General features: G+C 43.2%; 1 protein-coding gene and 1 long non-coding RNA gene across 8 annotated transcripts in view; one reads left to right on the forward strand and one right to left on the reverse strand.

The window, feature by feature from the left end:
- The window catches only part of LOC115195592 (uncharacterized), a 14,258-nt gene extending 6,808 nt beyond the window's left edge, over nt 1-7,450 (reverse strand). The window contains exons 1-2 of the long non-coding RNA XR_003878714.1: nt 7,098-7,450; nt 3,170-3,218 (exon numbers count right to left, since the gene is read on the reverse strand). This is a non-coding gene — a long non-coding RNA (uncharacterized LOC115195592). The remainder of the gene's footprint in view (nt 1-3,169; nt 3,219-7,097) is intronic.
- A 32,333-nt stretch (nt 7,451-39,783) lies between these two features.
- Nucleotides 39,784-207,285, forward strand: ofcc1 (orofacial cleft 1 candidate 1). Of its 7 annotated transcripts, XR_003878713.1 has the most exons (25): nt 39,784-40,109; nt 41,706-41,839; nt 43,771-43,841; nt 49,154-49,220; nt 49,569-49,751; nt 52,981-53,094; nt 55,465-55,554; nt 57,310-57,521; nt 58,885-58,974; nt 59,316-59,395; nt 60,496-60,625; nt 81,554-81,793; nt 86,394-86,657; nt 87,229-87,448; nt 93,797-93,885; nt 95,732-95,910; nt 109,217-109,483; nt 111,388-111,640; nt 113,828-113,991; nt 125,587-125,746; nt 141,645-141,842; nt 146,495-146,639; nt 146,757-146,868; nt 205,261-205,400; nt 206,411-207,285. XR_003878713.1 is itself a non-coding variant. In XM_029755619.1 (24 exons), exons 4-24 carry the CDS (start codon nt 43,824-43,826, stop codon nt 146,819-146,821), a joined length of 3,228 nt encoding a protein of 1,075 aa, XP_029611479.1. In that variant the 5' UTR covers nt 40,939-40,965; nt 41,141-41,191; nt 41,706-41,839; nt 43,771-43,823; the 3' UTR covers nt 146,822-147,539. The 7 variants fall into 7 exon arrangements, 6 of the variants coding, with proteins under 6 accessions (XP_029611478.1, XP_029611481.1, XP_029611483.1 ...); XM_029755619.1 differs by lacking the exons at nt 39,784-40,109; nt 205,261-205,400; nt 206,411-207,285 and adding exons at nt 40,939-40,965; nt 41,141-41,191 and having other exon boundaries at nt 146,757-147,539; XM_029755618.1 differs by lacking the exons at nt 205,261-205,400; nt 206,411-207,285 and having other exon boundaries at nt 146,757-147,539.
- Nucleotides 207,286-288,358: the final 81,073 nt, after the last annotated feature.

The raw sequence follows: 288,358 nt of genomic DNA on the forward strand, positions 1-288,358 counted from the left end.
AAAGTGAAGGGAACCAATGAAGTTTAGGGCATGTTCCCAATCTGCAAACTACTTGGTAAACCTTAGTACTTTCATGGTTACCTGGGGTGTTTTGGGGTGACAGTGTTTTGATTTCCACTGCTGCCATACTGAAATGTTGGCTAATTCAAAACATATGGCCATTTTTACTAGATTTACGTCCTGACAAGTTTTTTTATTCGGTTGGCAGGTGAAGTCAAGAGTACGAGGCCTGTATGTGAGCGTGTGCACACACACTTGTACAGACACGCGCACAAACAAGTCCCCCAAGCTGGGGTGTGGTGGTGCCCACTGAATGACAGGCACCTGAGCGGACCAAGCAGCCCTGTCAAGCAGCCCTGTCAAGCAGTCTGTCACATGTAGTTTCATGTGCTCTTGATTTATGAACTTTTGGCTGTGCCCCCGCTGGCACTGTGGCAACACATTTAAAATTACATTTCTCTCTTTCTCTTTCACGCGCACGGACACACACACACACACACACACACACACACACACACACACACACACACACACACACACACACACACACACACACACACACACACACACACTAAGTAGCTCCCACACACAGCGGGAGGGCCCGGCGCTGGGTTCATATCCCTGTGTTTAATTTGCTCTGCGCCGCCATTAACCCCACGCAAAACACTCAGCACCCCAAAAAAGATCTGAGGGTGAAGTGGCAAGAGCACGGCCCCAACCATTTTTCAATCATCACACAACCTGCCACTGCCAAGGCAGCAGCCAGACGTGCTAGCTGTCAGCAGCTCCAACACTGTAATAAATTAGGCAGGCAAGGCCACTGTGGTGGCATGCTGATATGGTTCATATGGTTGTGCTATAAACATGCACTGCACACATAGGTCTGTTGATTGTAGGCATACCTGTAGACTATTCATACTATTGATAAGACCTTCACTCACACACACACAATTACAAATACTCAACGTCCATATAACATTGATTATCTATGCATTGTCACTTTACCTCTACCTACATGTACATATTACCTCAATTACCTGGACTAACCTGTCCCCTAGCACATTGACTCTATACCGGTACCCCCTGTATATGGCCTCGTTACTGTTATTTTATTGTTGCTCTTTAATATATATATTTTTTTCATTTGTATTTTTATTCATTTATTGTTTTCTTCAGTTTATTTAGTAAATACTTTCTTAACACTTATTATTTCTTAAAACTGCATTGTTGGTTAAGGGCTTGTAAGTAAGCATTTCACTGTAAGGTCTACCTACACCTGTTGTATGTGGCACATGTCAAATACAATTTGATTTGATTTGACTTCCAAAGATCCATAGATGTACAAGGGTATAATACACACACACACACACACACTAAAACACCTACAGTCCATCTGCACCTTCACCCACCCCATGTACCACTCACATGTAGCCTACACAGAGCCGCAGAGAACAAGGGCCAAATTGGATTTCCGAGGATTATTGTGTGATGAAAGATTGTGTGTTTTTCTCATCTCCCCACCACAGTTAGTGTGATTAAATAAAACCTTGCCCAAGTTTCAATAAATGTATTATAACAATTGCATTGCCTTGACAAAGATTTAGGGACTGGCGTGATGGGATTTGATTACTTTGAAACGTTGAGGTTTTTTAATGTTATTTCTGCTTCTTTAAGTTGAATGTACACCTCCACTTGAAGAAGTTCAAAGGATTACTCTGCTTTTCAACACATGGTTAACAGTACTTTGATGACGACACCGGTGGCTTGAGTTCAGTCCCAGATTGTAAAAGTACCATAAGGAACCATATCCAAAATAGGACCGTATTCCCTATATAGTAGAAAATATAGTTCAACAAGCTACCAATTACTTCACACTGGAAGAAGTTAAGCAACACTTAAGCAACCCTTAGGAAAATATAGCTTACTTAAAGTTACTTAGAAAAAATTACTTGAAGTTACTTAGAAAAAATTACTTAAAGTTACTTCGTGAAAAATGATTGCATCTAAATCTGAAATGTCATAGACTACAAATTGCAAGAACTAATCACTCTGGAGTCAGATATTAAGAGAATGTGTGATTAGCATATTAAACACAAAGTGAGAATTAGGCACCTATTTTATCAAACAAAAGTGTAGTTCCAGTAGTTAGCTACACCACTACATGGCAAAAAAGTAATTACCTACAGAAAACACTACCAAGATTTGAATTAAGTTAAACTACCACCAAGCTACTTCAAAATGTAATTAAATTATTATTTGAACAAAATGTAGTTTAATATTCCCCAACACTGTGCCCTTTCAGATGCTGACTTACGAGTACAATAGGCTAGTAATCACAGGTAGGGGGAAAAAGGGGAATTAGGTGTATGCATACTGTCTGTCTGAAGAGAGTCTAGCAGAATGACCAGACAGGATTACTAAGTCTAGATGAGTGCTGACACAACCAGAGTCTACTCTAGTGTTCCTCCATATGGGGTGACTCACAGGTGGGCCTGACGCATGCTTTCCACTGCATCATGAAAGAGCGCGAGAGAGAGCGGTTCACCCAGGTGTGCACGTTGGTGTGGGAAGATTCCTTGGAAGCCTGGTTTGATTAAAAGTAATGTCGGCCTGCTCATTGATTTACCACTCCAAGGGTGAGAAGCAGACAGTTTAACGGGCAGACCCAACCCCAGTTTGTTCTTGGCAGGTGGTGACAAGCAGAAAAATATCTTCCACACCTTTTTCTTCTTACCGAGTTAACTTCTGGCGCAACACATGAGATTGAATATCGGTTGGGAGCCACAGATATCCTGAGTGATCGTTAGCTACACTGGGATCTGTTTTCATCTCTCTGTGTTCCCACACGCCACTCAACTCACACTGTAAGACCACATCGCGTAATCACAGAGAGGCAAGGATGGATCCTGCTGAGTTATGTGGGTATCTGCCTGTCTGTCTGTATATACACATACTGTATATGACTGTGTCTGTCTGTCAATACACACATACTCTATATGACTGTGTCTGTCTGTCTGTCTGAGTGGATTTGTATGAGTACTAAGTGTACTGTGTGAGAGTGCTGGTTGCCCCTGATACTGCCTGACATAAGCCCACTACAGCAGTACAGAAACAGAGTGTGTTTTCCTGTCTGGAGGCACATTGCTCCCACAGCTGCTTCCCCCCTCACCTTGAGTCATAGAGCGGCTCTGCTACTGCCAGACCAGTGGCACCACTTCCTGTTGGGCATAAACAAATGATAATGTTAAAAAGTAGCTTTCTGTGTTGGAATGGTGTGGGCGTACACCAACAACAGAATGGTGTGGGCGTATATCGGTCATAAAAAAATATTCATTCACGTAGACCACTGATTGGTCAGCTCATCCTCTGAGGAAATAAAAAATCTAATCAAATTATATTGGTCGAGTACACATTTAATACATATCGTGGGTGTAGAAAAATGCTTATGTTCCTTGCTCAAACAGTGCAGTAATACCTAACAATACAAAACACGCAAATCCCCCAAATTAAAATACAATTATTAAGAAATATATAAATATTAGAACGAGCAGTGTCAGAGTCCGGACTATAAATATATACATATATGAAGGTGTGCATAGACATTATGGACAGTGTATGAATAGAAAAGGTGTACACAGCAGTAGTTATATAGGATGAGCCTTAACTAGAATACAGTACAGTATATACATATGAAGTGGGTAAAACAGCATGTAAACATTATTCAAGTGACCAGTGTTCAATGACTACGTACATAGGGCAGCAGTCTTGGGTTCAGGGCAGGGTACTGGGTGGAGACTGGCTTAGTGGTGAGTATTTAACAGTCTGATGGCCTGGAGATAGAAGCTGTTCAGTCTCTTGGTTCCAGCGTTGATGCACCTATACTGTGCCCGTTTCTAGATGCTAGTGGGGTGAACAGGCAGTGGCTCGGTTTGCTGAGGTCCTTGATGATCTTCTAAGCCTTCCTGTGACACCGGGAGCTGTAGATGTCCTGGAGGGCAGCCAGTGTGCCCCCGGTGATGCCTCCGTCAGTGCCCTCACTTTCTCCCTGTAGGCTGTCTCGTCGTTGTTGGTAATCAGGCCTAACATGGTTGTCGTCTGCAAACTTGATGATTAAGTTGTAGACGTGCCAGGCCACGCAGTCACGGGTGAACAGGGAGTACAGGAGGGGACTGAGCAGGCATCCTTGTGGGGCATAGCGGTTGTGTTGTTGCCTACCTTCACCACCTGGGGTCAGGAATTCCAGGAGCCAGTTGCACTGGCTGGGGTTCAGATCTAGTAGATGAACAGATGGGATAGGGGAGTGTGCAGTGCGATGGCGTCATCTGTGGATCTGTTGGGGAGGTATGCAAAAAAATCCAACCAGGAAGTGTGGAAATCTGAGGTTTGTAGTTTTTCAAGTGATTCCCTATCCAATATACAGTGTCTGTGTGGTCATTTTGCACTTCCCAAGGCTTCCACTAGATGTCAACAGTCTTTAGAACGTTGTTTCATGCTTCTACTGTGAAGGGGAAGAGAATAAGAGGTCTTGGAATCAGATGACTGAGAAAATGACATGAGCTCAGTGGTGCACGCACCCGTGAGAGTTAGCTGTGTTCCCTTTCCTTTTTGAAGACAAAGGAATTGTCCGGTTGGAATATTATGGATGATTTATGATAAAAACATCCTAAAGATTGATTCTATACATCGTTTGACATGCTTCTACGAACTGTAATATAACTTTTTTGACTTATCGTCTGAATTTAATGCGCGAGCACAGTGCATTTGGATTACTCGACTGAACGCACAAACAAAATGGAGGTATTTGGACATAAAGGATGGACTTTATCGAAACAAATGAACATTTATTGTGGAACTGGGATTCCTGGGAGTGCATTCAGATGAAGATCATCAAAGGTAAGTGAATATTTATAATGCTATTTCTGAGTTTTGTTGACTCCACAAAATGGCGGGTTTGATTTTGTGACTGAGCGCTGTACTCAGATTATTGCAAAGTATGCTTTCGCCGTAAAGCTTTTTTGAAATCTGACACAGCGGTTGCATTAAGGAGAAGTGTATCTATAATTCTGTGAATAACAGTTGTATATTTTATCAACGTTTATGATGAGTATTTCTGTAAATTGATGTGCTCATTCACCGGAGGTTTTGGGAGGCAAAACATTTCTGAACATTACACGCCAATGTAAAATGGGGTTTTTGGATATAAATATGAACTTTATCGAGCAAAACATACAAGTATTGTGTAACATGAAGTCCTATGAGTGCCATCTGATGAAGATCATCAAAGGTTAGTGATTCATTTTAGCTGTATTTCTGGTTTTTGTGACGCGTCTCCTTGATTGGAAAATGGCTGTGTGGTTTTTGTTGTCCAGGTGCTGTCCTAACATAATTTACTGCTATGCTTTCGCCGTAAAGCCTTTTTGAAATTGGACAGTGTGGTTGGATTAACAAGAAGATTATCTTTAAAATGGTGTATAATACTTGTATGTGTGAGAAATTTGAATTATGAGATTTTTGTTGTTTTGAATTTGGTGCTCTGCTATTTCACTGGCTGTTGGCGAGGTGGGAAGTTAAACGGTCTGTTTGAGATTGTCACGACTCCTACCGAAGGTGGCTCCCCCTCCTGCTCGGGTGGTGCTCGGCGGTCGTCGTCACTAGCCTACTAGCTGCCACTGATTCCCTTTTTCCCCCCCGTATCCGTTATTGTTTGCACCTGTTCTTGTTGGGCTGATTAGCGGGGCTATATTAGCCAGTAGGCCCACCTGCTCTGTATTTTTGGCTTGTGTTCACGCTGATTGTATTTATGCGCTAGTGCGTGGTTTTGCGCCGACTGTTTTCTGTCCCCTGTGTTTGGGGCACTTTGTTTTGTGTGCGCTCTGGATCACTGTTGGGGTGGGTTGTGTGTCGCCGTTGTGCTCATTAAAAGCCACTACCCTGTATTCGCTGCTTCCTGCGCTTGATTCCTCACCCACTACACCCAAGCCTTACAGAGATAAGTTTGCAGTTGGGATTTACAACAACAATTTTTTTCTTCTCAAATTTATGTTTTGGCCACAAATAGTATAGGATGAGTAAACAACATTCTTTGGGTATGAGTTAAAAGAATATGAGTTCAAATAAAAATATTTTAACTGAACAGTTACTTTAATAATATATTCAATGAATACAGGTATGGAAGTTGAACAACGTACAATGAGGACCTCGTAAACACACACACGCACACCCACACCCACACCCACACACCCACACCCACACCCACACCCACACACACACACTTATTCTTCCGTTCAGGGGCCAACAGCACGGGGACTGTGAGGAGAGGGCCATATTTATCATCCCAGCGCCAGGCTGGCACCCCCACTCAATCACACCGCCTTGTCAGAATGGTCAAACCTCATTCACATCTTTAAACATTCAATCACTGGCTTTACCCTGACCACAGACAGACAGATAGACAGGTATAGCCCTCAGCTATATGTGACAGGCCTCTACTTTATCCAAGCTCTCTCCCTCTAACTTGGGATAGCACACATTATACCTATAGCTCATCTACTATCTATCTACATGTCTCTTGTATCTGACATCTGATCCAATGAAATTCACAGAACTGAAGTCACACCCAATGAGAGGTGACAGAAAGACATAACAGAATAATAGATAGTATTCTAAAATATTCTTCATAATGGTGTTTCTGACTACTGTGTTTGAGGCGTAGGGCCCCGTTGCATAGCTCACAGTAGAGTAACTCTCTCTGCCTGAACAGGTCTCCTTGGAGGGAAAGGCAAAAGGCTTTCATTTATCCTGAATGGAAGACAAAGCACAAAACACAAGTCCCCAGTGGCCCCCTGCACTAGGAAACTACGCGAACACCTTGCCCCAAATATCTGATCTTGGAGGAGCAAAAATAGCATCCGCTGTATTTGTTTGCTGGGACGAATTCTTCCAATCCCCAGACATTGTCTTGTCATTGAACATTTGCCGTGGTGTGTTAGGAATATAAAAATGTGTTTCTATAAAAAAAAACACATAGCATACTGCTCAAGAACAAAAAGATAATTGTATTGATTTGGATGTGATGTGCAGAAGTTGAAAACTCTCACCTGGGTTATAATGTTTGCTGTCAGATGGGCTATATTGACTGAGTTGTTGACGCGGGAGCTCTGCTCAGAAATGGATCAATGAGTTGGTTTGAACTCCGCATGAAAAGAAGAAGCTCAGGTACGGTAGCTCAGAGTAAAAAACATCACCAGGTTCCAATGGATATGAGTTCAGTACCTTTGAGCCGAGAGAAAGAGAAATGTGTGTGTGTGTGTTTCTGTTTGTGTATCTGAATGTGTGTTTATGTTTATGTCTGTGTCTGAGACAACGAGAGAAAAAAGTGTCTGGTATGGAGGCTGTGAGAAAGTGAAAGTGACTGCGAGCCCCTGAGCCATAGGACTGAACATAGCTGGTGGGTTTGGTGGGGCGGGAGACTCAGTAAGCGAAAGCTGCACACACTGACATCAATTACACTGAAGTAACTAACAGTAAATGGCAGTTGTCAGTTAGGCTTGATGGCTTGGGGAAATATTTCCTCACCTGAAGGTTATTGGCCAGCTCTGAGGAAGCCAGGTTTTGCTTGTTGCAGAGCAGGCCCACTTTCTCTCTCTCTCTCTCTTTTTCACTCCTTTTCCCTCTCTCCTCTCTAGCTCCGAGCTATGGTAAATCAAATAGATTTGCATGATGATAAACATGCTGGGGCAGCAATTTGAGTGGAACAGCACTCACATTTATAAAAAGCAGAGCAAGATGAAAAACGCGCACACACACACACACACACACACACACACACACCTATTGCTACAGTAAGTGTACAGGGGGAGTAGCAAGACGAGAAATCCAAACGGCAGTCACAATCGCTGACATCTCCAGGACGCTGTATGCCTGCCTGCCTGGTTACATCCCGTCCAGCATGCCACAAAGTCAGCTAGCCTTCAGCCCTGCTCGTAAAACCAATGACTAATTTCCATTCTCTCTGCTGCCATTCAGCCTCAAGGTGGACACAGTCTGGGCTCCCTCAGCACACACAGATACAGAGGGGGAGGCAAACTCTCTCTCTCTAGCTCTCTTTTTGCCTGGGAGGGACTGCTGTACAGTAGCTGGGCAGGTTGCTGTTGTGTGTAGAATCCAGTGAACACAATGTGCAGTGTAGCACACCCTCTCCCTTTTTCTATTCCCCCTCTGTCTGAAACAGACCCAGGAAAAGGGAGGCCCAGGGGTCAGGCAGCCAGTCGCTCCCCAGAGGGGGTGTGCTCCAGGGGGGGCTGGGCTAGGCTGGCGTGTGGCTGAGGCAGGTGGTGGTGGGGAGGCAGTCAGCAAATCGGCACCTCGCTGCCAGGCCCCCCCCACACACACACACAGGAACGTTTTATCTACTGATCAACCCTAGTCGCCTCGCCAGGGGGCTTGTGGGACACCCCTGGATTTTGGCAGCAGGTTCCAGTTGCAGCCAGCCCTCTTTTTTTTTCATAGCAGAAAAAGCTTGTGTGTGTGTTGCTGTGACTGTGTGTAGTCACAGAGCATGTGTTTTTATTTATGCCTCCAATCCTTTTCCTGAGAACACACATGCACTGCCACTCCTGACCCCTCCTTTTATAGCCTCCTGTCTGGCTGTTAAGGTTACCTGCTTGCATTAATTACCTCCCGCCCTGCGCTCCCTGGACACCCTCATTCCAAACCCACCTTTAGGGTCCGCCGTGTAGGAGTGGGCCTGACCAGGGTTCAAACCAATTAACAAACAGCTTTCCTTAAAGGAGTCTTTATTTATGCCTTTATTCTCCCCTCCCTCCAAGACAGAGGCTAGTACCACCTACCTACCCTGAGAGCTGGCATGCCCTGCGTCTAGCCACCTCGGTTAGTTGAATTAAAGAAATGAATAATGAATCGACTTCACCACCCCAAGACTTTTTCGTGCCTCTTGCGTTTGCACCGCAGCTCATGTAGCCCTCCCATCAATTAAGCATGTTAATACATCCACGGTTATTCATTTAGGTGTGCTATTGCCTACTCAGCATGTTGTTTGCAGTACTTTAGACATGCCATGGTTTGCTGAGTGGCTTTATGCCCAGTGGCATGCTGACGGTGGTTCCGTCTATGTACCAAACGTTTGATGGGTTTGATCTGATAGCGTGGCAATAGGTGCTGTTGGAACGGATCAAGTCCTCCGGTGTGAAGTTGATGTTGTGGTGGATTATGGGTGTCATGGCTCGGTTTGTGTTCTTCTAATGGCAAGCCTGCACATGCAACAAAAATATTCCACAAGAAATGGGATGCCTGCTACACACATACGCACACACACCTTTCACCTCTACATACACTACAAATGACAACCGTGTTTATTTTGCCATACCTATAAATAACACAAGACTGAGTTTAAGCACAAACTAATATAAAACAAGTATACAGTGACACTAATACATTTCCTGTTGTCAACACTTAAACTGACACAGATACCATATTTACTGTGTTTCTATCCCACACTTCCTGCTTCTCCCTCTAGCTCGTCTTTCAAACGCCGCCTGTGCTGCCCATACCCCCCTCTTATTTGGATTTCTTTGGGAGATAATATCATTGGTATGCACAATGTTAAAGGGGAGAGAGAAAATGGTAGAGGCAACCTTCCTGCCAGAGAGCCAAGAGAGGCAACATTTAGGATTTACGAATCCTCACCTTGTTGTCAAGACGATGTACCTGTGCAGTGGAAACTCAGAAGTTGAGTCATTGTGTGCGAGTGTGTGAGAGTGTGAGAGAAAGAGAGAGAGAGGGCGAGGCTAAGCAAAAGAGAGACAGGTGGAAAGTGGAGGGAGAGATATTTGTGGTTTGGCTACTAGGGTGTGATGCGCATTGTTTTAAAGAGCAAGACCATGATGAAAACATCTTTGGAGTGTAAATAAATAGTGATATCCTGAATCAGCAATGAAACGAACAAATGGAGAGATGTAAACAGGCACATGCATGCACCATGTTTTCAGTTAAATGGAGGAGATAGCATTCACACAGAGCTGTACAGCAGGGGCCTATACTCATTCATCTGACTCACTTGCTGTCCTTGGTGATGATGACGCTGGATGAATCCAAGACGACCTCACTTCTTATTCCTGTTACGTGACCTCTGGATGACATAAGAGCCCTCTGATTTGGCAAGGCCAGCTTCCTTCATCGCAAACCATTAGTTGATGAATGCAACGTCCATTATCATTCTTGTCCAATGTGATATCAGCTTGTTTAGTGTGGTCGTTTTGGTGCTGAGGGGCCAGTGGTTTAATGTCCATTCCTTTCCACTCTGTCCTGTCCGACTACACGGTTCCACTGAAAAACATCAAGGGGAGGAATGTGTGTAACGTTTTATGAATCCAACACAATTAAGCCCATCGTTTCCTGTAGCCTGGAGCGGCCTGTAGAAGAGCAACTGTCTCAGCAGAGCCCAAGTGACATGTTTTTCTAATTACCACACACACACAGCCCCATCACATGGTTAGCGTTAGATTTTTAAGTAAATACAGCTGATCTTTATTGGTAATTTCATCAAATAAATTGGGCTGTATTAATGAACCACATCAGGTTTTCCAGCATCAGAGAGTGAATGAATGGACGTCCTGATTGAAATATCAGGTCTCTTCAAACTCCTCAGTGAGTTTTTTTTACGAGTACCATAAGGAAGTTGAGGATAAGACAAAAGTGCCTCCAGTCCAGTGGGACCTGGGTTACATCTTTCTTAATGTGTTGGTTTATCTAATCAAAACATCTGTATGTTTATTCTCAGGTAAAGCTCTGCCATTTCCCTCATATGTTTGTAATTTGACCAATTTAGTCCGTTCATTCCTCACGATTTGGTGTAATTTGTCATATTGTTATTTTTTCCCTCTGTTGCGACTCTGTTACATTATTGCTCAAAACCATACCTCTCCTCTATCCCTTTTCTTCAGCTTCATTTCTGCCAGACGACATCCGTTTGGACTGGGCCTACATGAAATGAACAAACAGAGAGTGTTTAATCTCACACAGATGACAATAACGGCTGTTGTTGTGACCACTCTACTGATGGCAGTGACCGGACGCTGTATTGATCAAAAGGCTTTTTTTCCTCTCTCCACAAGCAGACCGTTGAATGTGTTGGTCTGTGGTGCTAGACAATGCTATTGACCGATAGCTCTCTCACTCTCTGGGTGACAGGATAGTTACTGTATGTATTGGTGAGAACATCATATGTGAGAAAGAGAGAGAATTAGAGCGAGAGAATCAGACAGAAAGAGAATCAGAGAGAGAAAGACAGAGAGAAGGAAGGAAGAACAATAGAGGAACATCTAAGTTGTAATGTATCCTGACATGGCTTATTGTGTAAAGGTGAGGTAAATCAAGGCTCCAGATATTAAATCAAAAGTTTGACCTCGCCCACTCCAAGAAAATTACAAACCCAGAGAAGATGGAGGATGCTGTCTAGGGGGCGAAATAGCAGAGGGAGGCATCAGTCCCCAGTGTCTTATTAAACCCCTTTAGGTCTAAGCGCTTAGATCGCAATATCTACTAAGCTACACTACATGGCCAAAGGTATGTGGACTCTTCATATTAGTGGATTCGGCTGTTTCACACCCGTTGTTGACATGTGTATAAAATCGAGCACACAGCCATGCAATCTCCATAGACAAATATTGGCAGTAGAATGGCCCGTACTGAAGAGCTTAGTGACTTTCAACGTGGCACCGTCATTGGATGCCACCTTCCAAGAAGTCAGTTTGTAAAATTTCTGCCCTGCTCAAGCTGCCCCGGTCAACTGTAATCTCTGTTATTGTGAAGTGGAAACATCTAGAAGCAACAAAGGCCTGGCCGCTCACAAAGCTCACAAAACGGGGCCGCTGAGTGCCGAAGCGCGAAAAAATTGTCCGTCCTCAGTTGCAACACTCATTACTGAGTTCAAAACTGCCGCTGGAAGCAATGTCAGCACCAGAACTGTTCGTCGAGAGCTTAATGAAATGAGTTTCCATCGCTGAGCAGCCGCACACAAGCCTAAGATCACCATGCACAATGCCAAGCTGCCACCATTGAACTCTGGAGCAGTGGAAACGCATTCTCTGGAGTGATTAATCACGCTTCACCATCTGGCAGTCCGACGGACGAATCTGGGTTTGGCGGATGCCAGGAGGATGCTAACTGCCTTGTTTTCATGGTTTGGGCTAGGCCCCTTAGTTCCCGTGAAGGGAAATCTTCACAGGAACTTTCAAGGGGGCACTTTCAAGGTGGCACCAGGATTCATAATATGAATTTCAATTCACTATCTGAATAGAAAACTGAATTGGCCCCAACCATGGTACTACTACTCAACATGGACCTCTGTAAAGGACCAATAACCCTGCAAGACCTGTGTTGCATTGTGTAAAGAGAAGTCTCAAAATACAGTATTTACTTTATCAGCTCAAAATCTGGTATGATATAATCTAATATGAAATTGCAGATTTTTTTTTTTTTCAACAAACACATAGGACTTGGCTACTGTAAACAAACCAATTGGGGCCGCCATGAGAATCCTGACCAGCTGTGCTGTACATAAGTCTTAAAACAGCTAAGTACATATACCACAGCTTATTGGATTGTGTTGTGTTCAATGATACACGATAGGAAAGTCACGTGCACAAGTACCGTGAAATGCCTTCCTTGCAAGCTCTTTCCCAACAATGCAGTAATCAATATCAATATACATTATAGTACTATAAAATAAAGTCAAGTACCATAAAAACACACAAGAACTAGAAATAAGAAGAACACGAGAAAGTAAGTAAGCTATATACAGGGTCAGTTCCAGGGTCAATGCCAATACCATATTTACAATGTATAGGGATACTGGAGTGGTAGATGCTGTATGTATAGGGGTAAAGTGACTAAGCATCAGGATATATGATATACAGAGTAGCAGCAGCATATACGATGAGTATGTGAATGTGTGTGCATGTATGTGTGAAAAAAAAGTTAAATCCACCGCACTAGGCCGTTAAACATAACCAATTACAGTTGCTTTTACATCTTAGCATTCTAGTAAAATCCGTGTTTTAAACCGTCAAAAAATGCTCTTGCACTGAGCCGCCCACAGCCCAGGTAAGGCCCCTGAAATCCCCAACTCAACCCAGTTAATGACCATGAATAATGTCCACTGCTCTCCTCTTTGTCTTGTCTGGGTGCGCAGCCTAATCCGGCCTGACAGTCAGCTTTGCTCTTTTATTAACTCTGCGTCACTTGTAATCAGTGACAGTGAAGTCAGGCGGCAGGCAGGGCGTGCTTGTGTGAACTCCCACCACTGCACTGCCTCCCCTGGCCCTGTATGGCTGTATCTGTATGGCCTGGGCCAGCCTGGCCAATAATGCAGCTACTGGGGCACAAACCCCACGTAATGAAATAACCCTGGTCCGCCTGCTCTGCTGTATGTGGGTCAGGCCCATACAAAGCTCTATAGATTTTTGCTGTGTGTCCGACTGTGACCCTGTCGGAAAACCATCATCCTCTACTAATACGCACACTGCTGCTGCAGACTCTCTCCCGGATCACACCAGAGTTGTTGGAGATGGGGTGTGTGTGTTTTTCTCTCAGCGTCCCCTGCATTGGCAGACACTGGAGTGGTTTGATAAAGAGACAGGCTGACATTCGAATGGGCAATTTGTGCGCGAGTAGCGACGAGGAGGAGGGGGATCAGGAATTCACTTTACTCCCTTAAAATGAATGTAGCGTTGCCCATATGTCCGTCTACCCTACTACATACTCGTCGGAGTGGAAGAGTTCGGATGGATGCTAGAGTGCGCTCTCTTCCTCGCTCACTCACTCCACCCCTTTCGTCAGGGCTGACGACACTCTCTTCACTCTCTCTCCAGTGCTGTGCTGCAGACCCAAAAGCCTAATGCTATTTTGTCTATCATATTAAACCGTGCACTGTCCATCTAGGACGGTATATAGGCCACAGCATGGTGAAGCAGAAGGAGAGATGGCCTCATTCCCAGCCGAGGTGAAAGAACGGACGAGCGGCATTTCACACGGAAACATCAAACATTATGAGCATTTATAATGGAAGACTGGAATGTCACACATCCTGAAAATCCAGCATTTCTTCTCTCGAGTACAAAATGCCTGAAAGTCTGTTAAAGTGCTTTTTAGAAGAGCCACTATTCATTCTCTTAAGTACAGGTTTGAAACCTGTATTTACTCCCGCCGACCTTTTGACCCTAGGACTGGCTAACGTCTAATTTGTAAAATTGGCTAATTTGTAGAATGGCAGAAATTTTGGTAAAACTACTTAGAGGTAATGGGGGTCTCATTTCAATATATCAGCCATGCTGAATGGAGGGGAATATAGGGGCAGCAGAGTTACTACAAGCTACAGTGAGCCAGGGCCGGTCCTAGTATTTGCTGGAATTGCCCATCTCTCAGCACACAGCTATTTTCCCAACATCAATCTGAACAGGCTTTTAGCACTTCCATTAGCTTCCTATTCGTTATCATGTATGCTGTAGGCTTTTTCTCAATTACAGTCATTTATGACGGCGAGTAATTACATTAAACTCAGTTACCTGTAAGGTGGGTAACTATAAATTAATTTGGAAGTTTCTGTCTTTTTCTTTTCATTTGGAAGTAACCGGGGCTGACTGGTATTATGCAACGCAACCAGGGGGCAGAATTCTGATGCAAGACACTGACCTCATGAGGAAAAAAAGAGACAGAATTTAAAGTTCAGAGCAATTTCATCGTGCCAGGAGATAGAACACGATATGTGACAAATGATGCTAAGCATGCACATTGTCTACACCCGACACAGAAATGCCTGCAAGTATTTTAGAACATGCTGCCTCTCTCCCCATTATTCCTAATGTTAACCATTATGCACATGGTTAGCATTAGTCATAACAAATGATTTTGTCATTTTTAAACAGTTTAGGGCATGACATGAATATATTTCCTAATGAACCCCTCCGTATATAGCACTATCACCATCAACAGCTTTTGAAGAATGCATGATCCCTTCTATTCCAACATATTATCCTGTTTTAGAGGTGCTGGCTGATAACCTTTTGCTCATAAAAAGACATGGAAAATCCTCAGGGTCTAATACAACAGAAGTGATGTGAAAAACAGGTTTCCCTGCTTTCACAATACATACGGTAACTTAACTCCCTTAGTATCAACTGGCTCTGTGCTCTGCAGTTCAACTGAACACTGAGCCTAATTCTATAATTACTGATATTGATGACAATGGAACGGGAGTTTTTTTTTACTGGGCCTTACAGAGAGCTATCTGCAGTTCTGTATCTGAACTTTAGCTGCTACTCTAAGGAATCTGTTTAGTGAACAGCTTGTGTGAACATGTGAAATTCTTTTAACCTTCTAACGTTTGTAAATTAAAACCTTGGTGTTTCCTTACTCAGCCGTTGCATGCTCTCTCAAACCAAGCTGATCATCATCCTACTGCAGTGCTGCTGCTACCCTATCACAGGTGCACTCAACACATTTAGCATAGCCCTTCATTTGTGCTCATCGTTTAGGCTAACAGCTTACTCAGCCTGTTTATTGATGGTTCCTGAGAGCTAAATTAATAAAAGAGGCTTTGGGGACCCAGAGCCGAGTCATAAGCAGGATTGTAATGATCGTTTGCATGTCGAGACACTCACAGCAACTAATTACCAATTTGCTTCTCTCTCAAATCCTATTTCGAAATATAGCTCTCAACATACTCTTTGTTTTTAGGGACCCGCGAGCTATGAACGACTTTAACGCAACATGTTGAAGGGTGTAACTTCACAACTTGTTTTGCGGAAGGAGAGGGCGAGCTCGATGCGTATGCTGTAGGCAAGCAGACGTTTAACACCTGCTCAAATTAGGATTCTTCAACGAGCACATCTGTCTACTATGATATGACTGACTATTCATTTTACGTCAGTCTTTGTCATTCACTTTGAAGGATGCTGCAGTGAGCAAGCCAGTCTTACTCTGACATTTAAAACCTTCCATGTAATCAAAAGCTAGAGTTGAGCCACTGTTCATGGATTGAAGGAGTATCATCTGATAAAATTCTTATGGGGTGAGAGAAGTCAAATACTGAGGGCCTTAAGAGCCTACAGAGGTGAATCGGCGGTAAAGGGATTGAATGATTGTGAAGGCAGTATTTGTCATTCACTTTGAAGGATGCTGCAGTGAACCAGCCAGTCTTACTCTGACATTTAAAACCTTCCATGTAATCAACTGGTAGAGTTGTTCCCTGGTCAATCAGCACTTTCAGGGTTGGTTCTGTCATAGATATACAATCACAGAACATTGACTTGAATGGGGTTGACCATTCTAGTAAATATATTTATATGGAGACAGTAGTAAGCTCCACCCTATTACCTACAGACCACAGGGAAAAGTGGCAACTGAAACAGCCTCAGAGTTTAGCCACACTGCATCTTACCGACCCATCTTACAGACCCACTTCCAAGTCAGTTATTGTTTATCATCTCCGATTTGTTTTGCCGAAGGAACTCTATTTTGGTTACTTTTTTGATTGGAAACGTTTGTTTTGGTGTTGTGTAGATAGACATGACAATTTAAATTACTGAAAATCAGTGGTGTAAAGTACTCAAGTAAAAATACTTTGAAATACTATCTGAGTCGTTTTTTGGGGTATCTGTATTTACCTATTTGACAACTTTTACTTTTACTCCACTACATTTCTGAAGAAACTATGTACTTTTTACTCCCATACATTTTCCCTCACACCCAAAACTACTTGATACATTTAGAATGCTCAGGTAGGACAGCAAATTGGTCTAATACACGCACCTATCAATATACGCGTTGTCATCCCTACTGTCTCTGATCTGGGGGACCCACTAAACACAAATACTGCATTTGTAAATTTTGACAGAGTGTGAAAATGTTCCACCGTCTGTCCGTACATTTTTAAAACAAGAACATCGTGGTGTCTGGTTTGCTTAATATAAGGTATTTTATGTATAGCATTTACTTTAACTTTTTCCTTTTACTCAAGTATGACAATTTAGTACTTTTCCCACCACTGACTTAAAGGCATAGGTCAAGATTTTGGCAATTAGGCCCTGTTCTATTGGTATCTGCTACTTCCTCAGAGTCACATGAACTTGTATCTTTTATGTATCTGTGTCCAGTGTAAAGGAAGTTTGAGGTATTCTCGCACGCCAATGCTAACTAGCGTTAGCGCAATGACAGGAGTTCTATTGGTATCTGCTATGAGTATCTGCTAGTATGCTAGCAGATACCCATAGACTTCCAATCATTGCGCTAACACTAGTTAGCAACTTCCTTCAAACTGTATGAAAATGGTATCCACAAGTTCATCTGAATCTGGGGAAGTAGATAAAGGGCCTCATTGTCAAAATCCTGAAGTCTCCCTTTAAAAACATTTTAAACCAGATACATTTACTCAAGTAGTATTTTTGTTGTTGATTTGATTTGAAGTAGTATTTTACTGGGTGACTTTAATTTTTACTTTTTTAGGGGGTAGATCCGCTTTAATATTGCAGATAGAAGCCACAATCTATCAGTTTAATTGTTTACATCATTTCCAATCCCCCATATATGTTTATTTATAAATATATATATATTTATTTTTTATTTGTCTTTACTTTTATTTGAAAATGTAGTACTTTATCCATCACTGCTGAAAATGTATGAATTCAGCGTATTGTTAGTTGTTTTGAATGTCATACAGGTCCAGGCCTACAGTGCATTCGGAAAGTATTCAGACCCCTTGACTTTTTCCACATTTTGTTACGTTACAGCCTTATTCTAAAATGTACTAAATAGATTTTTTCTCAGCAATCTACACACAATACCTAATAATGACAAAGAAAAAAAGGTTTATAAGAAATGTTTGTAAATGTATATAAAAAAAAAATGAAATACCTTATTTACATAAGCATTCAGACCCTTTGCTATGAGACTCGGAATTGAACTCTGGTGCATCCTGTTTCCATTGATCATCCTTGAGATGTTTCTACAACTGAATTGGAGTCCACCTGTGGTAAATTCAATTGATTGGACATGATTTGGAAAGGCACACACCTGTCTATATAAGGTCCCACAGCTGACAGTGCATGTCAGAGCAAAAACCAAGCCATGAGGTTGAGGAATTGTCCGTAGAGCTCTGATACAGGATTGTGTCGAGGCACAGATCTAGGGAAGGGTACCAAAAAATGTCTGCAGCATTGAAGGTCCCTAAGAACATAGTGGCCTCCATCATGTTTAAATGGAAGAAGTTTGGAACCACCAAGACTCTTCCTAGAGCTAGCCGCCCAGCCAAACTGAGCAATCGGGGGAGAAGGGCCTTGATCAGAGAGGTGACCAAAAACCCGATGGTCTCTCTGACAGAGCTCTAGAGTTCCTCTGTGGAGATGGGAGAACCTTCCAGAAGGACAACCATCTCTGCAACACTCCACCAATCAGGACTTTATGGTAGAGTGGCCAGACGGAAGCCACTCCTCAGTAAAAGGCACATGACAGCCCGCTTTGTCATTATGGGGTATTGTGTGTGGATTGATGAGGGAAAAAAACGATTTAATCCATTTTAGAATAAGGCTACGTATCAACATGTATCAACATTTGAAAAAAGTCAAAGGGTCTGAATACTTTCCGAATGCACTGTATATGATCAGGACTATTTTCTAAATAAGAGAACATTAAACCTTTTATTAACATTTAACCCGTCTTCTCTTGAGATTAAAGTCTTATTTACAGTTTTAATACAAGATATGAATTGCCACAATGCTGTTTGTTTTTTAAATTATGTATTTTATTAAAAAACTAAAATTAAGTAAATAACCCACATTATCACCAGGCAGTGAAATGCTTACTTATAACCAACAATGCAGTTTAAAAAATAAGAATAAAAATAAGAAAAGAGCAGCAGTTAAAGAGCAGCAGTAAAATAACAATAGCAAGACTATATACACCGGTAGAGAGTCAATGTGCGGGGGCACCAGTTAGTCGAGGCAACTGAGGCAATATGTACATGTAGGTAGATTATTAAAGTGACTATGCATAGATAATAACAGAGTGTAGCAGCGGAGTAAAGGGGGGGGGGGCAATGCAAATAGTCTGGGTAGCCATTTGATTAGATGTTCAGGAGTCTTATGGCTTGGGGGTAGAAGCCTTTTGGACCTAGAATTGGCGCTCCGGTACCGCTTGCCGTGCGGTAGCAGAGAGAACAGTCTACGACTAGGGTGGCTGGAGTCTTTGACAATTTTTAGGGCCTTCCTCTGACACCGCCTGTTATAGAGGTCCTGGATGGCAGGAAGCTTGGCCCCAGTGATGTACTGGGCCGTACGCACTACCCTCTGTAGTGCCTTGCGGTCGGAGGGCGAGCAGTTGCCATACCAAACAGTGATGCAACCAGTCAGGATGCTCTCGATGGTGCAGCTGTAGAACCTTTTGAGGATCTGAGGGCCCTTCTCAAATCTTTTCAGTCTCCTGAGGGGGAATAGGTTTTGTCATGCCCTCTTCACGACTGTCTTGGTGTGCTCAACCTACTCCAATACAGCCCTGTCGATGAGAATGGGGGCGTGCTCGGTCCTCCTTTTCCTGTAGCCCACAATCCTCTACTTCGTTTTGATCATGTTGAGAGGTTGTTGTCCTGGCACCACACAGGCCAGGTGTGGCCTCCACCCTATAAGCTGTCTCGCCATTGTCGGTGATCAGGCCTACCACTGTTGTGTCATCGGAAAACTTAATGATGGTGTTGGAGTCATGCCTGGCCGTGCAGTCATGAGTGAACAGGGAGTACAGGAGGGGACTGAGCACGCACCCCTGAGGGGCCCCTGTGTTGAGGATCAGCGTGGCGGGTGTGTTGTTACCTACCCTTACCACCTGGGGGCGGCCTGTCAGGAAGTCCAGGATCCAGTTGCAGAGGGAGGTGTTAAGTCCCAGGGTCCTTAGTTTATTGATGAGCTTTGAGGGCACTATGGTGTTGAACGCTGAGCTGTAGTCAATGAATAACATTCTCATATAGGTGTTCCTTTTGTCCAGGTGAGAAAGGGCAGTGTGGACTGCAATAGAGATGGCATCATCTGTGGATCTGTTAGGAAGGTACGCAAAATGGAGTGGGTCTAGGGTTTCTGGGATAATGGTGTTGATGTGAGCCATGACCAGCCTTTCAAAGCACTTTATGGCTACAGACGTGAGTGCTAAGGGTCGGTGGTCATTTAGGCAGGTTACCTTAGTGATCGTGGGCACAGGGACTATGGTGGTCTGCTTAAAATATGTTGGTATTAGACTCGGACGTTGAAAATGTCAGTGAAGACACTTGCCAGTTGGTCATCGCATTCTTGGAGTACACGTCCTGGTAATCCATCTGGCCTTGCGGCTCTGTGAATGTTGACCTGTTTAAAAAGGTCTTACTCACATCGGCTGCGGAGAGCATGATCACACAGCTGTTCGGAACAGCTGGTGCTCTCATGCATGTTTCAGAGTTATTTGCCTCGAAGCGAGCATAGAAGTAGTTTAACTGATCTGGTAGGCTCGTGTCACTGGGCAGCTCTCAGCTGTGCTTCCCTTTGTAGTCTGTAATGGTTTGCAAGCCCTGCCACATCCAACAAGCATCGGAGCCGGTGTAGGACGATTCGATCTTAGTCATGTATTGACGCTTTGCCTGTTTGATGGTTCATCGGAGGGCATAGCGGGATTTCTTATAAGCTTCCGGGTTAGAGTCCCGCTCCTTGAAAGCGGCACCTTTAGCCTTTATCTCAGAGCGGATGTTGCCTGTAATCCATGTACGTACGGTCACTGTGGGGACGACGTCATCGATGCCCTTATTGATGAAGCCAATGACTGATGTGGTGTACTCCTCAATGCCATTATTAGAATCCCGGAACATATTCCAGTCTGTGCTAGCAAAACAGTCCAGTAGCTTCGCATCTGCGTCATCTGACCATTTTTTTATTGACCGAGTCACTGGTGCCTGCTGCTTTAATTTTTGCTTGTAAGCAGGAATCAGGAGGATAGAATTATGTTCAGATGGGATTGAGGAGTACAAAAAAACAAACAAAAAAACACAATCGGTTGGGGGCAAGTAAAACGTCTGCCTTCTTCTCCGGCGCCATTTTAACAACGGCAAGCCAGCCTATTGCCTACAATGTAAACAGAAATAACTTAAAATGTATAACTTAAAATTAAACCAAATAATTTGCAGTTATGACTACTGGCTTCAAATAAATGTTCAGCCAACTTACGAGCAAATACTTTATGAATGTATTATTACAAATCAACTTGCAAGGTTGCAAGCCAACTTGCCTGCTAACATTAGCCCTACTAGCCCTGCTAACGTGACATTACCACTACATAAGTCAATCAGTTGCTATCAACACCTAGCTTACAGCTACATTAAAGTAAACAAAAGTTTTGGAAATACTGTACATAACACCATCTAACCAGTTATCAAAAGGTTATTAGCTAATGCAGTTACAAGCTAGCCAGCCAGCTAACGTTAGCTATTTAGCTATTAGCCTAGCCATCTTAGCCAACCACCATAGTTATGGTTGGAAAGCTAGAGTCCAACTACTGGAGAACAGCTAGAACACAACACAACTAAAATATAACCACAGATCGAAGCAAAGAGAAAGCAGAGACTTACAGATTGATGGCTGGGGCCAATCCAATGGTAAAACGTTTAAAACCGTGCACGCTGAGTTAGCTATTAAGCTAGGAGGAGTGTGCTTCACCAGCTGATGGAGAGTCAGGGAAATCCAAAATAGATAGATTCCAGATGTCTGTCATCTAGTGCGCTAGCACTAAGCTAAGATGAAAAAGTTACAAAACTCCCGTAGCCTACTTCACATAGAACATGCCAAAACATTTACAAAACAAAAAGGAGAACAGACGAGGTACTACAAAATTAGAGCATGCAGATAATTAGGCACCAAAGCCTGCCATGCTAAATGGTTTCCACTAGATAACACAGTCACAAAGTCCATAAAAAGCATGCAGCATGGCCGCATTTGCTCCTTGTTTACATCACACTTCCTGTGATTGGTGGATTGTAGCTCACCAACCGCAACACATGGTCTGGAATGTAATTGCCTGCTAGTATGGCTAGTGGCTAACGTTAGCCAGCTTGAGTTAGCTACCGAGCTAGAATATGAACTCGGTAGCACAAAGTAGATCCTCCATATGATGTTGAGAAATAGTACATTGTGGGTGGAAGATATCCGGAAATAAGATAATAAATATGCAATAACCCAAAAACATAACTATGTTTGCACTTATAGGTAACCAGATTGTGACTACCACTACGTTACTGAGTCTTTGACCACACTATGTTGTTAAATTGTTGAGTAAAATCTCATGCTTCCTACCCTTTAATTGAACATTATCGTTCGGAAGGCCCGATCATTTCTTGCCTGATTCTGTTTTGTTCTTTCCCAAATTCTGTTTTTTCCGTTTTGGATTTCCAGGTTTCTGTTTTTGTCTCTCACGTTTTTTGGGGTGTAGTTACCCTTTATTTAAGTGAGCACCTTGCAAGAGGCTGTTGTTTAGCATGTTTTGTAGGGCACATGTGATGATCGAGTTTGCAAAACAAATACCCACTGGATTGATGAAAATAATGATGATATCATTCTGCGAGGTAAGCGTAGGCTACTTTGTAGTTAACATTTAACTGAGAAGGTTTTGGAATAACCCTTTCCATCTACCAGAAGACTGGTTTTTTTTTTTAGCATCAAAGCTAATGGCTACACAAAATGGTAGACTCGCACACACACACACAGTCGTTCTCATTGCTTCAGAAAGTTGCAGGAAATACAAAATCACTGATGCATTCTGTTCATGTCTTATGATAAACTTGGGCAAATTAAACCATGTTCAATAGGCCTACATTTAGTTGATTCCCTATTAAGGTCAAAACATTTTTGATTATTGTTTAATTCTGTTTTAATTCCTGGATTCCGTGAGGGCCCTAATTATCACATTTGGACCAGAAGGAGGCTTTCCAATACCTATTGCTGCAGTGATGATTCACCAACTTCATCAAATGTTTTCATAATTTCTCTGCAGATAATTGCCAAAAAGCCTAGGCCTATCAGTAACAACATAAATAAACTGCTCTCTCACCGATATGATTCGGTAGGCTACACTGACCAAGTTTACATGCACACAGTATTCTGGATAATAGCTTATATCCCTCTTAAGGTCTTATTCAGGAACAAGCTGTTTACATGCACCTTTGATATCCCGCTCATGACGAGGATCCCTGTTCCATGAATAAACAGAATATTCCTCATTTAAGTTCATATTGGTTAAATGGAATAGTAACTGAAATATGGACACTGACTGTAGAACTATAACCTCTCATATAAGCTACTATAATGTTAACTCCTGCAGAATTATGCATTACATGCAGTAAAATTATACAACAAATGTTAATTGTCTCAGGAACAGGAGTGGAAATATGATTTCTTTCTTTCAGCATCTCTTGAGAAAATGTGAATGTGCGTGTAATGTGTTATCTTTGACACTGTTATGCAAGCAGACAGTATTTCAACCACCTAAAATATGCACCAAAGACAAACTGAAGTCTTATCAGAAACCTGTTTCATCATTTTTCTCAGCTTTTTATTTCCTTAAAACCGGTCAAACTGATGACATTTGGACATTTTGCACAGACGTTTTCCACTGTTTTGGAGTTTGCGTTTTCTCCCAGGTCCCTAAACGAAACAGACAGCTTTACCAGTGTTAACTATTACTAATGCATTCATTCTATTAATGTAAGACATTATTCTCGTGAGCACTACTTTATTTAGTCTTCTGGGGCAACAAGTTATGACAGAAGAGAAGCTGCATGTATCTAACTATAGTTGACAAACAAATGGCCTACCAAATGTCAGAAATTATAATATGTCCTACCAAATGCCAGAAATTATAAGCAGGAAGTTGTCTAAATTAAGGATGAAAGTAGTGGTAGATCGAACTGCGCAGGTAGCCTACTTCTTGAAGTCATTTACTTGACAATCAGATGAAAACATCATCACACGACACCCATGACATGCGAACCGGAGCCTGCGCAGACCGCGAAAAACAACGTTAAACGGGATGTTTAAATGCCACAGTATCCCGTCTAAGATCAGCATATCCCAGGCATCTTAACCGGGTTAACATAACCGGGATACAAGCTTTTTAAGGGTTATTGTAAACGGGATATGATGTTTACGTGTCAACTCAAAAACAGAATACTTGAGTATCCCGAATAACAACGGGATATTGATGTGCATGTACACTTGGTCACTGACTGACGAGAGTCGCTCACTTTAACGTCACTGTCTGACATCTACGAAAGGAAACCTAGAAAATATTTTGGTTTACTTGTCGGGATGCGATACCATGTAAATCAGCGGAGGCTGCTGAGAGAAGGACGGTTCATAATAATGGCTGGAAAACGCTGCATGATTTATGAATGGAAAAGGGATATAGGAGATCGACTTTATTCAGTAAGTTTGACACATTTTATAGACTAGTCAACACTTACTGTCCAAAAATGCCTATGTGCCACAACTCTGCATGGCTGGCTATGTAAAATAAATGAATGTGCCAGAAAACAATAACTAGGCTAAGTGGATTTTGACATGCAAATTCACAAGCATCATGCTCTCCCCCTCCTCTACGTAAAGACATTTGACTGCAACCAACCACAAAGCGCACAAATTATACCGGGAGGCGGGACAGACAGCAGATTGCGTTAACCTGACATTGCTCGCTTTGTGACCAACAGGCACCTATCCTATCAATAGATCGCTAGAATATGTATATCGTTCATTTTACCATGAGAGGGCTCGACGGACTAGCGAATTGAAACTTTTAAACGAAAAGTAGCCTAGTTAATATGAAGTGTAAAAAATAGACTGTTGAAAATGAGTTTAACAGGTTGATTAGCCGAAGGCTGGCGCTAATGGCAAACACTGCAACACGATCACAACAATGGCCATATATACAGACTACGCAATCCTAAATATGACACTGCCTAGTCTGAGAGATTGGGGAATGTATATCCTGCAAAATGCTATAGTTCACCTCATTGTTCATGTGTATATACAAACAGAGGCCTGTGATCATAGTGGTCATGCTTGAGCTGCTGTCTGCAAAAAGGCTTGTGCCATAAGAATGAACAAACCTGCTTGACACTGACAGCACGCATTAACTGTACATTTTCCCCTCACGTTTATGTACTTTCCCTCTCTGCTTAAACAAATACTGCACAATTACTCATCGTGCCATTCATCTTTACAGTAAACAGAGTTTTCATCCAACCTCAATCTTATATTAGGAATTTAATTCAGAGGTCCCCTTTTCAATGCAATTAAAATAATGGAATAAAAACCTTGACTTGACATGTGATGCTTCATCCAGTCTCTGTCAGGACAGATAATGAGTGACGGATAAGAGGGGAGAGAGAGAGCGAGAAGAGAGATGGGTGGATGGAGAGAGGGAGAGAGAGAGAGAGATGGGTGGAGAGAGAGAGAAATGGGTGGAGAGAGATGGAGAGAGAGAGCGAGCGGAAGTGAAGGCAGACCTTCAGTTTTCCCCACTTACAAGGTAAGTTAATATGGTAATACAACACACACAGTAGTAAACTTAGCCTTAAATCATTAACTTGGGGAAAATAGATCATTAAAAGTTTAAAAGATACTGGAGTTAAACACACAGGGTGAACATTACACCCCTTTTAAACTTAAAAGGCAGGTGACGGTCCACTCTGATCTTTAGGTCAGTGTAGCATGTCTAGTTGAGGATTAAAGCTAAGGGAGTCATTTGAATACATTTCAATTCCAAACACACTGCTGAAATCACACAACAGTTATCCAGAGAGATGATTAACTGAGTTTAGCATCAGTAGATTGCAGTGTCCGTCAAACGACGACAACCTCCAACTGTCATTACGCCATCTCCGTAGAATTCTTGCTAAGGGACAGAAGGGGTCTCAGGGGGTTTCATAATTATTGTAATCACTGCACCCCCTTCTCAGCCAATTAATTGCATACTTACTGAATAGATGGGGTCATTGTCCAGTGGAGGAAGCTAAATCCAACCAAGAGCTGATTGAATCTATATTATTTTAATCACTAGGCCTAAGTCTATAATTTCAACATCCCCATTTCAATCACTAGGCCTAAGTCTATCATTTATACATAACTATTTAAGTCTATCATTTATACATCACCATTTAAGTCTATCATTTATACATCACTATTTCAATCACTAGGCCGCATTCTATCATTTCTACATCACTAAATTAATCACTAGGCCTAAGTCTATAATTTCTACATCACTATTTCAATCACTAGGCCTAAGTATATCATTTCTACATCACTATTTAAGTCCATCATTTCTACATCCCTATTTCAATCACTAGGCATAAGTCTATAATTTCTACATCACTATTTAAGTCTATCATTTCTACATCATTATTTAAGTCCATAATTTCTACATCCCTATTTCAATCACTAGGCCTAAGTCTATAATTTCTACATCACTATTTAAGTCTATCATTTCTACATCATTTTTTAAGTCTATCATTTCTACATCACTATTTAAGTCTATCATTTCTACATTATTATTTAAGTCTATCATTTCTACATCCCTATTTCAATCACTAGGCCTAAGACTATAATTTATACATCCCTATTTCAATCACTAGGCCTAAGTCTATCATTTATACATCACTATTTCAATCACCAAAGTGATGTGTGTCCTAGCTCTATTGTTTCTAGCTGTATATAGAATAACTGCATAGACTATCAATGGCACTGCTGATGATATTAGTAAATCTATCTGCACAATAGACTCTTGCCTGTAGGAAAAGGAGCAACAACCATGTGTTAGGTTCCAGACGAGTCAAAAGCAAGCACTGCATTTGTCAATCACTGAACAGGCAATATGGTCCAATGAACAGGGCCCTGCCACTGCCATGGAGCAGTAGTATATCTCATACATGTCACCCAGTCAAGCTCTATGACACACTGCAGCCGAGGGCACTTGACCCGGCAGGGACAGGCCCCGCCATCAAAGCGCTGACGCTGTAGCCTATTTTTAGCATAAAGTTTCATCATTCCTATTTCCTACAGTTGTCCAATTGTTCTTTTCCCAAAGCGTTTGCGAGAGCTCACAGTGTGCTAATCAAAGAGGAAACTTGCGGCCTGTCAAGAGAAGCATAATAAATCCTTGTCAAGAAATGCGGCTGTTGCATGCTAGAGACAATCCTTATTGGTGAACAATATGTTCTCTAAATGGTCCCCATGGTCCCAATTTTCATAAGATCATGCCCTAATGATGACCCAAGGCCCATTTTTAATAATTATTTGCGGTGCCCTTTTAACAATCATTCCACTTCTTTGCACAATTTGACTCCGAACCCAAGATGGATTCCTTGCGTTCCCTTCCCTGCCTCGTAGACATAATCTTTTGAGGACACATTAGTTTCTTGTTTTATCACAAGCAGCAGGCATGATGCATTCAAAGAAAGCAGAACATTCTGCTAAAAGTCTTTCTTTCTTTCTTCTCTATGCATATTAAATATATCATGCTTGACAGACTTCGTTCCCCCTTTTTTCCCCCCCTACACGTTCCTAGTGTAGAAAAGCTCTTTCCCAAAAGCTATGCTGAAGCGGAGCACAATCTCACAAAACATTCAAACACTCACCACCCTTCAGTCCTTACGTGCAGTACAAGTCTGCATGCACTCGGAGGTTCAAGGGAACTAGTGATGTTTAATACTTACACATAAATGGAAGTGCAGAACTAAGCAAGCAAGCCAGAAAAAACTTTGTGACAGCTTGAATTACAGAGATTTTAAGATGAACTAAAAAATATTTTAGATAAAGCTATTCTAAAATAAACAAAAATAAACTTTATTGGGCAAGTTGGTACAGTGATCTTTTTTCTCATAATAGTGAGACTGGGATTTTTAAAGAATCATCTTTCCATGTTTGTGGTGTGAACCAATTCCAGTCATGATGACTGAAAATGAGGTGTGTTCTTTCGACAACAACCTACTCGGCCAATTTACTAACTATATATTTGGTCTTTATAATAAATATCCAAAAAGATTGCTCAAGACATTAGCCTAAACCTAAGTTGACATGATCAAAGTGTATAAAATAGAAATACTAGGCTTATGATGAGTGCATTTCTAGGTTTCAAAAGAGATTAAGTTCATACAGTGGCTTGCAAACACTGCAACACTACATTCATGTTTGAGTAATCTAAATGTGAATAATAAAGTAGCCTTCAGGTTTATGTATTTTCCCTTCACCGGTCTGGTTATTTATAGCTTAATCTTTCTTACAAGCTTAAATACAGTATATGACAAAATATTTTGACGTTTTGATGGCAGAGAGAGCTATAGGTCTACGGTAGCCCAAAATTTGCTTAATCAATCATTTGTTTCTGAATAAAGTCAACTTAAAATGATGTGTTTGCTCAAATTGTCTCAGACATTATGGCATAGCAGGAAGATCAGAATACCATGAACCTAGAGGTTGTGGGTTCGAATCTCAGGTGAGGACATGTTGAATAATATTTATTGTATAAATGAACAAGCACAATGTAATCATGTGTGTCAAATATGTAAGTTGAAAACATTGTATGTTAAAATGACTATGTGTGTGTAACTAGTTCCACAGCCTTTTGTAGGTAAGATGAACAAATAATCATTTCTAGTTGAATTAACAATTTCAACAAACACATCATTTTAAGTTGACTATGTTTGCCTATGTTTTCTCAAGTTGGAGCTAAGTTTGGGCCAACAATGTGTTTTGTTTGTTCAGGTAAGACAAAGTTTAGTAAATAAAACAAAAAAAGGCTGTGGAACCAGTTACTTAATAATAATTACACTGAACAAAAATATAAACGCAACAATTTCATTTTTTTTACTGAGGTACAGATCATATAAGGAAATCAGTTAATTGAAATAAATTCATTAGCCCCTAATCTATGGATTTCAAATGACTGGAAATACCAATATGCATATGTTGGACACAAATACCTTAAAAAAGGTAGGGGTGTGGATCATAAAACCAGTCAGTATCTGGTGTGACCACCATTTGCCTCATGCAGCGCAACATTTCCTTCGCATAGAGTTGATCAGGCTTTTAATTGTGGCCTGGGGAATGTTGCCCCATTCCTATTCAATGGCTGTGCAAAGTTGCTGGATATTGGGGGGAACTGGAACGGGCTGTCGTACACGTCAATCCAGAGCATCCCAAACATGCTTAATGGGTGACATGTCTTGTGAGTATGCAGCCCATGGAAGAATTGGGACATTTTCAGCTTTCAGGAATTGTGTACATATCCTTGCGTCATGTTGCCGTGAATTATCACGCTGAAAAATAAGGTGATGGCGGCGGGTGATTGGCACAACAATGGGCATCAGGATCTTGTCATGGTATTTCTGTGCATTCAAATTGCCATCAATAAAATACAACTGTGTTCATTGTCCGTAGGTTATGTCTGCCCATACCATACCCCAGCACAATGGGGCACTCTGTTTACAACATTGACATCAGCAAAATGCTCGCCCACATGACGCCATACACGCTTTCTGCCATCTGCCTGGTGCAGTTGAAACCGGAATTCATCCACGAAGAGCACACATCTCCAGCGTGCCAGTGGCCATCAAAGGTGAGCATTTGCCCACTGAAGTCAGTTACGACGCCGAACTGCAGTCAGGTCAAGACCCTGATGAGGATGACGCAGATGAGCTTCCTTGAGACCGTTTCCGACAGTTTGTGCAGAAATGATTTGGTTGTACAAACCCCACAATTTCTTCAGCTCTCCGAGTGGCTGGTCTCAGACGATCCCACAGGTGAAGAAGCGGGCGGACCCGAGGTCGAGTCCTACGAGCGATTCACCCTCCTCTTCCGCTCGGTGTTTGATCATCCTGTGGAGCGCCTATTCCGACTACGCTAGGGATCTAGGACCGCCTCGGAGTTCGCTCTGGAGTTCCGGACCATCACGGCCTCCACCGGATGGAACGAGTCGGCTCTGGTCCCCGTGTTCCGCAGCGGACTGCGGGAGAAGGTACAGATGGAGTTAGCCTGCCATGATGACAACCTGTCACTTGACCAGCTCATCAGCATGGCGATTTGTTTGGACAACCTCCTGCGGCCCCGACGAAGACCTGCGCGGAATCCGCAGCCCATGGCTACACCTGCACCGTGGCCAGAGCCGATGGAGGTGGGCTCTGCACGTTTGCCCGAGGCAAAGCGTGGGAGGAGGAGGAATCTTGGCCTCTGCTCGTATTGTGGAGAAAGCGGCCATTTCTCCCTGACCTGTCCTCTATCCACTAATAGGCGACAAGCCAGGGAATTCTCCTGCTCCAACCCAGGTAGGATGCAAGCTCTCCACTCCTTTTCTGTCAACTCAACCAGTGTGTTTTCCCATTAAATTCCGTGAATCTCGAACCCCTCACTCCCGTTAGCTCTGATTGATTCCGGAGCTGCTGGGAATATTTTAGATAGCGCACTGACCACTGTATTACGCATTCCTTTGGTTCCCCTACAGTCACCCATTCCGGTTCGAGCCCTCGTACATCACATCACTGTTCCCGTTTCTCTGCTGACCCATGGCACTCCTTCAGAACAGATCACCTTTTTGATTATAGACACCCCCACGCATCCCGTTGTTTTAGGTTTCCCCTGGTTGAGTTGGCATAACCCTGTTATTTCCTGGTCCGAGGGGAGACTGCTGGGTTGTTCGCAGGAGTGTCAGGTGAGGTGTCTCGTTGTGTCTATCAACACCACTACGGTGGAAAGTCCAGACCACACCCCTCAAGTGGAGTTACCGGAGGAGTACCAGGATCTGCACCAGGTTTTCTCAAAGACCCAGGATACATGCCTGCCTCCTCATCACCCCTGGGACTGTGCCATTGACCTGCTGTCTGACGCAGCCCCCCCGAGAGGACACGTCTATCCCCCCTCCTATGCGGTGACCGAGGCCATGGAGACCTATGTACAGGAGAGCCTGCCTCCAGCAGGGTTTTACCGGCCCCTCTACGTCACCAGCCTCCTCAAGCTTATTTTTTGTTAAAAAGAAAGATGTGGCGCTGCACCCCTGCTTTGATTATCAAACTCTGAATAAAGCCACCGTCAAGTTCAGCTATCCTTTACCCCTCATCCCAACCATCATCGAGTAAATGCACAGGGCGCAGTATTTCACGAAACTGGACTTGAGGAGAGCCTACAATCTTGTGCGCATTCCTGCATGCAACGAATGGAAAACTGCCTTTTCCACGACCAAGGGCCATTACGAGTAATGCCTTTTGGCCTGTCTAATGCTCCTTCAGTCTTCCAGGCCTTTATTAACAAAGTGTTTCGAAACATGCTGGGACGGAGCGTAGTGGTTTATATAGACAACATTTTGGTCTATTCTGCTGACAGTGCCCAGCATGTCTCGTTAGTCAGGTCTGTGCTGGGTAGACTGTTGGAGCATGATCTATATGTTAAACAAGAGAAGTGTTTGTTTTTCCAGTGGTCCGTGTCCTTTTTGGGCTACCTCATATCCACGGCGGGAGTGGAGATGGAGGAGCAACGCGTCAGCGCAGTCTGGTCATGGCCCATCCCCCAACTCCGTGAAAGCAGTCCAGTAATTGCTGGGGTTCGCCAACTATTTCCAGAGGTTCATCCAGGGCTTCAGCACGGTGGTCGCGCCTCGTACCTCCCTGCTGAGAGTAGGTCCCCAGCGGCTTCATTGGACGGCGGAGGCGGAGAGGGCGTTCGAGACACTAAATACATGCTTCACCACTGCTCCGGTGCTGGCCCATCCCGATCCCTCACTTGAAATCAAATCAAACTTTATTTGTCACATGCGCCAAATACAACAAGTGTAGTCTTTACCGTGAAATGCTTACTTACAAGCCCTTAACCAGCAGTGCAGTTCAAGAAGAAAATATAAAAAGTAGATTAAAATAAAAAGTAATAATAAAAAGTAACACAATAAGAATAACAATAACGAGGCTATATACAAGGGGCACTGGTAGTGAGGCAGTGTGCGGGGGTACAGGATATTTGAGGTAATCTGTACATGTAGGTGGGGGTAAAGCCACTGCATAGGTAACAAACAAACAAACAGCGAGTAGCAGCAGTGTACAAAAGGGGTGGGGGTTAATGTAAATTGTCTGGTGGCGATTTTATGAATTGTTCAGCAGTCTTATGGCTTGGGGGTAGAAGCTGTTGGGGAGACTTTTGGTCCTAGACTTGGCTCTCCAGTACCGCTTGCCGTGCGGTAGCAGAGAAAACAGTCTATAACTTGGGTGACTGGAGTCTCTGACAATTTTATGGGCTTTCCTCTGACACCGCCTATTATATAGGTCCTGGATGGCCGGAAGCTTGACCCCAGTGATGTACTGGGCCGTACGCACTACCCTCTGTAGTGCTTTACGGCCAGATGCCGAGCAGTTGCCATACCAGGCGGTGATGCATCCGGTCAGGATGCTCTCAATGATGCAGCTGTAGAACCTTTTGAGGATCTGGGGACCCATGCCACATCTTTTCAGTCTCCTGAGAGGGAAAAGGTTTTGTCGTGCCCTCTTCACTCCACTCCACTACAGCCCCGTCGATGTTAATGGGGGCCTGTTCGGCCCGCCTTTTCCTGTAGTCCACGATCAGCTCCTTTGTCTTGCTCACATTGAGGGAGAGGTTGTTGTCCTGGCACCACACTGTCAGTCCTCTGACCTCCTCCCTATAGGCCGTCTCATCATTTTCGGTGATCAGGCCTACCACTGTTGTGTCATCAGCAAACTTAATGATGGTGTTGGAGGGTTCCCTGGGTGAACAGGGAATACAGGAGGGGACTAAGTACACACCCCTGAGGGGCCCCAGTGTTAAGGATCACCGTGGCAGACGTGTTGTTGCCTACTCTTACTACCTGGGGGCGACCTGTCAGGAAGTCCAGGATCCAGTTGCAGAGGGAGGTGTTTAGTCCCAGAGTCCTTAGCTTAGTGATGAGCTTCGTGGGCACTATGGTGTTGAACGCTGAGCTGTAGTCAATGAACAGCATTCTCACATAGGTGTTCCTTTTGTCCAGGTGAGAAAGGGCAGTGTGGAGTGCGATTGATATTGTGTCATCTGTGGATCTGGGCGATATGTGAATTGTAGTGGGTCTAGGGTGTCCGGGAGGATGCTGTTGATGTGAGCCATGACCAGCCTTTCAAAGCACTTCATGGCTACCGACGTGAGTGCCACGGGGCGGTAATCATTTAGGCAGATTACCTTCGCTTCCTTGGGCACAGGGACTTTGATGGTCTGCTTGAAACATGTAGGTACTACAGACTCGGTCAGGGAGAGGTTGAAAATGTCAGTGAAGACACTTGACAGTTGACCGTGCATGCTTTGAGTACACATCCTGGTAATCCGTCTGGCCCAGCGGCTTTGTGAATGTTGACCTGTTTAAAGGTTTTGTTCTCATCGTCTACCGAGAGTGTTATCACACAGTCATCCAGAACAGCTGGTGCTCTCATGCATGCTTCAGTGTTTCTTGCCTCAAAGCGAGCATAAAAGGAATTTAGCTCGTCTGGTAGGCTCGCTTCACTGGGCAGCTCGCGTCTGGGCTTCCCTTTGTAGTCCGTAATAGTTTTCAAGCCCTGCCACATCCGACGAGCTTCAGAGCCGGTGTTGTAGGATTCAATCTCAATCCTGTATTGATGCTTGCTTGTTTGATGGTTTGTCTGAGGACATAGCGGGATTTCTTATAAGAATAATAAAGATGAGAACTCTCTTGGTAGATAGTGTGGTATACAGCTTATCGTAAGGTACTCCACCCCAGGCGAGCAATACCTCGAGACTTCTTTAATATTAGAAATCGCGCACCAGCTGTTATTGACAAAAAGACACACAACCCCACCCCTCGTCTTACCAGAGGTAGCGTCTCTGTTCTGCCGGTGCATGGAAAATCCCGCTAGCTCTATATTGTCTGTATCTTCGTTCAGCCACGTCTCGGTGAAACATAAGATGTTACAGTTTTTAATGTACCGTTGGTAGGATAATCTTAATTGTAGTAGGTAATCAATTTTATTTTCCAATGATTGCAGGTTAGCAAGAAGAATGGAAGGCAATGGCAGTTTACTCGCTTGCCTCCAGATTTTCAGAAGGGTGCCTGATCTGCGGCCTCTTTTCCGGTGTCTTTTCTTCACACAAAAGGTGTGGATCTGGGCCTGTTCCAGTGAAAGCAGGATATCCTTTTCGTCGGACTCGTTAAAGGAAAACGTTTCTTCCAGTCCGCAGTGAGTAATCGCTTTTCTGATGTCCAGAAATTATTTTCGGTCATAAGTCTCTTAGCAGCAACATTGTGTACACAATAAGTAAAAAAATAAGTTACACAAAACGCCCCCAAAAAATAACAAAATAGCACAATTGGTTGGGAGAATGTAAAACGTCAGCCATGTTTTTCGGCGAGGTGGATGCCTCCAAAGGTGGATGCCTCCGAAGTAGGAGTCAGGGCAGTGCTGTCCCAGCGCACCGGAACCCCTCCAAAGCTGCGACCCTGTGTCTTTTACTCCAAGCAGCTGAGCCCTGCCCAGAGGAACTACAACGTAGGGGACCGGGAACTCTTGGTGGTCAAGAAGGCTCTGAAGGCATGGCGGCACTGGCTGGAGGGGTCCAAACACCCTTTCCTGGTGTGGCCGGACCACCGCAACCTGGAGTACATCAGGGCAGCGAAGAGGCTAAACCCGAGACAGGCCAGGTGGGCTCTATTCTTCGCCAGGTTCCAATTCACACATTCTTATAGGCCAGGCTCGAAGAGCGTGAAGGCGGACGCTCTGTCCCCTCCGTCCCGTATCATCGTACCAGCAGTGTGGGACGTGGACGCCGACATACGGAACCCACACCTGCACAATGCCCGGAGAACCGCGCCTACGTGCCCACGGGTGTGCGGGACCGCCTCCTTACCTGGGCGCACACGGCGCCTGTGAGGGTTTAGGCCGTACCATCGCCTTCCTGACTGAGAAGTACTGGTGGCCCAACTTGGTTAGGGACGCCCGGGTTTACGTCTCTTCCTGCTCCATCTGTGCCCAGTCAAAGACACCCAGACACCTCCCTTATGGAAAGCTCCTTCCCCTGCCGGTTCCACAATGACCCTGGTCTCACCTCTCGGTGGACTTTGTCACTGACCTTCCCCCCTCCCAGGGGAACACCACCGTTCTCATTGTTATGGACCGGTTTTCCAAAGCTTGTTGCCTGTTCCTCTGCCTGGGCTCCCGTCGGCCATGCAAAGGCTCTTTTTACACACGTCTTCCGGCACAACGGGAACCCGGGGGACATTGTGTCAGATCGTGGCCCTCAGTTCACTTCACGTGTATGGAAAGCATTCATGGAATGCCTGGGGGTCACGGTCAGTCTCACTTTCGGGTACCGTCCTCAAGCTAATGAGCAGGTGGAGAGGGTCAATCAGGAAGTGGGCTTGTTCCTGAGGTGTTACTGTCAGGACAGGCCGGGGGAGTGGGCGGATTTTCTACCTTGGGCTGAGTACTCGCAGAATTCCCTCCACCACTCCTCCACTAACCTCACTCCTTTCCAGATCGTGTTGGGGTACCAGCCGGCCCTGGTACCTTGGCATCCAAGCCAGACTGAGGCACTTGCGGTGGACGAGTGGTTTTGGCGCGCTAAAGAGACCTGGAATGCTGCGCACACTCGTCTCCAGCGGGCCATGCGTCAGCACAAGAAAAGGCAGACCGCCACCGCAGTGAGGCGCCTGTCTTCTCTCCAGTCGACCGGGTCTGGCTCTCCACCCTCCGCCGGACCCTCCGCCTGCCATGCCAGAAGTTGAGTCCGCGGTTTGTGGGGCCGTTTAAAGTCCTGAGGAGGGTTAATTAGGTAACGTACGGTTTGCAACTCCCTGCTGAATACCGCATTAACCTGACTTTTCATGTGTCTCTCCTCAGGCCAGTGGTGCCTGGTCCCCTTGCTGAGGCTGGACCCAGTGACGCCATGCCTCCTCCTCTGGACATCAAGGGAGGTCCGGTGTACTCGGTCCGTGAAGTCCTGGATTTGAGGCGTCGGGTGGGGCATCTCCAGAACCTCATCGACTGGGAGGGGTACGGCCCATGGAAGCGGTGCTGGGGTCCCGCGGTGGATATCCTGGACGCTTCGCTGACCAGGGATTTTCACCGTCGGCACCTTATCGACCCGTACCGCATCCCTGTGGTGGTCCCCGAAGCCGGTGTCGTCCCGCTGCTTGTGCAGCGCGCCAGGGGGAGGGGTACTGTCACGGATCCCCCCCGGTACTGCTGCTCATTCCGTTCAACAGCTCCGGAGGTCTACGTCACCAGCCTTCTAGGAGTCACTGAACTGGATTCACTACCACCAAACCTGGACTGTCTTGTCTCATTACGTACACCTGGTTCCCATTCCCCCTGATTAGTATGTGTATATATATGTGCCCTCTGTTCCCCATTGTCCTTGTCAGTTATTGTTACCATGTCCGTTGGTCTTGTGAGCACCTGTGCTGTTGTATCGGCTTCCATGCTACGTGTTATTGTGCACTTGTTTTACGGGTCTCGTCCCGTGTATTATTTAGAGGTTTACACCTCGCTCTTTTGTTTGGGTGAAGAAAATAAAAAACCCTATTACGTATTCCTGCACTTGTCTTCTATCATTATACAGCGCGACATGGAGGTCCTGGGGTGGTGTGGTTACACGTGGTCTGCAGTTGTGAGGCCGATTGGACGTACTGACAAATTCCCTAAAACAACGTTGGAGGCAGAGAAATGAACATTACATTCTCTAGCTACAGCTCTGGTGGACATCCCTGCAGTCAGCATGCCAATTGCACGCTCCCTCAAAACTTGAGCCATTCGTGGCACTGTGTTGTGTGACAAAACTGTATATTTTAGAGTGGCCTTTTATTGTCCCAAGCACAAGATGCACTTGCGTAATGGTCATGCTGTTTAATCAGCTTCTTCACTTTACATGTTGCGTTCATATTTTTGTTCAGTATTGTTGAAACAACTAGATTGTCTTTACAGTGTATAGTAGTGTGTACTGTTTGACCTTGTAAATAAACTACAAAAAGTGCAGAAATCAATTGCTCCTCTCTGAAGATGCCGCAATATTATATTTTGGAGCTGTGAACAAAGAAAGTAAGCAAGATGAACAGCTGTATTGTGATAAACCGTCACCCCATATGCTGAAGGAAAACAATTTCTATGAAGTGGGAGAAAAAAAATACGCTTAATCAACTAACATTGATATTACTTCTGGCAATTAGGAGCATGCTGATAATGATATGAGTTTTCAGCTGTAAATAATTATGCTGCCTGCAGGCCATGCTTTAATTCTCCTCTGTATCTATAAACAATAATCAAACCACCGGGCTAAAAAGTTGGATTTGGCGGTTGCGGTGCATACTGTAGTTTGGGGAAATGCTGCTCAGTGGGGCCCTGTGGTGCTGCCCGTGGCAGGCTTGACCTTCAGGTGCTCTGAGTGCTAATGTGCTAGCGCTATCGATCAGCCTGCAAGCAAACCCAACCAGCCCAATGCCCAGGCTAGCCAAACATCAAACAGCCAACTGTCTGTGAGCCTCTGTGCCATGACAGGAGGGTTAGGGCCGAGGCTGCTACTGTGGCCTCTGTGGTCCGCTAAATGGGGACATTATAGGGGAACCACTGCCATTGCAGCAGACCACAACTTGTTAATGAGCAATGTATATTTGGGCCACATGCAGCTTCAGCTTAATTGTTTATACAGTTTATACAGTGCTGCTCGCCCATGTTGCTGGAAGAGTAAAAAAATAACTCCAATGAATGTCACAGTCGGGGTTTGCCTAATTGCTATAAAAAATACATTCAAAATCCATTAACAGTATGTGACTGTGTTGACTGCCGTTTGAGTATAGCTAGTACAATGATGCCATGCCACCCTGACATTGTAGATCATGCAAGCAACTATTAAATGCAAGTAAGCCTATAAAACTATTTCACTAGTTTCAAAGAACTAAAGTATATGGCACAACAGGGAGAGCTTAGTTGCTTTGGCAGGGAGAGTAAAAAAAAAACCCGAAAAGCCTGACAGCTAACTTTACTCACTGTCTACCACGAGGCGTAAGTCTGCCAATGTCAGAGGACTAAGATGAAGAACATAATTAAGGAAACATATGAAAGCTGGAGCTGGGCTTGAGATTAATTAGCCACATGTCAATACTCTCATCAATACCCGATTAACAAATGACACATGGCCCAATGAAGGCTATTGATTCCCCTTGCATTCTGCAGCGTTAATAGGGTGAAGCTGATTCTGAAAGCTGACAAAAAAAAGAGAGTTTTCAAAGTACAGTTTGTTGCTGAGCCTCGCCGGGAACAAAAAAGCAAATCTAAAGTCTGAAATCACCCAAAGTAGCAAAATCGCTTGCAAATCTCACGCTATCCCTGTGATTGTTTTGACCGCAATTGAATGTATTCGAGAATTTCCATATTTTCAGTCTTTACCGTAATTAAAAATGACCCCAAAGCAAAACCAAAACGAAATGAAGCAAAAAAGGACTCAATCTAAATTAATGGTGCCAGAACGGCCAACATCATAAGTTAGTCCCTTTATGGTAATGATAGTAATGAACACTTAGATGAGGGATGAACAATTCCTGTCCTAGAGTCGAATCCCTATGCAGGTTAATTAGGTAAGATAACATCATTAACCAGTCTCATGCCTACATTGAGAATTAATTGGATAAGATAGAGCCAGATCGTAGATTTAGGTCTATATTTAATCATTTAAACGATCAAAGACAACTAAGCTGGAAAATGGGCAGTCCAGATCGGTGAATGTCTTATTTAGATCACATATACAACCAGTTTATTAGGCACAGAGATGACGCTAAGCTCTGTAGTTTGGTGATTGTATAAGCCTAATTATGTTTTACTGAACAAAGGACTTTATTTCAGGAATTATATTATTGATTTGGTGCCCTCTGTTTTGTTTAAATGTTTTTTTTTCTTCTTTCTATTGTGCATGTTCTTCACTCTATTAAAGGTAACCTGTACATCTCTGGAACTAACCAGTTCATGTGTAATGTACATTGTCCAATATAAATTAGGTGAATGTTAGTTTATCATATTATTCATGATCAAACATGGTAACATGGATTCCAAATCACTAAAAGAAAGAAAGAAAGAAAGATATTTCTCATGCAAGCAATCTCTCTCCCTCAGATGAAAAGGCCACCGATGGCCTAGGTAGTTCCTCAGTAATAAATAACAAAGCTAGGGCTGTTTCTTCTTTTGGAGACATTAGCCATGCCCTGTGCCTATTGTGAAGGAAGCAATCTGCTGCGTTTTGTACCTATTCTTCACACCAGCTGTAATGCACTCCAGGTTTTCTTTGTGACAAGAATGTTTATATGAACCATCCTAAATAATTCATGGGGAACCTTTGTGTAAATTGTCATACTGCATAATGAATGTTTACAAAGCTGTATGATGGCTTTACCTTGGATGGGACCTCATTACTGTAATTGATGTTGAGAAGTAGCAAAGTCATAATATCACTCCTCCCTGGAAATACATTGATGGTGAAATCTCTTTGAAAGGTTGTCTGAAACCATGCAGATCTGCTCTGCATAAATAATAAATCAACATTTAAAATACCAACGGTGGTGCCATCTGGCAGATGTAGCCAACCCATTGCTGAAACCTTATCTTTGCACTCAACAGTTACACCAAACAGTAACAGTGTTGCTCACGTGCTCATCATTTGCTGTTGTTTCCCGCTTGCCCAAATTTGGAATTATAGTATCAACGCAATAGTTACTTACACCAACGTTATAGCCATACTGCCAGATGAAAGGAAATATACTTTGAATTCGACACCAGGGATAATGTAACTTAGGCCTTTTGTACGCTATTTAGACACAAAACCGTTCACTCAATGAATTATGTTTATATTTTACGAAACACTCAGGATACATTGATAAACATTTGAGAGCTCAAGCAGGACATTGATACTCACCTGTAGTAATGACGGCAACATATGGCGTAGCAACGTCACCATCACCTTGGCTACAGGATCCTGTCTTGGTGAAGGCCGGGTAGAGTTCGGGGGGAGAGAGGCAGGCCGTGTCAGGTAACTTATTCTATAATCCTATTCGCATGTTTTAACATTTACCCGAAGTAATTTCAATGTAAGATAGATCTGAGTGATGCTATCAACCGACAAATATCAAGTTTTATCCGTCTGTATCATGAGTTGACCAAGGTCTTGGCTTGTAACGATAGACTTCTGCAGGAAATGTGAGCTTTTATTCGTAGACGTTTGAAGTCATGAAGTAGGCTACAAGCATTAGTTCGACATTAAACATAAATTCCACTCACATTACCTTGTTTCAAAGTATTTAAGGGTACAGTTTGCCATTCTTGTGCTACCTTTGTGTGATGTTCTGAAATTGCAGGTGTCTGCCAAACTCGAGAGCGCGGGCCAATACCTTTGGGTCGGTACTAGTTACGACAGCCACAAAGTTAAATGCCGCGTTAAAAACAACTGGGAACTCGGAATTCTCTAACTTCCGACTTCAGTGCGTTCAAAACCACTGGGAACTCGGGGTGGTGGGGGGAGAGCTCCGACTGGGAAAATCGATTTGAACGGTCATCCAACTCAGAATTCCAACTCCGGAACTCGGGCCTCTTTCTAGAGCTCCGTCTTTGCGACCTGTAGATCACTGACGTCATGATTTGATCTCGTATTTTTCCGAGTTCCCAGTTGTTTGGAACGCGGCAATAAACCCCACAAAGTCTTCTTAAAATGTGATTTCAAACCTTAACCACACTGCTAACATTATGCCTAACCTTAAATGAAGACGGAAAAGCTCATTTTTGTTGTCATACCTTATTGCGATAGCCAATTATGACGTTGCGGCAGGTAGCCTAGTGGTTAGAACGTTGGGCCAGTAAAGGTTGCTGGATCAAATCCCCGAGTTGACAAGGTACAAATATGTCGTTCTGCCCCTGAACAAGACAGTTAACCCACTGTTTCTAGGCCTTCATTGTAAATAAGATTTTGTTATTAACTGAGTTGCCTAGTTAAAAAAAAAATATATATATATATATATATATATTGTGGGAACCATAACTTTGACTCTTTGCGCGCTTGGTTGGCAGCTCTCTCGTTTCAGACTCAGCGAAACACCTTCAATTTCAAAACTCGCACAGGTAGGTAGCGCTAGTGGAAAGAAGTACGGCAAATAGGCACATACGTTTCATACAAGTTTATGTATGTCGAAATAATGCATTAGTAGATGGCCTATTTCACGACTTTTTACAAATAATAGCCTAGCTAAGCTTTCTGTAGGCTAGTCGGCAAGGCCTTGGTCAACTAACTCATGATACAGATGAATAAAACGTCTTATTTGTCGGTGGCATATGTGTGTGCAATGTTTCTCCATTTGCCTGCTGCTCAATCAATCCAATAATGTGAACTGTATATGGAGAATATTGTGTACGGGGCAGACAGCCTGTTGTTAAACAAACTGGGGAACAACAACAATATTGCACCTCAAGCGAGGCCTTGTCGACTACTGCAGGAAACTTCAGCTATTATTTTCGGACTATACATACATATATTTTTTTCTACATTAACATATAAATTCAACACGCATGAAGTTGTTTGCATATTTTGTGATACAGTTTGTCATGCTAGTGATATATTGTTGCTCTCAATTTGCAGGCATCCCACATCCTGAGTAGGCCTACTGTATGCACTCACAGATCAGGTTCCACATGCAAGTGCTAGGTTTCTCGATTCAGCTGTTACTCATACCATCCAGTTGCCAAGAATGTGAACTTCATAAGAAGAAACAGGTAAATACAATAGAAGTAGTTGTTAAGTAGTCTATATTGATAACAGGGCAGGTAGATACGCTATTGTCAAATAAACAACTGGGGAGCAACAATAAAATTGCACCTAAATGGCATGCAGGAATTGTGACCTCTGTGTCCAAGACAAGATAAAATACATACTTAGGAAATAATTGTGGCCTGTGCCTCTGTGACTATGAAATTACATCCTTTATCCCTGTTGGTGGAAAAGAAAGAATGTCAACCAAAAATGTAATGTCACACAAAGCCTTAGAGAGCGGAAGTTCTTATGCATAGCAACAGAACAGAACACCCTCTCATTCAGGATTAAGGGTTGATTGAGCTTTGCTGAGTAGTTTACCTAGGAGATGATGCTTCTCAGGGCAGAGGAAGGGTAGGGGGTCAAATACGTTATTTGTATCACTACATCCTGTTGAAACCCTATAGAACTGGGTTTCATTTCCTGTCAAGGTAATTTCACACTTTTCATAAGCTCTCTTTGGGTCCACTATTCCAATGGAGTACTTGATTTATTGGAAGAATGGTACATTTAAGAGTTGTAGTAACAGTTGTCATGACATGTGTTTTCTTCAAAGTGTATTTAACAGGATTTTATGTTATTGGTCAACACTGGCACTGTATGGCATGGATCAATTGTTTACTAAGCATGAGATAATGTAAGACGAAGCAATGAACTCATAGCCAGTCATCACTGGATGGGCGCTTGTGTCGTTAACTTCAACCCACAGAGTGTGTTAAACTCAAAGGACTGTAGGGCGTTGTGTACATATATTTGCATGGCCTTTGCAGAGCCAGAACCCGAAGCAGTAATGAGTCAGTCATTTCTGTGGTTAAGAAACTGTTGGCAATCACATTACTTGGAGAACAGCGTTTGGCAGATAGAGGCTAACAGCTTTTTACAACCAATTGTCTGGGGCTCTCACAGCATCTCGTTTTATGACCTCTATAAAACATTCAACCACCCATCTCTATTAATAACTAAGAAAAACAAATCACCAAATGAAAAACATGAATTTGAAAACCGCCTTTAATTCAATAAAATGCACATGTACAGGAAATGCTACAAAGTAGCTCTTTATCCGAACATAGTCCTAATCTTTCCCTTATCCCAGTGATAAAGAGGAATGGAAAAGAATAGATGCAGCTGGAAATATAATTAAATAGTTCCAACAACTGAGAAAAATAATAACTATTTAGTTATGGTCCATATTAAGGTGTAAAGATATCCCGTGGTCTTTCCTTTCTAGTGTGTGTAATGTGGACTACACACTGGATCGCTTTCACCTGGTTATTACGCAGAGTGTAATTTGAAATAATTACAAAAACATAGGCCCACTTGTTACAACATACATTTTCCCTCACACATACAACACACAGATTCAATAGCTTAATGTTTTTCAATCACACCCAGTGGAGCAGTGTTTAGTGTGAAAAAGTGTAGCATTTCATCCTAACTCACATGGTATGGGATCATCTTTCACATTTTGCCTGGGGTTTGTTTAGCTATTTCTGCAGAAACTTGTGGAAGCCATGTGAATTACCATAGGAAAAGGAGATACAATATTATTTGGTATTTTCTATCAGATGTAAATGAATGAACTATTTGAATAATAAGGGCAAATAATTTGCTATCTCTGATATAAATAAACTGCACTTAGCCCGTAATTCTCCTAGACGCATTTAAAGTATTATAGTCTGTAGCTCTAAACACAAGCAACAGAGGGAAATTAAAGATATGATTAGTACTGTATGAAATGAAGCATTTTGTGCTATAGGGTCTGCATAGGCATACAGTAAGAACTTTCTGTAATAACAGCATACAAAAGTGTTTACTATATTCACTCAATTGATTTCCAACTTTTTACAAATATAGTTTTTCTTCGCCATTCATTTAGCAATTTTCTTCTGCACAGGTTCCAGTCACTGTCCAGGGATCAGAGTCAAACGCTCCAAGATCGGTGCAGTCATGGACACTTCTGGCAGCGTGAGTAAATTTTTACCACTAGCCCCGTAGCCAAATACAGGGGTTAGGCCTTCATACCTCCATTTTCTCTGAAGGTGCTAGGGCAGGCTGACCATTGACATTTAGCATTCCTCCAAGCTGCCTCTGAGATTTCAATGGGGATTGAGGGGTGTAGAGGGCAGAGCTGGGGCTGTGGAGAGTTCTCAAGGAGAGGGAACAAAAAGGCTCTTGGAAATCCCAAGGAGTTCCCATGATCCTTGGTGAAACCTTGATCCTACTGTGTTAGATTTCCATTACTTAGGGTGCACAAAAGTCCATATTTCAGTGATTTATTTTGCCTCTTGCCAAGGCGTTAAACAATGAATTTGTGAGATTTCCCCTGTTTTGGGAGTGAAATATTTCAAATGGATTTGATAGTTATGATCTTTGTTTTTCTCATTATTCAGGCCTGGAATGTCTGGTCCATAATCATTGTGTATTCTGGGTCTGCACTGACATTTCTTTCAGCCTTTAGAGCTGCCTGTGGTGACATTTTGTCATGAAAAGTTTTCAAAGTCATATTTCAAGGTTCTCCCTGTAACATACATAATCTGTTAGCATCAAAGGAGCACACATGCATAAATAATTGACTAATTCACTTAAAGGGGCCAGCATAGATTAATTAAGCCTGAATACTAATTATGTTTTTCTGTCTACACCAACTGAAGCTGTTGTTTAATGTGAAACTGTTTGGTGGACAACAATTACCACAAACCTATAAGACTATTTATATCCTCTAAATGAAAATAGGTTTAGTTCCGATTTAATTTGAAAGATTATGTTTTGATGCTGTTGTAGGACAGAAATGTCAGCCAATTCCTATAATGTTTTAAGTCAGGGGGGTATTGTAGTATACACACTTTTAAATACAAAATACCTCTATATACTGTACCTTGTATTTCCATCATTCACATTTTGCTGATATGACTTTTATCTCAAACTGATTGAAAATAGCTTTTCATGCGGTACCATTTTTTGAATTGGCCACTGCATATGTATTTGAAAGTAGATAAAGCGGGCCTACATAAAAGATGACAACAAAAGCAATTTCTGCCAGCATTGATTAAGCAATATGTTGTTTAGTTCAGTCCCAGCCTGCAGAAACCTTTCACTACACGACTATATACCTGTCACACACTTGCATATAGATTGAAAAAAGATTCAATTCCATTGTCAATTTAGATATGCATCCATTTACTCTGTGTGGCAGTTGTTTTCCTTTCATGGGCTAGATTGGGAGAATAGCCTGTAAACTAATGCACAATGCTGCTATCCTAATGATTTTAAAAACAGTTGTTCAGATTTGGAGCTCTCTAATATAATATAAGGATAGAGACACAACACGCCAGCATCAGTATGGGCCTAATGTATTCGTCCCTTTAAACCCCAGTAAAACTCTGTCATTCCAAAGAAGCTCCTCTCGTTGACTCTGTGCCTGCTGCACAGACTGCTGTCTGGAAGTGGTAGGCTTTAAGTTGCTTGTTTCTGACACAGCGGACTTGGGCTGTCCTCGCTCCCCTCGTAAGCAGATAGGGATGAGGGAGACAGCTCAAAGCGGGGTTTGTTTACAGCCGGATAGAAGAAAACAGCCAGACGTAAATTAGGGTTGACGGTTTCATGAAGCACAATTGGTTGATGGCAGATTCAATGTGACTGGCCTGAACTGGGCGATGATCCGTACAGTATGCAAAATTTACTTTCTAGCTGGTCTGTGCCCACCAGCCTAGCAGCAGTCTTCTCCCCGAGCTCTCACAGCTCCGGCTTTGAATGGAACCCGAACTGAACAAGGCATTGTTGTACCCAATTCCTTTTGACAACAATCACATTCTTTTAAAAAACTTCATAGATTTTTCTTGTCACCAGTTATAAATGATTTTTTTCTCGTCTTAACCACAAAGTAAGCATTTTTTTTACGTGCAGATTCAATTAGGGAAGGAAGGGCATGGTTTTGAGCAGTAGATTCCTTCAAATGACAACACAATGAATTCAGGGCATTTTTTACTTTGGTATTCAGGGCTTGTTATAATACACTAGAGCTTCTTGGCACATGACTCCAATACAGCAACATGCATTTAATATATTTATGTTCATTGGAAAGACATGTCAGAAGATATTTGCCCCTCTGTAGTTTATCCTGCTCGTGATATTGTTAGAATTGGAACAGTTGTTCAGATTCCTAAAATCCAAGCTGGCAGAATCGTCACATTATGCCACCACTATTACCTTGTTTTTATCACTTGCATGTTTTAGAAATGAAACATCTGCATGCTGCATCCTGTTAGAGCACACTGGGTGATTGGCGTTGTAAAAACGGGACATTCTGTCACTGTCAGTGGAAACCAAGGAATTAAAAGAGAAACATGCATTCTGTTAGCTCTGTAAATGGAGTGGATTAAGTGAAGTTTTCTGAATTAGATTTTTACCGACAATGACCAAAAGCGTTCTGCTCGCAGCATGTGGACTCTCCATGTGTACGTTTATTGAAATGGTTTACTGAGGTTTATCTTAAACAGGAACTGAATTCAATATGATACATTCACGCAAATCTCAAAATGTGTTGACATTTGGTGGAAGACAGAGCTAATTCATAATTTGAGGAATAAGACCAACTCCCATTTTTAATTTAGCTACACCTGATGTGCAGATGTACATTTCAACGTCATGAGTTTGTCTTTTGATGTTGGTTTTAGTGTTACTGACGGTAGACTACAGTTTGCCTTTCTAAGCAGCAGATTGATGCACATAATACAGAAATACAGAAAGTCTTACGACATAACAACAGATTCAGCTTGACTCATACAGATAGGGAAAACATGTCTGGAATAAGCCTGGGCAATAATGCAGCATTATCAAGAATCCCACGACAACAGTATACTGTACATGTAAATGCACTGAATAAGATGTCTCTTTAAAGGCAGTGTTAAAGGGATTGGGAATGCTACATTTTTATATTTTCTATAGGGAAGGAAGCAAATATGGATATTTCATAGTAATTAGAAGGATGTATAGTTCATTTTATTCTGGCCTAAGATAAAACATAATGCGTGATAATTAAATGGGATTTATGTGAGTTTTTTTGCCTTCCTCTTCAAAGTGCCTTAGTCTCAAGGGCAAAAACAATGATTTGAAAAATAAAGGCGTGCTATCCGCCCACATTGTGCTAATTTGATGATTAATTACACTAGCTAACTAAAGACCAGCCCCACAAATGTCTCAATGTATCCTACAATACCACATACAATACATGCCTACTGTCATTTACTGTCAATTCCTTACCATGCTGCATTATTGCATATTCTATACAGTGTTTTTTAAACGTAAACAGCAGTTTCATAGTGTATTCATCTCGAATTGTCCTTCAATATGATGATGAAGTCTCAGAAGTATGATTTGTAGGTTACCATGAAACTAAAACAACAACAACAAAAAACCAAGCACCATTTTGCATGCTGCTGCATCTTTTTTGAATTACTAACTCAGCCCGTTACAGAATCATATAAACTGGTGTTCATATACACAAGGCGATGTTCATTATGTGTCATTTTCCTATTAGCAAACTCATTACTTGCTTCTCAAGTAGCGATACTATTATAACTTCCTCATTTACTTTTGGATATGAACCAAAAACTGTACAGTATGTGTTTAAAAAATATGTTCGACACTGGAAAAGGAAACTGAATCTCATGCTACACACTCTGGTCTCTGGTCAGTGTTTTAAGTCTTACTGTTCTCTACAACTGGGAGAAATTGATTGGAACTCAGTGGAAAGAGAAAATGGTTTTTAAATAAGTTACAATTAGATAACCATTCATCTCTATGGTATAAATGAATGTCTTGCTGTAGGGCTTGTTGGATGTAAAAACAGATTTACAAAACTCTTCTTTCCAGATTGGAATGTGTCCTCCAATATTTTAATTGCTCTGTCATTTAGAATGAACCCCCCCCGCCCTCCCATACCCCTGATTTTGTCTTTGAAATTAAATATTGTATACAAATACATGCTGTTCATGGGCATGGGCACCGTTCATCATCAGAATCTGCATAAATGATTTTTGAAATTGAAGTTCCAACTAAATGCTTTGAGGCTATAGCTAGAGATCTTAAACATAAGGATATGCATGTACAGGGAAATAAACATCCATAACAAAAACAACTACTAATGTGATTTACCTGGGATTTTCTTGTTGTTCTTCTTGTCCACAGAAATTAGAGGCTCACCATTTTGTTCCACCATTTCTTGATTTCAAAGGGGATTTCTACATTTCTAGTTTCCATTTTCATTAGTATACCACTCTCAGATGAATGACATTGCCTCCAACAGTATAGGGAGCATATAGAAATAGCCATGAAATATTATGTCAAAATCCTCATTATTACATTGAAGTGCTCATAGAGAAAGACCCATTATAGGCCTACCGTGCATGTACTCCTGTAGGTGGCTTTCAGTGATCACGGTTTTTATTTCCCTCTTTCATGTGTTATCTAATAATGTTATATTGTGGCCATGTACTGTAGGCTATTGAATGGTCTTATCTTTGGAAGGGGCAAAGGGATGCTTCATCAAACTTCTTTGGAGCACACTGGATCTTAGCAAAACTATTTTAGGAAGAGTCACAATATGCTGTGATTAAGTGAAAATGTTCCATGATGCTTGGGGTTGTACATCAAAGTTAACAAATGGCTATGGAGCCCAATTACTATGGGGCATTCATAGGATATTATGAAAGGTTCGCTGCAAGTTGGGTTGTGTTTGGGCTTTGCTATGCAATTTGCTTTCTATCACATAAGGGATTTTTTTTTTTTGCACTTCCCATAAATCGAGTATTGAGTATTTTTCAAAGCATCACAAAAAAATAGCAGAATCCTTGAACTCTCTGATTTTAAGGACCATTTTTCTCCAGACTTTTTAGGATGTGTTCATAAGAATGTACGTAATGAGCAATGTGCTTGGATTTCCATATTCATTTGCACAATGAATCTCCACACACTCACGAAGCCTGTGTAAAAATGCATAATTTTCCAAGGGAGAGAGTGTTGTTTCCCATTCATTTGGAAAAAGGAGGAAGTATTTTAATGTGACCTTCATTACGCATTCGTGACAACTTTTCTTATTTATTTATGATTAAAAATGTTTCCACTCCTGTTGTTCAATTAGTGCTTGACCCCTTTAGCGGCGATGTAAATTAAATGACATTTCGGTGTCGTCCCATATTTAAAATACTGCGTTAGTTGCGGATCATAAATGATGATCTTCATTCTGCAGCTAATTTATTCATTTAACAATTTCCCTCCAGAAGTTACAGCAGAAGGCTCTGCAGCAACCTAAGCAGAAGAAATCCAAGTCGGCTGAATTTCTGATGGGTGAGCCCTGCTTGATGAGTTATTGCTCATAATTTGTGTAAGGATTAATTAACTAATTACAGACAAATGGCTTTGGGCTAAATTTTGCTCTTGCTTGTCAGGGCGCAATTTGTAATTATTTTAATCATTTCTTCTTCTTCTCTACCCCCCCCCCCCCCCCCGCAAGATTCAGATTTAATTTTAACCTAATTGTGTTTTAGTGACATTCGAGGAGGATGCACATCAGTATTTAGGGGGAGAGGAATCACTAGAAGGAATGTTCTGCTGCCATTAAATGTGCTTTGGTATAATGCGCCACTTTTGACCTTCCTGTTGTGTTATGGTGGTTTTTCTTCTCTTTTTTTGCAGGCGGAATGGAGGAGAGTGCTGTGGTGGAAGGCATTGAAAACCCTGTCTTCGATGGCAGCTACAGCACAGAGCTTTCAGCTTCTCGGGCTTCAGCAGGGAGAGAAATTCAACGTGACAGGCAAGATAGCACCCTTGCAGCTCACCAACAAAAAATGGAGCTGCGAGCCCCTGCCAAACCAAGAGGTGAAGCTTCATTCTTCATTAGCCTCAAACCCGTTGACAGTGGATTTGTGGATTTGTTCCCGATCTAACCTTTTGGGTTTCTGAGGGCCTGGTCCTCACATTCCAAAGCTAGCGTGTCCTAACAAGTACCCCTCATATAAATTCCACCTAACCGGAGAATGTCACAAGAGTGGGGGTTCCAGAACACCCTGACAGAATCAGCCTCTCAACTCACACTAACAGTATTCTGCCTTCTGGAGGGCTGGAGTCATCGAAGAGAGCATTTACTTAGCATACCCCTACCAGCATATACACACTATCTTTATAACGTATAATGTACATAACATCCCTGAAACAGAGCTGATGGCCCATCCTGCAGGAAAATATGCCCCCTTGTAATTTACTATGTCAGTGAGACTCTTGAGCGATATGATGTTACACACACTGTGATGCGCTCAAACATTAAAATAAATGCCGGTTTGGTCTTGATAGGTCATACAAGTCAGGTATTTTGAATTAAGAGATGTTTTTATTTATTTAATTAATAATCTAGTAATTCATTGAAGCTTAATGTTAGTGGAGAGAAGCTTCCGACATTTGGCCATCATCCAAACATACACATACATTTTCTGGAGCTGTGGAGAATTTTCATGGTCTCCTGGCTAAGCTTAGGATAGTCACTATTAATGCCTCTTGGTTACTTTTTTTCGTGGTTGTGTCTGTTCCTTGACAAAGTTAAGGGATATTAAGGGATCATTCTAAAATATTTTCAAAAGATAATACTGCCAGGTGGAGTGCGACACAGAGAGAAAGAAACTGTTGGGGTTTAAATCACAAATACGAATGTATAGACACATCATAACACATGATCATAAGCACTATAGTTCTCTTGGTATCTTTTTGAGTTTCCATGTACCAAATTGGTGTATCCCTTGATCACAGTGAACTCATTAGTGTCTTTTATACTGAAGAAAATGGGATTTTCCTTAGATCTGTTGTATTACAGTAGTTTTGATTAGTGGCATTTTATTGAGGGGAGCAAACCTCATTCAAGTCTAGTCCATTTTGCCCCCACCCAGTGCTGGGTAGAGTAGCACATTAGACGACAGTGGTGCTACTGAGCTGATCCATCTGATACAGTAGATGTGGTGTCACCCACCGGCACGCCAGGCAGGGAGCAGGGCTTTTATGAATCCCAAGTCTTCTCTCATCAGAGATTAAATCGATAGCATCTGCCCCGCACGTCTCTGAGTTGTCAGGGAGATATCTTATGACTTGCACTTATTTAAAAAAGAAAGAAAGAAAAAGGAGAAACAGTAATATTCTGAGGCCCCCTGTGTGAAATCAATCATTCATGGGAAACTTTCTCATTGGATGTGTCTCGTGTGGATGGTGTGGTGTGTGTGTCTGCCATTGTGTGTGCATGTGTGCAAGTGCATGCCCCCAAGACTTTCAATGTGTGTCAAAGTTAACACTGAAAAAATACCTTATAGTTGAAGGAGCGCTAAATGAATGAGTAGTCTCATCAGTTATGGATCAAGGCTTCTTTAGAAATGCTACATTTATATGTAGGGCTAATAAAATATGTGCATTACTGAGATAAAACGTTATTTCTACAGAAGTGTATCGTAAGCAATGCTACAATTGTCATTGATTTTGTTTTGATATTTATGTCATTTCCCCCCTAGTAAATGTAACATTACGTCTAGAATACTATCCTATGTATTTGATATAATTTAGAGTTCTGAATTTTCATTACAAATTGAAATAGAGCAGCCAAACATATGTGGTCTTATTTCTCCAACAGGCACTGCAGTTATTTTCATATTCAAAAAAGGCATATATTAAATCCCATTGCCAGTGCACTGACACACATAGCAACAATCTTGTAGAGCCTGTACCTCTATATAATAGATGCAAGCAGCAGCTCTCTCATGTTTGTGACACTTCTATTTGGTTATCCTCAATATCTTTCATCAAAACTGCCTGTTAACAGTAGATTTGGATGGAGAGAAGTAGTGTGGGTTATTGATAGCTTGCATGTAAGAACAGGGAATTGCTATTTTTTATTAGAGGCGAAGAACTGGAGGACAGCCAGACTATTTAGGTAAATCAAAGATATGATTCAAAGACAAGATCTTTGAGAGCTGCCGCCATTATGCAAATGTAGATTGAAAAAAGGCTTTCATAACCTCAAAGCTATTGCAGCGAAATTGTTAAAACTGTGTTTACGACGTAAAGGGACTTACTTGTGAATTTTACAGTTAATTTATGGTATCACTAAAATTCATAAGTGCAGCAATGAATATACAGGACTCCAGCCTAATAAGTGTCTCTATTTGACAATTTGTAACGGGCGTTCAACAGTGAGGAAGGTATGTAGAAAAGCTTGTACAATATATTACATAAACACAAATAGAAGCCTACAGAACTCTTGGTGGGTGGGTCCTATGCAGAGTAGAGGTCCTATGCAAACACACTTACTCCACATTTTTATGCGTCCCAGCGTTGATCCTCTCCCTCTAATATAAATGTGATCCTTGTGTGCAAAAAAATGTTTTTACCCACACCTCTTCATTTAGCCCCACCGAGTAATACAAGTAAAGCAATTTAGATTGGGGATAGTCTGTGAAATATTCAAGCCAGGAGAATGATTTCAGGTTAAGAAAGCAACTTGGTGGGGTGTACCTGTTTTATTAGAAACACCCCTTGAGGTGCTGGATTCCCATAAATTCTAGCAGAGCAGCTTTGATGCCCATAGGTCAGCGATTGCTAATAAGAAGTCAATGGGACACGGGTTAAGTTATTTTCCTTCTCTGCCTTCACTCGGCCCAAACCGACCGGGTTCTCCCAACCGCCGACCCCAGAGCATTTAGAGGGGTATTGTCTTTGAAATTCCAGGTACTTCTCGCTTGTACAGTTTCTCATTAGTTCCTTTTGAACACAAGTAACATATGGCAATCGTATTTAAGAGATTGCCTGGTGTGACCTTTCGCGGCATGCTAATTAGGCCCCAGAGCTCCACTGGGCCCCGGCGAGCCGCGCTCATGTGAACGGACTGACCGGCCAGGGCTTATCAGGTAGCAGACGCTGGCTCTCTGGCCAGCCTCAACAGTGTGGCTTTCAAAATTAACATTTTGCTTCATATGCTTCTAATAAACACTGACCTCCACCAACCTGCCGCTCCACCACTCCCACCTTCCTCCTCCTCTCTCACTCTCTCTCACTCTCTCTCGCTCTTCTGGCGTAGTTTCCACAGGAAATGGGCGTGCCCGAAATTACTTTGACCCAGCGCTGGTGCAGGAAACCAACCCAAGGCGGTGTGGGATGGCGGAGGTCGGCACAGAAGATGAGCTGGAATTAAGTATGCCATTTCTCATCATAATAGTTCTCCTCAGTTCATTAAAGTGAGGTGAGAAAGATCACTCATTGCCAGCCGGTTTCTGACGGCAGGGGCGGTACTATGTAAATACATTTACTACTGATGGTCCACTAGATGGCTCATACATAGGACAGTGTGTTAGTTTCCAGCTCGTTGTCATTGATGAAGGTCACGTATCATTGGTCAGTTTCATTTCGCTCCATCTTTTCTTGCACTCCCATCAAATAACAGACACCAGACAGAGCCATATCAATAGTTGCACTCCCCCCCATGCCTATTAAAACCATGCTCTTGGGAGTCAAGTAATATGCATGTTATAATGAAACATGGCTATTAACAGAGGAGCCATTTCACCTGTATCTTTTGGATATCACTGCCTTGTAATATCAAAGGAGTCCTAAAGCCCAATCCCATCAAATGATGACAATCAACCTAAGAGGCATATTCCTGCTCCTTTTTCATTACCTTTGTAGAAATGTTATTCCCTACCTGACCATTCGCTATTACCCCATGAATGAGAATGTTTTGCATGTTTGCATATATATTGACTAGCCTTGACAATTTTAATGTAATTTCAAGCACACATATATGTAATTTCAAGCACACATGTATTTATACTGAACAAAAATATAAATGCAACTTGCAACAATTTCAAAGATTTTACTGAGTTACGGTTCATATAAAGAAATCAGTCAATTGAAATACATTCGTTAAGCCCTAATCTATGGATTTCACATGACTGGGATTACACATAGGCATATGTTGGTCACAGATACCTTTTAAAAAAAAGGTAGGGGCGTGGATCAGAAAACCAGTCATTATCTGGTATGACCACCATTTGCTTCATGCAGCGCGACATTTCCTTCACATAGAGTTGATCAGACTGTTGATTGTGGCCTGTAGAATGTTGTCTCACTCCTCTTCAATTAATGTGCGAAGTTTCTGGATATTGGCTGGAACTGGAACACGCTGTTGTACACGTCGATCCAGAGCATCCCAAACATGCTCAATGGGTGAAATGTCTGAGTGTGCAGGCCATGGAAGAACTGGGACATTTTCAGCTTCCAGGAATTGTGTACAGATCCTTGTGATGTGGGGTTGTGCGTTATCATGCTGAAACATGATGTGATGGCGGCAGATGAACAGCACAAAAATGGGCCTCAGGATCTCGTCACGGTATCTCTGTGCTTTCAAATTGCCATCGATAAAATGCAATTGTATTTGTTGTCCATAGCTTATGCCTGCCCATACCCAAACCCCTCCGCCACCATTGAGCACACTGTTCACAAAGTTGACATAAGCAAATCACTCGCCCACACGATGCCATACACGTAGTCTACAGTTGTGAGGCCGGTTGGACGTACTGCAAAATTCTCTAAAACAACGTTGGAGGCTACTTATGGTAGATAAATTAAAATTAAATTATCTGGCAACAGCTCTGGTGGACATTCCTGCAGTCAGCATGACAATTGCATGCTCCCTCAACTTGAGACATCTGTGGCATTCAGCACAAGGTGCACCTCTGTAATGGTCATGCTGTTTAATCAGCTTCTTGGTATGCAACACCTGTAAGATAGATGGATTATCTTGGCAAAGGAGAAATGCTCACTAACAGGGATGTAAACACGTTTAAGCTTAAAACTTGAGAGAAATAAGCTATTTGTGTCACACCCTGATCTGTTCCACCTGTCCTTGTTATTGTCTTCACCCCCTCCAGGTGACGCTTGTTTTCCCCAGTGTATTTATCCCTGTGTTTCCGTTCTCTGTGCCAGTTCGTCTTGTATGTTCTAAGTCGACCAGCATTTTACCCGCCTGCCTGACCATTCCGCCTGCCTTGACCTCGAGCCTGTCTGCCACTCTGTACCTCCTGGGCTCTGAACTGGTTTTGACCTTTTGCCTGTCCACGACCATTCTTTCTAGCCTACTCATTTTTGGATTATTAAACATCTTAAACTCCAACCATCTGCCTCCTGTGTCTACATGTGGGTCTCGCCTGGTGTCATGATAATTTGTGCATATGGAAAACTTCTGGGATCTTTTATTTCAGCTCATGAAACATGAACAACACTTTACATGTTGTGTTTATATTGTTGTTCAGTATAGTTACATTTACATTTTAGTCATTTAGCAGACACTCTTATCCAGAGCGACTTACAGTAGTGAATGCATACATTTCATAAAAAAATTAAAAATGACGTACTGGTCCCCCGTGGGAACCGAACCCACAACCCTGGCGTTGCAAACACCATGCTCCACCAACTGATTTGAAAAAGAAGCGAGCAATTCTGAGTTGAAGTAATAGTTATCAGGAGATTGTGACATTTTATGTGACATTATTTGTTTGATTTGTAGAAATAATGAACCAAGATGAAAAGGGCCTATATCAGAAAATGGCTGAAATGCTGGACGCTGACGACGACACAACCATCATAGAGTTACCAGGTATGTTCTCAACATTCCGTACCCTAAAAACACATGTAAAACAAATTCCAAAATGATTCAACTGCAACTATAGAGTCAATATGCAGGCAACTGCTCAATCGAAAACATGCTGTCTATTTTCAGACAGAACAAAGAAGAACACTTTAAAGGGACACAGAGTAGAAGGACTTGTTCCTAGCTTTCCAGGCACAGGCCTATTGTGGTGCAGTAGGCGTGCCTTTTTCCATTAACAGAAGACTCATTTGAATATGTACCCAAACAGGGGGAAACTGGGGTTGGTTTAAGCTGGCATTGTTCTGGGGGGGAGACAAGACAGTCGCACCGGCTCCTGTTGACATGACGCATCTCTGTTGTAATTCCAGTGCAGAAGTGATGGGCTTAGACCTGCTCGAACATGGAAGAATTTTGCCTGCTTGTATTATTCGGCATTGTCATGGATTTAGCTGTAGCAGTGAGATTAGCAGGCCCTTCCATTGTCTCAGAATGTACATGAAATCCGAAAAAAAAGTAAAGAGGATCTTGGATTAACAGTTTTATGCAATAGGCACAGGCAGAGCCCTTCTCTCGCTTGCACTGCGAGCGCCCAACAGCATCGACTGCCAGAGCTCTCCGGTAAACCACAATAGACTTCAAGACAATCACCTTATGCTTTTCTATGGATGCCTCCCACCGATATAGGCCGCAGCCTGACTAGGCAGGCTCTCTCTCTCCTCCTGATCCTGATGCATTGTGACTGGAGCAGGGTTTTCTCTTTCTCTTACAGTCGTGCACAAAGCACACGCACAACAAAACGAGGAGAAAGAAACAGAACATTAATGAAATGGACAAGGTCCAGTACAAGTCATTTCAGGAGGGATTCCTGGATAAATCCCCCGCAGTGCGGTTGTCATCTCATCTGTTTACTTCTTGAAATATTTTATCTCTTTGGTTGACAAAGAAGAAAATAATCACTTTAGCCATTGATTGGCTTCATCTGATTCACACATTGGACTGCACACGTTGACTTTACCTACAAGGGGCGATAACAATACCTCATAATCACTATTAACGTGGCAATGCAGTAGCGTAGAAGATACGTTTGACTGTTGAATCCATCCTCTATTTGTAACTGAAAACTATCTAGCTTTGATAAAGGCATAGTTCTACTCTTGTTACTTCTCAACGATGACCAGAGCACAGAAGCCAGCATTCTCAGCCCAGCTGGATATTACCACACAATAAACTCCCTCAGAATTTTGAGACCAAACTTAGAAACATCGATACATGGTGGGTAGAGTGGCAGTTTCTATCTTGGAGCTGTCACAGTGTTGAGTCTGTTTGTTGACCTCAGACTTTTTATGGAGAAAGTGCTGCGTCAGTGGCCTCTTGAAAAGCTAGCTAAGCTAATCCACCGGCAACAATTCATTGATGTACTGTAGGAGACTTGCTGTAGCACTGGTGGTGATTTAGTGATGGACATTAGTCAAGGCTTCGCCTTATATCCAGTTCCACACTGAATGCATACTATTATAACATGTAATTGACATGGACATAGATGGTCAGTGGAGTGTAAGATGTGAGTTTGTCCTGCTTTTTTGCCGGTGCTTATAAGAAATAATGTTTCAGACAAGTGAATTTTTCAGATGGCCGGTACTTTGCATGTGAAATCTAAACTGTCTACTACTGTGCATATAGTATGTGTGTGCGTGCATGTGTGTTGTGTATGTGTGTGTGTGTGTGTGTGTCTTAACTCCACACACTCCCCTGTGTGTCCAGGTATGGCGCTAGCCCACAGGGAGGAGGCAGAGGTGTGGAAGGTGAGGGCCGGTGATCCAGCGCTGCGTGTCGGTGCCGGTGCTGCAGGCCGTGGGCGCTTCATGGCGGCAGTGGAAGAAGGGGAAGAAGAGGTGATCCCCCGCTACGCCCAGCAGCTGAGGGAGCGCGTGCTGCCTGACATGATCACGCTTGGCAGCCTTTCAGTGGAACAGGTCAGAGCCACAAAGAGAAATATCTATGTCATCTCCTATATTCACCAGCACATGAGCCATGTCCATTACACACTTCGCCTAATGGACAACACTGGGTGCTTTGCTTCCTGCCCACCCGCCCCTCACAGACATTTCTGTCTGTGTTGTGCTTCCTTTTTTTTTTTAAATGATTTTTTTAGTGGCCCTTTTAAAAGTTGCCCATTTGGTTCCTAATGTAGTTGATGTAACTTTCAGATGCACTGAACTCTTTTTATGGAACTTTAATGAATTGTAAGTTTCTTAAAGCCCATTCGATTCATCTCGATCCCAGATTTGCCTAATTGATCGTATCATACATTGTGTGTGAAAATAGGATATCGTCCAAACTATTAATTTGTTAGCATTTGTTGTTTTTGTGATTATTCATTATTATGCATTTGTCATTGAAGCCTGGATTTCCGCCTTGGTTTGTCAACCATCTCTTTTCAGGAAAAATAGAGCGTGACAATTTTTTCTCCCCACTGCTTGTTTTGGGAGAAGGGGATTTTGTGAAATAGCGTAAAGATCTGAAGAAGCTTATGAAATGAGTGTTGATACTCCATCAGTCAAAAAATGGGGTGAAAACAGGAGCATGGGGTTTTCATTGTTCAGCGCTATTGAGGTAGCCAAACCCAAAAATGAACGCATATCTAAACAGAAAATAAAAAACTATCCAGTATATTTATAGCTGTAATCTGACTTGAAAAGGAAGAAGAATTAAGGAGTTCCAAATTAACACCAAGAATATGGAAGGAAAGTGAAAAATGGATAGATCTTGTGATGGTAAGACTTGAGTCATCGTTTCATGTCTTGATAATCAGTTCCATCTACGTAATACTGTATACTAGCGGGGTTCAGTGTTTTATGCTATCATAATGTGTATTCACTCCCCAACTGTTTTGTGCCCACTTCTCATTGAAAGAACATTAGGCTATGCACCGGAGATTTCCTCATCTATTTTGAAGTAATAGGACTTTTTTCTCCCGTTTGTTACACACAAAAGCTTTCATGGTTGCTCGCGAGACGCTGTCATTTAACAGTGTCAATGCGACTGAATAGCGGTGTAAACTTGCTGACTGAATGGTACCGGCTGGAAGGATTCATCAACCCGTTACATGTCTGTAGGCTCCAGGCTGGCTGCTATTGATTGCCTGCAGATTGCATTACCACGTTGTTTCAGAGTTAGATGCTGTGTACTTAATTCACACTACACCTCCCTATCACAAAGCTCGGCCAAACTAAGGGTGCGTCTGAAACCCTATTCTCTAGCACACTACTTTTGACCATGGCCTACATAGGGTGCCATTTTGGATGCAGCCTAAGTGTGTGATTTTATTTTTGGCAGGATACACATCTTCAAAGAGGAGGGATGTCTCAGGAAAATGAGTGGGTGAGGAAGAAAAGACTAATGTCCTTCTTAAGGGGAAATGCAAAGGTACTTTGCTGTGTCCATAAAGGGAAAGATTACTTTGTGCTATGTAAAATTATATTTCCTGAAGTAGTATTGTTAGTATTACTGGTATGATTTGAATACATTGTGCCAGGTTCGCTGAGAGGCATTTTAATCTCCTTCCTCTTACTGTGTCGTAGAGTTGTACATGTAATCGAAGCTGTTATAGTAATAAAAGCCAGAGAAATCTCAGTGAAGTGGTTGTAGTTCAAGTCATGCACTACTTCATCAGTATCACGTCTTCATGCTTTTGTTTTGTGAGTCTATTTCTTTTTACTGGCTGCAAAATGCCCATGTTGACAAAAAGTTGGCTCATTCTTTCAAAGGAACCCCAGGCCCAGTCACACAGAGACTGTGACCAACAGGAGAGGATACTGCAAGACAGGCTGTATGTAGCGTTCCAACGGTATGTTTCCACTAATGTTACATAAATGAAATAAGCATTCATTTTACAGAATGTTCACCATATTTATTTAGCTGCCATTTGAGAAAACATGTAATGTGATTGTAACCTATATGGGCTCTATATTGCAATGCATTGTCTGCGCTGCTGCATTGTGGGTAAATGGCTGCGAGGCATGAAAATCTGCCCGTGTCACTGGACTCAGAGGAGCATCAGTTTGTGTTCCATCCATATCAGTCTGGAATCATGCATCTCCTCCCTCAGCCCAAAGGCTATAATAGCATGTAGAGGTTTTTTAGTAATTATGGCTGACCATCCGGCCTGACATTATACAGAAAAAATCAAGAGAATCTACATGAGCCTGTTGTGCTCACTGTTTACTATGGGTGTTGGTTTGGACACCATGCCTGTCAGATGAATACCGTTTGAGTTTAGCAACGATGACCTTCTCCGCGCAGCCTTGGCCCTTGCAAATTCCTTCTGATATCATTGGTGGGTGGCTATTAGACATGAGAGGTTTTAATACACATCACCTAGGGCTACATTTTCTGAGATTCAATGAGAAATGATCTCCTATTCTCTAGAATGGGAACTGGATGCCAAGCTGACTTTCTTTTTTTTAATGTGTAATTTATTTCCTTTCACTGTTTTTGATTTAACAGTAATTTCATTAGGGAGAGGGCCCCATTCTGCTGCATTGTTAACTGACGAAAGCACATGTAATACTTTTGATCGGGCGAGCAGAAAATAAAGTTGGTGGCTGGCTTTGATGCCGCACCGATGAGCATTTATTTGCTGAATTATTCTTACTTTAAAGCCATCTTATCCACTTTAGCAGGCGGGCCTATGATATTGTTTTATTTTGAGGAATTAAGAGAGGTGGCTGGGAGACGGAGCGTAGCAGCAGTTTATTACATTACCCCAGATAAGATTGAAAGGCCAAGCGGGCTGAGGAGAGAGAGAGAGAAAGGGAGGGAGGGGGAAAAAAGTGGAAAGTGTTTGTTGTTGCGTTATTAGATTCTCCGCTGTTGGCTACAAAGTGGGAACAAGAGAGCACAATATGCAGGTGGCTGGTTAACAGGGTTACCACTTGTGTTTCGCAGCGCAGAGAGCCAGTTGCTGAAGGCGCTGAGGGAGCGCAAAGGTGAAGTGATCGCCAAATACGGCGAGATGACAGAAGCCTCCTCCGCAGCAGAATCACCGTGGGCCAGGGAGCCGGGCCTCGGCTGGCAGGTAGGATCTGTTAACCCAGCCATTATCAGACACAAACACAGGAAGTAACATGGCACATCAACAGGAAGTACCACTTCTATATCGGAGGCTTATTTCCACCAGGGTTCAACCATAGAAGAAATGATGATATCTCGCAAAATATGTTTATGTGGCCCGAGAAACAGATAGAGAAATGTTTTTTTTAAAGTCAAGTGATGTAATTATATGAAATCCTTGCTGCCGTGAATGGAATCTGTCAGCAGAGTCTCTTTTGCAAGCACACTCATGCACGCGTGAGCATACTCGCACGCGCGCACACACACACACACACATAAAAGGCTTCCCTGTGTTTACCATGGAACACTGGGAAAAACCGCCGTCTCTCTTTCTCCTTTATTTAGGATGTTTTTCATCCCCCAATGTGTAAAAAGCCGTCTGGTGTCTTAAGGAAAGTAGAAAGGGAAAGAAGGGAGAGTGAGGAGGAAGGAGCAGCATCAGGCAGCAGCCTTAGCATCCGTAGGAGTGTGCTGTTGTTAGGCTAGGGATGAGGCTGCTCTGCCACCATGCAGGCTTAGAGATGTAATGAATCTTCTATCAGCCCTTCCTGCCAGGGTGACAACTCGCTTTGAGGAAGGTTGTAAATGTGGGAGAGATTGTGGTATAATTCCTCAGACTGGCATTTCTGCCCCCCAGTCACCATTCGATTATCTCCCAAATTGCTGTGTTTCAGAGAGATAAAGATTTTTTATGGCTTGCTGACTTGAAACAACCGGCACAGCCAGGAAAAGCAATGGCCAACCTGCCATGCATAGTAATTCCATTGGTAAATGACAAAATCTTTGTTTATATGACATTTCCAAAATTACTGCGGCAGATGAATCTAAAATATAAAATGTCACATTTGGCATGCAAAACTATGAAAATATATTTCTGTGCAAAATTCATGGAGGCATTTAATTTAGAACGTGTTTAATAACTAAGTCTGCCTGCATCAGTAATCCTGCCTGGAGGTCCCAAAAAGATTGTCATATTTATTCACTCGTTTTCTCCCCCCCCCCCTTTCCTTCATTCCGAAGCCAACATTTTTAAGGGTAAATGTTCATTGTTAATTAAGATTTACTAATTAAAATGAAAATAATTAACGAGAAAGCTTAATCTCCGAATATTAGGCTATACTTAGAAAGAAAATATGTTTTTGTATGTGGCATTTCCTGTGTATTAAAGAGTTCAATTTGTGGAGCAGTCAATGTAGGAACCTTGAAAAGATGTTTCGGCGAAGGACGCGATGCGTGCCAAAAGAAGCTGCTGAGGATCCGTGGCTGAATGCTTTGATCTCATCTGTAGGAGTGGTGTAATGTTATGGCACTTTAGGCACAACTAAGGCTCCGGGCAAACAAACCACCTTCTGATATGGAAAATTGGCTCACTTTGCCTTTTACCTTCCCGGATGTCTTGACTTTCCGCCATACATGTACCGGTCCATGCATGAGAGACAAATAATAACAATCTCTAAAGACACATATAGTGAAAAATTAACACTGTTGTGCTGTGAAGTTTTTATTTATTTTTATTGTTCTTTTTCTACCCCCTTTCTTTCTCCCTCAGCAGTGTGGGGGCTTAGAGCCCTAACCTCCTGGATGTGCGATGTGTGGGCTAAACCGCTTTACCACCAATTATACTAATTTCACTTCTGCCTAAATTGTTTTGTGTTGTGGCGTATGCAAAGATGCTCAGCGAGGAGATTGCGGGGCATAACGGCAGGGCTCGTCACACACCCTCTGAGGGTGGCTTTGCGCTGGGCACTGCCAGGCACAGGCACGCACGTGGCGCTGGGTGTGTATCTGTTTGTGTGTGTGTGTGTGTGTGTGTGTGTGTGTGTGTGTGTGTGTGTGTGTGTGTGTGTGTGTGTGTGTGTGTGTGTGTGTGTGTGTGTGTGTGTGTGTGTGTGTGTGTGTGTGTTCCAAATGGTTAATATGGGCCTTTAACAGTCAAAAAGCAACACTGCCAGGCACACATTGCTGGGTAGGTGCCACCAGTATACACCGTTTATGTAGAGTGGCAACAGTCAGAGAGCGGAACATGCAAATTGAGTGAAGTAGAATCTCCAGAGGATTTTTTTGAATATAGTAGATGGTTTAAGATTAGGTGACTGTGTGTTGAACTGTCATCCCTGTACATTTCCATAAGTATTCAGACCCTTTACTCCGTACTTTGTTGAAGCACCTATGGCAGTGGTTACAGCCTTGAGTCTTCTAGGATATGATGCTACAAGCTTGGTACACTGGTATTTGGGGAGTTTCTCCCATTCTTCTCAAGCTCTGTCAGGTTGAATGGGGAACGTCTCTACACAGTTATTTTCAGGTCTCTCCAGAGATATTTGATTGGGTTCAAGTCCGGGCTCTGGCTGGGGCACACAAGGACGTTCAGACACTTGTCCCCAAGCCATTCCTGCGTTGTCTTGGCTGTGTGCTTAGGGTCGTTGTCCTGCTGGAAGTTGAACCTTTGCCCCAGTCTGAGTTCCTGAGCGCTCTGGAGCAGGTTTTCATCAAGGATCTCTTTGTACTTTGCTCCGTTCATCTTTGCCTCAATCCGGACTAGTCTCCCAGTATCTGTCGCTGAATAACATCTCCACAGCATGATGCTGCCAACACCATGCTTCACCGTAGGGATGGTGCCACACGTGACGCTTGGCATTCAGGCCAAAGAGTTCAATCTTGGTTTCATCAGGCCAGAGAATCTTGTTTCTCATGATCTGAGAGTCCTTAGGTGTCTTTTAGCAAACTCCAACCGGGCTGTCATGTGCATTTTACTGAGGAGTGGCTTCCATTTGGCCATGCTACCATAAAGGCCTGATTGGTGGAGTGCTTCAGAGATGGTTGTCCTTCTGGAAGGTTTTCCCATCTCGACAGAGGAACACTGGAGCTGTGTCAGAGTGATCATCGGGTTCTTGGTCACCTCCCTGACCAAGGCCCTTCTCCCCCGATTGCTCAGTTTGTCCAGGTGACCAGCTCTAGGAAGAGTCTTGGTGGTTCTAAACTTCTTCCATTTAAGAATGATGGAGGCGACTGTGTTATTTTGGACCTTCAATGCTGCCAAAATGTTTTGGTACCCATCCCCAGATCTGTGCCTCGCCGTAATCCTGTCTCGGAGATCTACGGACTATTCCTTCAACCTCATGGCTTGGTTTTTGCTCAGACATGCACTGTCAACTGTGGGACCTTATATAGACAGGTGTGTGCCTTTCCAAATCATGTCCAATCAATTGAATTTACCATAGGTGGACTCCAATCAAGTTGTAGAAACATCTCAAGGATGATCAATGGAAACAGGGTGCACCTAAACTCAATTTTGAGTCTCATATTAAAGGGTCTGAATAGTTATGTAAATAAGGTATTTCAGTTTTTTATTCTTAATACATTTGCAAAAAAAATTAAAGACCGGTTTTTGCTTTGGGATTATTAGATATTGTGTGTGTAGATTGTGTGTAAAATAGGTACCAGGATGCACTATTCCATGGAACCTTTTTAGGCCCTCGGCGCTTCTGTACTAGATATATACAGTGCCTTCAGAAAGTATTCATACCCCTGGACTTATTCCACATTTTGTTGTTAAAGCCTGAATTGAAAATGTATTAAATTCTTCTCTTTTTTTCACACCCATCTACACACAATAAATACCCCATAATGGCAAAGTGAAATGTTGAATTGTTTGCAAATATATTGAAAATGAAATACAGAAATATCAAATTTACATAAGTATTCACACCCCTGAGTCAATACTTTGCAGAAGTACCTTTACAGCCGAGTCTTTCTGGGTAAGTCTAAGAGCTTTGCACACCTGGATTGTGCAATATTTGTCCATTATTCTTTTCTAAATTCTTCAAGTTCTGTCAAGTTGGTTGTTGATCATTGCTAAACAAGCATTTTCAGATCTTGCCATATATTTTCAGGTAGATTTAAATCAAAACTGTAACTCGGCCACTCAGGAACATTCATTGTCTTCTTGGTAAGCAACTTCAGTGTAGATTTGGCCTTGTGTTTTAGTTTATTGTCCTGCTGAAAGGTGGAAAGCAGACTGAACCAGGTTTTCCTTTAGGATTTTGCCTGTGCTTAGCAACATTCCATTTGCTTTTTATCTGGAAAGAACTCCCCAATCCTTAACAATTACATGCATACCCATAACATGATGCAGCCACCACTTTGCTTGAAAATATGGAGAGTGGTACTCAGCAACGTGTTGTATTGGTGCTGCCCCAAGAATCACACTTTGTATTAAAGACAAAAAAGTGAATTGCTTTGCAATTTTTTTGCAGCATTACTTTAGTGCAACAGGATGCATGTTTTGGAACATTTTTTATTCTGTACAGGCTTCCTAATTTTCACTCTGTCAATCAGGTTAGTATTTTGGAGTAACTGCAATGTTGTTGATCCCATCCTCAGTTTTCTCCTATCACGGCCATTAAACTCTGTAACTGTTTTAAGTCACCATTGGCAACATGGTGAAATCCCTAAAGGTTTTCTTCCTCTCCGGTAATTGAGCTAGGAAGGACGCCTGTATCTTTGTATTGATTGGGTGTATTGATAATTAATCATTTCACTAGAGGTCGACCGATTATGATTTTTCAACGCCGATACCGATTATTGGAGGCCCAGAACTGCCGATGTCGATTAATCAGCCGATTTTTTTGTTTGGTTGTTTTTTATTTGTAATAATGACAATTACAACAATACTGAATGAACACTTATTTTAACTTAATATAATGCATCAATAAAATCAATTTAGCCTCAAATAAATAATGAAACATGTTCAATTTGGTTTAAATAATGCAAAAGCAAAGTGTTGGAGAAGAAAGTAAAAGGGCATTATGTGCCATGTAAGAAAGATAACGTTTAAGTTCCTTGCTCAGAACATGAGAACATATGAAAGCTGGTGGTTCCTTTTAACATGAGTCTTCAATATTCCCAGGTAAGAAGTTTTAGGTTGTAGTTATTATAGGAATTATAGGACTATTTCTCTCGATACGATTTGTATTTCATATACCTTTGACTATTGGATGTTCTTATAGGCACTTTAGTATTGCCAGTGTAACAGTATAGCTTCCGTCCCTCTCCTCGCTCCTACCTGGGCTCAAACCAGGAAAACATCGACAACAGCCGCCCTCGAAGCAGCGTTACCCATGTAGAGCAAGGGAAACAACTACTCCAAGTCTCAGAGCGAGTGACGTTTGAAACGCTATTAGCACGCACCCGCTAACTAGCTAGCCATTTCATATAGGTTACACCAGCCTAATCTTGGGAGTTGACAGGCTTGAAGTCATAAACAGCGCAATGCATTGCGAAGGGCTGCTGGCAAAACGCACGAAAGTGCTGTTTTGAATGAATGCTTACGAGCCTGCTGGTGCCTACCATCGCTCAGTCAGACTGCTCTATCAAATCATAGACTTAATTATAACATAATAACACACAGAAACAGGAGCCTTAGGTCATTCATATGGTAGAATCCGGAAACTATCACGTTTATTCTTTCAGTGAAATATGGAACCGTTCCGTATTTTATCTTACGGGTGGCATCCATAAGTCTAAATATTCCTGTTACATTGCACAACCTTCAATGTTATATCATAATTACGTAAATTCTGGCAAATTAGTTCGCAACGAGCCAGGCGGCCCAAACTGTTGCATATACCCTGACTCTGCGTGCAATGAACGGAAGAGAAGTGACATAATTTCACCTGGTTAATATTGCCTGCTAAACTGTATTTCTTATAGCTAAATATGCAGGTTTAAAAATATATACTTCTGTGTATTGATTTTAAGAAAGGCATTGATGTTAATGGTTAGGTACAGTCGTGCTAAGATTGTGCTTTTTTCGCAAATGTGCTTTTGTTAAATCATCCCCCGTTTGGCGAAGTTGGCTGTCTTTATTAGGAAGAAATAGTCTTCACAGTTCGCAACGAGCCAGGCGGCCCAAACTGCTGCATATACCCTGACTCTGTTGCAGAGGTGACACATTTTCCCTAGTTAAAAGAAATTCATGTTAGCAGGCAATATTAACTAAATATGCAGGTTTAAAAATATATACTTGTGTATTGATTTTAAGAAAGACATTGATGTTTATGGTTAAGTGCAAGTTGGAGCAACGACCGTCCTTTTTCGCGAAAGCGCACCGCATCGATTATATGCAACGCAGGACAGGCTAGATAAACTAGTAATATCATCAACCATGTGTAGTTAACTAGTGATTATGATTGATTGATTGTTTTTTATTAGATAAGTGTAATGCTAGCTAGCAACTTACCTTGGCTTCTTACTGCATTCGCGTAACAGGCAGGCTCCTCGTGGAGTGCAATGTAAAGCAGGTGGTTCGAGCGTTGGACTAGTTAACCGTAAGGTTGCAAGATTGAATCCCCAAGCTAACAAGGTAAAAATCTGTCATTCTGCCCCTGAACAAGGCAGTTAACCCACCGTTCCTAGGCCGTCATTGAAAATAAGAATGTGTTCTTAACTGACTTGCCTAGTTAAAAAATATTTATAAAAAAAAAATAAAAAAAATAGGCAAATCGGTGGCCAAAAATATCGATTACCGATTGATAAGAAAACTTGAAATCGGCCCTAATTAATCGGCCATTCCGATTAATCGGTCGACCTCTACATTTTACCATGCTCAAAGGGATATTCATTGTCTGCTTTTTTACCCATCTACCAATAGGTGCCCTTCTTTGCGTGGCATTGGAAAACCTCCCTGGTCTTTGTGGTTGAATCTGGGTTTGAAATTCACTGCTCGAATGAAGGACCTCACAGATAATTGTATGTGTGCTGTACAGAGATGAGGTATGTTAAACACTATTAGTTTCATACAAAGTGAGTACATGCAACTTATTATGTGACTTGTTAAGTACATTTTTATTCATTAACTTTATTAGGCTTGTCATAACAAAGGGGTTGAATATTTTTTGACTCAAGACATGTCATTTTTTATTAATTTGTAAAAATGTTGAAAAACAAATCCATGTAGACATTAGGCCAGTGACAAATACATTATTATTTAGTAGTACAGAAATGTATCCAATTGGTCGTTAGTCTTGTCTCATCGCTGTAACTCCTGTACGGACTCGGGAGAGGCGATGGTCAAGAGCCGTGTGTCCTCCGAATACAACCCAACCAAGCCACACTGCTTATTTACACAATGCCCACTTAACCCGGAAGTCAGCCGCACCAATGTGTCAGTGGAAACACCGTACACCTGGCAACCATGTCAGCATGCACTGTGCCCAGCCCACCACAGGAGTCACTAGTGCGCGATGGGACAAGGACATCCAAACGACACTGGGCCAAATGTGCGCTTCCCCATGGCTCTCCCGGTCACGGCAGGCTGCGACAGAGCCTGGACTCAAACCCAGAATCCCTAGTGGCACAGCTAGCACTGCAATTCAGTGCCTTAGACCACTGCACCACTCGGGAGGTAGACAACTACATTTTTAATTCAGGGTGTAACACAACAAAATGTGGAAAAAGTCAAAGGGAGTGAATACTTTCTGACGGCAAGGGTTTATATACTGAACAAAAATAAATGAATCCAAACAGTGTCACCAGACCATTTATTTTGCGTGGCAAAAGTCGAGAGCAGAACATGCAAATGAGTAAAGTAGAATCTCCAGTGGATTTTGGGGACTGTAATGGATCGTTTCAAATTTGGTGACTGTTTAAGTGTGTTTGTTTTGTGGTAGGTGAATGACACCAGAATCTGTTCCCTATACTCCTGGTCAACCGCCACTGTCTAGCTCCTGGGTAGCAGACTGACTAATTGAAGACCTGCAGTATCTTTAAAAAGGGTCTTTCTTTTTTTAGTTTTAATGAATTGGCAAACATTTCTTAAAACTTGTTTTCACTTTGTCATTATGGGGTATTGTGTGTAGAGTGATGACAAATTTGTTTTATTTAATCAATTTTTGAATAAGGCTGTAACGTAACTTAATGTGGAAAAGGGGAAGGGGTCTGAATACTTTCCAAATGCACCGTACCTGCAGTCAGCATGCCAATTGCACTCTCCCTCAAAACTTGAGACATCGGTGGCATTATGTTGTGTGACAAAATGGCACATTTTAGAGTGGCCTTTTATTGTCCCCAGCACAAAGTGAACCTGTGTAATGATCATGCTGTTTAATCAGCTTCTTGATATGCCACACTTGTCAGGTGACTGGATTATCATGGCAACGGAGAAATGCTCACTAATAAAGATGTAAACAAATTTCTTCACAAAAGTTAAGAGAAATAAGCCTTTTGTGGGATCTTTTATTATAGCTCATGAAACATGGAACCAACACTTTATATGTTGTGTTTATATTTTGGTTCAGTATACTTAGGCATGAACGAATTAACCTGTTAATTTATGTATCCTTATTTAAAAACAAATATATTGTCTTATTTAATCAAAGTTGCTATTTCCAAAGCACTATTCTGTTATTTCTGTTTTAAAAAATGCAGCATTGCAAATCTAGAGCTCCAATCACAACACATTTTCTGTAAAGATGCAGACTGTGGGTTGCAGATTGTGTCATCTGCTGTGGTTCCTCGCTGTCAAGACCCAACATGATGGTAGTGTTGGTCTGTGATCCACTTCAAACTGTCAGTGCATAAATCATGAATCGTGTCGATATTGCAAGAAAATATTGTCATTTCACAAAACAATACCAAAACGTAGCGAAACTAACTGGAACAAGCTAGCTAGCCAAGTTGCTAGCTAAGTTAGTTAGCTAGCTTATTTTAACAGTAATACAAAATGCACCTAAACATTAGCTGACACCTTGAGGCTTGATAAGGGGTAAAAATGTTTTTCCCAGAAGGTTAGACATTTTCGTTATTTGCTAGCTATCTAGGCTACCAGTTAGCATTTACCCCACACATCAAATCACATTATATTTGTCACATGCACCGAATACAACAGGTGTAGTAGACCTTACAGTGAAGCCCTTATCCAACAATGCAGTTTTAAGAAAATACCCCAAAAAAGTAAGCGATAAGAATAACAAAATGAAAGAGCAGCAGTCTTCCCTGTGCCTCAGTTGGCAGAGCATGGTGTGTGCAACGCCAGCGTTGTGGGTTCGATTCCCATGGGGGGCCAGTACAAAAAAAATAAAAATAAATGCATGAAATGAAATGTATGCATTCACTACTGTAAGTCGCTCTGGATAAGAGGGTCTGCTAAATGACTAAAATGTAAATAACAATAGTGGGGCTATATACAGTGGGTGCTGGTACAGAGTCAATGTGCAGGCCCACTGGTATTGAGGTAATATGTAGGTAGAGTTATTAGCTAGCTTACCCTACTGTGTGCTGGACAAATTAGCTAACATTTCGTCATTCTAGTTACTAAGATAAATAAAACATCTCAAATTAGCTACTCACTGTAGCATTAACTTCTTTTGAGTTACTTCTTTCTTTCTCCAGTTGTCAGTTCGACCACACACCGTTTATGCACTCATTTGTGGAGGACAAATTCAGAAATGACAGTTGGAACTCCACAGCAGAAAAGATGTGATTGTTGTTGCTAGGTTACCAGTTACAGTGCTTGCTTTTAGCTTGCGGTTTGCGCACACCTTTATCCAGAGGGAATACAACAATTATAGCTAGTGTCAGAAATAATGATATGGATTTAATATTTGTCAAATTATTGAGCATGTCCTCAAAACTCAAATAATCATCAGAAGTTGTCCTTAATTAGCATATCAAGATCCTGATATGGACCTCAGTCAAGAGCATATGCATTGTATGTGTGGAGAAAAAGGGTAGTGTAAGGGTTTGGGTTAGGTGCTACCCAGTATGGTGAAGAAAGGAGTGTCTTTGTAGTGTATTTATTTGTGTGTGTGTGGGGTGGGGTGGGCTTAAGGGTAGGACTTGTCAGATAGGTGGGGCCGGAGAGAGTTCCAGAGCCTAGGAGCAACCCTGGAGAAGGCCCTGTCGCCGAAGCTTTAGAGCTTCGACCTGGGGATGACAAGGTGCTGTGGTGCAACGGAATGCGAGTGTGGGTTGGTAGAGGAGAAGGTCTGAGAGGTAAGGGGGGGGCAAGGTGCTGAAGGGCTTTGTAGGTCAGAAAGAGGATCTTGTAATAAATGCGTTAGGAGACAGGGAGCCAGTGGAGCTCACAGAGGACAGGCGTGATGTGCTGCCAGTACTTAGTGTGGGTGAGTTTTGAACCATTTGGAGTTTATGGAGGGAGCTTGAGTTGATGCCGAAGAGTAATGAGTTGTACTAGTCAAGACGGGAGGAGTTGATTTTATGTATGAGAGTTTCAGCAGCAGGATGGGAGAGGGAGGACTTGACTTTGGCAATGTTGCGGATGTGGAAGAATGAGGATTTGACAGTCTGTCTTATGTGGTGGCGAAAGGAGAGGGTGGAGTCCAGAATGAAGCCAAGGTTGCATGCATGCATGGAGGGAGAGAGAGAGAGACAGTGGTCTCGTTAATGGTGAGGTTGCCAGCTTTGGTGAGGGTGGATTAGGTGCCTATGAGGATGAGTTCCATTTTATCACTATTGTGCTTGAGGAAGTTTTGTTGCGTCAATGTTTTAATTTCAGAGAGGCAGGATTCGTTGTGGGTCAGAGGTGGGTTGAGGAGGGATTTGGTGCTGAGGTAGATCTAGGTGTCATCAGCATAGCAGTGGAAGGTTGAAGTGGCAGAGGATCTGACCTAGGGGGAGGATGTAGATAATGAAAAGTAAGGGACACAGCACAGAGCCCTGGGGGACACCGTGTATAACTGCAGCTGAGTCTGAGGTGTGGCCATTAAGGGAAATGTAGTGGATCCGGTTTGTGAGGTATGATTGTTGCCAGGAGAGTGCAGTGCCCTCAACACCCAGACCCTCAAGCCTGGTGAGGAGGATCTGATGGCTCACTGTGTCAAAAGCGGTACTCAGGTCAAGGAAAATCAGGATGTTGAGGGCACCAGCATCAGCAGAGGTGAGAAGGTTATTGATAAATTTGAGAAGGGCAGTTTCAGGAGGGGTGGAAACCAGACTAGCAGGTGGGTTTGTAATTGGAAGACAACAGTACGATCCAGAGTCTTGGCAAGGAAGGGGAGGTTGGAAGTTATTGAGGATGATAGTGTCCAGTCCTGGCTTTGTTAAATCAAATCAAATTTATTTATATAGCCCTTCGTATATCAGCTGAAATCTCAAAGTGCTGTACAGAAACCCAGCCTAAAACCCCAAACAGCAAGCAATGCATGTGAAAGAGGCACGGTGGCTAGGAAAAACTCCCTAGGAAAAACTCCCTAGAAAGGCCAAAAACCTAGGAAGAAACCTAGAGAGGAACCAGGCTATGAGGGGTGGCCAGTCCTCTTCTGGCTGTGCCGGGTGGATATTATAACAGAACATGGTCAAGATGTTAAAATGTTCATAAATGACCAGCATGGTCAAATAATAATAATCATTGTAGTTGTCGAGGGTGCAACAAGCACGTCCGGTGAACAGGTCAGGGTTCCGTAGCCGCAGGCAGAACAGTTGAAACTGGAGCAGCAGCATGGCCAGGTGGACTGGGGACAGCAAGGAGTCATCATGCCAGGTAGTCCCGAGGCATGGTCCTAGGGCTCAGGTCCTCCGAGAGAAAGAAAGAATGAGAGAAAGAGAGAATTAGAGAGAGCATATTTAAATTCACACAGGACACCGGATAAGACAAGAGAATACTCCAGATGAAACAGACTGACCCTAGCCCCCCGGCACATAAACTACTGCAGCATAAATACTGGAGGCTGAGACAGGAGGGATCAGAAGACACTGTGGCCCCATCCGATGATGGGGGTGACTCACAGATTCAAGGACCCTGCTTTAGCGGCCAATTTCATCAACAAGAACGTGAAAGCGACTGTTGCACTGCATGATGTGGAACAAATGGTTAGCTGGTCTTGTTAGCAGGCTAGTTAGCAGGCCGGCTGGTAGACTGGTTGGCTAGCGAAGCCAACTTTGCTGGGTTCATCGACACTTGAATGTCATTCTCTTTTTTATTTGTATTTTTTAATTTCCATTTTCATTGGTGAGTATACAGTTGACTCCCCACTATAGTGTGTGCGTGTGTACTATTCCACTCACATTATTGTTTTTTGTTTGTATCATTAATATTTGATTTGGATCTAAGCCGCCTCTAATGCCAATATCTGTCTGTTTTCATGGTTCAGTCGTAGTTTTACCATTTGTATTGCTCTTAAACCTCTCATAAATGGTCACAAATCTCAGGTAGCACAGAGTAAGAGTTATCATGCTTTTCTCTAAACTTTTTTTGTATTTAGGGTTTTGCTTGCATCTCAGTTGGGGAGATGCTTCGGCAAGGGAGGTTGTGAGGGAAGGGGTTTTTCCCTCTTTATTTGTATATAGTTTTTACATGTTTTTTAGTGCTTCGTACCTTGTCTTTGTTTTTTAAATTTGCGCTATTAGGTTCAACTAAGATCTTTAGTTTACATTGTACCTTGTCCTTTACACGTCCACTCTCAATTAAGACATGACTCAGCCTAGTGTAGCCCATCCAGCTGGAGGGAATGGCTTTAATTTTCTTACTTGGAACTGCAGCGGCATAAGTAACCAAGTTAAACGTAGAAAGGAGCTACACCACCTTCATCAATTGAAAGCTCACATCATCTTTCTCCAAGAAACTCATCTGAAGGTATCACAACACTCAAGTCTTAGGTGCAGATGGGTGGGTCAGATGTTCCATTACTCATTTCAGAATAAGGCAAGAGGGGTGGCTATTTTACTTCACAGATCGGTACCTTTTACATGTTCTAATGTGATTGCAGATCCCCATGGAAGATACATAATTGTCAATGTTAGACTGCTCAATATGAATGTACTTCTTGTTAATATTTATGCTCCTAATTGGGACAATGGTGATTTTTTTCAAATCGGTTTTCTCTACACTGCCCGATATGTCTTCCTATATGTTGATCTTAGGTGGGGATTTTAACTGTTGGTTAGACCCACATTTGGATCGATCCTCCACTAAACCTACTACCATGTCAACCTCAGCTAGAGTTGTCCGAACCTTTATGTCTGAATTTGCAGTTTCAGACCCTTGGAGAATATGCTTTTCCAGATGGATTAAACACTCTTTTTTTCTCATCAGTTCACAACACTTTTACGCGCATAGACTACTTCCTTGTAGATGACAGACTTCTCAATTCCATATCTTCATGTTCATATAATCCAATTGTTGTATCTGACCATGCCCCATCTTATCATAGAAGTAGTCTTTCAAACTGTTGAAAATCTGCGACCTCATTAGCGGCTAAATACTCAACTGCTCAGTAATGAATACTGTCAATTTTGTTTTATTCTTTCAGTGAAATACGTAACCGTTCCGTATTTTATTGAACGGGTGTCATCCATAAGTCTAAATATTGCTGTTACATTGCACAACCTTCAATGTTATGTCATAATTATGTACAATTCTGTCAAATGAATTACGGTCTTTGTTAGGATGAAATGGTCTTCACACAGTTCGCAACGAGCCAGGCGGCCCAAACTGCTGCATATACCCTAACTCTGCTTGCACAGAACGCAAGAGAAGTGACACAATTTCCCTAGTTAATATTGCCTGCTAACATTAATTTCTTTTAACTAAATATGCAGGTTTAAAAAAATATACTTGTGTATTGATTTTAAGAAATCATTGATGTTTATGGTTAGGTACATTGTTGCAACGACAGTCCTTTTTTCGTGAATGTGCTTGTTAAATCATCACCCGTTTGGCGAGGTAGGCTGTGATTCGATGATAAATTAATAGGCACCCCATTGATTATTCGCAACGCAGGACAAGCTAGATAAACTAGTAATATCATCAACCATGTGTAGTTAACTAGTGATTATGTTAAGATTGATTGGTTTTTATTAGATAAGTTTAATGCTAGCTAGCAACTTACCTTGGCTCCTTGCTGCACTCGCGAAACAGGTGCTCAGCCTGCCACGCAGTCTCCTCGTGGAGTGCAACGTAATCGGCCATAATCGGCGTCCAAAATGCAGATTACCGATTATTATGAAAACTTGAAATCGGCCCTAATTAATCGGTCGACCTCTACGTATCAGGGAATAAACTGAATCTCAGTAAAAGCGAATTGATGCCGCTTAATATGGCCGCAAAAAAATCCCCTTTACATAACTTGCCATTTAAAATTGCTCACAGTAGCTTTATTTATCTCGGGGTACATCAGATTTGAAAACCTTTTTCAAGCCAACTTTGCTCCTCTTTTAACCCGTACTAAGGACGATTTGGAAAGCTGGTCTTTGCTACACCTAACCTTAGTCACAATAATTAATTATAGTAAAATGAATACTCTCCCTAAATTCTTATATCTCTATCACTGCCTACCGATTTTTCTTCCCAATACATTTTTCAAAAAGATTGACGGCCTAATTCTACCTTTTATATGGGACAAAAAGCCCCCTAGGATACGAAAACAGCTTTTGCAGAGGCCCAAACCAGATGGCGGTCTAACTCTACCGGATTTCAGATTCTATTATTGGGCCGCTAACCTTAGGATCATTCAGTACTGGTTGCAGAGAGATATTCCCACCCCCAATTTGGCTATAGATGGAGACCGCCTCATCTATACCGGCATCATTGTCTTCCCTCGCTCACTCCTCCATTACAGGCCCTTACTCTTCCTTCACCAAAAATATGTGTCAAAACAACATTGAAGATCTGGAATCAATTTAGCCGCCACTTTGGGTTTCAGACAACCTCTTCTTTTGCTCCAGTAGCCTCAAACCCAGCTTTTCCCCCATCTATGGTTGATGGTGCTTTCTCAACATGGTCTAGTCTCGGTATTAAAAGATTCAGAGTTCTGTATATTAACAATACATTTAGTGCCTTTGAACAATTATCAGATACATTTGGTCTCCCCAGACATAAATTCTTTAGGATCTTACAAGTCCGGAGTTACGTCCACAGCATAGATCCCTGATTTCGCACCCTTCCTGGTGAAACACATTTTGACACATTTCTTATCCCTCTTCCTACTCTGAAAGACACCATGTAGCTGTTTTGTAGTTGGAGGGGAAAGTTCCGTGGGCGAGGGAGAGGTTGATGATGTGTGTGATATATAGACAGAGAGCAAGCAGGCAGGCTTTAATGAGAACAGGGAGGAGAGGAAGTTGTAGTCTTGGATGGCATGGTGAGTTTTGAGATATAAGGAGAGTAAATGGGGGCTAATTTGGAGAGCCGAGGTTTCAGGGGTGACGGTTTGGAGGTTGACGGGGGAGGGGCGGTTAAGAGAGATTGAACAGTCAGTAATGAGATTTTTTGGTGATCTTGTCCTTGAAAAACTAAAGGAAGGAGTTTTAGAGTTCAGTGGAGGGAGTAGAGAAGGTGTGGTCACGGGGCTGAAGTGGTTTGCTGACAGTGGATAACAGAGTCTGGGAGTTCTTATTGGAGCTGTTGATGATATTGGAGAAATAAGTGGACCTGGCAACACAGAGCATCACTGTAGGTGGAGTTTGTAGGCCTCAGCGTGGACAGTGAGCCCAGACTTCCTGCTCAGCCACTCCAGGTGGCGGCCAGCATGCTTCAGGGCGCGGAGCTCAGGGGTAAACCAGTGTGGGGAGGAGGGGAAGGAGCAAGAGACAGGTTTAGTTTGGAGTGGGCCAGAGAGTTGAGGGAGACAGAGCATTGAATTTGGCAGCTAGTTCATCAGGTGAGTTGGAGGTGTGGTCAATGGGCAGGGCGGAGCAGATGGCATCAGAACTTTGATGTTGTGGAAGGAGATGAGGCATTTGTCAGTGTTGTGTGGTGAGTATGAGGTAAGAGAGAAATTAAGAATCTTGTGTTCAGACAGTGGGAATATGGAGGGGGAAATATAAGCCAACAGAGCAAACAAGGTCAAGTATGTGTCCCTTGATGTGAGTGGGAAAATTGACATGTTAGGTAATATTGAAACAGTACCTAACAGCCATGAAATCAGAGGCAAGTTTTGAGATTGTGTGCACGTGAGTAATTCAGATAGTTCAGAGAGGAATGATTCGTTAGCTTTACACCCTGACTACACTGCTCGCGCCGTGTGCACCGAGCGTTGCAAAATAAATGTAGAAATCTATATTATTCAATTATTGCACCTACTGTGCTCACGCGTCTCAACGAGCGTCTGCGTTGCCAAGGGCTAAAATAGAAGTCAGTTCTATTTGTGATGCAGATCGCGGTGCAAGTCCTGCCTCTCCCATCTCCTCATTGGTTTATAGAAGCAGATACCCACGTGCCATCTCCTCATTGGTTATACCCACGTGGGTGATTGAAAGACGAACTGTATTGTCGGTCGTCGTGGTAATATTATAACATTTTAGATGCCAATCACCATATAAGTTCAAAGAAGAAAAAGCCTGGAAGGCGGAGAGATGACTAGAAACGATTCGGTTGACCGTTTTACGTGTGGATTAATTTGTCGGAGTAGAGGACCTTGTGCATTTCAGGTAAAATAACAACTCAATGTTTATATCCCAGGACAAATTAGCTAGCAACAGCAAGCTAGCTATATAGGACAAATTAGCTAGCAAGTGCAAGCGCTAGCTAGCTAAATTGCGTAAATGTTTAATGCTTTTCGACCTGTCCCCAAATTAATGTAATTGGTTCAGAGTTTGTTTTGATATTTTAACCTGCGTGTCGTGATCGCGTTTGGTGTGGGGGGACAAAATACATTTATGCACGATGGTGCACAATGGCACACGTGCGCAGCCGGTTTGGGTTCCGTGTTAGGAGGACGGTACACAAGGATAGTGGTTATGGTGCAAAATAATTTGTAGGCAATGTATTCAAATGAAGAGACAGTAGGGAGACTGTACAGTTATTTAGATTTTGGAGTTGTTACAGTACAATGAGGCCGCCACCATGGCCGGTGGAGCGGTGGTGACACAGGTAGCCATAACCAGCGGGAGTTAAGAGAAAATAAATCACCAGGTTGTTGCCAGTTAGGAGGAGGATGTCTAGCTTGTCAGATATTAATTCATGAAGCAAGGTGGCTTTGTTGTTCATTGATCGAGTGTTGAGGAGAGCAAAGTAAATATTGTGAGACTGACGTTTTTCAGCGGCAGGGACTGGGAGACTAGTCAGGATTGAGGGAAAGATGAATGGAGCAAAGTACAGAGAGATCCTTGGTGAAAACCTGCTCCAGAGCACTCAGGACCTCAGACTGGGACCAAGGTTCACCTTCCAACAGGACAGCGACTCTAAGCACACAGCCAAGACAACGCAGGAGTGACTTCGGGACAAGTCTCTGAATGTTCTTGAGTGGCCCAGCCAGAGCCCGGACTTGAACCCAATCAAACATCTCTGGAGAGACCTGAAAATAGCTGTTTAGCGACGCTCCCCATCCAACCTGACAGAGCTTGAGAGGATCTGCAGAGAAGAATGGGAGATACACCCCAAATACCGGTGTGCCAAGCTTGTAGCGTCATACCCAAGAAGACTCAAGGCTGTAATCGCTGCCAAAGGTGCTTCAACAAAGTACTGAGTAAAGGGTCTGAATGCTTATGTAAATGTTATATTTCAGATTTTTTTATTTTATAAATTTGCAAATATTTCTAAACCTGTTTTTGCTTTGTCATTATGGGGTATTGTTTGTAGATTGATGAGAGGGAAAAAAATAATTTAATCCATTTTAGAATAATGTAACAAAATGTGGAAAAAGTCAAGGGGTCTGAATACTTTTGAAATGCACTGCTAGACATGACTCGGCCGTTGTGTTGAAGAATTTGGGAATTTTGTCTCATGTATAATAAATTCTATACATTAGTTTATACTGATTTTATCATACATTTTCGTTAACTGTAATTTTGTTAGTTATGCTCCAATTTTCCCTCATCTTCTGCCAACATCAGTTATTTTTAAGTCTTGGTTCTAATAGTTTTTTTTTTTTTTCTAAAAGATTGTCAGTTGGATATGCTCTCTGCAAGGTTTTGTATATCTTTCCTATCATATGAACATCCTTTTCTGACTCAAATAAGATTCCCTCAAGGTTGTTCTGATGTCCAAAAGATTTCAAATCAGAATTTTGTGATATGTAACTTTTAAGTTGCATGTAATACTGAACAAAAATATAAATACAACATGTAACAATTTCAAAGATTTTACTGAGTTACAGTTGATAGAAAGAAATCAGTCAATTGAAATACATTCATTAGTCCCTAATCTATGTATTTAGGCTCACCCACTTGGGAGCCAGGTCCACCCTCTGGGGAGCCAGGCCCAGCCAATCAGAATGAGTTTTTTCCAACAAAAGGGCTTTTTTTTTACAGAAATACTCCTCAGCACCCCTTCCTCAGATGATCTCATAGGTGAATAAGCCATATGTGGTGGTCCTGGGCTGGCGTGGTTACACGTGTTCTGCGTTTGTGAGGCCGGTTGGGTGTACTGCCAAATTCTCTAAAACGATGTTGGAGGCGGCTTATGCTCGAGAAATGAACATTCAGTTCCCTGGCAACAGCTCTGTTGAACATTCCTGCAGTCAGCATGCCAATTGTACGCTCCCTCAACTTGAGACATCAGTGACATTGTGTTGTGTGACAAAACTGCACATTTTAGAGTGACCTTTTTTGTCCCCAGCACAAGGTTCACCTGTGTAATGATCATGCTGTTTAATCGGCTTCTTGATATGCCACACCTGTCAGGTAAATGGATTATCTTGGCAAAGGATAAATGCTCACTAACAGGGATTTTGTGTACAAAATTTGAGAGAAAAGCTTTTGGGTGTATGGAACATTTCTGGTATCTTTTATTTTAACTCATGAAATAATTTTTGTTCAGTGTACTATGTTGTTGCTCCATCCTCAGTTTTCTGCTGTAGCAGTCATTAAGCTCTGTTACTGTTTCAACGTCACCATTGGCCTCATGGTGAAATCCCTGAGCGGTTTCCTTCCTCTCCAGCAACTGAGTTAGGAAGGATGCCTTTATCTTTGTAGTGACTGGGTGTATTGATACACCATCAAAAGTGGAATTAATAACTTCACCATGCTCAAAGGGATATTCAATGTCTGTTTATTTTGTTTTTACCCATCTACCGATAGGTGCCCTTCTTTGCGAGGCATTGGAAAGCCTCCCTGGTCCCGTGTGGCTCAGTTGGTAGAGCATGGTGTTTGCAATGCCAGGGTTGTGGGTTCGATTCCCACGGGGGACCAGTACGGGAAAAGAATGTATGAAATGTATGTATTCACTACTGTAAGTTGCTCTGGATAAGAGCGTCTGCTAAATGACTAAAATGTAAATGTCTTTGTTGTTGAATCTGTGTTTAAAATTCACTGCTCGACTGGGAGACCTTACAGATAATTGTATGTGTGGGATACAAAGATGAGGTAGTCATTAAAATATAATGTTAAACACTATTATTGCACACAGAGTGAGTCCATGTAACTTATGTGACTTTTTAAGCTAACCTTTACTCCTGAACTTATTTAGGCTTGCCATAACAAAGTGGTTGAATAATTATTGACTCAAGACATTTTATAAAAATTATGGGGCACTATGGGGCATTGTGTGTAGACCAGTGATTCAGGTTTCTGGTGCATCGGTTTGTGTCAAGAATTACAACGCTGCTGGGTTTTTGACTCATAACAGTTTCCTGTGTGTATTAACAATGGTCTACCAAAAGAACATCCAGCCAATTTGACACAACTGTGGGAAGCATTGGAGTCAGCATGGGCCAGCAACCCTGTGGAACGCTTTCGACACCTTGTAGAGTCCATTCCCCGACGAATTGAGGCTGTTCTGAGGGCCGGGGGGGGAGGGGGATATGGCCAATTTACCATGGCTAAGGGCTGTTCTTACTCACGACGCAACGCGGAGTGCCTGGATACAGCCTTTAGCTGTGGTATATTGGCCATAAACCACAAACTCCTGAGGTGTCTTATTGCTATTATTAACTGGTTAACAACGTAATTAGAACAGTAAACATACATATTTTTTGTCATACCCGTGGTATACGTTCTCATATACCATGGCTCTCAGCCAATAAGCATTCAGGGCTCAAACCACCCAGTTTATATTGTTCTCTGTATGCTGAATGCATGCCAATTTGCAAAAATTTGTGAAAAGGTTGTACATAATTACATAAATACAATAACATAAGCACATCAGGGTATGCACACATCTACTTTTGTAATTAATGATGATGGCTAAGTCATACAAAATTGTATTTTGAGGATGCCATTCAGGAAGGGAAACTGAATGAGTGTTTTTTATTGTTCAGTGATCATCTAGAATGAATTCCTTAACAGTCCAACGATCTTCCCCTATGCCTCATCATATCCTTGAAATGAGACCATTCCAACAAAACAAACAAACAACAACAAAGCTCATCCCAGAACCTCATTGTGATTGGCTACAGTTTTGTCACAGACTCAGACACTAACCCTCTCCCCTCACAGATTAATTGCTTCCTGAATGAATCCAGTGTTTGTCCTTTAACGTTTTCAACTGAATCCCACCCCTCGATGGATTTCCAACCTGATATGCTTCCCCTTTTAACAGACAATAACTGAAATGTGCAAATATTGTTTTTATTTTCTGAATAATTCTCTCAACTGTATACAGTTTGGGGGAAATACTGTACCAGGATTTCCTTTCCAAGTTAAACAGCAATTACTCTGAGTTGTTAAGCAGCAATGCTTGTGTTACAGTACAGAATGTACACATGATATGTTTAGGGTAATGAATTTCCTTTGTGAGTGAGGATGCACACTGTCTGCTGTCTGGTGGAGAGGTAGGCAGTGACACGCTGTCTGAGCAGAGGGAGAAAAGGACAGAGAGACAGAGAGAGTGAGGGAGGGGAAGAGAGTGCAGGCAGAGAGATACAGAGAGAGAGCGTGAGGGAGGGGGGAGAGAGAGAGGGAGACACCAGTGCTGTGTCTGTGAGGGGTGCGTTCCTTGACCTCTGGTTTCTTGCTGCAGTGACAGTAACCGTAACACAACCTTCTCTATGTAATGCAGGTGGAGTGGTCGCAGAGTCCCCAGCCCATGGAGGTGCGTGTGCGCTGTCTACGGGCAGTCAGGGACAAGCTGCCCAGGGGCCTCTACAGCCTCAGTGTGGCCCTCCACAGCCGTCTGGGAGGCCCCGCCCTCAACTGGTCCCGTCTGAAGGAGGAGCAGTGGGCTGGGACCACAGAGCCTGTGGAGCACGGGGGCCACTTCTACGACACAGAGCTGCACGTCAACCAGAGCCTGTTCACCGTACGTAAGCATCACAGGGATGAGGACTGCTCCTCCGCTCCAATCGGGTGACAAACACATTTAGTTTAGCCCCCCATCCTGGCCTTCCTCTATTGAGAGTAATGTGTTTTTATTCAGGAGGGGAAGGACAGGATGTGATTTGTGGCGATGGGAGTTCATTCAATAAGACCCTCTTTTATTGAAACGATGCTCGGGGAAGCCGCTCAAGAAATAGTCCTTTAGATATGTGCAATGATGGAGGAAAAAAACATATTCTTCATCTGAAAGCAATTCTGACACTGAGGGGCTCTGGATTAAAACGCGTTCACTTCCAAGAGGGGGAAAAGTCTTTGACATGAAACCCAATACTGAATTAGCTAAATACTATCTTTAAAAACAAACAGGAGTTATCTGTCAGATAAAAAAATGACAATGCACACATGCGGTATTGAAATAACGGCTACAGCACGCTGTAGGTTTAATTTGTTTTCCACCGCAATAATTCCAACTTCTCTTCTTTCCAATGGTTTACTCTATGGCTGCAGTGTAGGCTGTAGATTGAAAGGGGTTATGAAAATGTATATTAAACAGTAACTGTGTATATGAGGATGGAGAGACATTGTATTAAAATATGCCAGTGAGAGCCTCTAGGTTTGACTTGGGGGAAATCCAATATGAATAAAACAGCAACTTTTCAAACATGACATTTAATCCATGCATGTAAATCAAAAGAGAGATCTATTATTCATTTATATAAGGGCATAGTGTTTTATTGGAATGAAAATGAAGTACAAATGCACTGAAAAATGTAGTGTATTTTCCAGAAGTCTATATGAGCAGCCATCATGCAGTATGCCCGAGCTGCAGTGGTGACTAAAGTAGGCCTCCACAGTGGTATTTTTAGACGTGGAACTTGGCAAGTGAAACTATTTCCACTGTAACACCCTGGATAAAGTCTTCATACTTGTTACTCAGTTTGACTAAAACATTTCACTCCAAATTCTATTGAACGTTATTAGTTCAGCTGCGTTTTCAGAGGATGGTTAGCATAGCAGTAGCATGTGCCACAGTTTTAGGTCTTATAAATATTTTTTATTTAACCTTTATTTTAACAGGGAGTCCCATTGAGACCAAGGTCTCTTTCACAAGAGAGCCCTGTGAACATTTTACATTTTTAAAAGGGAGCCCTTCGAAATGTAACCTAATCCTAAATCATCTCTGTACTGTTCAAAGCACTTGTTGGCACTACAACAACAAATGCTAACAACAATAAAAATGTCAGATGGTGGATGATGACCAGAAAGTCATGTTTATTCATTGCTATAAGATGCCTGATGCAATGCTGATACCAACATGTGAAAACTATAAAAGCTAATCCACAATTTGTTTCCCTCCTGATCCGTTTTTCCAAAGTGTTAAGATGCAGAAGGACTGTCTAGATAGTCAGTGTTCCAATGGCAACTCTAAAGGGCCTTATCGCATGTGGCCACTGTCAATGCACTGCTACAGTAGGTGGGCGTATTCATCAAGCCTCAGTCTCCTGATTATATTGTCTCAGGCTCCATCTGACATAAAGAACGGCGTAAGCCACCGAAACTGAATGCGGACTTCGCTGGGAAATGCGGTAGGATCTGATTCAGAGGTATAAGGGTTTAAGTACGGCACTGCAAACACCTCATGTCACTCACAACCCTCTAGTCTCTCCCCAACCCTGGCTCTTATTTATAGATGTTGTTGTTAGCTGTGGAACCACTGCTGATCAGATTTGTCTGAGACTATCTGGATTGGCTCGAGTGTTTTTCTCTTTGCCCACGTTATCGTGCGATTTTGGGAGTGTATTTGCGGTGCCTTCTGAGAGGAAATGAGGAATTAGCAACAGTAGGAGGAAGCCAGGAGCTTATTTTTGTTTTTGGTTCCCCTGTTCTTTGTGTGTGTGTTTGGGGTTCGTTTTACCAGGAACACTGCACTTCAATTTGATCTGTCTTAAAGATTCTTGCGAGGAGGCTGCACACATGAAGGGTGTCAGGCCCACGGTCTTAACACAGTGTTTACTTCAAGTGGGTAGAAGCATAAGATCCAACATCTTAATATTGAAGGGTAGGAAGAGGATGGGAAGCATGGCATAAAAAACTAAATCTTTGGATTTTCACCCAATCTTGTCTTTTTTCCCCCTCAGCCCTTCATCTTTCTTTTTTCCAGTCATTGTTCTAATTCCTCAACTTTTTTCTTCTCCTTTTTTTCCCTAAAGAAAGTGTTTTAAATTAATTTCCCAGAGACGGAGTAACGATAGATAAAGTTCTAAAATTGAGTCATCTTGTGTGTTAGTTTGGACAGTCGTTTCTTTTCTTCTCTTTTTCCTCCGTTCCTTTTTTTCTCTCCTTTCAAGATTGGGGCAGCAAATATCAGTCTGTTTTTAATGAAATGTGATAGTTTAATGGTTTAATAGGCGGTTCCACCAGGCCAAGGCACACTGGAACACTGGACCATATGTTTCTGTTTGCTGCACCACCTGAGAAAGCCTGTCGTGCATCTCATCCAGGCCTGGCAGGCTCTCTCAGGCAACTGTGCCTTCTGCTCCCTTCTCTTTTTCTTTCCTTACCTCCCACCTCCCTGTTTATGTGGCTTATAGTTCTGTTACGGTAAATGAACAATATGAAATATTTTTCAATATCCATAATATGCAATATTATGCCATAAATTGTGTCTTGAGTCAGACACTTCCACCATCATTTCTCTCAGGTAGGTACCAAAAGCAGATTAGCGGGGGATACACATGATTTATGTGATAAAACAAGTCTTCACCGTTTTCCATTACAACTAATAGAGGGATGAAATATTCCCCCCTGGTGATTGATGAAGTGGCGTGCTCCTCGTTGTCAGTTCATTTTTTAAGCAGAAGGTAAGTCTACTGCTCTCTGGGTAAATAAGAGTCCCTGTTTGTCATCTGCTCGCCCAGCCCAAACTGCTCTACCTGCTGCTGCATGCGTGATTTTGTAACGTGGCTCAGTATGTTAAGGTCATGTTAGGCACGTTACTGTAAAATGTACATACTTGGGTTCACAGGGAAATTAACGTTAATATCTCCAGGGTGTCCGCAGGTCGTTAAAACTGTCTTAAGTCTTAAATGAATTTATCTAAGATGAGATGATGAACCAAACATTTTTGACACCGACATTGGCCTCTTACCAAAGCAATTTGACTTAAAGCAATTTTGCTTTAGTCGGTAATTTTGCTTCTGGATCTCACTCCCGCTCCCCCAATAGCACATGGAGTAAAGGGAGAGAGGCATTCTGATAAGAGCAAGCATTGACTATTGACAAGTTGAGCAACATTTCAAAATGTAATTGACACAGTTTTTAAAACAACTACTGTTACTGTTATTAAAAAAAAGAGGAGAGTCTCAGCTTTATGCGAGTAGAATAATTACTTCTCAACTGTCAATATAGAGGAAATAACACCGCTTTATAATCAAGGTATGCAATTGAGATGATTGAGCGCACCATTTGTGGTGAATACATCAAGTAGCCTATGCAGGCCTACCAATGGAAGGTTTTCTCAGGACGTTACATTTACTGTTAGATCAGTTGCATGGTTATCTAGCAACAATATCATATTAAGAGTTAGCAATCTAGTTAAGGTGTTCTTTTGTGTTCCCTCTTCCTCTGCCGGTAAATGATGTAGCATAGGCTATAGCCTAGGCCAATATTCACAAAAAGAAACATGCAGGCAAATTAATCTCTAAATATATATGATTATTCTGGATCCTATTTTGACATGTTTTACCTCAAGATATCCATCATGCATTCCCTGAACATGTTAGATGAAATAGCTCATTTTTCCATGTCTTTCTTGGCACTGGGAAAAGTCGGTCTAGAGCCCTCCTGCTTAGCTAACCTGCTTGGAATTATAGCCATTTGATACCTGATTTACTGAATGAGGGAAGGACCTTATTAAGCTGGATCAAAAAAATTCTGAACACTTAAGAGTTTGTGATCTAGCTAATGATTAGCCCGTTGGGATAGCCTAAACAAATGCATGCTTCAGCCATCTATATCCTAGCCACTATGCTACTTCATCCGTTAGGCGGCAGGAGAATGCCCATTGCTGAAATAGCACACCTGCCTGACATGAGCCATGTAGGCTATACCCTTTGGCGAAAGGTAGTATCTAAAAATACTACTTTTTTTGCCAACATTGGCACATTTCTGGAGGGAATTATTAGTAGGTGTGTGGCCCACCAAGACTCTCAACAATCGAAATGTGTTGATCACCTCCAATCGCTCAGCTAACTCTCTCAAACCAGTCTTTATCATTTCATCTCTTCCCAAACGTTTGGGAAGTTTAATGCCAACTTGGTTGTGGGACCGGTTAAGACCGTTAATATAATCTATTGTAGGCGGTCATGCAGAAACAGTCTGCATAGAATAACATGGAAAATAGATTAGTAGAGGACACAGAGGAGGATTTGGAGGAATAATGATCTAGGTTGTGGTTTGAGAGTTAACAATCTCCCCTGAGGGCTCCTGTCCTATTTGCCCCCTTTATGTGTGTGTGTGTGTGTGTGTGTGTGTGTGTGTGTGTGTGTGTGTGTGTGTGTGTGTGTGTGTGTGTGTGTGTGCAGATCCTGCCTGCGTCGTGTGACATGCTGCCCTCCATGGTCCTGCTGTTCAGGCTGCTGGGCCTGACGGTGGAGCGGAGCCAGGTCGGCACCACACTGGGCTGGGCCGCCTTCCCTGTCTGCCACGCCATCCTCACAACTGTCCAGGGGCGCTTCAAGACCCCCATCCTCAGGGGGCTCCCGCACCCCCACCTCGACCAGTTCCGCAAGATAGAAGGCCTTATGTCAGCCGACCTGGACAACTGGCTGTGTAACCTGTACTTCCAGGTGTGTGGGTGTGTTGGTGTGTGGGTTGATGGTAGCGTGTGTGAGGGAGAGTGGGCGAAGGAGTTGTTTCTGTGTTTGTGTGTGTGTGTCCCTTTCAGTTGGGAATGTTGAGCCCAGGGGCTATGGACAGTCACCTGATTTGAACCATTATCAGAGAAGCTGGGTGGTTGGTCTGAGGGGACATTATGTGTGGTAAATGGTTTTAGCTGAGAAATTGTAAATTGGCCCCAGATTGTAAATAAACCACATATTTACTAAACATATCCGGTTGCATTTGAGGTGATGCATTGATCCAATTACTCAGCAGCTTAATTTAATTAAAATACAGAACAAAGGTTTCTCTATTTACAGTTCCTCTGCATTTTTTGTCCCAAGTGTATTATCGCAACTAATATCTAGTGGTTTTTAGACATAAAGGAGTAGCCGTACAGATAGTCATTATTGATGCATTGCAGTAGACGTGTAGAACACAAGTAGCAGTGACATCACCACTGTTATCAATTCTAAATGTATCATGCACTCATTCCCGCTCTGTATCTCCCCCCCTCCCCTTCCCGTAATGGCTCTACAGGTGAGGAAGCTCCCCAGTGGCAGCTCCAGAGGGGATGAGGAGCACAGTGTCACCCTGCAGATCCCTCCTCTCCTCGTCCCCCCTTCGCCCCCCCAGGCGGGCCCAAGCAGCTCCAGCCCCAGCCGGAGGAGAGGCGGCGTCAAGCCGTGTCACCGGGGGTCCCCTCTCCACCTGTCTGCCTCACACTCCTCCTCTGCCTGCTCCTCCTCCACTCTGCCAGGTAGGGCTCCCCCACCGTCACCCCCACCACCCCCTACTGCCAGCGGCCACAGTGGGGGACAAATTTCACCTAATGTCACAGACAGAGTGGCAGGTCTCCATGGCTGTCAAAGGAGGGGATTGTGCTCTGATGCAGGTCCTATGTATTGTCAGTATTGCTATTGTATTGCTAGATATTGCTGCATCGTTGGAGCTAAAAACATAAGCATTTTGCTGCACCTGCGATAACGTCTGCAAAATTGTACGCGACCAATAAACTTTGATTTGATTAATATATTTGCAAAATACATTTTAACCAGTTATAGTACCAGAGTGTATTACTAACATTGCCCATTTCAAATTAGATTGAACATTTCATTCCATTCTACACAACAAACAAACACTCATAACTAGAAGGATGTTATGCAATGGAAACTATGGAATAGATCAAATGTTTTATTAAAATGAGGAAACGGCTAGTTCTCTCGCAGGAACTCATATAACCTCTCCGTGCCCATTAGCATATTCATATTTTGTTCTTCTGTGGATGTGGATGTGCTCAATGTGTTTGGGAAACAACAGATGAGAAAACCCCCAGCCTCATGCTGAGATAAAAGTCATAGGACATGTTGCATGTATTTAAAAGATACACTAAGTATGATTTGAATTCTAGTGGGAAGTTCGTACTGCACGCGAGTACAAGCAAACAACAACAACCACCTAAAAACACATTTCGTAACACTTGGTTTGACAGCACAATGCTAAAGCCAGTGTGGTTCACACATTTTTGTTCTCCTGAAGTATTTGGCATTTTTTATGCGAAGAATTGATTCTCATGGCATGGGTTGTTTGTCTAGTACACAGCCCGTCCAGTTGACACCACAGCATTGTGAAATCTTTGAATAGTTTATTGTTGCCACTTAAGCTTTACTTTAGATATGAGGACTTGTGATTTATTATAACTCATTGATGAAATGCAAACATATGGGAATGTCCTGGCACTACAGTCGTAGCCTGGTCCCAGATCAGTTTGTGCTGTATAGCCAACTTCTAAGGTCCATTTGGCATGACAATGACCATAGGAGTTGGCTATACAGCTCAAACAAGTCTGGGACGAGGCTACTAAAGTCCCTCTTCAGTACGGTCACATGGATGTGTTTCTCAGCTGAAAGGACAGGCAGGTGGAAAAGAGTAACATCGTCCATCTGTAGAGAGGAAGTGAATAATACCGGCCTGCTATTACCAATGATAATGCGGCCAGTTTCTCACTTAAAACACACTTCTCTTGTTTCCCCTGGTTTTCAGGTCAGGCAACATCCTGGCCAACGTCAGAAATCAAACATAGGCTCATTTGGTATTGATCTAGTACAAAGACGACCAGGCCTCTGTTATTAATACATCACTTTTTTTTGGCAGGGCGCTCATCTTTATTTAACAGTCCTCGAAAAAGTTTCTGGGGTAGTGCTGGAGCTTTAAACATCAGACGGGCGTTTTAATTACAAATGAGTTGTGACAGGTCTGCTGGGTAGCAACCTGGCCCATTTTAAACGTGATGTCGGCTGACAGCTCGAGCCGTGTTCTCCGAGTGTTCTCCGAGCGCCGCAACATGTGGAAGAAATTGGTCTTTTACATTTCACAGCTTGTCACTTCCTCTGCAGTGCGACCCTTGACCTCCCACTGAGATCCTAACACCCCACAAGGGAAGTGTCCCCGACAAGAGCATTCTGGGAGATTTATGTTCTGCCACACAGGCAAAGTACCAGTCCTCCACGCCCACCTCCTCCACCCCATACGAAAAGAAAGAGGGGGGAACAACAGAGAAAATTCAGGTGAGGAGGTGGCTGGAGAAGAAGTGAACCTGATCTGTACCTTGAGTAACGGATCAAAAGGTGTCCCTCACAGCACCTCGCGGAGGCCCGTTAAGGCACCGCTCCGTAAGTCTAGCTGACGTTTGTGTCACATTTGCATATGGATCCTTTCACGTTGCATTACTTCTCGGAGCGGAGTTATGATATTCAGATGGAGAGATTACGTCAAGCTCTGAGGAGAGAGATTGGATAGACAACTTTAACCTAGCCCACAACTGGAAATCAAATTCAACGAGGAAAGAGAGGAACAAATTATTTCTGTTATCAAGCACTCTGTCAAAGTTGGGGGCCTCAACCATTTCCTTCCATTTGGAGGAAGCTCTCTGTTTTTGATGTATAGATTCCTTGTTCTTTCTGTGCGTGTAACGCCAGAGCTTTTCTCATTATGTGCTTCCCTCAGAATCAGGACAAGTATATGGAGACCTCTTGTCATAGGATAACACACACATAGTCTTACTTGACAGTCAGACTGAAAGTTGTGTGTTCCTGGGGCCTTAAGTTAATTAATCTCCCTCGCATTATCACAGCCCTGGATGAGGTGTCTATTACAGACAAGAAAGTGACTGACAACCCCATCCTTGATGACTATACCAAATAATAGATTTGACAAGTTTGGAGAAATTATGAAACACTGATGTATAGCCATTTTTCACTATTGACTTTGTTGTGTCAGAAAAGTAAACTTACCATATGAGAATCATAATCCGGTTTTACTTTGTTTGCTCCGTGCATATCGGAGTCTATTTGCCTTTTCGAACACACGAGAGTCGCCAGAGGCGGTGTGGGTTAACTGACCTTTCACATTAAGTGAATGATCCGGTTACACTGGAGTTTGTTTGAATCCAAATGACTAATTAGATTAGGCCTGTGTTCTATGATTGCCGTCAGTGGATCAGTAACTGGATGCAGAGGATCGGAGTTGAGAGGGTTTAGTTTTGTGTTGTTGCTTTTCTCCCCCTCGTTTTGCCAATGCATCATACTGCATCATAATATCCCCCTTGAGCACAATTTCGAGGATTTTTCATCTGTCTCTGGAACACTGCCCTGAACATTCAGGATAAAGGTCCCTCTGGGTTAGGGTATTGGTCATTCCAGTCAAACTTTACAACTACGTTATATCGTTTTAACGTTATATCTCTACCAGTCTGTGATGGTCCCCCAATTAATGTTGCACTGTCCATATTCTACATTGATGTTTTATTGTTATGTCAAAGCCTGTTTGTATAGATACAAGAGTAACCCCACAAAGTGAATGTTACAGATTGGGACAAACAGAACCCAAGGGGAACACTGTTTAGTTTAACCCCCCCCCATCGCATACATGCAGCATGTCCTCTATGCTGATGAATGAACAGAGATGGAGATGTGAAGTGTACTTCAACAAGATCATTTTATTAATCACCGCTATAATATTCCAACATGTTATCCAAGCTTCAAGTGAGACTGCAAAGACCGTGATCCTACTTCGAGTTGCTTTGTCGAGTAAACAATGTTACGTTCGAATAACCACATTGGTGTGAGTCGAAACAATCGCTGAATATAAAACCCCGTCACCGAATACCGGCAGCGAGGGCACTCTCGGGTAATCAATGATTCACTGACCTTGGCTCCGCGGTCAACTTTGGACCAATCACAGGGCAATTAGAAGCCCAGGTGAGTGGAAAGGGCTCGGCTGGTCGGCTTTCACTAGCAGTAACGGCGCCCTGGACTTCTCAGTGTGGTGGACCCGGGGCCATGTTTTCTAGCCGAGGTCTCGCTCGCTCTCTCGCTCTCTCTCTCTCTCTCTCTCTCTCGCTCTCTCGCTCTCTCTCTCTTTCCAGCTCTCTCTCTCTCCCAGCTCTTTCTTTCTCTCTCTTTCTCTCTGTCTCTCTCCCTCACTCTGTCTGTCTGTCTCTCTCTCTCTCTCTCTCTCCCAGCTCAGAGAGAACCAGCTGGATAACAAGGAAGCTGTTGTTGTACCCTCGGAGCAACACTGGGGTTGTGGCAGCAGCCCTCCAAGTTCATGGACATAGCCTATAGCTGTCAACATTGTGCTAATTCTGGCCCAACACCATCTGAGAATCAGGGTTGGTGAATTAAACCCGAAGCTGCAGTATGGTGCTCTCTCTTCTCTCCTCTCTTTCTTTCTCTCTCTCTCCGTCCACAGCGGCGCTGGTGTTTTAACACACAAACAATGACAATGATTTTGTCCTCTAACAGTGAGTGAGCTTATATCAGACCTCAGCTGTACCGCTTGACTGCATGCCCGTCACTTTCTGCAGTACTTCCAACCCGTAAGCAAGGTACTTCTGAGTTTGTATTATTTCGATGTAACTACTTTGTTTAATATATTCTTATTTTTCTGGAATTCATTATATTTTTAGGACCTATAGCAAAAAAGTATACTCATTGTCTGTTGAATGCATTTGAAAGTAAAGGCATGTTAAACCCACCCAAGTTTGTGAATAATGTTTGTACATTTGCCTACAAGGGTCATTGACTCAGTGCCATTCTGTTATTGATTCTCTTACACCTTCTCAATTTCCATCTCTGTCGGTCTCTGGCTTTTCTATGAGAAGACATTTTTACCTTTTTTAACTAGGCAAGTCAGTTAACAACAAATTCTTATTTACAATGACAGCCTACCCTGGTCAAGCCCGGACGACGCTGGGCCAATTGTGCGCCGCCCTTTGGGACTCCCAATCACAGCCGGATGTGATACAGCCTGGATTCAAACCAGGGACTGTAGTGACACCTCTTGCACTGAAATGCAGTGCCTTAGACCGCTGCGCCATTCGGGAGAACTTACATTTCATGTTTGACTTACTGTACAGTAACTGTCACAGTAAAAAAATTAATCTGAATTCAGTATATACTGTAGGATCTCTTTAACAGAACATTTTATGATTTTGAATGTTGCCAGCACACATAAAGACTTAACTATGCAAGCCAGAGTTAAATAGTTATGCAATCACATGACAGATCAGGGAAAAAAGAACATATTCTTCACTGTGAAAATAACAGATATAAGCTTATTACCTTGTAACTGTAGGCATTCCTAATGTTTACCAGCAAAGCCCTGGTAATTAACAACTACATCTGGGCTGGAATTAAATCTGATGTCTCCGAAACCAGGAGGAAGCTGAACAGTCTTGCCATTAAGTACACTTTAGCCGTCAGACGGATTTGCTGATATGTCGCCTATATTTAAAGGTTATTATTACTGATATATTTAATCCCGCAGCAAGAGAGAAAAATTATATCATCTCAGAGGTTTCCATATTTATTATATAGATGTGACTGGCTGCAGAAGAAGACGAGAAAAAAAGCGATGAAAAAAAGTTTCACATAGTGAAATTTTTACATGTATCAAGCTAAGGTTTACTTAATTAGAACCTCCAGGCAATGCAAGAACCCTTTTTTAAATTCTGTGAATGTTAATATGCTAAATAATGCAAAGCTCCGGCTCTTCAAGCATGAGACACACATCTGGCGGCTTACCATTTAAATTACAGCAAAAAAATGAGAGAGAGAGTGAGAGAGAAAAGAAAAAGGGGAGGAAAAAACACTTCAAAAGTAATTTTCCAAAGGAAAGAAGAATGGAGAAATGTATTACAACCAAATTTAATTTCTTTTTCGATTTTTCATCATGTCTAATTGCATGCATTAGAGCGTTCAGGCTCGGAAGGTTTGGCTTCTTAGATTGTGGGAGATGTGTGTGCAGGGAAGTTTCATAAGTCACTCCACTCTCTCTTTCTCTCTGAGGAAAATCAGCCTCTTAGACTTTGTTGCTTTTGCAAACTCTCCTGACAGAACAACGCAACAACTTTAATACCTGCCTCTGACTATGATCACTACACACCACACATGTGCAGTATGCACCACTGGAAGTGGGAAGAAATATTTTAACAATATTGCAATCATGTGTTGATTGTTTTATTTTAGGAATAATCTACATGATTTTGAAACATGGATTTGGTAATTATATAGTCAACTATGCAGGACGATTTTATTGATTGGTTGCTTAAATAAATTATGTCCTTTCGATTGATAAAAATAGTGATTTAACAAATATTTAAGAGTTCAACAGTGGAATTTTTTTTTTTTATATCCCTATTTAAATTGTATTTAGTTTTTCTTATTTGAGTTACTAGATACTGTATGTGACAGATAGGTGTTAGTCAATATGTAAGTTACCAGATATATAGACATGCTGTTTGTGTGTATAAAATCATTGTTTCATCCTACTGTTTAATGACGGTTTGAGATATTTTTGCTCAAATACGTTTTTTTTCCCAACACTTTTTATTGCTTGTTTTCTTTTTTAACAACCTACCTGGTCAACTCCTACCAGCACTCCTACATTAAGCAGAACCAGGATAAAAAATGTCTTCAGAAATCAGACATAAATAATGATGTATTACAGTACTTTCTCTCTCTTACTGTTGTTGCCAGATGTGCTTTGCTAATAAAAATAAACATGAATCTTTCTTTTTTTTCTTTCTTTCACTCTTATATGACAGGGAAGAACTCCACAGTAGTGGTCCCTGAGAAAATAGAGGAGATGAGAGATCCCTACACAGAGAAAGCAGAGACATGGATGCACTACAAGGTAACAATGTGTTTTAGGAAAATAATTTATATCCCACACACACACACACACACACACAAACCGTCTCCAGCCCTACACACACCTCCCGTCGTTATTATCTGAGATTTGTCGAAATATATTTCACACTAACAGGTATTTTTTCGGTCTTCAAAGCCAGTTTTGATCTGCTTGACAAGCCAAAGCAGCTGAAATTCTGTGAAATCAGCAATGCCAGCCAGGCCTTTTTATTGCTCCGAACACGCCTCTTCCTGAGCTACAGAGGACTTAAGCTAAATGAACCAAAGCCTAGTACCTTACCTGCCATACTTTGAAGTGGTAATTGCAGAACTACTTTTCTTTGCTGATCTGGCATTGCTGTCTCACGTTCTGCTTTGCTATTGTGCCCTCCTTTATGGTTGTGATGTTATTGTTGTGATGTTATTGTTGTGATGTTTTGGTTGTGATGTTGTTGTGATGTTATTGTTGTGATGTTGTTGTTGTGATGTTGTGGTTGTGATGTTGTTGTTATTGTGATGTTATGGTTGTGATGTTATGGTTGTGAAGTTATAGTTGTGAAGTTATAGTTGTGATGTTGTTGTGATGTTATGGTTGTGAAGTTATAGTTGTGATGTTTTGGTTGTGATGTTGTTGTGATGTGGTAGTTGTTGTAGTAGATGATGCGTAAACACCACATAAGCTCCTATCCACCTCACACTCTTCCCAAGCCTTTATTCCTCAAGCTCCCCTCTACAGCCGCGTTACAAGTGGCTCTTAGTCTCAAGACGGCCAATAATCAGCACTGCTGACCTCTTAAATGAATAAGTTTGTTGATATGAGGTGTTCTTTTTTCTGAAGCCACAAAGCTGCAGGCTTTTAAACGCTGCTAACTCTGTCAAATGTCACCCGGTTGAAGCCAGTTGTCTAATGATTAAGTGCGGTGATCTCAAACCTGCCCCAACCTGGGCGCGGGGGATCAAATTTCAGCCCCCTCTCAACCTACGGTGCCAGGCTAATTAAAATGTATTTTCTCCAGGCGACCACTTCAGCCCAGAGGGCAGGAATCGCAGTGGAAAATCTGGCTCTTAAGATATTGCATTAAATGTATTGTAGAGACACCAGAGAACATTGTGGTTTATATATCTCCTGTGTTTTTTCTCCTCTTCTCTCTCTCTCTCTCTCTCTCTCTCTCTCTCTCCACCTTTTTTATTGTGATCATCACTCTGGAATTCACACTTTCTTTGGCAAAGATTGCACTATGAAAACCAATGGGGCTTTTATAGGGGCCTTACCCTATTTACTACATCCTGGGCACAGTTCTCTCAGGTGGAGGAGAGAGAGAGCGACGGAAGGCTCTTTTTCAAACTAGGGAGCTGATTAACATAATCAGGAAGTATTTCACAACTTCTAGCTAGCACACAGCCTAAGCCCACCCAAGGGCAAGGCAGCACTAGTTGACAGGACGAGGTAAAGCAAGCCGTTAACACGTTGCCGGGCTTAACAAATAATATCAGGCGCTAAAGTACCTCTGCATGTGAAATATTTAAAACCCACCTCCATTCTGACTGTGTTTACACCAGTCCACGACTAGTGTAAATAACAGCAACAGCTGCCCTATACGTTCTGCTGCATTTCTCCATCTACGCCTTGTTTCTCCTTCATCAAAGTCGCTCCTCTCAGAGATGTGTTATTTGGGTGTCATTCAGTTCTGAGACTGGAAGAGAACAGTGGCTCAAAAGTGTGATGTACTGTCTCCATGTTATCCCCAGATAGATCGGGGCCCGTTTCCTGCTCTGCCTGCTTTGATTACAAACGACATCCGCATGTGTTGTCCCACCCCCCCACCCCCAATTTGTGCTCTCCCCAACAGAAGAAGCCAATCAACAAGATAAATAGCTTGAGCGCCCATGTGAGAGGCAGCGCTGCACCTCCACCACTTCTGCAGGGCCAGACTGACAAACAGGAGACAGCAGCTCCGGCTGCAGCATCGTCGGAGAAGAGGGAGAATCTCTGGGCTAAGGAGATGGAGGAGTATACGTTCTCCCTACAGTAAGTCTCACCACTCATTATACAACTTCCAGTCGCAGCACGAAGGACATGTGTGTGACGACAGCTTTTTGCCTCGCAGAAACGGGGCCGCGATAAGCCACATTTCAGCGCAGAATGTCTCGATAACAACTACTATAGAAACGATGGCACACTCACACATCTTAGGTAGTGCATTGTGAAGAAGACCAATTTTTATTTTTTTAGGGGGTGGATCAGCTTTAATATTGCAAATAGATTGTGGCTTCTATCAAAGTAATTGTCTGCATCATTTCCAATCCACCATATATATTTTTTTATGTCTTTGTTTATAAAAAGGGAGTGACGATATCTCGAACCCCATCGTGGTTATGTATCTCCCCTGGTGCTATGGGGTAAGATCTTTTAAAGGGGTGCGCATGGCAACGTTGGCTCATCACACATACCTCTGTCACTGTGTTAGTTGTTTTTCAATTCCCCTGCAATACAAACTGAATAAGAGGGTTGGGCAAATGTTTTCTCTTTATTGTGGCTTACAGCATTTGATTTTAATGAGAAAACAGGGATGCATCAAGCACAAACAGCCCAGGATACACATGGTATAAAACACCTCCGCCAAACACGTTTCAGAAAAAAATATTTTCATAGAGTATTAAAATAATATAAAATGGGTATTGCTTATTTCAACGGGAAAAAAAAGTTTTGCAGGTATTTGTTTTTATTTGAGATTTGAGAACATAAATTAATGCAAGGCGAATCTGCACCCATCACAATGAGAGGGAAAGCCTCACGCTCTCAGGGGATTAAAAAGGGGCCTGTGTTTCCTCATTTCAGAGTAGTTTGTAATTTATAGCTTCCGGTGGCATATTAAACAAGATCAGAGCCTACACTCTGGCATCTCCCGAACACACCAGGGGAATTAAAATCATTACCACGACAACAAAAATGAAGCCACAAACATGACGACACAATGCTAAGTGAAGGGAGAGAAAAACACATAATGAATCTAACTTGTATGGGCGGACTATACGACGGGAAACATTTAAAGTGTGTTTTACTTTTACTTTAGGACACTTGGTTGATTATTCAAGATGTGTTAAGCTGTGTAACATATTACAATGTTGCCTTTATGCCCTATAATGCACTAAATCCTTAGAAAGCTACTCCCATATTTACTACGTTTTTAGACCGAGCTCAAACTTCAAGCAGAGCTCACTCGCCCTACATTACATCTGTTCATCACAGCAATCAGAGGCACTGATGTTGTCTTTCCTCAATATCCCAAACAGTCCTGCAGTGCTTTTTGAGTTATGCTGGGCATGTCTAGCACCTGAGGACTGTATGGGGAACAAGCATACGGGGATTCTTGTATTGTTTTATTCACCATTCCACTCTTCTTACTGTAATGATGTCATCTGTGATGCCGTGTGCTGGAGCTCTGTGTTCTATTCAGAATTTCTGGATTCATATTGGGGTGATTGAGGGATATTACTGCCATCTAGAGAACCACGAGAGACTGAGCCCATTGATGAGAGCCTTGTTTTTTTAGGGCAAATCAGATATACACACCACGCTCACACTGTCTACTGTGAATAATGTTCAAAACATACACTACAGTATTCTGTATTTTCAGGTTGCAGCTAACCTCAAGATTCACATCCTCTTGACCATAACCTATTTGGTTTATGAAGGCATCTTGATGAAGCTCAAACAATATTACCAGGAATATCATTAACATATCAAATTGCAAATCATATGCCAATATTGACATTTCCTTTAAGATAATACACAATGCTGGATATTAATTCTACAAGAATGTCATTTACCCACACAAGAGCAAACACGCCGTGCATCATCGCTAACAAGAACTAGAGAATGAAGTCTTCCCTAAGATGAACCACTCTACTGTTTCTAACACGAGGTAGAAATCAGTAACACCTTCTGGCAGATGATAAAAGACATTGAATGTTGTGTACTGTTCATAATATAGCGGGCCTACATAAATAATGTTTTCCATTTGAAGTTTCAGCTTGATGGGGCAGTATCTGGTTCAACCCTCTCTTTCTTGGCATTTTGATTATATTCTCCTCTCAGTTTTATCCCCTTCGATTTGCATATCAAAAAGTAAGGTATTAGTTGCCAACCTCAAATGCAACTCATCCCAAAACACACGTCGCTGCACGATAATAACAGTTAACCGTGAATTACAATTTCAAAGAAAAACACAATGCTCTTAAGTGCAAGTATTGACAATAACAGACAATTCCCTGCAAATGAAAAGGCAGGAATATCCTGCTCAGTTGATATCTGTTTGAAGAAACATGAAAGGCACTCGCCGACCCTTCCACCTTATTTGATGTCTGCGAGTGGAGACTTCTTAAGCACCTTTCTCAAAAGAATGTGAGTGAATAAAATCAAAATGTTTGATTAGTGTTGTAATTTGATACGGCCAATTTGCTACTGGATACCACTGCAACAACTTTTACTAAGGAACACATATTTGAACTGACTACTATAGCCTACTGTACTTACCAATAAACAATGTGACAATCCAACACAGCATTTTAAAGTCAATGGTGGATCTGTATTTTTAGGACTTTTAAGATTCCATAAAAAATAAGAAATGAACAGGAAAGTGTTAGCTGCATTTACATTTATCTTTAACAGCCTCTTATTACCAACTTTAGTGGGCCACGCAAACTCCTCCTGATTTCATTGTAGTGGGTTTTGGTGTAATCTGTTGTGGGAGGAGTTGCCTTTTTATCTGTTAGGAAAGTTTTCATTGCATTTGTGAAACCCAACTTGAACTTTAAGATGATAACAGTACTTGAAGTTTAAACTGTGACCTCTACACATGAGCACCTCTAATAATATTAAAGACCCAATCAGCATTGACTCAAGGGGCCAGTACTCATGAGGAGCCAGTACTCATGAGGAGCCAGTACTCATGAGGGGCCAGTACTCATTAGTCAACTATATTGGTCTGGAGGACTACAGGTCATTACAGAAAACATATTTGTCCACAATCATCTGTCCCTCAAATGTGTTTTGCTTTCCCCCTCTGTTTGTGCATTAATTAGACTGCCGAGTGTGTCGCAGCAATGGTATCCAACTAAATATTTTTTTCTCTCGTTTTGGGGAAACCTGTTTTAATCAAACTCACTCTCACATAACAATTAGATCTAATTAGCCCAATTATCAAGACTCTAATTACACTGAAATGTACCCCCTAAATCTCATATCAATTATATCTGTGACTTTCCTGTTAGAGAAAGAGAAAGGGAGAAAGATAAGACAAAGTGTAGCAACACCCTTCGCCTCCAGAGGCCAAAGGATGATGCAAGTATCCCCACAGTAGATTCAATCCATGCTGTCTGATACCATTGTGTATGCCTCCTTATCGCTCGTTTGGATTTTGCACTGTCACATACTGTAATAGAGGATTGTTTCGACTTCCGTTTTATTTCTGTCGCAAATAATGAATTCCGACATTTTAAAGAATTACTGTATGTGCAGCTTTAGAAATGAGGTCGGTTCTGTTGAATTGATTTCTGGTATTTGAACTGTTGTAATCATTCATTTAAAGGCATCTCTCTCATGGGTGGTCAGAGACCTTAATGCTTTGTAAGGTCTTTATGATCCATCAGAGCATAGTTGACCCAGTGCAGTCTCTCTCTGTTCTGGTACCTTATCTTTCATTAGCTTCCTTCCATTCATTCAGTCTACCATCAATGTAACAGTTGCACTGTTGCAGCAAAACACCAAATGCTGCATGCTGCAGTCCATAGGGCATACGGGGGAAATCGTAGAAACTCTGTTTTGTTCCTCTTTGAGACTCGGAACCCTAACTGTTCTCAATGTGGCGTTCCGTGGAGTCACCAGGAAGCCGGGAACACAGTGACCTACTTTCCCCTCCAGCCTGATGGGTTGGAGATCCACGCTTCCCTTCCACCCGTTCCCCGGCAGGGCTTGGCAAGGCGCCGCTTGAGTCCCTGCCTCTCCGGCTGTGTGTGTGACGACGAGAGAGGCTGGCCAAATACCGCCAGGTCACGAATCGACGACGCTCACCTGTTGGCGGGGTAGGGGGCAGCCCCTCTCTCCCTCTGTCGGCAACGCCACTCTGCTTTTGGAAAGAAAAAGAAAAGTAAGTATTTTTTTCTATGCCTGTCTGTTTGGAAATGGCTATGAAAACACATTGTGCTTTGTTATGGGTTGGTTATCTAAATATTGCACTGAAGTGCATCGCTAATTTGACAGTGCATTGACAAAAAAAGACTAGTTCACACTGATGTAAACAACAACCAGAGAGGAACGACTGGAACCTGAGGGAGAGAGAGAGAACCACCTGAAACAACAACAACCTTCCTCAACGATCCCACATACTGCGCTACTCCAAACCAGAACCCAGCAGGGGTCAATCAAATCTGATTTAATGCTCGGTGGAGTTGTGGGTAGAGGTGACGAGCAGTCACCCACCACAGGTTCCCAGAGCCCTTTCCTGCATCTGTGGCCTGGGAGCACATGTTGCCTTCACCCCTCCGGGTCGCGCTAGATGTTGCTCCCACTTCAAGGAAATCAGCGCTGTCAGCTTTCTAACAGGCAGGTCCCTGCCCTGACGCCATTTGCTCGTCCCTGGTAAAGTGGGCATACGATCAGAGAAAGGCCCTCCTAGGCCTGGCAAGTCTGGTATCGTCTGGTCTGGGTCAGTGAGCTGTGTTTCCTATATCCCCTTTATGGGGCCTTAGAGAGAGAAAGAGAGAGACTGAGAAAGAGAGAGGAGATGTTCACAGTGCACAGAGGGCAGGGGCAGAGGTGACGCTGCTCTGCCACTCTTTTCCAGTTCATTTGTCTTCACATGTTATCTGGATGACAGGAACACTGAAAAATATTGCCAAGTCAATAAACATCTTGAAAAAGTTTGACTCGTTCCAGTAGTTTTCCCAAAATTGTTTTTAAAACAATAAATGATGCTTGGATGGAAGTGACTTTTACAAGACAGAGACATACTGACTAATGTACTGTAGTACAAACATACAGGACACACTCTCCTTGTACAAATAAACACGGGATCCTGATTTTCCATTAGAACAACATTACTGACGAGTTGCTCTTCTAATAAGCTGACAGGCTGTAACCGTTGATTTTATCAGCTGTCTGACAGACATATTTGTATATCTAAATATGATGTTGGCCGACCATTTTGGGTATTGTCAATTTTATCCAAAGCACACATTGCTCTCCGACTGACCTGTTGTTACCTTTCCCTGTTCTCTGGCTAGTCATTGGATTTAATTATTTACATTGGCAATGGCATGTGTGGCAATCGCTATGTTTGTAGGGTAGACTATTCCTGCGCCCTTTCCCCACACCAGTCTTTTACGTGAGTGCATGAGCTTTGTCGGTATGGGCTAGGTCGCTATTGTCAGTCTCACCCTTCGTTGGCTGGCCCGTTCCCAGTGTAAATCCTGTGCCTGACACACACACACTCTGGAGGTTTCTGTGGGCCTGGAGCCCCATGGCTCTGGGATTACAGTCTGCCAGTGGGCCCTGATGGAAGGATGCAGTCTTAGTTGCCAATAATCACCACCACCTCCATCCCCTACCTACACCCCCCTCCATCCCTTACCTACACCCCCCTCCATCCCCTACCTACACCCCCCTCCATCCCCTACCTCTACCACAACCTTCCCCTACCTACACCCCCCTCCATCCCCTACCTACACCCCCCTCCATCCCTTATCTACACCCCCCTCCATCCCCAACCTCTACCACAACCTTCCCCTACCTACACTCCCTAACCCTGAACGTCAACCATCACCACCTTCCCCTACCTACACCCCCCCAACCCTGAACGTCAACCATCACCACCTTCCCCTACCTACACCCCCCCTAACCCTGAACGTCAACCATCACCACCTTCCCCTACCTACACCCCCCCAACCCTGAACGTCAACCATCACCACCTTCCCCTATCTACACCCCCCTAACCCTGAACGTCAACCATCACCACCTTCCCCTACCTACACCCCCCCAACCCTGAACGTCAACCATCACAACCTTCCCCTACCTACACCCCCCCCTAACCCTGAACGTCAACCATCACCACCTTCCCCTACCTACACCCCCCCAACCCTGAACGTCAACCATCACAACCTTCCCCTACCTACACCCCCCCCTAACCCTGAACGTCAACCATCACCACCTTCCCCTACCTACACCCCCCCTAACCCTGAACGTCAACCATCACCACCTTCCCCTACCTACACCCCCCCTAACCCTGAACGTCAACCATCACCACCTTCCCCTACCTACACCCCCCACCTAACCCTGAACGTCAACCATCACCACCTTCCCCTACCTACACCCCCCCAACCTTGAACGTCAACCATCACCACCTTCCCCTACCTACACCCCCCCTAACCCTGAACGTCAACCATCACAACCTTCCCCTACCTACACCCCCCCTAACCCTGAACGTCAACCATCACCACCTTCCCCTACCTACACCCCCCCTAACCCTGAACGTCAACCATCACCACCTTCCCCTACCTACACCCCCCCCCCCCTAACCCTGAACGTGTGGTGAGATAAGAGAGTGAGAGAACGAGAGGGGAGCGTGATGGAGCTTTGACACACCAACACGCCTGCTGGGAGCGTGTGCAGTGGCATGTGGGGTAGCGTGATGTGCAACCTGCCTGGCATGGAGAAGAGCCTCACACGTGCATGCTGGGAATGCAGCAGCTCTTGTTGCTCCTCTCTCTGTCTCCCTCTCTCTCTCTTTCTCTCTCTCTCTCTCTCTGGTGACAATGTCCTGCAGTTATGAAGACAAGGTCACGAGGAGAATGTTAAATACTGATGCAATTCTCAGGAGGCTTCTTGGGGCCTCCCAGTGTACATCACCCAAATAGATCTCTCCAGAGCACTTGTGATTAGTTGTTTCCCCTGCCATAATCAGAGGGGTTATTAAACTGCAGCGATACCACACCGCAAAGCATTGGATTGTTTTTTTAAAGGTCAGAATTATACTTAGGTGATGGAAAACAACCTGCTTTGGGATGCTAAGTGCTGTGTTTATAGAGGGGGAGAGTAAGGGTAGCCCCTTTGGTTTGTTGATCCCAGGTGCATGCGAATCCTAATGTTTCCACCGCTATTTATGGTTCGCTGTGGGACCTACCATTTCCATGTTTTAATCCTATATCGATCCAGGCTATAAAAAGGCCACATGTTGCATTTCGGGTTGAAAAACAGGCAAGAATGGCTACCTCATGTAAACAAGCAGGCCTGTTCTCATGAACGAGGCCAAAACACGTTTCGGGGGATATTTGGCTTGGGTAGAACCTTCCTCTGATTACCCTTTCTCTCTGCCAGTTCTGTAGCAATATTATAGCGCTAGCGTTTCATTGGTTCTCCTACACTTGCCTTGCATGTAAGAGCCTCCTCCTCACATTAAAAAAGGCCCAGGCAGCTATTAGTCAAACAAGGCCTCCTAATTAAGTGGAACATATTTTTTCACTACTTTTGATTAGGTTAGAGAGCCCAGGCTCCCAGTCCCTCTCAGCTGCAAATAATTCTGATAATTTGGCAGTACGGGCATTATGCTATTCTAATTATATGATGTACTCCAATTCTACAGCTGAGTCACGATGCCATAATTCTCTTTACTATACCCCAAATACCTACTGCTTTCCCATTTTCTCAATGAAACTCATTTATGTGTAACTTGCTTTGCCAGTGTCCTGTAAATGGGGCAACATATAAAACCGAAGATGTTAAGGTAATTGTAGGGGTTGGGAGAAAAAGAAAACAATGTTAAGTTAAACCTCGAGAAAATTGAGCACATTTAAAAAATAACAAATAAAACTTCTCATAAGATGATATCAAGATGACTTAATTAACCGAAAGCCTCGGTTATGGCCTCGCGGGCATGCTGCTGTGGGCTTTTTTACGTCCCTTTTTTTAGCGGCTTTTAGAAAAATACCACCACTGCTGGACCATATGATTATCATTTAATATATCTTATGGGAGAGAGTGTATTTGGGATTTTCACTTTGATTTTGTTAAGAGGTTTCATAGCTTCCTGCTTGACTTCATCCCACCTGCTCCAGATTTTTACATGCCAAGATTGTTCAATCTATTACAGATACTTCTACCCCAGAAGTAGAAACACCTAGATATTTCTAGTGAGAACTATCTTTGCCATTACAATGTGCCATTTTTGCCATTACAAATGTGTACACAGTGATGTAATGTTGTCCCATGGCTTGCAGAGTTACCTCCCCCCGATTGACCCAGGGGACACGGCACACAGTGACAGTGATGCCAGCCTGACTACAATATTGTCCCTAGTTAATTGTCAGCAGCATTAGAAAGGTCAGGCTGTTGGAATCACATAGTGCCCCTCGCTGCTTTGATTGAAGCATTCATTCCCAGCTCGTGTTTTACCAGGAAGTGTTTTTTTAAAGCTACCAAGGGTCAGATTAACTAGGTGACTTTCTCTCTCTCCTACAGATGTAGGATCTTAATTTGACCTATATTTTCACAGTAAAATAATCCTGCAGCAACAGGATTTTAACCTTTAGTCCATAATGTTGCTTGATAGGTGGTTAGGCTATTAGCTGGCCAAAAGTAGGTTACATGAAAAGTGCAATACTGTTAATATAACTGTGTGTTAGTGTGGGTTTTCAGTGAATTTATGTAAATCACAAAGCTCATCTGCATTTACTGCGAAATTTTTCAGCAATAAAAGAGTGATCAAATTAAGGTCCAACATCTGTAAGCCAGGTTTAGTCTGCTGTCAATTATAGATAACAATCTTAATTTACTGTCACTGTAGAAAATAAATGCTGTTCTACTGTGCGTGTGTGTGTGAGTGTGCAATGAGCTGCAGTGGTGTTGAGGAGCATATGCACCCTTCACTGTGTGACGACCCTTAACTTAAGAAAAAAGCCCATCAGCTGTTGAGGAGGAGACAGTCATGTCTTGTCTCTCTCACTTCAAAGAACCAGGTACTGTAACTCAGTGCAGTGCAGGCCTGTGAAATCTTCCTTGAAGTTCAGGCACGCTTTGGATGTGTTGTGTAAAACACGTCGCTATAAAGAAGACATACACTGTGATATTGCTAATCCCGCGATTTACCATCAATCACCAAAAAAGCACAGCTCTCTTTCCACCACTCAGCGGCTTGACGCTCGCTTTAAGTGAGACTGCTTGAGTAAAAAACATAGAGAGAGACGGAAGGAGAGGGAGCATGCTTGCTTTGTTTGAAAACTGGGAGTTAGAAAGATACTTTGACTTTGAAGATATTTGCCTGTAAATCTTGTAAAGTGAGTGTAGCTGCTGCACCAGTAGAGCATAAAAGCTCTAGTGTTAATTTATGCATGTATTCTCTAATACACTGCAGAGGAGCAGCAGGCCCGTGTGTAATGTGTGTGGTTGGGGCCCTTAAGTGGAAGTGACATAGTACTTTGGTTCCAGGATGGTATTATTACATTCTTAGCTGGTTTTTGCTCAGATAACTTTGAAAACCCATGTTGTCCTCAGTTGTAAGCTATAGAAGCTGATTGGAAATCGGTCTGTATGTGGTTTGCCATTATGTCAGACAAACCTTCTGAAACGCAAAGGAAAAACAGTTCCCTTGTCCTGGCCTTGCTTACAGAACATAGAATGTAAACAAGGGTGATATGTCATTTTTTTTGTCAGTCCTATCTTTCCACTATGCTTAAAAACGACAGTATTTTTGACTTACATCACCGATATGCATTCAGCGTGTGAAGAAACAATAACATTATGGGGCATTTGGCGAACTGTCTAGCTAGCGTTTGTTTAAAAAAAAAAAATCTGCAGACAAGAATCCATTCCCCGACAACGGGGCTTCAGAAAAAAGTGGTTTTGGCGCATTTACAAAACAATGCCCTTGTCCCCCCCCCCCCCCCAAAAAAAAGAAGTGACAGCAAATAACTTAATCCTACAAATAAATGATAAGTCTGGTCTTTGAGTGGCCCCAGATTTAGAGCCTTAACTGACGGGGGGGGGGGTATTTCTCAGGGTTACCTTCTTTCGTGCTCACACCCCTGCAGCCATCTCCGCATAAATCAGCTTTAAACTCCACGCCACACTATCTCCCTGCAGTACTGCCATCATTACCCATGCCAACTTAAAGGCTTAATACGTGTCCCTACTCGCTGCTTACTTTATACTATTTTGCTATTTTTAAAGAGCACGGCGTTCATGTCCATGGTATATCGTATATGTGTAGAGAGATGCTCTCTTGTAACATTCAACTGGAGAGGGGTGTGTTGCAACGTTATCCAGATTTTAGCTGAAGCTATATGATTTTAATCATGGAGAGTTGTGTCCGATTATTGGTGTATGCAATGTTAATCTTCTTTGAAAACTGAGAAATAACTACAATGAACTCCAATGAAAATAACCTGGGAAAAAAATATATATATATATGTGGGTGTGTGTGTGTGTGTGTGTGGGGGTGTGTGTGTGTGTGTGCGTGTGTGTGTAAAGTGTTGGTTCCATGTTTCATGTGCTGAAATAAAAGATCCCAGACATTTTCCATACGCACAAAAGTGTGTTTCTCTCAAATGTTGTGCACAAATGTGTTTACATCCCAGTTAGTGAACATTTCTCCTTTGCCAAGATAATCCATCTACTTGACAGGTGTGGCATATCAAGAAGCTTATTAAACAGCATGATCATTACACAGGTGCACCTTGTGCTGGGGACAATAAAAGGCCACTCTAAAATGTAAGTTTTGTCACACAACACAATGCCACAGATTGGCATTGCGTGCAATTGGCATGCTGACTGCAGGAATGTCCACCAGAGCTTTTGCCAGATAATTGAATGTTCATTTCTCCTAACATAAGCCCCCTCCAACGTTGTTTTAGAGAATTTTGTAGTACGTCCAACTGGCCTCACAACCACAGACCACGTGTAACCACGCCAGCCCAGGACCTCCACATCCGGCTTCTTCACCTGTGGGGTCGTTTGAGACCAGCCACCCGGACAACTGATGAAACTGAGGAGTATCTTTTGTCTGTAATAAAGCCCTTTTGTGGGGAAAAACTCATTCTGATTGGCTGGGCCTGGCTCCCCAGTGGGTGTGCCTGGCTACCAAGTGGGTGGGCCTATGCCCTCCCAGGCTCACCCATAGCTGCACCCCTGCCTAATACATAGATTAGGGTCTAATGAATTCATTTCAAATAACTGATTTCCTTATATGAACTATACTCTGTGAAATTGTTGCATGTTGCATTTATATGTTTGTTTAGTATATATGGAATATCTTTTTCACATATGAAATAGTATATACATTATGTCCACAATATGTCTCTTTGAATGTATGGCACTGTATAGCATTGCAATAAGGCATGACATTGGAGTGAAAATCCTTCTCATCACACCCCCTCTCCCTGCTATTTAAATATTGTACTTTTGGTAATTGGAGGTCCCACAATGAAATCAATTCAGTGGGTGATAACAGATTTCACATCGCGTTACCCATTTGGCTTTGAGTAGCCCCCTTGTGTGGAGACAGCTAAAAATATTCCTATTCATGCATCATCAATATCTTCATTACAAGAAAGATGGGAGTCAGGTTGTATTTGCAGTTCCTCCGTAATGCCTCTTGACAGGGTATCATCTTGCCTATGTCTGTGACACATAGCTTTTTTGTCTACTGTGTAATTTTACTTTTGCCGACGTGCGGAAAGCCTTTCTGTACCACACCACGAAGCCAGAGCCGTGATAAGGCCTAGAATGATACAACTGACCTTTTTCCAATGACAAAACAGCCAGTAGAGACAAAATACATGCACTTTGTTAAAAACTCACAGCATTTAGGTTATAACACACTCAACTTACAGTATGGGCTTCATGAATAAGTGCAATGACAGAATGCTGTGCTTCTTCTTGTCTATCCACATTGGATACTGTTCTACTTGATCCCATATCAATCCATATATCAATCCACTGTACAGAATGTATTTCTCCTATCCATTCCCATTCACAACATACAGGGGGGAAAAAAACAATCAAATGTGCAGTCGAATTTTTCCCAGTAATTGACTTGTATGCTACGTAGTTTATCCTCACTGTACCAGTTTGTTTCAGAGTGCTGCATGAATATTTATCTACAGTCTATAACTGTTGACTGGGCATTTTCTGAATGAAAGCGAGCTCTCCCACATGGAAAGAACTTGAAGCGATCTCTCGTGTTTATCTGCAAGGAAACCTGAGAACTTAACACAAATAATTTAACACTTCACAGAGTGCCTTCCTCCAGGGTTTGGTTGATGATCACTTTTAGTTTATTGTGACTTGATTTAGGAAATTACCGGCCACATCCTGTGACTTAATATTGGGTGAATTACGCTCCACTGGACTCAAATCTAACAGTACAGTTGGATGAGGGGATGGAGAAAAACAATTGATTATTTTTGCTTTTCCTCTTTAGGCATTATATGCAAACCATTTCCCTGGGTACACACTACAAAGTGAATACCAAGCATCTTTGGGAACAGAAAGATGGCTAGACGTATGGATGTCCACGGGCCGTTGCCTGGAGAAATATTAGGATGCACCTTCGCCTTGTTTGACTCTTCTCACACCGACAAAGGGACATGTTGTGTCTTTAGCCGTGTGTGTGTGTGTTTGTGTACACATGCGTCTCTGTGTGTGTGTGTGTGTGTGTGTGTGTGTGTGTGTGTGTGTGTGTGTGTGTGTGTGTGTGTGTGTGTGTGTGTGTGTGTCTGTGTGTGTGCTAAGTTTGGAGATGGTAGGGGAGACTAGAGCCCTGTTGAGAGAGGCTCTTATGTTCTCAGTCTTGTCCTAATGTGGCGTTCCAGTTTTCCATGCCAGGTCATTACTGGCCCAGCAGCACCCACTCTCTCCTCCTCTCCATCCAAACTCTCCATCTGTGCCCTCTATATGAAAGAGAATGGCTGAGCAAGAGCAGGGCTGCACTGGGGAGAGAGAGGTGCACTGTGGAGAGAAGCTGAGCAGGGGTAGGAGGGGCTGCTGAGAGAGGCGAGAGAGAGGCCTGTGTGGAGAGAAGCTGAGCAGGGGTAGGAGGGGCCGCTGAGAGATGCGTGTGTGTGTGTGTGTGTGTGTGTGTGTGTGTGTGTGTGTGTGTGTGTGTGTGTGTGTGTGTGTGTGTGTGTGTGTGTGTGTGTGTGTGTGTGTGTGTGTGTGTGTGTGTGTTTGTTTCCAGGCCCTGCACTCTCCTGCTGTCGTCTTTCTAAATCTCTCTTGTGTCTCCCTCTCTCCCTGTATATCCGAGTATACACTGTATATACTGTATGTGTGATGTTTTTTCCAGGCCTGTGCTCTCCTACAGAGGGCCGGGCGGCGGCGGCACCAGCAGTGGTAGCGGTGGTGGGGCTGCTGAGCGTACACATTTGGCTCTCCGCATGATCCCGTCAGAGCTGGGCCTGTCACCGCGGCGCTGGGGCTGGCGCTCCTCCTCAGCAGCAGCACAGCTCTGCCTCATTATGCCGCTCCTGGCTTTGATCTGGTTTGCGAGGCTCTACCTGCATTACTGCAGCCAGTGGCTCTTCCTCCAGGCCATCGCAGTTCCTGTCAACAAGTGAGTGTGCTTCCTTTGATATCCTCCTCTCTCCGAGGAGGTGGAGGAGGAGGAGTGATTGTGTGTGTGTAGAGAGAGTGCATGGGAGAGGAGAGAAGAGGCAAGAGCTAGCACAGTGCAGCGGAGTTGTGTGTGTGTGTGTGGGGGACACACACAGACACACACACACACACACACACATAGATGTACATAAGTACTCACACACTCCCTCCCACTAGATACTGTATAAAAATCTGCCCATTACCAGTTTAACAAGACTTGCCTAAGCATTAATGAAACCATGTGGGAGAATTCATTGATTTCAACAGGCATTCTTGCGTGTGCATTATTTGGAAAGAATGTATTGTTTATTATTTTGTAGACAGTATTTCATAATAAACAAAGTAGGATGCCATTGAGAGGCTGTTATATCTCAATAGCACATGGTGTTGATTTAATTCATCACATTAAAAGCAAGACTGTGAATATGCTTACAAGCATTAAATCATAGAAAAGCCATCTGACATCTGACAGAATACGGGAAAAATGTGCATGAGTACAAAAGGAGTGGAGGGAGGGGGGATGGAGGAAAAAAAACATGCAAATCGAGGGGGTCACCAGCCACCAACGGATGACAAGTTCCACATGTCTGGCCACTTCCTCTGAGCATTTCTCCCTGTAATGGGCAGTCCCCAGCTAGCTCTCTGTCTCCATCTCTGACAGTCTGGGGATGGCCAGTGTGCTGACAGCCTCCCCCCAGCCCCATCCCCTGTGTCTAGCCCCCTGTCTCACCCGATGCCCTCCCCCAATAGTGCCTCTGGGACATCAGCGGGCAGCAAAGCGGGCCCTTCATGAGTGAGACACTCTCACTCAGGCCCCACGCGGCTCTCCCATCACCCCCAGCACTCACACGTACACACACACACAGACTGTACACACACACACATCATCACCAGTCAGGTGGCCAAGAGCCACTTTGCCAGCATATCACACCACCACCTCACAGGCCCAGTCATTAAAGAGCACCACATGCACATTAGACATTATATCACTCTGTGGCCCACTCAGAGTACTAAATCAGTATTATTACTCCCCATTTTATTTGTCAACATTCAACAATATATATTTCTGTAAAAATGACATTTGTAAAAACCTGGTACAAACCACAGATACGGTATATTAAAATACGGGGATAGGGATATAATGACTGTTTATAGAATTGTAAAGTTGCCATGGAATTTGACTTAAACTGAAGATGGAAACCTCTAGACAGGTCAGGACAGAATTGTAGACAAACCAAAATACAGGAGCGTAGCATATAGACGAATAGATGAATTTTTGAGCAGACAGAAAGCGATAGTAGGTTTAGCAGTGTTGTGTTGGATCAGAAGGAGTACAAATGGACCATCAGTGGGAGTAATGGCGAGTGGCTGAGAGTGGGTTGTTTCTCTTAGCGAATCACATGTGAATTAATGGGCGAAACAGGCACCTCTTTACTCACACAAGCACTACTCGCAGATGGTAGATTAAGAAACTCATGAGCCATGACGTGAATTGTTGAGTGTAGGTACAGTACATCTTATCTTACCTTTTGTTATTGAAAACAACAGCTTCACAACACTTGAGTTGCATGCTCAATTTACTATGAATTGATTGGTACTGTAGATCTATCATCTTTTGTCGCAATGTACTTTATTCATCAAGTGATCCCCACCACAAACAGAAATTAACCATTTTTGGTTATGATGTACACGAAAACACGACTAGTATGTTCTTTATTCAATATATATTTTGACATAAATGTTTTGCTATTTCAGTGTGCTATCACATGTATATGTGTCCTGTCTTAGAGTGGATGGAGCACCCCAAAGCCCTGATGTAGGCTAACACTTCTCTTGTTTTCCTCTACCCACCCCCCCTTCCAGATTCCAGTTCCATGCCCACACCGTGGAGCTGGTCTACCAGAATTCCTTGCTTCATACCCGCGAGGAGTTGGCTATGGTCGTGGTGGGACCTCTGACCTTGAACGCCGTAACGTTGCTGCTGCTCCTGATCAGATGGGGCTGTCAGCTAGCGTTTGGCTCACTCCCCTCCTTCACGTCAAACTTTATCATGGCTTTGGGAGTGTGGACAGTGCTGGACCCGCTGGCGGTCTTTGTAGTGGATGCCATCCTGGGGGTAAGTCACTTAAAATAACTTGGACACTTGTGTTCACTTTAAATGGGAAGTTCACTTTATCTTAGCAAAGTGACTTTAGAAGTTAGAAAAAAAAGCACACACAAGGTTAGATCCATGTCTTTTTGCATCAGGGATCCCGTTTTGTCTGTCCGAAAGAACGCCACCGTCAGATGACATTCAGTTGTTTATGCGGAATGTGAAACCATGACATAGAGGTTGATAAGAGGCTATTTGAAAGCCACACTGTATATGTGTATTATTATTTGGCCTGGTATTTGATCTATCTATCATTTCAATAACCACCATGTACCTCAATGAACATAAATGATAATCCAAGGTGAATGTCCAATATGTATCTAATATGCATGTGTACTGTCCAATCATATACTATGGTTAATCATATGGTTATTAGTGAAGAGATATTAGTGAAAAGTATAATATTTCCTCACATAATGGAATACCACAGAAGGCCTTGACAAATGCATCTCCAGCCAAACACTTTCCCCGGTTTTCTCTTTGTCGGAGACCTCTTATATTACCTGTAGATTACACTGTAGATGTACTGTACTGTCCTTTGCTTCAATGTATTTAATCCAGTGTATATACAGCCCATTCGGAAAGTATTCAGACCCCTTGACTTTTTCCAAATTTTGTTACGTTACAGCCTTGTTCTAAAATTGATGAAATCAAAAAATGTCATCATCAATCTACACACAATTACCCATAATGACAAAGCGAAAAAACAGGTTTTTAGAAGAAAAAAACTAAAAACAGAAATACCTTATTTACATAAGTATTCAGAACCTTTGCTAGGAGACTCAAAATTGAACTCAGGTGCATCCTTGAGATGTTTCTACAACTTGATTGGAGTCCACCTGTGGTAAATTCAATTTATTGGACATGATTTGGAAATCATAAGGAGTACATATAGACACCTGTCTATATAAGATCCCACAGTTGACAGTGCATGTCAGAGCAAAAACCAAGCCGTGTGGTCGAAGGAATTGTCCGTAGAGTTCCGAGACAGGATTGTGTCGAGGCACAGATCTGGGGAAGGGTACCAAAACATTTCTGCAGCATTCAAGGTCCCCAAGAACACAGTGGCCTCCATCATTCTTAAATGGAAGAAGTTTGGAACCTCCAAGACCCTTCCTAGAGCTGGCCGCCCGGCCAAACTGAGCAATCGGGGGAGAAGGGCCTTGGCCATGAAGGTGACCAAGAACCCGTGGTCACTCTGACAGAGCTCCAGAGTTCCTCTGTCGAGATGGAAGAACCTTCCAGAAGGACAACCATATCTGCAGCACTCCACCAATCAGGCCTTTATGGTAGAGTGGCCAGGTGGAAGCTACTCCTCAGTAAAAGGCACATGACAGCCCACTTGGAGTTTGCCAAAAGGCACTTAAAGGACTCTCAGGCCATGAGAAACAATATTCTCTGGTCTGATGAAACCAAGATTGAACTCTTTGGCCTGAATGCCAAGCATCACGTCTGGAGGAAACCTGGCACCATCCCTACGGTGAAGCATGGTGGTCACAGCATCATGCTGTGGGGATGTTTTTCAGCATCAGGATCAGGGAGACTTGTCAGGATCAAGGGAAAGATGAACAGTGCAAAGTACAGAGAGATCCTTGATGAAAACCTGCTCCAGAGCGCTCAGCACCTCAGACTGGGGCAAAGGTTCACCTTCCAACAGGACAACGACCCTAATCACACAGCCAAGACAACTTAGGAGTGGCTTCAGGACAAGTCTCTGAATGTCCTTAAGTGGCCCAGTCAGAGCCCGGACTTGAACCTGATCAAACATCTCTGGAGACACCTGAAAATAGCTGTGCAGTATCGCTCCCCATCCAACCTGACAGACCTTGAAAGGATCTGCAGAGAAGAACGGGAGAAACCAAATAAAGGTGTGCCAAGCTTGTAGCGTTATACCCAAGAAGACTTGAGGCTATAATTGCTGCCAAAGGTGCTTTAACAAAGTACTGAGTAAAGGGTCTGAATACTTATGTAAATGTGATATTTCGGGGGGGGGGTTATTTCAAACATTTTCATTTCTAAAACCTGTTTTTGCTTTGTCATTATAGGGTATTGTGTGTACATTGATGAGGGGGAAAAAACAATAAAATAATTTTAGAACAAAATGTGGAAACAGTCAAAGGGGTCTGAATTGTGGGCTCTATGCGTGTCCAGCGTCTGTCCTACAGTGCAGAGTCTCCTGTTGCGGATGCAGCCAAGCTCTACTGGCACTTCTACCGGACCGACCAATCAGGGGCAGCTGGAGTGGTCATCACCCTCTTCCTCTATGCCATCCTCTTCCTCCTCTCCACCACCATCCTCTACCTCTACTTCCTCAGGTCAGCACAAACATGCAGAGGCATTATGCCCAAATAAACTAATTTAATGCATTTGTAGGATAAAATATAGAAGATAAAGTTGATTTAACTCTGAATTCATTCTAATATTGAAATTGGCCATCGGTGCTGATGAGCTTAGACATAAGAAACACGGGAAAAATGGGACTCGCTAATGCCAATGAAATATCAATTGAACAGCACTGAATGCAGTACTATGCTATGAGCTTAATGTGTTTTCATACACATTACTAGGGTTTTCATGGTGTATGTACTGTAGTGCTATTATAATAATATTGGCATTTCCCACCATTGCTTCAGAACCCATGTCGTAGTTGACGTCTCAGTTCCTCGAAACAGCCCGTTTCTGAACCAGAAATGGATCTTGCTCCAGACCTGTCCTGTCACATTGGGCTTTCGTGTTGACTTTGAGTCCTCCGTCTCTGACCTTCCTAGTGGCTGAAAAGTGTCACAACACTGGGGAAGCACACAGGAAGAGCGACTAGCGAATTAGGAATTATCATTGGGGTATTTTTAGATGGTCCAGCCTATGGGGACACCCTGCCAATGAAGAGTAAAAACCCTCTAACACCCACAGTCCTGTCCACTCATTCCTATACCCGCTCCCAAATAACCAACCCCCAGACTCCCTCAATTCATGTGTGTGTGTGTGTGTGTGTCTGTGTTTTCACTCAACTATGTCCGCAGAAAACAAGTGTTGATCTAATCGGTTGTGATTTTAGAGTCTCATGCAATTACTAAAGCAGTTATGCATTAAGCGAAGTGCCACACAAGGCAATGGAATTGAACGCAGCTCCATAGTCGGTAAGAGAAGATGTAAAGCGTGGCTAATTCGGAACTAGGTAGATTTGTTTTTACGTAACGTGAGTAAGTAACATCCTTGCATTATGCGATTAGTTGATATGGTGTATGGTGTATGTTTCATCGTTGTGTTGTATCAATATTGAAGGGGCCTGCTGCTATAGTAGAAGGACAACGTTTGAGCTGCTCATCAGATGAAGTCTATCAGATTGAGGTCACCCCTGCTGGAACGTTAGGGGAACGTTAGCGCTAGCAGTGTTTGTGTTTGTGTTGTGATGGGGCTCTGCAAACCACTTTTGCACGTATCTTTCCCGTGAGTCGCTCTGTCCTGTGAAGAAAGCAATGCTCCAATCTGATTGGCTCAGAACAACAGCCAATGAGAGTGGTTCCTTTTCAATGGATGTTTTACTAAGGAAGTTGGGGTTTGATGGTGATTAGTGATTATTGCAAGCTGAAGATGTGATTTATACAACATGTACTTGTAGGCCTGTTGTACCCAATTTTCATACATTTTTTTTTTTGTTCCCGAAAGGCAATTCTCTTTTACATTATGGAAAGAGTCAGTTGTAGGCCTAATTTTGGGGGAGTGGTGAGGTAGGAAAAACATTGGGTATGTGATGAAATACTGTACCACATCCCCATCAAAAGGTGTGGGTTTTCGTACCCTGAAATTAGACCGAATCCCATTAACATTTCAAAATGTAAAAAGTCCACAATTGAATTAATCAGTTTGGAATCGGTCCGAGAGGGGTACCATTTCATTTTCCGTAAGCGGCCGCTTATCGGCTCAGCACTAAATGGACAATATTAAAACAGCAGCCAGTATTAATGATTTCTGCCACTCAGTCGCCGGGTGGATTGTATTGAATATAGGGCACGAGGCTGAGGAGGGCTGATAATTTTATGGGTTACATGTTCTTATTGGCTGTCAGAGGGAGAGCTCTGACACAGCTCGTGACCTATTTCTAAAAAAAAGCCTGGGGCTATATGTATAGATAGAATGAACTGTTATCCTTTTTTAATTACATTTTAGGCTGCCTTGATTCATTGGCTGAAAAAAATATATATTTCAGTAATTTTTTATTCCTACACCGAAAAACTTCACAAATAGAGGTGATGTGACATTGATTGTAGTGGTATTACATTAGAATGATTACAAGGTAAAGGAGAAGGAAAGGGTCTTCAATTTTGTATTGAGAGGAGCTGGTCTCCATCTAGTACTTTGAATGAGTCTGGATCCAGCCGTCTGTCTGTCTGTCTGTCTGTCTGTCTGTCTGTCTGTCTGTCTGTCTGTCTGTCTGTCTGTGTGTTAGGGGCTCTGGGGCTGAGACAGCCACACAAACACGTTTGTTTCACTATCCTTGTGAGTACTTCTGGGCCCTAGAAGGATAGTAAAACCAAAAACACACACACACAGAGACACACACACGCGCGCACACACACACACACACTGAATGGGCTGAACCCTCCCTGGACCTCTCTATCACACTATGCTCCTAAGACATGGTTTGAAGGCTAAAATGGTTAGAAGTGAGATATATTGTCTTGAATGTTGAGACTATCTATGTGGAATACAGATATTATAGAATTCAATGATTTGATATCTGTACAATTTTTTATTACATATTCTGAACAAAAATATAAAAGCAACATGTCAAGTGTTGGTCCCATGTTTCATGAGCTGAAATAAAAGATCCCAGAAATGTTCCAGACGCACAAAAAGCTTATTTCTCTCAAGTTTTGTGATCAAATTTGTTTACATCCCTGACGGTGTGCTGGGGACAATAAAAGGCCACTCTTATAATAAAAGGCCACAAAATGTGCAGTTTTGAAACACAACTCAATGCCACAGATGTCTCAAGCTTTGAAGGAGCGTGCAATTGGCATGCTGACTACAGGAATGTCCACCAGAGCTGTTGCCAGAGAATTTAATGTAAATTTCTCTACCATAAGCTGCCTCCAACGTACTTTTAGAGAATTTGGCAGAGCGTCCAACTGGCCTCACAACAGCAGATCACGTGTAACCACACCAACCCAGGACCTCCACATTCGGCTTCTTCACCTGTGGGATCGTCTGAAACCAGCCAGCCCGACAGCTGATGAAACTGTGGGTTTGCACAACCAAATAATTTTTGCACAAACAGTCAGAAACCGTCTCAGAGAAGCATATCTGCTTGCTCATCGTCCTCACCAGGGTCTTGACCTGACTTCAGTTCAGCGTTGTAACTGACTTCAGTAGGCAAATGCTCACCTTCGATGGCCACCAGCACGCTGGAGAAGTGTGCTCTTCAAGGATAAATCCCGGTTTCAACAGTACCGGGCACATGGTGTCATGTGGGCAAGCGGTTTGCTGATGTCAACATTGTGAATATAGTGCCCCATGGTGGCGGTGGGGTTATGGTATTGGCAGGCATAAGCTACGGATGACGAACACAATTGCATTTTATCGATGGCAATTTCAATGCACAGAGATACCGTGACAAGATCCTGATGCCCATTGTCGTGCCATTCATCCACCACCATCACCTCATGTTCCAGCATGATAATGCACGGTCCAATGTCACAAGGATCTGTACGCAAATCCTGGAAGCTGAAAATGTCCCAGTTCTTCCATGGCCTGCATACTCACCAGACACCCATAGGCTCCCAAGTGGTGCAGCGGTCTAAGGCACTGCATCTCAGTCTTAGAGGCTTCATTACAGACCTTGGTTCGATCCTGGGCTGTATCACAACCGGCCGTGATCGGGAGTCCCATAGGGCGGCGCACAATTGGCCCAGCGTCGTCCGGGTAAGGGGTGGGTTTGGCCAGAGTAGGCCGTCATTATAAATAAGAATTTGTTCTTAACTGACTTGCCTAGTTAAATAAAGGTTAAATAAATAAAATATTATAGTAATGTTTGCATATCTGTATTCCCAGTCATGTGAAATCCATAGAATAGAACCTAATGGATTTATTTAAATTGACTTATTTCCTTATATGAACTGCAACTCAGTAAAATCTTTAAAATTGTTGCATGTTGCGTTTATATTTTTGTTCAGTGTATATAATTGACACTATTGATTCATATTAATTAGCAGCTACCATTTAACAGATAAGGGTCTTTCTATAAATAAATGGGCCAATGTGTGACATCACGGTCAACATTTCTAAATGGTTTGATATACATTTAAATATAATTTTCTAGTGAATAAAAGTCTAGCTAGGCACAATGAGACCATAACACCACCTACAGTAGCAACAACAAAACATCTACATGTCATTCAAAATGTCACAAGAAACATGGACACCCCATGTTTCTTTGTCATGCCTAGTTGCCAGTTTTTTTGTGCTTTAGTCAACTTCTCTTTCATTTATAGCCATGCTAAACATCCCTGAAGAATGAAAAAGATAAACAACAGCATTTCTATATGTTTTAATAGTCGATATAATAATATACAATAACATAATACAATGGATTCTGTCAACAAAATCACTGACAATAATAATAACCAATAATGAAATCATTATAATCAGTAAACTCTTCAAGCATTGTGTGTGAGTGTGTGTGAGAGAGTGTGAGAGAGTGTGAGAGAGTCTGTGTCTGAAAACCAGCTGTCAAATTCTTGCTTCCTCTGTCCTTGTTTCCTCCACTGCTTGCCTCTCCTTGAGAGTGCATTGTACCTGAGGGGAGGAACCTTCACTCCTCTTCCCCAATGTGCTTTGAGAGGGAGGTGAAGAATGGGGGAAACAAGGGGAGAATCTCAATTACATTTCCTTGATCCCTCAGGTCCTCTCTCCTCACCTCCTTCTCAAAACCCATTGGGTAAGAAGGTTAGAGGGAAGGACCTCTGACATTCTCATCCAATGGGTTTTGAGAAGGCGACAAGGAGAGAAGATGCAATGAATCAAGGAAATGCAATTGAGATTCTCCCAAGGACAGAGGAAGCAAGTATTTGACAGCTATTCAAGACTAGGTAGCTGAAGACCTGCTGTAAACAGTGAAAGGATATATTTACATATCTACTATTTACATCCTTGCTTCATCCCAGCTAGTTAGATGTGCAAACAATGACTAACTATAGCTAGGGGAATAGCTCTAGTCTAGCAATATAAACTGTTGTTTTGGCTATATGGCATCATTGAAAATTATTACCAATGGTTAATTAGGTTGATAGGATAAATCTGTCCCCCAACCATTTGTGACCGACTGGCTCGATTCGGTCTTATGTTGCAAAATTTGGATTTTTTTACATGGGATAAAAGTAGAGCTAGAAAATTGTATATCATACACTACAGTTGAGGAACAATGGGAAAGTAACTCTGCTTTCAAAGTTGATAAACTTGTAACCCCACTTTTGAGAAAATGTCCCTTGAAAGTTTTGGTGCACCTACTGGAGAACTCTTCTTTGTCTACACCCATTCAGCATCACTCACATTCACTTAAGCCTTAGCTCCACCCATCTCTTTTAGGATTCACATGTGAGGCCATGTGCTAAACAGAGTGAGTACAGTAGTGTACTAAACAATCAAAGATTTAAAGACTAAAAGCTGGTTTATACTACGGCTATGTCTGTAGACAGTTGTCACAGTGACATCATGAACATTCTATTGTCGTCCTACATCAAACTTGTCGTTATGAAAAAGCACACAAAAACTACAGGCTGCATGACATCAGCAGCCTGGTGGTCTTAAATAGCATAACTGGTGTATTTTAACATCAATAAACCCATCCGTTTAAAAATAAATGAAGTATATGTCAATCTAGCAAACCAGGCAACTAAAAGCAACTTCCTAAACAATGTTTTGGTTCGTTTCTAGCTTGTTAGCTAGCTAGCCAGTTTAAATAATTACCATATCATAGCTGACAATTACTTAACTTTAGCTCATTTTTATTAATTATTACATAAAAAAAACGCACAACAAGATCATTATTTAAAAGTTAATGGCGAGCTAATTACAGAAAATAGCTGAGAGTGTGACGAAATAAAAGTAGGGCATTTTACCGGAGAATCTTTTAACACTGTTTCTTTAGCCTGACTTTGTATCCTAATTTGACTGGTGCAGGTCAGGTTGTTCTTCACATTACCATCTCTGGTAAACACACACTATATCAAATAAAATCAAAGTCTATTTGTCACATGCACAGGATACAGAAGGTGTAAACGGTACAGTGAAATTGTTACTTGAATAGTGGAGTCTTTTTTTATGCTAAACAATGAACCATAATCCCAATTTATAACGTTACTACCATGCATGAATCTACAGGTAGATAAAGCTAACCAATTAGGTTCAATGCTAGCAAGCTAGCTAACATTAAGCTATAATTAGCAATGCAAATGGATTTCTGAGATATGAATAATATTACTACACAGATCATACATGTAATGTTAGCTAGTGAGCCAGCCAGCTAACGTTAGCTAGCTAGCTAACAGTACGCTTTAACTTGCAATGGAAACAACTTTCTGTCAAAATTTGAAGCGTATAATATCTGAAAATGTAGATATCTAGACTCTCTTACCTGTATACATGGATGAACTCTTGTCCCTCTCTGTCACCACATGCCATGGTTGCCCTTAGTTTGAAGATGTAATCCGGAGAGAGGTGTTTTATCAACAGCCTTCTGTGTGTTCTCTTTTCGACTCCCTCCGCATATTTGCAATCAAACAAAATACTTTTCTCCATCTCTTTAGCTATCATACTCTGCTTCCCCCAGGCATTCCATGCATTATTTTGGATATGTGTGCCCATCAAAACTGTTTTCACACCGTAATATAGGGTGATACGACGCCAGGACAGCGGAGTCAATCACCACCTTCCGGAGAAACCTGAAACCCCACCTCTTTAAGGAATACCTGGGATAGGATAAAGTAATCCTTCTAACCCCCCTCCCCCTAAAAGATTTAGATGCACTATTGTAAAGTGGTTGTTCCACTGGATATCATAAGGTGAATGCACCAATTTGTAAGTCGCTCTGGATAAGAGCGTCTGCTAAATGACTTAAATGTAATGTAAATGATACGAAATGTTACGAGGTTACAGTGCACTTCCGAGATCGCCATTCAAAAAAAAGAGTCCGACAGCAATATCCAGGAATTTTACAGGATCAAGTTCAATGTGTAATTAATTTGTTAAATGCTTAGTATATGATAAAACGACAAACAGCAGTATCATAAATGTAAGGAAAGAAAAGTAGTGTTTTATGTCACACGATGTTTGCCAAATCTGTGAAGAATCCAAACATGAGAAAGGGTTTAAACATAGATTTTGATTAGTCTCACGAATTATATTGAATGTACAGTTGAAGTCAGAAGGTAACATACACCTAGGTTGGAGTCATTAAAACTCGTTTTTCAACCACTCCACAAATTTCTTGTTAACAAACTGTAGTTTTGGCAAGTCGGTTAGGTACATCTACTTTGTGCATGACACAAGTAATTTTTACAACAATTGTTTACAGACAGATTATTTCACTTATAATTCACTGTATCACAATTCCAGTGGGTCAGAAGTTTGCATACACTAAGTTGACTGTGCCTTTAAACAGCTTGGAAAATTCCAGAAAATGATGTCATGGCTTTAGAAGCTTCAGATAGACTAATTGACATAATTTGAGTCTATTGGAGGTGTACCTGTGGATGTATTTCAAGGCCTTCCTTCAAACTCAGTGCCTCTTTGCTTGACAACATGGGAAAATCAAAATAAATGAGCCAAGACCTCAGAAAAGAATTGTAGACCTCCACAAGTCTGGTTCATCCTTGGGAGCAATTTCCAAACGCCTGAAGGTACCAAGTTCATCTGTACAAACAATAGTACACAAGTATAAACACCATGGGACCACGCAGCCATCATACCGCTCAGGAAGGAGACGCGTTCTGTCTCCTAGAGATGAATGTACTTTAGTGCAAGAAGAGCAAATCAATCCCAGAACAACAGCAAATAACCTTGTGAAGATGCTGGAGGAAACAGGTACAAAAGTATCTATATCCACAGTAAAACGCGTCCTATATCAACATAACCTGAAAGGCCGCTCAGCAAGGAAGAAGCCACTGCTCCAAAACCGCCATTAAAAAGCCAGACGACAGTTTGCAACTGCACATGGGGACAAAAATCGTACTTTTGGGAGAAATGTCCTGTGGTCTGATGAAACAAAAATACAACCGTTTGGCCATAATTACCATCGTTATGTTTGGAGGAAAAAGGGGGAGGCTTGCAAGCTGAAGAACACCATCCCAACCGTGAAGCACAGGGGTGGCAGCATCATGTTGTGGGGGTGCTTTGCTGCAGGAGGGACTGATGCACTTCACAAAATAGATGGCATCATGGGGTAGGAATATACTATGTGGATATATTGAAGAAACATCTCAAGACATCAGTCAGGAAGTTTAAGTTTGGTCAAAGTTTTGGCAAAATGGCTTAAGGACAACCAAGTCAAGGTGGCCATCACAAAGCCCTGACCTCAATCCCATAGAAAATGTGTGGGCAGAACTGAAAAAGTGTGTGCGAGCAAGGTGGCCTACAAACATCACTCAGTTATACCAGCTCTGTCAGGAGGAATGGGCCAAAATTCACCCAACTTATTGTGGGAAGCTTGTGGAATGCTACCCGAAACATTTGACCCAAGTTAAACAATTTAAAGGCAATGCTACCAAATACTAATTGAGTGTACAGTGAGGGAAAAAGTATTTGATCCCCTGCTGATTTTGTACATTTGCCCACTGACAAAGAAATGGTCAGTCTATAATTTTAATGGTAGGTTTATTTGAACAGTGAGAGCCAGAATAACAACAAAAAAATCCAGAAAAACGCATGTCAAAAATGTTATAAATTGATTAGCATTTTAATGAGGGAAATAAGTATTTGACCCCTCTGCAAAACATGATTTAGTACTTGGTGGCAAAACCCTTGTTGGCAATCACAGAGGTCAGACGTTTCTTGTAGTTGGCCACCAGGTTTGCACACATCTCAGGAGGAATTTTGTCCCACTCCTCTTTGCAGATCTTCTCCAAGTCATTAAGGTTTCGAGGCTGACGTTTGGCAACTCGAACCTTCAGCTCCCTCCACAGATTTTCTATGGGATTAAGGTCTGGAGACTGGCTAGGCCACTCCAGGACATTAATGTGCTTCTTCTTGAGCCACTCCTTTGTTGCCTTGGCCGTGTGTTTTGGGTCATTGTCATGCTGGAATACCCATCCACGACCCATTTTCAATGCCCTGGCTGTGGGAAGGAGGTTCTCACCCAAGATTTGATGGTATATGGCCCTGTCCATCATCCCTTTGATGCGGTGAAGTTGTCCTGTCCCCTTAGCAGAAAAACACCCCCAAAGCATAGTGGTTCCACCTCCATGTTTTACGGTGGGGACAGTGTTCTTGGGGTCATAGGCAGCATTCCTCCTCCTCCAAACACGGCGAGTTGAGTTGATGCCAAAGAGCTCAATTTTGGTCTCATCTGACCACAACACTTTCACCCAGTTGTCCTCTGAATCATTCAGATATTCATTGGCAAACTTCAGACGGGCATGTATATGTGCTTTCTTGAGCAGGGGGACCTTGCGGGTGCTGCAGGATTTCAGTCCTTCACGGCGTAGTGTGTTACCAATTGTTTTCTTGGTTACTATGGTCCCAGCTGCCTTGAGATCATTGACAAGATCCTCCCATGTAGTTCTGGGCTGATTCCTTACCGTTCTCATGATCATTGCAACTCCACGAGGTGAGATCTTGCATGAGGCCCCAGGCCGAGGGAGATTGACAGTTCTTTTGTCTTTCTTCCATTTGCGAATAATCGCACCAACTGTTGTCACCTTCTCACCAAGCTGCTTGGTGATGGTCTTGTAGCCCTTCCAGCCTTGTGTAGGTCTACAATCTTGTCCCTGACATCCTTGGAGAGCTCTTTGGTCTTGGTCATGGTGGAGAGTTTGGAATCTGATTGATTGATTGCTTCTGTGGACAGGTGTCTTTTATACAGGTAACAAGCTGAGATTAGGAGCACTCCCTTTAAGAGTGTGCTCCTAATCTTAGCTCGTTACCCATATAAAAGACACCTGGGAGCCAGAAATCTTTCTGATTGAGAGGGGTCAAATACTTATTTCCCTCATTAAAATGCAAATCAATTTATAACATTTTTGACATGTGTTTTTCTGGATTTTTTGTTGTTGTTATTCTGTCTCTCACTGTTCAAATAAACCTACCATTAAAATGATAGACTGATCATTTCTTTGTCAGTGGGCAAACGTACAACACCAGCAGGGGATCAAATACTTTTTTCCCTCACTGTATGTAAACTTCTGACCCACTGGGAATGTGATGAAAGAAATAAAAGCTGAAAGAAATCATTCTCTCTACTATTATTTTGACATTTCACATTCTTAAAATAAAGTGGTGATCCTAACTGACCTAAGACAGGGAATGTTTACTAGGATTAAATGTCAGGAATTGTGAAAAAGTTTAAATGTATTTCGCTAAGGTGTATGTAAACTTCCGACTTCAACTGTATCTTTGTTCCCACTTTATATCTTAATGATTTCACATGAAAAAAATTGGCAAATTATTATTAATATCTATGTAACAGCTCCAAACAGTTGTCCACTAAAATAAATGCTCACCGGTACCATAGTTTAGAACTGCTGAACAGCAGTTCTGCCAAACATATTGTGCATATCCAAGGTATTTCTGCAATGAAAGATGGTGAATCCCACTAAGAGGGAGGCGCATAAATGAATGAAAAGAGCACATCTGATGATGAATGCAAGCTATTCTTTTGTCTGAAGTCAGAGTACTACAGAAGAGTAGCAAACTCTCCCACGAGCTCTGGATAGGAGTGATGCTGGGTTCAAAGCTCTATCTATCCAGTATCCTTGTATACAGCTGGCTCTCCTTGATGTTAGTTTTAACTGATTACCCCCTGACTGCGGAGAATCTCTTTGGTAGGGGAAAAGGTTACGCGCGTTTGATGATTGGCCAAGGCATTTGTTTGTTTGTGTAGCGCTGGTGTCTTTGTGGGCTGTTGTCTGTGTTGCTTGTGGAGAAAGCTAGCCGGCTGATGCTCAGTCACCTCGAGACTCCGATCAATACGCGTTCTGGCGTGGCCGCATGACTCAGACCCACCTCATCAGACGGCCACTCAATTAGCAGCCAATAGCAGCCAATCCCCTGGCGGCTATCTTTGAAGCGCCTTGTGGAGTCCTCTGGAGTCTCCCGTGATCTTGATTGTTCCATACCGCCCACTCACTGCCAGCCCAGCTCCTTTTAACTAACAAGTAGCCTCCCTCCCACTCACCAAGGCCAATTTGCCTGCATTCTTGTCCTCTGTATTCTGCGTTCTGTTTTATTAGTGGATCAATTCAGATACTCCATTTGAAATGGCATACTGAGTCTAGAATGAGATGCTTAATGCAATTAATAGAACGTTGGGGATGTTTCCTGGTACACTGGACACCATGATCTGGGTTTTAGTTGTAAGCACCAGACAACATCGAAACGATAAGATTCATTCAATGCCGCCGATGCTCGTCGGATGAAATGTGTCCCAAAGGTCAAGGAACCGGTTTGTGGAACGTTAGCCGACGTGACATTAACATGAATATAATTAGGATGTGACGTTGGTTTGGCATCCGACTAGTTGACGAAACCATGGGTACAGTCATGAACTTTGACACTGTTGGGCTGAGTAGGGCGATATTGTTCCTTGTTTTCACAAATTACCCTTGGTGGCGTTTTACGAAGGCAGAGTGGCAGACAATGATGGTTCATGGCTTGTCTTCTCCACTTTCCCTCCCTCCCCCCTCACGCCCTCCCCCCAGACTCCACAACGAGGGGCGCATGCTGGACATCTTCCAGCGTCTCAGCGCGACCGAGGGATCCTTCTTCGTCCCCCGGGACCTGGAAGTGTCCAACCAGGAACTAGACTACATCATCCAGAAGGCCGAGCAATGGAGGGGCTTCAACGGAGAAAGACGCAAGGTGAGTCAACTAGCCCGCTTAACGTCCCTAAACCCTGACCCCAACCAAACTGGGCTGGCTCGGATATTTTCTTTCCACATTTTCCTTTTCAGCACGGTTCCATTAACTATGGTGGATGCCTAACCAGGCCAGCTCAACTCAGTGGTGTGAGAAGGCCTTTCTTATGACCACTCTACTGTAGCCATGCTCCCTGCTCTCTGCTGTCCTCAAGTCGTAAGTGTTTAATTGGATTAATGGTTGTTTTCTTACTGAGAGGATGAGCAGAAAGGCCCTATTGATACTAATCCATTAGATTGCTCCATCTAACAGGCAGAGAAATTGTGGTTGGTTGTCTGCAACCACGGGTCATGCCCGCTAGGGTCTAGGACCAAGGGGATATATTCTGTGGGTGAGCTGATTGGTTAGCGAGGGACTTAGAAGAGTGGTCAAGATAGACTCCAGTTATTGTCCATTACTCGCTTTAATTTGGACACTTTATTAACAAAGATATTAAGTTCTAAGAAGATACATAGAATAAGCTTATTTTCTATCATTACATTTTCTTTAGTTACATTTCAGAAAGCCAAGGAATTCATCTCAAAGGTCTTTAGCTTCATTCTAATTAGTACAAGATAATTACCAAAACAGAAACTCAGCTAGCGGGCTGCCTGATTAGCCTGTGGAAACCAATTTCCAAAGATATTTCATTAAAGAAAGACTACTCAATCAACACACACACATGCATGCACACACACATGCATGCACACACACACACACACACACACACACTGCAACAGGCATTTGGTTAATGTGAACTTAGCATGGACAAGTCGATGTCAGAAGGTTGTGGGTGCAGGAAATTCCATCGTCCCCATGAAATGATTCTCATCTGAGGGAAGCTGTCATCTTCTGACAGGCACTATGGGTCGGTGAGGATGACACAGTGATGACACTGTATTAGCATGTAACCACGGCGGTGGGGAATCTATGCATAGTGATTGAAAATGTGACTTCTGCAGATAAGAAAATAGAACATAGCGATCCAACCCCATTTAATTTATTCTGTACAATTTGTTAGTGGCATACATCTCTTATTAACTTTCCTGCTCTCTCTCTCAAGTTTATACACTCCCAAATGGCTACAGCTTGTACTGTACTGCAGCCTCCCTGTAAAGCCTCCCAAACTGTTTAGTGACTTTCTGATGAGATATTATAATACCTGTCAACCGAGGCGAGTGTAAGTGAAAGATAATTGCCACCTCATCGTAAATGCAAAGATTTTTTTCAGCTGTTTTGTGGTAGCACTCCATTTCAATATAGACTATGATGAAGCCAACCGTGTATGATGATTTTACCACAAATCAATTAAACTACAAATAAATATATTTAACAGTCCCAGTCTAGCAATGTGCCCGTTTCACTTTTAGACATACCAAGTTAACTAAGGATCTGTGCCATACCAAGTTAACTAAGGATCTGTGCCATACCAAGTTAACTAAGGATCTGTGACATACCAAGTTAACTAAGGATCTGTGACATACCAAGTTAACTAAGGATCTGTGACATACCAAGTTTACTAAGGATCTGTGTCATACCAAGTTAACTAAGGATCTGTGACATACCAAGTTAACTAAGGATCTGTGACATACCAAGTTAACTAAGGATCTGTGACATACCAAGTTAACTAAGGATCTGTGACATACCAAGTTAACTAAGGATCTGTGACATACCAAGTTAACTAAGGATCTGTGACATACCAAGTTAACTAAGGATCTGTGACATACCAAGTTAACTAAGGATCTGTGACATACCAAGTTAACTAAGGATCTGTGCCATACCAAGTTAACTAGGGATCTGTGCCATACCAAGTTAACTAAGGATCTGTGCCATACCAAGTTAACTAAGGATCTGTGCCATACCAAGTTTACTACACTCCTGGAAAAAAGGGTTCCAAAAGTGTTATTCAGCTGTCCCCATAGAATAACCCTTTCTGGTTCCAGGTAAAAACCTGTTTTGTTTCCAGGTAGAACCATTTTGGGCTCCATGTAGAACCCTCTGTGGAAATACTTGGAACCAAAAGGGATCTACCAGGAACCAATAAGGGTTCTTCAAAGGGTTCTCCTATGGGGACAGCCAAATAACCTTTTTTTTCTAAGAGTGTAAGTATCTGTGCCATACCAAGTCAACAAGAGTCTCTTTTTTTATTTTTATTTTATTTCACCTTTATTTAACCAGGTAGGCTTGTTGAGAAGTTCTCATTTACAACTGCAACATGGCCAAGATAAAGCAAAGCAGTGCGACACAAACAACAACACAGAGTTACACATGGAATAAACAAACGTACAGTCAATAACACAATAGAAAACATCTATATACAGTATGTGAAAATTAGGTAAGATTAGGGAGGTAAGGCAATAAATAGGCCATAGTGGCAAAGTAATTACAATTTAGCAATTAAACACTGGAGTGATAGATGTGCAGAAGATGAATGTGCAAGTAGAGATACTGGGGTGCAAAGGAGCCAAAAAAAATAACAATATGGGGATGAGGTAGTTGGATGGGTTATTTACAGATGGGCAATGTACAGGTGCCATGATCTGTGAGCTGCTCTGACAGCTGATGCTTAAAGTTAGTGAGGGAGATATGAGTCTCCAGCTTCAGTAATTTTTGCAATTCGTTCTTGTGGTCTGTTTAGGTGTGAGATCTTCCTATAGACCAATTGCCTCACAACAACCTTTGTGGGTTAAGCCTATTCATTCAAAGCCAGTCTTTCCATACAAGTCAATATAGTTTAATATACACTATATATACAAAAGTATGTGAACACCCTTCAAATTAGTGGATTTGGCTATTTCAGCCACACCCGTTGCTGACATATGTATAAAATCGAACACACAGCCATGAACTCTTCATAGACAAACATTGGCAGTAGAATGGCCTTACTGAAGAGCTCAGGAACTTTCAATGTAGCACCATCTTAGGATGCCACCTTTCCAACAAGTCAGTTCATCACATTTCTGCCCTGCTGGAGCTTCCCCGGTCAACTGTAAGTGCTGTTATTGTGAAGTGGAAACGTCTAGGAGCCACAACGGCTCAGCCGCGACGTGGTCAGCCACACAAGCTCACAGAACGGGACCGCCGAGTGTTGAAGTGTGTAAAAATCGTTGGTCCTCGGTTGCAACACTCACTAGTGAGTTCCAAACTTCCTCTGGAAGCAATGTCAGCACAAGAACTGTTCGTCGGGAGCGTCATGAAATGGGTTTCCATGGCTTGAGCAGCCGCACACAAGCCTAAGATCACCATGCCTAAGATCACCAGCTGCAGTGGTGTAAAGCTCGCCGCCATTGGACTCTGGAGCAGTGGAAACGCGTTCTCTGGAGTGATGAATCACATTTCACCATCTGGCAGTCCTTCGGACGAATCTGGGTTTGGCAGATGACAGGAAAATGCTAAGTGCAAACTGTAAAGTTTGGTGGAGGAGGAATAATGGTCTGGGGCTGTTTTTTATGGTTTGGGCTAGGCCCCTTAGTTCCAGTGAAGGGAAATCTTAACGCTACAGCATACAGTGACATTCTAGACAATTCTGTGCTTCCAACTTTGTGGCAACAGTTTGGGGAAGGCCCTTTCCTGTTTCAGCATTACAATGCCCCCCGTGCACAAAGTGATGTCCATACAGAGATGGTTTGTCGATCGGTGTGGAAGAACTTGATTGGCCTGCACAGAGCCCTGACCTCAACCCCATCGAACACCTTTGGGATGAATTGAAACGCCGACTGCGAGCAAGGTCTAATTGCCCAACATCAGTGTCCGACCTCACTAATGCTCTTGTGGCTGAATGGCAGCAAGTCCCCGCAGCAATGTTTCTCCATCTAGTGGAAAGCCTTCCCAGAAGAGTGGAGGCTGCTATATCAGCAAAGGAATGACCAACTCCATATTAATGGCCATGATTTTGGAATGAGATGTTCGACTAGCATGTGTCCACATACTTTTGGTCATGTAGTATAGTTCAATCGTTGTCTTCAGCATGAGATGGAGCTAATGTGGAGGTGAGACTATAGTCCCTGCCTTGAACCGTTCTCATGCACCTCCCTGAACATTACATGAGATACAGCCTCAATTAATACATTCAGTAAAGTAATACTAATTAGTTTGGCTTATTTATTGGATAGAAATAGGGCCTCCAATTTTCTGCCGACTTTGAGAGAAATTAGGGCCCAAAGTTTATGATTAAGAAAATGCTTAATTTAGCCTGATGGCCTCTCACAGTTGTCCTACTAAGTCTTCCCTACGTTACGTAGATTTCCTCGCTGCACTGCAACAATTACAGCATACTTAATACTGTCCCTAATTTGGCTTTATTAAACTGATAAAATGCTAACGCATTAAACACATTTGCCAGCGTGATTAAAATATAGGGTTATTGCATTTTATGATTTTTACATTATTCAGGCCGGCGATTTTTCACAGAAATAAGATTGGCCGTGCCATTATTTCATCATTATTGGAGCAATTTCTCCTGTGCCAAAAAGGGTCACTTTCCTAACTCAGCAAAGACATATCCCTATTAAACTAATTCGCCTACATGCACATTTTTGTCATTTTTCCCTCGTTAACTATTTATCAGAGACAGGAAAAAAATATATTCATGAAGGAGAGAGGGGAGCAGCCCGACAGAGCTGAAACTAATATTTTGCAACTCTAATGATTTTTTGCATCCTTAATTAGATAGAATAAGGTTGATATGATTAGGTCAGGATGTAGTGTTTTTCATTAAAAATACATTTCAGAAACTGTATTCCAAATGTGCCCTTGCAATTAAATAATGAATCCAACGTGTTTCTTATTACGGACCCAATTAATATGAGAGGGAAGGGCGTAATTTTAATAACAATGGGCCACGAGGCCTTCATTAACCAAGAGAGGAGGGAAGATTGGATAAAGAAATAGAGGAAAAAAGATATTCACAGGTACAGTATAGTGATGGTGTGACGGGACATAGAAAGTTTTAAGGGTCAAACAAAGTGATGACAAAGGGTCAATGACTTGATCTGACCATTTATCTTCAAGTCCCCAGCCACAGTTCATTCTAGCAAGAATAACAAACTAAACAAAGACAGCCTCAAGGGCAGCCATGTTTAATTTACTCTCTGATAGAATGTGTGTTAAGTACACGGTTGAACACTCACTCTTAACACAATCCAACACAAGGAAATGAGAGAGGTTAATGACAACGTTAAGTAAAACCAGTGATAACCAATGACAACGTTGACTAAACCAGTTTTCTCTCAGGGTGCCCTCTGCCATAAAATGGGATGCGATCCTTCCTACCTTTTAACTGTACATGTGATGTTTCCCTCCAGCTCTGAAACAATAAAAGAAGAATCCACATTCAATAACAAATCTGCAAATGGCCCTATTATTATCAAACTTGTAATTTTCATGATCATAAAACATAATCTAATTTTACTTTCTTACTTACCAATTAACTTTATATTACACCTCACTATTCTTCCAGGCCTTACAGTATACGATCAGTTCTATTGCTGTAAGCTTTGAATATGACTTAAAGGTGGTGGCATCAGATAAAAGCACCAGCTGTTGAGCTGATCCAAAGTGGGTGAGTGGGCCTACACTCATACCTGAGTTGGAATTCGATCTGAACACTTGCGGAGGAAGCAGTAGGATGAGTTTTCATTAAAGTCTTATCATCTAGCTAGTGTCAATGATGGTGGGTGATAGATACACCCACTCGCTGATGTCATCGCTTACGATCGATTAGATCATCTACATCGGCACCTTTCCTAGTTCTAGTTCTCCAGGGAGGTTACAACAGAAGCCAGGCTAACTGCCTACTGCATTAGTTGGTTAGCACACGGTTGTGGGAGTCTACTGCAACTGAAAACCCATAGTGGAGCTCAGTTGGTAATGAGCACATTAATTATGGAAAAGCACTGATGCAGATGGACCTAATTAATTGTCTGCCGTCACCCTCTTGATTACTGTACCTGGAAGGGAGGTGTTAATTTCGATAATACTTAAGCAGGTACGCAAACAGTTGTGTCAGAGTGGGGGCTGTGACAGTGACTGAGGAGAGCTAGAGTCATTGTCACCGTCGTTATTCACCAGAAGTTTCCGGGTGACATTGTGCTAATGGAAGTTGTCGTCTCGACGATGGCCCCAGAGATGTTTTCGCAACTGAACGGCGGTCGACAACATCGTGGCGGCGGCGTTTGTCTCCGTATGTCTAGGTAATGGGTTACCTTGTGTGAATTTGGGGAACACCCAAGGTGCTTTGCAAAACATGCTTGTGGGGGGTAAACCTGTTGAGGTTTGGATGGCACAGATTGGAGCTCTAATGATAACTGGGACTGTGCTTCTCTTTCCGTAATCATCTGAGAGGGGACGATGTGTGGTCTCCCTAATGTATACTAGGTCCCTCATGTTACCACTTGATCAGATTTCAGCTTCACTCGATGTAACTTCTTACCCATTGGAATTACCATAACAGCCTTTTGAGTTGAGTTGAGCATTGAAATGGTTATTCTCTTTATCCGGTATCTGAGCCTCTGGTAAAGGTTTTAGCCAATCTGTTTTAGCTCTCAACAATGTCCTCTGCATGATCTACCTCAAAACAATGCTGCAACCCCTCTCGATTCAGAGGACTCCAAAGCAGATGGTCAGAAGGTACGTGACATTGTTGATGTTCACCACACTATCTGAACCTTGTCATTTGGCTTCCTCATTCCTGCTCTTCACTTATGTACAGTAAAGTGAGACGTTATAGGGGCCCCGAGAGATGACCGCCTCCACCGCTAAGGGAACAAGGCCATCACCCCAAACCAGGGGAGCGTTAGCCCATGACGAGAAGCCCAGGAACCGCTTGTCAGTGGAACAATGGCCCAGAGAGCCCCCCTACAGGAACCCAAAACAGGAACACAGGAAGTGGAGAGGAGTTGATGTGTCACCGCGGTAATACAGGAGGGGTCATCTGGAGTCGATGGGGGTAGTGTTGGGGGCAGGGAGAGATGGGGATCACAGAGGGCAGCTCTCCCATCACCCCTCATCCCACACCCGACCCTGCCATAGAGTGGGGGCTGTGTGTGTGTGTGTGTGTGTGTGTGTGTGTGTGTGTGTGTGTGTGTGTGTGTGTGTGTGTGTGTGTGTGTGTGTGTGTGTGTGTGTGTGTGTGTTTGTGTGTGCGTGCGTGCGTGCGTGCGTGCGTGTGTGTGTGTCTGTCGCATTAGGTCCGAGAGTGGCTTCTTCAATTACAGGGGGCTATTAGTGGACAGTGCTGTGAGCCTCCGTGGCCCGGGGCTACAGCAGCCAGCCAGGCAGGCAGGCACAGGGAACAGGAGCACAACCACTCCACTCGCCACTGCATTAGAGTGCTCAATATGAGATGTGACTGCAAAGGGTACATGCCTGTGTTGGTGAAAAGGTCACAGACTTTGGGGGGCAGTAATGTGTGAAAGCGGTGCAGTCGCACAATGGTTAAAGAAAGAAAAAAATATATAGAAACACTCACTCAGCAACCCCCCCCCCCCCCACACTCACAAAACGCTGCAGCCCTGTCTCCATTTTTTAGTATCGCCGCGTTCACCCAGGGCAACTCTGTGATTCGCCGAAGGTCCTCGGAAAAGGCGTCTGCTTTGCTTCGCTTTTGGAAATTGTAGGCCTTTGCCTAAAAAGAGATGCAGCCATTGTTGTAGTTGTGAAACACCTCACACTGAAGAATGGGCGGTCAATGTATGTGTGTCTCTGACACTGAACCGTCCCTGTGTTGGCTTTTTGTGCTCCCCATGTCTCCTCCCAGGCCCATAGAAACAGAGGCATCGGTAGAAAGTCTCGTGTTTGAACTCGTCCGTGTGAACGTTTAATTACTGGGAGTGTCAGCCTCTGCTTAATATGTCCCTCACCATTAATCCAGGAAGAGGATATTATTATCTCTTCTCCTCCCTAAACCCTGGGCAGGCTTTTCTCTGGGAGTCTGAGATGGAGGGAGTAATAGAGAAGGAGAGAAAGAGGGAAAGAGAAGAAGAGAGAGAGACTCGTCACATCATAAGTAGGTCTGTATGGTTAGCACCCCCCATCACATGCCAGACAGATACAAACTTACACAAACACAGTTTTTTTACAAAGTGGATGTTTTCTAGTTAGTGGTGTTTTTGTACTTGTAGAGATTCAGGGATGTTGGGGGGAGGGGAGTGGTACTTTTTAATTTAATCCTAATATGTTGTATGCCCTGTCAGCTGTCAAAACAACGTCCAGCTGGAAGCCACACAATTGAGTCCACATGTTGAAGTCCAGTCTCTCCCTGCTTCTTCCCTCCCTCCCTCCCTCTGCCTGCCTGCCTCCCTCCCTCTGCCTGCCTGCCTCTCCCTCTCTCTGCTTGCCTCTTCCTGGTTCTTCCCTCCCTCTGCCTCCCTCTCCCTCCCTCTGCCTTCCTCTCCCTGATTCTTCCCTCCCTCCCTGCCTCTCCCTGCTTCCTGCCTCTCCCTGGTTCTTCCCTCCCTCTGCCTGCCTCCCTCTGCCCACCTCCCTCTGCCTGCCTCTCCCTCCCTCCCTCCCTCCCTCCGTCCTTCTGCCTGCCTGCCTCTCTCTCTGCCTGCCTCTCCCTCTGCCTCCCTCTGCCTGCCTGCCCCTCCCTCCCTCTGCCTGCCCCTCTCTGCCTGCCTGCCTCTCCCTCCCTCTGCCTCCCTCCCTCTGCCTGCCTGCCTCTCCCTCTGCCTCCCTCTCCCTCCCTCCCTCGCCCTCCCTCTGCCTGCCTGCCTCTCCCTCCCTTCCTCCCTCTGCCTGCCTGCCCAGCTCTTATGGATCCCAGCCCGTTCACTTGCCATCCATAATGCAAACCAGAAGGAACAAATTGGACTGTCGGCGAGGAGTGAACGAGTGTTCTTCAGCGGCACACAGAAGAGCAAATGGGATTTTTAAAGAGCTCATCTTGTACCATTTTTTTGTGTTTTGCACACTGGCTGAGTCTAATTTGTCTTGTAGTTTGAAATTATTATATCGGAGGAATAGCAGAGAAAGTTTGCCTAGGTTGGAGTCCAATGGGATGTGGTCACTAATCTAAATAATAACAGTTTGCTTCATTGAAGAGTATTTAAAGAACCAACATTTTGGCACAATTGACATGAAGCAGGAATGTATCTGTAGAAAGTGGTGGACTTGGTGGTGGAGAGTCGGTTGTCTTAAATCTGGATTTCATTTTAGCATTATTAAAAGCAGTACTATTAATAAAAGTACATATCCTTCTTTGTGATCCTACGACACTATGAGAACCAGCCTGCATGTGAAACCATCTGCCCTTTTTACTTTCTGACCATACGTTTGTTAGTCTTTTCCCTCCTCCTCTTCCTCCTCCTCCTCAGTTGCTTTAAAGAGTGTGACCTTGAGTGTGTCCTGTGGCCCAGGGGGGAGCAGGCCTGCTGATTGTGACAGGTGTCTCGTCTTAACAGGATGGATGATGACATCCTCTGGAGAGATAGGTTGGAGGGACTTTAATATCTCTTATCTCTCCCATAACCACATAGATGGATATACAGCGCTGCACTGTCAAGGTGGCCCCGCTATAAGCAGAGAATCCCAGGTCTAATTTTGTTATCGGCAGTTATCATCCTCTGAAGCCTTGAAGGGCCGATTGGAATGAAGCCACTTGTAAGTGGCCGGAGAGAAAATCAAGAGAGATGTTTCACTTTGGCCCCTTTTTGGGGGGCATCTCAATATCCGATGGTACAAAGTACAGTGGCATTGACTATAGGTATGTGGTACATCATGAAGAAATCTTCAAATGAACCATTATGTTTGTCATCCCTTAATGTGTTAATGAGGGGTTGACTTTCCATGTAGCTTCTATGGTGTCACTTTATTGGGATAGTCCCCTATGGATGATCTGTAGATCATCTCTCTCAGTTAACGCTTTAACACCAACACAACAACACAACAAACCTGGAGAAACTGTCTTCCTTCCCCCTCAAGGCCCCAGTGGTTGAGCCTTGGTACTAAGTGGGGGGTTACTGCCTTTGGAAGTGGGGCGGTGCTGCTACAGGAATGAGTTGCCGTTATTTTCCCCCTACCAGATAAAAGGAGATTAGTAACAGTGAATTATGCATATCTTATTTCCTGGATCATCTCGAGCAAGAGATGCTATCTCGCTAAGAAAGTTGTTCAATTTATGCAGACTATGTAAATGTTCATTGTTGCTTGTTTACCTTTTTCTAGAAGTCCAATTTGAAAAGGAGCTGATATTGAGTGTAGTTTTATGACCATACTGTAGTGTTTATGCACCTAGGTATATCCAAGTAGATAAAGACAAAACTGCCCCTTGCACCATACGCACAATAACGAGGGTGAACAGACCAAAATAAACAAATACTGGACTGAATCAGCCACAGTGTAGTTACTGTGTGCACTACTGTACGTAATACCAATCGGTTGCCTGTCTTGGCCGTCTGTGCATTTAACCAGACACAGCGTGTTTGAGCTAAATCAGACAAGCACCGGAGATGCATCCGTACCATTTTAAAGCTGTCCCAATTACACAAACAGACTGGCCCTGTATCGAGGACGTCGCCGACAATAATAGCGGCTCTATTTCCATTCTAATGGCTGGCGTTGGCCTGGGTTATCCATGCGTATGTATGGCCCCTCTCTGATTCCTGCTCAGTGACTCTCCATGAGACCTTCAAATTTGATTTGATCTACACAGCAGTGGTAGCAGCAGGCTTGGAGGCCCCAGTCTTCTGCTGCCTACCTCTCATCTGAATGCAGCGCTGGGGAAACGGGCCTTGAACCAGAGCCAGCTCTGTGCCGAGGCAGGGAGGTGTAGGAGTGACCATCCGCAGCTCAGAGAGCCACTGCACACAGCGACAGTCCCCCCTGTCCCGTCCCCCCCCCCAGACCCAGGCACTGGGACTGCACGCGTGTCTTTCTGTGTGTGTGTTTGTATGTGCATGTGCACATACATGTGGCTGGATAAGGGTCTGTGGACAAAGGAAACAGACATGGCTGCCACCTCAATAGTTGTCACTGTTCCTCTATCTGTACAGTATGTTCAGTATATTTGTGTTCATACCCATGCCCTGGTACCGCTAGCTAGCCTGCCTCGCCTCTCTGGACGGTGGTACAGTAGTCTGGCTCAGCCAGGGGGTTGTGCCATGCAGCCCGATGGATTAAGCGTGGGGTAGGGGGTCAGGAGCTGCCAGAGCACCCAGCCACTGCTTCCATCCTCCATCCATGTGCGACTGACAAATAAATAACCCAGCCTGTCCACCACCCAGGCAAATTCAAATGCACCTGTCAGCGTGATGAAGCACTCGCCCGCAGGGAAGCATTGTTTACATTTTCACTCCACTCTTCGCAAAAGTGAGATTCTAATTATTTTCCCACTGTAAATTAAAGCCAAGTGGGACAGAACTGAGAACCAAAAGGGACCCCCCCCCCCCAGTGGATGGAAGGAAGCGGGCGTCACTATATATAAATTGCGTCCGGGTAAAAAAAGGAAAGGAAATGTGGGTGGATGGTACTGAATTGGAAGGTCAGTGGCTTTTGTCTTGATAAAAAGAAAGACAGAGGGAGAAGAATGAGAGACAGAGAGAGAGGTGAACTGCTCACACAGGCTGCAGTGCACGTCGAGTTTTGTTGTTTTGCTCATTACACATGGGTCTTGAGATATTCAGCCGAGTGGAATACATTATAGCCCCACATTTCATACATAATAATGTGCCAAAATTGCACCGCGTTATTTGTCATCCCGATGACAAGAGAGAGAGAGAAGGGAGAGAGATTTAATTAGTCCAAAGGAGCATGCAAATGGGAGGTAAAATTAGACTAGAAGAGGGAGAACCTAGGGATGAGTGTGGATGGTAATGATGGCTATCTAGTTTGGATCAATCATCCAGGGATCAGGGAAGGTGACAGGCCGGCTCGTGCCCAGGCCCCAGGCTCCCTTCCTGGACCACGGCCAGCACAGCTCAGCCTGTCTGTCTAGATTTCTATGGAGGCCTCTCCTCTCTCTCCAACCTCCAGCCCCATGACTCATACAGTACACCACTACCTGGAAAACCTTCACCATTCGCTCACACGCACCACCTAACCTGTAGACACACTCACCACTCTGGGGCTTATTTAGCTCTGTGTTGTTTATTAGTGATGCATAGCCTATGGCTGGGGTTTTCAAAATGGAGGGTCAGGAACTACTGGTTGGTTGTAGCCAATTCCAAATGAGTCTCAGCTTATGACCAGACTGTAGCTCAAAACATTTTGATTACGGAGGTGTCGTATCAACATTTTGATAAGGTAGGTCAGGGGGGTAGAACGTTTGGGGGATCAGATGTGCAACAGGGACAGAAAAGCATGAGGTCACTAAGGAATTCCTCTTGTTTTAGACAACTATTGACACGTCACAAAATGGAGTGAAAATGTCACGGTGATATTTGTAAAGAGTCAAGGCCGAGTTATCGAAATACAAAATGCACTCTGTCCACAGCCATGTCTCTTGCTGAAATAGTTTAGTGAAATGGTTGTTACTGAAATAGCTTCACCCAGTGGAAAGTTTCTATTTCTGTCAAATGTGTCTGCCCTCTTTTTAGTTGTTAGTTGCAAGTTTATATATTTTTTTAGGTATGCATATGGGTCAATTTTAAAATTAGGCTGAAAGGCATATTTTTCGGGGTATGTAGTGCATTTAGTCATTTTATTTAGGGGTAAAAGTATTTCAGCCTCAAACTGTTGAATAGAAGAGCTTTATTAAAATGTCTTAACCTCCACTCTCATTATGTTCCTTATCTGAACACTGACACGTTTTCAAGCTTGCTCTTTTGTAAATATTTATTATTGAATGCAAATAATTGATATACTAAATATTCCCTTACTAGTTTGAATACTCACTTCGCTGACTATAGACACTGTCATACTGTATAACCATGGGGTTACATAAAAATACAGACTATTTGCGATCTTCTTAGTGTTACATGCAGACTTGTTTGTGAACAGTGGACCAATGACTGCTGTTAGATTCCCTACCCACTTCCTGGATCTACCCCTGGGTGCATTTGCGGTAATGTCTACATATACCACAATTTATGTCCTTGCTGGGAGACATGGCTTGCTGTTTATAGTCCCTAAAATAAATAATGTTTGTCTCTTCCCATGCGAGTCAAGAGACTGATACGGACTCTATCAGATTTCCTAAATGCAGACGTCAACGATAAATCGAGGCAAGATTGGTCGGAATTAGGTTAGCTCACTTGAATGCTATCTGCTTAACCCACAGCTGGTCGGCCTGCTACACCCAGGCATTGAATGTAAATCAGTCACTTAGTGCTATCAAATGGAACAATGGGGAAGAAGAGAGCACTCAGACTTGGGCTCGTATAGAAGTCAGGCTGGCCAGAAACGGAACCAACCTCCTAATGCTCTCTCTCGCTCTCTCTCTTTCCCTCCCTCCCTCCCTCCCTCCCCCTCTCCCTGTAGCTACAGCTCAGAATATGATTCACCCTGAGAACCATAATGCACTGAGTGAAATGGCATCCCCGTCATCCACACACAAAAACGTTTCTATGTTTGTCTCAATGTGTTGTCACAGGGATTTCACCAGCAAATTGGCCAATGTGACCACGGCACAGGAAATGTTAAAGACAGGAGAAGGAAATGTAGTATTAGTGAGAAGAATTGAAATAGCTCTTGTTTTGTGTCATCTGATGCATTTCTTACGTTTTCCCTCAACAGCTATCAAATACACTACTCAAAAATCTAAAATGAATCAATTCCTGTTATCGTGAATGGAAGATTATTGGGGAAGTATGTCACCAGATCACACCAGTCAAGATAGTATGGACCTAGAGGGCACAGCTTTACCCTAATGAATACTGAATTGGCGTTAAAGAGATGCGTCCCCCTGCGTTTCCTTCCTTAAATGTTTGTGGCTGGTCTTCCCGCTCTTGAGCCAAAGCGACTCTTTGACATTTGTGACAATGAGGTCGTTCTCTCCAGGCTGTCTGCAGTGTGTTTAGAGCAGTTGTCTAATTACAAGTAGGTAATGACTTGGGTGTTTTCGAACTGCCCTGAGTTGTTTGGCTAACAGTTTATGTAGTTAGAAGAAAATCAGGACATCGATACACTTCCCAAAACGAAGTCTCTCCTTCAGCGTGACCCTGCCACTCAGGCCCTGTGAATGAGTTGGCTTTCTGGCTCCGTGTTTTCTTAGACAAATCATAATTACGGAGCCAATTAGGGGGTCACCTTGAGTTTATAAACTCTGCTGCCGGGAAAAATTCCTGGTTCCTTTCACCCAGCCTTAACCTTTACTGTGTGTGTGTGTGTGTGTGTGTGTGTGTGTGTGTGTGTGTGTGTGTGTGTGTGTGTGTGTGTGTGTGTGTGTGTGTGTGTGTGTGTGTGTGTGTGTGTGTGTGTGTGGGTGGGTGGGTGGGTGTGTGTGTGTGTGTGTGTGTGTGTGTGTGGGTGTGTGAGAGAGATTGTGTGTCTCCACAGAATGACTCATGCCTTAATTAGGTCCTTGCTCTGAACCTGGCAGGATGCGGGCCTGCCTCCGCCTGCCTGGCTCCCCCACCTCCACACAGTCAGTCAGTCCCCCAAATCTGGTTTCCATCTCAGAGGATGAGTCCTTTTACTCCGGCACGGCTGCCCGGTGCTCTGTCTGTCTTTTTCTCACTCTCTCTCTCCTTGGTAAGAGAGGCCTAGAGGACCCTCGAAGCAGAGGCCTTGAATTACAGGAGAGAGTTGTTGTTGAGCTTGTCTCTGTCTAAGCGTGTTTGGCTGATATTGAAACAGATTTTTAGTGTGTGTATGTGCCTGTGTGTGTGCACAAGTGAGCGTGTGTCCGTGCGTTGACCATGTCTGCCTGTGTGTGTGTTACCTCTACGTTCCCCCGTCTTGTACCTGCGTGTGTGTCGTTCAGAGGCATTGTGTGTGACGCGGCGGGCAGACTAACACACAGGCCTCTAAAAACAGGCGCTATCAGCCATAGAGGCACCATGATCTTCACACATGGATGCCGTCGAGTTACATGACCTATATAACATGTTACACGCTCTGCTTGCTCCGTGTTGCCCTAATAGAGGAGGGCAGTGCATTACAGGTGCAGCGGCAGAACCGGCAGAAGCGGCACGCACAAACAGCACCGCCACCATGGTTGTGTGTATGCACTCGCCCTGGTACAACCTGATCCCTTCTCCCTTACCTGCTGCACGATCACTTCACAGGACTAGTGAAAGCATTGTAGCATTTCCAATTGGCTTATAGCAGCTTAGCATGCCTAGCATACAAATTCTCTCTCTTTTCCTGTGTCCATATTTCTTGACAAGAAATAAGAAGAGTGCAGCCACATGTTATAAGTCAATGCCTCGATTGATAATGTGAATTGTGTTTGTGTTTGGCAACTTGATCCTCAGCATTCTTACCTTCTTGTCCTTTTCGGACGGTGCTCATCTTTGGATGTGAGGCTCAGCAAATTACAGAGGATTACTGTCAACTGTTTGGGTTTTAATTCTTTAAGAGCGCTGAGCTGTGGTCACAAGCAGGGCAAGGTATAATTATGTTGAAGTGAGCATTTGTGCAGGTATGCGTCACTAAACCCTGTGTACTCTGTTGTACTCTCCCTCCCTCTTTCTTTCTTTCTTTCTTTTTCTCTCCCCCTCGCTCTTACTATTTTACACGCACACATCCTGTCTCTCTATTTCCCTCATCCCCATTCCCTCCCCCCTTCTCTCTCTCTCATTCTCTCTGTTGGTGTAGAGAGGGAATGAACCCTGACTGCTTTGACAAGCTCCTGACAGTGTCTAGTTAGTGTGTTCATGTGTGTCTGTGTGTGTGCATGCCTGCATTCATCTGTGTGTTTGTGCGTGAGTGTATTGGGGGGTCTGTAATGAGGCTGACGAGGCCCCTGTGTGTGTCTCACTAGGTGTCAGTGTATGACCACATCTGGACAGAGGAGGGCCCCTTGGCGGGCTGTGCCCCCCCCAGGGGTGATCCTCGTGGGGCCGTGCCCGCTGCAGGGGGCGAGAGCAGTACCCACGTGTCTGTCTACACCCTCTACCTGAGCGGGCAGCGCCACCGTTACAGGCACTTCCTACGCCAGCCGGACGGTGCCATCCTAGAGGTAGGTTAACCCTGACTGTGCTTTCTCTCTCCCTTTCTCTCTCTCTCTCTCTCTCTCTCTCTCTCTCTCCCTCTCCCTTGTAGTCAGCTGGCTCTCTCTTTCTTTCATTCTTCCTTTCTCGCACATTCTCACTTTCTCTCCCTCTTATAACCAGAGATAAAGACAGAACGATGGAGAGGGATGGAGAGAGGAAGAGTGAAACTGCACTGCATCCTCTCCTCAGTGTGTGACCTAGCAGAAGCACACACACACACACACCATGCATTCACACACACACACCATGCATTCACACACACACACACACACACACACACACACACCATGCATTCACACACGCAGGGGAGAGCGACATTGAGGGAAGGGAAAAAAAGAGAGAAGAGGTTAGCATGCCACTCCTCTCCTTTGTGACTCAGAGTGAGACGAAAGGGACCGTACATGTCTCACTACACCTCCCTAGCAATGCTACACACACAGACAACAAGATGGTGCTATGGCCATAGGAAGGATTCTCCATTCTCCTTTCAAAGTAGCACCAAATTAGCACTGGCATGACTGTTATGATTCTCCCAGCTAGCACCAATGCTAACTCCCCACTTGTATTTTTCACCAAATGAGCATCCGCCACAACTGCTATTCCCTTATTTTGCACCCATGCTAACGCCCGTCTTAATTTGGTTTCTAGAATACTGGGTGCTGCACGCATTCTCCCACCTCCTGCTTTCCCCTGCCATCGGCCACGCACACTCCTACCCTGAGTCAGTCAGGACGGAGCAGACTGCCGCACAGATTGGCTGTCTAATTAAATGTACCACTGATTCGGCTTTGTAACAACTGCAAGCACATGAATGAACTCCCCCGATCCCCCCGAGAGCAACCTGGATCATCACCATCCCGAAAAAAAGTCAAAAGAGAGGAAAAAAGAGATGAATGCCGGAGCTGCATCAACAGTTAGCTCTCGGGCAGTGTGGCGTCGGCCTAATGGTTCCCGTCATATTTTGACTGATGAGAATGTGTGTAAACACACAACGTGGCATATCTATTCGTTTTTGGTGCGTGTGCGTGCGCGCGTGCACGTGTATGAGTTTGTGTGCGTGGTAATGTGTGTCCCTGTGTGTCCTCCAAACCTGTGTGTCACAAATGAGACATCTGGGTAAAGTTATTTACTGAGGGATTTACAAAATCACAGCAGAAATATTCATTTTTACCATCTCTCAGACAGAAATACAGTCACTGTAATTCCTAAAAGAAAGAATACAATTCACTCTTGGCATTTCTGCTGGAGAAAATCATTTGGCCCCGGACCCACCTTTTAATGGTAAGGGTTGAGGAACCAGTGGCCCTATTCCAGTTGTTTACCTCAGAGGGAGAGAGCGTTGTTCCTGCCCGGAAAAACAGAGGAGAATGTCCTGTGGTATCACCATCCACCCCATAGTGGCATGACGGCCACGCCTCTACGTCGGGTGGAACATGAGAGAGACGCCGGTGGCAGCCGTGTTCCCCTCACCCCCCCGGCTGTGGTGTGTGTACGATGGAGAGGGATAATGCCAGCTCTCCAGCCCTGCCGAGCTTTCTGCTTTCCACCCTCATTTCCCCTCTCCCTACAGCACGGGCCCTCTTTACATATTCAAACTAATCCTCCCTTGAATATATAGACTAGTTTTATGTATAGAGTGACATCCAGGAATCACCAAAGGGCATCCCCAGCCCTCGGAAGAACACTTGAGCTGATTTTATTAGTGCTTTATGTAATTCTGCCAGCAATATAGTCAGTGTATGCGACGGGGGGCTGTGTATGCGACGGGGGGCTGTGTACAAACTGGCCTGCAGATTTAAGGTGACAGCTCCTTGGAGAGAAATAACATTCAGGCAGTCCTGCCTGAACAAAAATAAAATATTTCAGACTGCACAATTCAAGTGGATAGAGTAGAATACCTTGTGCATATGGTTCCTTTCTCCACGAATATAGTATTCTAAAGCCCCCTGTGTAAGTTTATCATATTTATGTGTTAATTTTTACAGGAAACAAATCTCTATTTTAAAGTGAGGCTTGTTCCCATATCACAATATATAACATTTGACCATTCAATGATATTGCTTTATCATCTTCAAATGTGATATGTTATTGTGATATGGGAACAAGTTCCTGTCTCCTGTAGATGATTGCCCATTAACCCTTAGGAATGACTACTTGCTGTGACCTACAGTGTCATCATTATTCAGTCCTGATGCTTGGAGAATGAGACAACTTACAATAGCAGTATTTATTTGACTTCTTTGAACTGTGAAAAACAGTCAGTCAGTCTCCCCTCTGTCTCCGTCGGTTAAAGGATTCGTCCGACTACTTAAGAAGGCCTTCCTTTGTTTACTGAAGCAATATTGACAGATGCTTCATTTCCACATAAGAGGTCTGTTTTTCTCTGGCAATGTCCTGGACAGCCAAGCCCCCGAGGACCAGGGAAAGCCTTAGACTAACATGACCACTGCTCCAGGGTTCTTATTTTTGCATATTAACCACAATTTACACTCAGAATTAATATAAACGAACACCTAAGAAAAGCAAGCCCTCCGAGAGGTGCCCTGAGCTATAGACACTTCCAGTGTAATACAGCAGTTTGGTGTGTATATTTGTATTGTTATTGGGGGGTAGCGGTCCATGACTAAGCAAAAAAAAATAGCATGCACATATTGAATATTAATTTGGCTAAACCATGTGATTCCTGCACCTGTATCCGTCTGGTTTTTAGTAGTAAAGGTCATGTACAGACACAGAAAAAAGGGTCCCAAAGGCTTCTTTGGCTGTCCCCATAGGATAACCCTTTTTGGTTCCATGTAGAACCCTCTGTGGAAAGGGTTTTACATAGAACCCAAAAGGGTTCTACCTGGAATCAAAAGGTTCTACCTGGAACCAAAAAGGGGAAAAGCCTTTTAGGTTCTAGATAGCACCTTTTTTCTAAGAGTTTGTGGTCAGGGCCCATCATGCATTGCATTTAAATTAAGGAAATTGGTTGAACCATGTTTACCTGTAATATTAACCTGGAAGGCATCTACTATTTTACCTTTAATATTAACCACGGCATGCTGGGAAATGGTAACAAATGTAGTGCAGCAAGAATAGTAAAAGCAACAGTCCCATTGGCATACTTTGCCAAAATGATTTTAAAGGTGGTGGAGTGTTTTTTTAAATTGAATTTACTTCTCAAACAATCATGAATAAACAGATGTTTGCCAGCTGCAAACTCACAATGCATCACTCTCAACAACCGTTGAGATTCCAGTAGGGCCCTCATAACAAAACAACTTCTGAGATGGGCCCATAACAGCTCCATCTGAGGGAAACAATATGGCTGACGAAATGAATGTGGGCAAAGTCATTATGTTCCCTACTAAAACCACAGTAGGTTTATGTTTCCCTGTCTTTTTCCTCCCAGGCTAGCATTTAAGTGTCTACGGCCTGCCAAAAAAGAACAATTTGAGTAACCAACTGTGCTGTTGTACCATCTCCTTCTTCCATATGTGAGTCCTGGATCAGCTTCTGTGAAAGTCCCATTAAAGATGCACAACTAAAGCTCCAACAGCTTGAATATTACTTCTCCGTAGATTATTTATGGCTTGGAAAAACGCTGATAAGCATCTAAACTACGTTGTAAATAAAAACACCGTTCCGTGCAATTTCATCATTGTGTTTCTTTTGCTTTTGAAGTCTTTTTCCACGTGTGCCCTTTAACCATTGTTGACGTTAGTCTTCCTCACTCACGATCACCTTATTTCAATACTACATACTTAATTAACTTAACGTAGCTAGGTATGACTGTACTGTTCTTGAGTTATAACTAGGAGGGGTGATTCCCATTTAATTACAATCCGCCGCAAGCCCATGTGATGAACAGAGACAGAAAGAGGGAGAGAGATGCCATTTCAATATTGGGCCTCCTCATTGGTGTAATATGCCATCAGACCCCCATTACCCAGAACCCTTTGTCTTCACTTTCCATGACTCAGCGCTCCTTGTCCACAAATGACTCCGCGCTCGCCAATATTGACCTAATTCCACATTCAGAATATGAAGAAGTTAACCTTTAAAAAACACCTCGCAGCAACATTAATTGACAAACTGCATCAATTCTCCCTCCTGCACCCCCTCTTCCCCCCGGCCACATGTTTGATTGCCGCTTCGGAGCCTCGGAGCACGCTTCATTGGCTATGAGGTCATCCTGAGCCTTCAGAAATATGAACATGATTTATACAGGAAGTGAGTTCTGCTATCTGCCGTTCGGTGCCGGGGAAGGATACGTCCTTGGTCTTTGTATGTTGCATGAAGAGATTAATGCTTTCCCTGCCAGCCATATCGGCTTTGCGAGAAGACCTTTTCCAAAAGTGTATCGCGTCTAATTATCCAAACGCGTTTACACTAGTATGGGGAGATTTGTGAGATATTTTTTTTAAGTTTACTTGAAAAACGTGGAACTGTGTTAATTCTTTCTGCACAATCTTTTTTGCAATTCCCAGGCTTAAATATTTTGTAATTGCAAATGACTGCATAAACATTAAAACAATGGTAGTGAACTTGCGTATAGAAACATTTAACTGTTGAAATATCTTCAGCACTTGAATGTGTCTGACAGTTTGTTTTTGTCTATGGTGTGTCCTTGAAGGTGATTGGTGACATGGACGGGGCAGAGCCTCCTCTGAGCACTATGCCCCGCCCAGGTCAGAGGACACCAGAGGTGAACCAGGAAGACGAAGGCCCAAGCTCCACCCTCCAACTCAGGGAGAGGAAAAGGACGAAGCCTGTTTGGCGTGAGTCCAACACTCCTGTGCACTGTTTAATGGCTGTTTGTGTAGTGTGGCGTTTTAATGGTTGTTTGTGTTATGTTGTGTGTTTAAACAGTGTTTTTGCCTAATCCGTGCCCTCAGGTACTCATCGCGTCGCGCCAGTAGGAGACAGTGGGCATGGCTCGAGCTGCACTGCAAGGCCTTAGCCACTAATGTCACTGTGAAGTGAAACAAAGCAGGAGAGGACACCCAGGTACTGTCAACTGGCACCTCCACCGACCGCATCAACTGAAGGGACAAGGACTATAGACATACCCCCTGGCAATAGACAACTAGCACCTAAGGCTTAACCGACCACACCAATTGACAGGACAGGGATTATAGACATACCACTATATAGACAATAGACAACTATCACCTCAACCGACCACACCATATGAATGGACAGGGACTATAGACATACTGTACCTCAGTGATGGACAGTGACTGATAGATCAATTCACAATGTGTTTATGAGCACTCTCAAGCATACTCACAGAACAGTTGAAATTGTTCCTGATGATACACATAGAGATGGTTCCGGTAGAATCAGGCTTCTACAATAGCTTTTTCCACTGGTGGCACTGGTGCTAACAACTTTTTCACTTGGGGCACCAGCACATGATTTGGAAGTACTAATACAAATAAAAAGATCATTGCTAATGACCTGGCCTGTGTCCCAAAATGTGCCTGCATTCCTTACAGAACCAGGCTAATCATGACTAGCCATCTTTTAAATTAGCATGCCCTTGTGTTCAAAGAAAAGAGACTTAAAATAATGTGCAGATTTCAAAGTGCCATGTGTTCTTTTCTGCGAAATCCTCTAGACGGCAGAATTTGAAAAAATTATACTAGATACCAAAACGATACCACCAACAACAAAAACAAAAAAAATGGGGAGGACTGTTTTTCAGGTTTTAGCTCTTAAAATCACAAAATGGGATGTTCTAAGTCCACAACAATGCTTAAACCACATCAGGGGACCATTTTTGAGGTCTGGGAAAAATATTTTTCTGTAGTTTCCCTTTAATTCAGGTGTGCACCAGCCAGACCGGTGTGTTTGTTTCTGTCGTGCACTTGTGATGGAGTTTTCAAAACAAATAGCCACTGGATTGATTCTGCCAGGTAGTCATAGGCTACTTTGTAGTTACCTTTTAATTGCCTTTACATCTACCTGAAAATGGGAGGCTGTTGATAACATCACTAACAGCTACACAGTGTTAGACATATAGGCCCTATGCGCACCACGCACATCAGGGCTTGTCATTCAGGTAAATTTGCCAGTGGCACACCAGGCCAGTGCCACCTGAAAAATACTGGCCCGAATGGGAAAATAAATACTGGCGTGGGTCAAGATCTGACAGAAAAGGGAATGATGCATACATCATTTCAATAGAAGGTGAGCAAGTAGCATATACAGGGTTCGTACAGACATTGGCAATTCAAATTCAAGGACTTTTCAAGCACTTAATTGTAATTTTCAGGGACCTAAATTTTACATTTAATTGTTGGGGAAAAAACTCCCCCCAAAATGTATGCCAAAATAAAGTATGCATTACCACTTTAAGAATAATGCATTTTTTTCAATATAGGCCTACCTAATGGCATTATGCATTGACATTCACATTATTTTTACATTTTAAAATGTCAAAATAATGTGGACACAAACACACTAATGGATTCTGTCCATGTGGTAGCTAGTCTGGCTGACACAAACACACTAATGGAGTCTGTCCATATGGTAGCTAGTCTGTTTGACACAAACACACTAATGGAGTTTGTCCATGTGGTAGCTAGTCAGTCTGACACAAACACACTAATGGAGTCTGTCCATGTGGTAGCTAGTCTGTCTGACACAAACACACTAATGGAGTCTGTCCATGTGGTAGCTAGTCTGTCTGACACAAACACACATTGGAGTCTGTCCATGTGGTAGCTAGTCTGTCTGACACAAACACACTAATGGAGTCTGTCCATGTGGTAGCAGGTCTGGCTGACACAAACACACTAATGGAGTCTGTCCATGTGGTAGCTAGTCTGTCTGACACAAACACACTAGGAGTCTGTCCATGTGGTAGCAGGTCTGGCTGACACAAACACACTAATGGAGTCTGTCCATGTGGTAGCTAGTCTGTCTGACACAAACACACTAATGGAGTCTGTCAATGTGTTAGCTAGTCAGTCTCGCCATTTGAGATGTTGAAGTATGATTGAGGTGTTATTGTACGATGTTTTAAAACTTCTCTTTGTAAAGGAATGCATTGTATGGAAAACCAATTTGAAGCCAACATTCGATGTTGTCTTGCTCAAAATAGGTCCTGTGTAGCTTTCCACGGTGGAGCAGTACGAAAAAATTAGGAAAATATATGCACTCACTCACTCTGGATTAGAGCGTCTGCTAAATGACTCAAATGTAATAACTGCACATTGTTTTACCGCAACAGAGTAGCTCAAATCCCTTCAATTGAAACATTGGGGAACAAAGGAAAGCAGCTACATCTCTCATAGAAACTGATCAGAAATGAAATCGCAGAATAATTAAATTTGAGCAGTAGACCTTCTAAATTGGCAACCATAACTTCAATGACTTTCCAAGGACCAAATAGCCTTAAGGAAATGTCTGATTTTCAAGGTAGCCTATTCCATGATTACTGAATTGCGCATCACAAATATTCAACCGAGACTTTGAACTTTTTAAAGACCTGGTTTGCATACCCATTCTTGCCTTAGCATTTACTCTCATAAATTGGAACATCTTTCCTACCGCTGTTGGTCTTCTGTGAATTGCTCCAAGCAACAACCAGCTGTTGATGAGCTGCTTGCTCTCTCTGCCTGACAGATCATCAATAGGCTATAAAGTACAAGTCAAAAGTTTGGACACACCTACTCATTCAAGGGTTTTTCTTTATTTTAACTATTTTCTACATTGTAGAATAATAGTGAAGACATCAAAACTATGAAATAACACATATGGAATCATATAGTAACCAAAAAAAGTGTTCAACATATCAAAATATAATTTTGATTATAGATTCTGCAAAGTAGCCACCGTTTGCCTTGATGACAGCTTTGCAGACTCTTGGTATTCTTTCAACCAGCTTCACGAGGAATGCTTTTCCAACAGTCTTGAAGAAGTTCTCAGATATGCTGAGCACTTGTTGGCTGCTTTTCCTTCACTTTGCGGTCCAACTCTTCCCAAACCATCTCAATTGGGTTGATGTCAGGTGATTGTGGAGGCCATGTGTAACGTGTACGCTGGGAGTCGGGAAGCAAGTACAGGTGCAAATGTAATAATAAATAGAACAGAGCACAAAACACGAAAAGCGTACATTCATGAAACAGAGTCAATAATGCCTCAGGAAAGAACCAAGGGAAGTGAAAGATATAGGGGAGGTAATCAGGAAGGTGATAGAGCCCAGGTGAGTGTCATGAGGCGCAGGTGCGCGTAACGATGGTGGCAGGTGTGCGTAATGATGAGACAACTGGCGACGTCAAGCGCCAGAGAGGGAGCGGGAATAAACGTGACACCAGGTCTTCTGATGCAGAACTCCATCACTCTCCTTGGTCAAATAGCCCTTACACAGCCTGAAGGTGTGTTTTGGGTGATTGTCCTGTTGAAAAAACAAATGATAGTCCCACTAAGTGCAAACCAGATGGGATGACATATTGCTTCAGAATGCTGTGGTAGCCATGCTGATTAAGTGTGCCTTGAATTCTAAATAAATCAGTGACAGTGTCACCAGCAAAGCACCCCGAAACAATCACACCTCCTCCTCCATGCTTCACGGTGGTCATCCGTTCACCTACTCTGCGTCTCACAAAGACACGGTGGTTGGAACCAAAAATCTCAAATTTGGACTCATCAGGCCAAAGGACAGATTTCCACTGGTCTAATGTCCATTGTGTGTGTTTCTTGGCCCAAGCAAGTCTCTTCTTATTGGTGTCCTGAACAGTTGATGTTGAGATGTGTCTGTTACTTGAACTCTGTGAAGCATTTATTTGAGCTGCAATCTGAGGTGCAATTAACTCTAATGAACTTATCCTCTGCAGCAGAGGTAACTATGGGTCTTCCTTTCCTGTGGCAGTCCTCATGAGAGCCAGTTTCATCATAGCGCTTGATGGTTTTTGCGACTGCACTTGAAGAAACTTCTTGAAATATTCCGTATTGACTGACCTTCATGTCTTAAAGTAATGATGGACTGTCATTTCTCTTTGCTTATTTGAACTGTTCTTGCCATAATATGGACTTGGTCTTTTACCAAATAGGGTATCTTCTGTATACCACCCCTACCTTGTCACAACACAACTGATTGGCTCAAACGCATTAAGAAGGAAAGAAATTCCACAAATTAACTTTTAACAAGGCACACCTTTTAATTGAAATGCATTCAGTTGTGTTCAATTGAAACCACCTCAAGAAGCTGGTTGAAAGAATGTCAAGAGTGTGCAAAGCTGTCATCAAGGCAAATGGTGTCTACTTTGAAGAATCTCAAATATAAAATATATTTTGATTTGTTGAACACTTTTTTGGTTACTACATGATTCCATATATGTTATTTCATATTTTTGATGTCTTCACTATTATTCTACAATGTAAAAAATAAAGAAAAACCCTGGAAAACTTTTGACTGGTACTGTATGTGTGCAGCGTGCGCGTGATAAAGAATTAATAGCTTTGCATATCCATCTGTTATTTTTTTTTTATTATATTGCCTAGATTAAAAATGTCATTATTACAATATTTTTTTCACTGACCCAAGCGGGCCACTGACGGGGATGATCAACTGGCCCGGAGGATTTCCAAAACCTCTGTGTGTCAAGCCCTGACACACACAAACAGGGGCATTTCTGTGCATTTGCTGCCTCTTCAGAAAGTAGGTCTATTTTTTGTTAATTGCACATTACTGTTTGAGGTAGAAGATTTTCACTGGCACCCTTGCGATCAATTAAAAAAGTGTGTCACACTGCCAAGTCAAACGGTCGCAGTATGTTTTGGTTGCAGTATCGAACCCTGAGGCTCGTCCCTTTTGTGATGTATAGCTTTGTGACATAGTTCACGTCATAGTAACACAGTTCCATTGGGCAGTGTGATTCACATCATCACACATACAGTACAGTCACAATCAGGAGGCATAAATTGGCTGCCTATGCAGATAGGGCTATTCATTATCCAATAAACAATGTGAAGTGGAGTAATGATTCCGTGTGCCAAATGAATGAGGGTCATTAGGTCTTCATTACTGCCCCAACACAATGAAAAATGACAATTCTAAAAGTCACCAATCAGGGCCCAAGTGATAAAATATCAATATTGGGCCCACATTAAGCTGGATGATATTCAGGCCCGGGTTGATTTGTATTGAATATGTGTCTGGTGGCCGGTGCTTGACGTAACAAAGTGGGCCACAAATCAGCCAGTAATGGCCGTCTACTTATACATATTGCTTAATTAAAGGTTGTGAGCTTATTAACATGTGTCGGTGGCACTGGGCGCTCGAGATGGAGTCTGTTGGCGTGGGCCGGGCTCTAGAGGTTTTATAGATAACCTATCATACTAAACCATATAGGCCCTAATATCAGATCTTAATAACCTGTCATTTTCATTGATAATGATTCCTCTTTATGGTCGGCCGTTATCGCACCCCCAACTTGTCGAAGAGCCGGCCGCGTCCTTTTGGGACTGTGAACCGGCCTGGGTGCTCATTATACCTTACTTTTGGCCTTGAAGTTGCTCCACACCTCTATGTATAAACCATCATAGCCATGACTTGGGGCCGCTGCAATACACACGGTGCAGCAGACAGACAGACACAAGCAGCAGGCTAGCGTTCTCTCTCTTCTCTGATACACCCCAGAAGCTGTTGGACCACTGCCTTATCAAACCTCTTTTCCCGAGAAAGAAAAGGCCAGGTTTACTGTACAGAGATCATTATTTGTAGTGTTCTGTTAAAACAGTGTCTTACACAAGCTAAAGGTCTGTATGGATGAAGGAATGGTGTTGGGAGTGCACCGCTCCAAACTGTAGTGTTGAAAGAAAGATGGCTACCCCCACACTGTTTTCTTATCCAACGTTTTGACCCTAAGGCCTTCATCAGTCTTTGCTGTATAGTGTTCTAGTCTACAGTACAGGCGGCTGCAGAAGCGGCTAGAGTTGCGATGATGTACAGTCTAGCGCCTTTGTGTGATCCATACACTGTCCTCTTACAGCCTCTCTGCTTTCTGGTTTCCTGCCCCTGACATTACCCAGAAGCCTGTGAAGCTAATCTGCTCCAATTAGAGATCACTCCATTAAGAGTGACAGCGCCACACCCCCCAATTCAATCAGCTCCTCTAATGAACGCTGAGCAGAGCACCCTGTCACTGTCTGTCAATCAGGAAACAGGAAGACCCATTCACACACACGCACATGCACACAGGCACACATACATGCGCACACACTGAGGCACATGTGAACGGACACAAGCGTTTACGTACACAAGCGTATGCACACACACAGGCGCGCGCGCACACAATCACACACACACACTCCTTTTTCTCTGTCTGGACTATCTTCGGTTCGGTTTATCCACCATCAGGGTCTGGTCTGGCTTAGTCCCTATCTGCTCTATAGATCCACTGACAGTTGTTTTGGGTCTCAAATATACAGAAGGTGTAGTGGTGTATACAGTGACTGTTATTTACTGTTATAATGATGTCATTATTTAAACAAAGTGAATTCAGATGAAATTAGATTTTTTTTATCTGATCAGTATCTGAAGATGTGTTTGTGGTGTCATGTCTATATTGTGTTGTTCTGTATTAGTGGACAACACTTAGTTAATACAGTACACACTGTATGATTGGTTTTCATATGATGTATTGCAATTGTACTGCTCATGCACTTTAAACCGTGCACATCCATACATCAAATAATCATATTGTATTTGTCTAGCTGTATGTTTTAGTTCATACATATTCATTTATTATAAACGCGATGACAAATCTTTTACCCTACCAGGTCTGTTTTTCCTTTTTCATTCATTTGTTATGGCCATTTGTTCTGCTTCAAAAGGGGATGCTGAGCAGTATCCACACCTATATATAATTCATCAACAAACTCATATGCCCTATGCAATATTTCTCACCAGAGGACAAAAGGTATTCCAACGGTTCAAATATTTGATTGCTAATGACAAACACTATTTCACCACAATTTAAATTTCAAATCGATCCCTAGGAGCAATTATTTTTCAGGGGGAGAAAAGAGAAAAAGATGCCCTTAGGTCTGCGCTGCTTCACATTTGCTGATTTAAGTTAAAAGAAAGCCTTTTTGCAGAGCTATCATAAGGGAACTGCAACTTTTTGAAGTAGGCTTGTACATCTGCATAGTCCTCAAACCTGGGGATGTTGCTCGTGGGGGGGGGGGTGTAGAGAAAAAATAAATAAAAATAAATAACATTTTGTCTAATTCTATATTTATGTACCCCTCAGCTTGTGGTATTCGCATTAAACAGTTTGTGTTCAGAAGTTCTGCTGTGATCGTTACTGTGCACGGCAGACACCGGGCAACTCTGCAGGCTGCTGCGTTGCTTGCCTGCCATTTGCTCGATTCATTTGAATTAAATAAAACTGATTTAAATATATACTTTACTGTCAATAGGTGTTTCTGATTATCTCTTTTGATGAAAAAAAAAACCTTGCATTTAATCGTGTATGACTATTCTAGTGTTTTGACAACTTCATCTGCGCCGTCGAGAGTTGTTTGATGTTAAATGTAATTGTAAGGCAGTAAGTAGAATAACTTTTCTTTGTGGTGAGCCCTCTTAGATCAGAGAGAGAACCTGTGGCTTACAGCAGACGTCTTTTGAAGGCATATTCAATTCATATAAATATTTACATGGATATTGTTTGTTAGACGATGTCTCAAACCACTGTGAAGATACTGTAAGAATCTCAAACATCATGTGAAAAAAATGGACTCTGAACTTTAACAAGACTGTTTTTCCCCACGTATACTGTGACATCGTAGCACCATGTTAACATGTCCACTGTAGATCCACAATAGTATCAATGCTCAACTAACTGAGGTCATTGGGGAAGTTTATTCATATAATAAACATAATAAAATGTTGAATAAATATACAGTTAGGCCGCTCTAAAATCCACTGTAACACAAAATAATTTTGCCTTTTGGCTCATACCGATATTTTCAAAAAACTAAAAAGTTTAGTTAACAATCTCACTGAACCATGGAAGATTTCTACTGTGGAAATGTGCAATTAGGCCACTCTAAAATCCACAGTAACAAAAAACACATAATAGACACCATTCTGGGGATTATGGTTCCTCACCATATGGCTACTGTTATGCAGACCATTTACATGTCTTGTGCCATTTGCCCACTTAGCTTAACTCAACTTGTTAAAAAAGAGACAGATCATATGGTAACCAGAAACACCCGTCTACTACCATTGAGATAAGTCTGTGTCATATGGTGTAACAACAGGATATAGAGCATAGAAATAGAGTTAGTAGAATGGGTATGTGCTCTAGACCCTTTGTAACCATGCATTCTACTCCACTGGCACTGACCCTTTAAACAACTCTCTGGTGCTTAAGCCATAACAAATACAAGGTGTATTTTTGAAGAGTTGCAAGCATCTGGATGGATCGTGTGGTTTTTGAAAATGTATTTATTTAATTCTTTATTTATTTCCAGAGTGGCGGAGGCAGATGTCCTGCTCACAGGGGGAAAAAAATAGCTAGGGAGGAAAGAAATATATGAATATGCAAATCGTGTCACAACGTGGAACCTTGTAATGACTAGGAAATGTTCTCACCATCTTTCATTATGCAGAGGTCATTGCTTAATGCAGGCAGCTGGGACCGACCGGCTCTCTCTCCTTTTCTCCCCCTGTCCCCCCCTGTCATCTCACAGCGACTTGAACAAAACTGCAGCCTGGCACGAAACACAGGGCCAGGCTCGCCACACATACACATTCGCATGCCACACACAAACACACACACAAACAAACAAACTCGCATGCCACACACACACACACACACACACACACACACACACACACACACACACACACACACACACACACACACACACACACACACACATACAGACAGACACACACATGTGAAAGCTCGCATGCCACACACACACTTGCACGCCACACGTGAGAGGAGCTGGGGTCACATGACTCGACACACTTGACTGGGCAGAGATGCATGTATCCTGTCTTGTCTTTCTGTGAATCCTTGGATGTGGGCATGTAAACCACACGGCCATCCCCGTTTGTTTGTCTTCCTTTTGATCAACTCTCATCCGTCCCTACTCCTCTCTCTCATTCTGCTGAGGAAGCTGTTGAGATCTGTTTCTAGTGTACTAACATCTCTACTGAAGGCTAGCTGGCAGCTACCCTGCTTCACACAACTAGCGTTAATCATTAGGTATAACATCCTCTCCTCCTCAAATAATCCCAGCGTTTGAATGCTAAAAATGTAATGAACTTCACGGTTCATTGTATCTGACATTGCTTAATTAATGGGTGCATTTAAAGTACATAGGCCCCGGTAATTGATTTATATGCATGATTTGCACATACAGCTGTTAGTTCCTGTAGGAAAGTCATCACTCAAAATGGGCACGTTTCTACTGATACGGTGAGGTAATGATAGATTGTGTTCACCGCAGTAGCAGCCCGTGGTGAAGGAGAAAAAGCGCAGTTCAATTTAGTCTTATCTTTTCTTCTTGGGAATACTGTTAGATGACACCAGTAGCGTTGTTCTCATGTTTTTTCAAATGGACGGTAGAGTATTAATGAATCCACTGCATCCCCGCCACATTTTTTGCATAAAGACATTTCTTTCGACTCCCTCCACATAATTATGTACAATGCCAGGCTTGTCAGGGAGGCCATATTTTCAGTAGATGGTGCAGTGGCATGTCGAAACCTGGACCGAATGCCCATAGTTGAGCAATTAAAAACACTCACGTTAGCTAATGCTGCCGCCGCGGCTTGGCTGTCGCCCCGTATTCATCAGCCCCGCTCTGCAACGACAGCTTGCATTTTTCCCCTGCCAGGCCTGAGTGAACGAGAGACAAACATCAACAAAGAAAGTGAAGGAGCCAGCATGGAAAAAGGAGACACACCACAGTTTTACTTGATGTACATTACAAGCCGTCATGATATCCCTCGCATACATTCTCCATAAGTGTTAGTCAATGTACACTGAGTTGACAAAACTCTTTCCAGGACATAGACTGACCAGGTGAATCCGGGTGAAACCTACGATCCCTTATTGATGTCACCGGTTAAATCCACTTCAGTCCCTGTAGATGAAGGGGAGGAGACAGGTTAAAGAAAGATTTTTAAGCCTTAAGACAGTTGAGACATGGATTGTGCAATTCAGAGGGTGAATGGGCAAGACAAAATATTTAAGTGCCTTTGAACGGGCTATGGTAGTAGGTGCCAGGTGCCAAACTTCAAACTGTTGCATTTGGCGCATGTGACAAATACAATTTGATTTGATCCTAAAGACATCCAGCCAACTTGACACAACTGTGGGAAGCATTGGAGTCAACATGGGCCAGCATCCCTGTGAAACGCTTTCGATACCTTGTAGAGTCCATGCCTTAACGAATTGAGGCTGTTCTGAGGGCAAGGGGGGGGGGGGGTGTTAGGAAGGTGTTCTTAATGTTTTGTACATGCAATGTAGGTAGCTATATAGTATTTTATTACTTAGATTTCATGTAACCCAGTACATGGTCTATTTACTGTAATGCTTGGTCCAGTGCTGTAAGGCCCAGGCTGGTCACAGGAAAGGTTAAGGCCATGATTATCGGGAGAATGGGGGGTGTTGTGGGGAGTTTTTGGGGTCGCTGGCCTCTAACCATTATTTGGAGTTTGGACAGAGAACCTCAGTGGAGCTCAGATCAATCTCTCACCTGGGGAATGACTCCAGCATATTTCTATCACCAACCTATTGATTTTTCCATGCACAAGCCCCTCATGTGTGAGGTGTTTTCATGTGCACGGCGCAGGGGGGGAATGCTGCCTGCAGCGCACACACACACGAACACACACAAACACACATATGTATCCACCTTGCTCGTACACACACACATGATCCTGCACACACACACTCGTATTAATTTCTGTAGACACCCATAGGCATATACACACAAAATGTACACATCGGCATATTTAGTGCTTTAGATCTCTCCCATACATACACACCATCCCAACACCTCTCCTCTCAGTAGACCCTCCCCCCCAGCTTCTTGTTAAAGCAGTTGCCAAGTGAGCCATGTCCACAGTGGGGCCAACTGTCTCGCTCTCTTTATTACACACACTAATCAGTAGTGACTGAGGTGATCGGGGGCCCCTCCCCGGCCACTGCACCACCATGCTTCATCACGGGGGCCACATTAAGATCAGTGGATATGATTGCTTTGGTCTGTGTCACTTTGATTCAGAACTGGGACTGTTTTATTGTCATCCATAACCAGCACAGACAGCAGAGGGTGATATGGTATTTTAATAATGTATTAGTTTTGCAGTGCTATGTCCACAATGCTTTGCAAAATATGAAATGTAATAACTTAGCGTTGCGCCTGTGTGTTCCTGTGAGATGCCTGTCTAGAATTGCATGTATTTGAATGCAAATCTCGTTGTGTAACTTTTGATGTAGTCAGATGTTGAATGATTAGATTTAGATTTTATTTGGAAGGCATGCTACTGTTTATTGATAAGAACAGTGATAATATGGTGATATATGTGGCCCTTTGTGTGATCAAAACACTGGAAAACACATTCAAGTTCAGTTTGATTCAGCTGTGGCACTGGCACAGGGAAACAAAGGAAAAAAGAAACGATTGCGCTGGAATTTGTCAAAAGCCAATAATCATCCTCGCTCGGAGAGGAGTAGTATGTCAGAGGGAACCAATCAATATCACATTACTTTGAGTAGAGAGTATATACAAGACTCATCAAATTGATTCTTACAATGGCAGTTTCATTTGGTCTCCAACAAAAACCTCGACCTGTGTGGCGCGAAGGGGGAAAAAAACACAACAAACAAGACAAATGGGTATTTATTTGACTAAAATAACGCCTTGGCTGTAAAGAGAAATGAGGAATGATGTGTCATATGTGTGCTCTGGTTAAAAGATGACTTGTTTCATTGGACATTGAAATTTCATGAATATATTTCCAAATGCCTGGAAAAAGAGAATTCATCATTAAGTTTGTGCGGACTATAATGTCACGTTAGGGATTATTCAATTTCCTAATGTATTGTGCATGTCACTATAGCTAGTGATGCATACCTTCCTGGGCCCCTTGAGAGGGAAGGTGTGGGGTGTACATTACTGGTTGGCAAAGATGGATGCCAGAGTTTTGGGCCTCATCATAAAACTACTTAAGACATAAAACTACTCCTAATCCTAACTATGTTGACTACAACATTTCTTCAACTTAGACTCTGTCCCTAAATATTACTGTTCTTAACCACAACTTTCCCAACTAGGACTTATCCTAATGGCTGAAAGTCTTCAGCACAGAGTCATCTGGAGAGACAAGGCACAGCGGCTCCTTAGATGATTAAAAAGTCATTTTCTTAACTGTCCTCATAGGATTTGTAAAAAATAAATGTTCAAAAATAACATTAAATTGCTCCAATCAAGCATAAACGTCTCCTGCTCGTGGTGAAATTTGTACTGCTGTTCGCATGGTGTGTGGTTATTTGTCATCGTTTTCCTTTGGCGCTTTTCCAAAGGCGCTTTTGCCCTGATCAACAATTAATGGTTGCGACTGCTTCTCTGTTACTTATGGCGGATGAGACAGATGCAGGTTTGCAAAAACTGGAATAGTAATGAACAAGAAGAAATGTGGGACAGTGAAGGTCAAAACGTTGGATATTCTGTAGGTGCTGTATGTGACACAAAGAATATAACACTTCTCTATTGGCTTATCTGAGTGTGTTTACTTCTGTTTTTCTAATCATTCCCGAATGCACATTGCAAAAGTACTACTAATAGTAGCAAAATCATGTTTGTAAATAGAGGAGAAGAATGGAGAAGCACAAATAAAGACGTATCAAATATGGCATTAAGTCCATGGTCATTATAAAGGGTTAAGTCATGTTACCTTCATGTTTGCACCTTCCATAGAATACGTACAGTACTGCAGTGTATAGCCTATTTCTAACACACATTAACACAATAATCCCCAGTGCTCGGCAACATCTCTATTATAGTCCCCCACCAAATGACCTTTAGTGCTCTCCCCATCCGAGGACAGAGGGCCCTGGATTCGGATAGAATCAATATTCTATTATGATAGTGCGTTGAGTGTGTGGAGGTTTACTACTTCACCGTAATAGTCTCACTATTTCATCCTCTGGCAGGCGGACGAGGCATGGCCGGAGGGGCTCAGTCACTGCAGGCTGTTGACTCCCAGCATTAAGGCCTAACACTAACGGTGGACACTAACACACCAGCCTCCTGTCCTATGCCATTTGCTACAGCCTCTGTTGTGCAGTCCAAGCAAAGGGAACGTTTATTTGGCAAACGTTTACTAGTGATAGAAATGTATTGAATAGGACTGATGTGATTCTCTAGTCTACAATTTAGAAAAGGCAGGTTTTAACTTTGTAGTTTATTTCTATCCGAACATTCCACAACGTTGTGGCCTGCTGTAACGTAATGGTTGTTGATGAGGGGAGGGGCATGGGGGGGGTATGGTGTGGTACTCCTGGCAGAAGGGAGTGTTAAATGTAAATGTTAAGTCATTAGAAGGGAGGGAGGCAGAGGAAGGCTAGGCCTTATAAAAGATTAATTCCATTATGCCCGTCGTCTCAAATAATTAACTAATGTGAGTATTTTACGCAGCCAAACGTTGGTACCTTTTAAAAATCCTGCCGTTTTTTAAATGTCATCGGGGCCCCTCAATTTTTAATCTGAGGTGATTAACATCAGGTTAACAGGGCACTGTATAGTAGGGGAAAGGTCTAACTTAATATTGTCTTTCTGATTTCTGTTCTTTCAAACCTCCGAGTCAGAAAATCTATTATCATTCCAAACTTTGCTGTGACATGCCCTCTCTATATATTTTCTGTTGTGGAATAAATCGGCAAGGTGGCCAAGTGGTATTTTTATGCATACTTCTACGAAGGAAATAATTAAATCAAATGTTATTTGTCACATCCGCCGAATACAACAGGTGTAGACCTTGCAGTGAAATGCTTACTTAAAATCTCGTTCCCGTCGATGCAGAGTTAAATAAGAAAATGAAAACACAAGAAATAAACACGCAAGAATGAAGCTATATACATGAAGTACCAATACCATATCAATGTGCAGAGATACGAGGTAATTGAGGTAGGTATGTACATGCCATACCAATAATTATAAAGCAGTCCCTACTTGGGAGGAATGCAGCAGTGCCCTCTTCAGACTTCCTCTAAACTCAGAACACTTTTCACTACTTCCACATTGTCATTTTTAGCAGATGTAACACCAAACTTTCTCTGTTTGTTTGAACACGTTTTTTTTGCTGGGATTGGTGTTTTTAGGGAAGTGTCCCTCAGCATTTGTCTTTCTCATCCGTCCCCTCCCTCCGTACTCGCTGATGGAGGGCTGGGTGACTGCAGGTGCACGATGGCTCTATACCCGGCACATTCATCATGATGTAACCGTGAGCAACTGGGATCTAAATTACCTTCGTCTGGCATCATTCCAGCACATATATAAATGAGGTAATCGTCCTTGACTATAAAATTTGCATTTCCAAGACTTAATTGCTATCATTACATTTTTTTCGTAATTCTATTAATTTAACAGAATGGGGTATTGGGTTTTATGGTTTATAATTTGCATTAAAACAATGCATTCCTGAATAGAATTGGCAAAAAAATCCCTAATATAGGAAAAAGAGGGAATAGGGACATTGCATTTCCTTTCTGGTCTCTCGTTACGAACTTATATTGTTGCGTGTACAATAGACAGGCAAGAAAGACGGACGTGGGATACCCAAACAAAAATCTGTCAACTAAGTGAAAGTGGTGTTCTAAAACTGTACAGGCACACAGAAGCACTCTGGGTAAGGGGGAGGCGGGGGGAATCAGGGCAAGGCAATAATAAAAGAACAGGAACAGGGCTTATCACATTGTTTGGAATAAGTGAAGCTTGTGTCTTAATGGATGTTGGGATGAGCCGGTCCTCTTTTTAACTCCCCTCTCAGCCTTTGTGCATATATGTACATGATGTCAGCTGTGCTTAATACTGTCGTCCCCAAATAGTATGGCGGAAGAATACGGAGGATGACACGGAACAACGGAGCTATCAGCTCCCATTTGTTCCCCTGATGTCAACCTCGGACTAGACGTCTGTGAGGTTTAGAAATGCGTGGCCCTGTAAGTGCAGACAACATTCTGCAACCCGCTGCACTTCCTGCACTTTGCTGACCTTAAAAGTGTGGCCTCAATTCAGAGAGCTGAAAACCATTACACACTAGCCTAGTGTTCTACAATACAGTGGCAATGCCCTACTTTGTTGTGCAGTTGCTCTCTTCTTTGCACTGTTTTCTATTGTATCTGTGTTGTGTTTTTGTTTTTTCTCCATTTCTTAGTTTTAACAGCAAAATCATTTTGAATACTTAGCGTTGTTCAACCCGTTAATGCATTTCTATGTCATTTAACATGTTCACTCAAGAAATAACTTACCCATCAGCCTCACAGATATTGGCGCCGACTGTAGACCTACCCAGAATATGCTTGGGAGCGATCATCCATTTAAACCTCAGAGTAACATGACCACCGCTGACACAGACCAGGTTGCTTCGTCACATGGGGTTTGTGTGGAGTGTTCGGACGTCGGTGCAGGTAGGGCCTGATGCGTTTGCGCGGCGCATGGCGTAGTGGTAAGACGGTGAGCCGTGTTTTGACTGTGTCAGCTAGCATCAGCTCAGGCAGAAGCGTGGATGACCATCTCTCCCTTTAGTCTCCATTGCGGTCATGTCAGCAAGACACATTCTTGGGGTCCTTCAGAGCACTAGTGACAGGGGAAACCTGCCACGGAGCGACCTGAGATGGCACTGGAATATGTACACCCTCAAGACGCTTACGGTACAGTAGCTAGTACACTAGCTAGGGCCTTTACCTAGGGGCTGTAGCTAGTACACTAACTAGGGCCTTTACCTATGGGCTGTAGCAAGTACACTAGCTAGGGCCTTTACCTTGGGACTTTAGGTAGTACACTAGCTAGGGCCTTTACCTAGTAGACTACTGTAGCTAGGGCCTTTACCTAGAGGCTGTAGCTAGTACACTACTGTAGCTAGGGCCTTTACCTAGGGGCTGTAGCTAGTACACTAGCTAGGGCCTTTACCTAGGGTCTGTAGCTAGTACACTAGCTAAGGCCTTTACCTAGGGGCTTTAGCTAGTACACTAGCTAGGGCCTTTACCCAGGGGCTGTAGCTAGTACACTAGCTAGGGCCTTTACCTAGGGGCTGTAGCTAGTACACTACTGTAGCTAGAGCCTTTACCTAGGGGCTGTAGCTAGTACACTAGCTAGGGCCTTTACCTAGGGGCTGTAGCTAGTACACTAGCTAGGGACTTTACCTAGGGGCTGTAGCTAGTACGCTACTGTAGCTAGGACCTTTACTTAGGGGCTGTAGCTTAGAGAACCTTTAAAGGGAAGCTTAGATCAAACAGTACAGAGTAGCGTGCTCTTAACACACAGGCTTGAAGAGTGAGAGCAAACCAATGCTAAACTGAGATATACCAGTTAGGGACTTCCTCCAATAGCACAAGCATGCAAGTGATGGAACCAAACTGTGGGCCCACTCCTAGAACTAGCTCCTTCTCCCTCCAGCAGACAGACAGTAGTGATGCGCTTCATTTCCCCTTGTCCCACGACTCCAGCGCTGCCTCTCCGCACACGCTCCACCGCTGTCGCCCATATGTCGAGCGCTGTGAGATGGTCATCCCGTAAACGAGGCCCCCTATGACGTAGACCAGAGCCCATCTGCCTGGAAGATTACTCGCTCGTTTTCTGATGCTGTTTTCTCTCCATCATTGCTCGTAAACGTAGTGAGGAAGTTTGGGTGGATGATGCCATTGTGATAGGTAATTTGGAAAAGAACACAAAGAAACCGTGCACTTTTAGCTGCACCACCACTACCAGGGTCTGATGTTAATGAGTTTGAGTGAAAGGGATAGTTGTTTTCTTTTAAATGATACAGCAGCGCTGACTTAACTTTTATGTGCTTAACTCAGTACTTAACAGAGGCCTGTTCCTGCCATAGTCCTCACACTGAAATACAGGCCATTTCTTTGATGAAGCACCACACTTTGCCTTCATCTGTTGTGTAAATTAACATTTAATAGCTGTACACATTTGAATATGTTCATTCCTGACATGGTGCGAATTGCACATTCCTAACATTGCGGGCAAGAGATGGTTTTGGCTGCAAGCACTTTTGGCCACTCGGAGCGCCATTAATTGTTTACCAAAAACTAAAGGCAGCATCCATTTCTCAATATCGTACTCTCTGTAAACAACAAAGCCTGCAATTTGTTTATCACAACAACTCCGCGCTGAATGGCAGTGAGTGACATTTTGCACGCCCCCGGGATACGACATCTCTAAGAGGCTGACGACCAAATGAGGGATGATGAAAGACGATGGAGATCATCTATTTGTCACACTCCCCACATTAAACAGACATATTTGGAAGCACAGCTGACCGGCATGTTCCGCCAAAACGTGTCATAAAAGGGAAGGCTGACTGCAGAGCTCCAGCCAAGTCAATGAAACGGGCGGCACGGAAAGAGAGAGTGTTTTGACCATAACTGGCATCCAAATGCTTTGGCTTCATTTCCTGTTCCTGGTTTAAGTCCGACACCATCTGTTGCACAGCCTCTGTTTGTTTGGAGCTGCTTGAGCTGAGTTAGAGAGGAAGTCACTCGGCAGTGGAAGACTGGGCGGCCGTGGACGAGGGTTTTAAAGAAACCTATGTGATGCGTGCAAAGGAGGGCGACACGATGAACAGGGACATCAACAGGACTTTTGATTCTGTCATTTCGCCCTGAAGATAGGGCTTTGTCAACAGCGGAGTGGAGATGAGAGAAGAGAGGAGAAGGGTGGAAAACCTTTCTGGGTGGAGGCTGGAGTTTGTGTTTGTGCTGGTGTTGATAACCTGCCATCCCTCAGGTGTGACAGAGCTGACACCACTGTCAGAACGACCGCTTAGCACCTGGAGGTCAGGCAAGGGATAGGGCCTACCGTCCCCTCTGTTCCCCTCTCTCTGCCCCAGATCAGGTGCCCATGGTGGGGTGATTCTGCTCAGTGTTGGGGGTAGGATGGAGAGTAATAGATCTATAGAGTAGGTGTTGGGGCATCTCACAGGGCCCCTCTCTGATTGAGTCTGATGCATGCTGATTGGCGGCGAGGCTGTGCTTGTCAGCAGCGAGGCGATGTCAGGTGAAATTAGCCGCTGCGGATGGAGGGCCCAGGGAGGAGGCCAGCCCGGCGCAAAGGCAGAATGACAGGGCATTCACACTTCACACACACCACCCCCTCCAATCCCTTTACCCCTCCGTCCCTGTCTGAACCCGCAGCTCAAATTAACCACGCATCCCACAAACCCATGCACCCCCTCCCCCACATCCCCCATCTCCCTCTGCAGATGTGTGACGCTCCGGGGACACATGTTCACATACACCACGCCGGGGCCACCATCTCCGTTAGACAATTAAAGTCATATTTACCCCAGAGCAGCAGCAGCAATGATGGTGGTAGTAGCAGTGATGGTAGTAGCGATGGTGGTGGTGGTAGTAGCGGTGGTGGTGGTTTTAGCGGTGGTGGTGGTGGTAGTAGCAGTTGTGGTGGTGGTGGTAGTAGCGGTTGTGGTGGTGGTGGTAGTAGCGGTTGTGGTGGTGGTAGCAGTTGTGGTGGTGGTAGTAGCGATTGTGGTGGTAGTAGGGGTGGTATTAGGTGTGGTGGGGGTTGTAGCGGTGGTGGTGGTAGCAGTAGGGGTGGTATTAGGTGTGGTGGGGGTTGTAGCGGTGGTGGTGGTAGCAGTAGGGGTGGTATTAGGTGTGGTGGGGGTTGTAGCGGTGGTGGTTGTGGTAGCGGTGGTGGGGGTTGTTGCGGTGGTGGTGGTGGCCGTTGTAGCGGTGGTGGTAGTGGGGGTGGTAGTGATGGTGGTGGTACAGTAGTAGCGGTGATGGTGGTGGTACAGTAGTAGTGGTGGTAGTGATGGTGGTGGTACAGTAGTAGCGGTGGTGGTGGTAGTAGTGATGGTGGTGGTACAGTAGTAGCGGTAGTGATGGTGGTGGTACAGTAGTAGCGGTAGTGGTGGTAGTGATGGTGGTGGTACAGTAGTAGCAGTGGTGGTGGTAGTGATGGTGGTGGTACAGTTGTAGTGGTGATGGTGGTAGTACAGTAGTAGCGGTGGTGGTAGTGATGGTGGTGGTACAGTAGTAGCGGTGATGGTGGTAGTACAGTAGTAGCGGTGGTAGTGATGGTGGTGGTACAGTAGTGGTGGTGGTGATACAGTAGTAGCGGTGGTGGTGGTACAGTAGTAGCGGTGGTGGTGGTACAGTAGTAGCGGTGGTGCTGGTGGTGGTAGCGGTGGTGGTAGGGGTAATGATGTAGTAGCAGTGGTGGTGATGGTAGTAGCCGTGGTGGTTGTAGTAGGGGTGGTGGTTGTAGTAGCGGTGGTGGTAGTAGCGGTGGTGGTGGTAGGGGTGGTGGTTGTAGTAGCGGTGGTGGTGGTGGTGGTAGCGGTGGTGGTAGTAGGGGTGGTGGTAGTAGTAGGGGTGGTGGTGGTGGTAGTAGTGGTGGTGGTAGTAGTAGGGGTGGTGGTGGTGGTAGTAGTAGGGGTGGTGGTTGTAGTAGCGGTGGTGGTGGTAGCGGTGGTGGTGGTAGTAGTAGGGGTGGCGGTGGTGGTAGTAGCGGTGGTGGTGGTAGCGGGGTGTTGGTAGTAGGGTTAATGATGTAGTAGCAGTGGTGGTGATGGTAGTAGTGGTGGTGGTGGTGGTGGTAGGGGTGGTTTTGGTAGTATGGGTGGTGTTAGTAGGGTTGGTGGTTGTAGTAGCAGTGGTGGTGGTAGCGGTGGTGGTGGTTGTAGCGGTGGTGCTGGTTGGGTAGCGGTGGTGGTAGTAGTGGTGGTGGTGGTAGTAGTGGGGGTGCTGGTGGTGGTAGCGGTGGTGGTGGTGGTGGTGTTAAGGGCGGTGGGGGTGGTAGTAGCGGTGGTGGTAGTAGCGGTGGTGGTGGTAGTAGGGGTAATGGATGTAGTAGCAGTGGTGGTGATGGTAGTAGCGGTGGTGGTGGTAGTAGGGGTGGTGGTGTTAGTAGCTGTGGTGATAGTAAGGGTGGCGGTGGTGGTGGTGGTGGTAGTAGGGGTAATGGATGTAGTAGCAGTGGTGGTGATGGTAGTAGCGGTGGTGGTGGTGGTAGTAGGGGTGGTGCTGTTAGTAGCTGTGGTGGTAGTAAGGGTGGTGGTGGTGGTGGTGGTAGTAAGGGTGGTGGTGGTAGTAGTGGTGGTTGTGGTGGTAGTATGGGTGGTGATGGTGGTGGTGGTTGTAGTAGCGGTGGTGGTGGTATGGGTGGTGGTGGTAGTAGCGGTGGTGGTGGTGGTGGTGACGTAATTGGCTAATACACATGCCCTGGAATGACTGGCGGGATCAACCGACAGGTCGGGAAGCGGTGAGGCCCTGGTTGGTTTCTCTCTAGCATTGTTTCGCAGGCGTTCCCCAGTGGGGCTATGTTAAACAGCAGGAGTGTGAAATGCACCGCCGCCGCTCCAAGGGGTGTGTTCGTGCGTGCGTACCTGTGTGTGTGTATGTGCCCACTCTTGTCTATGTGTGCATGCATGTGTTTGTGTGTTCATACGTGCGTGTGTGTGTGGTTTCTCGCCCCTCTAATTCCAGTCCCACAGGTAGTGTAGGTAGCCGGCGGAGGAAGGCAGGTTTCACTGCTCAGCACATAATATGCTCGGGGACTGTGTATTAACACTATTTGCATTAGGAGAGCCTGTTGTCCCCAGCTGGGTGCAGTGCTCCGCTCACACTACCTGTGAGTTTGGCATAATCCCAGATTTGCTCTGGCAGGTGAAAAACTGTTTTCAATGGCAGCCACAGTAACCTTACCCCCCCATCCTGTCAGTGTGAGTGTGTGTGTGAATTCCCTCATGCTCACCTCTCACTTACTCAGCAACACAAGCCAAAAGGATTGTTTTCTTTCTTTCTCTTCACATTTCATTGACAAATCGTTTGATGAAATGCCTTGACTCATTGGTATGTCACTCATCTTCTTCAGTCAGCCCTGACTTTTGAAATCCCAAACTATTATGAGTCAAAGATCATTTAACAGAAGTACAATAAGCGTTACGCTATACTTTATTCATCATCATTACTAATAGGGGATTATGACAGCAGGGTGTGTGTGTGTGTGTGTGTGTGTGTGTGTGTGTGTGTGTGTGTGTGTGTGTGTGTGTGTGTGTGTGTGTGTGTGTGTGTGTGTGTGTGTGTGTATGGTCGAGTGAAGGCTTTGACTCGCTTGAGTCCATTCACTCCCCTGAGATCTTCCCTAATCCACTGTGTCCCGTTTTAGGACCATAAGGCTACATACATGTCGCAAAATACACAGTAGCGGCTGATTAGCGACATTACTTACGAGCAAAGGAACACTATTTCACGCACATCTCCACCCGGCTAAATGAGGCCTTTCAAATCAAACCTCAGCTTTTAATAGCTGTTACTAATATTACAGGTCATAAATGATGGCTCTTCCGACTCTGCTTTGGCTGATCACACACGGATTATCTCTGTTATTTACGCTTGTATATCACTTTGGCATAAACACGTACTTATGGAAATGCGATCACTATTCTCTGCGGTAATGCACTTTATAATGATTTATATTGCAATGATTCATCAACAAACACACTGCACGCATCCAGCAATGTGTTTTTGACTCGTTTTTTTTTCTTCCTGCAGAGTAGTGTTTTTATTCTTGATGGGGGAATTTTACTTGTAAATTGGTGTTGTTCTGTGTACTCACATACATCATTGGAAGCCAACCTAACCCACTGTTTGAAATGCAACTGCAGTTTGTCACATGATGGCTCCACATGTACAAATCAATTAAATTCTGCAGTAAACAATCTGACGCATGTCTAATTACTCGCAATCCCGACCTTGCCAGGGAAACCCGAACGAACCCACACTCACACACACATGCACGCACACACACACACATAGTCTCAGGTATTCAACATATTGGCCAATTTAAAAAAGGATTACAATGTTGACTCTGTGTGTGTGTGTGTGTGTGTGTGTGTGTGTGTGTGTGTGTGTGTGTGTGTGTGTGTGTGTGTGGGCACCGCTACCGCATGCGCAGCCCTCACATTGCCCTCAGCAACTCAGTAAGAACTCCCGATAAGGAGAATTAGTCAAAACTTGGGAGCTGCCAGTCAGCGGCAATTAAACTTTAATCTTGGGCTGAAACAGGCACAAATAAATTAAACCCTTGTGAGAGGCAATGTGCGCTCCCCTGATAATGTGGGATTGAAGTTGTCTCTGAGGCTGTGGAGCAGCCTCTACCATGGCGCTGGTGCAGACTGAGGGAACAGAGACTGGGGACAGTGGGGGACTGAAACTCACAAAAGTTAGGTGTCTGGCTCACACGCACACACACACAGCTTTAGCTAATACCCAATGCACTGGGTATATTTTAATAATGCCAGCCAGGAGCATGCAATTGACCTGTGCAGGTCCAGCACTTGGAGCTTGGCCCGCTCACAGCTTGCTTTCGGGCTTTAAGATGATGTGCATAAGGAGAGTGCTCTGATTGCAAATGTATTTCCACAATCGTGGGGTTGTATCATATTGGACCTTACAGTGTGGGGGAATTTGATAACCAAACCGAGCATGACGCTCCCAGTACAAATGGAAATTATATTTGGAATTATGCTCTAGCCAACTACAATAGACCGAATCTAGCCATCAGCCAGAGGAGACACTTTAAATGCTGTGATATTCCAACGTGTGGTTGTCCGCGACGCGCGCTGAGGAGAAGGGATATTTCATTAATATTTTTAATGAATTAATACTCTTATCTCCTTCCCCCTGCCCAACCTGTAGACTGGTGTTTAATTTCAAAGTAATTTTCTTCATATATGAGCATGGCGTTTATGTATTAATGTCATGGCCCAAGTCTGTGAATGACATGATTTATTCCAGAATGGTGGCGGCCACTTGCATTCAATCTCACCACAAAAAGCCCCAGAGAAACAGAGAAGAGAAGCAATGATATTAACAATATTAACAGTAATAATGGAAATAATTGCGAGGAAAACAATGGCGACAATAGTAATCACACATAGGAAAATACCTCAGTGTTTGACCGAATCGTACACAATTATCATGCATGTGTATATAATATAATTAATTCTATGTCTGTGCCTCCTAGCCTGCGGCAATCGGTATAGAATCAGTTTTGCATGTATAATAGATCAGAGAGTAGGTTATTCATGAATAATCCAGAGGCTGGAGTGTGTACCAGTGACTGTGGATGTTTGTCTTTGGACAGAATCAAAGTGAACATGTAATATTGTGATAATCCATATTTGATGAATTCAAGGCTGACTTGCCTTAGCTAAGTTCTGCTAATTTCCAGACATGGGCTTGCCTCGGTAATTGAGTTTCCAATAACGTTGTGATTATTCCCCTCTACATGATAATTGAATCCAAGGTATTTTTTTCTTAACATTGCAATATTGTAGACGTGTGATTATTATGCATTTGCATGTAGATTTCAGTGCCTCTCTGGAACTCATCACTTTCCTCTTAACTTAATTTACTATATTATTATAGCATACATTTGGCTCATAACAAATGACGGAAAGCTCTCTAGTTATGAGAACAGAGTAAATTATTTTTGAAGTTATTTTTTTATACCAATTTCCTCAGTCTCTTTCTTCCAGTACTGCAGAGCCCCAAAAATGCTTCAAATTCTATCCAACCTTAACTTGTTGATCATTTGCGTTATACGTTCAAAAGTGAATATTTTTACTGTTGAACTCATCAAATTCAGATTTGATGCCGACCCATTCACATTTTCAGTTTGATCCTGCCTAAGAAATGCTATCAAACTTAGATATCCTGGCCCCATTTCTCACCAGTTGCATAATGCAGGGAGTGGTGTGATTATGAATGTCATTTTCATTAGACTGATAGGCCCCCTACATCCTGCCTGTACAGAGAGATACAGATAGGGGGTACAACGCAGGGCTGGCTCCTGAATATGGGAGTACCGCTGCTCTTTTCATGCACAGAATGCATGAAACTCTCTTCTCTCTCGCCCATGCTTTAGGTATGAACCGGGACTTGGCTTCTCTCTTCCTCTAGTGAAATAAATATTTCCTCACAATAGCACAAGAACAGAGCCAGACGTTACGATGCAACGGATCCCTGACGAGCCCCAGAAGTGGGGAATTATTTACCACCGCCTGCGTACATCTGACGACTGCTGCCTTCACATCACGCTAGAAACCAAGCAGCCATAGCCTTTTGTCTGTTCATCAGCTCAACCCTGCTAGAATAGTGATCAGTGGGTGGTTTAGTGGCTGGGTAGCGTTAGCTCTGACACTCTGAGCTGTCCTCGCTGTCACATTGAAGATGACTGGTCGACTAGTCGACACTTTGAGCCACTGGGCAAGGGGGCTATGAATGGAGCGGGGGAGAGAGAGCGATCCCTTGTCGTCATTGTCGTAGCCACAGGGCGCAGCGTGGAGGGCACCAGCCAAAACATTATACTGGGAGTTTAGGCTTGTTGTTTTGCATAAATGTTGAATCACTCTAGCATGTTTTTATTACGGCCCACCATCACTGCTGCTAATATTGATTTAATTCTCTATTTATGTTGAAATAGCCTCACAGGACATTATTTGACAAACATTATGAATATGAATACAACACAGCTAAATGAAACTACATTGATTGATTGATGGATTGATTGCCTTGTTCGCATAGCATCTTGGGACAGTGATTGTGAAGCATATTTCTCAACGTGAGAAAAGAGAGCAAGCGAGAAACGGGTAGGAAAAAAAGGTTGCAACAACTTTAACAAAACATCACATGCGAACAGGGCCCTCGGCTTCATTTGCATACGCTGACATTTGGCAAAAAAATATTTCAACGTTAGACTGAGGTGTAATGAAACGCTGCCACCAGCCAGTCAAGGAATAATGTTACCATAAAGGTAACATGTCCAGATTCCCTCCCGGAGAGGGATGTTGGAGGGGAGAAAATACCCATTCTTATCCCCTTCCTCCTTCATGTTACGACAGTACAAAAGGATATTTTTCTTTCCTTTGGCTCCATCCGTCTTGCCCAATACTGATTTAGTATATTTCCCCGCTCCCTTTTATAGGCTAATTGCGTGCAGTGCTGGTGAATTTGTTAGTGGTGACACCTCGGCAACCCATTGGGAATGCATCTCATTACGGGGCCAATGTCCAGGAACATCAGATATTATTAGCTGTCATTAATCTGCCTTATATAGAGGAAGAGAAAGGAGGGGGAGAAGGGTAACAGAGGACACAAAGAGACTAGTATGATGGCTGGTATAGACTGGTGCGTTGAGGTCAGAGGTCACTGGAAATGTCAAAGGTCAAAGGTGGAGCCCAGGTGGGCCACAAGACACGATAATATCAAAGATTATGTCATTTTGGTTTTCCGTTAAGATTTGATACGAGTTAAACGGTATCTTGTTAAACACATTTTCATTGTGTTGTGAAGGGCTATGTGTTATGGAGGCTCATATTTTCGTAATAAGAAGGTTGAATAAAACATTATGAAAGGCATAGATACTGTATTTACATTATTTAAATGCTTGCTTGATGTAGTTCAACCTTTTAGCATAGATATTTGGAATAACATGAGATGTTTTCCTGTTTATTTTCTCTCTGCAGTGACAACAACAATACATTTACTTTTGACGAAGGGTCCTAAAGCTGGTTGAATTACATTTTTGTAAATAAGTAAATTCTAAGATTTGTTTTTGTCATATCGCTATAGTACCTTTTTGTTCCCAAATCCGATTTAAATAAAATCAATATGACAGCCCTAAACTAGATTCCCAGTCAGAATTCATTTTCTTTTGCTGTGGACTCTGATTCTGGTCCAAAACTGTGTTTTTCTTCTACACGTACATTTAATTTGATACAGCATCTTTGGATGTTTTTCCACGCGCAACCACGCCTGAAGATGCTATATGCATACTAGATAGGATTACACCTTCTAAGCAGATTTTGTTGGAGAAGGGGTTAAAACACATCCCCTTGCCTTAGCGAAAAACAAACATGGCCATCATTTGAAGGAGGCACAGGAAGAACCAACCTAGTTCTCATTAGGGCTGTTCGGTGCCCTGCTTTTGTGGAAGCAACACGCGGCATCCCGCCGCTTTACCCTGCTCTTTGAGCCAGGCAGTGTATATGGCCCTAATGACTAAAAGTTCCTCTATAAAAAGTATACAGCGCAGCTCCCTGCAAATTGAGTTTCCTCTTTGTGCCAATTGAGTGTGGTTTATGTAAGCTGCGGGGAGTTCCTTTGAACCTCTCATTCCAAAAGCCTTCGAAATCCGGGGTCACCCCCGGCCCCCTCTCTGCCGGTAAAGATGGAGGAAGAGGAGGCCGCATGTCGCAGACGCCCAAATTCATGCCACATTGTGCAAAACAGCTCCGTCGTACCGAGGGGGGAGAGAGAGAGAGAAAAAACTAGACATATCTCAAAATGAGTTTAAAGGCTATGAGGCAGGTGTTTCTCCTTCCTTTATTGGTAATAAATGAGTTTGTAAATTGGATTTTATTAGATCAAACTTTCAAACTTTGTTTACATTAGGCCAAGTTAAAGCCATTTGGCGGGCAGGACTTTCACTATTTAAAGTGCCATCTTTATATAGGGCTCAGATCAGGTTTCCTTTATTTCTTAACTGGAGGATTTGATAAGCCCTTAAACATTACTAGCTTACCCAAATGAAAGTTAGGTACATGATACCTGTGTGTCTCTAGGTACACATGTGGATATATTTAATAAACCATTTTTGTCTATCGCCGAATGAGTTACCAATTATTTATCTGGAACAATAAAAGTAAACATGGTTTAACTAGGGAAACGAAGATGCAACAGACATGATGCCAGTTAGCATCAAGAAATAACCTGGTAGAAAAACCATTGCATTAAGAAGAACAAATAATAACGATATAACAACAAAATGGGTCCAATAACTTTTTGCTTGCAGAATGTCTGCAGTGGAGGTGAATTCTTTTGTCCTCCATCCCTTCCTTAGCCTATGTTCGTGCCAGCAGAGAGAGCGTGTTGGCGGGCTCCCATTCCCATGCAATAGGGCCGGGATGCCCAACTCATCCAGCCTAAGTGAATAGGATTGTTTTCGATGTCAGAGGCATGAAAGCAGGGCTCATTCTGCAGTAATCAAAGCCCCCAAAAAGGTCTCTCTATAAATCCCAACACTGCTCCCCCACCCCAACTCCAACCCCTCTCTACACTGCCATAAATCTAATGCGCTTTCATGATCTGTGCAAGCCGAGTACATAAAACGTGTTCGCGGATTTGCATACAAACATACTTATTCTAAATCCCCCTCAGAAGTTGTAAATGATTGTCTTTTCCTGAAATACATCTCAACAAATTGTATTTGGGCATGTTTATGAATCCTATTACGGCATGGGTTTTATCATATTTTGTGGACAGCGATGGCTTCCCAATCGTAGCTGTTAAGAAGCACAGGGCCCAGGGCGATAGATTTTGTCATTTGTTTCAAGATGGGCTTCGGATTTCTCCACGGCGCTCGACGACAGGTCCACACTGGCAAGATGGATCCTCATAAGTCTCCCAGAGAAGTAATTCTATAACCACTGTCATGGGCAAAGAGGGCTGCACTGAGGCTCATTTTACAGTTGTTTCATTCAGCGCATTTGCATGCATTAATTGAAATGGTGCTTGTTAAGTTTCCACAAAATACCTATATCGGAAGTAACAACAGAAGGAATTACACTTTGTTTTTTAGTCTTTGAACATTCTGTACTTGTATAACCCAGCCTATTGAGTGACAGTAGAATGTTGCATAATAATGCCTCAAATGCTATTTATCTTCCAAGACTATCATTTGTCAGGAGCTGCTTTACAGTGAGGTGAAAGTACTCATGGGTACGAGGAAGTAAAAAGTGGTCCTCCTGACTGAGTTACCGACCCCTCACCTGGCGCCGGGCCAGCTGTGGCCCCACGTGCCCCCCTCCGCCATTAATTGGAGGGACAAGCTGGTGAGTGCGGGGGGTCATAAACATTTCAAGAGTTATAAAACTTTCATTAAGTTCTCACGATATCGCGCCAGAGGATGACCTTCTCTGATCTCTGCTCTTTTTTTGTTGTGTTCTGGTAGAGGGGCTGAAGAGGGGAGCGGGCTTAGACCCACAGCCCAGGATTCAGGGAACAAGCGCCTGCTTTGTGGCAAGGAGGCTTTTTCAGAACAGTCTAGGCCTCTTGACTCCTCCTAAAGCCAGAGATCAGAGCTTAGAGAGTGGCAAAACAAAGGAACCACTTGAATGAGATTGTAAAACAGAGCAACGACGAGGGAGGAGGGAAAAAGGGGGGGGGGGGGGTGGATGCACTGAAAACAGCCAGGCTAGACTCTAGTCCATTTCAAAAGGTCTTTTCAGGATTCGTTCTAAGCCTCCTCGATATGAGCAAAAAGAAAATAAATCAAAGGGCTGCCATTGCTCCAATAGATGGAGGACATGAGGAAAGATGTGAAGTGGGTTGGGTCTGCTATTGTCCACACACAAAGGCCATAGAGGCACATTCCCCAAATGTGTTCCACATAGTTCACATTCCTTGAAGGTTCCGCTATTTATTGTCAAATTAAAAAGTTTGAAGTTTCCGTTATTTAAAATGATTGGCATTACCATTGTAATTATTACAAATTACTTGGTTTTGATAGGTCACTTTTTAAATAACCACTCTAATTATTGTGCTTGATTGAAAGCAAATAAATTAATGGAAAAATACATCAATGAAACATTTAAAATACCCCCAAAATTATACTCTTTGAATGGTCTGTGATGATTTAATCTCAAGATGAAATGGACAGCGAGAGGAGGAAAATAGGCCTGCTCTCCTCTATTTGACCCATATAGTGATCTTGACTAAATAAACAACCCAATTATCATATTCGTTAGGCGTGACTGCTTGGTATTTACTATAGCCCTCTATAAATAAAATTGGCGAACAGCACAAAGAGGAACAACATTCTCATTCATGTCCTAGCCTTTGGAGTCCTTTTGGATTGCCAGTGTTTATAATGTTACAGCAGTCACGTATCCCCTTTCCCGAAGATCTCGGTGGAATTGCTCGTGTTGGACCCCTCCCAAATCACCATTAAAGAGGGAGGAATAAAAACAACTCAAAGTTTTGGCTGATAACCATCAGGGTCCTAACCCCATTATCAAGCCCCTCTCCCTTAGCCAGTGTGCCAGGAGTCACACCCTGGTCACCAGTAGCCCTGAGCTGTTGACCTGATGGAACCACCGGCATTCTAATTCAGATGAATTACTCCCCTTAACACTAGGAAGTGTCCAGCTTGACCTCTCCCTGCCCTGGCTGCCCCAAGACCCCTCCTATTAAACGTGGAGGAGCCCTGTGCCTAACCCTGTATCCTAACAGCCCTTTCAGCCAGAGACATCCTTTAGAATAATGGACGAAGAATAGAGCCGGGCTTAATGGTGTTGTTTTAATGACACCACCTTTTGTGTTTTTCATTGAGACGGAGGCAGAGAGAGAACCGCGAACCACAGCACCACAGTATAGTAAAACCATGGCAAATGTACCCCATTTTAATGTTATAGGACACAGTTAAGTTCCTTCCGTGGCCCGGGCGTCTGTAATGGGTGTCTGCTGTCAGTGCCATACACAGCTGTTTCTTTTATGTTCTATAATTTGCTTCAAGGAGAAAATAAAGTGTGTGTCTTTAGGACCAAGGACTTGAGACCAAATGAGACCCAAATACCAAAAGGACCTTCATAGGTGCACTGTAGTTAACCATTGTAATTAACAAGAACACAAGTAATCAGCGAGGCAAGTATGTCATTAAATGGCATCCCCGATGATTAATTTGCCACTCGTAATGGTGAAATGAACCTCTCTCCGTGTCCTTAATGACCCTGGTTAATCTTTTAAAGAAACAGAGGCGAAGAGTGCCAGGGTATCAGCCTCTGACATCTATAGCACCCGTCACACTTACATAGTCTCAAACCAAACATGTCCCGGGTAGAAGCATCCGTAGTAGTGAATTGGTATTTGGAGGGCCACCGAGAGCAGTTGAATGCACATTTTTATTAATACACTTTTCAAGGTTAAAATCAAGTGTTTGAGTACCCTTTTGATGTTAAGAGAGAGTGGTTAAGTACACTTCAGTCTGCAGAGGATCTGTCCACGTCACACTGGAATAAATCCCTTTTAAGAGTCACGGTTACAAAAGAAGTAGCACGTGGCTACTTAGAATCTGACACCGTGTACTTTAAAGTGAGGGTAGAATAGGACATTAGTTGGGGAGAAAGGAGCCCTATTATATGGCCTGTTGCATAATTTAATTCCCCTGTTAATTTATTATTCAGTGGAATACATATTTGTCTTGGTAATTTTATATAATGCGGAATTAACCATTTGAATTAATCATGTGAATTAAGTCTGATGTAGCCCTGGCGTCCAGCTGCATTGGTCTGGTTAACACCAGAAGTGTTGAGCATATGCTTGTTGAAGGAGGGTGGAGGGAGGTTGGGTGGGCAAGTCTCTGTGGAGTTGCACCCAACAATGAAACACAATATCCCCTCCTTCAGACGCGTGCAATGACTTAAACACTCCATTGTATGAAATATGAATGAGGTGCCATTGTCCAGCCCCGGTGTGCGTGGGGAGACAGTGTTGTCGATTAGCCACATGATTAAGCAGATGACACGGTGAGGTCTGCTGAAGGTAAATAAATGCGGCCTTCTGTCCTCCCCAGGGCCGCCGCCCAGGCCCCACAACTAGCTTAGTCCTGTTAGAGCCAATTGAGTGAAAAAGTGATAATGTATACCCGTGAAAACAGCTGAGTGAAGGGGGGAGGGGGAGAAAAAGGGAGGGAGTGGGATAGGCATTGGGTGGGAGGCGAGAGGGGGGAGTTTGATTAAAAAGGATGAATAATGTAGTCATGGTCCATGTCAGGTGTTTATTGTCACATTGTTGGATTTGCATGTGAAAAAGAGGCGCTAGCCTGTCCCTCGCTAGGCTCTCTCTCTCTCTGGGATGTGATTGGCTGTCGGGGCGGCTGTGCAGCACTGTCGCAAGCCCCCTGTGAGGAGTGCATGAACTCGGCCTTTGGCTCCTCAGAATGGGCCCAATGTGTCAAATGGTTATTATTGGCAGACGCACCAAAGAAAACAAATAGAGGCAGAATGGATCCTAATGAAAGGAATAGGTCAATTTTAATAAATATAATCATTCATCATTGTTATCAATTTCTACAGCGCAAAGAACTCAAAGACAATAATTTAACCCTCCCATCTCAATAGATACATAATGAAATACAGTACATCAGTGAATTGACAAAATGTCAAAAACTATTATCCAACAAAATAATTGTTATGCTCAAACCAGATGAGACAATATTGATGTAAACATCATCATAGCGGTTATTTCCAACACCAATATGTACACCTTGCTTTAGAACACTGTAGTTCAGCCTTCACTATTCAACACCATTTACTTGCTGTGTACAGTCTCGTCATACACAACTCACCAACAGTAATCTGTTTTCCATGTTAATACTAGCATAGCTCTTAGAATGCACGTCCAATATTTATTCATGCTAAGTGGTATTGTAGTGTGGCTCCCTAACACTAGACTCCCTAAGTAGAGGTGCACTCTCATTGAGGGTTATTTAGTAGTGACTGTAACTATTCTAATTCTTGCTTTAACAACGACAAGCTGTTAACCTTAGTGCTCTCATCTTGTCTCTGCCTCGCCCTCCTCTATTCCGTGGCGGGACATTCAGGTAACTAATCTGCCTTTAAATATGTCTCAGAGGGAACGCCAGGCGCTAATTAGTATCGGAATTTACTGCCTTCCATTTTATTGACTTGTCCTACTTCTCCGATAATTAACTAATGAGTAAAGTAATGAGCTATGTCGTTCAGTCATGCTGTTCAATTAAAGTACAGAATCAGTTGTTGAAAATAGTTTTGGATGCCGTTGCGAGCCCGAATCCAAGTGCATGCAGTCAGTTGATAGCATTGAGGTATTGGCGCATGCTAATGTCCAATGAAAGAGAACTCCTAACAACTTTTGGTACTCACAGATAAGAAGGCAGAGGCCTAGGAGGAGGGTGTTTGCTACCAAATAATTGTAATTGGATATGACGTTATGCTATTGTTGCTACTGAATTTCCCCCCCTATATGCTTATCATATGGAAGTTTAGATATAGCAAATGCAACTGAGGTATCCTACATTAGCATAACTGTCATAAAGGGTAATGAATAAATTAATATACTCTGGGGTGCTAAACTACATTTTCTAGGTAGTCTTTGGCCTCACACATGCCACATCACAGAGCCCAATGGGTCTAAGATAATGTATCTTAGTAAACAATGTGTCATTGAAGGAATTGGGCGCTTTAACGAAACACAGGCTTCATTATAGAAAATTAATTAGAGAATCACACTCCCAAGTGTTTTGGCAGATAATGAACTCACTATCTCATCAGACCAATTTACTCTGGCAGGGATGATAATTATGTTTACATCAAAATCAATGCACTTGTTGATGGAATGTATTTTTGTTTACCATCGGCAGCCATGTTTTTGTTTTTTAAAGGAAATTTGATAACTTTATTTAAAACCCTTTTGAACACGAACATAATAGTCCATTTTGATTTCCGAGGCTTGTGTTCGGGACAAGTATAAGTTCCTGTGCTATGGCCCTATAAATTGAAATTATTATTCAGTTATCTTCAGTATTTCTGCATTTATTTGTCAGTCAATTTTATTCCACATCAACATACTGAATGACATTAAGCATGCTACCGTAATGTGAAAACTGAACCGGTCTAAAAAGGAAGCAGGCGTCAGCCTAGTGACATCACGTGTTGCCTTCTAATGCGAGTGTGGGTTATGCCAGCACCAGTCGATGTAACGAGAGAAATAAAAAAAGGTTGCTGGATCTTGTCCCAGTTACTTGGTAGCTGAGCAAACTGACACATTTTTTGTCTAGCTCCTGTTGTTTTGCCGTTCTCTTCAATTAAGAAAGAATGTCCACAAGAAGGTACTTGCATATGTGGCTTACATAAGAGTTAGTGTGTGTGCTTGTGTGTGTGAGAGAGAGAGAGAGAGAAAGAGAGAGAGAGAGAGAGAGAGAGAGAGACTGGACGAAAGAGAAATAGAGAAAGAGGACGAGAGAAAGAGAGAGATGGGGGAAATGGAGAGAGGGAATGAGAGTGAAGGGGGGAGAAAGAGAGAGGGGGGGAAAGAGGGAGAAAGAAAGGAAGATTGGCATTTCACGCTCTCTATCTCTTCCTCCCTCTCTCCCAGATATTCTTCAGCTGCTGAACTCCACTGACCATAAAACCTCGCTCGGATAATTGAAGCATTAAACACGCCTATATTTTTTACTTAATTAATAATTAATTTAATGAGAGGGCGAGGTAGTAAAAATCACTAATTAAAACGCTCTGCATCACAGGAAATGGCATCGGGATTTATTCAAATTAAAAAAGGAGCAGAGACAAAATGCAATGAATCCCACAACAGCGTTTTGGCTGTATCAATATTCTATTAATACTCCCAGCATGCCAGAGGTCTTGGCTGGTACGCCAGTCAGCCCTGAGTGGATGTGACAGGCTTGCAGAAAGACGCAAAAGCCAAGGACATAAAATTCATCCTGACAGCAACCTTGGAGATCATCCCGGGCCAAAGTCGGCTGCGGTGCTAAATCAAAGAAATAAACTCAAAAGAACAGAATGGAGTCGACTCTTGTCATTATTATGACAAGCTGCTGTATTTGCAGTGCTGTATGTGGCTGGGCCAGTACAGTGTGGCTGCCTGGCTGGGCCCTCAGAAAGATCAACTGGGGCACTAGTGTAGACTCAGACTTACTGTATACAGTCAATGGGACCTGAACAATGCATCTGTTAACAATGCAACACTTAACACTTTTTTAACACCCCTAACACTCTTTTTTTAATACTAACTAGTGATGCTGTGATAGATGCGTGATGACAGCGTTACATATAATTCCACATGTATGACAGTGTGTTGTGTGGATTGAGATTTGAACAGTGACCTGATGCCAAGACATTTGTGTTACTGATTACAACCGCGACCCAAGAATTAAAACAAGGGCTTATGGCACTATCCATTTAGCCTGAAGCTAGATTTCTGCAGGCTTTCAATTTCTCAAAGGAAAGGTTGGCAACACCTTATCACTGTTGTTTCAATTGGAATAGTATATATTACTGACAGAGAACAGGGCTGAGATATTGTGAAACATTTGGCTGTTTAACATGTAACCAATCAGCAATCAGAAATGTTGCAGCTCAATTTTAAACACATTCAGTGTCATTTATATGATATTTGTCATGACAAGACGTCCAGTTTAATTTAATTTGATATGACGGTGGGACTGATCCCTCTGTGTCCTGTCAACTCCCTCTTACGCCTCTCTCAGGGATTTCTGACATAGCCTGGTAAACAGTAGGCTTCTATGTATAGCATATGACCTTGCTGTCTTGACCAATGACCTCTGTACTGTTCCAGCTCATGCTGTCAATGGTGACTGGTGACACATTCACACCTCCGAGAGACAGCACCAATATCCACACGCTTACGTTATCCCCATCCCTACGCCTCTATGTGTGTGTGTCCACTCTGAGCACGTGTGAGCAGGTGACAGCATTTGTGGACTTGTGAGGGTGTGTTTACCTGGGAGGGTGTTCATCGTGGTCTGTGTCAATCAGAGGGAATAGGATTGTATTGGGGGAAGAGGGGGATGAGGTTTGGTTGGGGTGGAGGTGGGGTGGGGGCGTTGGTAATACCCCACACTCCTCACAGGGCACAGCCAGGTCACAGCTGGTGCCCGCCGACACTTCCTGTTTCTGACTGGTCTCGCCCGCCCACCCACCAATCGAGACTCAGCAAAACCTTCCCGAGCACCAACGAGGCAGTCAGCACAAAGAAAAGAGGGAATCAGCATGTCCATTCGCAGGGCAACACCTCCAAAGACAACTGTCCAATGGGAGCAGATTGGTTCTCTCTCTCTTTTCTCTGCTTTGTGTTGTCAGAGGAGGGAAGATGAGTTAGAAGAGCTGGAGTTGCATTTTGGGGCTAGTTTGCCTCCAGGGGACCTGCTCTGACTCCATAAGGGTGGTGACATGACAGGCTTGATGCCCAAATATCTGGGGGCCTGAAATAACCAGGTAATGAATGTAGTGTCGTGTACTGTACGCATCATCACTCTGCCTTGGTTAGTTTGTTTGTAGTTTTGTTGTTTCTATATTCCACGTGGTTCGCTGTGATCGCTGATCCATCCGCCGCTAATCAACGCAAATAGCATTACAATTACCACACGAGTCAAACATCCATCTCACTGGCTATCTATCACTGTTTTAGTCGGCAATATTCCCCAATTAAAGCGTTATTGTACCCTACTTCATCAACAGGGTTAAAGTAATCAAGATTAATCTCAGCTAGGCTGACACACGCTGTTTGCTAAGGAACACACAGTACAATTGCTTAGGGCAAGCATCATTAGGAAACGCAATAAAATTAGGCAAACTGATTATATTTCCAAACTCGGTGGCAAAATAAAACACAATTTGGTGGCCGCCAATTAACGGAGTTGTACTCGTTGAATGTCGGCCATTATGTTGTATTGTTGTACTGCTCGGGCAAACGTGTGTATGAGGGTGTCAGGGTGAGTGGTGAGGTGGGGGGGGGCAGCCTGTAGCAACCATATAAGGTTCCCAGACAGCTATTGACACAAAGTTAGACCTAGCCAAGGGGTACTCCAGCCATTTTGTGCTTGGTTGTCAATTGGAATCTAATAGGGGTTAAGTGTTTTGAATTCTGTCTTCTGAAGGGAGGGGGGGGGGAATAAAAATGCTTCCGGAAGGCAATTTTCATTTAATTACAGTTCAGATGGGATATAGTATGTGTTTTATACTGTGTGTGTATGTGTGCTTGCGTGCCTGCCTCCCTGTCTTTGTGTGTGTTTGTATGTGCATGTGTGTGGTGTGTGAATGTGTCTGCCTGCCTCCTGTAGCTAGGTTTTCCAGGGCAATCTATTTATGTCATTCATGACCAGTCTGCGGTGAACAATAGTCTGAAACACACACTGTGATTTGCCGGTTAGCACTGAAACCGTTTTAAATGCTTATTAATCTTGCCTTGAGCACTTTTCTTCCCCAAAATGGAAAATGAATGAAAAATACATGGAAATATGAAAATACCTTTTCTTATCACTCTGTGGAGGTAATACAGTATTATGTGTTCTCTCCCTGAAATAGCTATGACATTCTATGAATATATTTGGAATTATTCCTTCATGTAGAATTGACTTACAGTATACTGTATGCATTCTTGATGCCTGTCCCCAGACTGTGTGTTTGTAAACCCATATCAATACACGTTCTGAATCGCTTTCAATTTGGGCAAGAGGGCACTTGTATCTGTTTTGATTGTGTCATCTGAAAATACTGCATTATTTTCATCAGATGCAGGTAAGCTTCCTCACAGAGAGTTACATATTACACTGTGTCTCACACATTAGATAGAGGCTAAGATGAAATGACAGACAGATATGATAGCAAGGTAGACTAGAGGTATGTCATTGGACGCCGGTCTCCCTTAGGTATGTGTGTGTGCGTGTTCGTGTGTGTGTGTGTTCTCAATCCCCCAGCTCACCATTGTGGCTTTCAATGGCATTTGGATACTAAGACAGACAGAGAGAGGGAGAGAAGGAACCTTTGGTTGAAGTGGCCCTTTGCAGTCATTGTCCCCAAGAGAACAGAAGTCACCACTGATCTCCTCAGTAAGGCCTGACCCCAGATCCCCAAGAGAACAGAAGTCACCACTGATCTCCTCAGTAAGGCCTGACCCCAGATCCCCAAGAGAACAGAAGTCACCACTGATCTCCTCAGTAAGGCCTGACCCCAGATCCCCAAGAGAACAGAAGTCACCATTGATCTCCTTAGTAAGGCCTGACCCCAGATCAGTCTCTCATGTAGGACTTTATACCCCTTCATATGACAGGAGGGACATTCATAGAGCACAATTACTGTATATATTTGTCAATGTCCAGTAATACTGGCTTCATACTTAAACAAAACAGGTAGTAATTTTATAAAGCCAAGTTTGAATGTCACTGACATACATAGCCGTGGGAAGTAGGGGTGCTGAGGGTGCTGTAGCACCCATGGATAAGTAGCATTTTTTTTTAAAACATAAGAAAAAATAATAAAATAAAATAAAAACTTCCCGCGGCCATGCTGACATATAACAACTGAAATATGTTTTTATAATAATTATGCATTATATTATAATCAATATTAAGATGATATGCAGGCCTCTAGGCTGACAGATGGGTGACACACTACTGGATCAATTCAAATGACACACACATGCTGCTTTAGGATATTCACAGTTGTGAAAACATAATCAACGGGCTCATAAAATGTATAAACCCTTTTGATGCACGATGACCTTTTGAATTCTGATTAACCTTGTCCTAATGGCCGTGCTGACCTGTGGCATGGCTTCATGAATTATAAATGTGATTGATTATCATAGTCCATTCATTTATGAACACCATCCCCACATTTAATCGTTTTTTCCCTTTTCTCTCCCAAGCGAAAAGATTCTGTAGACATTTTACATCTAAAGCGTTTTGGCTGGGTTATCAAACACAATTTGTCCTCTTTTTTTCTTCTCCCCCTCATCCCTCCTTTAATCGTTTTTGCGTATTCTTAGACCTCCAGTGTTGGGGGGCGGGTGGAAGCAAGAGTACAGAAAAATAGTTAACAAACTCCGCAATGATTGATGGCCTAATTTCAAGCCCTGAATAAAGCAGTTTTCTAAGTCTGTTGATTCTCCATTTATTAGCTAATAGAAACATTTATCAAAAAAGTCGCATTTTTTGCTTAAGCAATAATTGCATTTTTAAACCCTCATTAGGGCTCCCATGCATACATAATCCAATTGAATAAATACAGTGTAGGAATGAAGAATTAATACTCTGTCCTTCCTTCCCCTGCTAAAGTGCAAGTTGGAAAAGCTTCTTGCATATAGGGTCTCGCTTCACTTCCTACATAGGAGACGGAGAGTTTAGGGCTGAGTAGAAAAGACCCGTGGAATAGCTTCTGAATTCCTGCAGACCAAAATAGGCTAACAGCTTTGAAGGTCTGAGAGATGAAAGACCACCAAATGATTACATTTGTGCATTCTGTCTGAGATTAAATCACACATATTCCCACGTATGATCTTCTTTCTCATTATAAGAGAACCATGAGAGAACCTTTCTGCCTGGCCTTCTTTGTTGTGAGCTCTACAGTACAGCAGCAGAGAGAGAAACGCGAATAAAGCATGGTCTTTTGTTGCCTGCCTGTTCAAGGGGGATGATAATGGTTGTACGGTTGTTCGTTGGCTAGCCTTTTGCCTATGTAGCTATATCAAACAGGAGTCATGTCTTGTTACCTGGCAACCATCCCACTAGCCCCGGTCTCGGTGTTCCAGCAGAAAGCCAGTTTTAATCACCTAGCAAATTTCCAGTGCAAGAAACAGACAGGGGCTCAGCTTAATCTTGTTAGCACGATGAGGCCGTTTTCAGATAGCACCGCAAATCAAATCATCCCAAAGGCTTTTGAGCTGGGGGTTTTCAGCGGTGGCGGTGGTGTTGTGTGTCGGGTGGGTGTGGAGGGGGGTGGGGGGTGTATGTGTGTGTGTGGGGGGGAAGGGGGGGGGGTGGGGGGGATGTTGCAGTTTGTAATATGAGGTGGAGAAAGAAAAAGAACGGGGGAAATGCCTGGAATTGTAATGACCATATTTAACTGTTTATCGCTTGCTTTCTTTTTTCTTTCTTTTTTACTCCTCCTCTCCAACTTCCCTCTCGAACCCACCCCTCAGACATCGCTCTAACCACCGCTGCCCCCCCCCCTCCCTTTTTTGGTCATGAGCTCACTTCAATTTAAAGCCTCCTTTTCCCTATAGATTTGCCTTGGTTTAGCCCTGAGCTATGTGTAACACCCAGAAGACTCCCCACTCTGGGCCCAGGAGAACCAGGGAAAGGAGAACAAAGGGAAAACCTGCAAAGTATGAAACTTAAAAAATGTACTTTGATAGCCTCAGCTACCTATTGGAGCGCTGATCCAGAACCCGTGGAGACGCGCGGTATCAAGGAGCCGAGGAGAGCGGAATAAGAAGTGGGCCACAGAACCCAAACTCTCTAACTCACATCCACACTCTCTATCTAATCTGATGGTTAATTCACCTCACCCAGTCAGCCTGTTTACACCTTCTCAGATCTGTCTTTAAAGGAAGTACAGTGTATGAGACAAATGAGAACCAGACAATATGGTTCGCAATCCAAGACACAACATACGATTACACAAGATATCCTCCCATGTGCAGTAACTAGAACTGTGATTTATGTAAAGGTTTGAGTTACGCATGCTTATCTCAAGTTCTAGGATTGTTCTAGGATTTGGCTGGATCATGATGCTATTGTGTCCAATAGTATCCTACCCCACCCTGTAATGGTGAGATGAGGGGATAAGTGCTTCGACTAAAGATTAGGTTCCCTACTTAGGTTCCTTACTTAATGCTGTATTGTTCTCCAGCAGACTGGAAAGGGCCACTGTTCAGTTCTGTTCTGTTCCACCTTCACCTCAGGAGAAGAGACAATTCATCTCCTAATTGAGCCATATCAAAGCCTCTCTATATCTTGAAATGCTTCATTACAATTCCCACCAGAAAGATGACAACCGCTCTTAATACTAATGCTGTCTATGGCTGTGGTGTTTTCATGCCTATGTGATTATTTGATTAGCCCAGACCCCCCGTGACCTTCCGTGTCAGGAAGCCGTTGACTGGTGACAATAGTGGCGATAAGCTCGGAGCGGTCCACCCTCACACTAGTGATGGGGGACAATAACATAACACTCCTGTGTATGGATCTCAACTGATCCCCCCCCCTTCTTCCATCCATCCTCCGGCCCTCCTCCCCCCTATTATTAAATTTACCTCTTAATTTTCTCTCTCGGTTCAGTGTAATTAATGGATCAGTTGAAAGAGGCGAGGAGGCCCCAGCCACAACCATTGGCGGGCGTCAGTGTCCCCACTGTCCCCCCAGCCCTGTGCTGCATTGGGGCCCGCCGGGGTCTCCTCGTACCCGGGCGCTGGGCCGTCACTCAGAGCTCCGACCATGGGAGGGGGCCTGTCCGTCAGGGTGGGGGCGTGGGAGGGGTGTCAAGAGACAGTGGAGGACACTAGCTGCCAGTTTCCCCCCAGTGGCTGTAATTGTGCTCATTTCTGCCCATTTACATTTCATCAGTGGGGCTAGCTAGCCCCGGTTAGCGGCTAGTGCAGGCGGCGGCTCATTAGCACTGAGGACAGACGGCTGGGCAGGGGACCACACAACACCACCGGGCCCCTCTGAAGGAGAGCAGAGAGAGATAGAGAAAGAGAAAAGCAGAGGGAGAGAGGCCTGGAGAGAAAGAAACTCTGCCTCAGATCAGATTAAACAGAGATGGGATTTAAATCGATATCTAATAAAGTCAGCCGCCGGGTCTCTGGGCAGGCAGGCGTGAGGCTTCCCGTATGAGAGAGAGAGAGAGAGAGAGAAAGGGAGGTAGTCTGGTCTGACCCAGACACATGACTAGAACTCTTTCCCTTTAGTCCAGTCAGTCCTCACAAAACAGGTTAGATCCCCACAACGTTCACACTTACAGAGAACAAGAGGCAAGTGCTGAGACAGTGACTAAACACATTAGCTAGATTCCAGAGTCCAACAATGAAAATCAAGCGTAGAGACTCCCAAGAAGGGTTGTGTTTCTCACTTCCTTTCTGCTAGGTCTAGCTAACAGTCACAACATATAGGAAGTCATCTGTATGTTGCTCTGTATGACTGCAGGTAAACCAGTTTAATACTGTAGCTCATTGTACATTATTTTTGTCTTTGTTTTGTTCTCAGTGATGGTGAAGGGTAGATTGAATAAATGAATAAAATGAACATAGGGTTAACTTTGACACAGATTGTCATGTATTAGCTGACTGGTACTACCTGTATACCCATGTATTTACAGGATGAGCCAGATTATTCCGATGACTGACATCAGATGTGTTTTTACCAGCAGCGACAGTTCCTGTCCTTATTGTGGCTAGTGATGCTAACGGTATTAGTGCAGAGCAGAGACGGACAGACAGGCTTTCTGTCCAGGCTCACCCAGCAGCCTCTGACAGCCACAGCATCTCAGAGCTCCACCTCACACTGGTAAGAGAGAGAGAGAGATAGGCCATATCCACACTATATGAATTCAAATGAGATTAAATACAGTGTGCCTGCCCTCTCCTGGCCATCACCACCACAAAGACACTGTCACTCCCCTACGAGGAGAGGAGGAGAGTGGGAAAGGGGAGGAGAGGTGAGGACCAACTCCCTGCAAGGCAGAGGCATACACCCACCCCAGGCTTATAGGTAGTCGAAGCAGGCTTTGACTACAAAATGGACTTACTCCTTCACAAAGGATATGTTGTTGTTATTGTTTATTAGTATTAGTAGCAGTATTATTTATAGAATTTGTATTATAATTATGAGTGAATAAGCGATCAATGAATAGTGTTCGCTATAAATTCGCCTTGTTGCTCTGATAGCACATTTTTATTCTGGATGTACCTCATTTAATTTGAGCCATTTATTCAATATCATGTGTAATAACTGCACATTTCTCGGAACAACATAAACTGCACAGTATATCTAACATGTAATTAAACAGCACCGCCACATACGGCTATTTTCATCATTAATAAACCAACGGCTTGATTATCGGAAGGAACCTAACAAAATGGAAATGATTCGCAGTTCGAAACAACACACTGTTCTTTGACTGACAGCATTGTTCCATAATCTCATTAGCAACAGAAAATTGACTGCAAATGATGAGCGCCACATTCCTAATATTACTAATTGACTTTAGCGATGCGGTGGAGAGTGTTTTCTCTGGGCCCTGCCGTGTGTTTGTTAGACCGTAATTGGCATGGCTCCTGACAAAAGGACAGTGGATGAATGACACACATGCTGTAGGGCTGTGGAGAGGCCCTCCCAGGGGCCTTAGGGCCACAACGCTACCTCTGCCTCTGGGTGCTGGGAGCAGGTGCATGCCCAAGAGGCTGGAGGGATGGCCAGTTAGTAGAATGAAAGTCAGGGGGGAACTCGGTGAGAGTTAGTGAGAGGTAGACTGGGCAGTGTTCTCTGTATCAATATCATGCTATGTACTGTATGCCGAGACAGTCCTGTCTGGATGTCTGTAACGTCTCAGATTGTCTGTGGCAATCTCATCCGGTTACATGTTTGATAGCTGCCAGGCCCCTGCCAGGGCATACCACCAGGTCTGTTTATGTTTACGTGTGTGTGTATGTGTTTGTGTGTGTGTGTGTTTGCCTGTCTATTTGCCTGTGTGTTTGTGTGTGTGTGTGTTTTCCTGTCTATTTGCCTGTGTGTCTGTGTGTCTGTGTGTGTGTGTGTGTGTGTGTGTGTGTGTGTGTGTGTGTGTGTGTGTGTGTGTGTGTGTGTGTGTTTGCCTGTCTATTTGCCGGTGTGTGTGGGTGTGCGTGTGTACTCGTTCTCTTGCGCATGTGTGTGGCTGTGTTTCTATGTGTGTGTGTGGTACGTTCCCTTGGGCTTTGTGGGTAAGCCGGGCTCTCTACTCCTCATCAGTGTGTATGTGTGTCTGGGGGCATGGCTCTGGGGTGGGCTTCCACCATGGGGACCCAGAGACCAGGGGGACAATCACTGCTGGCGCATAGCTCCAGGAAAGAGACACGGCAAGAGAAAAAAGAGCATTAATTTATATTTACTCTCTTCCCCCTCCCTTTCTCCAATGCATAAAGGGGGGGGGGGCTTCTGTAACGAGTTTCACAAGCTATCGGCTTTCACAAGATAGCAAGCGAAGGGGGCTTCTGTCAACACTTCCTCATCTGCCAGACCCAGGTCACATGACCCGGTCTGTCACACGGCTCCGCAGAGACTGGCTTCTTCCTGTCAGGAGATCCCAGAGTGCTGGGAGGATAAGGCTCACCTTCCAGGCCCATTGTTTTCCCCTCTATTCTACCCCGCTAGTTAATCACCTCTAAATACCCATACTACAACATATTGGGACGGCCAGTGGGTTCGACCAAGTTGCCAAGTTGTGGATATAGCTTGGCAAACATGCTTCATATATGCATAAAACCAACCTTTCTGGATCACCAACACTATGTCCCTTTTCATGGTGGCGCCTTGAACAAAAGGGAAATGCTCCCCCAAAGTCAAAATTCAATTAAACATTTACGATTGTTAGGCTCTTGTGTGCTCAGGCAATTCCCAGGCTAGGCTGATGATCTCTTATGATCTCTATACCATTGTATTTCCAGAAATCATATTGAATAGGAGGTAAATTAACCTATAGCTGTATTATTCCTGAACAGTCAAGTGAATTTGGTCACATGAATAATGACAAAGTCCATGACTGAAATGTCTCTAGATAGTTGCATATACAGAATCAGAGGACTATCCTAGTCATCTTTTATCATAGGTTTCAGTATCTCATGAAAAACATCATCAGCATTCTGTTGCAGAAGACATATAAATGTGGGATGAAGACACCGGCTTTTCATAACATTCAGGAGACTGACTGGTCAAGCAAGATCCAGATCTAGGACAAATAGATTGTACAGTACGGTAGATCCTCTTGTCCAAAATCTCCTTTTAACCTCAATTTGGCTCTAGCGCAGCTTTAGTTCATACGTTTCTGTATTACACTCCTTATTGCAAAATAAATAGTCTTCAAGTTGTTGTTCTAACTCTATGGTGGATAAGATGTTATTGTTGATGCTAATGATCTCCCTGCGCAAACAATGTAATATGGGAGGTTAATCGGGTTACCATGATTTTCTATTAGTTGTGTTTACAAAGGCTGAGAGGGCTTCGGGGAGAGTTTCATCTTAATAACAAAGGATCAGTCAAAAAATCTGGAGCATTTGTTGCACAAACCTATGAGGGGACCGCTGAGTAACTATGATAATCCACTATAACTCACGGTAAGATGGTTAAAATGTTGCTCAAAGGAATAAGCCAGAGACAGGAAATATTTGGGCAAAAAAGTGAAATCGTTAAGTATCATTAACTAGATAAATTAAAGCACACCAGAGGTTCAATTTCTCTCAACCGATTGTATTGAAACTGAATATTCTACAATTGTAGTGTAGCGCTATACAAGGTTCAACCAAATACATCCCTCAACTTTTATTATTCCACAGTGTGAGTTCTCTCTCATGTTGTGACCTCATAATGACCGACCTTCTTCTAAGTGTCTCGGAGTCTTTTGTTTTCCGTCTGCTACGTTTTTTTGTGTCGCGCTCTGACTTTGAAAGTGTTCCAAAAGTCAAGCGATTGCCGAGTCATCCGACGCATGACAGGTTGAACCGCGCTCGTCAAGATATTTTGGGCCACACCCTGCTAGGACAATGGCTCCCAAATCTCAATGACATCACCCGGATGAGGTTACCTCTCGCTCATAAGGGAGTCAAAGTTGACCTGACCTCTGAACTTTAGACGGAGATGACCGGTTCACACGTCAATGCAACTTATAGTGCAGATTTGAAAGAGTGCATACTGGGAATGATTATAAATGGTTATTACTGTCTAAGGAGTATCTACAGTATAAATTCCTGACTGTCATATGAACTGATTAATGCAGTGGAGGACTTATTAGAATGAAGTCTCATTCTTGAGCTCTGTATGATGTTTCCATTCTTAAAGTCTTAATTTTCCCATAGTATATGTTTTGGTATTCACTGTCATTACTACCATCCTTATTATCAAAAGCTTTCAAAATACACTCACTCAGTCAGTAGGGAAGCTTACTCTCTGTCTGCACTCTCTCTCTCTCTTTCGCTCGCTCTCTCTCGCTTTCTCTATTTCTCTCGTTCTCTCTCTCTATTTCTCTCTCTCTCTTTCTCTTGTTTACGTTGGTGCCTGACAGTCCTGGCCTTGGCTTTCTGTGAACGTGTTGAGCGTGAACAACACTTTCTAGTCATTACCGCCTCGCTTTCGCACCCCTGCCACTCTGCCATGGGCCTCGGAAAGAACAGGGGATGGAGAGAAAGAGGGAGAGAAGGAGGTGCAGTGAGATGGAATGAGACTAAGGACAAAGGGTGCGTGTCATGTGTCATGACGGCAGCGGCTGTTTGACGGCTCGGGCGCGGCGGCAGAGATAGAGAGCTCAAGACGATGATGCGATGATCAAAAGGATTGCAACCATAATGATGGAGGCCGGCTGCGACAGGACTGAGCTGTCTTCTCCCAGTTTGCTCTCATCAATGTCAAGTCTTCCCTGACAGACAGAGTGAGATGGAAGATGGAAGGATTCCCCCCCCCCCCAAATCGTACACCAACACTCCATTTAAACAAAAGGCGCTAATCCATTCTATGACGACGTCCTACGCAACCGTTTTCACTGTGGATTAGCCTCACCGGGCTGCCTGAGCGTTTGCGGTTGAGTCTCTGCGAATGTTCGTTGTTTGTGTTTGCTTGTTGTTTGCTGGTGTTTGTTTCTCAGCTTCTCTTGTTTGGCCAGGTGATGTTTCCTGCTGGAGAGGCTGTCTGCGTTGAATTCAGGCCTCATGCTCCTGCTACAGTGGTCTGACTCAGTAGAGTCTACAGTTATCGAGCTGCCTTGTGGCCTTGCTGGTAACTATTCACCATCTCTCTCTTAGGAAACAGAGAAAACACACAAATTACAGGCTATCCATTACAAACACAGAAGGCCATGTCAAAGTGTCATCCAAACTAGTAGCTGTGTGAATAATACTTTGTCTGTGTCTGTTACTGTTAATATCTTTTACAATTCAACTCTTAAGTCTACCACCACTGACATAACTAGTCAGGCACCTTGGCTGTACTGATGGCACCAGATATCATGTTCGAACGGTGAGCACAATACTCGGATCCATTTCCCCGTGAGACCCGCTCTGTAAATCCCTGTCATCTCTTCGGCTGCATCTCAGTCAGACAAAATTAATTTTAGGACACCCGGGTATTAAACTAGTAGCCACCATGGTGCCAGTTTAAACATATTTCAATATTTACTAAGTTGGGCGTGTCAGGAGCTATAGGAATATAGTCAGGTATACACTGTATTCACCCATACAGCCGTAGCATACAATTAATTTGCAGAATAGGACAGTGGTTCCTAACCTGCAGTAACCCCAGGTTGATGTGTAGTAAAGATTCATAGTTAACTGAATAGAAACACACATTTTTGCAGCATGAAAAACAGGTTAGCTAGTTTTATTGAAGAGCCCAAAATCTCTTTATGCAAAAGGTAACTATTGCTTTTTTCGGACTTGAGGAATGGATTAAGACTCCCTTTTATTAAAGCCACTTTTTCCTAATACACATTATGCACCAAACAGTAGAGTATGTTGTCTATTCTTCACATTTGATCTTCCCTCTCCTCCTCCAGACTTCTAACCTTATTGTGTTTACATGCTAGGCAGAGCCTTAACCTGGCTGTTATTTCCCTGCCTTGGTAATCCATCTATGTGACTCTCAACTTCACATATGGACCAACCCTGTAATGACTTACTGGTGTCAGGCCTCCGGTTTCAGCTGCTGAGCCATCCAAAAATTCAGTTTCAGCATTTTTACAGCCGCCCCCAAAAAAGAAGATTAGGTAGTAATGTATGTTGTTAGGCAGCTCACCTCGTTGGGGGGATATGACAGGATTAATATAGCAGAGTGTCAAGGTCAGGCTGGATAATCTGCCCAGGGCTGGGGGGGGGGGGGGGGTAGCAAATGGGGGAACAGGAGGAGACTGAGTCTACACATTTCCCAGGATCCAGATTCACATTTTTCCCCCGGTGAAACCTCTCTCTGATGATGAGTGGGTTTTTTCTGTAGCCAAGGCAATGCACACCGACTGCATTCTTCTTGGTATAGAGTGAATCTTTAGTGACTTAGAGCACAACATTATTCACCTACAGTACCAGTCAAAGTTTGGACACACCTATTCATTCCAGGGTTTTTCTGTATTTTTACTATTTTCTTCATTATAGAATAAGACATCAAAACTATGAAATAACACATATGGAATCATGTAGTAACCAAAAAAGGGTTAAACAATTCAAAATATATTTTATATTTGAGATTCTTCAAAGTAGCCACCCTTTGCCTTGATGACAGCATTGCACACTCTTGGCATTCTCTCAACCAGCTTCACCTGGAATGCTTTTCCAACAGTCTTGAAGGAGTTCCCACATGTGCTGAGCACTTGTTGGCTGCTTTTCCTTCATACTGTGGTCCAACTCATCCCAAACCATCTCAATTGGGTTGAGGTCGGGTGATTGTGGAGGCCAGGTCATCTCATGCAGCACTCCATCACTCTCCTTCTTGGTCAAATAGCCCTTACACATCCTGGAGGTGTGTTAGGTCATTGTCCTGTTGAAAAAACTAATGATAGTCCCACTAAGCGCAAACCAGTTTGGATGGCATATCGCTGTGGAATGCTGTGGTAGCCATGCTGGTTAAGTGTGTCTTGAATTCTAAATAAATCACTGACAGTGTCCCCAGCAAAGCACCCACCCACGATCACACCTCCTCCTCGATGCTTCACGGTGGGAACCACACATGTGAAGATCATCCATTCACCTACTCTGCATCTCACAAAGTGGTGAGGTGGTTGGAACCAAAAACACAGTGGTTGCAACCAAAAATCTCAAATTTGGACTCATCAGACCAAAGGACAGATTCCCACCTGTCTAATGTCCATTGCTTGTGTTTCTTGGCCCAAGCAAGACTCTTCTTCTTATTGGTGTCCTTCAGTAGTGGTTTCTTTAGAGCAATTCGACCATGAGGCCTGATTCACGCAGTCTCCTCTGAACAGTTGATGTTGAGCTGTGTCTTTTACTTGAACTCTGAGAAGCATTTATTTGGGCTGCAATTTCTGATGCTGGTAACTCTAATGAACTTATCCTCTGCAGCAGAGGTAACTCTGGGTCTTTCTTTCCTGTGGCGGTCCTCATGAGAGCCAGTTTCATTATAGCACTTGATGGGTTTTGCGACCGCACTTGAAGAAACTTTCAAAGTTCTTGTAATTTTCTGGATTGACTGACCTTCATGTCTTAAAGTAATGATGGACTGCCGTTTCTCTTTGCTTATTTGAGCTATTCTTGCCATAATATGGACTTGGTCTTTTACCAAATAGGACTATATTCTGTATACCACCCCTACCTTGTAACAACACAACTGATTGGCTCAAAAACATTAAGAAGGAAAGAAATTCCACAAATGAACTTTTAACAAGGCACACCTGTTAATTGAAATGCATTCCAGGTAACTACCACATGAAGCTGGTTGAGAGAATGCCAAGAGTGTGCAAAGCTGTCATCAAGGCGAAGGGTGGCTATACTTTTTTGGTTACTACATGATTCCATATGTGTTATTTCATAGTTTTAATATCTTCACTATTATTCTACAATGTAGAAAATATTTTAAAAATACAGAAAATCCTGGAATGAGTAGGTGTCCAAACTTTTGCCTGGTACTGTATATGCAACTACAACTTTCCACCTCCAATGCAAATAGTAATTTACTCAACAAGTGCATGAACAAGTGCAACACATTTAACCTATTCAGTTCTGGGCTGTTTTAGCCCAGTATTGGTTCAACTCATTTTCAAGAGAACACTTTCCTGTGGAAATGGACATTGTCAGTGAACCAGTGCACATAATGAAGTGCTTTGGCTATTAGACATTCATGGCTTGACGTAGGATGTATAGTAAACCGCAGCCCCCTTTCACATTTTAACCACAACGATGGCGTTTCCATTTAACCCCTTAATGTATGTTAATCCAGAGATGTCAATGGGTTCTCTTAACCTAGCCCCATAGACCACAGCCGAAAGGCAAATGGATAAACGAGTTAAACTAGACAGACAAAGGATGGCTTGAAAGAGGCCTCTGATATTTTATTAAATAAGTAGAAGCCCCTAAAACAAAGGCACATTGTTGGCACTGTGTTGTATCTACCCAGTCGCTGGTCCGTCCAGAGTTAGTGCCCCCCCCCCCCTCTCTGTTTTGCCAGTTTGGGGTTCCTAGCCTCAAACGCTCCACCATACGGGTATAAAGGTAGAGTGAAGGAGAGGGAAAGTGATGAATATTTAGGGACCATTGAAATGAAAACCCCAGTGGCCCCTGGAGACCGGGGCTTAGAAGCCATTGCCTGGGGGATCTCCATCTGTTTGTACCTTTAGCTTCCTCTTTCAGAAAACAAACTTCTGCCAGGCCTCAAAAAGACCTCTGCACATGCCAGGCTGTTGAAGTACATGCATAGCTCCCACTCAAATAGTAATAATATGGACATGATAGTTATGCTAATGAGGACGACGGTTTTTCATTCATTCTTTTTTTAGGGAGGCTTTGACAGAGAGTACTAGAAAAAGGACCCAACTTGTTGTTTTAAACCTGAACAAGGGGCTTATTTTGGATATTTTATTATCGTCATTTGAGGTGGATGTTTGCATACAGTACAGTATGCGCATATACATTTTTACATTTTAGTCGTTTAGCAGACGCTCTTATCCAGAGCGACTTACAGTTGTGAATGCATACATTTCATACATTTTATACATAGCTGATGTTGTTGTTTCAATTGAATGTGGGGAAGAACATCCCGACGTGCCTGACCTTGCCATGCGGAAGTCAACCTGGCAGACACATAATACAATGTCTCTAAAAGTGAACCAAGTAGAGTTTAAACACACAGACAAAATGGTAATATTCTAGATGTAAAGACAGCATATAGGGAGTCATAGATCGACTGGGTAAGGATACGATCCGTGCCCTGGAATATAACGCTGCCCTTCACCATCTCTCCCATGATGCATCCCACTGACCAGACGTCCACATTCTCTTTATACTTATATATTATAGACATGTGTGTAACACGTTTGTATGTGCGCCCGTGCATGTGCGGGTGCACCCGTCCCGTGCTCACGTGTACGCTTGTATGTGTGTTCATTTCTGCATTTGTGTGTGTGTGTGTGTGTGTGTGCAGAATTTGGGGAGGTCTGGGGCTCGGCGCTCTGCGCTCGGCGTGTATGTCTCACAGGCAGGGCAGGGCTGAGTGGTGCTGGTTTTGACAGAGCCAGCCCACAAATCAAGAGTAAATAGGGACCCGGAGGCATGCCGGCTTCACTGAGGGGGAAGTGAAACATATTCACTTAGAACAAATCACCCTCAATCTGGCTGGAGAGAGAGGACCCTAGTACCACCACACACACACACCAACCAACCACCCAACCACCCAACCAACAGCAGACTCTTGTTTATGTATTATAGCATCAGAGATGGGCAGGCAGCCCACAGGCCCATTAACAGGGACCAGGGAGAAGGGGAAGAATTCAATTAATGCTTTGTGGTGTGCTACGCCTCAGTCAGACAGACAGCAGCATCTTCTCTCTCCTCTCTCTCTCTCAGACAGGGTTCGCTGGGTTAGCTAACTCTCACACACAGTCAGGATTTCAGGATTTATATTAGGGTTGTTTATGATTGGGTTTAGTTTCTAATGGATTCTGGTGGCAACGTGGCAGTGTACTTTCTTGTTGATTTGATATTCATGTGTTGTTCCTTGGCGTGTAGCCATGTGATCTATGTGATGCTGTTCACTATTGAAATACGTTTTATACCTCCTTTTATATGGACAAATAATTCGCAAGATACAGACTAACCTCATTCAGTTCTGTTGCAGGGGAGCATGTACATGGAATACACATGCACACAAGGTCCTTTTTCTAAACATTATATTGCTTAGCAACTGAGCTTCAGAGGTGCACACCCACTTCATAGGTCTGTTGTGTTTTCCACCTGCTGAGTGTGAGGATATGAAGTGTGTCCAAGCCCAGATTCACACGACATTTGGTCCCTTCTACCCCCTCCCCCCCCCCCCCCCCCCCCCCCCCCACCCACCATCTCCCATCGACTGGGAATGTGAAGCCTAATGATCCTGTAGTGGCTGTATTGTGCTGATGAATGTCCAGCCATCAGTGGCTAAGCTCAGCTTCAACTGGACTGTGTATCATAATATCACCACACAGTAGCCTTGCACGTCTTTTCTTGAAAAATAGCATATTTTCAAGACCTACATTTGAGCACCTGCTTAAAAAAAACACAGAGCTTATTTTAGAGACCTAGCTTAGAGCAAGTTCTTTCTTGAAAAAAAAACAGCACATTACAAGTGAGATGTCAGATATGTATTTACATATCTTGTTTGGACTGATAAAGACTTTGTTTTCCTCAGTGGTTGTATGTGATATTAACTGACTGTGGCATATTTTGAAAGGGAATCCAGGCGAGACACATGAGGGTTCAGTTAATTGGGACACATCATTTTTTTATGTAGTGTACAGCCAAGAAGAGGAGGGGTGAGATAGTTTTGGGATGAGTCTGGATCTGAAAACTAATCTACCAGTTTAGTTCTCATTTCACTGCCAAGCAGGAAAGGCAATGTGAAAAGACTCGTCAACACCAGGAGGTTGCCACCAGATGCATTGTGGGTATCTGGTAAATTTACTTGTTTTCATTTGAGATGTGAGGAAATAGTACATGACTGTAGAAGGAACTGGCTTCTTTTAGAATGAATCTGCCCTTTTGGATTAAATAATTAAAAAACCTTTGATAGTACAATTTTTACATACGATCTAGAAATATTCAGTCCATTGTTATTTTGTGTATTATATCAACAAGTATGCCTGTTGGGCCCTGCTGTCCCTGATTTAAATTAAGAGTGATATGGCTTAATTTCTGACCTTGTACTGTCAGCCTGCCTGTGCTTTTCCGGAGGGAGCCAGGCTCATGACACATTTGGTGCCCTCGTTCTAGTCTGCTACCTCTTACAGAAAGACCATCACCCAGTGTTGTGTTCGAGACCACCTAAAGGAGACCGATTCAAGACCAAGACCGGAGCAAATCGAGTCCGAGTCAAGACCAAGACTGGAGAGGGGGCGAGACCGAGTCAAGACGGAGACTGGAAGGGGAACAAGGTGTCCGAGTCAAGACCTAATACAAATGTATCCGACACCGAGACAAGACCGAGACAATCATAATTTGGTCTCGAGACCGGACTCGAGACTGAGACCATCACCACATTTTTGTAGATGTCTGACAATGAGTAGCCACCCCATCCCCTCACTTTCTCTCCCTCTTCCCCCGCTCTCCCTAACCCCTACTCTTTTCCCTCTCTTGCTCTTTATTCTCCCCTCACCCCTCTCTCTCCCTCTATCTCTCCCTCCCTCGCTCCCTTTCTCTCCCTCTTTCTCTCCACCACTCCCTCTCCCTCTTTCTCCCTCTCGCTCCTCAGATCCTAAGTGTTGGATTTTGACACCAGCCCGCAGGAGCAGTGACCCATGAAGTAATTAGAGGAGGAATTCCCCCCGTTCTGCCCGGCCGTTGAGCCGAGCCGAGGCCGGGGATCATATAAAAGCCAGTTGTGTTTACTTCCTGATCCATCTAATTTCTGTAACGAGGGGGGGGGGGCTGCGTTACGGCCACCTCATCTCCTTACCGCTGCCTAAGCCACGGCGGGCTGGAGAGCCTGGCCTGCGGGTATACCGTTGCATCCCTTTCCCTCTCGCCGCGCCTGCCTCCACCTAACAGGATTAGCTGAGCTCTCCTCATCCACAGCACAGGTGGAGGGACCCTTCCCTTCCCATTACACTTACACGCTGTGAGATGCAACTTTACAGTTAATGCATCATCAAAAAAGTCCAGGGGAAGCGACGTGTGTGTGTGTGTGTGTGTGTGTGTGTGTGTGTGTGTGTGTGTGTGTGTGTGTGTGTGTGTGTGTGTGTGTGTGTGTGTGTGTGTGTGTGTGTGTGTGTGTGTGTGTGTGTGTGTGTGTGTGTGGCAAAAGAAGAATCAGGAAAAAAGCTCAGCTCCTGCAATATGAGATGAGAGAACACAATTATGAATCGCTCCGGAGCTTACGGCTTCTCCCGCTCCCGATTATTCACGAGTGTTGTGATAGAATTGCTACGGCGTACAAATTCCCCTCATTTGAAACTATATTTGCCTCTGGAAGATGAATATAATATGTGCGGTAATGGTTGATGTATAATGCAACAAAGCAACGTCCGTTGGCCATCGCCAGACATGATAGGGCTGGATGTCAAATGTTTTGCTGGGCATCATTAGAGTGTTGCTCTGTCCTAATTGAGGTCATTCATTTAGTGTGTGATGTTGCCAGGACCGAGGGTTTCCTGACTGGTTAGGACGGCTGGATGTGGGACCGACTACCTCTCACTGTTTCCCTGCTGGAAGACATCATTACAGCATTAGTGGCTTGTCGCAAATGTCTCACTTCCAGAAATTAAAGTTTTTGTGGGGCAGAAGGTGGTGAGTGTGTGTGTGTGCGCGTGTGTGCTTGTGTCTTTGCTTCCTGTCAAAACTGTTTGTGTGTCTCTGATGACATAAGAGCACGGCTTTCCGGTATCGCTGAGATGTTCCCCAGCAGACAGATCCTGTCCAGACCAACACTGCTTTAACTTGATTGATCTTCAATTATTCCAGATTAGTCTTAGTGCCTTCTGTCACAGGAAGCATTTAACCAATATATTCTGTCGGTGACATACGGCAGCATAATGAACTGTCATGTGTCAATATAGTTTAATGGCCTTATTGGATTTTTGGCATATTAAAAAGCCTCATGCTTTTTCGCTAATGGAACGACTAACAAAATGCAAAAGGACACATGCAGCCAATTTGAACCAGTAAACCAGCTCTCTCAGTTCTCAATGTCTCCCAGTCTTTGGGCCCATAGGGGTCAATGACCTACATATTAGGGAGTCTTTCTTTGCCACTAGTACAAAAAAGGCTCTGGGCCGAAAAACAATCCAAGAATGTTTAATGTCTTATGTACCAAGAGAACAAAGCGAGTGTATGGAAATTATTTAATTGCCATGACAACAACAAAAGCATCCTAGGACATTGTCAAATCCCCATTTCCTGTTTGACTCGAGGCCTCATCAAACTCTCCACATTTTTGCTCCCATTTATTCTGAATGAGTTCTGTAATAATGCTGTAAAAATACATATTAAGCTCTTGGTAAAGGGTTGCTCAATAGGCTGTTTATAGAGCGTATTTACCGCGTCAAAGCAAGCCTTGGGAACCCAGGGGAATAGGTGTCAGTCAGGGGTGTAGAGTTGGTAAAACAATCTGTCAGTGTTTTGACAGCCATGTCACACTCCGGATCACTCTCTGGGGATCACAGCGATGAGAACTCCTGATTATCCTGCTCTGCATTAGTCCTATATTTAACCAACAACCTTCCTACCTTAGCATGGATCACTTGTTTTGGCTGGCAAATTATTTTGCAGCAGGTGCAGGGGAGGTCGTACAGGGCATTGACAAAGTTTTAAAGTGAAACTAAAAATGTTACTCTAAAACAATGACAAGTCGCTAGATTAAAGTGCTATGTTTCTATCAAGTATTGAACCACGTTTAAACACTAAGATTAAACATAGACGGGGTAAAAAAAAGAGCATACAAGCTAACTTGAGCTAATTTTAATGATGGTAAATGTAAGCTTTGATATTCTGCTTATAAACTACTTAGAAAACAGCATTACAAAGTTTGTTAACTGTTGCATTTAATGATTTATATGATCACAGGTCCAAGTAATAAATACATACAGAATACATGGATTCACTAATGCATTATACTGATTAACAAACAATTAACTAATGGATAATAATCTGTTTGATAAAGCTTTATAAACCCTTTAGAAACTGACCTTCAAAACAATTGTTTCAAAGGTTTCTGCTGTTCCCAAGAATAGGTAAGGGCCTCTGCCTCTCAATATAGCCTGACAGGTAGAGAAGGGCAGGTGTTTTACGCCCAGTGAGACAGCCTAAGTTGATGGTAGCAGAGCAGAGGCCAGAGTATTCAAGGTATTCTGGGCCTTCAACACACAGGGGGCCTGTAGGTGTGATGTTAGCTGAAGGAGAGACAGGTCACCGGAGGTAGAACACATGCACGCTCGCACACTTGTCGCTCACACACACACACACACACACGTCCGTGCACTGTTTGTTTGCTGTTGTATTGGTGCTGTTGCCAGTGTGTTCTGTCTGTGTTGTCCGTTTTGTCTTACATTGTTTTTTTGCTGTTCTTTTTATCCCAGCCCCCGTCCACACAGGAGGCCTTTAGCCTCATGCCAGGCCGTCATCGTAAATAAGAATTTGTTCTTAATAGACTAGTCCGGTTAAATAAAGGTTAAATAAAAATAGTATACGGGTCTGGTTGGAGGATCTACTGAAACACAAGCCTGCACATCAGAAGCTGTGGAAAAAGTTGGGAGTTTTCCCATGCCTGTGTTAATGGCTGTGGCGGGGTGACATAACTGTTGATTTATAAGGCTATTTGAAATGCCATCGCTCCCGGGGCTGGACGCGGTGAGCACGGAGAGGATCGCTGACAGCTTGCTGTGTGCAGGATGGGGAGATGAAGAAGCCCGGTGCCTTGTTCTCTCTCTCTCTTTACCTCTCTCTCTCTTTACCTCTCTCTCTCTATCTCTCCTGTCTCCCTATCAAGGTGGTTGAGAGAAGAGGAGAATCCTGGGAGGGAAAATCCAAGATTGTTTATTTCACCCACGAATGCTCATTTTAAGTTCAAAAGAAAGACCTGCGAACCTTTAGCTCGGGTGAAGTGATACAGATACTATTTCTCTAAACGTTTAAGCTCTTCTGAAAATGCGGGTTGTCTAATTACTATATTCATTACTCTAGCCGTGCTACTCATATCACCTGCTCGCCTGTCAGCTACAGGGGTTTTCTGTTGCACTGAGTGATATTCAATTCAAAAGTCTGACATTCAGATGATTAAATGTGACATGTCTGTAGAAGCAATTTGGGCATTGGTAGCTAAATACTTTGGGTAATGGTTGAGAGGGGGAAGAGGTGGAGGTCAAGAGATGGAGGTGTGTGAAGGAATGAGAGTGAAGTCTTCAGTGAGCCTCCAGGCCTAGCAGCAGGTAGGTAGAGCAATCCTAACACACTCTTACATTGAGCTCAATGCTTTTAAAAGCATAGGTATGCCTATGTACTCCACAAAGGGAGATGGACGGCGCTGAAAGCTATGACAGAGGTACCTTCAAGACGATGCTTGAGAAGAAAACACTGTCGTTTGTGAGACGAACCAAACATCTGCAGGCTTTAAGATAATGTCCCAGGTGGAGCTGCTATTGTAGTGCAGATAAGTGGACATACACTGAGTGTACAAAACATTAAGAACACCTTCCTTATGTTGACTTGCACCCCCCTTTGCCCCAGAACAGCCTCAATTCGTCGGGGCATGGACTCTACAAGGTCTCAAGCGTTCCACAGGGATGCTGGCCCATGTTGACTCCAATGCTTTGGGTGCTGGACCATTCTTGATACACACGGGAAACTGTTGAGCGTGAAAAACCCAGCAGCGTTGCAGGTCCTGACACACTCAAACCGGTGAGCCTGGCACCTACTACCGTACCCTGTTCAAAGTCACTTAAATATTTTGTCTTTCCCATTCACCCTTTGAATGGCACACACATACACAATCCATGTCTCAAGGCTTAAAAATCCTTTAACCTGTCTCCTCCCCTTCATCTACACTGACTGAAGTGGATTTAACAAGTGACATCAATAAAGGATCATAGCTTTCACCTGGATTCACTTGGTCAGTTTATGTCATGAAAAGAGCAGGTGTTCCTAATGTTTTGTATACTCAGTGTATACCTCTCTGATTCAGAGGGGTTGGGTTAAATGCGGAAGACACAATACATTCAGTTGGACAACTGACTAGGTATCCCCCTTTCCCAATATCTGTTTGGAGAGGTGTTCACGTTTCAGGGGACCTTTTCAGGAGTTAATATTTGTAACATGACCACAAATCGAGACAAATATTTGGGACAGGACATATTGTACACGCCAGTTGAAGGACAGAGTTCGAGGCGGGAAATTCCCAAATGAAAACAATATGCTGGGTTTGTCAAACAGACTTAGGTGCTTCTGTATTTTGGTACAGTATGCTCCAGGAATGCCAGCGTACATTGTCATTGTTGACGACGAAACCGAACGCCGCGTTCAGCGACTTAGGCACATTAGGCTCGGGGAATCAGACACCGAGTATCATTCAAACAGGAATTCAGCTCCTGAAAGGAAAACCAAGAGGACACCTGACATCGATATTGTTTCACCGCAACCCTTTAATTTCACCACCAAACATCACTAAGTCAGCTTGGGAAGGTGTCAGATGTGCTCTGCATTGTCCCTCTAGCTCCCCTCTCCTCCCCTCACAGCATTGTTAGATGTTATGGATACTCCACCCTCACCTTCTCTGTCAATGTCCACGCTAACCATGTTGTCAACCTACTCACTTTTCTACTCTCTTCACTACCAGATTTGTCATTATTACAGAGAAGGATTATTAGCGCGTTATGGTAGTGCCAACTGTCACAGTACGTGTTTTGATACTGCTGTGATGCAGTTTAATGTGTACTGTATCAGTGCTGTAGTGCCAGTCTCATGGGCTGGGTTACAGACAAACGGTGGGAATTGTGGGACTTGTGTCTGCTAGCGTGTCTGACTCACCCAGCCTCTCATTCCTGTGGTTTGGTTTAATGGGGTGATCCCGGCATCAGTCATCCTCAGACCAGAGAACTGTCTTCCTTCTCTTTGTCTGGGAGATAGTGCTTCATAAAGGAGACCTTTCACAGGACTTGTTCAATCTGACATATTATCCAACAAGTTATTTGATTGCAACATTCATTTTGTGAGGATGCCTCTATAGTGGATATTTATGAATGTCAAGTACAAGTGGATATGTATGTTAAGTATTGTCTGCACAGCTCAAACAAAGCAAGCAAATGTAATCAGTCCCATGTGAGTATCTTTGGTCTTGGTGGTTATTGAATGGGTCAGATGGGTAGATGATATGATTCTGAAAATCATATCAGTGATTAAACATTTTGATGTAGACTTGCTTTGCATGTGTTTGGAACACTTGTTTTGAGTTGTCAAATATCAAGACCTCGACTTTATCCTGAGTATTGTGAGTTGTGTCCGTTACTTCAGACAGTTTGCAGTGGGCAGCCCAGTCCTCTCAGGCTATTTGCTGCCCTTGGCCTTCAAACATGCCCCCCTTTTATCACCCTTGTTTCCTCTTCTCCTCACCCCCCCCTTCCCTTTCTCTCTTTCTTTTGCTCTCTTTCTTTTTTCAAAGCATGAGAACCGAGCGATTAAGGAATCCTTTCCAGCTAATCACCCTGGACTCCAGCACTTCCGCTGCGCTGATTACTGAGGAAATCATTAGAAGAAAAAAGTGCCTGGATCTTTCATCGTGGCCAGCCCGACTCCAGGGAGGTCAGTGAGGGGTGTGTTTGATAGGCCATTTAGTCTTGCTGCTCCTATTATTCCAGCATTTCCTCTATCTGCACGCTGGATGTGGATGTCTCGCCTCCCCCAGACCCTAATCATTCCCATACTGGTGTCTTGGAGTTTTGAGTTCACCCCAGACCTTCGTCTTCGTAGGGTTAGAGGGGCTCCTAGCTCCTATCTCGCCCTCTCTTCCTCCCTCTTAGTCACCCCATCCCCCCAAAACTGTCTGATCCCAAGCACCATGCAGCCTCTCATGGGTACTATCACAGATGGCACTAACGACGTGGTCCCGAGCAGAGGAGGCGGTTCGCTGCTAGACTGGTGACATATGCTCGGTCGCAGGACGATCAGCCGAGCAGAACACTGCCCAGACGTCCAAAAAGACGATCCCCCCCACACACACCCCCAAACACAACACAGCCCCCTCTAAAACAGACACTCACTGTCTTCTACTTGCAGCCAGTGTTTTGTTTTGTTTATCATGGACCAGACCCCCTCCATTGTCTCCGCAGAACCCCCCTCTTGATGGATGACCTCCTAGTTCAGTGTTTAGGGTCCCTCCCCAGTGTCCCCTCTGTCCCCCTGGGAGGGCTGAGGAGGATGGGGGTGACAGAACAAGTTAATTTCCCAGCATGCCGTGAGTGCGTACAGAGCAGATATCATGAGGATTTGCACAGAAGGGTGACAGAATGTATCAGCCATGCTGAATCTACTGAGATATAATGGGAAGAGAACCAGCCCTACACGACTGTGTCCTGTGGTCATTCTGCAGCTTTGTCTTGTCCAAAAAAGAATCACACCAAGTCCCAGATTAAAGGACACAGAAAATCTGAGATTAAAGGAGATTTGCTATTGTGGATATATTTTTCCTTCATGTTTAAAATGCATATTGGTATTAAAATGTTTTGGAAAAACTATATCCGCTCATCAAGTAGATCAACGCAAACCAAAATGCCTTACACATGATTTTTCTTCTTCATTTGTATCATAACCAGAAGGTGATAGCTTTCCATACATGGAATTCAGAGCAGTGACAGCTGAACAATTGCCTTCCAATGGGGGAATTCCTACAGCAACGAGGACTACCGAAGAGGACCATTGGCAGTCATTATAGCGAACCCTGACCTTGGTTGTATTGTTGACAGGGAATGAATATACCTCAGGAGAGTTGTTTTACTGTATCATGCCTCACCACTCTTTTGTTCTACCACATTCTTTTGGGAACATGTAAAATACCAAGAACAAATGACTATTACACTCCAACGCAAGGGGAACCTGATCCAGATAAGTCAAAACTAGCTTGAGTTAAAAAAAAAAACATCTCACATGTCTGTAACAGTATACTGGTTTTAGTCCTGGGAGTGCAGAAACTTGATTGTTTTACCACTTGTTTATATGACATATTTTGCTGCTTAGCTCACTCCACTAGGTTTTCTTACCATGTAAGCTGATTAACTGTTGGAAGGCCTGCTAGAAATGTTGAACTCAGCAATTAAAGCACATTATTCAGAGAGGTATGCATGCACAACAAGAAAAAACGGTGCCAAGTTTGGAAGGAAATATTTGCATTAATAATCAATCATTTATTTTTTGGGGAGCGTTCAATTATGAATTGTGAGCTCTACATTTCCAAAGTGCTGCGCTTTGCTCTTTTCCTTCCAAAAGGTCTCGGAGCTACATTGACAAAAGTTGAAAGGCTGACCAAAAGACTAAAACAAACAAGTCAACAAACAAAACCATGACTTACATTTGGAATAACAACACAATCATTACCTAGTTAGCTTGGTTGATGAATCCATTGTCTTCAAGTGTACATGACTTCCACTATAATGACTAAGAATCCCTTTAATAAAACAAAGTAATACAGACTTATTATTATGGTATGCTCTCATCCAAACTCAATTAATAGACAATTCAAAGCACATGGGGGAGACCTGGCACTGTGTACATGCCTTAACAAATATTCTCTATCAGTCATTTGTAAAAATCATTTTAAAAAAGGACTTCATTGTGTAGAGCTAACATGAGCAGAAAGGCAAATTGACTCATGGTAATAAATCTTCTGACTTGACAGATACAGTTTTAGTAGTATTTGTCTGTTGTTGGATGGATGTCCTTTGAATGCTATTGTGCACCCAGAAATGCACGGAGCAATGAGCCACTGTCCAGGTCTTGGCTGTGTGGCTTACACAAGCATATTTCATTTCCTTTGGGGCGAATTCAATCAAAAGTGCCTTAGCAGCGTTAAGGTTGTATCTTACTAAATGTGTGCCCTATCTTGAAAACTGGTACCATCAATACATGTGAGGATTCTCTCTGTTATTCCTGCAATACCCAAAGCCATTCTGCAATTTCATTTGACCATGGGGGGGAAATGTACTGTAGGTATATGATACTACATGAATACTCCAATGCAGGTTCTATTGAATGGAACCTTAGGAGGAAATGTCATGCCATCACTCCCTTGTGTAACCAGTGTTTCCAACCTGTTCACGTCATCATCAGCCTTAATAGTAATGTGAGAGAGGTGAATTCCTGAAAGCATAATACTGCATGATCTCAGCAACTGGATGTGTCACTGGGGGTTATGTTGATTGTCAAAAAGGGACAGACAATGTTCACTATCGTGCTACATTGACCTCCTTTACGGGTGACTGTCCTAACATGTACACCATACATGATTGATCATTGTCAGTGGAAGCCTGCCTGCTCAATTCATGCTTCATACTGTACCGTTCCACAGTGAATCTTGTGTGCCACCCACAATGATCCAGAGACACAACCATGGCTGATCCCTTAGAGGAAACTTACGACCATTGAACCCAGTCAAGATGTTTCCTGTCTGTTCCCAGTTTGTGTAATACATGGTGGCCAGACTATGAAGTAATCGAAACAAACAAATACACAGGCACTGTGGCCTCCCAACTAGATTAACAAGGGTTTAAGATAAGTATGTGATCAACAGTAAGATGGCCGACTTAAATATCATGATTTTCTTACTTAACGTTAATGGACACCATGTGAGGCCGAGACCCAGTCACAGCCCATGCTGAATAAAATACAAATGGGGGAAGAATTAAAGATATTTATGTTTCCGAGGCTTATGTCCGGGGATAATCTGGTCTATCCTCAGTGAATGGTTTGGTATTTTATGCACCAATTTAGCTGGTAATTAATAACAGGTACTTGTGTGGCTGGATGACTGAATGACCTCTGATGTTTGTCCTATCATTTAAGCTCATTCACTTCCAATAATGGCCCTCTGTTTTTTAGATACTATCTGCAGTCAGTCTATTAGAGCAGCGTAGATCTCCTGGTCCAAAATGTAGGATTATTAACAGTATAGACCACGTGTCACACTCATTCCACTGAGGGCCGAGTGTCTGTGGGTTTTCGCTCCTCCCTTGTACTTGACTGATGAATTAAGGTCAGTAATTAGTAAAGAACTCCCCTCACCTGGTTGTCTAGGTCTTAACTGAAAGGGAAAACCCAAAACCCGCAGACACTAGGCCCTCCATGGAATGAGTTTGACACCCCTGGTATAGACAGTAGACACTATCTAATCTCAACTGCCAAGTCAAGGTAATATGTACAGTCCCAGTCAAAAGTTTGGATACACCTACTCATTCCAGTGTTTTTCTTTATTTTAACTATTTTCTACATTGTAGAATAATAGTGAAGACATCAAAACTATGAAATAACATATATGGAATCATGTAGTAACCAAAAAAAGTGTTAAACAAATCAAAATATATTTGAGATTTGAGATACTTTAAAGTAGCCACCCTTTACCTTGATGACAGCTTTTGCACACTCTTGGCATTCTCTCAACCAGCTTCATGAGGTAGTAACCGGGAATGCATTTCAATTAACAGGTGTGCCTTGTTAAAAGTTAATTTGTGGAATTTCTTTCCTTAATGCTTTTGAGCCGATCAGTTGTGTTGTGACAAGTTAGGGTTGGTATACAGAAGATAGTCCTATTTGGTGAAAGACCAAGTTCATATTATTGCAAGAACAGCTCAAATAAGCAAAGAGAAACAACAGTCCGTCATTACTTTAAAACATGAAGGTCAATCAATCTGTAAAATGTCAAGAACTTTGAAAGTTTCTTCAAGTGCGGTCACAAAAATCATCAAGCGAAACTGGCTCTCATGAGGACTGCCACAGAAAAGGAAGACCCAGAGTTACCTCTGCAGCAGAGGATAAGTTCATTAGAGTTACCAGCCTCAGAAATTTCAGCCCAAATAAATGCTTCACAGAGTTCAAGTAACAGACACATCTCAACATCAACTGTTCAGAGGAGACTGTGTGAATCAGGCCTTCATGGTTGAATTGCTGCAAAGAAACCACTACTAAAGGACACCAATAAGAAGAAGAGACTTGCTTTGGCCAAGAAACACAAGCAATGGACAATAGGCCGATGGAAATCTGTCCTTTCGTCCGATGCGTCCAAATGTGAGATTTTTGGTTCCAACCGCAGTGTCTTTGTGAGACGCAGAGTAGGTGAACGGATGATCTCTGCATGTGTGGTTCCCACCATGAAGCATGGAGGAGGAGGTGTGATGGTGTGGGGGTGCTTTGCTGGTGACACTGTCTGTGAATTCAAGGCACACTTAACCAGCATGGCTACCACAGCATTCTGCAGCGATACGCCATCCCATCTGGTTTGCACTTAGTGGGAATATCATTTGTTTTTTCAACAAACGATCACCCGACCTCAACCCAATTGAGATGGTTTGGGATAAGTTGGAAAAGCAGCCAACAAGTGCTCAGCATATGTGGGACCTCCTTCAAGACTGTTGGAAAAGCATTCCAGGTGAAGCTGGTTGAGAGAATGCCAAAAGTGTACAAAGTTGTCATCAAGGCAAAGGTTGGTTACTTTGAAGAATGTAAAATAAAAAATATATTTTGCTTTGTATAAAACTTTTTGGGTTACTTCATGATTCCATGTGCGCAATTTCATAGGTTTAATGTCTTCACTATTATTCTACAATGTAGAAAATAGTAAAAATAAAGAAAACCCCTAAATGAGTTGGTGTGTCCAAACTTTTGACTGGAACTGTATACCGTGAAACATTTTTAATATTCTCTGTTTTTAGATAATGTTTTCTTTTTCTTGAAATATATATTAAGTACCAACAGCAAAGTATGTAGTGCTGAGATTGAGGTTATTTTAACTTTATTTAACTAGGCAAGTCAGTTAAGAACAAATTCTTATTTTCAATGACAGCCTAGGAACAGTGGGTTAACTGCCTTGTTCAGGAGCAGAACGACAGATTTGTACCTTGTCGGCTCAGGGATTTGAACTTGCACCCTTTTGGTTACAAGTCCAACCCTCAAACCACTAGGCTATGCTGCCGCCCCAGTTATGGTTCAATGTGTAATTAAGCCTTTACTTTTCACACATCCACCACAATATCAGAAGTGACGAGAGTAGCTACTGTTCCCCATGTTAGTGGGTGACTCTCCGCAGCACAATGAGATGTGTGGGAACAGCTCACCTCAACTAGGCCTGCTCCTCTCATCCCGTTTCCAGTGTCAGCCATGTCATTATTCACCCCACCGCAGGATCCATTATTCAGAGGGGGTGGGGGTGTACTGGGAGCACACCTGGTCAGGCAGACAGGATGACAGGCAGGGAACCTGGAGCCCCACCCTCCTGTCTCCCTCCTCCACCCCTTCACTCCCCCTACCGCCGGAGGACCAGATGGATCTGTCTGTGGGCGGTGATGTCACCCTTGGCCCAGGGTGCCAGAGTTCAGCCCTCCCAGAATCCTCCTGGTGTTTATGGTATTTACTGTGGCTACGTGTAAACAACAACTACAGCTAGACAGACAGAGGGGGTACACGGAGGGTTTTGAAAACCTGATTCGGACTGAGTTAATAATAATATATGTGGCAAAGATGTGCTAGGCTACATGATATACTGTATCATCACAACCTAGATGAAAGACTTCCAGTGCTTCTGTCTTTATGCCAGTGCTTTACGGTATGGATTTTAAGTATTTGAAAGAACAATGGCATTGTCCTATCAAGTGGAGTAACATCAATGTCGCAGGCCCGCTGAGTGCTTTAACTATATACAGTCAAAGTCAAAACAGACTCCGTGATACTTTAATGTCCTCCATGAATGTGTCAGCGCGTCTTGGAAATCCAGCCAGACTTTGAAAAGTCAACATCAGTCCGTGTGTGTGTGTGTGTGTGTGTGTGTGTGTGTGTGTGTGTGTGTGTGTGTGTGTGTGTGTGTGTGTGTGTGTGTGTGTGTGTGTGTGTGTGTGTGTGTGTGTGTGTGTGTGTAGGCGTGCAGGCGTGTGTGTGTATGCGTGCGTGTGTGTGTACACGTGTGTTTGTGCCATGAATAACTCTCTTGGTGTCAGATAAAAGCGTGAAAAATGAGCCAAAGTAGAAAAGGGTGTGTCACCCCCGACGTCCTCCACGTTAGTTATCAGATCAATACCTTGCAATTACTGAGATTTATGTTGTCAAGACATTCCTGCCGGAGTTCATCCTATAGCCACCTGTGGTAAAACGATCTGTTTTTAACTCATCTAAGAGGGGGAGAGAGGGAGGAAAGGGGAAGGAGAGGAGGGGGTGAGTTTAACTGATCTCACACAAGTTTCCACTATAAATACTAGCACCCAGAAGACAGGCGTATTTACTGTGATTCTCCCAGACGTTTTGTTAATGGCTGTAACAAGTGCTTCATGCTATGCCAAGCCAAACGCTTTGCTCAGTGACATCAAACAGCTTTGTGTGATCGATTGCTAAACTTGAAGACACGTTCTACTTTAGTCACTTACAGTAAAGGTCATTGGTATTTCAAAAGGTGTCAGTTCTAGGTATGATTGAACATATTTGTGGCAGACACTAATGCACTGAAACTGCTACTTGTTCTTATTCTTTATGTGGTTGGTATTACATTTCCCGATGGTTTGTTTTGCCTCTATGGTTAACTCACTGTAAGTGCATGTCAAGAGGCATGTCATATTCTGAGTATCCAAACCAACTAGATGTCATCAACACGTGTAGAAGAATACTAAACATGCTAGGGCATGCTATGCAACACAACAATGGTCTGTAGCTACACCAACCCATACATTCATTTCAATCATTGGTCTGTAGGGGTGTTCTGACATTCTCTGAGGCAGGACATAACCATGAAAGGGAATGGACCTGTGCTTTAATACTCATCCACATAACACTTTTTATGTGCTTTTAACACTCATCCACTGTGGTTGTCCCCTCCTCTCCTCTGTGAGCTCCACATGTGATTCAAGTGGATGGGCACAATGTGAGACCAGTGGCTTTTGACTCCCTCGCCTCCCAGAGCTATGGCTGTGAAGGCCTCATTCTCACAGCTACTGTTCTGTTCCGACTACTATCCATTCTCGCTCACTCTCGCATTGTTTTGTTCTCTTGTTCGCTCTCTCACTTTCTCTCTCTCTTTTCTGTGTCACCTAGTCCGCTCCGTTAGTGGTCAAGTACTGTTCTGCATGCTGAAACAATATTTCCTACTACTTCAACAGAGCACCGTCGCAGGCTGCATGTCTTGTATTGTTGTGTAGACAGCGAGTCTGTTCTGACATACTGTAGGTAATGCGGTCCAGAAGAGGCTTGTCAAGCGGGGCTTTCTCTGGAATCACCTGATCTGTGATCTGTTCAAGTTTGATCACAATCATATGCAAAGGTTGGACCATCACCGTACCTGACCAACTCCAATAGGGACGAGGTCAAAATAGTTTTAAGGATAAATACAATGACATGTTCAAAATGTCAGGTTGCACAGAGGACTGAGGAAGACCTATAGCTATGTTTAACTCACCAAATCACTGCTTACAGTGAGAAATATTCCCCGAATAAATTACCAATCTTGACATCCTAAAAGGCTTTGTGGATCCGTCATATGAAAACATTCCGCGGAACAATGCCCCGGTACACGATGACACTGCAAGGGTCAAACCATTCCGGATTGTGTAACACTATCACTCCCAATGGCTCTCCTAACTGGATTTGCTGCAATGTGATCTGGGAGCAGGTATTCAGGAGGGTGTTTGGGTTTGAATGGTTGGTTCGGCCCATCCCGAGCAGGAGAGGACACTGGGATATGGGGTGGGGGAGGGGTGCTTATTCTCCTCCTCGGTGTTCAATGGACCAAAGGAATGCCAGGATGGATAAACAACGCTGCTAGCTACGAAACAACTGCTGTACAACTGAAATCAACACTCAGCGTCCCCGACAAAAGAGAAGTCAATCCAACAGAGAGAGAGAGAGAGAGAGAGAGAGAGAGAGAGAGAGAGAGAGAAAAGAAAACAAACATTCCACAGGGTGCCTTGCGTAGCCCAAAGGGGTTTCTATGTAGTGTCACAGCAATGTTAAATGTGGACTATGGTGTGTAATGACTTAATGTAATAACACATAGACACCTTTCTTTTCATTATTTAACAAGGACAATTCATAACTCCTACAAATATCAAGTGTGGGTCAGTGTCAGCTCACGGGAGAGAAAGTAACCCAGCCAGCCATATAAATGCAGTTTTAAGATCCATTTCTTGTGAGAGGATATTAATGGTGAAGATTTATTTATCGTATCTAATAGGATCTTTACCTTATGGAACGTCATTTCACTGGCTTCGTCTTTCATTTAACGCTGGCAGTGTTGAAGCTTGATGCTTCTAGTGACAGCAGCCATAATGTAATGGTTTATTATTCTATTATACAGCCATCCCTTTTGGCGAGATCTTTCTTAGACAGGAAGGATCTCTGTCAGATTGTGCAGAAAACATTGGTGGTTATATGTCGTGCTGTGCTACAGAGCAGGACCGATGTCACTTATTTTCTTACTTACCTTAAGATACACTGGGGTGAAACATCCAGTAGGCCTCAAAGGAACCAACCGCTGCCAGGGTGCCTTCTGTAGTCATTGCTCGGTTCTAGCCATTGTAAGGTTCTTTCACATTACGTATATCCCAAGTGTTCCTGCTGTCCCTGGAGCAAATGGGTGAGCAGTGTAATTTGTGTGGATAATGAACTTGTTGCATGCATAGAGAATTAAGTAGGGATAACACTGCATGGGAAAAGGCCATGGTGTTCTGATCCGAAATCATCTCTGAAATATTGTGTTCCCTTCTCTGCTTAGAAAATACACAATTCAATGAGACGCCTAGCTGCTCGGCAAGAGCTTTGCATGTAGACTTACATGAGGGCTTTTCTCCTTCCACTCCTCTCCCCAGATAGCATTACCATACCTCAGTGCATCCGCAACATCCACTGACAATACTTGTGTACTTCTAATAATTGGTGCACGGCTTTGCGGGATATTAAGCGGGGCTTAGGCGTGTGAGACGAAGCGATTTGAACCCGCGTTGGTTGTTAGAAGGCGTACGTTCCTAGTAAACCTAATTGATGTGTTTATTTATGACAAGGATGCATAGCAATTCCTTCAAAAACTGAGATTTGCCACCATAATGCGGCTTCGGATCGGAGGGGGGTTTAGGGGAAATATAGAGCCTCTGCCGAGCTCCACCAAACCTTCCAAGAATGTTGATAAGCAGATCCCCGAAAATGAAATCTCCCAGCCTCCTCGGCTGGATCTGCCCCTAATCGTTTTATTTACAGTTGCAATAAAAGATGATTCTCTTTAATGGTTCGGTGTGAAATAATAGGCAGCCGTGGAACAATCGGAACGAGGCCTAAGCGCATTCCAATTTTCGCATTAAGCTAATCGAGGGAAAAGGAAGGAAATAAAGACATCAGTTGGATGAAATGAGCGTAATTGGAGAATAATGTAGTTAGTTTGCTCTAATCTTCTGCATAATATTAAAATGTTCTCAATGCGCCCCAGCTGCAAGCAATCACCCGCTCCAAGGGGGAAGTAGAGTGGGGTGAAGGAACGAGGAAGCTAGAGAGGGACTCCGACACATGGAGCTCCAGACTGCATCCAGCCGCACTGCAGCCTTGCAGCCTCACACCCCGCTGACGAAGGTCTAATTTGTACACTGGGTTATTGATGCCAGCCCTGGTTATGGTGGGGAGACCTAGTAACAGCGGGACCCAGACGTGTCAGTGTGGGGGGCTTCAATGGTTCATTTCACTGCATGGTGTTCAGGCCTGCTTCACTCACTCAGGTTTGGAATGAGGCTAAAGTCAGGATTCTCTCAAGTCAGGATTCTCTATCCCGATGTGTACCCTTCCTGACATAAAGGGGAAGTTGTCTTTGCAGATAATTTTCAAAGATTGCTCTCCACTGTAGGTATATTGGTTGTTTGTGGTGTGTGTTCAGGTGGAGCGGCCTTGAGTTTGTAGATTAAGAGCTAATTTTATAAGGGTATTTTTTCAGCGTTTGTCTTTAACAAATGGCCGTGCCCTCAACTGCCTGCCACACAAAGGAAAATGAAGGCTAAATTAAGTTTTGAGCATCCGTCATCCAATTATCCCGGTTAAAGTTGCAGCCAGAGCAGCCAGAGCAGCCACCAGTAGCCTCATAGTGGAATTAAGACAAGGTTATTTGTTCCCCCCTTGGCTTTGACTCGCCTGTGATTTCAAGGCGAAACTCGCTCTGAGGCAGTTTTTTAGTGATGTTATTGTGCAGGAAATTGACATTAGTCAGTGGAACCAATAATGTAGAACCGTCATGGATTGCCTTTGCTCGGCATCGAAACACAACAATGAATTAATCAAATTAAAATGCCTTGTTATGCGATTTTGTTTTAATTTCCACAACCGAGCCCCTATTTAGTGGTTGACAAAACCAGAAAAAGACAAGTCACAGTTTAGGGGCTCAGTAACAGTGTTATATTAGTGAAGAATTATCAATCCTTTAAGCTAATTTGGATAACTTGGGGACCATAAAGTAAGCTATGAGAATGTAGTGTGTTAAGCTCCCACCCCCTCCACAGTCCTTAACAACCACTTTGTTTCCTGTGTTGATCGCCTGCCATTTAAGACACATTAAATCCAGAAAATTAATATAAATCTACAAAAGCTATTACAGATTTCCGGCCGTGTCAGACATGCTTTAAAATCCAGCTATCAGACCTTCAACTAAGGGCCCAGAACTAACGCCACAGCAGTAGCTGCAGTGTTGCTTCTGCTACTGTTGTTGTGTTGCTTAGTGACGGTTTCTCCGTGTGGCCGGGCCTGTGTATGTTGACTTGACTTGGTGGCGGCGGTGTCAACCGGAAGCTACTGTGCCTTTAACTGGAGAGGCTCCTCTCCCTCCGCAGAGGAGCCAGGCAGTTTTGGCAAGTGCCATATGCCCTGACTAAACCTAGCGGTAGCCCCAGAGCATGGGGAGCTGTTTTGTCATTAGCCCCTCGCGCGGCGGAGGTGGAAACTCATTTAGCCCCATGCTGGACCTTCATTATGATAGACTTGTATCAGATGGCATCTCTGGCTGGGCGCTGGCTCCTGGCTAACGGGGGGAAAGCTGTGGCTCTCTGGACCCTCTTCCAGCCCCAGCGTGTGTACCCCAGCACTGGGCCAGCTACAGCTGCTCTTCGCTCCTTGCTCCACTGGCAGATGCTGCTGCAGCATGCTGGATGAAAAGACCACCATGGTGGCCGGGGTAGGGCTGGGGCTGGAGTTGGGGCTGGGGCTGGGGCTGGAGGTGGAGCTGGAGGTGGAGCTGGGGCTGGAGTTGGGGCTGGGGCTGGAGGTGGAGCTGGGGCTGAGGCCGGGGCTGGAGGTGGAGCTGGGGCTGGAGGTGGGGCTGAGGCCGGGGCTGGAGGTGGAGCTGGGGCTGGGGCTGAGGCTGGGGCTGGAGGTGGAGCTGGGGCTGAGGCCGGGGCCGGGGCTGGAGGTGGAGCTGGGGCTGGAGGTGGGGCTGGGGCTGAGGCCGGGGCTGGAGGTGGAGCTGGGGCTGGAGGTGGGGCTGGGGCTGAGGCCGGGGCTGGAGGTGGAGCTGCATGCTCCTACTGCAGGGTGACTCTGGTAGGCCAGACCTACCACATCGCTCCCACCCTCCTTCCTCTTTTTAATCCACCCCTCCACCACCACCTCTCCTACTGACAACACACACACAGACAGACACACACACACTCCCATATACACACGAACGGAAAACAGAAATGTCCGAGATTCAAATGTTCCAAAGCAAATGGCTGAAACAAATGTCTCCCTGTTTGCTGACAGTCGTTTTACCTCGGGTCTGTAATAAAAACTCAATGAACCAAGGGAGTCAATATATTCCAATAACAAAGGCAGGGGACTTGTCATTTCTCAGCTCTTAGGCTTTTATGAAAACATGCCTTTCTCCTCGAGATTGAGGGGAAGGGGCAAAAAGTTAGTAAAAAAAAGACAAATCCGACAAAATGCACACACTCTCGGGAAAAAAAGTAGAGAAGAGAGTCCGACTGTAACAAACCAAATATGTACTGTAATAGAATTCTCTGTCTCCGAACCAATAAGGAAGAAATAACAACAGCCAAAGCCAACGTAGGGGAGAGTACAGTAGTAATCTAAAAGAACAACACAGCCATCTCTTGATGCTTTCCCCTGCTGTAAGATCCCTGAATCTGATATAAATATGGCCTTAACCGGTGTGATGTATTATTAATCCTTTAAAACACGATATAGAGCCAGGAAACTGTTGAAGGAGAGGAGCGTCCTAGCACCCCAGGAGGCTGCCTCAACACCATTATCAGCTTCTGCTATTGGATTTCTGACTTTTAACTGGGTTAGCCTACTTTAGTGTGAATACAAATTCAATTGCCACCACAGCTGTTTTATTTGCAATGTATGCGTGCCTCTCTCTCTCTCTCTCTCTCTCTCTCTCACTCTCTCAATAGACTACTGCACATAACCACATAGAAACAATTTCCCTCCGTGGAGTACACACAAACCATAAAATTAAAATGAAGTGCCATTACACGTACGCAAAAGGCGATGGGGGGATTTAAATTCTCCCACTGCTGAGAAATAATCCCTGTACTTTCTTTTTCTTTCTCTCCCTTTACTAGCTCCACCGTTTAATGTTGATATTTTTACACGGCCTACTTCCTGTAGAGGGGCCATTTGTAATGGAGATGACCTCACCTTTAGCTCTAGCCTGTCTTTCAGGGCCTGTGTGCCTGGCTCAATGGGGTAATGGCTTTCTTGGACGAGAGGTAGAAGAGCAGAGGAGAGCAGAGGAGAGGGGCTCCTCCTAAACAAAGCCATATGAGGGACTGAGAAAGCCTTTCAGGACTTCATTAGCCCAACTGGGAGAAGGGAAGGTTAAGGGCCCCGGCAAGCTGGTACTGTTTAGCTGCTTAATGTCAACAGGAACGCTCAGGCAGCTGAAGAGCACACACGCACGGATGCATGCACACACGCACGGATGCATGCACACACACTCACACATATCCATCCCACCCAGCCCCACGCCCCTGTCGGTTTCCCCCCTCCATCCTTGGACTGGAGAGGCCACACGGGGACACTCCCACTCTCCATTCAGCCTCATCATAGCACAGCCGTGGGCATCACACACATACCGACTGGGACACCTCACACACACACACACCCCTCCAAATACAGTATGCACGGTTTAAACAGAAGGTATTGTGAGGAGAGGAGAGACAATGCTTTCTCCTGCTGAGTCTCTCTGCCAGACAGGTCTGATCCAGGATTGTCTGTCGTTCACATGAGATCATCCTCATTTGGGTCTGTCCTCTTAGAGCGACAAAGGCTGTGGTGAAATATGGCATGGGATGATATCATTCATGCTGTCGTGGGTTATAACTCACCCAAATGATGTTACCACATATTCATACTTCTCGTTGTGGAGGTGTAGATATGCCATTTCTACAGGATTATTAGTGTTTGGCTACAATACAATCAGGTACACAACTTTGGTTCTAGAAGTGGGGGGGACATAATTATTATTATACATTTTTTTATCCAATAGGATAAACACTCCAAACAGCCTACCCGACCGCTCGGAGGCGTCCGCATTGTCCTAAAGCACACCGTTGCCTTGTTTTGGATCACAATCCAATGATAAAACTGGGGTGGACAAAAATGTCATGACATGCCCCCCATCCCCCCCGTCCCAAGTTAAAGTTGCGCCTCTGAATACAATACAACATTCATCTAATCCAAATGTTGGGGTGCGTGCGTGTATGTCTCTGCATTTACATATCTACTGTATGTCACTGTGTACATGTCTGTGTGTATGTTGATGGTCAGCTCCACTGAAACCCGGATCTTATCCAAAATCCCCCCCCCCACCAAAAAAAATAACATACATTTGCAGTCAAGCACAATAACTTCCTGGAGTAGCTATCATGTCAGATATAGCCGACAGAGAGTCAACTGATACCAAGGAAGCTATTTCATTAGGGGCTGACATTTCAACTATACAGAGACTGGCAGTAGCTACACTCCCACTTGAAATGCCCTATCAAATATCATCTCCATAACATCAGTGTGTGATTCTGTTTTACTCCACTCTGACCCCTTAGGCCTGCTGGTGGTGTGTATTTACCACACACACACGGACGGACGGACGGACACAGACGGACAGACAGACAGACTGACCACATGTCGAAGAAGTGCTGTTGCAGAGCATCACCTGTCTCTTCCACAGAGAACTGATCCTACTCTCTCTCTCTCTCTCCGTTTGTATTGTGTTGCAACCCGACCCCCGTCACCACTCTGGCTCTACTCCCCTGGAACAGAGGAGCATTGGTACAGGCAATACGTGCGGCTGCTCGGCCCTGAAAGAGACACAATAGAAAAGGCGATTGAAATCAGGCTCGGGCCACGTGTATCTGAGATGTTGGGGGGTGTCGGTGGAAGATGGGGGTTAATTTCAAAGCTGATGAATATCAAATGAACAAGAGAAAGGTCGGTAACCTGAAGCCGGCGTCTTTTCTCTCTCCCTCTCCTCTCTCTCTCTTTCTCTATCTCTCTTTTCTCTCCTCTCCCTCCTCTCTTTCTCTTTTCTCTCTTTCTCTTTTCTCTCCTCTCTATCTCTCTTTCTCTCCCTCTCTATCTCTCTTTCCCTCCTCTCCCTCTCGCTCTTTATCTTTTCTGTCCACTTTCTCTCTGTCTCTCCTCTATATTTCTCTCTCTGTCTCTTTTCTCTCCTCGATATTTCTCTCTCTCTGTCTCTTTTCTCTCCTCTATATTTCTCTCTCTGTGTCTCTTTTCTGTCCACTCTTTCTCTCTCTCTCTCTTTCTCTCCTCGATATTTCTCTCTCGTTCTCTCTCTCCCTCTCTCTCCACTCTCTGTCTCTCTTTCTCTGTTTTTGTGGTGTAAGGTTGGGTTTTTTGTTATCCTTTGAGTGTGAATAGAGTGTGATGGGTGATGGTGAGGCATGAGGAGGAGAGGACTGTGTTGAAGCGCCACCTAGTGTCACGGAGCTGAATATCACCTGGAACACCGAGGGAGGAGAGAAAGGTGAAAACAAAGGCCTTGACCAGCTCAGTGTTAAGGCCTTTGTTTTTTACTCTACCTGGAGAGAATATCCATGCTATGAAATATTGCTCTATCACTTCTAAATATAGATTTATAAACAAATACAAACTGTTTATGTTAGTAATTAGAGGTACAATGACGTCTCGTGTCAGAACTAGTTTTAGCAGGAACAGTTGTCATGCTGTAGGAAGTGCGTTTCTATTCGTCTTAAGAATAAGTGTTCCAGTGTTGCTGGAAACATTTTGAAAGTGCACAAATGAAAGTTGTATAAATATCTTCTTGGCTGCCATTATGTGTAGAGTTACAGGTAAAAGAGCTCAGCTTGGTCTGCATTCATGTGATAGTCCCCAGCCACCAGCAGCCACCAGTGACAATAGCCTTGGATAATTACTACACGTCAATGAGTAAAGTTTTCAGAATCGTTCAATGTGCCCTTGAATCCAGCACTGTCAACACGGATTCATCGTTGACATTTGCTCCGAGTTATACCCATCGCCATCAAGCCTCGGCTACCAGGAGACTGACAGTGACATGACGCTGTCACAAAGCATAACGGTAATATCCACTGAGCCCCCCCCTGTCACTCTGACCCCTGGCCTCAGGGCTGCTCCCTAGCCCATTTAGGTTTATCACAACAATGAAAATTAGCATTATACAGACGCCTATGCACATCGCCCCTTCTAGGGTATTTGCCCGGGCTGGAGTGACAGTGTCACCTTCTTATCTAAGATGATGTTGTATAGACAGAGACATTTAGCTAAGAGATAGCATGGGGATTTGGGACTACTGTCTGTGGCGCTTTGTCACTTTAGATGAATTGTGGAAGGGATTATTATCATGATCATTTTTATATTATGTTTCCTTTCATGTGGCCAGCGCCCTGTCGCTTGATGTGTTTGTGGATTACGTTTACCGATAGGCCTCGTGATAGTCAATGATTCAACTGCATTTTTCCTGTTATGAATCAAAACCATTTTGGATAATACTGTCCCTTTTCCCTTTATCCTGTGTGTTATGTGCTTACAAATGTTCTGTGTAACTACATTAATTAAGTCTATAGAGACCCATGAATCTTAGTTGGCAGAACTTAAATATGGAATGTTCATGGATGTGTACATTCCTTAATAATGTGCTTTAATGCAATTGGCCCCAATAAAACTCAGGAATGTGTTCAAATGTGTGCTGCATGTTTCAAGTAGGTAATTGTGACTTGAGTTCATCTCCAAACAATGTTTTGACAATTCCATGTTAGCTCAAGAATCTATGTTAGCTTCTGTTGTTGACTGCACAGTCAAAATGAAAAGTCTCTGTCTGTTTCAAAACAGCCACAGGTAGAATATGGAGGACAGTAAAAACACATATTACATAAAGATCAGTGAAGGTAGCGCTAGGGAGAAAATGGAGGATGGACCTCTGCAGAACTTATCTTCAATTTTAAAACGGATTTAAAACAACATCCTTGTAAATAAAACTGTACTAAATATATTTGTATTTTTTTTGCACAGCCTTTTTAAAAGGGTTCCATATCTCTTCACTGTACTTCCTGTTGTCAAGCTGCCCCATTGGTCGACTAACCCAATCCCAGAATGCTTAGTGGCATGGCTGGCCTGCTGGAGGCAACGAGAAATGTAACCTAACGTGACACCACTAAAAACATGCAATGATGTTTCTGTCTGTCTGAGTGTGTACCAGAGTGTGTATTTGTGCGTGTGTGTGGGTATCCGTTTGTGCGTATGTATGTGTGTACATGTCTATGCATGCAGGCCATCTTTGTGTGTATTTGTGTGTGTCAGTACGTGTGTCTGTCTATGTGGCTGCACATGCATGTGTATGTCTGGGTGTGTTTTGCATTGCACTAGTAAACATTTAGCCTTGCCAGAGGAGTCTTCCAGAAGAGCAGGTTTCAGGAGCAGGGGCTTGTGAAGAGTTCTCGTTGCTGACTGGAGCTGGGACAGATGTTCACCGCTCGCCTGCTCACACACTCAGTGAGCAGCATCGGCCCTAGACACACACGCACGTATGCACACATGCATGTACGCATGCATGCGCACAGTTGAGGAATGCCAAACATGTTCTGAGTGGCAGGAGTGATGCAGGCAATGATAAGTGTGATTCATTGGGAGCGTGGTTCACAGTTTGTGTAAATCTACAGAGAGGCTAACCTCGTTGTGCAACTGTCTTCTATGGGCATCGCATGTCACTACTCAAACTATTTGTCTAGGTTCTGAGAAAACCTCTGATAGCGTTTGACTGAAACCATGCCTTCCGTTTCATAAGTGGGTTTTGTTGGTTTGTCATTGCGGAAAAATAGGCTTTCGGAATTGACTTTGACAGTAGCGCTTTTGAATGCTGTTGTTTTTCCTAATCCCTTGTACTGGTCATGAGGGAAAATTTACTGTTTCATAGGATGCAGACACCCATATCAACAATTAGTCCAAAACTGATTACACATCTGCTTTGTGTTTAGAGCAACATGGAGGAGAGAAACATGGAGGAGAGAAACATGGAGGAGAGAGACATGGAGGAGAGAGACATGGAGGAGAGAGACTTTTAGGAGAGAGACATGGAGGAGAGAAACATGGAGGAGAGAAACATGGAGGAGAGAGACATGGAGGAGAGAAACATGGAGGAGAGAGACATGGAGGAGAGACATGGAGGAGAGAGACATGGAGGAGAGAAACATGGAGGAGAGAGACATGGAGGAGAGAAACATGGAGGAGAGAGACATGGAGGAGAGAGACATGGAGGAGAGAAACATGGAGGAGAGAGACATGGAGGAGAGAGACTTTTAGGAGAGAGACATGGAGGAGAGAAACATGGAGGAGAGAAACATGGAGGAGAGAGACATGGAGGAGAAAAACATGGAGGAGAGAGACATGGAGGAGAGAGACATGGAGGAGAGAAACATGGAGGAGAGAGACATGGAGGAGAGAAACATGGAGGAGAGAAACATGGAGGAGAGAAACATGGAGGAGAGAAACATGGAGGAGAGAGACATGGAGGAGAGAAACATGGAGGAGAGAGACATGGAGGAGAGAAACATGGAGGAGAGAAACATGGAGGAGAGAGACATGGAGGAGAGAAACATGGAGGAGAGAAACATGGAGGAGAGAGACATGGAGGAGAGAGACTTTTAGGAGAGAGACATGGAGGAGAGAAACATGGAGGAGAGAGACTTTTAGGAGAGAGACATGGAGGAGAGAAACATGGAGGAGAGAAACATGGAGGAGAGAAACATGGAGGAGAGAAACATGGAGGAGAGAGACATGGAGGAGAGAGACATGGAGGAGAGAGACATGGAGGAGAGAGACATGGAGGAGAAAAACATGGAGGAGAGAGACATGGAGGAGAGAGACATGGAGGAGAGTGTCAAAACAAAGTATTATCACTTATCTATTTTCTTCCTTTAAAACGTTCAGTTTCAAATTCTCTAGGAAGAAAGAAGTTTTGCTCGAGAAAGAAGGGCACCTCAATTCTCTCAATCCCGATTAATCCCAAATGTGTAAATGTAATGTCCTAATTGGAGAGCAGAAAAAACGTCTCATGAAGGGTTCATTTACTTGAAGTGCTTGGCAGCTTGAAAGAATCCTACTTCAGTTTAAAGAGAATCCCTCTCGGTGGACTGGACTTTCTCTCTCTCTCTCTCTCTCTCTCTCTCTCTCTCTCTCTCTCTCTCTCTCTCTCTCTCTCTCTCTCTCTCTCTCTCTCTCTCTCTCTCTCTCTCTCTCTCTCTCTCTCCACTGATAGTAATTGCTGTCTGTTTCCAATGCACATGTCAATTTAATTTGCTGTGAACGTAACTATAGTAGATTGAAATAAAAAGGGACTGACTTACCCCATAACATTGTATGTACCAATACAATCCATTTTAGTGGTTTCACATTGATTTGGGCATCAACTCAAGGGGTATCCCAGAGAAACAAAATTGGACACATACGTTGTGTGAGTAGTGAACATGTATCCTGTGAGAGTGTGTGTGTGTGTGTGTGTGTGTGTGTGTGTGTGTGTGTGTGTGTGTGTGTGTGTGTGTGTGTGTGTGTGTGTGTGTGTGTGTGTGTGTGTGTGTGTGTGTGTGTGTGTGTGTGTGTGTGTGTGTGTGTGTGTGTGTGTGTGTGTGTGTGTGTGTGTGTGTGCGTGCGTGTGTGTGTGCGTGCCTGAGTGTGTGTGTGCGTGCGTGTACGTGCATGCGTGCTTTTTTACATTAGCATTGAGTCTGTTCCAATGTGGTAACGAGCAAACCATTCTGGCCTCCCAATGCCCCCTGGGAGTCACCGATATCTTGTAATCAAAGAAAGAAATATGGATGGAGAGTCATTGAGTCGGCGGCCACTTTGTTCACCCAGAGGATTCTTTCCTTTTTCTTCTTCTTCTTTCACTTGTTCGTTCTGTTTGTTTCTGTGCGGTGTGGATTTGTTTTTTGTTTTTTTCCCCCCCTCAAAGCTCGAGTCTTTTATTTGACTTGCGGTAAAAACACATCCTGGTGAAATTACATCCGCATGGTTATACACTGGCTGCTCAGAGGAGCTGGCATGGAGCGGCATGTTAGAGTGACACAACAGCAATGTCAACAACAACATCACCTCGGCCTCCAATACAAATCTCTGATGACAAAATAATAGGCATTTTGGAATGTGTTCGAGTAAAATCCCTTATCCGCGGTCATTTCAAATGCGTCAGCAGTAACTATTCCTATCACTGTGGAAGTATTGAAGATAGTGGTTGGAATGATGTTAATCATCCCGATGACTGACACCACACCGTAGCCTACCTACCATTGACATTTCTCTTTTATTCCTGTGAAGACATTTTAGCCTACAGGAAAGAGGCCGCTGTATGTTCACGTCTTCCGAAAGCAAGGATTAGTGAGTTGAAAGGTTAGGCCGTAAGTCAATGTTTGCTTTGCAGCTTACCTCCATGATTGAGGTTTGTAATTATCGAACATTACCTCTAACCTCCCTTTCACTGAATGCTTATCTTTTTTCTAGCCCCTTTTGAGAAGAAAATAAACCTCGACCGGAACTTTCTTTTCATAAGTGGACGGACCGTGTTTTCACTCATAATGAAATATGCCTTGGTTAATTTCATTATGTGGTAAATTTGGTTGTTAAATATTTAACTGTGCTAGAGCATCGTGCGCCCTCAGCCCTTCTGTGTTTATTTGTGTTGGGGTGACGAAATAACTGTCCTTAAAACCACTACGTACAGGTCAGAATGGGATGCAGTACATTAAGAAGAGAAGGAGTGGGGTTGTGGTTCTTTACAGTGGGGCATAATAGAAATGTGAGTGGATTTGCCTTATGACAGTGCAGCAGTGAGTCTAACCCTTCTCTGAGCCCCTCTGAGACCATCATCCTTGAAAAAACAGACACAGTGAAAATTGAATCTATTCTATTGTTATGTTTTGCCATTCAATTGGGCCTTACTTTTCCATAACAGTAATCCACAATAAATTGGGGTATTTTTTCCTAATATTTGCTAAAGTCTCAGACGGAATCCGTCGCCGCCCATCTGGAACCAATAGAAGTGGATGGTTGGAGCCCAGGAGCCCAGACCAGGACACACAGTCAGTGGGTTGATGGAAACCAGTCACAGAACTCTTTTCCCAGAGAGTTTGTTTATTGCACTTTGTTTTCACATGATCAAGGGATACAGCGTATCCTCCATTGGGATTGTTTAAAGATGGCTGACTGTCGTTCTTTTACTTTGTGTCTTCGTATTTCCTCCGTTGTTGCTATATGGTTTATATATTTGTGTCACGAAGATGTGTTCAGATGTTAGAGTATGGTTTTCTGTATATACATTGTCTGGTTAGCGTATGGTATGCTGTATATACATTGTCTGGTTAGCATATGGTATGCTGTATATACATTGTCTGGTTAGCGTATGGTATGCTGTATATACATTGTCTGGTTAGCGTATGGTATGCTGTATATACATTGTCTGGTTAGCATATGGTATGCTGTATATACATTGTCTGGTTAGCATATGGTATGCTTTATATACATTGTCTGGTTAGCGTATGGTATGCTGTATATACATTGTCTGGTTAGCATATGGTATGCTGTATATACATTGTCTGGTTAGCGTATGGTATGCTGTATATACATTGTCTGGTTAGCGTATGGTATGCTGTATATACATTGTCTGGTTAGCGTATGGTATGCTGTATATACATTGACTGGTTAGCGTATGGTATGCTGTATATACATTGACTGGTTAGCGTATGGTATGCTTTATATACATTGTCTGGTTAGCTTATGGTATGCTGTATATACATTGTCTGGTTAGCGTAGGGTATGCTGTATATACATTGACTGGTTAGCGTATGGTATGCTTTATATACATTGTCTGGTTAGCTTATGGTATGCTGTATAGACATTGTCTGGTTAGCGTATGGTATGATATATGTATATTGTCTGGTTAGCGTATGGTATGCTTTATATACATTGTCTGGTTAGCTTATGGTATGCTGTATATACATTGTCTGGTTAGCGTAGGGTATGCTGTATATACATTGACTGGTTAGCGTATGGTATGCTTTATATACATTGTCTGGTTAGCTTATGGTATGCTGTATAGACATTGTCTGGTTAGCGTATGGTATGATATATGTATATTGTCTGGTTAGCGTATGGTATGCTTTATATACATTGTCTGGTTAGCATATGGTATGCTGTATGTACATTGTCTGGTTAGCGTATGGTATGCTGTATGTACATTGTCTGGTTAGCGTATGGTATGCTGTATGTACATTGTCTGGTTAGTGTATGGTTTGCTGTATCTACATTGTCTGGTTAGCATATGGTATGATATATGTATATTGTCTGGTTAGCGTATGGTATGATGAATGTATATTGTCTGGTTAGCGTATGGTATGATGTATGTACATTGTCTGGTTAGCGTATGGTATGCTGTATGTACATTGTCTGGTTAGCGTATGGTATGAAGGATCTACATTGTCTGGTTAGCGTATGGTATGATGTATGTATATTGTCTGGTTAGCGTATGGTATGATGAATGTATATTGCCTGGTTAGCGTATGGTATGATGTATGTACATTGTCTGGTTAGCATATGGTATGATGTATGTATATTGTCTGGTTAGCGTATGGTATGATGTATGTACATTGTCTGGTTAGCGTATGGTATGATGTATATACATTGTCTGGTTAGCGTATGGTATGATATTTGTATATTGTCTGGTTAGCGTATGGTATGATGTATGTACATTGTCTGGTTAGTGTATGGTATGCTGTATATACACTACCATTTAAACGTTTTGGGTCACTTAGAAATGTCCTTGTTTTTGAAAGAAAAGCACATTTTTTGTTCATTAAAATAACATCCAATTGATCAGAAATACAGTGTAGACATTGTTAATGTTGTAAATGACTATTGTAGCTGGAAACGGCAGATTTTTATGGAATATCCACATAGGCGTACAGAGGCCCATTATCAGCAACCATCACTCCTGTGTTCCAATGGCACGTTGTGTTAGCTAATCCCAGTTTGGCATTTTAAAAGGCTAATTGATCATTAGAAAACCTTTTTGCAATTATGTTAGCACAGCTGAAAACTGTTCTGATTAAAGAAGCAATAAAACTGGCCTTCTTTAGACTAGTTGGATATCTGGAGCATCAGCATTTGTGAGTTCGATTACAGGCTCAAAATGGCCAGAAAAAAATAACTTTCTTCTGAAACTCGTCAGTCTTTACTTGTTCTGAGAAATGAAGGCTATTCCATGCGAGAAATTGCAAATAAACTGAAGATCTCGTACAACACTGTGTACTACTCTCTTCACAGAACTGCGCAAACTGGCTCTAACCAGAATATAAAGAGGAGTGGGAGGCCCCGGTGCACAACTGAGCAAGAGGACAAGTACATTAGAGTGTCTAGTTTGAGAAACAGATGCCTCACAAGTCCTCAACTGGCAGCTTCATAAAATAGTACCCACAAAACACAAGTCTTAACGTCAACAGTGAAGAGGCGACTCCGGGATGCTGGCCTCCTAGGCAGAGTTGCAAAGAAAAAGCCTTATCTCAAACTGGCCAATAAAAAGAAAAGATTAAGATAGGCAAAAGAACACAGACACTGGACAGAAGAACTCTGCATAGAAGGCCAGCAGGCCAGAGTCGCCTCTTCACTATTAACGTTGAGACTGGTGTTTACACTGTATTTCTGATAAATTTTATGTCATTTTAATGGACAAAAAATGTGCTTTTCTTTCAAAAACAAGGACATTTCTAAGTGACCCCAAACTTTTGAACGGTAGTGTACATTGTCTGGTTGTGTATGGTATTCTGTATATACATTGTCTGGTTAGCATACGGTATGCTGTATATACATTTCTGGTTAGCGTATGGTATGCTAAATATACATTTTCTCATATGGAAAGCCTTTTTCGTTATAATATCATACTGGCAGACAACGATTGACCAGCAAGTATGCGCTATCCAAGAGTAGCTTTTGTATAATGAATATATTTGCAGGGTTTACAGGTTATAATGTATTCTCAATATATATATATCTGTCGTAGCACAACGCCACAACATAACACTCTCCCAGCATTATGATGTATGACCTTCTTACAAATAACACATGCTCAGTCATTACTCCTAAATCCTAAACCGTTTATGAGTGGATAAAAACACATCTCAATAGGTAATTACAATATAGTACCTACCATTGTTTACATATATAACACATACATTGCCTACCTACTCACATTCATTTGTAATTCATCCTTGAGTCCTCACCTCTGCGTAATGTATGTTTCATTTCCCTTCCATTGAACATACCTCATTAAATCTCACTTTTCCATACCCCTTGTCCCAGTAAATAAAGTTGTTGTTGTGGGAGCCATGCTCTGCTCACTGCAGTTTCAGAGGTAATTGAAAATGTGATAAGTCACAAGTGCAATTTAACTTGCATCCTACCCATGTTAGTGTCTCTGTCTGTAACAGGTCAGAAGGAAATTAATTTTTTAAAAAGGGCACCCATGAAATTGCACTCAAAATAGATGGAGTGTAAAAGCAATATTTAAATGCATTTGTGCTCATATTTCTCACTCACTTGACATGACAAAAAAAAAAAGCATTTCCATTCATTTTGAAAATAAGATTGAGTACGCTGCGGCAATATGGAAGAGTCTATTGCCCATTGGAGTTGCACTGGTGAGGAAAATCAGCAATTCATCATCACTTTCTTTGTTGTTTTGGTTTTGATGTAGGAAATGTATTCAGCTGTTCAAGGGCTAAAATTACATGGTTGTTTATCAGCAATAAAGGGAAAGTAAGCATGCTTTTTAATTATAATTTAAAATGGAGTACTACACTAAATGTTATCAGGTAGGGATATAATTATGCTCCTGCATCTCAAATGCTCATGTAAAGATTCAACCGAATGCTCTTGTGCTTCCTTAGTTCATGAAATAATCCAAGTTCCTTGGCCAACTTTTGGCTGACTTGTGCATATCTATAGCGCCACTATGGGACCGGTGTGTAAAGCTACTGCAGTCTGCAGCAGGCCTAGCTCTCCAACGTCCCCGACCAACTGTCACCCCTGCACCACAGAGAGAGTCCTGCGTTCGCTCTGTGTGGGAAGACGCTCTCCTTTGAGGGGGCAGCTGCCTTCGATTCGGTCCGAGGCCTGTGACCCACTTAACCCACCATTTCAACCTCCATCTCAGATGCTGAGAAGTCCCCCTCTGCCACCCTCTCTGCTGTTCTCAGCCATTCAAGATTGATGGTGTGGCCCTAAACCTGCTGGCAAACTGCTTCTTTGAGGCCCTTCTGACAGAGCATGGAAGGTTGGGAGCCAATCGCCAGAGCTGAAAGTGGGTTTGCTTAAAACCACGGCGGGCCCACTGAGACCATCCGTATGATGTGGACGTGTACTAGATATCGTGTAGCTGGATGTGGGGAGAGGAGAGAGAGGCTTTTGCCTCGTATTTCAGTCTTTCAGAGCTGCTGCTGTTCCTGATGAACTCTCTCTGCCTGGAGGGGATCGGGCACATTCTCCAGGCCCAGAAGTCTTTGAGAAGAAGGGGTTTGGCGAGAGGTTCAAGAGAAGTTGTGTTTCAACACGAACTGTTCTTTGTGCTTATCAGCAAACCTGTCATACAGCATTTGATGTTTTCTATGGATAATGGCCTCGGGCGGCCTGTTTGCTAAGTTAGGATGCTCATAACTTCTTTATTGCCGATGATCATCCATTTAAGAGATTCAGGACAATCCTACACTAAAACGTCATTATTCTAAACTATGGGTAATTCAGAATAGTTCTGAAATCAGACAGAGGGAGAGGTTAACCTCTCAAGTCTGGGAATGAATGGCAGTGTACGAACGCAGTGGAATTCATCACTATAATTACTCCTGGGAAAAGTTTTTGGAGAAAGGAATTTTCCAAATCACTGCTTCCCTGCATAATTGATACAGCCCTCATGATTAAGATGATGAAACTCACCTCTAAGGTCCGAGGACAGCTCCTAATTAGATATATGTAATATCCCTATGGCTTCAATTAGCGTTAGACCAGAAGGTTAGGAATCATCTAGAATTCATGTTGATGGTGAACTTGAAGGTTGTACCGACCGACTGGTCATTTAACCTGTATTGAAAAGTAGTTGTCATCAATTGTCTGTGGTAAGAGCTAACTAAATGGGCCTACACTCGGAATTGCTTTCCCTCTGCTTCAAGCAAGGAGCCAGCTCCCTTTAACAGTATATGTGAGACAACACACTTGATTGTTACAGTAACTCACATAATTCAAACAAGCATTTCAACACGGCAGAATACATTTCCCTGTCAAGGTTTTGATATCAAATGTCAAAAACACTACTACAGTAGGTGTGCTTGTGTACGTTTGAAAACAAACTAAATACCCCATTGCTTTTAGACGGGTAATGTCACATCAGAACTCAACAAGTGTGTGGTGACGTAATGGTGGATCGGAGGATGTCAGTGAGTGAGTGCTGCTGGAGGATGATGTACGTATTTTGGTGATTGATGTTCCTCGAGGCGGCAGACTTAATGATGCTTCCTGGGATGGCAGGCTCTCTTCCGACATGTAAGGACTCCACCATTATGTGATGAAGGCCCTCCGAAGGGATCAAGTGGCAAGGTGTGTTAACAGCACACGGGAGGCATGGAAACCTCCACAATATGATGCTTCCTGGAAGAAAGAAGAGCGGAGCCCGAGGTGTGATGATGAACATGAGCTCTGCAAACACCGCTGTGCCTCCCTGCTCTTAAAAACACCCCCGTAATGACACCTGCATGAGACTAAAATGGTGTGCCTGCATGGCGTGCGCGTGTGTGTGTTTGACAGAGAGAGAGAAAAAAAGACAGAGAGAAGAAAGATATATACTGTATTTATACTGAGATAGAGGTAGATAGAACAAGATACAGGGAGTAAAAGAGAGGCAGAGTAAAAGAGAAAGGTAGAATAAAAACAATCCATAGAAAGACAGAGAGTAGAGGAGAATAACTGAAGCAGCTTTCTGATTCTCAGTCTTCTCTGCCTCCTCATCACTCCTGACCTTTGAGGCGGTGCCGAGTTGGCCCTGTGTCAGTGGTGGATGCCGTGGCTGGGGCCTGGGCTGGGGCCGAGCAGTAGGCCTGGAGCCTGAAGCCCAACCAAGCCCAAGCCCAGCACGACCACTCCTGGCCTGGCCTGATCAGCCTGTTCACTCCCTGTGTCCTCCGTGCTCCTGCAGCAGCTGCGCTCTTTTGGCTCCAGCCGCTAGGTGTACGTCTCTCCCTCCCTCCCTCCCTCCTTCCTTCCATCTCTCCCTCCCTCCCTCTCTCCTAGGCTTCACCAGGCACAGGGGTTGTAATAGTGCCCAGCAATTACTGAGTTGGCATGTGTTGTGTTGTTTACTCACAGTCATATTCCTACTGGACTTTATTAAAACACCATCTGGTGTCAGTTCGGAAATGGTAAAGCAGGAAGGGGAAGAAAAGGAGGAGGAGGAGGAGGAAAGAAGGGTGGGCTGGCTACAGGATGGCAGGAGTGGTAGGCTCGTCTCAAGGCTTCTCTTGGAGAGAGAGAGAGAGAGAGACTGAGAAAGAGAGAGAGAGAGACAGACAGACAGACAGACAGACAGACAGACAGACAGACAGACAGACAGACAGACAGACAGACAGACAGACAGACAGACAGACAGACAGACAGACAGACAGACAGACAGACAGAGAGGGCCATCGTGTGTCTCAGAAAGAAAGAAAGAAAGAAAGAAAGAAAGAAAGAGAGAAAGAGAGAAAGAAAGAAAGAAAGAAAGAAAGAAAGAAAGAGAGAGAGAAAGAAAGAAAGAAAGAAAGAAAGAAAAAGAAAGAAAGAAAGAGAGAGAGAGAGAGAGCGGGCCATCATGTGTGTCTAATGTCGGGAGGACAGCATCTAATGAGATTTCCGTGCTGCACAGTGGCACGATGATCGGCAGCCAGATCACCCGCCAAATATGGATGGCACCCGTTTCAATAATGTGCTCTACTCTATTCCTGGCTCAAGTGGAAGATGATGAGATGAAGGCCTGTCATTAGTTGTTGATGTCGCAGGAGGAAAATGTACAACAGTGTCAATGTGATCTTATTATAATCTCCCTGGTCCATTCCATTAGCTGTGTAAGTACAGTGAACAGTTGGTCGTGGTCAGAGCTTGGGCCTTGACCAGGACCACATGGTGAACCTCTTTCATTACTGTCCACACAGTCCTGCCGCGTGGTCCAGGTGCTGAGTGGCATGCTGGGTAATCAAAGTGCGGGCCGACCCATGTAATGACATTCTGATGGTTATTGCATTAGCCCTAATTTGTTAAGGGAGATGTCATTTAGGATGAAAGTCTGGATTGATTGGGTAGTTGCTGAAGGGGGAGGATTGGACTAGCTGCAAAGTGGATGAATTTAGACAGAGGCTTGGACCAGATTGCTGGCAGTCAGTATGTGTGTATGTGTGTTTTTGTTTGTTTTACTATCCTTGTAGGTACCAGAAGTTCTCATAATGATAGTAAAACAAGGAAAATTCTGACATTTGGGGAAAAAGGCTATTTTAGGGTTAGGTTTATGATTAAGGATGGGTAAGGGCTAGGGAAAAGATTTTGAATGGAAATCAATTTTAGGACCCCACAAGGATAAAATAACTGAATGTGTGTGTGTGTGTGCGTGCGTGTGCGTGTGTGGTGATTGGGTTTAGGTTTTTAATATTCATGCTCTACACCTCTTTTAGTTTATATCGTTGCTTGAAATAGCAGTTATATTCCCTGGAAGCATCCCATTCAGCCAAGCCTTAACTATTTTTCCACTCCTCTGAATGTGCATGGTAGCCTGTACAGGCATATTCATCGGGAAGAAATGTTTACTTATGTATTCTAATTCTCTCTAATGCACATGTGTAATCATCATCACGGCAATACATTACCATAATCACATGGTGATTTGTTAACAGCCTCTACTTATGCTTCATGTTGTCCAGGGGACGTCAATTGGCTTCAATTGGCTTCCAGTGGGTCTATTTTCTTCTGGAAAAAGCAGCCATGGGAACCGGTGAGGCGGAAGACTTCCACAACACGGCTGTGACTGGACGTAGTCGTCTTCCGGTAGGACTGCTTTGCCTTCTAATTGGACTCATATGTTGGGGAAAATAAAGGCCAGAGTGCAGAGCACATGTTCACTGGGTTAAGCTTTTGCGCTGTGGACTGGGGGGGAAGCATGGCGATGGGGGGGGGGTTAGGCTCTCATTTTGCTCACCTAAACATGAAGCTGAAGCCCAACAGATGAAATTCCGAGAGCGGAATTTGAGCCAGTTTGCTACAGCAGGAAAATAATCCTGCAGCAACAGGAAATGTGAATTATTATGTGGATTATAATTACTGAATATTTTTGTATTTTTCGTAAGGGAAAATCAAGTCTGAAATTTCTAAGTGGAATTTCTAAACGAAAGCCATTGTAAACCTCAAGTACACTAGAAGTTTTATATGTCCTGTATTGCAGCAAAGTTCTCCTGCAACAGAGTGATCGTTAAGGTCCTACATCTGTACAGATAAAGAGAGCGAGGAAGGAGACCCTTTAGTTTGGGATGAGGCTGTAGGAATGGGCCAGCCACACACAACTGTACTATAACTATGTCTCCATGCATTAGATCTGTCACTGTTCATCACACCACACCAGGCTCACCTCACCCCTGGATGGGCACGTGGCTGGGCGGGAGGGAGGGAGGGAGGGACGGAGGGAGGGAGGGAGGGAGGGAGGGAGGGGGGGAGGGAGGGAGGGCAACTGGGGTAAATTGGTTCAGAGGAGGTGTGAGGTGAAATGACTAGGAGGAGAGAGAGAGAGAGCTGTACATGGTTGTATAACTGGAGGGTCACTGGCGTGACAGCTTCATTGTGGGGGGGGGAATAGGGAAATGGTTGTTCGTAAAGACAGGAGACCTGAAGGGAAGGATGGGGCTGCCCTCAGCTGGCAATGACGTGAGGGTCAGGGGTCATCTCAGGACTCATTACACTTAGCCATCTTTCAGCGGACCGCTGTCATCAGCTAGCGAGCGTGGAGAAACTGATCAAATGAAGGATAATAGTAATTTAGACACAGGGTTAAATGAATAGGAGTATGCATGTCAAACTAGGCCCTTGACCAGGTCATTACTATTAAAAATGCATGTTTCATTACATTATTGTAATGCCAAACCTACATGGCATTTGGGGACACATGATTAAAGAATTGTATTCACTGGTTTCGCTGAATGAGGAGTTGTCATTCTTTTTAGCACCACAAGGTCTTTTCAAGGGACCACACTAATGTTAACGTAGCCTGGCTTTTTCTTCTTAACTCAGACATGTACTTTTCAGGGTAGGATGGAAGTACGGAAGCATACTCTAACAGTTGGCACGGCAGCTTGGTAGTAGGCTAGTAGTGTGAACTCGACATGAGCACATGGGGCGTTGTTATTTTTAATGAGAGTGAAATTGCCAGTCTTTAACCAATGCACACTGTTTTATAAGTCTCCTTAGTGCGACGTTCAAAGCAAGCATCCGCCTCTACAACAGGATGTGCATTTTGACATTTCCTTTCTGGTTTTATTCTCTTCCTCTATTAATTCATTTATTTACAACGGGTCACCATGGATACGGCACAAGGCTAGAGCAACTTGTAAAAAAGGTAAAAAACTGTTTGACTGTGCTGGGCCACGACAACAAGACAAGGACCAAAGTCACGACAGCTACTTCTACTACAACAGATGTGACGTAGTAATATGTCAGCCATTTTGACGCATTTTAATGAGACCATATTGACCGCAAATCCAATGGATGGTAAGCGAACATAAACACAAACAAAAAACAAATACTATCCTTGTGCTCATTGTGGAACATAATGGTACTCACTCCCTAAAAATCTAAGCTCAGAGAGTGCAAGACGAGAGGGGGGCCTCCTCTTGTGAGAGGAGCAGGTCGGGGTGTCTAGCCCCGTGTCAGTGTGTCTCTATCGCCCCGGTGACGGAGTGGCCAGCTGAGGATGCCGCTTTATCGCCTGTGACATGTTCCCCCACCACAACGGCCCTCCCCTCAGCTCGCCTCCTACAAGCACCTTTTGTGTTGGCTAAATGGAGTTGGATGCACCCCTTTAACCTTGATTTCCATTCCCCATTGTCCGCCCATTGATGGGGAGGCTGACTCCATCTGTGCCTGCCTTGCATGGTGCCACCCTTTCAATAGACATATGCTCCATGTGTAGGCCGTAAACTTTCTGAAGAATGGACGGGGATAATGATATACAAGACTGGGCCCTTCGTCTTAGCAGAGTGGGGGAAAAGAGAGGGGGACAAAATGGACCTACTCCATTCATCATGTTATTGTATGGTCTTACCTACATCTCACGAGCCTGTTTCTGTATATTCCAGAGTGCCGAAGTGTTTAGACAAAAGCTCATGCTGATTGACGGAGGTTTAAATCACAGTCAATCTGCTCCTCTCTTGAACTGCGGTAATGTGCACATGTATTTTACATTACCAACGCACAGCTTGCCCAACACCGTCCACAATAGAGCACAACGACACAATTTATAACTGTTAACTCAACTGCGCCAGGTCCCGTTTTGAAATGGAAATGTGCAATATGCTGTGAAAACAGGCCTTGTGTTCTTTCTTCCTCCAGATCGTATCAGCGCGTGTGATAACAGTAGTAAAGAACACGTACAGTAACAGACATTAAGTCATTTCCTAGGAGAAACACACCCATGGGAAGAGGTTGAATTTCACTATCAATATCCCCAGTATTTTCCTGAGATTTTATCTAAAACCAGAATCAAGATCATTACACAGCTTATCTTAAATCCAACTAAATGAAGTAGGACCACAGTCCAAGAATGAGGGAAAAGGAGTTATGGTTCATTACGGAGTTTGGCTTTCTGGTCGGTTCATTCAGATAGGGATGAACCTGGGGCCAGACTTTTTCTCTTTCTCCCCCTCTCTTAAGCGACGTAAGGAGGCTCTATCGATTACAAGGCCTGGGTACAAAACGACCTAATGAAGGACCAACAATAATGGAGGAGGCGGCCCCTTGACGTTGCGGGGTCCCTTGGCTTAGGGAACCCCCCTGCCGGGCCCCTCCTTGTCCGGCTTAGCCCCTCTCCATTGGAGAGCAGGGGCCATGAAAAATCAACAGAGGCTTACCCCCTCCATCCCCAGTGCCGGCTGCCGAGGGCATGCGGCCCATGTGAGAAGGGTAGTTAGTGGTCTGAAAGGGGGAGCATTAGATCACATGGGAGGGAACAGAAGGAAGTCTCCCGGGAGGAGCAGAAGCCCTGGTCCATTTTATAGACTCCCCTGAAAGAAAGTGATTACAGATCATTATCCAATTGAAGCAGATTGATGGAGCGAGGTCAAAGTAATATAGCTCATAGTAGCTAGGGGAGGGAGGGAGGGTGGTGACGGTGAGAGAGAGAGGGAGAGTGGTGACGGGAGGGGTAAGATGGTACAATGGCTGGATTGTAACCCAGGGAGAAGAATGGAGATGGGAGGGAGGGGGAGGGGGGATTCAAACTGGCCAAATGAAAGCTCCGGCTTTTCTCTTTCAGGAGTAGGTTGAAGTGGTACAACAAGTGCTGATGGAGAGCAGAGATGAGATGGGATTGCCTGCCTGCTTGCTAACTGGTAGATTGACCTGGTGTTGGCTCCGCCTGCAATTACAGAGCAAAGATAAGGGGATCTTTATGTAGGGGGACTTAGGGAGAATTTGTTGGAGTGGAGGAATGATTTGCCTTGTCTGTGGGCAGACAGGCGGGTGGTCGTTTGGAGGAATTGTTAGCGTTGGCGGAATCATGGAGATTTCTCTTGTGAGGGATTGTGGTTGGACAGGTCTACTGGCATCAAAGAGGTGATGTTTTAACATACAAAGGCAAATGAAAATACATCCACTATAGCCCTGACCCATCCCCCCACCACACACACACAAACACACACACCTCACTCACACTCCTTTGCCCCCCATCCATCCCTCCCTCCCTCCCTCCATCCCACACACACACAAACACACACACACACTCCCCCCCCCTACCCCACACACTGGACAGTCCTCTGATATTGCTCTATAAGCCCTCGTCACATTCTCTTTGAATAATACAATAATAATCATTACACATCTTATGAATAATATTGAATAATACAATCCATTACAATGTATGATGCTCTTGACCTTAGCTGTAAACTGCCAGGGTATCTCAGATCGATTCCACTGCAGCACTTTGGGTTCAAATGCCAGGAGCATGACTTGATGGTGGCTTGACAGAATAGAGATTTAGAAAACCTCCTCTGCTAGATGAGTAATTTAATGAGTTATATAATCGAGATGGGGATGTTGAGGGTGGTGTTTACTGTAGTATTTGGTGTCATGAAAACCTGTATGTTGGCTCTGTAGGTCACTATAGGTCAAGGCTGTTGAATTATTCATTGGAGGAGAAAACTAACTATGTATATTGTAGCATTTCAAATTTGACAGTTTCTGCCTCAGTTGATCATCAGTAATCGAATAACTCACATTCCCCATTGACAATATTTCTAACTTCTTCCAGAACAAATCAGAGAATCTCTTGTACTGTACAACGACATGCCATCCATTGTATGTCATGGTGGTTTTGTGTGATATTAATGAAACTGAACCAGTCGTTAATGGAGTGTAAGCAGGATCTGTGGCTGTCTAGCTGGTGCCATTGGACGCCAGTCTTGTGACAGGAAACGCCTCCACTCACAATGAAAGGCCTTATGAGAAACCAGTGCCCACTCATGTCTCCGTGTATTTCCCCAGCGTACAAGTCTTAGACCAATTAGAGAAACCCCTGACAGAGAGCATATTCTAGTTATACTTCCAACGACTCTGTGAGATCTTCTTTTGGTACTGGGGTTCTTTTCACAATACATGAGTTTGGGACAGGTAGCGCGGCCTTGACAAGCAAAGAGCATCAAAAACAGAATCCGAATGGCATGCAGCAATTACAGTTGAAGAGTGCATGCGTCAATCAGCTTCAAAGTTCCCAACTGGAAGAGAGAGTCTGTTTGTCTGTGCCGTCTTTGTGTAATTATTGGATTATGAAGGATGTGCTGTTAATCGAAGACCATGACCCATTTATTTCCGACAGTAAAAGGTTAGAGGAAGCTCTTTACACATCTATATCTCTGGCCTGGTGTCAACACGGCAAAGGAGGAAGTGGGCTTACGTGGCCAGACACACACACACACACACACACACACACACACACACACACACACACACACACACACACACACACACACACACACACACACACACACACACACACACACACACACACCCACACACACACACTGCCCCCCACCCCAACCCCCATCCCCACTCTTGTGATCGCTTCTGCCATCTGTAAGGAATCCCAGTAATGAATGAGATGTCTATTAAACGCTCTGCTCGGACAGTGGAGCTAAACCAGGGTCTTTGAGAACCACTTCCTGGCCCTGTCTGTGGAACTGTGGAACCCAAACCCCATCCCGCCACCCACCCCACCCCGTCCTGGGAACCTGCCACTCTAGGTGGATCTCATTGAAACTTAATTTTGCCTGCTGCATGGGAAAACAAAACCCAACCTATTAGACTGTCATAGGTGCAGTAGGTATGGGAGGACTGGCTTTGAATGTTGGATTCGGTTGGATATTCAGACATCAGGAAAAGGGTGGAGTGGGGAGAGACTTAAGCATCTAATGTTGGCAGGGCCAGCTTGGAGGGAGCAATAATACTGTAACTCATTCCGACGCTATTTACTTCCTTCTACAAGCAGAGCACTGAAGACAACATGCTCCTGTGATGCTAGCACAACACAGAGGCCTGGAGAGTAAACCATCCCAGCCAGGGATTCCTCACTACCGATTCCCTCCGCGTTACACTTAGTTGGATAATTGGAAATGCGAGGGCATTAACTCCGACGGGATTGAGGAGGGAATTAAATATGTTAATCCCCAAAATAGGTAAATAGCCTTGGCGATACAATAACCAATTTCTAGGGTTTCCCCCCAAGGACACGTTTGTCTTTGAGGCAACACGGTCTCGAGTGTTCCACAGTGTTCCACCAAGTTCCCAAGGTCACCCCCGTGGTGCGGAAACCCGGTGGCTGACTCTTAACCTGTTCTCCCAGGTCCTTTGTTCCACACATCATTCCATTCCACTGTTCCACAATGTTCTCCCCCTGAGACTACGTTGTTGCCATGTGTTCATCTGCCTTGTAATCATAGCATGGGCTTGAATGTCACGGATTGGGGACTCTGTGAGAGAGACCTCCCTCTGCGCAGAGGTGGCAACTCCTACAGTGTGTGTATGTGTGTGAGTGATATATGTATCATAGACACACATAGTCACAATATTGGTGTGCATGTGCATGTGTGTGGCTGTGTGTTCAGACTACAGAGACAAAAGATCACTTGAAGGGGCGTACTAGTATAATGAATATACTGGAATGTAATCATACCTGCATACTGTGTCAGCAGACGCATTGAGCCTTTGGCGACACAGTACTAAAAAGCATTTCCCTAAACTACTTGTGAGGGGACATGAAATAAGTTCATAATAGTGTGTATTCAAAACATTGGCGTTAAACACCATCGGACAGAGAGAGAGTGCCAGTGAATCAGTTGAGCACCAGGGCAGAAATCAAGTCAAATTGCCTCATGGAGATCAAAGTTTAAAAAAATGTACGTACAATTAGAGGACTACAATTTCAACTGGAACTGAAGCATTACAATAGACCCCAAGGTCAATTACTAGTCGCCTCTGAGAAACTTCTTTGTTTTGTTTCGTGTCAAAAAGATGTAAAAAAAAAAAAAAAAGTTTTTTAAAAGCACCACAGTCAAATTCAAGAATGTCATTATTCCAGGCTTAGGGTTTTGTAATCGTATTTTTCCTGGATATCCTATACAGCAGATCCTCATCTCTCTCCCCCCAACTGGCAACAGGGCATACAGGATGGCATCGATACTCCCATTCAACATTTTGGAATATGAGCCTCTCGATTTACCAGAAATGTCCACTTCAACATTAGGAGAAAACAAAACATCATCGCTGTCCTCCACATATTACAAGTGACGTTTTCCATCATGCTGATTACACTTAATGATGCTAAACAACTGTTAAATGAAGAACAGCAAGTTAAAGCTCCCTGATGGAGGAGAAAAAAAGCCAAGTTCCTTATCTCTGAGCCAAAGGAGAGGAACCACACACGCAGTGAACGCTGCACTTATCTGTCATTACACATTTAAAGTAAGAGAACTTACCCCAAGAGAACCCCGATTTTAAAAGGAGTTATAATACCAATAAGCCAGGCAAGCCAGGCAGCCAAAGAGACTACACAGGCCTTGCCAACAAACGCTGGGCACATTGCTGTAATGTTGTATTGCCTATGGGGCTGCCAGCGGAGCAAATTGCGGAGCATTACCAACTTTATTTGTTTTGCAAACAAGACCCCGTGCCCATAGATGTGGCGAGGATATTAATTTAGGGAAATGAGGACAGGTTAAAGAAAGACTGGGCTTAGACTGTTGTGGTTCCGACAGGAAGCATGTTGGGGACCAGCGCACATAAGGGGGGGGGGGGGGGGGGGGGTAAAGAGGAGGGGGGGGTGAAAGGAAGAAGCTATTATGACCTCATTTAATAGTCTCTAAAGCTTCTTCCAAAGCAGACCCCAGAATGGCCCGGAAGGGAAGCCCTCATGGGGGAAAAAACCCACAAGTCACCTCCGAACATGGGAACATTTGGGCTAAATGTTTCCTGTTGCAAAAAAATGTATGTCAAGTATGTGGACTGAGTCCCCCCCCCCCTTAACACACACACACATTTGTTTTACTATTCTTGTGGGGACCAAACGATTGATTACCATTCAAAATCGTAACCCTTAACCCTAACCTTAACCCAAAAGCCCTAACCCAATCCCTAAACCCAACCCTAACTCCTAACCCTAAACCGTAACCCCTAACCCTAATTCTAACCCTAACCCCTAAGCCTAAAATAGCCTTTTTGTGGGGACCGGCGAAATTCCCTACTTATCCGAATTTTCCTTGTTTTACTATCCTTATGAGGACTTCTGGTCCCCACAAGGAGAGTAAAACCAAAAACACACACCACCCCATCCCCACCAAACAATGTTTTGGTTTGAATCTTCCGCAGCCAAGGTGAGTTCCATTATGAGACCATAATCTATCTGTGCACAATCACAATGGCGTGATTAAACCAGCCGTAGACGTCCTCCTTTCAGGGGGAAGGGAAGAAGGAGGAACGGAGGAGATATGAAACGCCGGCTCTGCTTGCCGGGATATGATAAGAGTTTGGGAAGTCATCGCGTGGTGATCGCCACAGGCGGGGAACGTGCGAGGCTGGAAGTGCTAATTTTATTCATTTACCTCCCTCTCCGGATAATTGTTTCTGTCAACCAGCGACAGCTCGATAAAGGATTTCACGGCGTTGAAAACAGTTACACGGCTACTTTGGAAAGGCGATCGGCACCGATGATAATATTTATCACCTGCTTTAATATCCCTCTTGTGTGCAAATTGATTCCTCCTCCTGGTTATCTCCTTCACAAGGAGCCTTCTTTCCAAAGCATTCAAATGATTTGACTTCAGAGGTATCAGAGGTTCATTACTGTTCCTGATCAGAGGCAGGGCAATACATTTAGCAACTGTAGCTCAGACATTTCTGATGCACCGTTCACACTGTTCACACCGCTGCGTAAACAAAGAAGACGTCTGAAGCATGAGGGCAGACGAGATACAGGGGAAGGCATTGTAGGAAATACTGTCAGTGACTTCGCATCCAAAAATCTGTGCATGTGATACAGTACTGTACATAAAGTATCTTACTATTGGAAATATTGTTCGTTCTGCATTGATGTTAAAGTATGTATAGTACTATGTAACACACTGTAGATACTGTGAAATGCACATATTGTCTAGTGTGAATATATAATCATATAGTCTCGTGATAGCCTATACAACAAAAAGTTATTGGATATTGATGTAGGCAAGCAATTGTTCTAAGTCATGTAGTTGCCCCCAAAACGTTGTGGGTTGCCCCCTAACTTCAATAGAATAAATGCTTTCAATTCCACTGTTCACCTACAAAATGTGACAGGTTTACCTAATTCAAAAGATTGTCCCGGAAGCCTTTTCCCCGAGTTCAAATGTGTTGAATCACTCCAATGATTCCAGCTTAGGAGCTTACTTATGATCCTTTGTGAATATCCTTTTTCCCTCTCATCAAAAGAAAATGTAAAAGCAAAGTGGCTCCTTTTCCCTTCTTATTATTATAATAATACTTGAGATTTTTTTTCACCTACTTGTCCCCTTCATCTTTTTAATGCACTCATTGAATTTATGTACTTTTTATGCTTAGTGGGCAACAGCACCGTATTGGCCCTGTGTTACAGGCTTCAGTGAACTTAATGTGCTGAAAAGATGTAACTCCACTCAACTCCACTCCACATGCCCTGGCCAATTCTTTCTCTCCCCGTACCTTTCCTGGGTCTCTTAGAGTTTAGTACCCTTGTTCTGACCATGGTCACTTCAGCTGCTGTGAAAGGGATAAATTGAAAAAAGAGAGAGAGATAGAGAGAAAAACTGGCAAAGATTCCTGAAATAGCAGCTTTCAAAGAAGGGACTGGAGAATGGGTGGGGGGGTAGACTTGTTAAAGCCACACAGTAAGGAGGGGGAGCAGTTCCCATCGCTGCTGGAATGAATGGTATGGAGTAGTGACCAGTCATGCATGCTCCCATCTCACTCTTTCTTTCTCTCTCTCTCTCTCTCTCTCTCTCTCTCTCTCTCTCTCTCTCTCTCTCTCTCTCTCTCTCTCTGTCTCTCTCTCTCTCTCTCTGTCTCTCTCTCTCTCGCACTCTCTCGCACTCTCTCTCTCGCACTCTCTCTCTCTCCGCTGTGTGCCTCCCCATTCTGTGTGCTCGGTGAGGAGGAGAGGACACTTAGCCGGGCCAGCGGAGTTGGGGGCAGCGCAGCGTGAAATAAGGGAGAGGAACAGCTGAACCAGAAAGAGCAAAGAACCCGGGCTGCTCATTACAGAGCCCAGGCCCTGACTTATCCCCCCCTTAACACTGACGGGACACCTCAGATCCCAATGCAGCAAGGCAAGGTGGGACAAACCAACAGGGCAGGACGGGGAACAGAGGCGTCTCACACTCACCTGATGAGGGGAGGTAGGGGGGTTGGGGGCACGTGCCATGCACAGGTACAGTACACCCTACACCCCTTCATTTACCTGACTCTGTGACCCCACTGTGACCCAGACTATCAGGAGGGAAGGGGGGGGGTGCTCAGGCAGAACATTTGCATCAACTTAGGTACCTGTACAAATGCCACCATCTTTGTTGAAGGATGCACTTTATGTCCCTAATACAATTTCCTTGTTGTGGTGAAAATATTCTCCTTTAAAGTACCTTCAGTATGACTAGCTACATACTGTGACTGTGACTACAGGATTCACTGCACTGTGTGCATGCTGAAGTTCTAGTCTAGTGAATATGTTTTACTCAGATTTGTGATTCACACACAACCATCTGTCTCGAAGTTAGCCTGGACCCTCTGCTCCCTGTGCAGAGACCACTTTAACTCTTAAAGGCTGGCAACATGGAAAAAAATAAATTATTATTTTTATTGTGTAACCCTCCCTTGCACGACAGCTGAAGAAACATTTGCTGCAATTTGTTTATTTCGTTTTTATGTCCTCTCTTAACATACGAGCAGCTGCCTCTAAAAACACGGTTCACAAACATCCAATTGAAGGGCAGGGATATGTACATGCCAGACGTTATGACATTATAACCACAAATGATTAGATCAAATCAAATATCACAACTAAATCGTTTCTGTAATTAATGTTGTGTATTTTGTCCTGGTGTTAAGAATCTTCTATCTACAAGCAGTTACGGTTGAACTGAAAATCACAATTGAACAAATCCTAATGAATACTGCACTGCAAAGCGTGGTCTGAATCTTACAGATATGATATATTACATATAAAGTATATTATGATACATTACATCTTGTGATATTATTCTTGGAAGTCTAACCCCATTCAGTGAATACATTCATTCATCATGTGTAAATAAACCATCTGCAGTCGTCTGATATTCATGGTTGATCACGTCCTTGTCTCACATGGAAAGAGCAATGAACCAATGTCTTTTACTCATTTCTGATGCATGGATCACACATTAAACCAAATTTCACTGACAAGTGTCCCTCTGTTATAACAAATACATATGCTGTGTTACCTACATTTACAAGTCCATTTGAGCAATCGAACATACACCATAAAAACGGCACTGGCATTCATAGTTCATACATATGTGACATATATATAGATATAATGAAATGTAATGTTTGGAAATAATCTTCCATGATGCTCCTTTACAAGCTCCCATCTTTTGATTTAAATATAAGGAGCTGTAAATCTGCTTCAGTGGTGCATGGGCTCATTCCAACCCCCTCTAGTTCCTGTTTCTGTCACATGTTTTGTGAAATACTGCCATCTATTGGTCGGTGAGAATCCAAACTGAGAGCTGTCAGACATTGTGGCCCTAAGCTGACTGAGGAGGTACATAGAGTGCAGGACTCCACCAACCTTGTCTCTTTTACCATGAGCATGTATTCAGGAAGGCATTCCAACCAATATGAATGTGCTGTTGTAAAACTCAGTAGTGACATGTATGTTAATCTAACCTATGACGTCACACTGGACCTTTAGTGAATTACAACAGATGAGGATATTCCCTCTAGAATAGACTTGGTCTGGAATGTCATCATATAAAGGATCATGTGTAATAGGAGTAGAATCAGCATGTCAAACCATCATATATAGAAAGAAGTACAACAAAAGGAAACGAGACTAAAGCGCACATAGTTTTCTCTCAACGTACATTGTTTTTGTTTGTTGCATGGCTGTCCCAGTTAAGAAGTAGCCAATCAAGGTTGAAAAGTGCAGAGAGGAATGACAACATTTGGCGAATAGGAGAGAGAGTGTATTTCACCAGTCCATGTAACTGTTACAACACTATAATCCCTCACTAGTTCCTTAGAGAGGCTCTACAGAAGGCTGTTGTGTTTCACCAAATGTATTCCCCAGCATCGAGCAGGTTGTTCGTCACAGGCTCTGTTGAGCTTAAACACATACACGCTCGCTGGGAAACCTTGAAGTGTAAAAATAAACATCTGCCACCACTAATCTTTTTTTCTCTCCGGTTCTCTAAACCTCAGAACCCGATCTTGCCATTCGGTACCGCGTTTCATTTGTAACTTTCTTTTCAATTTATTTGTCCATCCATTTGTTATTGTTGCGGAACCCATGCCAAGGACCTCTGGTTAGTGAAAATGCCATATTCTTTGATTTGATTTTATATGATTTCATCGGGGACCACTGGCCATCCAGGACTTGGTCTAAGTGCTAGACTACTGTTTGCATTTAAACATCAATTTGGGATATCCCCTGTGGATTAATTTGTTTCACCGAGGTCCAATTACGACTCCCCCATCCCCCCCCCAAAAAACGCTCATTTTTTTGTGTTGCAATTAAACAGATTTTTCCTGTTTATGTTCGGTGTCCTTAGGAAGAGAGTTCGTCGTAGGGGTCAGTGTTTTAATTAGCCACTATTTAAGACCAATAACAAACTGATTATTTGCCAAATGGCTCTTGCAAACCAAGTTTTGAAGCTATGCATACATATTAAGTCTCACCATTTCCATTCAAATTGTGCCTAAAGTGTTCTGCTAATATGACATAAATTTGCAAAATCCTGGTTTGATTAAGGTTACTATGGATACCAAATATGTCCCCACTGACATGGCAAAGTGTCTTTTCTTTCTGTCTGTGCAATGTCAAAGCCTAGCACTGAATGCCTGTTCTTATGATATTCCCCCTTTTCAATATTTGGCAGAACATCCACAGGAGATCAAAATGTGTGTGTGTCTGTTAAATGTCAGGACTCAAATGGTGGTTTAGAGCAGCAGCGCACCCAAGAACACCTGCTGTACAGGGAGCAGCAGGAGAATTTGCATGTTGGTTTGATCCAAAATGGAAAACACTATTCAAACGATGTTTACACATAAACATGATTCTCTACCTAAATATAATTTTGGCATTTTTGAACCCGTTAGCTCATGGAATACAGTATTATACTTTGTTTCAAAGTGTTTTGAGGGACACGACATGCCAATGTAAGAAATGTATAGCGCATTATTCCATTAAGCATTTTCTTATTACAGTATGATCGTGATCATTTGCATTAAAGCTGAACATTGACACAACACTGATCATCATTCAGTGAGAGGAACAATAAATACATTGCTTACAGTATGATTAACATTTTCAAAACACACTTTGAACATCTCTCACAAGCACCTGAGAGCACCCTCTTGTTTTAATCCACTCGAAGAAGGCCATTTCCTGTGTTTATACGGATTCTACCTCTTTCTTCCCTCCATCCCTCCATCCAATTCATTCCACCTGGGTGAAGTGATCTGGATGAGCGTGACCCCTCATGGGAAGTATCCTGCCCTCTGGAGGGTTCGGCAGGCTGGGATGCCTCTGAGAGCCACTGCAGGCCTTCTCCACTCTCCTCCAGTCTCCACGCCACCGGGCCTTTTGTCTTCTTCCTTGATGTCTCTTTGGACATGGGGGGAGGTGGGGCGGGCCTGCTTCCCTTCCTGTCCCCGGCCGTCCCAGCCTGCTCCATTGGAAGCAGCTGATGCTATCTCACGGCAGCCATTGTAGCAACCCCTGCCGTGACAAATCAGATGCAGCTGTTTCAGGGAAAATACCAGAAATGCCTATCAAGACATTGATGCACCCCCTCCTGCCCACCCACCCCTCTTAGCGCCCATTTCTGAAATTAAATTGAAATGTGCTGCATCAATATTGACTGCCACGCTGAATGGCATCCTCTAGCCTTATGTTAATGTTGGGGGGGTGTGAATGTGGCCCCCCTTTTCACATAAATTACGCTTAATAATAATTGTTTTATTACGTTTAATAATAATTTACATGACAGACATATACCTTGGTCTCAGAGGGCAATGTATAAGGGGAAAGGCATATTATTTGGAGTATTTTGATTGTGACCAAGGCGGCTTTGGGTTTGATTGTGTTTTGTTTGAACAAGTTCGCTAATGAATGCCAATCCTAATGCTTAATGCATATCTGTCGATCTGTTAGTCCCCGCAGATCTTAGCCAAACACTGGCATCGCAAAACAAATCTATCTGTCAGAAAAAGGTTACACCTCTAATTAGGGTCCTGACTCTGTGTCCTTAATTCCAAGTCAACCGTCGGATTCCCCTGATTGGTACAAATCTTTTTGGGCCAAAAAGGTTACAAGAATGGGTCACAAGTTCACCTCTGTGGTGATTTGCTTGTACATTTAAAATACCATTGATTACGTAATTAGGAAAGGAAAATGTAAGGCGTAGAGTTTGAGTGGCTGTATTCTTTGAAGACTGGTGGGAACTGGAGGGTTGAGGACACTCATGAGACAGGGGAATATTTCACATACAGCCCATTCATTTTCCTGGTACCTCAGAACTTGCGTACAGTAATGACCAGGTCAGCCTGTATCCAGTTAGTACCTGTCTTGTTATGTGATCAGCTAGAGTTAGCAACAGATGAACATTGTAACACTTATTTTTGCCTGAGGTCCTATCACCCGGTCGGGTCAAACACGGCCCAAAACTACGGTCAAGTCTGGCAACACGACCCTTTTGTAGGGCAGTTATGGATGGTCTGACCAGTGAATGGTCGATGTGCAGAGGCCACATGCACCAAAGCAAAATAAACTCAAGGGGAAGGAAGTGGTTAACATTAACAAGGGTCCAATAAGAAGATGAAATGTTAAACGCTAGCCTGTAAATTGATGTGTTCCTAAGAAAAATGCCGGCTTGCTGTTAATTTGCGTGCTGTGGACATAATTGCTCCCAGATCTGCAGCATAACTCTATGGGTGATGTTGATTAGTAAACGCCTTTACAGTAAATAGTTGCCACTAATCATGCTACGTAATGGCTATTAGCATAGGAAACCCAAACACAAGCAGAGGCAACAGGAGACCTATGCCTGCATGCTATTTACACTACCTTTGAGGTAACCACAGCTTAGTTTTCCTACAAATATTTTCTCATACTGTATGCAAGTAAGAACACTGCTCAAAGCTACTTTTAAAATGATATGACAGTAAGGTTTCTGAAGAGATTACTCCTTGACATAGAAACATTTTATCCCCACTCTACCCTTGGACACATGCAACATAATAACATCTACTCAGTACAGAATTATTGTAAGAAAAGCTTTAACCCAGTAAATCAAATCAAATAAAAGTTTATTGGTCGCGTACACAGTTTAGCAGATGTTATTACGGGTGAAGCGAAATGCTAATGTTACTAGCTCCTTATACTGCAGTATAATTTCAAACAAGTACACAAATAATCAACAATAAAAAAAAACACAACAAGAAATCAAGAACTGTCGGAACCAATCCATTTAACAACCCAAATAGTACGGTAACAGTAATCCAAAATTCAATCCATATGTATCTACGCCAGATTAATAGACACAAGATATGCTAGGAATGATATGTACAGCAGTAGATTAGAGTGAGCTATGTATGTCAAGAATCCAGTATATAAGAAATATGCGGTGTGTATAAACGTTGCAACTAAAATGCAATATTCTGTAGTAGAACTATTAGAATCAGCTATGTGGAGAATACAGTATTTAAATACACAGTACAAACCCCATAGCAAAATGGATAGAGTTGCAGGAAGTTAGTGTCCGGACCAGAGTCCGGAATATAAATATTTCTATGTCTGTGAAAGGTGTGTAGACTGTATGGACAGTATGTGAATAGAAAAGGTGTGTACAGCAGTAGTTATACTGAGCCACGACTAGAATACAGTATCTACATATAAGGTGGGTAAAACAGTATGTAAACATTATTAAAGTGACCAGTGTTCAATCTCTCTGTACATAGGGCAGCAGTCTCTAAGGTGCAGGGTAGTGTACCGGGTGGTAGCCGGCTAGTGACAGTGTCTGAGGTTCAGGTCAGTACCAGCATTGTCAAAGGCTAATCAGAATCCAAAAGTAAGGCTACCATTCCCTTCACATTTTAACATAAACGAGAGACACCATTTTGCTAGTGTGCTACAATTATGCCAAAACCTTTCCTTGTGCCAAATACATGAGACAGTGTTTTATGTACTGTATATACCTCCCATTGACAGTGATGATTGTCTTCTACATTAAACTATACATCTGGGCTTGTTCTCCTCAAAGCCTCTGTCTACAATTAGCGACCAATGCCATTCCCTGTTAATCAACTATAGTACTAGACAGTGTACTGTGCCAGTGCTTTTAATGTGGCGTTTGTAGCTGTTTTCAATACTGTCCTATAGTGAAGGAAGCCCAAGGCAAAGTTAGAAAGCACAAAAGCTACACCATTATGGGCCATAAATTAACATAATCAAAGAAGCACTCAGATTATCTATTGAGATGCTGTCAAAGGAGGATAATGGCTGACATCGACAGTCCCATCGACTCTGTGCCACCGTCAGATGCATACACCTCTGTGAAGAAGGAGAGATGGGAAATGGGGATAAAAAATGTTTTTTTAAAAGCAGGACCCGAGGGCAAGGCGATTGCATTTAAGCAAACGTTTATTCGAATCAGTATTTCTCTTCATACTGTACATTTGGAATCCCAAGGTTTGTAACACTACATTATGTAATGTAACGGTAGGGAATGGATAGTGTCAGAATTTTCCCATAATTACCTCTATCTGTGGACCGCAATCATTCATTTGAGTCCGTTTTAAATAAGAAATGTACATCTGTTCATTTTCACTTCGGACAGCTCAGTCTCAGTGCAAATTTGATAGGAGTTTACTGATATTTTTGAAGTAAAACTAAGGTAATCTCTCTGACCCTAACCCTTCAACCATGACTGGTGTCCTGCGTTGAGAGAACGTCGCTTCGGGACCAGCAGATTATTGGGAATTGTTCTTTCTCCTGCTCTGACTTTGAGAGGTGAGTCGTAACGTTTCATAATGTTTAAGACACATCCGTAGAACAATGGATAACATCGAATCCGCAGTTCCAAAGTGAGCTATTAACAAAAGTTGAAGCCAAAGAACTGTGTAAATATCAAATAGATTCACTTGTTTATGCTTGTGTGTTTCTTGTGTGAATTCCAAAAGGTATGGATGTACGGAAGCTCTATCAGTTGGATAACCAACCCCAGTACCCAGTGATCCCAGACATTCATCTAATTCCTCTGCTGTTGCAGATCCCATGCAGCTACTGATCAATGGGAGAAACTGGAGACGACGTGTTCATATATAAGCTTGTCCTCAACAATACGCCATACACCCCTTGTCGCCACCCCCTAACATGTTTAACCTTTGGGAGAAGATTGCCCATTCAGTTTGGTTTGCTCTGCTCTCAGACCCTATTTTACACTAGTTCTAATGAGGACAGGAAAATCAATAGATTGACACATGAAGGATTAGCCTATAGACAGAAAGGTAATTAGACCTGTTAGGGCAGATGGAAGAGCCAAGGCAAATGGATGGATCCCACTGCAATGATAAGGATATGCTTCGTTTGACACCTCGAGGACCATAATTGAAATAAAGATTTTATTGACTTTTTTGGTAGCTTTTGATGTTTTCAATGATACGTTTTTATTTATTTGTATGATAAAAAAGATATAAAAACTCCACGCGCTACGTTGAATTAGTCTATCGTAGTTAGCAAAGGACAGTATTACTGTTAACTGTAAATCTGATTTCAAAAAAACTATAATTATACAGGTGCTAATATTGAGCCTTGCGGACCATTTGTTTTAGCAAAGTATTTGGAAATGCTAATTATATATTTATGCTGGTTATACGTATAAGACATGTTTTGCTTCTTTCGCATAACAACCCTGCAATATACTGAATAGATAAGATGGTCTAGAAGATAGAAATGTCCAAATAGCTAAACATTACCGCTACAAATCACATTCCACATGCATCTCGTGTTTGACTGCCCCCTCTACCATTGCAAATGTACAGTATGACTAACCACACTGAGGTTGATATACTGTAACATACTGTAGCTCGGCTAAGCATGAGTAATTGATTAGGAGAATTATGGTTGCTTTAAGTCCTTCGCCTGTTCATCAATCACAGAGGCATTGTAGAGTGGAACAATATGGTGAGTAATGATATTGATGAAGTCTTGCTGTACACAGTTGTCTGGGGAAATGTATAGTTTAGCATAGCGAGATGTCTCATAATGCGGGAATTATGTGATTAGAGGAGTCACCTTTGTTCAACTAATCTAAATGACGACATCCACTCAGCCGTATATGACTGTGTACAGTTGTTCAACTGAGAAAAACACGGGAAAGTCCCCTTTTCATTGTTTCAGCTAATTTCCCATAATCCTCTCTGGTATGACCCCCACTGTCCTACCTACGTGGCACAGAGAAGTGATGCACATTAGTCAATTAATGGTGTGGTAAATGACAACCGTTCCAGTCAATTGACTTACTGTTGGGAATAGTGTCGCCACAATTCAAGGCACAGAGACTCCACTGTGGCCTATTCTTAACATAAGCAACATTACAGTATATGTGCGATATAGTGTAAATGAGTTAACTGTAAGTATTCACACCACTTGACTTTTTCCACATTTTGTTGTGTTTTGTCACTGGCCTACACACAATACCCCATAATGTCAAAGTGGAATTATGTTTTAAAAAATGTAACAAATGAATACAACATTTTAATCTGAAATGTCTTGAGTCAATAAGTATTCAACCCTTTTGTTATGGCAAGCCTAAATAAGTTCAGTAGTAAAACTTTGCTTTACAAGTCACATAATAAGTTAAATAGACTCACTCTGTGTGCAATAATAGTGTTTAATATAATGTTTTAATGACTGACTCGTCTCTGTACCCGACAAACACAATTATCTGTAAGGTCCCTCAGTAGAGCAGTGAATTTCACACACAGATTAGTAACATATACTGTAGGAAGCAGGTCAATATTGAACTTTCTTACATCTTAGGCTGCGTTTACACAGGCGGCCCAATTCTGATATTTTTCCACCAATTGGTCTTTTGACCAATCAGATCAGCTCATTTGTTAATAATTGTGCAAAATAATCAGAATTGGTCTCCCTGTGTAAACCCAGCCTTATTATCAAGTTTCAATTTAAAAGCACCGTTCAGTGGTAGTATGTTATTCTTCTACGAATAGAATCACTTACTATTATGAAGACTTTCTTCATTGACTATGTAGCGTAGCTGCAAAAGGCATGCGTAGTATTAGTGATTGGGACTAAATATGAACATGAAACATTGAAATGATCCACTTTACATTATCCACTTTGTCAAAAATGAGCACCATAGTCTTCCACTCAGTGGGAAGGATGGCGAGCTGAGCCACATATCAAATGGTCCTCTTTAGAGCCTAGCATTCCACTGGGGGTGGGGGAAAATGGCTACCTATTATGCGGCCCTCTACCGAGGTCGTACCTCCTGACAAGGGTATTAAAATGAAAATAAATCAGCCATTAAGAGCTAGGCGCTGGCATTGAAACCCTATTAATGCGCCGCGCGGAGCGAGCCGGCATGATATGACAATCGAGGTCCACGGCACCTTTAATTGCATTCGGTCAGTTTTATTTCTGTGACTGTGTGATGAAGGGTGGGCCTGATGATGAGCCCTAACCTCTCCTCCACCTGCCACATGGCCATTAGTTCATCTCAGTGTAAGTATAGCTGGAACACCCTCTTCGTATCCCTCCCTTCCCTCCCTCTCCAGCCTGGTCCAGCCTCCACTGGAGGCCCCATACCACCGAGTCATTAGTAGCATTGGTCATTCACTCAATCAGTCAGGCATCAATATCAGCGGTCATCCAGCGACAGTCCGGGCACATCAATGTTGCCATAGGTTCTATTCTCATTACAGCCCTGGTTCTACAGACAGCCATGTGATGGATCAGGGCTCTAATGACCGGGTGTAATTTGGGTGATGTATCACCATCGTTTTCCCATGAAGTGTTTATGTGATTATACGTACACAGACAAACACAAAGACAAACACACGCGCGTGCACTCGCGCGCACGCACACACGCACACCAAAGACATCTGTAAAATGAGTCCACTTTCTGATCAGTTTCAATATAAGATCAGAACTTTGTTTTCGGGCAAATCAACCAGATACGTCGGCAACGCCGATGAACGTCAAAAATCAAAACAGATTATGGACTTAAAAATCGAAGACGTGGCGAAAGTAAACTCTCTGTGATTGTCTTTGTCCACCAAGATAATTAAGTCGGTTCAGTCAGAGCTTCCTTTGGCAGGCTGGAACAAAACAAATGGAGCTACCGCAAGAGGTGTTTGGTGCTTGTTTTTTTGAATTTCGTGTGGGGTACTCTTTCAACACTGTCAGTGGTTATTGATATATTCATTAGAGGATAACCTCTCTTATCAGTTTCTTTTGACAGTGGCGTGTTGTCACCATCCGTCAACGAATCAATTTACAATTATGATTCTTGATGGCCCATGACACAAACTTGGAGGGAATGTCATTATAGAAACATTAAAGTGATACACAATGCTGGGAGACAGACTGGGCTTCTGCTCTGTTTCCCCCCCCCCACCGCTATGGTGACATCTTCATCCATACCAAGGGCCTCCTGAATACTGAGGTGTATGCCTTTGCAAAATGGGTCTGGTTTCCTGACTAAATGTATGTACAGTATTTTATACATTATTAGATGTATTATTGTCTGTGTATATGATGTAAACCTATACAATCTTCACACTGAATTTCCACCAGAGAAGATATTTTATTTGTTTCATTCCAAAATCTAAGTCTGTCAGGCGTCCAGTAGCACTATTCCAGTAGACTATATATACGGACTGAAAAATGGACCACATTTGTGAGGAGAGTCCTTGATGTGGTGTGTGGTGTGTGTATTTGGCCTGTTTACTAGGCTAGCTTTGATGGGTGGCCTCTGAGAGATAGCACTGACTACTCCCGTGGCTCCATGCATCCTCTCGTTGGATCACTGAACCTCGTTGCCATGGCAGACTACGTGGCAGTGTGGGAGATTTGATTGCCTGCCTCCCGCTGAAGTGAAGAAGAGGAGACAGGACTAAATGAAACTCCATCCATCTTAATGAAACACAATTATTTTCCACTTATTAATCATTGAAAAATCAATATGTCTCTTCTTGGCGCGTGTCGCTGGGATTTGTCATCCCGCGCCCATCTCTATGTATCATCGGCTGCGAGGACAGTCATAGTTCAGTCACCTGTGTCCTTTAGAGGGGAGGGGAGAGCCAGGGAGAGGGCCAGGGGAACCAGACATCACTTGGCCGTGTAGAGAACCAGTAAGAGAGCCAGGGGAACCAGACAGGACTGCTCTCTCTCTCTCTCTCTCTCTCTCTCCTTCCTCTCTCTCTCTCTCTACCCCTCTCTCTTTCTCTACCCTCTACCTCTCTCCCCCTCTCTCTCTTCTCTCTCCTTCTCTCTCTCTCTACCCCTCTCTCCCTCTCTCTCTCTCTCTCTCTCTACCCCTCTCTCTCTACCCCTCTCTCGCTCTCTACCTCTCACCTCCCTCTCTAACTTCTCTAATCCCCTACCCCTCTCTCTCCCTCTCTACTCTCCCTTCTCTCCTCTCTACTCTCTCTTCTCTCTCTCCCCCTCCTTTCTCCTAACCTCTCCCCTCTCTACTCTACCCCTCTCTCTACCCAACCTCTCTCTCCTCTCCTCCTCCTGTCTCCCCCTCACTCCCTCTCCTCTCTCTCTCTCCTCTCCTCTCTCTCCTCCTCCCCTCTCCTCTCCCTCTCTACCTCCTCTCCTCACCTTTCCTCTCTCTCCTCCCTCTCTCTACCCCTCTCTTCTCTCTCTCCTCTCTCTCTCTCTCTACCTCTCTCTCTCTCTCTACCTCTACCTCTCTCTACCCCTCTCTCTTTCTCTACCTCTACCCTCTCTCTCTACCCCTCTCTCTCTCTCTCTCTACCTCTCTCTCTCTCTCTACCTCTCTCTCTCCTCTACCTCCCCTCTCTCTACCCTCTCTCTTTCTCTACCTCTACCTCTCTCTACTCCTCTCCTCTCTCTACCCCTCCCCCTCTCTCTACCCCTCCTCTTTCTCTACCTCTACTCACCTCTCTCTACCCCTCTCTCTTTCTCTCTCTCTACCTCTCTCTACTCCTCTCCTCTCTCTCTCTCTCTCTCTCTCTCTACTCTCTCTACCTCTCTCTCTCTACTACCTCTCTCTCTACCTCTCTCTACCCCTCTACTCTGGGCTGTTGATGATTGTCTGTTTCCCACAGATCAATTCACTAAACACATTGTATATATGTCATTATTAAAGTCTAAGGCATTGTATTGACTTGGAGGAACAGTCACTAGGAAATGTAAGATATAACTGGAACGCTTTTCACTCTAGTATGATGTCTTGCACTCCTACCAGGCATGTGTATGTGTACTGTATCTGAGATGGTTAATGTACGGTCAGAAAATCGCACATCCATGACGAGGTCTTCATGCTTGAAAGTGTCGACATCGCTCACAAGTGCAAAGAAAGCAACTTTCACAAGTGTAGAGGAATGAAATCCGTCAATCTATTCAGCATTTTTCATTGCTGATCCTCTTCTCGTCCACAGCCCCCCAAAAGGAAAACTTTTGGTGTTTTTTGAAAAATTGTCCAAAATAAATAATGATTCCACTGGCTCAACCCTCTGTTTTCCCTTTCAATAAAGAGAGCAACAAGAGCGGCACATGATGTATGTATGCTGGGCGCCGGCTTGGTACAGCAGCACAGTGCATAAGCAAAGCCATGTTTCACGGCAAAGAGACCATGCCTTACAGCCGCGGCGGTGGCCCTGATGAGAATATAATGTTCTACACAGTAAATGCATCAGGTCAATACTTGATTTGTTCCAGCGTGTTGGCCCACTGAGCAGGGGGTCTGGGGATGCATTAGGAGCCGCTCCGACAGGGCCAGGGAGGGGGCCCCGTGTCAGGGACAGGGCCGGCACTCTCCCCAGTGTCCTTAAACAATTTCAGACATGTGGAGGCTGGGGTGAAAGGTGGCTCTCTGTGATGAAGGGCCAGGTAGAGGAGGGTTCCCATGCTACCCACACACATACGCACACATTCCCCGTTTGAAGATGAGTTGATTAGATCCAGGAAATGCAGCAGGTCCCCAAAAGGGACTCTCTGCGCGCAAACATGCTGCCTGTGTGTCTGGGTGTCTGAAGCGAAGACGCGGAGGAGAGTAATGTTCAGGGATGGCGGCGGGACAATGAGCTCTATAGATAGACCAATGTTCATTTCTCTCCTCCCATCCCCACTCACACACACTGTACATCACAATCTATGTCCTAACACAGGCCCCTCTCCACCAGTGCACCAGTCCCATCACTGAGAGAATGTGCAGAGGCACAGGGGAGGCAGAGATACAGTCCCCTCGCTCACCACTATCTAGTTCTCCATCATGTTCATTTAGATGCAGACTGCATGCCATCCACCCGAGATAGAAATCTATGTCTGTATCGAGGTGCCAAATAATGGATGAGGTTGGGACCTGCTCCTCTGATTGTTAAATATTCATGTGTAGACTGCAGAGTTTGGGTAAACATCCAACTCAACCCTGCCATTCTGGAAAGGAGTATAAAACCTGACACGTTTTGTCACATCTTTGTGGTTTTCTGAGATGCATTTGAACCAAATATTAGATTTTGCTTTGTGATGCTGAGAATTCTAGGTTCTGATAACACTGTGACGTCCACGTTCTTTAATCTCTATTCCATTTTATTGAGGCCACTGGCTTTACTGTAGACACACACCAGCATATGTCCTCATAATACTGTACGCCCTACAGAAGAAATATTCAAAACAAACATTCGGTCTTCACAAATCATCCCTAATCATTAGCCTGGCTGCTAACATCACAGATGTTCAGATGTTCGTTGTTGGCTAAATCAGGCCGCGGGTCAAGGAATCGCCAGCCGCACAAAGAAAGCCGACATAAGCATTACGAGGTCAGATTGTTGGGATGTTTTAATGCAAAATTAATGAGTGGTTCTCCAGAGCTCCAGAGTTTGTCTTCTAACAGGAAACAATTAATTTGGGGCCCGGGCTATAACGGCTTTTAATGCTTGTCACAGAGGCTAGATGAACCGCTTAAAAGGCGCTATATGGGAGCCGTTTTATCATGGCGCTAATCCAGTGACGAGGCTGTGCCCCAGGTTCCCCCGCTGCCCGCCATGGCCAGACGAAAGGGTTCATACAGATGTTTATGGCTTGTGAAAGTTGGCGGGGGAGCTGGTGGGGAGGCTGGCAGAGTGCCGCTACAGACACAAATGAGGCCATAAAGTTTCACACTGTTTACACGTTTAAAAAAAGAAAGGAGAAGCGAGGGGAGGGGAGGGTGTCGAAGTGGAAACGCAGATTGGCTTTTCGGATGCAGTGGTCTATTTACAGATGCTGATGGTGTTTCAGGGAGCGCTAGAGAGGAAGAGAAGATGGTTGTTGATGTTTAGCTTGTAGGCGAGCGCAGTACAGAACAGTACATACAGTATGTAGAGATGGAAAGATGTTTCCCCAGTGTTCAATGATTGAATGATCAGTACAGATATAGGATCTTCATTTGAGCCAGTTCGCTACAGATGGAAAATAATTATTACGTGTGAATTATTATGTGGATTCTAATTAATGGACATTTTTGTAGGGCTTGATACATTTTCCCGAAATTTCAGAAGACTTTCTAAACCTCAAAAACACTACACGTTATACATTCCCTGCATTGCAGGAAAGTTATCCTGCAACAGAGGGATCAAGTTAAGATCCTACATCTGTACATAGGCCTGCAATAGATGTCAAAAGTTGCTGAAGTGCAGGGCGGACAATAACATCAAGTTCTGTACTGCAGTAAATCTGCCAACATAGTCTGCGCTGTTGGCACGGGCTAGAGCTTCTTCCAGTAACCTTGACCTCGGTTGGCAGATGGCACAGTGGCACCTCCTTGGTTTGCACAGTGACCTGTGTGATCCCTAGGAATGAGCTCGCGCTTATGCCAGTCTGTGGTGGATACCATCTGGTGCCCTCTTACAGCACATTCATTTAGGTCTCCACACACATTCTCTAAGAGATACAGGAAGCATAGATGAGGAGGTCATTCTAGGAAAAGTAATATGACTTCAAAGGTACTTACCAGGTCTTTTGTTTGGACAGTAAAGTGGATAATGTGGTGTGCTTTATGTACACTCACAGTGCCCTACACACTCACGCACACTGTCACTCCAACACACACATACATTTATATTGACTCCACACACCCGCACACACACTCATCATATACGCTGCTGCTACTCTGTTTTCATATATCCTGGTGCCTAGTCCCCTTACCCCTTTACATATCTACCTCTATCACTCCAGAATCTCTGCACATTGTAAATATGGTATTGGAACTGACTGACCCTGTATATACACTGGGTGCACAAACACCTTCCTAATATTGAGTTGTACCACCTTTTTGCCCTCAGAACAGCCTCAATTCGTCGGGGCATGGACTCTACAAGGTGTCAAAAGCGTTCCACGGGGATGCTGGCCCATTTGACTCCAATGCTTCCAACAGTTGTGTCAAGTTGGCTGGATGTCCTTTGGGTGATGGACCATTCTTAATATCCATGGGAAACTGTTGAGTGTGTAAAACCCAGCAGCGTTGCAGTTCTTGACACAAACCGGTGCGCCTGGAACCTACTACCATACCCCGTTCAAAGGCACTTAAATCTTCTGTCTCGCACATTCACCATCTGAATTGTACACATACACAATCCATGTCTCAATTGTCTCAAGGCTTAAAAATCCTTATTTAACCCGTCTCCTCCCCTTCATCTACACTGATTGAAGTGGATTTAACAGGTGACATCAATAAGGGATCATAGCTTTTCACCTGGTCAGTCTGTCAAGAGCAGGTGTTCTTAATGTTTTGTAAACTCTGTAGAATGCTTACTTACTTTCTTCTTATTTCTTATTTCTATTTCTCATGTGTTTTTGTTCTACCTTATGTTATTTTTTGTATTACACTGATATTGATTACTGCATTGTTGGGTTTAGAGCTTGCATAAAAGGCATTTCACTGTACTTGTGCACGTGAAATAAAAAACTTGAAACGTATTTACTGGAAAGAAAACAAACACAGTTTGAACCCAGGTCTGATGCCTTCAGATTCCTCTTTTGAGTGTGACCCTTCATAATATTATCTTGGTACAAACACATGCATTGTCTTTCAGGGATTCCCGCAATTAAGATAAAGATACATTCTAAGCTCCCTGGCCAATTAGAAACCTGCACTAAATGAATGGGCTCTGGTGGTGCGAGCCTGTTGGTGATGACCTAATCCGAATTGAGTCAACAAGCCTCTTATTGGGTTAACCACGGCCGCAATGTGTCTTGTCACTTTGCGGAGACAAGGCCAATCCCATCTGTGTGAATGGAATTAGATTGTCATTGATGTGTCAAGGCAGAGTGGGAACAACAGATCGATGGCAAATTACCTCACGAAATGTGGAGATCTGAGGAGAGGAGAGGTGCAGACAGGATCAGAACAGTAGTGTGTTATTGTGGGTAAAGTTGTGGGAGTCCTACACAGTCCACCAAGGCCCTCGCTTAGCTTGGAGCTATCTCACAAAACTGAGGAGAGAGGGAGAAAAAAAACACACAAACCAATTCCAATACAGCACTAATGGGCCACATCATGCCAATACAATAAAAATGGGCCTTTCAGCTCTAGTCAATAGTGAGTTAATGAAAATTTAACCTTTCATTAAATGTGGTCGTTTATTTCCTTCGACTTGTATGCCGGGTCTTTTTTCAGTTTGCCACTTTCTTTCAATTTACTGACAAATTTACTGTGAGGTCTGTATGGAAATGGTATGATAGAGCAATACGTTGAGTTAAGTGGTGTAGACTACTGATGTGCTGTGCTGCTGCTGCTGCTGCTATTGTTGTTGTAGGATACATACATAGAAGGCATTGCCGTGTTAGGGGACAACGAAACAGACTTTTATAATGTATCAAACACAAATTTGAATGCGCAAGTTGCATTGAAACAAAAGGCAAACATTCTCAAATGAAACATTCATGTGAGGTGAAATCGAGTCAAAGAGGGAGGGGTGAAAACACAACACACAATCGAGATCTAAAGGAAATAAGGAATAGTTGTGTGCTGAACCACATTGCTGTACAACAAAGCAAGAAAGCAGCCTACCTGTAGGTAGCTACTACATTGACTCCTGTGCTTTGAACAGTGGAATGGCATTGGAGTGAGGTGATAAATCTATAGGCATCCTGTCTGCACTAGATGAAAAGGCTCAGGGCCCACTTTCCACTGTGGGCAACCTGCCCTTTTAATTAATTAGCACTAGCAGGAAGTGCCTGCCCACAGGGAGAGGCGGCCCGGCCCCTCTGTGTACTGCCAAGGTGATAATGTCCGTAAGGTGAAAGGAGTGCTCGATGCCTCACTAGATATACACTAAATGTATGCAAGCGACTAAGCGAGCCCCTCTGAGCTGATGCAATACCAAGAACAATACCAAGATCAGTCGGTTCCTGTGTGATATCTGGGCTTCGCTCACTGTGCATTGGAAGCTAATGGGGGTCCCTAATAAATACAAATACTGTATCTTCAACATGAAAGCCAACCCTTTTTGTACAAAATGAAGTTAGCTACTATCAAAGGATGGGACAGGCCTAATTTGACTTTTTTTGTTGATTAGAAACGTGTCACGATAACCCATGACCACTATTTACTCTCATAACAGTCATATCTGGGTCTATTTTCTCACGTTGTTGCTTTAGGATTAAACATCCTCCTGATTTGCACTGTAAGTCAAACACTTTGGACATCACCTTTTTATGGGCGCCTTGGTGACCCTCTCTCTTTGCATGTGTGTGCATGTGACAGGGCTCTTTGTGTATGTGTGCATGTGTGCATGTGACCAGGCTCTTTGCGTATGTGCGCATGTGTGGGGCTGAAAATGGCCCTTGTTGTGTGTGCAAACTTCTCTCTCTGTCTCAAGTAATGAGCATGTGCACCTTTCCGCCTGAGGCCTTCATACACAATTTAGCCAGAAAGCCACGGCTGATCATGATTTAGCTTTTGACACCGTTCGCCCCCAGGCGTGGGGAGACTAATACAGATATCTGACTTCCAGTGCGCAGCAGAGGGAAAGGAGAGAAAAAGTGAGAGGCCTTTTATTGACTAAATGATAAAGAGGTTTGTAATGATAAATAACAGTCATTTTATTGTGGAATTCCCAGAAAATACACATTCTACACAATATATAAAAGAGAACTATTAGGGGGTTGCTGGCCTCGCTCTCCCCAAAGAACGGCATCTGGTAGACTCCAATATCCTCGTGCTCGAGTAGAGGTCACAAATTGTGTTAAGACCTTAGCTATTAATACTGCATAAACATGATGCCTAATGGCACTGGTGTCCTCTTTGGCTCAGGGAGGAGGCTGAGCCAGTGAGTGGTGATCATGGTGTCACTGGTGTCCTCTTTGGCTCAGGGAGGAAGCTGAGCCAGTGAGTGGTGATCATGAGCGTTTCCCTGCCTCTCTCTCACAGCTCCACACATTGTTTCACCAACACACAAGGGTGGCTGGGGAGAGAGTATTTGCCTGGTGTGCATACTACTACCTCTGCCACTAGAGATTTTAGCTATCACTTAAGCTATGGGATGGCTGACCCTTTCACGATATTCCCCTTTAAAGGTGCAATATGCAGAAATCGCGCAGCCATTTCCTGGTTGACATTTTTTGTTAATAGTTTGCCTAATTTCAGTTTATGTGATAAAACAAGCAGTCAATGGAGGGAAAATCATTGTACGATCTAAACTTCTGTGAAATATTTTTCAATAACCAAAATATTGTATTTTCAGCTGTTTGGAGCTGGTGTAAAAGAACGAAAGTAAAAGACGCAAAAATGTAACTTAAGAACGGGAAGCATAGAAATAGTGCACATAGAACCGATCTACCGCTTCAAAGACTTGCAGTCAATGAGAATGACAGATCTATAATTCGCATTTCTATGTGAATTTGGTCAGGTTGCCCAAAAAGTGACATGTTGCAGCTTTAATATTTACTGCTCTGCACAAAGATATGAACCAACCAGATGCTACAGTAAGGGTTGTGCTGTGAATAAGTCACGGTGGAGAAGGATAGCGTGCAGGCCATCTAGTTTCAGGTGCTGTGGTACATAAACCATGTGATCTACTATAGTTCAGGTTAGAGGTTCTGAAAGTATGTTGACAGGAGAGAGTGGAAGTATGTGTGCAGTATGTGTCCCTGCAGTGACTGTTAAGAGCCGGTTGTTGAATACTGAATGGAGAATGGCCCAGAAATGAACAGTCAAATCCAATTAAATTACTCAAATTAAATTGTACAATGGTTATGGAACACCTGATCAAATTACTCACATTCAGGGGAATTCGACAGCAACCAATTAGTTCAAAGTATAAAGTTCACACATCAAATTAACACCAAGAGGACGGGGCCTTGATTTGAGCAAAATGATACATCATAATTACATCATGTAAGAAAAATCACAAATTACGGAGCTTTTAATAAGAAAATGGAAATGGCTAATAGGTCTTGATATGACAAATGTACCCCTGTCTACAGTATGCTTGCACACATAGCAATGATTCTTTTAGCAATGGGTGATTGTTATGAGGTACTGGGGCTGTGGCCCATCGTCATTAGATCCAAATTGGTTAACATGTATTTTGCTGCTGGAAAATAGGGATGTTTATACAATACACGTTGGATGCTCTTGTCTGATTGGCTTGTGCTGAAGATGGTACGTTGGTCAGAAAGTTAACACCATTTCATTTTGAAGTCTCTTCAATACATTTACTGAAATAGACAATTTTCTCGATAATGATGTCATTCTTTACCAACTCCTGGATTAATTGTGCGAAGGACTTTCTGACCTTTTTTTACATTTTAAATTTAGCTTCTCAAGGTGCTTTTCCAAGGTGAGATACATGAGTAATGAGATATAAAATAAGCCTTTTAATTGACTTTCCGTAAATTTGACTTCACTAGTCCAACATATACATTTCCTTCTTTAAAAGTGAACCATTTTCACTAATAAAGTTATTAATCTTGGCCATACAGTAATTATCTGTGTAATTAGTGTAATTGCACATAGATCAAGGACAACTCATATAGCGTGCGATAGGTTGGTCTTGATTATCCCCACGTCATGTTAAGACATTACTCCTCCTGTATTATCTTACTTATTCTACAGTGGAGTGTGTCTGCATGGGCCGTATATCCTGCGAATAACCATAAATGCTGTAACATGATAATACTGGTTTAATTACCCTTGGTCAGCCCACTTACAAACCTATTGCTGCTGCAGTCAATATCCCCCAAGATCCATTCATGCTTCAGCTGATGGTTAACTTGGGAGCTTTTGCCGAGTGCTTTACCCTAATTGATATCCTTATTTAGCTAGAGAGAGAGAGCCAGTGGGAGACAAATGGAGTTAAATTGAGCAGTTTACAGTACTGTAAACCAGATCGCATACCACTATGGCTGACTGACTGCGGTTGGACATGATTTATCCTGCTAATTTGCTGTTTTAAAGTATTACGGCTGTTTGGCCTTCTTTCATATTTAGCCAGCAAGAACAGGTTTCGCTGGGTTTCTACGGAAGCTCTTGTTGGGATATTGTTTTACAGTGAATTAAACCTGATTATGGTTTCAGTATTCCCCAGCCGCTCAGTCTGGCCTTGGTCAAAGAGGCGAGGGAGCCTTTACCATGTACCTGAGGGCATGCGGTACGGCCAATACACACTTAACACTTACTACCCTCTCAGAGCGAAGCATGGAACGTACCCCTTAGAGCCTGGTAGTCCTGCCGTATATTTACAATAATATTTTCCCACCACTGTATCGCTGCCATGCAGCATGCTAACCCAAAGCACACTTGTCAGTCTCTCCAAGATTTCGCAGGGATTTTTTGTGATTTTTTTTTTTTGCTGCAGCAATTCTGACATTTGTCTGGAGAAGTGGGTATACTCTAATTTTCCCCAACATTTTCCAAACAGCCCGCCTGACGAAGGAAAGGGGGAGAAAATTCTATGAGAAACAGTGGCATACACTCTGAATGACCTAAAATGATAAGCCCCATATTGTTCCTTAACTGTCAGGCCTAGCCAAGCTGTACTGTGCAAGCATGCTAATAGTAGGCCTACTACTGAAATAGAAAAATGAGGCTGTCAACTGAGTATGACATTTTTAGATGATTTTCATTTTTTTCAGGTTTTCAGTCACACTGGATTGATGCAAATAATCATGATATTATTCTGCCAGGTACTACTACTTTGTAGCTAGTTAACATTTAATTGAGCAGGTTTTTTTGCGAAGCCTTTCCATCTACGGTTAAGCCTATCATTAGCATAGCTATATATTTCCTGTTCCTTAATTGTTTGAAATCTGTACATTTTATTTCATATTATGAGGCATGTTGCTATAAAGTAGCCTAGCCAAAATCCCACCATAGAAACGTGGAGACAATTATTTTATAAACTCTTCCTTATATGCGGTCTCCTGTCTATTGGTTTTCAAATTAACATTCTTTCATTGTCTAGCAGCCAAAAGCATTGTCCTGGTCATATTAGCAACCCATGATAGTTGTTGCATCTTTAGATCTCCCTCATTCACATGTGCATTTTAGAATGGTGTTTTCCACAAATTGCATTTTGGAACATTTGCGCGTAGGCCTACTGCCGTGTGCACATTGATGGGCTTAAAAATTTGAAGGAATAATAGTTTATCAACATTTTAAGCTAAACATTCCAATCTGTTCCATTAGCCTTATTAATTGATATGGTGTATACCTCCACTACACTACTTTGATATGCATCATAGGGATTAAGGTGTGAGTATACACAATGACCACAGAAAATAAAGTAGGTAGGCCTATACGACATATACCTGCGTATACCCTCCACTACACCACTTGGCAATATGCATGATTTTGTCCAATTTGTAGCGAAAATGTGCTGACGAGGGAAAACGTTTGTTGAGGTATGGCTTGATTTAATTTAACCATATTATGTAGTAAATATGTGAAGATTGGTTGATATTGCCAGCTGTCTTTTTGTACTGCGGTGATGGGTCAGTTATATGTGATAATAGTGTGATGATTGGGCTGTTTTATGGGGAAATAGTGCAGTGATTGGTCAAATTTGAAAGCCCTCGCACAGGGATGTAGTGGTGCTGGATCGCAAGGGAGCAGCGCTCCCTCACTTTTTTTCCGTTTGAGAATACACAGAGCTGGTAAATATATTTCTGGGAAATCATTTCTGAAGATGAATCAATGTCCCGCAAGATCACATAATAATGAATGAGTATTTTACATAACAGAACTGAATATCATAACATAGCATAGTAGGCCTATAATGTTACTGTTACACCAAAAACACCTTCATTCTAGTGGGATTTTAGGAGCTGACGCTGAATAGTTGCATTTCAGTCAAAACTCAACAGCGTCACTAGTCAGGATATACGCTTTGATTGAAACAAAATACAAGAAAGAATAATAGTTTAACAGCATCTGCTGTAATTCACTCACCAAACAGTCATTCAAGAAGATATACACGCATATTCTATTCTCATTAAACTGATTGAGATCCATCAAATGACTGGCGTGCAGATGCAGTTTGGACATTTCACCAGTATAACGTGAAGAATTCATTCATGATTGACAGTGATGATGGCCTATTTTGAAATGAGGTATGCCTAACTTGGTGTTTAAGGGTATTAAAATATAGCCTTTTCTTGAGAGAATAATGTGGGGATAGGCAGACATTGCAATTGGAGGATACATTTCATGCATATTCTATAATAATATTCAATAGGCTACATCCGTCGATACAAACTTTGATTGAGAAACGATGATTAGACAATTAGACAAAACATTTGCTCCGGCACCTAAAAAAAAATCACTACACCACTGCCATCGCATAATATGCAGGGCGTTGTTGATTTAGCCAAAAATATGCAATCGAAGAATCGCCGAGTCCTGGGAGGACTGACCTATACCTGCGACTCCAACTCAGAAGCCCTCACAGCTTTAAAGAGAGGAAGCTAGCTGACGTCTTCAAACTGTCCTTGACCTGCAGCACTTGTTGAGAAACCCAAACTGTATCCCACCCAATGGTTCCCAATTAGAACCCATGGTACTGTGACACTTCACAATACACACTACACCATGTCCCCATATTAACGTCTTAATACCAATGTAAGTACATTGTAATATAAAGGTATTACCAAATGAATGACTACAGTATAAGGTCTATGCATTATAAGTGGGATTGAAACAATGGCATAGCCAACAGGTCAGATAAGATGTAGCTATCGAGAACAATTTGAAAATAGGATTATGCTTTAAGTGGGTTTGTAGGTCTTTCTCTCTTGTCTAGTTCCCCAGATATGTTTCCCTTAACAGCTCAAAGTAATTAGCGAAGACTACATGCCAAAAGTAAAGTAGCTACAGAGTAGGCAGCTCTCATCTTTAATTTGAAGAGATGAGACACTCTGTGGGGGCTTGCTGAGAGCTTCAAGCGACTACGTTGGGTCCTTCCACCAAGGTCGCCTTGGCAAGATGAACAAGTCTGAGTAAACTCTGCCATATATACTGTATGTGAACCAGACTAACAAAATAACTGTTTAGGCAGTGTTGAAATAGTTTGTGTTTCAAATAACCCTGTTACAATATCCAGAACCCAATATTGCAAGTGAAAAATCTTCATTTTGGTAATTATTTTAAACACATATCTCTGTTCCAGTTTTTATGATATGATCCAACAGAGTCGTAGTGATTTTTTACCTCTATCCAGAAAAGTTTCTTTTTGAGTGATACCTCAGAAAGTCCTCTAGGGTTTGCCATTAGTCACATGCTTGAGCACGGAGTCAGCCACAAATGGCCTCCAATTTCCAAAAGGCACGGTCAGCTCATTCTTTACTGTCAAGATGAAGAAGAGCATAAAAGTTGAGTCAATAAAGTAATATGAAATGGTTGGTATCGAAATGTGCCGCAGTGACTGATTAAGTGCTCAGGTCCCTGTTGTGATGTTCACTGGATTCTGGAGGGGGAAGGAGGGAGGGATGGAGGGAGGGAGGGAGGGAGGGAGGGAGGGAGGGAGGGAGGGAGGGGGGGAGGGAGGGAGGGAGGGGAAGTAGGGAGAGGGGGATGAAGTAGGGAGAGGGGGAGGAGGAGGGAGAGGGAGGAAGGAAAGAGGGGGGGGGTGGAAGGAGGGAGGGAGGGAGACAGAGGGAGAGAGGGGGAGGAAGGAGGGAGAGGGGGATGGAAGGAGGGAGGGAGAGGGGAGAGAGGGGGAGAAAGGAGGAAGAAGGGAGGAAGGAGGGAGGGAGAGGGTGATGGAAGGAGGCAGAGGGGAGGAAGGGAGAGGATGGAAGAGGGGAGAAGGGGAGAGGAGGAAGGGAGAGAGGATGGAAGGAGGGAGAGGAAGGAGGGAGAGGGGATGGAAGGAGGGAGGGAGAGGGGGATGGAAGAAGGGAGGAGACGAAGGAGGGAAAGGGAGATGGAAGGAGGGCGAGGGAGGGAGGAGGGAGGGAGGGAGGATGGAAGGAGGGAGAGGGGAGGAAAGGGAAGGAGGGAGGAAGGAGGAGAGGATGGAAGGAGGGAGAGGGGAGGAAGGAGGGAGTGGGGAGGAAGGGGAGAGGGGGATAGGAGGAGGGGGGAGATGGGGAGGGAGGAGGGAGAGGGGGATGGAGGGAGGGCGAGGGGATGGAAGGAGGGAGAGGGGAGGAACGAGGGAAAGGGGGATGGAAGGAGGGAGGGAGGGAGGGAGGGAGGGAGGGAGGGGAGGGGGATGAGGGGAGGGGAATGGAAGGAGGGAGAGGGGAGGAAGGAGGGAGGGAGAGGGGGATAGAAGGAGGGGGAGAGAGGGGAGGAAGGAGAGAGAGTGGATGGAATGAGGGAGAGGGGAGGAAGGAGGGAGAGGGGGATGGAAGGAGGGAGGGAGGGAGGGAGAGGGAGGAAGGAGGAGGGAGGGAAGGGAGGGGGGGGGGAGGGAGGAGGAGAGGAGGAAGGGGGAGGGGGGGAGGGAGGGAGGGAGGGAGGGGGAGGAGGGAGGGAGGTGGAAGGAGGAGCGATGAGGGTAGAGAGCATGCCCCTGGTGTTTCGCTTGTGTTGTTTATGTTTCTCAGTCTGAAAGGTAACATGTTTAGATTATTATTTCAAGGGGGAAGAAGCCACAGGTCATAACTTCACAGACTACAGGATGCGTTACAATTATGATACAGTATATCTAACACAAACTATTCAATTTAACTGGACTATAAAATAAAATACTTTGAGAATCTGGGTGGCTCTAAACCTTTAAAAGAAGCATCAAAGTGCATACAACAGTTCTACCTTCCTTCGCAGTCTGTCAGACAATGAATGTCCCTCCTGCATACAAAAGTCTACCAGCCAAGTCAATATCGACTCTTCACACAGGTGAAGAAATAAGAGAAAGGGAATAACACAGATAAAGAAGTACTTTTCTAGCTCTCACTCTCTCTTTCTCCATCTCTTCAGAAAGTGGATCCCCTGCAGCAGAGTGCAGGTCTTCCCTCACTGTTCTCCTAATTCAAAGTGGTGATAAGGATGGTCACCTCTGTCTCTTGATTATGACTCAAATAATACATAAGCAGAGCATTAAGCTGGGAACATGCTTCCTGGGCCCTGGGGGAGGGGCCAACGGGGTCAAGGTGTACTAATGAGCGTAACAGGTTTGGTGACCAGTCAGGAGACAGGGAGAGTGGGTTTAAAGTATGGAGCTCTACGCAAAACTCACACTCCGCCAAAACACAGAACATAGACACACACTACCTGTCCTGGGGGTGCAAAAATGTAAATGTTTCTTATTCATTTGGACTTTTGTTTATTGTTGAAACTTTGGGTGGTGTATAGTAATATAGTGACATTGTTATATATAGATCATACTGTAGGCTACAAGACATTTTGTAAACGCAGAAAGTGTAACTTTATCTGTAGAGTGAGCGTTGCACGTGGTATATTTTAGATTTAAAGAGTAGAGTTTCATTAGAATTTGTGCAGAAAAGTGCAACTATATCTATTACACAGTCTATAAATATGAAGCAGATAACCCACATGATTGTATAAATTCCATATAACTAACCCATGCAGCAGTATTAGAGTTGCAGTGCCAGAGGTCCCTTTCTGTATATCACATTCCTACAGTAGGGAAGATTAAATACATTTAGTAATTTCTGCATACTTAGTAAACACTATCTGTCAACCTGCAACTCCCACTTGCCACTCAACCCCCATCTCAGTTAACCACCAGCAAACTTCAGAGACATGTACGGGTGGAAACCGATGTGGTTTGCACCGTGTTAAGATCATGGCTCTGGGCTACGCACGGAGCAGGTTGCTATGCGCTGCAATGCTAATAGGTTCCACTTCTCAGCGCGGTCCGTTAGCCTGTGCTGACACGTCTTGACAGTTCATACACCATCTTCCACCCTTTTTAATCATTTCTGATAGGCTCTCTCCGGGACGCCATCTATTTAATTTGAAAGGGTGAGCCACTAAACATTTTTGTGTCTCTAAATAGATGTCTGTCTCAACACGTTTGAGTACTTCAGCTCTGTTGTGAACCATTGATGGAAGCTCAGTAAATCATAATTTGGGCTGAAGACGTGAAGAAGTGATCATGAGTCTAAGATGGCAGTACATCCTGGAAGAGACATCAATCAGGCTGGCAAAGAATATACTGTAAATGACTAGATCAAAGAGATTGAGAAATTAAGAAAAACAAATACAGACAAATACAAGTCCGCTCTTCACATGTAAGCTAAGAGAGGTTGATTACATTTTAAGGGCAATAGTTTTGTTCAGAGACATAGACATCTCTTGGTACCAGTTCAGAGTTCACATGTGGGTTTTTTTTCAATACAAAAATAAAATTAAACTAAAGGTAAAGCATGAAACTATATTCATATTTATCTCAAGGTCATAGCTCTTAGTTCTCTTAATCTTTCTTTTACATTTGTGTTCAACTTTTATCTGTGATTTATCTTCTGCTTTTGCAATTTAACCAGTAGGCCTACTCAGCAGCGTGATCTGATATTTGATATGATTTACAATTCTTACAATTCACCACGTCACATTTGATCTATCTCAACTGAAAATATAAACACCACTTTCGATCTCAAGCAAATGAAAGTCACTGTCCTCTATGTTTCCCGCAATGTTCAACGTCTCGGACGTCTGATACAGTTTATGGAATAAATGTAGTCAGTAGAGATACTGTGGGCCTGTGTGATTCATAGTGGAGGACAAAGGCCTTTCTATTGGAGTCAGAAAGATTTATTCTCTAACACTGGGATGTAAGGACAATGTCACCAGGGATTATCACATGCAATTTCTGTATAGTTCTACAAACATCCCTCAATATAAATGGGACAATTCAATGAAATATTCATATACAAACCATGACATCATTGTTTGGTAACTGTCATGAGATCCTATCAACTACAATCTATTTGGAAGCGAAAGACCAAAAAGGCCAAAAAGCAGGAGCTTTCTGTGTGGTATATGGCTGGATCTTTTCAGATCGGGATATCATACATTATTGGTTTAGACTGAAAAGAACTGTTTGTATAAAATATGTTGGGCTTCAGCAGGGCAGGCATAGATAGCTGCGAGCTTCTTGTTGTCCTTCACTGAGATCCTTTGGGAATTCGCCCTGAGAGAAGGAAGACTGTTTTGTCTTTAGCACGGAGAGAGTATTGCCATCGTATCCATCCATGTTCTATAGCATGCCATTTAACATGCGCATTTTGAACATAATGTCTTATGTGGTTGCTTGGATTAACTTCATTTAGTCTTGATTTGTAGCGCTGTTTTGGTCATGGTTGACCAGTTTTTATATTAGAAATCGTGGGCAAAGGTAATGACATAAAACCAGCGTGTAACCAAAACTGAAAAGGGGATTGACATAACTATTAATCACTCAATATTACTGAATGGAACAAGTTTGTCTTTAGTTTCCTCCCTCCAGCTTGAACTGGAAACAGGCAAATCGGGCTAAGCTAAACAACAACAGACATAAATGTGGTTCACTATGGACTTTAGATGCTGATCATAGTCATGGATCTTAGCAGAACAAGCAGGACATTTTTTTGCATTTAGTTGTTTGCTGTTATTCACTGTCTGTAAGTGGTATTATATTAAAGCCAGGCAGTCTTGACAGATCCTAAGACATTTTATCATCCAAATGGCAATGATGGCCTGAAAACATATGAATTTTACTCGTATTTTCTTTAAGCCTAAAATGGGGACAAAGTATCTCGCAACTTTTAGAATATACAAAGTAACTTCCCTTTAACACTGTTGAGACGTGAATACTGCATGTGTTATGCCACACGTAGTTAACTTTAAGAAGTAATGGCAGTGTATTTGATCAGTCAGCTCATCAGACAAACTAAAACATAAAGCAGCCAATCCTTCATTAAAACGAATAACGTTTCTCGCTTAAACGGTACCACTCTCCTAGGACTTCACAGCAGACTGTTGTCAAAAGCAAATACGTAATGTACTGAACACTTGTTAGATGAGAATGAAGTTTGGATCCGCTGTAATGCAATGTCGCTCTAGCAGCCAGTATATTAGTGTGTAGGTGGCTGTAGGCTGACGACTGACCCACCGTCTAATGCGTTTCACTGTAAAATGTCAGTATTACTGCTCTTACCCTGCCATCTGCTGGTCCACCTTGTTCACAGGGCCTGCCTCTCATTTCCTCCCTCCTCTAACTAGCTCTCCCATCCCTCCATCTGTCTTTCTGAGGGAGCATCATCTGCCCTGCACGTCCCAAAATGTCATCATCTCTCCTCTGAGAGAGAGGGAAAGAAAGAGAGAAATAGAGAGAGAGAGGGAGACAGCGAGAGAGGAATACAGGGAGGTCGATTGTTATCGAAAATAAGCCTGGTGTTTGAAAGGGATTTTAATTGAGGCATTCGTTATATTTGAAAAGGTGAAGTCCTCGGGGCGGTCGCGGGAAACTAACTCAACCCATTTCATATCCTCAGACATTAATAAAGAATGGCATCTTTGACTTTCCCTTTTAAACCACAACCTAATGGTCTAAATATAGTGAAAGTCAGACACGATAATTCCCTGTACCTCTGGGGGATACACCGCAGTCGCAGTACGGGACAGACAGAGGAGCAGCGGATAGGCCTCCAATTAACAGCCCAGGAGGGCCCAGTTCCCGAAATAAGGGTCCAACGTCCCCTCCGCCCTCCACCCCAAAGGGGATGTTTCCCTCTCTTTCTCCCTTTCTCTCTCCTTAGTAATCAGGCCATTAATAATACTAGGGCCTCTGATCGTCAACCTAATACGAGTCATCCGGTCTGCGTTTTCAGAGGCTTATACCAAAGAGGAAGTGGACATTGTTTTTCTCGTCGTGGCATGAGAGCAGCTTAGAAGGACAGATTTCATTAACTAAAGGATGCTGTTTAACTATTTAATAGCTCCTTTGCTATTGTTTTCAGCCTTTTTCCATTAGAGTGATTGACATGAGGATTAGATTGGTAACTGCAGTCAGCTTGGTAGTGCTCGCAGAAATGTGTGTGACGTCCATCTTGTGATTGAGCAATATAGTCAATACAGTAGGTCTAGATGACTTCTTCCTGAAGTTAGGGGAATCCCTACTGATGACGCCTTGCTGTTAGAGTCTCGGGTGATATACAATAAGTGTATGTTCACGTACTGTACATAAGCAGTGGGTTGAATACATAGAACATGTGTAAATGCATATGTCTCTGCAGCCTCACATTACATGACACCTGCCCTATTATCTGTAGTTCTCTCTATGAAATAATACAGTGAAACAAATTCGACATATTTTAAAGCGGAGACAGGCACTTATTGTTAATATTTGTGGTTGTTTTGTCCAGTCTTGTTCTGTAAATGAATATAATCCTACAGGGTGATGGGTGATTCCAGAGACATGAAAGTGCTTGATTGCTTGATAATTGTTGGGCCCAAGTTTCGGTTTTCCGCTCTCTTCTCCCTGATTGACTGAATGTACACGTTCCCAACTCAATTCATGTGCACGGTAATCTTGAACAACATAGTTTTCTTAAAAAATTCTACTTGAAATACCATCCCGGATAAGATGTGGCATGTTCCGCTCAGCATGTTGAAATGGAAACGTTTTGATGGCTGGAAGTTGGTTGGGAAGGTAATGTCAGACTAAGGTTAAATGGTATAAGGAGCACTTCCATCTTAAAGGTGCTCATCTAAGAGGTTCAGTCAGAGGATTCAAACGGCGATGACAAAATTACTTCATTAATGAATTGGGAAAACACTGGTAAAACAAAACCAACATGTAAAAGTACACACACAATTTATCATTGTAACATAATCCACAATAAATCCTTCAGTTCCGTTAAACCTTTAAATTCATATCGTGTGTGATAAAATCCCATAGGGCTTGTAAGTAAGCATTTCACGGTAAGGTCTACACCTGTTGTATTCGGCGCATGTGACAAATACAATTTGATTTGATCCGTTTCAACGGTGGGCAAATTCAAACATTCACTGGCCTTCTGTGGTTAGTTTTCCCATTGCTCAAACTCAATTCTGTGAGATGAAGTCTTTGACAGGGTGGAACATGGCAAACTTGAACACTGTGCAACCACATCAGAGATCATTTGTTTTTCTCGTTATTCAAATAGACAAAATAATGCCAGTTACAGCTAGAAAACCTTCACAAAGCCCGTCTTTCTACTCATGTAAAGGACTATTTGCATTGTGAAACCAACCTGTGTGGCATGTTTAGATGTCACTTTGTATGAGTAAGTGCTATTTCCAGTCATGTGTGTGTAAATATTTCACACTATGGTCATCCTATACTAGAGATGACAAATAAAAGTGAAAATAAAAGTTTGTAAAATATATGCACGCAAAGAAGTGCCATTCTTTTGGTATGTGGCACACAATGTGCAATATGGGAGGAGCGTATTATCCCCTAGCGTTGTGAATAAGGCACCAGGCTCAGTGTGATCTGTTACTTTAACAGGTTCACTGCACTTCCTCATGGATTTAAATATTTGTAGCACTGAAATCTTCCAATTACTGAACATACCTAACATACGTCACCGAGACGGGTTGGGTAGGTAACATACGAGAGAAGGCTTGCTCGCTCTCTGAAGAATCTCAAACATCACCACCACCACTTATTCATTCCTCTCTAACTCTTCGTTGAGTTCCTTGTGTTCCGTGATGGCTATAATTTTGTTGTTGTTGTTGTCGGGAAGTGCAGTAGGCCTAGTAGAGTGTTTTGTAGGAACTTTTCTCTCCACAGTGTCATTCTATTGGAATGTCATCAAAATATTTCAATGGCACTGTCGATATCATATGAAGAATTCCCAGAAACAAATGGTGTAAATCTATGATATAGTAAGTGGACAGCAAATCATAGAAAAAATCGTATAAATAAATCAAAACGTTATTATTTTATCTTCCTGAAACCAAAAAGCAACAAACATCCAGTGAATAAATCTTTAGAAAAGGATGCTTTGTCGTAGCTGCGTTATTGTACACTGTCATCGCAAGAGGCTGCATCTCTGCATCTTCTGTAGGTTGAATAGAAGAAGGATATCACTGGGAGGTATATTTGCCACCCCTGTGGCGCTTCAGCAGTACACTCGGTTACTCCTGCTCACTTGTTGGAGTCTTTTAACGCTAATGCAGAAAGCATAAATATATGATAATCTCATCGGGTGTCGATTTATACAGGTGTCATCCCTGACTTGATTTCCAAGAGAGCAGGTTTTTCTTTGCGGCGATTGAAGTCGCAAAGTTATTATCAGGCAAAATGTATTCATGATACCAGAAGTCCAAGTTGCCTTCTGGGCTTTGTAATATAATACTGCCCTCTTTATCAAATTTAACAGTTTATTGGAAACAGCTTGTACACATGATTTAACCATGGGGCAGGGAGGCAGGGCCCGAGGACCCCACCACCACCACCACCCAGCCAACATATATACACACACACCTCCTCCCTCTAACTCCACCCCCCTCTCCTGTTTCTTTCTCTTCATCCCCCTCTCTCTCTCTCTCTCTCTCTCTCTCTCCGATCCACACCTGCGTCACATCTGATGCGAGCCGCTGGTTGGATGAGGCTGAACTTTTGTGCCGGGGCCTTTTGCACTTTGTTGTTTGTTGCTCTGAAGAGTGCACGATAACAAAAGCGTGACGTGACAAATGGACTTTGTGCCCCCAGCCAGATTTAAGTGATATGTTACTGAATGGTAGCAAGTGCAACCCCCTACACACACATACATACACTAGCGTTCAAAAGTTTGGGGTCATTTAGAAATCCTTGTTTTTGAAAGAAAATCAAATGTTCTGTCCATTAAAATAACATCAAATTGATCAGAAAAACAGTGTAGACATTGTTAATGTTGTAAATGGCTATTGTAGCTGGAAACGGCTGATTTTGAATGGAATATCTTCAAAGGCGTACAGAGGCCCATAATCAGCAACCATCACTCCTGTGTTCCAATGGCACGTTGTGTTAGTTAATCCAAGTTTATAATTTTAAAAGGCTAACTGATAATTAGTAAACCCTTTTGCAATTATATTAGCACAGCTTAAAACTGCTGATTTAAGAAGGAATAAAACTGGCCTTCTTTAGACTAGTTGAATATCTGGAGCATCAGCATTTGTGGGTTTGATTACAGGCTCAAAATGGCCAGAAACAAAGAACTTTCTTTTACCCATCTTAATCTTTTGTTTTTATTGGCCAGTCTGAGATATGGCTTTTTCTTTGCAACTCTGCCTAGAAGGCCAGCATCCCGGAGTTGCCTCTTCACTGTTGACGTTGAGTCTGGTGTTTTGTTGACGTTGAGTCTGGAGATCTTCCGTTTATTGGCAATTTCGCACATGGAATAGCCTTCATTTCTCAGAACAAGAATAGTGACGAGTTTCAGAAGAAAGTTCTTTGTTTCTGGACATTTTGATCCTGTAGTCGAACCCACAAATGCTGATGCTCCAGATACTCAACTAGTCTAAAGAAGGCTAGTTTTATTGCTTCTTTAGTCAGAACAACAGTTTTCAGCTGTGCTAACATAATTGCAAAAGGATTTTCTAATGATCAATTAGCCTTTTAAAATGATAAACTTGGATTAGCTAACACAACGTGCCATTGGAACACAGGAGTGATGGTTGCTGATAATGGGCCTCTGTACGCCTATGTAGATAATCCATAAAAAATCTGCCGTTTCCAGCTAGTTATTTACTACATTAACAATGTCTATACTGTATTCCTGATCAATTTTATGTTATTTTGATGGACAAAAAATGTGCTTTTCTTTCAAAAAGAAGGACATTTCTAAGTGACCCCAAACTTTTGAACGGTAGTGTACATACACACACACAACACAAACACATCCCCAAGTTGTGTTGTTTGCATTTTTCCAATAACGACTTTAGCAACCTAGCTTTACCTTTCTGTTGTTGTTTGTATGTAGTGTGCGCATACAATGTACAGTACCTCAACATTATTTGTAATTCCTGCTCCCTGTCATCCATTCTGTCATCTATTATGTCAACCATTCTGTCATCCATTATGTCAACCATTCTGTCATCCATTATGTCATCCATTATGTCATCCATTATGTCATTAATTATGTCATCCATTCTGTCATCCATTATGTCAACCCTTCTGTCAAGCATTCTGTTAACCATTCTGTCAACCATTATGTCAACCATTCTGTCAACCATTCTGTCATTAATTATGTCAACCATTCTGTCATCCATTATGTCAACCCTTCTGTCAACCATTCTGTCAACCATTCTGTCATCCATTATGTCAACTATTCTGTCAACCATTCTGTCATCCATTATGTCATCCATTTTGTCATCCATTATGTCAACCCTTCTGTCAACCATTCTGTCAACCATTCTGTCAACCCTTCTGTCAACCATTCTGTCATCCATTATGTCAGCATTTATGTCATCCATTCTGTCAACCATTCTGTCACCCATTATATCATCCTTAAAATAAGTGTTTTCTCCATCACCTGCAAATGATAAAGGCAAATTTAGATGTTACTCCTGTGGATCTCAGCTGACACTGATATCCCCCAGACCTAAAGAGTCTGCAGGGAAACCCTGAGTGTTGGGTTACACACTGGGACCAGTGATAGTGTCAACTACTGTGGAATGCTACAGTGACAGGAAGTGGGATTAAAAATAGAGGCCTTAAAAATACAATTTGTTATGTTGCACCGCCATAAGTAAGAAATAAGTTAATAACAATAATAGAGAAGGTGATAGTAAATCTGGTCACACAGGTCAGCCAAGTGATGGAGAGAGACCAAATCTCTGTGCAGCTGCCTATGACACATGACTGTTAAAATCTAAAATATCAATAACTAACTTTTAGACATTACATCCACAGTCAATAACATTCAGTAAAATCCAACTCGTAGATTGCCAGACCAACAGACAGTGATTTTCCCCAGCAGTGATATCGTAGAAGGCAGAGGCTTTCAAAACTCCTGTGGGGACGGTAAATAGAAACCAGCAGTTGCTCTACAACCAGTGCCCCTAATGATTTAAAGGGATGGTCAGAGGTCACAGCCGAGCTATTAATGATACCTTTTAACAAAAGGCATGCACAGAACCCCTCCTATCTGTGAGACGAGACGTCACCCAAGGCCTACGAGGGGGATTCAGCATGATTATGGGAGGTTAATGTAGAAGAGCAGGGTCTGGATGCTATAGGCTCAGCCAACAGGTCTCAACTCAGAGCAGGTCACTAGTTGGCCTGTCAAGGTATCTGTCAAAAATCTTGGAGATGTGCTCCACAAGGATGTATCCTGTTACCGCTATAGTTATTCCCAAAGTTCTGATGTTACCTATGTGGTTATGACTACCTATGGAAAGATCTGTTCGTGTGAGTTGTGGTAAATGAACGATATCTATATTTTACTTTTACCAGTGTCTTCTGTCGTCTTTGACATAAAACAATCATTCTCCTTAAAAGTTAATTATGGGAGCCCGGCCGTTTCGAGGTTGAGGAGATCTGTGCCTGAATCTGCATTGGAATAGGGAAATCTGGGTATAGGCAGAGCGGTGTCTTCCCGTGATAAAATTGGACGGAAGTGCTGCTAGGCATATCGTTTATCAGGCAGGTTTAGCATGCGCATGTTAAAATGAATGGCTCTGTTATCTGCATAGGTTGTGTGAGCTTAGTTTAGTGTAATGCCATTTATTGTGTAGAAATGGCATGCTGTCGGCCTGGTGGGGCATGATTAATCGGGCATTGCCTCTTTCTGGAACAGCTATAGGCAAAACATTCAAAACATTCAAACCAATATTTGGCGTCCATGCTCTTTAGTTTATTCTTCAAAAGGACAACTGCAAGAAAGCTTTTGTTTTGGGCTTTTGTCCGAGCATGGTATCTTTCAAGTTAGCCATTTGACAACAAAGTGATCAACATCCTCTAGTTCTATGAACAAATCCCAAATACTTATAGGTATCAAGCAATTTAAACAATCCAATAATGAAATATCAGTTTTAATGTATTACGTTTGTATAATGTAAATCTTTATGACAATAATGTAAACAAAGTGAAATAGTATCATAGGGTAAAACATTTATGGTAATTAAATCTGAAACAATTACCAAGACAGTGAAGAGCATGATCCAGCATGTTTAGTCTGTCCTATAGCAGTCGCCAAAACAAATGTCAGTTCTCAGTTGACTCTGTTCCCAATCCACTGTAATGAGTAGGTTTCATCTGTCTGCCAGAGAAAAAAGGAGAGCAGTGATGACTGTCAATCTCTCATGTGTGGATAGGTGGAGAGAGGAGGAAGAGAGAGACAGACAGAGAGGGAGCGCTATTGGGAGGTGGAGAGAGGCCAGGCACAGATTACACCACCAGTCACCAGAGCTTTAGGCACTTTCACTGATTCAAAGAGAGAGAGAGAGAGAGAGAGAGAGAGCGAGAGAGGGGAGAGAGAGAGAGAGAGAGGACAGAGAGAGAGTCAGAGAAAGAGAGCGGAGAAAGAAAGAGAAACAGGACTCATATGCTCTTCCCCCCCACTGTGTGAGGATCTCTGCTTTATTTATATGTTCATGTTGAGAACACTGCTGAGAACACTACAGTCTCCCCATAGAAGAAGTATAGGAAAACTAGTATGTGTAGATCTGCTTATAGACTGTATATAAACATTATTACATAATATTATAGTAATATAATATATGCCATTTAGCAGACATTTTAAAGTGTCTTACAGTCATACGTGCATCATTTAAAACAAAATACGTATGGGTGGCCCCAGCAGGACTCAAACACACAACACTTGGCATTGTAACGGCAACACAAGGCCATTCATAATTTGTATACACGAGTCCAGGTTTTGTAATAAATGTTGATGCAGTACATATACTAATTACTAACTGAACAATCAGAAGAGAACAGATAGAACAGAATCAATATCATTGTTCAATAAACAAACATGACAGTAATATTTGGGTTGAATTGGATAGAAGGTCTGGTACATGAATATGCCATCTAATCAGGTGTGGATAATGAATGCCCTTCATTACTGTGGAGGGCAAGGTAGACACCAGTGTCCAGTCATGTCTTCAGAGGGAAATATGGAAAATAACTTAAGTGTTTGATGATCCGTTAAATGCACAGAGGAATACATTAATATGATAGTCAGTAGAGCAGAAAACCCCTGCAGTAAGGTTTCCTCATTAGTCGGTTTTTTCCCCCTTTTTCTTTTTGAAACTATTTAAACTAAAAAAGCCACTGTGACAGATGTATTGGTTGTGTCAAGAAATAATTATATGAATTTTGAATCATTCCACTCATTCCATCAACAATTATATTCTCAAAAGATATATCCTCAGAGGTCCTAAAATAGAACATTTCCCCTACAAGAATGTGGTGTATCAACACTTTTACCATGTATTCACTTTCACATTTTTTAAGTGTACCATACGTGCTGTAACCTATATATCACAGATTTGGTCAAACTACCCCTTTAATTGCATATCATGTATTCTGAACTACTTTAATTGAATTATTGTATATTTGACATCACTGCTTCTACACAATAAGGGAGATGCTAATAATAACATGAAGAGGTTTGTGTTGGAACCGCGAACAGCCACACCCATAGGGCTCCTTTGACTTCAAAGACATACCATTTAGAAAGTGCAAAACCTCATACATACTTGCCTCTTGTAGGAGTCATTCTTCATTTTCTTTCATTTCTTGCGGTAGTCTATTATCTTTCTTTTTTATTGTCACAACTGGTTCCTTTGGCTTTCATCATTATTCTCTCAGGTTGGTCGAACACCTGATTCTCACGCTAGACTTTTGTTCTCTTGATTTAGCCACCTCAGCCATACAAACAGTACAGCCAAATACATGGAGACACAGGGCCGCAGAGTCATGTCCCAGACATGAGTGCTACAGTACGGGCCTCCGTGAAAGATTATTAGGGGGAAATGAGCCCGTCCTCCTATAGCACCTCTCACCAGCCTCCTCTGGTAGTGAAGGTATTCATGTATTCATGTATGTGCTATCCTCCATTTCACTTCAGATCATATATCCACCCCTTTGTCTTCAATTGCAAAAAGCTCCTGAACAATCATATAGTTGATATCTATCTCAATTTACGTGATTATGGATGTCTTCTACAAGGCTACTTGTCCATGTCTTGCAAATAGATCTGAGGTCCAAGGTCTGGTCTTGGGAGGCAATTGATAACAAGTCTTTGCATTGGAAAGTGACTCAGTTACTACAGTAAGTTTGCACTTGCTTCATTCCCCACATTTTCAGTACACTAAGCCTATTCACCGTATACTGATTATGTGCATACCAGTACTCTAAGGTTAAGAGTTAGGGTTAGTCAGTGTCTGACTAACCTCACCGTGCTATTAATCACGACTAAATGCAGACCTTCTTTTAGTAATGATGATTAATGAAAACACCTCTCATTTCATCCTTTATTTTCCCTATTAAGGTTGGCCACAACGGTCAAGGCGTTTCCCCAGACGATCAGGTAATTACACATATTGTACATCGCACAATAACTTAATACTGAAAGTCCTGTGGGTTCACTCCATTTCGTGGATGTGTTCATCTTCGTCAGCTGAATGCCAGCAGCGTGGATAGAGATGTGATGTGGCAACTGTGTGAGGAACTGCCTACATCAAAATGCAGGTCAAGAGGACACACTGAACACCTTGTGGGTGAAGAACTATAGTACCTTCAGAAAGTATTCACACCCCTTGACTTTTTCCACATTTGTTGTGTGACAGCCTGAACATAAAATTGATTCAATTGAGATCTGTGTCACTAATCTACACATAATACCCCATAATGTCAAAGTGGAATTATGTTTTTGGACATTTTTATAAATTAATTTTAAAAATGAATAGCTGAAATGTCTTGAGTCAATAAGTATTCAACCCCTTTGTTATGGCAAGCCTAAATAAGTTCAGGAGTAAACATGTGCTTAAAAAATCACATAGTAAGTTGCATGGACTCACTAGGTGTGCAATAGTGGTTAACATGATTCTTGAATGACTACCCCCTCTTTGTACCCCCACATACTAATATAAATAGAATATTAATAGATAATTGTAAGGTCCTTTATCAAGTAGTGAATTTCAAGCACAGATTCAACCACAAAGACGGGCAGTGATATGAGAAAGCTGAGGATGGATCAACAACATTTTAGCTACTCCAAAAAATGTACCTAAATGACAGAATGAAAAGAAGGAAACCTGTACAGAATGAAAAAAAATCAAAATATGCTTCCTGTTTGCAACAAGGCACTAAAGTAATACTGCAAAAAATGTGTCAAAGAAATGTATATTAATATTTGACCCAAATATCTTATATTTGGGTCAAATCCAACAACACATCATTGGGTACCACTCTCTATATTTTCAAGCATGGTGGTGGCTGCATCAAGTTATGGGTATGCTTGTCATTGGCAAGGACATGGGAGTTTTTCAGGATAAAAAGAAACGGAATGTCGCTTAGCACAGGCAAAATCCTAGAGGAAAACCTGGATCAGTCTGCGTTCCAACAGACACTGAGAGACGAAGTCACCTTTCAACAGGACAATAACCCTAAAATACTTTCTGAAGGCACTGTATGTGTTGAGATAGTTGTGTAGCAGTGATCGTGAAGTAGTCAATTAATTATTGAACTTGGCAAGAGATCAATCGTTCCAGTGAGGTGATCCAATTTCAACACTGGCACCATATTGAGACACCTATGACAATATTAATCATTAGCACAACAGGAGGAATTATTCCCATATGTAATTAGCACACATTTTAATTTATTGAAAACTAGCACTTTCTAAACTTGCTTAATTATGTACTTACACTTAATTATTCTCTGTTTGTTTTTAGAGTCGTAGATGGAAAAAATATTTATTTTAGGAGATAAAAGTCCACCTGGAGAAGAGAGGTCTCTGCTGAGTTGTGTACCGTCTGGTTGGAATTTACTGGATTAGTTCAGTCACAAAATGTGAGATGAACCACATTGTCAATCACCCTGGGGGCAGAGGGAGAGAGGTAGACCTGTCAATCAAACTGGGTCTTCAATCGTCCCATTCACATAGCTCCTGGAATTCGCTTCTAATGGTGATGTCTCTGACATTTTAGCACAGGGGCCCCGAGAATTGAAAGAGAAAACAGGTCCTCTTTCTATTCTCTGTCTCCAATTTATGTGCAATACCATGTCTTTGAAATAACTACACTGTTATCATTAAAGTATGCAAATAGGTGTTATGTTGTATGTTTTAAAATAAAGAAATATAATATTAAATGTAGATAATAAAGAGGTAGTAGGAGATATATTAGAGGCAGTTATAGTATTTCTTTTTTTAAATGGCTGATTATTATGGTTTAAAAGGAATAGTTACATATCGTTATATAAAAAAATTGAGTTTTGTGTCTAGGTTGAGAGTCATTTATGTTTTCCTGGGCCTAATTTAAAATCAGTCACTCCTTGCATACATTTTCAAAATTAACCCCCAAGGATCAATAAAAGTATGTTGCTTCATAAGAGCTACTCCCACAATGAATAAACTCCATCTAATGAGGTCCACAAAGAACATCTCCAAATTGTTAATCTGTTAAATTGAAAATGTGCTCCCTCGAAAGATGCTAGGGGATGAATAATAATCCTGCAGTTGTTTTATGTTTCTGTTTCCCTTCTTTTTTCTCCTTTTGTTGGTATTCTGGGCAGCAGCACAGTTTGGAATAAGGTACACAGAGTCATTGGTCTTTTGGATGGCTCGCTGACACCTCCTGCCCTACAGTGTAGTCTATTTAGCTCCCACCCTGATCAGCATCTTTATAGTTTATCAGCCTTGGGGTTCAATTTTGGCTTGGATGCTTTTACAAATGAACGCAATCACTGGTGAGCTTTCGCATCCTGATTGCATTGAGGAACCAGAGCTGGGAAACTTTAGTGGATTACCATGCCACTTGAGGATGAAGCACAAACACACGAGCTAACCACAAAGGGCTGCCTGGGCTATTGGCACTCGGCGCTTGTACTCTGTCTTATTTCACTAAAATAATATAATTGTCTCACATCTTATTGCTTGTAAAGCCATCTTCTTTCTGGAGGCTATGTAGGTGATCAATGTACTATCTAACAGAATCAATCCTTTCAGGGGATACTGTTTGTTTCTGAAATGATCCTAGGCAGCAGGCCCGGGATATGATTTGGTGGTGCTTGTATTAGTTTAGCGAGTTGGGTCCTCGTGTTCACACTGAATAATATGGCACTTGTCCCATTTTTCATGTTTGGAGAAGCACTATAGTGTTCCAAGGGAATATACATTTATATACCCGCTTATGTACAGCATCACTCTCATTCCACTGGTGCATTATGGATACTATGTGTTTCTGGTTACACTTTTTTGCCTTTTTGACATGAAATTTGACAATAACCATAGGCGGGGTTGTTGGGTTTAAATGTATTTATTTGGTTAAAATGTATCGATTTTAAGTAACATTTATAAAGGTTTAGTACAGAAAAATATACATATTTTACACCATCTAAATGGGATGTTATTGAACTATCAAGCAAATATAGGCAAAACTGCAAAATGAATAATTTATGAAGCATATGAGCTCATATTTAAATGGCAATATTTATCTGTGATCTATGGGGTGGGGGGTGTCTTATTATCAAACTAGAATAAATTAATTAATGTCACGTTGCCAATCCCAATCCCACAGTGCCATCCCATAATTCCACATCATCTAAACAATGATATCAAAAGTGAATTAGAGAGACCTCTTGGGTGGAATAGAGCAACTTATATGTGCCAAAAAACTATTAGAGCCCGCGACCATGGGAACAGGCTCTCAGGAGGCTGGGGGAGAATTGAAGGAGGAAGGAGATCAAGCCGAAGGGAGCTGGGTTTGGCAGGTCAGGTTTTTACCAATTTACTCTGGAGAGCTCGGTGGCAAGCGCCCTGGTTAGCCCGTTGCTTCCCCATGTTCTGAGGGGAGGGAGAGCTCTGGTGCCCAGACCAGAGAGACTGACAATGGTCTTGAAGCAGTGTTCCTCTTGTGAAACTCTAAAAGCAAAGCAATGCCAAAAGTATGTCCCAAACGAAAAGAGGATGATTGACTTAGGGGCCATTTTGTTGTAATATGCCGTAACCTATAGTATACTAGCTTGGCAGGCCCTTAGCGATAGTAGTTCCTACCCTAATAAGTGTGGAGAATTTGTAAGGAAGTACCATAGCATATTGAGTTACATCTCTGTACTGAAAAAAATTCTACCCTTTATGCTAATCTAGATATTCCATGTATTCTACCTTTACTTGTTTTGTGCTATGGGCTTTATTGAATTAGGAGGAAACAGAAATGCCAAATTGTGCCTTGATATGATCATAAATTGATTTATCTATGCATTTCCATATTTCAGACTTTGCTTCAGTCTGTTGTTCCTCAGTTGTAGAGGTCTAGCCTCGCCCTATAGCTGAGAAGGAGGGGTTCCAACAGAAAGCGAGCCCAAATCAAAAACTTCTCCGTTTAGCTCAAGGGCACATGCTATATGCTTTATTCGGGGGTCAGAGATGCATGCGGCTTTTTGCAATTAAACTGTCAAACTTATGACATCTGTAAATATCTCTCTCTCTTGCTCCCTCTCAAGCCTTCTTTTTTTGTGTCTTTCGCCTATGCAATCCCGGGCCTGACCACTATTTGGGTAGCACAGGAAGTGAAACTGTAACACAGAGTTCACTTGTAATTGGTTACGGTCACGATAACCAAACAGGAAGGAATCTGCAACTGATTAGAATTCTTCCTCCTGCAATAATAGTCCCAAAATTAATTACGTTAGGGGCTCTATTCCCACTATTGGTTTTCCTGTTTTGAAGCTGTTTTATAGAGGACAAATCCCCAGACAACAAAGCCCAGTTTTCAATTACAAGGGAGTCATACTGGGCCGTGTTGAGCACGCAGACACACATCCATCTCCGTCCAGACAGGGAGAGACACTGCTCTCAGTCTCAGTCACACAGCAGACACAGACTGCTGAATAATCCTGCCGTGACTCACCAGCTAGCTGCCCTGCCTGCACGCCCCATTTTTATTTGTCTGTGGCATGCTAGTTAAAGCATTGTAGTCTATGTTTATCTACTGGACAGTGGGCTGCTGTGTGTGTGTGCCTGTGTGTGTGTGTGTGTGTAAGTGTTTAAATATACTTGTTAGGACCAGAAGTCCCCACAAGAATAGTAAACAAACAAAAATGTGACCAACTGGGGATATTTTGTTAGTTCCCCCCAAAAATCTAATGCTATTTCTAGAGGGTTTAGGGTTAAGGTTAGAATTAATGTTAGGGTTAGAATTAGGTTTAGGGTTAGTTTTAGGGTTAGGAGCTAGCGTTATGTTTAGGTTTCGGGGTTAAGGTTAGGGAAAATAGGATTTTGAATGGGACTGAATTGTGTGTCCCCACAAGGTTAGTTTTACAAGACTGTGTGTGTGTGTGTGTGTGTGTTGTGTGTGTGTGGTGTGTGGTGTGTGTGTGTGTGTGTGTGTGTGTGTGTGTGTGGTGTGTGTTGTGTGTGGTGTGGTGTGTGTGTGTGTGTGCGTGCGTGCGTGTGTGCGTGTGCGTGTCTGACTGACTTAAGGTAATGTATGCGTAAAGGTAATGAGAAAAAAGTTTAATGTTTGCAACTTGACAGAAGTCATTGCTTTAATATGTTAACTGTATAATTGTGGTGGAAGCACAGCTATTGAATAGGGGATAACATTTAATTTAACATTTCATTTGTGAGTGTGTTTAAACATAAATTAGAATGACAGCAGTACAAATGTTGAAATATTGCGTCGTACAGCACGTTTCAAATAAAAAAAGCCTTGAAGCTCAAAACAGAGATTTCACATCATCTTCACAGAGCTGTGCATGTTCATGTTTTGATGTCCTATATTAAAATTTGTATGGTTACTTACATTACACCTACTTCCCTGGTCTTGGAACTAATCCGATTGATATGGAAATGGGAACTAGATTTATGACAGAGTTGAGAGAGAGAATTTCCAGGTTCTTCTGAAAATGTGCTGAAACCCCAATTTTGGGAATCCTTTGGTTTGATGGTATTGGTTCTGGGATTATACAAACCCCTTTAAATTCCGACAATGAGTCCCTTTTTCAGTGAACAAAAGGTTCTACATGCTGGACACATTCTCCACAGTCCATGCTAATCAAGAACAAATTCAGAAAATATTCAGAAGATGTGAGACAACACAAACAAGAAAGCCTACAAAGAGAAAAGTATTATTGTTACCATGTGGGGTTTTTTTGGGGGGGGGGGTTGATTTATGAGTTGGTTTTGATAAGACCACTTTTAGCTC

Source organism: Salmo trutta, chromosome 6, assembly GCF_901001165.1.
Source record: "Salmo trutta chromosome 6, fSalTru1.1, whole genome shotgun sequence".
Lineage (NCBI taxonomy): Eukaryota > Metazoa > Chordata > Actinopteri > Salmoniformes > Salmonidae > Salmo > Salmo trutta.

Bases quoted from the DNA above. Each gene is read 5' to 3' on its own strand.
- ofcc1 (XM_029755618.1), top strand. The intron at 49,752-52,980 runs GTGAAGCTTCAT...CTTCTGGCGTAG, and splicing joins AGCCCCTGCCAAACCAAGAG to TTTCCACAGGAAATGGGCGT. The intron at 58,975-59,315 runs GTACTTTGCTGT...ATTCTTTCAAAG, and splicing joins TCTTAAGGGGAAATGCAAAG to GAACCCCAGGCCCAGTCACA.